We start from the raw sequence: 276345 nt of genomic DNA on the forward strand, positions 1-276345 counted from the left end.
GAACGGAGGAGAATCATTCATCCTCTTGTGACCCTGGCTGGTTGTCCTTTTCTGAAGGGCGTTGGTGCTGACCCCTGCTGCCACCACCTCCCAAGCTGGATTGGCCATGATGCTGCCCATATGGCGGCCAGAACGGGGATACAGGACACCCCAGTGAGCCTCTACGGCATCCAGCAGTTGCTTGAGGGACTAGTCGTTGAAGTGGAGGGCTGTGGTCTTTTTTCCTTTACTGGCTATGTCTTCCATGCAGCAGTGGTGAGCTGAAAGCAATGAGCTCTGTGCTTTCACTTGTATTTTAAACATGGCGCCCGGCGTGATGCGGCGGCGGGATGATGGCCAGCAAGCAAATGAGAGCCCGCCCACTATGGAAATGCCGTGTTTCCCGTAAATAATAAGGTGGGTTTGGGACGATACGGAGTGAAAACCTGCCACCATGGCCATCCTACCGCACTTAGTGCAAATTTGGGAAAATTCTGCCCATAATCACTGAGAGGCTAACTTACTATCTTTATAAAACTACAAGCTGTTATTTCAGCAACTCATCTGTATCCAATTCCTCATATAGGGAATAGAATCCAGCGCAGACAGGTTAGTTGAACAGTTTGATTTCATGTTGTAATTTCTACTTAATGCTATGCAATTCCTCTTGTTTTTGGTCCTAAAGTGACCTTGGGGCTCAATGGACTTTAGAAGCTATGAAATTCTCAGTATGGCCACAAGTTCTCTGAAAACATTTAATAAGAAATAAGTAGCATTGGTGGCATATGAGACAAGAGGATGATATGAATATAGGTCGAAATTATTAACTTTTGAAAGTAAATGCCACAAAAGTCACAAATAAAATATATTATAATAGCCAAGTTGATACCAGATTCAATCAATATTACAATCAAATGAATGTGTTTTTGTCATTTAGCTGAGCTATATTTAATTGATATCTCTTTGTTTTGCTGAATGCTTACCAGCTCCAGTTCTTATTTTGGCAGTCAGCTTCTTGTTTGTAATGGCACCAAAAGTACAGATTCCCTAGCGGAAGTACATCTACATGCTGACTTTTATGATAAAGGGGCTCCTCTTATACTTTCATTTTCTATATTTCAAATTACATTGACGGCATAACCTGCTTTTTCCAGCTGCTTTTGGAAGTATCTCCCATGAATCTGTTTGAAGACTTCAAAACCCAATAGCAGTATGTTATTATTAATCAAAACAGAGAGATATTTATTAACTTTTGATTTCATCCCAGTCACACTGTAGAGTATCACTATGTCTATTTTTTAACGTTCAAACCTTTTGTCATTTGTTTGTCACTTTCTTTAAATTAAGTTTTTTTTTTAAATAAAATTGTAATAGGCTTAAAATCTTGTTGAGCCTGCTGGCCAATACAACTGATCTTGCTCAAAGTAAAAACTCAACACTAGGTCAAATGAGTAAAATCTATGCTCATATGGTGGCATCATTTTCATCATACTGTTAAGCAGTCAGCTTTACTCAGCATTAAAGGGGAATTCCAGACACCCCAAATAAGAACATATGATGGCAGCATATGATCGGGAGAAGAAAGGAAACAACTGGCAACAAACAAAGGAAATACTAAATACTAAAGAGATAATCCAGGAGAACACCTCAATAATTACCTAAATTTTAAAACTCCTTTGTTTTCTCCAGTAACTCAGGAGAAGGACTGGGCTATAGGGCACCAATGGTGACTGGTAAATGAATCACAAAAATTAGAGAGTTAGTGAAGAGAAATAAAACAGAGGTTAGGAATTCTGAAGGGATTTTTTCCAATCATCTTCCATAATTCTGGGCCAGTAAGCCCCTGCCAATTATTGGTGTATTTTTACATTATTGAAATGGTTTATAAGGATTTTCAAAAGGTATTGAAAAGGCACAACAGAAGAAAGTCATGCCCAAGATACTGGCAGATGAAATTAAGGGGAATGTGGCCATATGATTCAGAGATGATTCAGGATTGGAGGGCAGAAACCAAAAGCTAGAGATAAAGGATGTTTCTCAAACTGGATAGACGTGATGAATTGTGCTCCACAGAGATCTGTTTTGGGACTACTCTTACAAGCTATTTGCCAACATTCTAAATATGTATTCAGGGAACAATTTTGTATTTTGCTATGTTATCAAATTATGGCAAAGATTGTGATAAACTGCAGCAGGAGATGAACAAGCTAGATGACTGACAGATAGAAGGTGCAGAAATGTAGAAAAATATAAAGCAGTACTAAGAAGTACTATGTGAGATTGTGTTCAGATTTCATCTTGTATTGAGGATTCCATTTTATATGTGCAGAAATTTATATCAAAACTAAAGAAGCACTGGTATAAAGTAGTTTTGTGATGATCTGGAATCCACTGCCAGAAAGGGTGGTGGGAGCACCAAGAACTCCAAAGAATAAAGTCAAGATGGCTCTTCCTCGAATGGTGGAGCAAAGTGATTGCAGGATTCAGGGGAGGCTAAAACTGGACAATCAAAGAGCATTGGCTGGCAAGTCTGGAGGAGGTCTAGAAAGTAAGGTGGGAAAGGAAAATAGAGATTTATAAATGTTTAGACTTTGAAATTCGATGTTTTGGGAGACAGGGAGTCAATGAAGATCAGAGGGGAAAGGGCTGATAAATGGAATTTTGTGTGAGTGGGTTATAAGTAGTGGAGCTTTGGAGGAGAAAGTTTTTGCATGGTGGGGGTCAGGAAGTAGGGAAGAGGAGATTGAAGAAGCTGAGTATAGAAGAAATTGAGATGTCTGCAAGAGTTTCAGTGGCCCTGGAGAGAGTGAGATAGGGGATGCAGGTGATATTAAGGGGATGAGCCCAAGTACTTAGGGTGGTGGTCACTGTGTAGGGTGAGACAATAAACATCACCACAAAGGGTTTCTCTAAGAATAAAAATACATTCTAAAAGTATATTAGTCAAAGGACAGGGAAAGTTGCAGAACACTGGCAGGCATAAAACAATAGAAAAATTGCTTGTTATAAATCTGGGATCCTCTTGAAGCATTCACTTTTTAAATAAAAATTACAAATGCAACCTTCAAAGCTAAGAGAGAATAGAGCAGGTTTGAGGAAACTTTCACCTTTTATCAATGACATGGATTGTTTTTCAATATGTGATATTCAAATGCGCACTTTTTGTTATTCATACATGGGATATGGGTGTCACTGGCTAGTTCAGCATTTATTGCCCATCCCATCCCTAATTGCCCTTGTTCATAGGGCATTTTAAAGAATCAACCACATTACTGTGGGTCTGGAGTCACATGTAGGCCATATTTCTTTCCCTAAAGAACATCAGTGAACCAGGTGGGTTTTTACAACAATCAGCAATGGTTTTGTGGTCATCATCAGACTTTTAATTCCAGATTTTTATTGAATTCAAATTTCACCAACTGCCCTGGTGGGATTCAAACCTGGGTCTCTGGTGCTAGTGACAATATCACTATGCCACTGACTCCCCAGCAGTGCATTAGTCCAAAATTTGTAATGGGTATCAAAATGTAATCTTTCTCTTTGTCTTTTGGCATATCAAAGGGAAAAAGATTCCAGCTTTTTATCTTCCCTATTGTGCATGACTTTCATTCCGTAGCCAAAATTATACCATATTGTCATTGCTACATCAACTCAATTCTGCCTTCAAATCTATTCTCAACAATGGATAGCTTTCAGTCTTCTTTCATAATAGCTGCTGACTTCATCTCCAATGCTGATTTTTAAATACAAATGTCATTGTGCTAAAACTTGTAGTAAATCTTAATTTCTAGGCATCAGCGTAACGTCACGAGCATGAATGATGCACAGAACTTTCCGTCACCCTAAATGGTAAAGATTTTGGAATATCAAAGCTTTTGCTAAGAATAGAAACTTGAACTTAACTAAGGAACTTTAGACAAGTGACAGGAGAAATGTTTTCAAGCCTTTACAGTACTCTCAGAGACTGTAGCAGTTTCTGCTGGCATTGCCTTCAGCATTCCCAGTTGAGGAATGATTATGCTGTAATGGAACTTTAATATTGAAGCTAATTTAGTTAAGTGCTCAAAAGTATTATTAGCAATTTTATTGAACTTTTACAAACCATATATGGCTATTTCAAAGTAAAAATATGTTACATAAAGGCCACGCACTTCACTGAAATGGGAAAGAACATGAACCAAGTAGCAGAAAGAGAACAGACATGAATATTTAAATTATATCTTGCTACAATTTTTAAGTAAACTGTCATGCTCCCTACTCTGGGAAAAAATGGATCTTGTAGATAGATCATAGACATGCCCAGGATTTCTGAAAAATGAAGAACTGCTTGTACTCATAGTTTATACATTATAAGCATTAGAATTTTGTTGGTATTGAGGAAAGATCAAAATATCCTCTGCCCCTCCTCAGTGAGGTTCTTAAGGATGATGTCCAGGCCACTTATGGCATCCATGAGGAACCGCAGTCACTATGAACTAATATTTGGAACAGATATCATTTGTATCTTACAATGCATAGATTTTTGATCCTCTCTTGAACCACACAAACCTATGATATTGTTCATAGATGCCCATGCTTACATAAAGAGACCAATGCTATGTTTGCCATGGGAAACACTTTTATCACTTTCTCCGTGGAAAGCAGAATACCAGTTGAAGGAGAATTGAATACAATAGTAGGGAGGTTATGCTTCAGTTATACAGAGCACTAGTGAGACCACATTTGGAGTACTGTGTACAGTACTGGTCACCTTATTTAAGAAAGGATGTAAATGCATTGGAAGCAGTTCAGAGAAGGCTTACCAGATTAGTACCTGGAATGGGAGGGTTGGCTTACATTGGACAGGCTAGGCTTGTATCTGCTGGAACTTAGAAGAGTAAGGGGCGACTTGATTGAAACATATAAGATCCTGAGGGTCTTGACAGGGTGGATGTGGAGAGGATGTTTCCTCTGTGGAAAAATCTAGAACTGGGGATCACTGCTTAAAAATAAGGGGTCACCCAGTTAAAACAGAGATGAGGCAAAATGTTTTCATTTAGAGGGTCTTCAGTCTTTGGAACTCTCTTCCTGAAAAGGTGGTGGAAGAAGAGTCTTTGAATATTTTTAAGGCATAGGTAGATGGATTCTTGGTAAGCAAGGGGGTGATAGGTTATCAGGGGTAGGTGGGATGCAGATTTCAGATTACTATCAGATCAGCCATCATCTTCTTATTAAATGGTGGAGCAGGCTCAAGGAGTTGAATGACCTACGCCTGCTCCTTGTTCGTAAGTTCGTAACTTTTAGCAGCTGACAGCCTTCCCAAAAATCAGAGCATTGTAGGTAGAGTCAAAGTGGCCATCAGGACTCCATCCGTTAACCTGAATGCATACATGAATAAGAAGATACCATTCCATAAATGTGCAAATAATTTATGGCCACATAAGTGCAACTGGAATCCTGGAAATTCCACAAGGGTTCTCTCAATCTCCTGCTACATGTTTTATTGAAACCCTAGGGAAATGACATAAACATTTTAGTCATGGGGGTGTAGAGGGTTAGTTTGGAGGATGAGTTCATAGTATGTATTCAAGAAAGTTTCCTAGAATACATTCAGGAATCAACCAAGGTACAGGTATATTAAGGACATATCTTGCATAATGAGGCAGGGTTAATTAGCAATCTCATAGTAAAGAGGCAGAGATGGATCATGAATCAGCACTTCTGGCTGAAATTAGTTGCACATGCTTCTGCCTTGTCTTTTGCACTCACATGCTGTGCGTCACGGCATTGAGGTTGAGGATATTTGTGGCGCTTCTTCCTGTTAGTTAGTTAACTGCCCACCGGCCTTCATGACTGGATGTGGCTGGTCTGCAGAGCTTTAATCTGTTTTGTTGTTGTGGAATTGCTTAGCTCTGTGTACAGCATGCTCCTTCTGCTGTTTAGCATGCATGTAGCTTCATCAGTTTGGCATTTCACTTTTAGCTATGCTGGTGCTGATCCTAGCATACTTTCCTACACCCCTCATCGAATCAGAGTTGGCCCCCTGGCCTGATGGTAATGGCAGAGTGGGGGATACGACAGGCTATGAGATTATAGATTATGGTTGAATACGATTCTGTCCCTGCTGATGCCCCATAGCACCTCATGGATGCCCAGTTTTAAACAACTTTTCGTGTGGCACCTTATTGAATGCCTTTTGGAAATCCAAGTATACTACATCTACTGATTCTTGTTTATCTGCCTTGCTAGTTACACTGTCAAAAAAAATCAAAGATTTGTGAAGTATGATCGCCCTTTCATAAAACTATGTTTACTCTGTCCAAACATGGACAAAAGAGCTGAATTTTGGAGGTGAGGTGAGAGTGTATTGGAATAGAGGCCTTAATATAGCCTTAGTAGAAAGCAGTGACGAAGGTGCAAATCACAGTAAAGGCTAGAAGTAAGCTGAGAAATAGATTTCAGTTCAGAAGACCAATTTCTGTCTAGGACCCGACATGGTAAGTTTAAAGTGGAGAAGCTGAATGTGCAGTCTGGTACAGTACTGAAGTTCAACTTAGTGTGCAACAGAAGTGGGAAATGGCACTGTACACCGTTAACACTGTACACATGTTAACTTAAACTTAAAGCAATAGAGTAGCATAGATTGGGCAACTAAGGCATAACTATATTCCAGTACATCAGCTTATTTCAGATGGCAGATGGCAGAGAAGTCCAGAAAACCAAATGTGGGCAGAGTTCCAACACTGAGAAGAGCACAATCAAACTACTGAAGCGGAGTTGGTTGTTGAGTACTGCAATCTGTGCAGATAAGCTCGAAACTTGATGACTGAGCTAAACTGTACTCACTATTAGGGGTAGGAGATTTTAAGCACTGGAAGAAAGCAGATGAGAGAAAAAGGCCAAAACGATGGCTTGAACATCGAGGAAGGAGGTTGGGAAGTTTGACTGTAGATCACAAATTGTGGACACTCATGAGACCTTATGTGGGATCTGGGGTAAACCTAACACAGAGGCAATAAGTTTTTACCTTTGATGCATGCTAGCCAGGCCTGAAGAAAACACCCACCGCTAAAACACTCAACAGAAACTGAATAGTCCATGAAGCAAACAAGAAAGGAGGGACTGAGGAATCTGATGTGTCCTACTCTGCCAATGATTACCTGTTCAGAACAGTAATCATTGGCCGAGTAGTCTGTCAATCGGGATGGTCTACATGCCAGATTGGCTGCTTTGGACACCACCAGAATACATTTGCTGCTGTTCTGGCAGTAAGTCTGGGCTCTCCTCGAACAAGGGGTTTGGGAGAGGGAGGTGCAAGGGCCCTGCACTTTGTGCAGCCACTTCTCCCAGGCCCTGGAGGCAGGTTCAATCAAGGCATTCAAGAGAGAATGGGATTAATATCTGAAAAGGAAGAATGTGCTGGGAGAAGGCAGGGGAATTACACTAGGTGAATTGCTCATTTGGAAAGCTGGCACAGACATGATAGCCTGAATGGCCTCCTTACGCACTGTAATAATTCTGTGATAAGTCTAAGGAGCAGATCAATATCCTTGAGTCTGGTATAAATACCCAGCAAATTGTGAGAAGGATAAATTCCCTCCTATCTGATTAGTTTTGATCGCCGGAGTTTAGGATTATATGAGGTGCTGATTCCGCGACTGCACAATGTGAATTCAGCCAATACGTCCCAACAGTCCCAACAACATCCTCCAATGGGGAAGGCAAATTTATACTTCAGACGTAACCAAAATTTGAACCGCCGGTTTTTCCAAGGTGACGAAACTGGCGAGTGTCGAGTCCCCGGCGCTAATTTCTTGGCTCTTTCTTCTCCCACGGGGATTTGAACGAAATCCTCCTGGCGGAACAGCCGAAGAGAGTAGGAACTCCAGAGCTGGGAGCTCTGACCGGCCGGAGCTCGGAGCAGTGGGGCCGGAAGTGGTTTGAGGCGCCGGGTTTGAGCGGGAAAGTTAACGATGAGGCGGGGGGGGGGGGGGGGGGGGGCGCTATGGGGTCACGTGTGAGTGCAGTTCCCTGTCGATTGGCCCGCGGCTGTTGCGATGGGGATGGAGCCGGAAGGAAGCGGACAAGGCTCGGCCCACAGGATGGAACGGGTCGGAGCAGCTGAGCTCTCCTGGTGCGGGAGTGAGTCTGAGGTCCGAGCTCAGACTGGGGGGGCCTGAGTCAACGGTAAGACCGCAGTTATACTATCGGCTGTTACCAGGATTAAACTGCAGTGTCCAGGAATTAACGATTCATCCCCTGGAGACTGTAAACAGGGAGAAAATCATAGCGTTTAACATTGTTTTTCTGACCCTCACCACGGCTTGCTTCACTTAGCATGTCCATCATTGAGCACAGATTTTGTTCTCCTGGTGCCTGCTCCCATCCATTGCCTCCACTGATTGGCTGCTTCGGACACTGCCAGAACGACAGCAATCATTGGCCGACTAGGACGTGCCACATTCCCCAGTCCCTCCTTTCTTGCTTGTCTTGTTTGAGTAAAGTTTTTGTTTGTAAGGCGCTAGTGGTGGGTTTTGTTGGTGTAGAGGCAGAGGACTTGGCGGGCGCAAGGTGAACAAGATAAAGCGAGGCTGGGTGAAGCACCTGCCTCTGCATTAAGTTACTGGCCAGAGACATTGACCGCTTTAAATAATGTCTAGTTCAGACAATCATGAACATGGCTGCGGAGGTAAAAAAAAAACTTCAATTGTGCTGAGGCACCATACGGCCGCAGCATGAAAATGAACCAGTGGAGCTAGGCTGGGGGCATCACAATTCAGTGGGACGCTGCCTTCACAGGTTCACATCTACTTTCCAGCAGTGGTAAACATGTGAGCCATCACGTTCAGCTAATTCTGCCCACTGTCCCAAGACTGAGTACAAAGGACTAACTTATCAGCCTTAGCATGGCAACCTCTGGGATCAGCCTCTGTACAAATGAGTGGTTAAAAATGAGGTAAAAACAAACAACTGCGGATGCTGGAAATCCAAAACAAAAACAGAAAAACCTGGAAAAACTCAGCAGGTCTGGCAGCATCGGCAGAGAAGAGCAAAGTTGACGTTTTGAGTCCTCATGACCCTTCAACAGAACTAAGTAGAAATAGGAAAGGGGTGAAATATAAGCTGGTTGGGGGGTGGGGGGGGGTTGTTGTTGGGACAAGCAAGCAGTGATAGGAGGAGATAGCCAAAAGATGTCACATAAAAGAACAAGGAGGTGTTGAAGGTGGTGATATTATCTAAAAGAATGTGTAATTAAGAGTGGAGAGCAGGACAAGCAAGGTAGCTCTAGTGGGGGTGGGGTGAAATAAGCGATGGGTGGAATACATTTAAAAAAACACCTCAACAAGAAATTTTTCTCTTTCTCTCAAGTGCTAAGAAACGCAAGCTCCAAAAACTCATCGACACCAACACCCATCCAGGACCCTCCACCCCTGCCTGTCCCTCCATCCCCAGCCTCAGCCATGTATTCACTGTACCCCCTGATCTTCCCCTCTCTGACGCTGAACATTCAGTACTCAGCAAAGGACTTAGTTTCATACCCTTACGCCCTCATCTCAATGAATTTCGGGCTCGGCACGATGCTGAACTCTTCTTCTGCCGCCTTCATCTCCATGCTCACTTCTTTGGGCAGGAGTCCTCTCCCCATTCAATGGATCCTTTTACCCACATCCAATATTCTCCCTCCACCTGGACCCCTCCCTCTGGATTCTTACCTTCTCTTGATCTTTTCATTGAGAACTGTCGGTATGACATTAGTCGTCTCAATTTCTCTGCTCCTCTCACCCATTCTAACCTCTGTCTCTCTCTCAACTTACTGCTCTCCGTTCTCTCAGGTCAACCCTAACATTGTCATCAAACCCGCTGACAAGGGTGGTGCTGTTGTTGTCTGGCGCACTGACCTCTACCTTGCAGAGGTTGAGCGTCAACTTGCAGACACTTCCTCCTACCTCTCCCTGGACCATGACCCCACCACTGAACATCAACCCATTGTTTCCAGGACTGTCACTGACCTCATCTCCTCTGGAGATCTTCCTTCCACAGCTTCCAACCTGATAGTCGCCCAACCTCGGACAGCCGGCTTCTACCTCCTACCCAAAATCCACAAACAGAACTGTCCCGGCAGACTGATTGTGTCAGCCTGTTCCTGCCCCACGGAACTCATTTCTCGCTATCTTGACTCCCTTCTCTCTCCCCTTGTCCAGTCCCTTCCCACCTACATCCGTGATTCCTCTGACACCTTACGTCACATCAACAATTTCCAGTTCCCTGGCCCCAACCGCCTCCTCTTCACCATGGTCGTCCAATCCCTCTACACCTCCATCCCCAACCAGGATGGTCTGAGGGCTCTCTGCTTCTTCCTCGAACAGAGGCCCGAACAATCCCCAGCCACCACTACTCTCCTCTGTCTGGCTGAACTTGTTCTCACGCTGAACAATTTCTCCTTTAACTCCTCTCACTTCCTCCAAATAAAAGGTGTGGCTATGGGTACCCGCATGGGCCCCAGCTATGCCTGTCTCTTTATGGGGTATGTGGAACATTCCTTGTTCCGGTCCTACTCCGGCCCCATCCCACAACTCTTTCTCTGGTACATCGATGATTACTTCGGTGCTGCTTCATGCTCTCGTTGGGACCTGGAAAAATTTATTAATTTTGCTTCCAATCTCCACCCCTCCATCATTTCACATGGTCCATCTCTGACACTTCCCTTCCCTTCCTTGACCTCTCTGTCTCAATTTCTGGTGATAGACTGTCCACCAATATCCATTACAAGCCTACTGACTCCCACAGCTATCTCGACTACAGCTCCTCACACCCCGCTTCCTGTAAGGACTCCATCCCATTTTCTCAGTTCCTTCGCCTCCGTCGCATCTGTTCTGATGATGCTACCTTCAAAAATAGTTCCTCTGACATGTCCTGCTTCCTTAGCCGAGGTTTTCCACCCACGGTTGTTGACAGGGCCCTCAACCGTGTCCGGCCCATCTCCCGCACATCTGCCTTCTCCTCCCTCCCAGAAACATGATAGGGTCCCCCTTGTCCACACTTATCACCCCACCAGCCTCGGCATTCAAAGGATCATCCTCCGCCATTTCCGCCAACTCCAGCATGATGCCACCACCAAACACATCGTCCCTTCACACACACACACACCACCCCCCCCGCCCCCCTGCCGGCGGCATTCCATAGGGATCGTTCCCTCCGTGACACCCTGGTCCACTCCATCACCCCCTACTCCTCAACCCCCTCTATGGCACCTCCCCATGCAAACGCAGAATATGCAACACCTGCCCCTTCACTTCCTCTCTCCTCACCGTCCAAGGGCCCAAACACTCCTTTCAAGTGAAGCAGCATTTCACTTGCATTTCCCCAAACTTAGTCTACTGCATTTGTTGCTCTCAATGCGGTTTCCTCTATATTGGAGAGACCAAATGCAGACTGGGTGACCGCTTTGCAGAACACCTTCGGTCTGTCCGCAAGCATTACCCAGACCTCCCTGTCGCTTGCCATTTGAACACTCCACCCTGCTCTCTTGCCCACATGTCTGTCCTTGGCTTGCTGCATTGTTCCAGTGAAGCTCAACGCAAACTGGAGGAACAGCACCTCATCTTCCGACTAGGCACTTTACAGCCTTCCGGACAGAATATTGAATTCAACAGCTTTAGATCTTGAACTCCTTCCCCACCCCCTTTCCATTTCTTCCTCCTCCTTTTTGTTTTTTCCAATAATTTATATAGATTTTTCTTTTCCCACCTATTTCCATTATTTTTAAATGTATTCCACCCATCGTTTATTTCACCCCACCCCCACTAGAGCTACTTTGCTTGTCCTGCTCTCCACTCTTAATTAGCACATTCTTTTAGATAATATCACCCCCTTCAACACCTCTTTGTTCTTCTGTCTGTGACACCTTTTGGTTATCTCCTCCTATCACTGCTTGCTTATCCCAACCCCCCCCAGCCCCCGCCAACCTTAAACCAGCTTATATTTCACCCCTTTCCTATTTCTATTTAGTTCTGTTGAAGGGTTATGAGGACTCGAAACGTCAACTTTGTTCTTTTCTGCTGATACTGCCAGACCTGCTGAGTTTTTCCAGGTATTTCTGCTTTTGGTTAAAAGTTAGGATTCTTTTAGGATGGCTCATTATGTGTTGTACTTATCAGCTAAGTTATCTGGCGGGGTTCAGTTGTGCTTTGCTACAGTCCCCAAGTGTTAAATAATTGTTTCTCCCCTCCCCCAACCTCCTTTTGGACATATGAGCATAAAACCTTCCTTGCTGTTGATTCTATTCGGAGGCTCCAGGAACTGGGGAGTTTGGTTGTTGAGCTGTTAGCCTTAGTTTGCATGGTTACCTGTTCTATATTCTACTTTTTTTAATGCTGAAACAAGATTGTGCAATGACACTGTTTTCATTAATTGTTGAAGTCTGGGTATATGAGGAGAAGTCGATTAAACTGTCGATCAACCCCCATTGTGCGTGGCCTGCCCTCACCCTTTTTGCCCCATACTAAACTCACATGAGTGGATTTTAATAAAGGGTTTCAGCCTACGCTGAACACAAAACAGCCAGACTGGAAAAGAATCCCAGCAATGACAGCATTTCATGGCCCTGAACCATATGCTGACTTGAGTGTCTGTTAATGTTGGCTGTCAAGTGAAGGAGGCACCACCTACTCTCAGCACTCAGGTATGGCTAATACTTCGGTTGGGTTCATATTCTGCTGTAATGAGGTAACACCCCAATCAGAGGATGTTAGATTTGGAGTCCAAAAATGAGCCCAGCTGCATTCATCTCATGGTAATTTTACAATTCCTCCTGTGCCAGATGATGTTCAAAGGCTTGACGATTCAAAGATTCCAGTTTACGTTAGTTAATAGGTAAACAAATCCAGTAATTAAATCACTAGCATCTGTTGAAGTTGCCAGCATTTAAACCAGACTACTCACTAGGCATTTTGTGGAATGTCAGATATAAACATTTCCCATGATTTTGATTATTTCTTTTTCACCTGAAGTTATTCATAATATACTTTGTCCAAGGCACTATAATGTGTACCTGCGTTGAAATGTTGAGGTCACTTGACAGTAAAAGAAGATTTGAAACATTTGAAGTGGCCTAGAAGCTTTTGTATTTACTACAGATCATAAAAAGTGCAATAATTACATGATTCCTAGTCACAAAAAATTTTCAGACATTTTTCTCTTCAGCCACTAATTTTCAGACTTATGTCTTCTGCTACTCTCATCCCTGATGTTCTCCCGAGAGTACAACTCGGGGTAATGTTCCACCCATCTCTCCAAGTGTTTATTGCAGTCAGTGATGACCTCCCCTCCCTTTGTTTTTAGTGGAGCTTTTTTCTTTGCTGTCATGTTGCCTTTTTGATCTCATCATTCATGCCTGGAGCATTCCTGTGTTGAAGGACATCTGTATATTCTGGTAAAGTTGTAACCAGCAGTCATTGGCACAGTGACTAGCGAGCCTGTTGGACTTTGCTTCGAACAGCTGTTTGTGCATTCAGAGTCTTCTCGCTGTTTCTCTCTTGTAGTTAATGATAATAGACCATTTGGCTTCAATGACAGGTTCCATCACGACCATGTTAGCCTCAAACCAGTCAGCGCTTTTCCGCTCTTGCTTCCTCTATGCTGAGAGTGTGGCATTGTCAGTGGTATCTTGAAGTATGTTCTATTTTGCTTCTGCCCTCTGTGTGGGAATACTGGAGAGCACCTCAATTGCATTGAGGAACTGTTGGTTTTTATCTGGGCAGGCAGACTGGCTAATGTTGATATGAGGATGGCCTTTCTGCTTTGAATGATAAAGCTTCAAGGATTGCATCCTAATCCTGGTGCACACCAGGGAATGACCTGTATCACAGTCAGCACTGTGGTAGCTGCATCTGTAGAGAATGCTGTTGAGGGAGTCACTTCTGGTGATGATCAGGTCAAGCTTGATGCCAAAGTTCTGAGCTTCAATGACTCCAGGCCACTTTGTGGTATGGTTTCTGAAAGAAAGTGTTAGTTAGGCAAAACTTGTGGTAGCAGCAAAGCTCAAGTCATCTCTGTCTATTTTCAGTTATCTTCCCCAAGCCATGATGTACAAGGCAGGAGGGTTATGTCCACAGCTGCATTGAAATTCCCCAGTAGGTAAAGATGTTCTGCCTTGGGGATTCTGCTAAAAGCAGTGTTAAGCTCCTCATGGATCTTGTCTTTTACCACAGTAGTGGGGATCAGTGTTGGAACATAGACGTTCATGACGTTAACTGGTCCTGTTTGAGTTGAGGGGCAGATGGAGAGAACGTGTTCTGAACCATTTGTGAGGGATTCGATCATCGAGAACAGTGAATTCCTTACAATGAAACCTACACCTTACTCATGCATTTCCTCTGACCACTTCACCTACCAGAGGTGTGTGTAATATTTTTCTTTGTGGTCCACTCTTGGCAAGCCTGTACTCTTGTGTTGAAGCCACGTTAATGTTCAGCCTGTGTCAAGCTCCATCTTGACCACAGCTGTCTTACATGTGGTATCGATCAGTTACAAGTTGCCCGTCAGTCCCATGCACATGGTCCTGATGTTCCAGCTTGCCAATGGAAGAATTGGCATCTTCTTTCTTTTCATCTGTTTTATTTGCCTGGTGTGATGGATTCCGACCACTTATTGAGCAGAGACTCGAAGCTCCAAGTACCCATTAAAGCAAGTGGCCTGTGGTGGGTCAGCACCTCATTCATTTAGGGCTGCCCTATCTGTGCTGTTTCGTTTCTCTGATTTGAGGTGGACAGTGGCTGACCAGTGGGACGTAATGGTTCCTCCCACTGTTGGAGACAGCCTGTAGCACCTGTTTTCAATGACAATCGTTGAGTTTGTCACTTGTAACTGCTGTCTCCCGTGTTATGTTAATGCTCTGCAGTGAAACTGGAGTGTCCTCTCAAGGGTGCAAGCCTGGGCAAAATTTATGGAGATCCTGGGCTGCCTACTCATTAGGGTCTCTCTCTTGACCTCCCCGGCAGAGTCCAAAGGAATGCAAAGCACTGCATTTGACACGCTTGGTTGCAGGAGTTGCTGGGAAAGTGACATTTTTAGACATCAGTCCATCTCCAGATTTTTTGCCAGGGTTTATTCCTTTAGCTTCAACTCTCCCGAGGTATCCACAAGACATTGGAGCTATTCGCCCATAGCTGGGAGTTTGGCTCATGAGTGCCAGGGCGTGTCCACATGCCGGAGGGGCTGCATACAATGTCTGGGGCCCAAACTTCCTCCACACTCCTTTGAAGCTTTAGCTTGGAGCCTCAAGGAGCCCAGTTTTTGTGTATTGCAACGAGGCACAGCAGAGGACTTGCCGTTGGAGAGGCTGTGTACTGTCAGAGAGGGACTTGTGCATTTGGCTCACTTTTTCTGCTGGTCAGCAGTGTAGGCTGAAAATGAAGAGCAAACTAGCACACAAAAATTGAAAGCCTGTTAAGTCAATTCACTCGCACATTCGATACATCACATTGACCTGTTGGACGTACATTGGATAATGAAATAGTCTGTTTAAAAAAAGACTAACATTTATATAATGCCTTGCACGAATTCAGGACGTCCCAAAGCACATTACAGCCAATGAAGTACTTTTTAAGTGTAGTTACTGTTGTGGGAAAAGCTGTGGCCAATATAAGCACAGTTAATTCTCACAAACAACAATGTGATAATGACTAGACAATTTTTTTTGTGATGTTGATTGAAGGATACATATTGGTCTGGCCACCAGGCTAACTCCCCTGGTCGTCTTTGAATAGTATCATGGGATCTTTTACGTCCGACTGAGAGAGCACTGTTCAACATGTCATTCAAAAGATGGCACCTCTGACAATGCTGCACTCCCTCAGTACTGCTTTGGGGTATCGGCTTAGATTTCAGTGTTCAAGTATTTGGAGTGGGATTTAAACTCTCAACCTTCTGACTCGAAGGTAAAAATGCTAACAACTGAGTCATGGCTGTTCACTTTTTGTTAGGCTTGGAAAGGGTGGCAACACAAGAATGGACACGTGGAATATGTGGGGATGCATCAGTTGGAGGTTTGGGCTCATATGACAATCTCAGAATATGTCCAATTGGTATTGGCTATGAAGGATATTCTGTTCACCTAGCTCCTGGCAAATACCTAAGCGAATCTGTGACTGCAGTTCTGCATTAGAAGCAGTTCAGAGAAGGTTCACTCAACAGATACCTGGGGTTGGGGGTGGGGGGAAGGTTAGACAGGCTGGGCCTGTATCTATTGGAGTTTTGAAGATTGAGAGGTGGTCTTATTGAAACTTATAAAATCCTGAGGGAATTTGACAGAGTGGATGCTGAAAAGATGTTTCCTCTTGTGAGATAGACTAGAACTAGGGGACACAGTTTAAAAATAAGGGGTTTCCCATTTAAGACAGATGAGAAGAAATATTTTCTCTGAGGGTAGTAAATCTTTGGAACTCTCTTCCCCAGAGAGCAGTGGAGGCAGGGTCAGTGAATATTTTTAAGGCAGAGGCTGATAGATTCTTGACTAACAAGGGAGTCAAAGGTGGGTAGGCGGAATGTGGAGTTGAGACCACAATCGGATCAGCCATGATCTTATTGAATGGCGGAGCAGGCTTTAGGGGCTGAAAGGCCTCTTCCTCCTAATTCATATGCATGTTAATGTGTAACTCACCACTAATGACCCTCTAATTGTACTGTGCTTGGGGCAATTTCTGTTAGTGCTGAATCTACCTGGGATAACTGTGTATGTGTAGTTAAATTATTTGAAGAACTATAAAGCAACACTGGGTGAAAATTCATAAGTTTGCCACTCAGGCTTAGATGTTCCCTGTTGTTGGGTGGCTATTAGCTGCAGTGGGCTGAGAGATCAGTCTGCCTGCAGCCAAACTCAAGATACAACTTGCACTTCCACTGTGAATTGCCATTTAACTTTGCTGGTGCAGCACTTTTTATCAAAGGTATCCAGCTAATACCCCCACCCCACCCCTTCATTTGCCCAGCCAAATGAGCCCAGAAAATTGGGATGAAAGTCTCCTTGTCCTTTGAGGAATCTCTCGTTTCTAATGAGCAGAGGTTTACAGCATAAATCTGTTCATTATTCAGTACTATTTAGCTCTTTCACTGAGGTCACAGGATGGCTGGATTGGGCAATGGAAACATGTCACACTGGTGTGTTTGTTTGCTGTTCTAAGTTTGGGCTGCTGGGTTGTTGCTACAATTGGGTTGCCTCTGATGATGAATTTGACAAAAGCAGCAAGCCTACGGTGTAAGGAGGGCATGAGAGATGAGTGTGAATGACATGAGAATCTCCCATTTAAGCTTTGCCTACAACAACTTGTGTTTTTATAGCACCTTCAATTTAGTAAAATGTCCCACAATGCTTCCCAGAAGCGACTTATCAAACACAATTTCACACCAAGCATATGAGATATTAGGACAGGTGAGCAGAAACTTGGCCAAACGGAGAGGTTATAAGGAGCATCTTAAATGAGGAGAGAGAAGTAGAGAGGCAGAAATGGTTGGGAGTGAATTCCAGAGCTTGGGGCCTATGCCGCTGAAAGCATGGCTGCTAGTGGTGGAGTGATTAAAATCAGGAATACACAAGAGGCCAGAATTGGAGGAATGCTGAGGTCTTGCAATGTTGTTGGGGTGGTGGAGGTTACCAGGATATGGACAGGGCCATGGAGGGATTTGAAAACAAGGATGAGAATTTGACTGTAGGTCAGTGAGCACAGTGCTAATGGGTGAATGGAACTTGGTACAAGTTAGGACATGGGAAGCAGTTTTGAATGAGTTCAATGAGTTTTTGGAGGGTGCAAGGACCAGGGGAACATTGAAATAGTCAATTCTAACAAAGAAATAGATGAAGTTTTCAGCAGCAGGTGGGCTGAGATGGCAATATTACACAAGAGCAAGTAAGTGCTCTTGAAGCAGATATAGATTTGGAAAACTCAGCTCAGGCTCAAAGACGATTCCAAGGTTGCAAACCATCTGGTTGAGCCTCAGACAGTGACCAGGAAGAGGAGCAGAGTCAGTGTCTTAAGTGTTTTTTCTTATGGGGAGGTACTTCATCTTGTTTCTTCAAGACTGACATATTGGGAAATCCTCGTTAAGGTTCTATTCCTTTTTCTATTGTAGTTCTAGTTGTCTCTTTCATCCTATTCACCCTCGTTGTTATCCCTTTCCTCTTTGTATTTAAGAGCTACTTTTATAACAATCATTATTTTAACCTCAACTTCTATCTCCAGCTCTTGTTGCACTGATTCCAGTTGAAGTTTCATCCTTCCTGTTTTGGATGATGACTACTGATAACCTTGTGATATTGGCCATGCCTTACTTGTCAGTCTGTATCAGTAGCAGCACTCTTGCCTATGAGTCAGAAGATATGGGTTCATACCAAATCTGGGACTTGAGCACATAATCTGGGCTGATAGTTTAATGCTGAGAGAATGATGCAGTTTTAGAGGTGCCATCTATTGGATGAGACATTAAACTAAGGCCTTATCTGCTTGGTCTGATGAATAGAAAAGTCCCTCTGACAACATTTGAAGAGTAAGGAACTTGGTGTCCTGGCTAACATTTATCTCTTAGCCAACACCACCAAATCATAACTGGCTATTTATCTTCTTGCTATTTTCTTTTTTACTTTACTATGCTGTGTATTTCTGTAAAAACGGTACTTCATGATTTGGCTCTGAAATGTTTTGGGGTGTGTTAAGGGTGGGAAAGCTACTAAACAAATGCAACCTTTCCCCTCTAACTGCTGCTCTTAGTATTACGTGCAAATTTACCCCCTCTACTTGGGCCATAGCCTGTACTCTCAACTTCTCCTTTCAACAGCATTGGCTCAATCTATATCCTAGCTGCCCTGGTTCTCAGGTCTACATCATCCTTCATGTCATTTAATGCTTTAACTGAAAAATATTTTTTTATTACTTACAGATATCAAGAGTTGGAAGATCATTTAACCCCTGGATGCTGTCCCACCCCAAATCTCTTCATTTCTACTGGCCCTGTCTTCCCTGACCTTATTCCTTGCTGGGCTTTCATCATCAATATTGATCTCAAACAGCCTGCTGCTGTGACATTGCTGTCTCAGTTTCTCTATTCCCCTTTCCCACTATGATCTATCTCCCTACGAACATGTTATTCTATGCCCTCATGGCTTCAACAAACCTGTTGATGGCAAAGGTTAACTGTCTGAGGCTGAATGCCAACTTTCTGATGATCCCTCCAATCTGTCTCTGGTCCATGAGCTCACTGCTGAACACCAGGCCATTGTTTTGCTGATGGTTACTTAATTACTGATCAACTTTCTTATCCATTCATGGGTCCCACTTCCTCCCATCTCATTGTACTCCAACCTCGCACAGCTTTCCGAGGTACATAGATGGAATATTTCTGCAGACCAATTGCTTCGATCAGCTCCGTTACCACTGAATTTAGATTCTATCCTCGTTTCCTGCCCGCCTACTTCTGTGACTTCCCTGCTATCTCCTGCCTCAACCTGTACTTGGTGCTTTCCAGGCAAGGTGGTTCAATTAAGTCCTAACAGTTTGATGAAGGCCAGGCATAAATCTGTAACCTCCACCTCTCTGATTCTTCACAGTTTTCTCAACAGCATTATGGACTGCACTATTAACTTTGTTTTACACTATCATTTTAGGGAGTAGCATAATAAACAAGTGCGAGAAGCTGCGGTATATTTGGAGTCAATGCAGAGAAATCTTTTGTATGTAATTCAAAAGTTTTGAAATGTATTAACCTTCACTTCTTGAGTTACCAAAAGATCAGTCCTTGCTTTGCCTTCTCTGCCTCACTTAAATGCTGGGCTTTTGCGGCAGCATCATATACAGACACCGTTCAGCTTCCACGTTACGCTGATAATCTACAGTTCTACCTCTCTTCATCTGTTGACTGTATCTGTATTGTCAGACTGCGTGTCTGGCATCAAGTCTTGGATGAATCTCAACTTCTTTCAATTCAACATTAGGAAGGCTGAAGCCATGGTCTTCAGCCCCCACTGCAAACTCTGCTCCTTTATCACAAATTTAATTCCCCTTTCCTCCCTGCCCCTAGTCACAATATTAAGCTGAATTAGATAGTTTGCAACCAGGGCATCCTATTCAATGCAAAACAAAACTTCAGATGCCTTATCTCCTCCATCATTAAGCATACTTTCACCTGTGCAATATTTGCCTGCCTCAGTCCCTCTGCCACTGACACACTAACCTAACTTCATCACTTCCATGGTTAATTGCTTCAAAGCTCTCTTTGCCAGTCTCATCCTCCATAACCTTCACCTTGTCTAAAGCTTTGTTGCTAAGCATTCGCAACGGTCTTCAGCCTTCGAGGTCCCCAGCATCACAGTTGCCAGTCTTCAACCAATTTGATACGCTCCATGTGATGTCAAGAAATTGCTGAAGTTTCTGCTGGATACTACAAAGGCTATGGGCCCTGACATTATTCCAGCAATAATACTGAAGACTTGAGCTCCAAAACTTGCTGTGCCCCTAGCCAAGCTGCTCCAATACAGCTACAACACTGGCATCAATGTGGAAAATTGCCCAGGTACATCCTGTACATGAAAAGCAAGACAAGTCCAACCTAGCCAGTTACCATCCCGTCAGTCTACTCTCCATCATCAGTAAAGTAATGGAATGGGTCATCAACAGCTCCATCAAGCGGAACTTGCTTAGCAATAACCTGCTCACTAATGCTCAGCTTGGGTTTCGCCAGGGTCACTCAGTTCCTGACATTATAGCCTTGGTTCAAAAATGGACAAAAGAGCTGAACTCCAGAGGTGAGGTGAGAGTAACTGCCCTTGACATGAAGGCAGCATTTGACTGAGTGTGGCATCAAGGAGCTCCAGCAAAACTGGAGTCAATGGAAATTGGGTAAAACTCTCTGCTGGTTGGAGTCATAAGCACAAAAGAAGATGGTTTTGGTTGTTGGAGGACAATCATCTCAGTTCCAGGGCATCACTGCAGGAGTTCCTCAGGGTAATGTACTAGGCCCAACCATCTTCAGCTGCTTCATTAATGATCTTCCCACCATCATAAGGTCAGAAATGGGGATGTTTGATGATGATTGCACAATGTTCACCATTCATGACACCTCAGATACTGAAGCAGTCCATGTCCAAATGCAGCAAGACTTGGACAATATCCAGGTTTGGGCTGACAAGTGGCAAGTAACATTCACACCATACAAGTGCCAGGCAATGACCATATCCAACAAGAGAGAATCTAACCATTGCTCCATGACGTTCCAAGATGTTATCATCACTACATTTCCCCCACTATCAATATCCTAGGGTTTATCATTGACCCACATAACTACTGTGGCTACAAGAGCAGGTCAGAGGCCAGGAATGCTGCAGTAAGTAACTTAACTCCTGACTCTCCAAAGCCTGTCCACCATCTACAAGGCACAAGTCAGGAGTGTGATGGAATATTCTCCACTTGCCTGGATAAGTGCAGCTCCCACAACACTCAAGAAGCTTCCAGCATCCAGGACAAAGCCTGCTTGATTGGCACCCCATCCACAAAAATTCCCTTCCTCCACCACCAACGCACAGTGGCAGCAGTGTGCATCATCTACAAGATACAGTGGAGGAACTTACCAAGAATCCTTGGACAAGCACTTTCCAAATCCATGACCTGTACCATCTAGAAGGACAAGGGAAGCAGACACATGGAAACACCGCCACCTGGAAGTTCCTTTCCCAGCCACACACCATCCTGACTTAGAAATATATCACTGTTCCTTCACTGTCACTGGGTCAAAATCCTGGAACGCCCTCCCTAACAGCATTGTGTGTGTTCCTACCCCACAGGGACTGCAGCGATTCAAGAAGGTAGCTCACTACCACCTTCTCAAGGGCTGGCCTTGGCAGCGGTGCCCACATCCCATCAAGGAATAAAAAAAAAAAATCATATCCTGTGTTAATTCCCACTTGTGTACCAACACAAACCTTTCTGATCCATTTTGATTTTCTGGCCCTCAACACCTCAGATTTAAAATTCTTGTCATTTTCTGTAAATACCTCCACAGCTTTGCCCCACTTTACCTCTGCAGCCTCCTCCAGCCCTGAATTTCCCTTGAATATCACCATGTTTTCTGTTCCATCATTAAGCCAACTATCTCTGTTCTTTTTAAAAACCTATAAACCCATCTCTGACCAAGCTTTTGATCACCCCATCTCTCTCCTTTGTTTCATGTTCATAAATAGACATCTTGAAAATGAACTTCATCGGGATATTAAAGGTGTTTTTTCAAACGGAACACTTAGAGATTTGTTTACTTGTGTTACCAGCTAATGATTTTCATTTAAATATTGTTTTTAAAAATAGTTCAATAATACATATTTCTGATTTGAGACATTTTGGAAAGTAATTTGTAATTATAAAGTAAAATTGCAATTCTATGACGCAATTTTTGTAATTAAAAATAATCACGATGAGCCCATGGAAGTACAGCAGGTTGTAATTGAGCCAAGCAGTTTTATTGTAGGACAAGAGCATTTACTTAAAAACAAATCCAAGGGAAAAGTAGCTTCATGTAAAGGGTTGGGAGAATTGGACCTCATGCATCAGAATGCCAGCTGAGGTAGTTAGAAGGGAGAATCTGACTTTACTCAGCTCCACGAGCTTATCACATTTGTCCTTGCCAACCACCGCTAACTCCCTGATTTCCCAATGCACCCAACTCTCTGTCTTAACTTACAGATCCTTCTGTGCCTTGCTTCACAGAAGCTCTTTAACATCTTCTGATCCTACAGACTAGATGCTGCTCATTGATCTGATTGTGGACTCCCGTGTATATCCTTTACTTCGGCCCCCCCATAAAGTTGCCTCGGCTGCATTCTCTGTACCTGCTCCCTAAACCTCTGCTTTGCTACTTTTCTCCCTGACTTTAAAAGCCTCCTCAAAAATTGTCTTTTCAACTATATTTTTGATCATCTTTCCTAATCTGTCAACTCTTGCACAGGGTCTGATTGCTCTTAGTGCATTGGGATGTTTTATTATGTTATGAGGTGGTAAATAAATGCATGTTTATGAGTAAACTTAATGCTACTGAAACTTTATTTGTGTAATTTGAGCCGTATGATTACATCTAAGAGCAGTAGTTCACAAAATGGAAATGTAAGTTAAAGTATCTGCTTATCATTCGAAGGCTGTGTTGTCTTGTCAGGTGCAATAGAAGAATCGTACAGTGAGTAATGTAATCAAATGTTTTGAGTAACTTGAAGTTTGTTTTTCTTTTTCTGATTAGCATTCAAATAACTGACGGTTGTAGTACATAATGAAGTGGAATGGCACACGTTGATCAATCATCCCAGGAGCTGTGTCTGATAGATAAGACTATCGCCAGGTACATGGTTACTCACTTTACTGTATTAAATAGCCTAATGTTCAAAGAATTCCCGTTCATAAATTTATTAGAATTGATTATATTTTATACTAGCTTTGTGACTATTCAGCAGGAGACAAATATTCTAAAATCATGTATAATCTAATTCATGCTTTGCTACCAAAATTCATTATTTTCTTCTTTCACCGGATGTAAGCGTTGCTGGCTAGGCCAGCATTTGTTGCCCGTTCCTAATTGCCCTTGAGAAGGTGATAATGAGCCTTCTGAACCACTGCAGTCCATGTGGTGTAGGTACAGCCACAGTGCAGTTAAGGAGGAAATTCCAGAATTTTGACCCAGTGATAATGAAGGAACAGCGATATAGCTCCAAGTTGTGTGGCTTGGAGAGGAACTTGCAGATGGTAGTGGGCCCATGCATCTGTTGCCCTTGTCCTTCTAGGTGATAAGAGGTCATGGGATTGGAAGGTGCTGTCAAAAGACCCTTGGTGAGTTGCTGCAGTGCATCTTCTATTTGGTACACACTGTTGCCACTGTGCATCAGTAGTGGAGGGCATGAATGTTTAAGGCGGCTGATCCAACACCTTTGTCCTGGATGGTGTTGAGCTTCTTGAGTGTTATTGGAGCTGCACTCATCTAAGCAAATGGAGAATATTCCATCACACTCCTGATTTGTGCCTGGTAGATGGTGGACAGGCTTTGGGGAGTCAGGAGGTGGGTTACTCGCTGCAGCATTCCTAGCCTCTGACCTCCTCTTGTCGCTACAGTATTTATATGGCCAGTTCAGTTCAGTTTCTGGCCAATGGTAACCACCAGGATGTTGATAGTGGGAGATGCAGCGATGGTAATGCCATTGAATGTAATGGGACGATGGTTAGATTCTCTCTTGTTGGAGATGGTCATTGCCTGGCACTTGTGTAGGACAAATGTTACTTCGAATTTGAATCAATTGAAGTTAAGAGGATAAACTATTAACTTTCACTGGAATGTAACATGGTTCTAGTTTAACGAGGAAACCACTGCAATTACCCAAGATTCTCAAATAAAACAAGCGATTGTGAAATCTCTCTCATTACCTCTTACCGCTCGTCCATATGTTCCTTTTTGTTAAACGTGTTCTACAACTCTGTTTCTGGTTTTGTATTTATCAAGTATGGAACCAAGTTTATAATTATAGATTATTTTGTAATTTTACCATGGCATCCTGAGCCGGTTAACATTCACAGCCAGTGAACATGTCTTCTTTCAGGCTTCTTTCAAAGCCTCCCCTTTAGGTGGTTGCTTGGAAGTTTATAATTTGTTTGTCCATTTGCTCACTCTATAAGACCGTAAGATGTAGGAGCAGAAGTAGGCCATTCAGCCCATCGAGTCTGCTCGCCATTCAATGAGATCATGGCTGATCTGATAACCTCAACTCCACTTTCCTACCTTTTCCCCATAAACCTTGATTCCCTTACTGATGACAAATCTATTTCAGTCTTGAATATACTTAACGACCCAGCCTCTACAGCCCTCTGTGGTAAAGAATTCCACAGATTCACCACCCTCAGTGAAGAAATTCCTCCTCATCTCTGTTTTAAGTGGGCATCCCCTTACTCTGAGATTATGCTGTCTGGTCCTATTACCTCCCATAAAGGGAAACAACCTCTCGGCATACCCCGTTAAGCCCCACAAGAATCTTATATGTTTTAATAAGGTCGCCTCTCATTCCTCTAAACTCCAGTGAGTACAGGCCCAACCGACTCAACCTCTCCTCATAAAATCCCTTCATCGCCTGGATCAACCTAGTGAATCCTCTCTGGACTGCCTCCAATGCCAGTATATCTTTCCTTAGATAAGGGGACCAAAACTGTTCACTGTATTCTAGGTGTGGCCTAGCTAGTGCATTGTATAATTTTAGCAAGACTTCCCTATTTTTATACTCTATTTGAAATAAAGGCCAACATTCCATTTGCCTTACCTATTACTTGTTGAACTTATATGCTAGCTTCTGTGGGATTCATGCATGAGGGCCCCCAAATCCCTCTGTGCTGCAGCTTTCTTCAGTCTTTCTCCATTTAGATAATCAGCTCCTCTATTCTTCCTGCTAAAGTGCATAACCTCAACTTTCCCACATTATATTCCATCTGCCATGTTTTTGCCCACTCACTTAATCTGCCTGTATCCCTCTGTAGACTGTCATCCTCACCACTTGCCTTCCCACCTATTTTTGTGTCACCCGCAAACTGGGCGATAGCACATTCATTTCCCTCATCCAAGTCATTAATATATATTGTAAATAATTGTGGCCCAGCACTGATCACTGTGGTACTCCACTAGTTACAGGATGCCATTCCGAAAATGCCCCCTGTATCCCAACTCTGTCTTCTGTTAGTTATTAAGCGAATTGCTTCATCTTGTCTTACGCAAAGCCTGGCTGAGACTGAAATCTCTCTGAATGTTGATACACAAATATACTCAATCACACAATGTTAGTTTATGGTGTCTCCTCTTGGTGAATTTCTAATCTCAGCCATTCCATATATTGAAGGCTGAGTGGAGGTGAAATACTACTTTTTTGTGGGCAGGGAAGATTTAACCAGTTCACTCGGAGAACTTCTGGCGACAAGCTCAAAAATGACAGAAACAGTCTGTTTAACTTGTAAATGGTACCTGAAAGGAAAGGGACTATAGTGAAACCTATACTGGGCATAGACTATTTTCTAAATGGGGAGAGAATTCAGAAATCTGGAGTGCAAGGGGACTTGGGAGTCCTAGTCCAGGATTCTCTTAAGGTTAACTTGCAGGTTGAGTCGGTAGTTAGGAAGGCAAATGCAATGTTGGCATTTATTTCGAGAGGACTAGAATATAAAAGCAGGGATGTGCTGCTTTATAAAGCAGCACATTATAAAGCCTCACTTTATAAGGCTCTGGTCAGACCACATTTAGAATATTGTGAGCAATTTTGTGCCCCGTATCTCAGGAAGGATGTGCTGGTCCTGGAGAGAGTCCAGAGGAGGTTCACGAGAATGATCCCAGGAATGAAAGGCTTAACATACGAGGAACGTTTGAGGACTCTGGGTCTATACTCGATGGAGTTTAGAAGGATGAGGAGGGAACTGCTTGAAATTTAGAAGGATGAGGAGGGAACTGCTTGAAATTTAGAGGGATGAGGAGGGAACTGCTTGAAATTTAGAAGGATGAGGAGGGAGCTGCTTGAAATTTAGAATACGGAAAGGCCTGGATAGAGTGGATGTGGGGAAGATGTTTCCATTAGCAGGAGAGACTAGGACCCGAGGGCACAGCCTCAGAGTAAAGGGAAGACCTTTTAGAACAAAGATGAGGAGAAACTTCTTTAGCCAGAGAGTGGTGAATCTATGGAAATCATTGCCACAGAAGGCTGTGGAGGCCAGGTCATTGAGTGTATTTAAGACCGAGATAGATAGGTTCTTGATTAATAAGGGGATCAAAGGTTACGGGGAGAATGCGGGAGAATGGGGTTGAGAAACTTATCAGCCATGATTGAATGGCAGAGCAGACTCAGTGGTTCGAATGGCCTATTTTCTGCTCCTATGACTTATCGTCTTATGGTCTATGGTCTATACTAGTCAATATATTAGGTTCTATTTCATGGGTAAGGTAATGAGCCATTTGCTCAGTGGTACCAATCTAGCCTCTGAGTCAGAAGCTGCACAGTTTGAAATCAATTCTTGACAATGCAATGAGTGGTGTTATCCAGCAGACTACTTGCAAACACTGGGTCTGGGTGCTTCCCTTCTCTCCATTGTTATGAGTTGTGGGAAAACCCTTCCTGCCATGTAGGACTAATTAATAGTATTGTCCACAGCACAGCCTGTCACTGTTAATCAGCCTGTACATCTTTCTGTTACTTTGTACTATTCACCAAGTGTGAAGGTATGTAAATAGCAACTTTATGGTTGAGCTTTAATTTTTATCAGTTGAACAGTCTAAATCTAACTAAGAGCTTGTATTTTTCATATCTTCAGGGCATCCATCATGCTTCGCAGCCAGAAATTGCTAGCTGAACTGTTATTTTGTAGGCAAGTGAGACAGTGCCTGTCTGCTCACATGAAATAAATAACTTGATAACCTGTCTGAAGCCTTTCACTTGAGGTGTAGATCTTGGCCAGGATTTGAAGAGAACTTCCCTGGTCCACTCTGAATAATGCCACAAGACCTTTGTGATTATTGGCCTAAGTAATAGACTTGGTCTAACATCACATTCATAAGAAAGCATGTTTGATAAAGTACTGTACTGAAGTGTCAGCCTAGGCCCTTAAGTTCAAGCCAATGGATATGGTTTGAATCCATTACCCCCTGTCTTGGAGGCAGTGCCTCTTACTGATCCAAGCTTACATTTAACAAATGTTCTATAGTAGAATTGCATAAAAAATAACTTTTCAGCTTTTTCTAATAGAAAGTTTCTTTTGAAGTGATTTGTGTGTCTGTAATTCATCCTGCATCAATTCCTCTTATAAAAATTAAAATATCTTTGCTCCCCAGTTTGAGACATTTCCTGAAAATATTGGGTATGCTAAGCTCTCCTGATTGTTGTTTGATCAAACCCAGACTTGGAAGAGGACTTCGATTTTTACTTTTTGAGTTATTTGCCCTCAGTCCAGCTGATGCCTTTTTATTTCCATTTGGACTATTTTAATTTTAAATTAACTTTAGACAATACAGGATCTTAAATTTGGCTGCAAGCAAGGTACATATAAAATATGATGGACTGTCCGGTTTGACCCTGAACCCATGTGTTGTTTTTTTTTATGGAGCACCGAGACAAACGATCACCAGCAGCTCCAAGAAACAAAAATTGTGCTTCCAAAATCTCTTGATATCGATTCTGCACAGATAAAGCGCAAGCACCTTGTCCATGTGCCATTCATAGCATGAACTTAATTATGTTGCAATGGGTAGGGTTTGGCATCAGATTTGTTAATTTTCCCTGCTGTTAGTGGCGATTTCAAGTTTGGCGAACAATTGGACTACTCATTAAAAAAAAAACAAAAAAACTGCGGATGCTGGAAATCCAAAACAAAAACAGAATTACCTGGAAAAACTCAGCAGGTCTGGCAGCATCGGCGGAGAAGAAAAGAGTTGACGTTTCGAGTCCTCCTTTCGAAGGGTCATGAGGACTCGAAACGTCAACTCTTTTCTTCTCCGCCGATGCTGCCAGACCTGCTGAGTTTTTCCAGGTAATTCTGTTTTTGTTTTGGACTACTCATTATATGTCTAATGCATTAATTAGCGTGCCATTCTTAATAAGAATAATAAATTGATGACAATCAGGTAATTATTGATAGAATTGCTTCATTTCTACAATTAATCCCTGCAGCTAACACTATTGCTTTTAAAATGTTCTGCCATTTATTGAAATCTTTTACCTTAATTAAGGATTTCAAGCTGGTGCTCACTCACAGTGATGTCAATTAATCTTTCCAGGATGTTGAACACCTAATTAACTAGATGTATTAGCGGTGAAAGCCAGCTTTGTTCAAGATGAATTTTTTAAACAATGCTGTACATTGGTCAGTTACCAAGTAAATAAATTTAAAGATTAGTTGACGCAATGAAATCAAATGTTTTCTGAGAATGTTCTTACATGAAAAGTACTAGTTCTTATTTGTGCACTGGCTCGATGAGCAAATGATTACTGGGATTGAGTCCATTGTTTACATTTGTCTTTTTGAATTGAGTGGCACTGTTGCATTCCCTGTTGTTCCACATTTAGAAAGTTGAGGTTCAGAATGCAAATAGAAGTGATTTATTTGGATGTATATTTTTTAAAATGGGGTTAAGCCCACCAACTCAGAAAATGAATTAAATTGTATAGCATTGTAAAAATAAACCACTTATTTTTTTATTCGTTCATGGGGTGTGGGTGTCGCTGGCTAGGCCAACATTTTTATTGCCTAACTCTAATTGCCCTTGGGAAGGTGGTGATGAGCTGCGTTCTTGAATCACTGCAGTCCATGTGGTGTCAGTACACCCGCGGCGCTGTTAGGGAGGGAGTTGCAGGATTTTGACCCAGCAACAGTGAAGAAACGGCAATGTACTTTCCAGTCACGATGGTGAGTGGTTGGAGGAGATGTAAATGTAATTAAATCTCTGAACTTCCTCTGATTTCCGCAACCTCCCCTCAAGTCTTGGGATACCAATTCACTCTGTATCCAAAAGGCTTTCTCCCTCTACAACTTCATCTAGGATGATACATTGGCCTGTTTGAACTGACCAAAATTAGGTCATCAATTGTGACTCTTAAACCCTTCATTAAGGTTGCCTTACCTGGCTATAAGTTCTAACACTTTTCCCACCCAAGCCTACATTAACACTTCTAGTTAATTATGTTAATCATCTTGACATTAAAGTATGTGAATTCCATTTACATAATTCCTCTTAACCTTTACCTTTACTTATCTGCACATTTTTCTCTTTTGTATACCTAACACAAATCTTCCCTAACCTTCAAAATCCACCTTCTCTATTCCCCAACCAGATTTCAAAGTGCTCCAATGCCTTCCTTGCAGAAATATCTGCCTGAGAAGACACTTGTCCTTGGTAACATTAGCCTGGTTTACCTGTCTTCACTCTACTCACTTGGTTTACCTGTCTTCCATTTATTTCACAGCCTCATCCACACCCATTCCATTGACTTTGCTATCACATAAAACTACTTTCCAAGGCCATAGTTACTGACTGGACCTTTTTCCAATCAGCTTCACATATTTTACTGTAAAAAAAAAAAAAATCCTGATATCCACTTCTAACATTTTCACTCTAACTTCTTCCAATTCTGAATTTACTCCTCTCTAAACTTGGACTTTTCAATCTGTGTTGTTATTATCTTGAATACAACCTGAGTGCTCTCTGCCCCAGATTGCTTCTTAACCCTATTTACTCCCAATACAAAAACTGTCTTTGTGGTCTCACCTGTAAGCTAAAGACCAGAATACATGAACACTTTTATAAGTTTCCTTCTGTCCACTGCCAAATCTGTCATGACCAATTGTCATGCAATATGCATCTTCCTCATAAAAAGTTCTTATCCCTTTGGAGGGTTGGGCAGCCCCAAATCTTTCTCTTCAGCATAACCTGCCTCTTCATCTCGTTCCAAGGAGCTGGTACATTTATTTGTTTCTAAAATTGAGGACACCTTCTGTATTTCATCTGCTTTATTCCTCCTTCTCTGCCCCTTTCCATTTCTCTTAAACCCACCCATCTTCTAAATTGTTTCTTAGCCCAGAATCTCTACATTGTGGTATCTCTTCTCCCAGTCCTTTCATGAAGCTCACTGCCTGCCCTCTTGATCTTCCCCTTTAATTCGACTCTTGACTACTCAACTTGTTATCTCAATTCCAGTAGCATTGTCATCCTTCCCTTTTTCTAAGATTATTTCCACATCTTTTAAAACTGATATTGTTACCTCCTTTCCTTAAACGACTGTCCTTTTGCCCTCACTATCCTTCAAATTAAAATCCTGTCTCCAAACTGACTTTTTCTATTCACAGTTTGAATGTTTGTTACTGCACAAGTGCCACCCTTGCCTCTTTCACTACTTCATGATGTGGTCCCTCTAATTGGATTTCTGGCTAGTTCAAACCACCCTAGTTAAAGTAATTAATTGTATTCTATATGGCATCACTGATACCCTGAATGTCATTATTCTCTTGTAGTTCCACTCCTACCTGTTACTATGTATCCTCAAATAATTTCTACTGCCATGCCTGCAAAGGCATTTATGAGCAAGCTGTCTTGTTCTCTTCCGATTCCTCACCTACATTCTTACCTTTGGCAAAATCATTCACAAGTGTTAATTTTCTTCTATGTGAACACTTTTTATACCCATCTCATATATCTTTATGTAAAAACGAAATACTGTGGATGCTGGAAATCTGAAATAAAGTCATAAGGTGCTGTAAAAACTCAGCAGGTCTGGTAGAATCTGTGGAAAGAGAAACAGAGTTAACGTTTCAAGTCCAGTATAACTCTTCTTCGGAACTATCTTTGTCACCACTGTTGACTCCAGGTTGGAACTGTTCTATCTGATTGCTAGCCCATTATCTAATTTAGACAAACACGCTTGGGCCATTTTCCTTGTTACCCACTTACTGTGCCTTCAGTTGCCTCTCTTAAATTCTTTCTTCTCACTACCCCACACCCCCCAACCAATTCCATCCCACCTTGCTCAATGTCCACTTTTTTTTCTCCTTGCCACCCTTGTCACATACTCTCTGGTGTCTCGTAAATGAGATCTGCTATATAAACAGAACTTGTGGGGTGTAGGAGTAAATATATTGCTTTTGGATTTAAAATAACAATTGGGCAAGAGGCTAAAGATCACTTGCTGGTTGAAATTAAAAATGTCAATGAAGAATCACCCCAAAATTAGTTTTAAAAATTTGTTCAAATTTTTCACATGAAACAAATGTTTTTGAACTTCAATGTTAATTTTGCAATTCCATGGTGCTCCTCTACTTGACTTAGAAGACTTGATGTGGAAATACAGTTGGCTACTGTGCAAAGATGCAACAGCATCTCTAAGGGGAGGCTGTAGCATAGCGGTATTGCCATTAGACTGGTAATCCAAAGACCTAGGGCAAAGCTCTGGGGACCTGGGTTCGAATCCCACCATGACAGATGGTGGAATTTGAATTCAATAAAAATCGTAATGTCCTTTAGGGAAGGAAATCAGCTGTCCTCGCCTGGTCTGATGTGACTTCAGTAATGTGGTTCACTCTTCAATGCCCTCTGAAATAGCCATCAAGCCACTCAGTTGTATCAAACAGCTAAAAAGTCAATAAAAAAGTGAAACCAACCAGAAATGATAACAGCAAACCCAGCCCTGTCAACTCTGCAAGGTCCTCGCAACAAGCTTCAGCTAGAAGTGCCAAGTAGATGATCCATCTTGGCCTTCTCCGGAGGTCCCCAGCATCACAGATGCCAGCATTCAGTCAATTCAGTTCACTCCATGTGATATCAGGAAATGGTTGAAGGCACTGGATACTACAAAGGCTATGTAGCTGTAGGACTGAAGAGTTTTGCTCCAGAACTTGCTGTGCCCCTGGCAAAGCTGTTCCAATACAGCTACAACACTCCATACAGGATATATCTGGGCAATTTTCCACATTATCCAAAGCAGGACATCAGTCTACTCTCCATCAGTAAAGTGATGGAATGAGTCATCAATAGTGCTATCAATCAACACTTGCTCAGCAATAACCTGCTCACTGAAGCTCAGTTTGAGTTCCACCAGGGTCACTCAGCTTCTGACCGCGTTACAGCCTTGGTTCAAAAATGGACAAAAGAGCTGAACTCCAGACGTGAGATGAAAGTGACTGCCCTTGACATCAAGGCAACATTTGTCCGAGTATGGCACCAAGGCGCACTAGTGAAACTGTATTAGTGGAAATTGGGGAAAACTCTACGTTATACCTAGAGGAAAAAAAGATGGTTGTGGTTGTTGGCGGTCAGTCATATCGGTTCCAGGACATCACTGCAGGAGTTCCTCAGGCTAGTGTCTTAGGCCCAACCATTTTCAGCTGCTTCATCAATGACCTTCCTTTCATCATAAGGCCAGAAGTGGGGATGTTCGCTGATGATTGCACAATGTTCAGCACCATTCACGACTCCTAAGATACGGAAGTAGTCAATGTCCAAACGCAGCATGACTTGGACAATATCCAGGCTTGGGCTGACATGTGGCAAATAACATTCTTGCCACACAAATGCCAGGCAACAATCATCTCCAACAAGAGAGAATCTAACCATTGCTGAATCCCCCACTATCAACATCCTGGGGGTTACCATTGACCAGAAACTGAACTATGAGACCATGAGACATAGGAGCAGAAGTAGGCCATTCGGCCCATTAAGTCTGCTCCACCATTCAATGAGATCATGGCTGATCTGATAATCCTCAACTCCACTTGACTTTCCTCCATAACTTTTGATTCCCTTACTGATTAAATACCTGCCTATCTCACTCAGCCTTGAATATACTTAATCACCCAGCTTTTACAGCCCTCTGTGGTAAAGAGTTCCACAGATTCACTACCCTCAGAGAAGAAATTTCTCCTCCTCTCAGTCATAAATGGATGACCCCTTACTCTTGAGATTATGCTCTCTGGCCCTAGACTCTCCCACAAGGGAAAACATCCTCTCAAAATCTACCCTGTCAAGCCCCCTAAGAATCTTCTGTGTTTCAATAAGGTCACGCCTCATGCTTCTATACTCCAGTGAGTACAGGCCCAATGTACTTAACCTCTCCTCATAAGAAAATCCCTCCATACCCAGGATCAACCTAGTGATCCTTCTCTGGACTGCCTCCAATGCCAGTATACCCTTCCTTAGATAAGGGGCCCAAAACTGTTCACAGTTGTATAGATTTAGCAAGACTTCCCTATTTTTATATTCCATTCCCTTTGAAATAAAGGCCAACATTCCATTTGCCTTCCCTTGTACCTACTGAATTTATATTCTAGCTTTTTGTGATTCACGCATGAAGGCCCCCAAATCTCTCTGTTGCAGCTTTCTGCAGTCTTTCTCCATCTAAATAATATTCAGCTCTCCTATTCTTCCTGCCAAAGTGCATAACCTCACATATTCCCACCTTATATTCCATCTGCCAAGTTATTGCCCACTCACTTAACCTGTCTGTATCCCTCTGTAGACTCCTTGTGTCATCCTCACCACTTGCCTTCCCACCTATTTTTGTGTCATCTGCAAACTTGGCAATAGTACATTCATTTCCCTCATCCAGGTCATTAATATATATTGTAAATAATTGTGGCCCCAGCACTGATCCCTGTGGCACTCCACTAGTTACAGGTTGCCAAGCTGAAAATGCCCCCCTTATCCCTACCCTGTCTTCTCTTAGTTTGCCAATCCTCTATCTATGCTGATCAACTATCCTCAATACCATGGGCTCTTATCTTATTAAGTAGCATTATGTGCAGTAACTTATCAAACGCCTTTTGGAAATCCAAATATATTTCATCTACTGGTTCCCCTTTACCTATCCTGCTTGTTACCTCCTCAAAGAATTCTAATAAACTTGTCAGGCAAGATATCCCCTTCATGAAGCCATGCTGACTCTGCTTGATTACATTATGCATTTCTAAATGCTCTGCTGTTGTACCCTTTATAATGGACTAACATTTTCCCAATGACAGATGTTAAGCTAACGGGCCTATAGTTACCTGTGTTTTGTCTCCATTTTTGAATAAGGGTGTTATATTAATATTTTTGCAATCCTCTGGGATTTTTCCAGAATCTAAGGATTATTGGAAGATTACTACCAGTGCATCCACTATCTCTGCAGCTACTTCCTTGAATATCCTAGGATGCAACCCATCAGGCCCAGAGGACTTATCGGCCTTTAGCCCCATTAGTTTCCCTAGTACTTATTCTCTAGTGATAGTTACTTTATTTATTTCCTCCCCCGCTTTTGTCCCTTGATTTTTTTTTAGTATGTTATCATTGTCTTCTACCATGAAGACTGATGCAAAGTGTTTATTCAACTCCTCTGCCATTTCCTGGCTCCCCATTATTATTCCGCCACCCTCATTCTCTAAAGGGCCTATGTTCACTTTGGTGCCACTCTTCCTTTTTATATATTTAAATAAGCTCTTATATTACTTGCTAGTTTACTCTCAAAGTTTATTTTCTCCCTCTACTATTTTTTTGGTCATCTTTTGTTGGTTTTTAAAACTTTCCCAATCCTTTGGCTTACCATTAATCTTTGTCACATTGTATATTTTTCTTTCAATTTGATACTATCCTTAATTTACTTGGGTAACCATAGTTGGTTTATCCCCTCCCTAGAATCCTTCTTTCTCACTGGGATATATCTTTGTTTTGAGTGATAAGTTATTTTCATAAACGTCTGCCATAGTTCATCAGCCATATTTTCTGCTAAACACCTTTCCCAGTCCACACCAGCCAACTCTGCCCTTATTCCTTGTAATTACCCTTAAGTTTAAGTTGTTTCCGACCCAAGTTTCTCACACTCAAACTGAAAGCTAAATTCTACCATGTTATGGTCATGGTTTCCCAGGGGATCTTTTACCCTGAGATCATTATTAAACCCGCCTCATTACACGTTACCAGATCCAAAATAGCCTGATCCCTGGTTGGATCCACAACATGTTGTCCTAGGAAACTGTCCTGAATACACTCTGCTCGTGGCTACCTCTGCCAGTTTGATTTTCCCAATCTACATGAAGAATAAAGTCACCCATGATTAATGTGCTGTCTTTTTTACATGCCCTCATTATCTTCTGATTTATTCTCTGTCCTACAACATAGCCACTGTTCGGGGGCCAATAGACTACTTCCACCAGTGTCTTCTTCCCTTTGTTATTTCTTACCTCCACCCATATGGATTCTACATATTCCGATCCAAGATCATTTCCTGCTATTGTACTTATTCCATCTCGTACTAACAAGGCTACCCCACTACCTTTTCCTTCCTGCCTGTCCTTTTCAAAAAGTCAAATACCCCTGAATATTTAGTTCCCAGCTTTGATCTCCTTGTAATCATGTCTTCTTAATGGCTATAAGATCATACCCGTTAACCTCTATTTGTGCCGTTAATTCATTTACTTTGCTCTGAATACTATGTACATTTAAGTAAAGGGCCACTAGTTTTGCCTTTTTATAATTTTTCCCCTCTTTGCCCCTATTTGCTGCTTTTTTTAATGTTTGAACACTTTGTGCCTTCTTGTCACACTCTGGGTGTCACTGCCTAAATAGCTACCCTGCAATGTTGCCAAATGCTTTTGCTTTGTAAGCCTACATATCCCATCTCCAGAACCCTCCCCCCTCTTCTATTTAGTTTAAAGCCCTCTCTACGGCCCTAGTTATTCGATTCATCAGGAAACTGGCCCTAGTAGGGTTCAAGTGAAGTCTGTCCCACTGAAAAAGCTCCCTTCTACCCCTGTACTGGTGCCAGTGCCCCATGAACTGAAACGCATTCGTCTCACACCAATCTTTGAGCCATGCATTTAACTCCTTGACTTTATTTACCCAACGTCAGTTTGCCTGTGGCTCAGCTAGTAATCCTGAGATTATTACCTTGGAGGTTCTGCTTCTTAATTTAGCTCCTAACATTTCAAATTCTTTCAGTAGAACCTCCTTTCTAGTCGTATCGATGTTGTTGGTACCAATGTGGATGACAACAACTGGATCCTTCCCCTCCTACTCCAAGTTCCTCTCTAGCCCTGAGGAGATGTCCTTAAAAACAAAAAAACTGCGGATGCTGGAAATCCAAAACAAAAACAAAAACAGGAAAAACTCAGCAGGTCTGGCAGCATCGGCGGAGAAAAGAGTTGACATTTCGAGTCCTCATGACCCTTCGACAGAACTTGAGTTCGAGTCCAAGAAAGAGTTGAAATATAAGCTGGTTTAAGGTGTGTGTGTGGGGGGCGGAGAGAGAGAGGTGGAGGGGGGAGGTGTGGTTGTAGGGACAAACAAGTTCCTCTGACATGTCCTTCTTCCTTAACCGAGGTTTTCCACCCACAGTCATTGACAGGGCCCTCAACCGTGTCCGGCCCATCTCCCGCGCATCCGCCCTCACGCCTTCTCCTCCCTCCCAGAAACATGATAAGGTCCCCCTTGTCCTCACTTATCACCCCACCAGCCTCCGCATTCAAAGGATCATCCTCCGCCATTTCCGCCAACTCCAGCATGATGCCACCACCAAACACATCTTCCCTTCACCCCCCCCTATCGGCATTCCGTAGGGACACCCTGGTCCACTCCTCCATCACCCCCTACTCCTCAACCCCCTCCTATGGCACCACCCCATGCCCACGCAAAAGATGCAATACCTGCCCCATCACTTCCTCTCTCCTCACCGTCCAAGGACCCAAACACTCCTTTCAAGTGAAGCAGCATTTCCCTTGCATTTCCCCCAACTTAGTTTACTGCATTCGTTGCTCCCAATGTGGTCTCCTCTACATTGGAGAGACCAAACGTAAACTGGGCGACCGCTTTGCAGAACACCTGCGGTCTGTCCGCAAGAATGACCCAAACCTCCCTGTCGCTTGCCATTTTAACACTCCACCCTGCTCTCTTGCCCACATGTCTGTCCTTGGCTTGCTGCATTGTTCCAGTGAAGCCCAACGCAAACTGGAGGAACAACACCTCATCTTCCGACTAGGCACTTTACAGCCATCTGGACTGAATATTGAATTCAACAACTTTAGGTCGTGAGCTCCCTCCCCCATCCCCACGTCCTTTCTGTTTCCCCCTTGCTTTTCTTTTTTTTCCAATAAATTATATAGATTTTCCTTTTCCCACCTATTTCCATTATAAAAGAGAAAAAGAAAAAAAAAATTATTTACTTATTTTTATTTTTTTTACATCTTTTATGCTATCCCCACCCCCACTAGAATTATACCTTGAGTGCCCTACCATCCATTATTTAGCACATTCGTTTAGATAATATCACCAACTTTAACTTTAACACCTATGTGTTCTTTTGTACTATTGTTGTTGACATCTTTTGATGATCTGCTTCTATCACTGCTTGTTTGTCCCTACAACCACACCCCCCCCCCACTCCACCTCTCTCTCTCTCTTTCCGCCCCCCCCCCCCCCCCCTCTCTCTCTCTCTCTCTCTGCCCCCCACACACACACCTTAAACCAGCTTATATTTCAACTCTTTCTTGGACTCGAACTCAAGTTCTGTCGAAGGGTCATGAGGACTCGAAACGTCAACTCTTTTCTTCTCCGCCGATGCTGCCAGACCTGTTGAGTTTTTCCAGGTAATTCTGTTTTTGTTTTTGTTTGAGATGTCCTTAACCCTGGCAGCGGGCAGGACTCACCTCTTCGGGACTGTCGCTCACAGCTGCAGAGAACAGTATCCATTCCCCTTACTGTCCCTTACCACTACTGGGTTTCTATTTCCTGCCCCCACTTGAATGGCTCCCTGTACTGAGGTGCCGTGGTCAGTTCACTCACCTTTCCTGCAGTCCCTGTTCTTGTCCACATAGCTTGGAAGACCCTCGTAACTATTGGGCAATTGGAGGGGCTGAGGCTCTTTGAACACTACCACTGGGATCCATACCTGCCCCACCTGCAGTCACACACTCCTGTCCCTGAGAACAGACCAAATTTGAATTACCTAATCTGAGGGGTGTGACCGTCTCCTGGAGCAGTGTCCAGGTGACTCTTCCCCTCCCTGATGTGGCACAACGTCTGCAGCTTGGACCACAGCTCCTCAACTCAGATCCAAAGTTCCTCGAGCTGCAAACACTTATTACAGATGTGCTTGCTCTGGATCACCTTGGTGTCCAACAGATTCGCACATGCTGCAGCAGCAAGACACCACCCGTCCTGCCATCACTGACTTATTTAAATTGTTGATTAATTCCTCTAGTATCCCTGCTTTTTACACTTTATTGTAACTATTTTTAATACCAGTATTGATCTTATACTTAACAAGTTATTTTTAAGAAAGAGAAAATAAAGATTAGAGACCTAAACATAAACTATAGATCTTAATTTTACTTTAAAGACTAAAAATACTCACCAATCAGCAGGCTCGCCCTGCTGTTTTTAAATGAAATCTACCCGCTCTTTATTTAAAATGAATTCTCCACACTCTCCCTGCTCGGATTTTTAAGGATTACCCAAATAAATGCTGTGGCTACAAGAGCGGATTAGAGGCTAGGAAGCGTGTGGCGAGTAACTCATCTCCTGACTCCCAAAGCCTGTCCTCCATCTACAAGGCACAAGTCAGGAGTTTGATGGATTCTCCACCTGCCTGGATGAGTGCCAATGACCTTGAAGAAGCTTGACACTATCCAGGACAAAGCAGCCCGCTTGATTGGCACCCCATCCACCACCAAACAGTGACAGCAGTGTGTACCATCTAAAGGATACTCTGCAGAAACTCACCAAGGCTCCTTCGGCAGTATCTTCCAAACCTGTGACCACAACCATCTAGAAGGACAAGGGCAGCAGGTACATTGGAAAATCACCACCTGGAAGTCCCTGTCCAAGCCACTCACCATTCTGACTTGGAAATATATCGCTGTTCCTTCACTGTCACTGGGTCAAACTCCTTGAACTCCCTCCCTAATAGCACAGCACTGTGGGTGTACTACACCACCATGGACTGCAGCAGTTCAAGAAGGCAGCTCACCACTGGCCTAGCCAGCAAAGCCCACGTTCTGTAAATGAGTATATTTTTTAAAAAGCATGTGGTCCATAGAGGAATCTTTTTCAGTCCTGAGTTTGAGGTTTGGCTAAGCTTAAAAAAAAAATCATGCTTTGATGCAAAATGCTCAAACACATGAAGGGACACTTGGGCATTTGGCCTTTTGATAAAACTATAGTGTGCACTATTGAGGAAATTTAAATTGGGAAATAATTATTTTTAATTTCCATAATTTAATCTTTCTTTTCCTTCATGTAATCCGTTTTATAGACAGACCCAATAGAGAAAAGACTGTTTGCTCAATTAATTTGAATTTTATGAAAAATTCATATATTCAAAACAAACAAATATCAAAGAATATCTTCACTTTACAAATTCAATGCATCTAAAATTCAGGTTTATTGTGATCCATTGAATTTGTAACAATAATTTAGTAAGATTTTTAAATAAATTCTGATTACTGATCTGCTCCCAATATGTTAACTTCTTTTCTCTACGTTCATATGTTGACAGACCTGCTGTGTATTTCCAACATTTGCTGTTTAATAAAAAGTCCAGAATATATGTAAATTAATTTTCTCTTTCTTTTTACTAGTTTGTTGACAGTACCTTTAAGCCCAAAGATTCGAGCACTCAATCTCCACTGTAATCAAATAAGCAGAATTGAAGGCCTTAGCCGAGTGTGGCAGTTGCGACATCTTGATCTCTCCTCCAATCAGATTACTCGTATTGAAGGATTGGAGACATTGGTGGCCTTGCGTACGCTAAATTTGTCCTGTAACTTAATAACCAAAGTAGAAGGTTTGTAAATTACATTGCACTGAAATCATATTTGAAACATTTGAAGTTATTATAATGTTGGGATGTGCTAATTCTGCATTTACTTAAAACCTTGTTTTAGTTTACAGTTAAGTATTGAATACAGTTTTGGGCACCCCATTGTAGAATGACCATTTTAAAAAAGGGTAAAAAAGGGTATTAACCACGATATTGCCAGAAATTAAGTGTTACAGTTAGGAATGGACACTTGAGAAACTGGATTTTCTTGCTGGAGTTGAGAAAGTCAAGAGTTAACTTTACAAGAGGCCTCCAGATTGAAAAGGCTTGTCATGTGTTAAAGCCACTGGATAGCTTTTTCAGAGAGCCAGTGCTGTTAGGATATGCTAAGTGGCCTCCTGTACTGCAAAACTCAAAAATTCTATTAAAAATATATATATAATCTTCCTTCACTCCAATAATTTGAAGTTATTGTTTATACATGTTACGGATACCACCTATTGTGTAGATATTGAAGTGGATTGGTTGCTTGGTTTCAGAGCAACAAAATCAAGTAGCAGTTTTGTAACTGGGATTTCCAGTTTATAATTTGCCATTATATGAGAGCATTAAAATACAGGCTTTATTTTTGTTTTTGTGGATATCTTTATCAAGATGGTTTTTGTTGTGGACAGTACATAAAACCTGTTGACAATAACATTTGAAAAATATTGTTCTCTTTTTAGGACTTAATGGACTCATCAATTTAACTAGATTGAATTTATCGTATAATCATATTACTGACCTAACTGGTAAGTAAATGTTCTCTTGCAACTTCTGATATAAGTTTACTAAACAAATATGTTGCTACATTGGGAGAGATGTCATTTTAAGTTTAACGAATTGTCGTTGTTTGCATTTGCCTACCTGTTTCCTCAATGAACTTTGAAGTCTTTAATCTTGCTATCCTGTGTATTATTCTGCTTATCCTGGAAGATGCTCTATTAGAAAGTCCTATGTGACGGTGACAAAGGTAAGCTCCTCCTCCTGTTCCTTGATCTGTCTGCAAACTTTGATACAGCTAACCAGACCATCTTCCTCTAATGCCACTGTTAACCAGCTGGATGGCACTGTACTCACCTGGTTCTATTCTTATCAGTCTAATCATAGTGTCATGACAACAGGAAACTGTGACTGAGTAAGATCTACAGACAACTTCAGCTAACAATAGACATATTGAACTGTTTAAAGAAGACTTTTTCTACCTCCATAACATGGCTGGACTTCACCCTGGTGGCAGCACATCTGCTGCTGGCCCCTCGTTCATGCCATTATTACTTCTAGACTTTACTATTCCAACACACTTTTGGCTGGTTTCCCAAATTCAACACTCCCATAGACTAGAGGCCATTTAAAACTCTACTCCCTCTGTCTGTATTTGCCCAAATACTGTTCACCTATCATCACTGTGATCACTGATCTACATTGGCTCCTGGTCAAGCAATGCTTGCTTTTATTGTAAAATTCTCATCACTCAATTCCCTCTATGACCTCACTCCTCTTTCTCGATAATCTCCTCTGGTCCAACAACCTTTGGAGATATTTGTGCTCATCTAATTCTGGCTTCTTGATTATTCTTAATTTTAATTCCTCCACCACTTGTGTCCTTCAGCTGCTTGTGCCCTAAGCTCCAGAATTCCCTGACTAAACTTCTTCAATTTTTCCTTTAAGATGCTCCTTGAATTCCAGCATGTTAGTGGGGTGGTGAAGAAGGCATATGGGACACTTGCCTTTATCAATCGAGGCATAGATTACAAAAGTAGGGAGGTCATGCTGGAGTTGTATACAACCTTGATGAGGCCACAGCTGGAGTACTGTGCGCAGTTCTGGTCGCCACATTATAGGAAGGATGTGATTGCACTGGAGGGGGTGCAGAGGAGATTCACCAGGATGTTGCCTAGGATGAAACATTTAGGTTATGAAGAGAGGTTGGATAGACTTGGGTTATTTTCATTGGAGCAGAGAAGACTGAGGGGCAACCTGATCAAGGTGTACAAGATTATGAGGGGCATGGACAGGGTGGACAGGGAGCAGCTGTTCCCCTTAGTTGAAGGGTCATTCACAAGGGGGCATAAGTTCAAGGTGAGGGGCAGGAGGTTTAGGGGTGATGTGAGGAAAAACCTTTTTACCCAGAGGGTGGTGACAGTCTGGAATGCACTGCCTGGGAGGGTGGTGGAGGCGGATTGCCTCACATCCTTTAAAAATTAACTGGATGAGCACTTGGCATGTCATAACATTCAAGGCTATGGGCCAAGTGCTGGTAAATGGATTTAGGTAGGTAGGTCAGGTGTTTCTCACGTGTCGGTGCAGACACAATGGGCCGAAGGGCCTCTACTGCACTGTGATTCTGATTGTGTGATTCTTTGACCAAGCTTTTGGTCATCTGATCTCATATAACCTTTCGTGGCCTAGTGTCTCATTGTGCTTCATAATGCTTTTGTAATGTTCATTGGGACTGAAGAAGTTTTAAGTGCTGGTGCTCTTTGGTACCTCTAGGTCAAGCTAACAATTGTTAGCTGGAGAGTTTTGACAGCCTGTCAGCAGCCTGTTCAATCTTGGGGCATCGGATCTGAGCCCGTCCCCTACTAACATCCATCGATTTACAGTTTTATTATGTATTGTTGATTGCATACTGGAGCAGGAACCCTGACTGCTTTTTCCCATCCATTTTCAACCAGGGGTACAGAGCCCATTTGCAGCATCTCTGTAGCTGCCACAGCTGAGGACAGGCTTTGGAACATAGGGTATCAGTTATTGTGTCTATATTAACTTTCCTTTAAATAGAAATAAAATGATGTAATTGTGAATAAAGATTGCAGGAAGCAGGTACAGTTTGATGCATTATGATTTCAAAAGCCGTACAGCATAGAACACCTTATACTGAAATCACGTGCTGTTGCAGAGCTTTTAGTCGATATATGACAGATGTTGAAATAATTTGGTGTAGTCCTGTTATTAATGTATATATTTCATATTTGTGTTGTGTTTCTTGAAGTGCTAAGTAAATGTTAAGTTAAATTCTGAATTTTTCTTCCTTCTTTCCCACCCCCTCCCATTAACTTTCCTCTTTTGTTCAATGCTGAAAATATTTAGTCTTATAAGGCTTCATCCCTGCATCCATACTATGGGCAGGGTTTTGATCTTAGAGACAGGTAGAGTCAGTTGCAAAATCACCCGCCTCAGGAGAAGGCACCTTGAATGGCGCAATTTTCAGTCTGGTGCGGGGGGTGGAAGTTGTGTATAGAGGTGGGGCCCACCAGCCCTGGATGCAGATCAAAAGTGGCCACGGGCTGCCAAGTGCACAGGCTGCGTAAAAGGCTCACCTCAGTTCGCTGGGACACTTTGTCCCATTTGTATTAAATATTAGGCCCTTTAGCCCTCACCCCTCACACCTCCTCACCCTCTCACCCATTCCCCATGCCAACTCTTGTCCCCCACCTGCCCCCATACCATCCATGTCATTCACCCCATATGGCTTCTCATACCCTCTATGCCTCTTGCCCCCCAATGGCCCCTCATACCCTCCATGCCAACCCATATCACCACCCATCCCCAATGGCCCCATATACCCTAAATGCTAACTCCACCACTTAGACCATCCCTATTTACCCCAGACATCTGTCCATATAGGGCAAATGGTGCTGAATATTTATCACATATCTTTGATGTTGGTTTCACAGGCACGCTTTAAACCAGATTCAGTGGGCCAGATACTTCAAAGCGTTCACGGTCACCTTCCGTCTGACCCCGTCTACTGCTGTTCATCCTGCAACTTTTTTTTCAATATGCATTGTACAAAAGGAATTAGTTGAGTATCTTCTTCAGAGATCTCCACTTTCAGACAAACTGTACTAAGGAGACTTGCTTCCTCCTTTGAATCGTCCCCTTAGTAAATGTTAACTTCCTTACATTTACAATAATATCTTATTAAAAGTGGTGGCCCTGACATTATTTCAGGTGTTCATATGCAAAATTCTTTTAAAATATTATACAGACCCAGAGTGTGTCTGTGCACTTTTTAAAAACAATATAACCAAGCTTCTGACGGGTAAAATACAGGACAAAGGAGCAATGCAGAGTATGGCTTTGACATTAAACTCAGTTAATCACTGGAAGTGTTTAGTCATTTATAGTATTTCATAGCTTTCAAATGTTATACCAGCCACTGCATATGGTGGGATAATTGCATTCAGATGCATGTAACCACTATGTGGTGGAGCCTATAATGTCATTGTCTGCTAGGTTTTCAAAACTGTTTCATTCCTTCTTGCAGCCTTAAGATTTTTGTAACCTTACCTTTATTAGCCTTTTATATTCTTTACTTTTTGGTTTAATTTGTTCTGTCCTTTGCACTCTTCTACCTTTGGTGGTATCCTTCATTATGCACCTTGACCCATTAGCTTGACTTCTGATGTTTTAAGAAATGTGCTATTAGCCTGTTGAGTTATTGTGCCATAGTAAGCGTACTGGAAGTGAGTACTGTTTTTAAAAACCTTGTCTGAAATTTTCAACATAGACAATATAAATAACATGTAGAGAAGAATATAAATACAGGCATGGACATGTTGGGCCGAATGGCCTGACCCATATTGTATATTCTATGTAAGTGGTACTCAGTAGATTTAAGGAAAATGAATTACCAATGAGTTGGAACAGTTGAGCTTGCTGCCATTTTGGCTGGTAAGTTTAAAATATGTTGGCCTGAATCAGGTGGTTTGGCTTTTGCAAGCATCATTGTGCATGTAAATGACCTTCATAAATAGTTTATTAATTGTGAAATGTTTTGAGACATGTTGAGTACATGATATTGAACTAGATAAATGTTAGTGTATTTTCTCACTCACCCCTCTCTCTCCTCTTTCCCTTTCTCCCAACATCACCCCCTTTTTGGAAAATCAACCTTCCATTTCTCCCAAGCACTTTGGAAGTTATCTTTCACAGTAGGCTGCCATTGACAAAGAAATCCAGCATCACCTGAAGTCTGTTGGTGCAGCCTTTGGCCACCTGAGGAAGCAAGTGTTTGAAGATCGCACATCAAAACTGAAACCAAGCTCATGGTTTACCATGAGGTTGTGCTCCTTCCTTACTGTACGGGGCTGAAACATTGACAACATATAGGAGGCACCTGAAAGCACTGGAGTCATTCCATCAATGCTGTCTGCCGAAGATCTTAACATTTTAAGTGGGAGGGTAGATGCACCAGCATCAGCGTTCGTGCACAAGCAGGTTGTGGTCGCCCTTCATAGCTTCATTGTGTTGATTATATAGCTCTGATGTCATATACCACACTCCCAAAGCAGGTCGTATTCTCCCAGCTTAGTCAGGGCAGATACACCAGAGGAGGATAGAAGAAGCAGTTCAAGGATGTGCTGAAAGCCAACATGAAGAAATGCAACATTGATGTCAACTTCTGGGAGACCATCGCCTTGGACTGAACCAGATGTCAGCAGCATCCGTGAGAAAAATCCCAACGTTTTGAGACCCAACAGTGACAAAATGAAAAGAAAAAGTGAAAGCAGCAAAAAGAACACATCACAACCCAAACTGATGATACACAACCAGACATCCCACATGATGATAAATGCCCTATGTGACATAAAATTAATGGGAATCGGGGAAAACTCTCCACTGGTTTGAATCATACCTATAGCAAAGGGAGATGGTTGTGATTGTTCGTGGTCAGTCATCTCAGTCCCATGACACCACTGCAAGAGTCCCTCAGGGTTGGGACCCAGGCCCAACCATCTCCAGCTGCTTCATCAATGACCTTCCTTCCTTCATAAAATCAGAGGTGGGGATGTTCACTGATGATTGCACAATGCTCAGCACCATTCACGACACCTCAGATACTGAAGCAGTCCATGTCCAAATGCAGCAAGACCTGGACAATATCCAGGCTTGGGCTAACAAATGGCAAGTAACATTTGCGCCACACAAATACCAGGCAATGACCATCTCCAGCAAGAGAGAATCTAACCATCACCCCTTGACATTCAATGGCATCACCATCACTGAATCCCACACTATCAACATCCTTGGGGTTACCATTGACCAGAAACTGAACTGGACTATCCATATAAATACTGTGGCTACAAGGGCAGAAGTCAGGAGTGTAATGGAATACTCTGCACTTGCTTGCAGTTTCCTGCTTTCTGTCTCCCTCCCTTTTTGAATAAAGGAGTTAATTTTGTTCTTCTCCAATCTAATGGAATCTTCCCTGAATCAAGGGAGTTTTGGGAAATTAAAACCATCGCATCAACTATTTCACAAGCCACTTCTTTTAAGAACCTGGGCTGAAGTCCATCAGGACCCAGGGATTTGTCTGCCTGCAACTCCAACAATTTGCCCAACAACACTTTGACAGCACTTTCCAAACCCACAACTCCTGCCACCCACAAGGGCATCAGATGCATGGGAACACCACCACCAAGTTCCCCTCCAAATCACACACCATTCTGACTTCGATCTATATCGCCATTATTTCATTGTCACTGGATCAAATCCTGGCCTTAGGTTCTGCCTACAAATTTCCAAGTTTGTCTTTAAACCTCATAATTAATCTTTCATTGCACAGATTATTGGCTATCCCTCCCTGGCAAGGACGATTGTCTTCCATGAGTTGAAAGATGGCTGATGAGGCCAATTCCGGATTTTTTAATTCATTCATGGGATCTGGGAGTCACTGGCTAAGCCAGCATTTATTGCTCATCATTAATTGCCCTTGAGAAGGTAGTGGTGAGCTGCCACCTTGAATTACTGCAGTCCATGTGGTGTAGCTACACCCACAGTGCTGTTAGGAGGGAGCGCCAGGATTTTGACGCAGCGACAGTGAAGGAATGCCAAATATTCATGAGTCAGGATGCTGTGTGGCTTGGAGGGGAACTTCCAGGCAGTGTTGTTCCCATGCATCAGCTACCCTGCAGTTCTTTGAAGGAGTCACATGTGCTGTGGATAAAAGAAACCAGTAGATGTACTGTACTTAGATTTCCAGAAGGCATTTGATAAGGTGCCACGTCAAAGGTTATTGCAGAAAATAAAACTCATGGTGTAGGCTGTAATATATTTGCATGGAAAGAAGATTTCCATGCAACTCAGTCCCAGTTCTATTGGGTGCAACTTCTCCAGCCTGTACAGATCCCATCTCGCCCAGACCCAGTCCCAATGTCCCAAGAATCTAAAGCCCTTCCTCATGCACCATCTCTCCAGCCATGCATTCATCTGCTTTACCCTCCTATTTTATACCCACTTGTGTGTGATATTGGGAGTAATCTGGAGATTACTACTTTTGAGATCCTGTTTGCTAATTTCCTAGCTAACAGGAAACAGAGGTAGTCATAAATGGGTTCTTTTCTGGTTGGCGGTAAAGCTAGATGTGAAGTATTCATTTAATACCTCAACTATGCGTAAATCCCCTTTTTTTTGTCAGTTCTACTCCTTTTACCACCCTTTTACCATTTATATGCCTGTAGAAGACTTTGGGATTCCCTTTTATGTTAACTTCAGTCTCGTTTCATACTTCCTCTTTGCTTCTCTTGTTAACTTTTTCACTTCCCCTCTGAACTTTGTATATTCAACTTGGTTCTCACTTCTATTGTCAACCTGACGTCTGTCATATTCACACTTCTTCATCTTAATCTCTAGCTCTTGTTATCCACAGAATTCTGGATTTTTTACCCTATCTTTCCCTTTCAAGGGAATTTACCTTGACAATGTCCAAATTATCTCCTCTTTGAAGGTAACCCCAATGTTCAGCTACCATTTGTCCTGCCAACCTTTGAATCCAATTTATTTGGCCCAGATCCATTGCTAACTCATTGAATTTGGCTTTCGCCCAGTTCATTATTCTTTCTGTAGATTGTTTTTTTGTCATTTGCCATTGCCAGCCTAAACCTTATGATACAATAATCACTGTCCTCTAAATGTTCTCCTATTGATAATTGATTCATTGGCCCACCTCATTTCCAAGAACCAGGTCCAGTATTGCCTCCACTCTGGTTGGACAAGAAACGTACTGCTGTAGAAAATTTTTGTGGGCACACTCTAGGAGCTCTTGCTCCTTTCTGCCCTTTACACTACTACTATCCCAGTGTATATTCAGAGAACTAAAGACCCCCGTTAGAACTGTACTATAATTCTTGCACCTGTTTGTAATTTCCTTGCAAATTCCTTACATTCTTTGCACTAGTTTGTGGCCTAAAACTACACAGAGCAATGTAATTGCACCTTTTTTGTTCTTTAGCTGCCCTTTACCCCTCTGGGACATCCTCTTTCTCTAGCACTGCAATACTCTCAATCAATATCACCACTCCTACCCCTTTTCTTCCTTTCCAAACTTTGCTGAACACTTGTATCTAGGAATATTTAACACCCAGTCCTGCCCTTCTTTGACCCGGGTCTCTTATAGCCACAATTTCATATTCCCACATGTCAATCTGTACCTGTAACTCACCAATCTCATGAACCACACTCCATGCATTCACATCCATGCCATTAACCTTGATCTAGACTTTCTTAATTTCTCCCTTACTCTGACCACACCTAATAGGTTACTATTCCCTACTCTAGTGCTATCTATCTCTCCCAGTATTCTGTGCACCTCTCTGATATTACCTCCTGATTCCCACACCCCTGCCAAGTTAGTTTAAACCTTTCCCAATAGCACCAGCAAACCGCCCTGCAAGGAACTCAGTCCCAGTTCTATTGGGTGCAACTTCTCCAGCCTGTACAGATCCCATCTCGCCCAGACCCAGTCCCAATGTCCCAAGAATCTAAAGCCCTTCCTCATGCACCATCTCTCCAGCCATGCATTCATCTGCTTTACCCTCCTATTTTATACCCACTTGTGTGTGATATTGGGAGTAATCTGGAGATTACTACTTTTGAGATCCTGTTTGCTAATTTCCTACCTAGCTCCCTAAATTCTGACTGCAGGACCACATCCCTCTTTCTGCCTATATCATTTGTACCTACATGTACTAAGACTGCAGGCTCCCTGTCCACCCTCCCTCCTCTGGGTGCTCTACAGCTGTACAATGACATCCTTGACCCTGGCACCAGAGAGTCAACACATCATCCTGGATTCACATCTGCAACCCCAGGAACACAAATCCTCCTAACTATCGAATCACCTATCACTATTGATCTTCCAATCTTCCTTAACCCCCTGTACATCTGAGCCACCTGTGTTGCCATTGGACTTGGCTCTGGCTGCACACCCCAGATGAACATTCGCTCTCATCAGAATTCAGAACTGAATACTGTTCGGAGAATGAGCTGCACTCCAGGACTCCTGCACTACCTGTCTGTCCTTTTTTGACTGCCTGATGGTCATGTATTCCTTCCCTCCCTGCATAGTTTGCTAACTGTACCAACAATGATAAGCCTTACTACTGTTAATAAACCTTACCAATACTAATAAAACTTTACTAATACCGATAAACTCTAATAATACTTAATACACCTTGCTAATAGTTGTCAACCTTACTTGTAAGAAAAAAGATAAGCAGTTTGGTCCCTCATTTAGACAAGATAAATAGGAAATGCTCAGCAGCCCACCACCTACCTGCTTCTCTGTGATGTCACACCTCGATTTTTTTCTTTCTGACTGCAGGTTCTGAACCCACAGACTGGCACCTGGTGGGGGCGGATAGTCCCGCTCTGCTCTCGCTGTTTCCCACCATTCACCAAGCCTAACTTTGGAGAAAGGAAAAGCAGCAGCAATGCTCACTAGTCAATCAACTCACAGCTTTCCAGTGATGTCACAGTTTGATTTTATTTTTCCCTCTCACTTTAGTGGTACTGACTTGCTTCATGCTCCTCCTAGTCTCTTCACAGTGATGCTAACCTGCTTCACACTCCTCTCAGCCAAGGAAAATTCACCCAATTGGAAAGCATGTTGACAGGCTAGGTTTTTAGCATTGCACTTTTCTCATTGTCAGAGTATCCAAATGTACCAATATGGTGTAATAAATATGTTTAAGTAGATAGCAGTTTGTAATGTTCAATTACCGTGTGTACTTAATGGCGGTGAGAGAAATGCTGACAAAATTGTGACATAAATGGAGACTGAATGCTCCAGAGGGAGCTTTCTCTCAGCTAGCTACACTGCATACAATCTTGTTTAAATTATTCAATAGTGATTCGCTACAATCCTGTTCAATAGTAACAGTGCTACCCCATTTAACCATCCGACATGTATTGGCCAATCACGTTACCAAAGAGTCTTTAATATACAATGGGGAACTGCATTTAGAACTTATAACTTTGTTTTCTGGCTTTTCAAATGAATGAAATATCAATTTTGAACACCTGCCAGAACCTTTGGTGCATCACCTGTTTATTTTCCTCATAAACCTGAAGCCTTGTTGCTTCTGGCTCTGGCATGTGACATTCTTTTTGGCTCACTCCCAAAATTTTATCTCAGATGTCTCTTTAATCTCCTCTCCTGTCACACCTAATATTGTGACATTGGCTACCTTTAATGGATTAAGTCTCACTGTTTTCCACCTTTTCTTTATTAATTGTTGCCATTTTGTATTTCTCTTCTGTTTGTCTTCTTTCTCGAAACCTGCTGTTGTTATAAGTCAGTATTTATCATTGTCCTAGAAATTGAAGCAACAAACTATTTGTCTCTGCTCATGAATTCAGTGTGACTCTTCAAAACATTTTCCCTGTGCATCTTAATTTTTAGTTCCACTTCGTTAATCCCTTGTATGAGATAATTATTAGTGTAGGACCTTATAGAACTCATGGAAACTGTCAGTGTCTTGATGTGTGTGAAAGGCTAATATGTGCTAGTGATCTGCTCCCTCTGCATAGAGATTTGACTATGTGCTTTTACTCTGGCTCAGATTTAGATGTTCTAACTTCTTGGCATCAGGAGGCAAAAAGGGCAGTAATACACTTTCAGCCTAGAAAGTTTGCTCTCTGAAGAATCTTGCATCAGTTAAGCAAATAGAGTGATTTGTAATACTAAGAATAGAAGGTGCTTTTAAAGCACAGGCTTGAAGGATTGCCTGGGCAGCGATGTAGGGAGAAACAAGGGTAGAGGATTTCAGATCTGATTAATGGGAAGGCAGTTGAAATATATTAAACAGCAAGGGCAAGCTCACAATGCAACCATTTTCATTGTGCAGGCTAATAGAACTGACTGCCTCATTTAATTTCCAGGAAGAGAAATAGACATCATTATCCATTTTACAGGATGGAGCAAACATGATAAGCTGTGATTTGTAATTGAAGCCCTGCAAGTGGGCTGCCTTGTACATTCTGTCTCTTGAATTTTACAGAGTTAATCAGTCTCTCACTGTTTAATTGGAGAACATTGTGGCTCATCCGGGACTTGGTGTTCAATAAGCACTCTGACGACATGGTGGAGAAGTTGAGGGAGGTGATGGTGTGATAGAGCTGGGTGCCATCAGCGTGCACGTAGAACCTGACATTGTGTTTTCGGATAATAAATTTTTATAATGTTGGTCGATCTGTAAATGTTTACATTGGAAAATACATGGGAGTAGGCAAGCAGTATTAAATATTAGGATCCAATTATGCATTCAGTTGGCCTGAATAAGAATGGCAGCTTAAAGAAAATATAAGACGAGAAGGACCACAGCACAACAGAAAAAGGGATAAAGGAATAAAATCTTTAGTTTATTTTAAAAAATGTAAACTGACTGAGCTTGATCATACCTGCACAATTGGACCTGCAAAGAAATGGAGAACAAAGACCAGAGAATAAATTAAGCTGCAGGCAAGGAGGAAAAGCTAGTTCAGGCTCATCAAGAGAATGCTGGGCATTGGGGAGGAACAATAGCATAGAGATGTGGAATGCAGCAGACGAAAAATTGAGTCTTTTGGGGTATGAGGATTTTACAATGTGTTAATAACTTTGCCATCGTGGAGATATTTATATATTCAGCTAGGTCAGAAATAAGAACTTAGTCCACTTTGGGGAAAAATTAAATGTATCAGCAGGGTTGGTTGAAATTGCAACTTTAAAGATCTCTTTGTCTCACTAAAAAAACTTTTTTTAAAAAAAAAAGTTAAATCTTATTGAATGAAATGTAACTGTTTAACGGCGTACAAACTTCATGGGCTGAATTTTCTGTTTGGCGGGGGGAGGGGGTGCGGAACGGGCGCGGACAGTCACGGACCTGATCGCCACCTGCGACCGGGTCTGCACTGCCATTTTACGCGGGTGGGCCATTAAAGCCCGCCCAGCATAATTCCAGACTCCCGAAGATAGCGGGATTGTCCGCCGGGCCTAATGGTGACCCGGCAGCCTGTTTACATGAAGCGCTGGTAGCCTTTGCAAGGCTGCTCAATGTCAAGTGGAAGGGCTCACCAGAGGGCATCTGGTGAGCAGGCCAGTCTAGAGGGTAGACCAGCGGAGCTGGCGAGGCTGCAGGGTAGGGCAGTGGGACAGGCCAGGCCAGAGAGTAGTGTGGGGGGGGCCAACGTGCCCCTCGCTTCTTGGATGACTTCCTTGCTGCCCTCCTTGAGGAGGTGGCAGCATGATGGGAGGTGCTGGTTTACCAGGATGGGAGGAGGAGGCCCCCCTACATGATGAAGCATGTCAGGGAGGAGGTGGTGGAGGTGGTGATCTCCCACGACGTGGTGTGGCGCACCTGGATCCAGTGTCGCAAGCACTTCAATGACTTGTTGCGCTCTGGCAGGGTGAGTACCATGTCAGCATTGGTCATGTAACCCAGCAGGTTGACTTAGCCCCTTGCTGCCTCCCTCCCGCCCACACCCCCAAAGTCTGAGTGAAGGGACTGCATTGAATCATTGACGGCATTTGTCCTTTGCTGGCTGGGCAAGCAGATATCACCCATGCTAACGTCAGCCTGAGAGCAGGATGAAGACATGTTTATTGCCCCCGCAGCATTTCTTACACTGAGTCCCACATGGCTGGTTTGGGGGAACCTGGAGAAGCTGCACCTAGGCCCTGTGTTTGAACTGCAGGATAAGTCCAGGTCAGAGTGGTGACATGCTGGGAGGGGAGCTTCAAGGTGGCGTGGCAATGAACCATCTGCTGCACTCTGCACCCGCACCTCCTTGCTATGGAAGGATATACCAGGTGGTGCCTAATGTGATATAGGTAGCATGTGTCCAAGGTGGCGGTGGGGGTTGGGGTGACGGGGTTGAGGGGGGGGGGGTGGTGAAGCAGGCCTAGTATCTTTCTGTGAGGGCAATTCACAGTCGCTGGAGGAGCTGGCAGAGACAGAGAAGTGCCCATGGCGCCAGCAGTTGGACGTCTGCAGCGGACCAGACACGCTCGTTTGGCGCCTGATGATGTGCCACTGGAGCCGTCCACAACACAGCAGGTGCAGGAGCTGCGGCCGGGTGTGCGAGAGCATCTGGGGGAGATAGATGAGGCTATGCTTGGCTTGGTCTCTGGTGGTGGAGGAGTTGATGCAGAGTAAAGCTGAAGCGATGAGCCTCATGTCCAAGCGCCATGGAGAGAGTGGCGACTCTTGTGGAGAGCCTCTTCTGGGAGACCCGTCAGGACCTCCTGAGGGATGCGCTCTGACCAGCAAGCCCTCACATCGGCATTGACCTCAGTTGGTCAGTGCCAGTGTGGAAGATGGTTTGGGCATCAAGTTTCCCAGCTCGGTGCCCATCCATCCACGGTGAGCAGGGAGGTCCAAAGCGACCTCACGACGGCGCAGCAGCTGCCTGGCATCTCTGTGGGCTCCTCTCAGAATGCTCTGGATGAGGGTGGCAGCTCCTCCACCCCTCTCCCAGTGACCGTAGTATCCAGTTGTCGCAGCCTCTCCGGGGAGATGCCAGCTGTGGAACTGGCAGCTCCCTCCCAGGCAGGGCCAGCACAGGCTCCACAGACCAGAAGACGACTGCCAAGGTCATCGAGGCCAACAGGACAGTGGAGTCAGCAGGCTGTCTCAGATGCCACTCTGAGCAATGGGGCAGCACTAAGACATAGCACCCGGAAACTAAAACATATGGCACCTGAGACACACCATGGGTTTTTGACTGGTGCTTTTGTGTTGGCCCGAGATGAGGACTTTATGATTTGTTTTCTTTGGTAACACTATTCTCTCTTTTTTTTTGGAATAAGTTGGCTTGCTTGATAGAATAAATTCAGAAATGTCGCCATGGCTGAGGTTGCTTCTTTTCTTCTGCATGTGTATGGTTTCCAAAACTGGAATGAGTGCTTGATTGGACATTCAGCTTTATTAACAAGGCTCTTAGTGACTGTTCCTAACCTGGCAGATTTTGCACTTAGGTGTTGAGTATTGAGCCTACAGCCCAGGCCTGCCCTGGTGGTCCATCTGTGTGTGCGAGCTGAAGGTCCATTGGATTAAAGCCTCCCGGGTGTCCCTGCCTCCCTGGAGTATGCCCGGGTCAGCGTCTACCCCCTCCACATTTCCCTGTGCATGCTTATCCTCGGACTCACTGCTGGACTCATTGTGTGCAGCCGCAGCCACTGCGTCGACGTCTTCATCGTCCACTGTGTCCCCCCTTTCCAGCGCAAGATGGTGGAGAGCACAGCATGCAACCACCATCAGGGACACACGATCTGGAGAGTACCGGAGCGCTCCCCCTGAGTGGTCCAGGCATTGAGAAGACCAATGGCTCTCTCCACCACAGCCCTTGTGGAGACTTGGCACCTATTGTACCGCTGCTCAGCCTCTGTTCTTGAATGGAGGAGAGGCGTCATGAGCTACCTTCTGAGGGGATAGCCCTTGTCACGCAGCAGCCATCCATCAAGCCGGGCTGGAGCACTGAAGAGCCCCAACACCTGGGAGTATCTGAGGATGTAGGCGTCATGGGAGTTGCCTGGGTACCTTGCACAGACTTGAAGAATCAGCATCCTGTGATCACACACTGTCTGCACGTTCATGGAGCGGAAGCCCTTCCTGTTGACCAAGGCACCGGGCTCACCTGGTGTCTTGATGGCCACATGTGTGCAGTCTATAGCACCCTGGATGCAGGGGAAGCCAACATTCGCCTTGAAGCCTCTGGCTCGCTGTCTGGCTTGCCTGGTCCCAATTATCGTGGATGAAGGTCAATGCGCGCCTGAACAGAGCATCTGTAACCTGCTTGACACAAGTGTGGACAGCTGATTGGGAGACACCGCAAAGATCACCCACTGACCCCTGGAAAGAGCCAGAGGCATAAAGTTGAGGGCAGCTGTGACCTTTAGAGCCACTGGCATGGGGTGTCCACCCTCACAATAGAGATCTCAGGCTCTATCATCTGACAGATATAATTGACTGCCTCCCTTGAGAGACAGAGCCTCCTTCAGCACTGCACCTCAGACATATTGAAGTAGCTGCTTTGCCGCCTGTATACCCTGGCAGCAGGATAGTGGTGTCTTCTGTGGCCCCTTCCACCTTGGGCTACCTCTTGGCCCTGCACCCCTTGTGCCTACGCCTGTCCTCCCAAAAGTGGCCCCCCTGGAGGCTGAATGTGGACTCCTGGCCTCCTGCTTCTAGCCCTCCCTTCCTCCTCAGAGGAGGTGCCTCCAGTGGACAGTTCAACTCCCATTCCCAGGCTAAGGAAAGGCTTCCTGGAACTTGCAGGCCCAGAAAAGATTACTCACTGCAGAGTGCTGACCTGAAGGTTAAGAGTCCAGAAAAAGCAGCTGGTATGCGTTTTGGAGTACTGCAGATCATACAGGCAAGTTTCAAAAAATTTCAGAAATAAATGCTTGACTGTGCACACTCGAAACCCCTGTGAGCCCTCTTATCCCACCCGTGGATGAGGTTAATTCAAATGTGTCCTTCCTACCTGCCTGCCTGTTGTGCCGAGCCACCGAAAAATCGGCATTGATTGGCACCTCAAAGGCTTTAACTGGCCCGTTAATTAATGCCGGGCGTGCGTCGGACATCATCGCGCACCCGCCCAGTGAAATGTAGCGATGGGACACTCGCCCGACTTCACCATGCGTCATTTTACGCACAGACGTGCAGGGCCTGTCCACGTGCACCAAAGAGAAAATTCAGCCCCATAATTATTGCTAAATGCTCTCAGTCACCTTAAGAAGCTAATTTTATGTTTGTTAAGTCACATTTTAGCATAATAAATTTTATATTTTTTAAAACGTAAAACTTTTTTCATTTTTAAAAGTTTTTCTTAATTGTAGCTGTATCTTAATCCAATAATAATCATTTATTTTGTTTTCTTAAAATATATAAATTAAAATTGAAGGCAATGAAATGCTTTTAACTTTCTGGATTACTGTGTTTGCTTACTTCAATGTGGTTGCCTGCTTACCTAGTTCCTGACGTCACTGCAACTACACGTTAAGACATCATTTTGATGATGTGTCACCAGATTTAAGCTACAATTGTAAAAGGGGAAACCAGGTCTCAGAGCTTGCTAGATCTTTGGAGGCAACTTTCTTCAAGGTCAGTGGTGAGCACTCTTGCTTAATCACCGACAGTAAAATCAGGGCCAGTGCATCATCTTCCAGCTCACAGTGATAAATTTCGTAGTGTTTCAGGAATGTGGTACACTGATATATTATCCTGAGTAGTTCCTCTTATATGCTGTAAGTGTCTGATTTCATATCCATCCATTCCTGCAGGGCTATTTTTGGACTTGCACAAAAGCAAAATACTGCAGATGCCAGAAATCTGAAATAAAAACAAAATTTTGGAAATATTCAGGAAAAAGAAATGTGGGCAAAAGTTATGATCTGTAATTGTTGAACCCTATGTTGAGTCTGTAAAGTGCCTTATAGAAAGATAAGGTAAAAGCCATATCTCTCTGCTCAGCAATTATCTCCAGTTCAATTTTATTCTACATAGATTCCAACTGAAATTTCCACCCTTCATGTTTCAGATCCACCCACAATTGCAGATATCTTTAAGATATTAGCCTTCCTCGAACTATTGCTCTTGCCTCACCCTGAGATCCATGTTCATCAGAATGCGCCACAACATGTGTTTTTCTGATCGTCCTTTACCACAGCATAGTCTCATGCTTTCTCAGAGCTGTCTTGGTCCTCAGTTCCATTTTATCCTTCACCTTATCGGACACTTCAACAAAAATCTTTTTTTCCCTTTCGGTCCAGGACCTTCAACTCAGGATACCAACTCTGCTCTTGCTCCTCCCCCTTCATTTTTTTCTGACCCCATCCCTTAATCTTATTGTTTTTTTCAGTATTTCCTTTGACCTTGAATGATCAGTCCTCAGCAAGGACCTCAGCTACGCTCACTCATGCTCACAACTTGACTAATTTCAAGCTCAGCATGATATTGAGTTCTTCTGCTACCTTCATCTTTCCGTCTGTTGCTTTGATACTGAATCTTTTCTCCCTGCAGTGGGCACTTTCTTCTTCAAAATTCTCATCATTGTTCAGGCCTCTTGCCCCTCTCTAGGTCTTTTTATTAAAAATTGACAGCATGACATTGGCTGTCTCAATTTCTCTGCTATCCTCACTGTAACATATCTCCCTCTGAATGTGGAGCATTCTTTTCTCTCAGGGCAAATACTAACGTTGCCATCAAACCTGAAAGGGTGGTGCTGTTTTAGTTTGGTGAACCAACGTTTGCCTAGCAGTGGCTGAATGCCAATGCTGAATGGAGATCTTCTCTTCACAGCCTTCCACCTCTGTCTCTCAACTCCAAACAAGCTGCTTCTACCTCTTTCCTAAGATCCACAGACCCCTCTTCAATCTGTTCATGCCATGCCCCACAGAGCTGATTTCTTCCTATCTCAACCCTTTTTTTGTTTGCCTTGCCCAGGATCTTCCCACCTATATTGCAGACTCTTCCAATGCCCTCTGCCAGTTTCTGGGACCCAACCATCTCCTTTTCACCAAGGATGACCAATCTTTCTATACCTCCATCCCCCACCAGGACAGTCTGAGAGTACTCCACTTCTTCATTGAAGGGAGGTCCAGCAGTCTTCATCCGCCATCTTCCACTTGGTTAAACTCGTTCTCACATTGAACAACTTTTCCTTTGATGCCACTCATTTTCTCCATATAAAATCTGCTCCTATGGGAGCACACATGGACCCTAGCTATGCCTGCCTTTCCATGGGACAAATGGAACACCCTTTGGTCTGGTGCTACTCTGGTACCCTCCCTCACCTCTTTTTCTGGTACTCACCTCTTTTTCTGGCACATTTGTGACATATATGTGCCATTTTCTGCTCTTGCCCTGAGCTTGAAAGCTTCATCAGCTTTGTTTTCGGTTTCTACTCTTCCCATAACTTCGCATAGTCCATTGGTCTATTTCCAACTCTTCCCTCCCCTTCCTCAATTTCACTGTCTCCATTTCTGGGATAGGCTATGGACCGATATTCACCATTGGTTCACTGATTCATACTGCTACCTTTACCTCCTCACATATCACTTCCTGTAACAGCTCCATTCCATTCTCCAGTTTCACTATCTCTGTAGAATCTGTTCTGGCGATACAACCTTCCATACTTGTGCTTCTAATATGCTGTTTTTCTTCAACTGAGGATCCACCTCACCCTCCCCACCTAGTTGACAGCACCCTGAACTGTATCCGTTCCATATCTTGCACTTCTAATCTCGTCTCCTTGCCCTGCCTGACCATCCAGGCTCCCCAAATTCACTACCACAATATGGTTCCTCTTGCCTGCACCTTCCATCCCACCAAACTTCACTTCCAACAGATTTCTGCCACCTCCAAGGTGATGCTGCCACTAAACATATCATCTCCTTCTTTTTCAATATTCCAGAAGGACCGTTCCATCTGCAACCCCTGGTACATTCCTCAATCTCTGCAACTCCCCCTCTCCTTCCCATGGCACCATTCCCACAAAAGTGCAAGCGATGCAACACTTGCCTTTTTACCCCTTCCTTTCTCACCATCTAAGGCCCCAAATATTCTTTTGAGGTGAAACAGCAATTACTTCCACTTCTTTCAATACTGTATACTTTATTTGCTGCTGACAATGTGGTCTTATTTACAGATTTACAGAGGTGAGACCAAATGCAAATTGGTTGACCACTTTGTGGAGTTTCTCCGTTCAGCCAGCAAGCATGACTCCAGGCTTCCAGTTGCTGTAACTTTAATTCTCTCCTCCACTCCCTCTCTGAGCTCTCCTACTGCACTGTTCCAATGAAGCACAACATAAGCTCAAGGAACGGCACCTCATCTTCCTATTAGTCACTTTACAACCTTCCAGCCTTGAGTGAGTTCAACAATTTCAGGTCATGGCTTCTGACCCCATTTTCTTTTTCTTTTTGTCATATTTTTTGTTTTGGATGACAACTGTTAGCGATATTCTGTTTTTCATATTTACACCTCCCCATGACACATATTTTGTTTCTTTACTTGTCCCACAGGGTTTGGTTAGCTCAGTTTATTGGATGGCTAAACTGAAGTGCAGAATAATGCTAACAGCACACATTCATTTCCTGTACTGGCTGAGGTAGTTATTGAAGCCTGCCTCCTCACCATCCCCCACAATGATGATATGGTATAAGTCATGATTGGCAACTCTTGGACAAATGAAGACACTACATGGAGAGCAGGACTTGACCCAATACCATCCCTTTTGTCATCTAATCTGTGCTTCCCTTCACCCTGTCACAGACAATAGTTCTTCCTTCCCTTCTCACCTTTCCCTCCCTCTGCACTTGTTTAAAACCTGTTACATCTCTAAGTTTTTCCAACTCTGAAGGTTATCAATCTGAATATTAGCTCTGTTTTTCTTCTCACAGATGCTGCCACACCTGCTGCACATTTCCAGCATTTTCTGTTTTTACTCTTGGATTTGTGTTGTCTTTTTTGATTTGGATATGTGCTCACCAGGAGTGAATCAGTACAGTGATTCAGTACTCTTAAAATGCATGCTTGTGTCGAGTTTTTAAAAAAAAAAAATATCTGCTACTGACAACTTTCATTTGCGGCCAAGTGGACTTAATATGTGTTTTTGAATTCAATTTCCCATTCCCCTCCTGAAGGGATTAAATCCTTGCTGGTGTACTGTTTTGCAGCTATCAGGCGTTCTCTATATAGACCTGTATGTCTTGATAATGACTGTCAGCAAGCTATTAGGTTACAATAGCCTGCTGATATTACAATTATCAAAGCAGAACCTAATTATGTTCTTCCTTGTATTTCCAACTTGAGCAGGTAGATAATGAGATGATCAGAAGTGGGAACCCTGGCTAATACTTCCCTCACTAAGTCAGGATTTTAGACTAAGTGTAGTGATCCTACAGGCACCCTGACTGAGATGAGCAAACTCTGGGATGGAACATGGAACTCTTTTTGGATAGATCAGCTACTCTTTGAATAGACTTGGTGGTATTTAGCCACTCAGTGCTTTATGCATTTAATGAATATGAATGTTATAAACTGGCTGTTCATTGGGATTTGTATTTACATAAATTAACATATTTCCAATTAATTCAAATTTCATGTAGTAAATGAATTAAATAAAACCCCTCTCAGGCTTGCCAAATAAGATCACGGAGTATATTTACTACCACTAAATTCTGTAAGACTTGGCCCAACTTGCAGATAATGTAAGATTTAAATGACCTAATTTATTGTGCTATTTCATATTTTGAAAGGGGTACATCCAGTAATGTAGTGGTTCTGGGCTGAATTTTACCGGCTGGGTGGATGGTCCAATGTAAGGTGGAAATGTTTAATAGGGCCTTTAGATAAATTTAAATTGTGGTGGGCAGCCTGCCCAATTCTGGCCCCACTGTCAGTGAAATGCTTTGATGGTGGGGGAGCCAATCCGCCATGTCTCCCTATGATTTTACTGCACCCTCTGCCCCCATTCCCACCACCTGGGGACCAATAGAATTCTGCCCCGTGTTATGGACAAATAAACCAGAAGCCAGGCAAAAATACTTCATTGAGTTAAAATCTCATTCTGTTTGATAAGCATAGTTTAAAAAAATCAGTACATATGACTGATGAAGTTGTAATTGAAGACAGTGGATTGGGAAATTCAGAGACATGGCTGAGCCAATTTTGTCTGTTTTACACAATCCCTAAAGGTGAAAGGCCCCTAAAGAGTGATTAACATACGGAGTAGACTTCTGTGAAAATGAATAGAAGGGAAACTCTGAAATCTCGTTAAGAAATAATTGAATGCTGTAATTGTGGGGATGGACTTCAGGATCTTTCCAATAGAATAAATTAAGATAGGGCAATGGCTTTCCTGGTCTGTAACTATCTTGTAATGTATATCTGTAATATAAAGATCGCAGCTGATCAATGCATGTGAGAGTAACACTTACCAAGCTTTTTCTATTCTATTTCCTTCACCATTATCTGTGACTATTTTTAGTTATTATAATCTGTCACTATTAAATGTAACCATTTCATTTAATATGCCATTGGCCTAGATCTTCTATTCCCTGGGTGGTCATAGCCAGGTGGTATCGCAGAAGTTGCGCTGGGGGAGCTCCCGGAAGTCCCCATGCAAGGACTGCATGAGAATTGCCTGGGAAATTGACGCTTCTAATGGGCAATTACCGCCACCTGGAACCATACAATATTCCGCCACGTCTTTGGACTCAACCGTTGAAGACAATCTGGACAGAATTTTGAAAAATTATGTGAGCCTGCTCATCTGGTGACAGGCTAGTTTCTGCATGCATTGGCTGCTGATAGGCTCACCAGTTGGGGGTTGTGAAGGCAGCCTCCATTTTAATTTATTGGTTGGAGGGAGGGGGCGCGTGCACCCAGACTGGCAGGGAAGCCTCGGGCGAGGAGCAGGGGCCCTGAAGAACAGGGAGCTCTAGGGCCAAGAAGGCGAGGGGTGGGAATCCCAGGGCCACGGAGGTGAGGAGCAGGGGGGCCAGGGCCCAGGGTCCAGAGTGGGACCCACGTGGGCCAGAATGGGGTGTGGGAACTGGAGCAGGGCCCAGGCAAGCCAGAGTGCAGCACGAGGGAGCGGGGCCCACTGGCAGCTGAGTAGGTGAGTGACTGGAGACTGAGGGGTGAGAGAAGGTGCATGAGTGCAGCTAGAGCAAGTGAGTGTGAGGGGAGAGTGTGCATGCGAGGTGGAGGGGGATCACAGAATCACATTTTAATGGCACAGAAGGAGGCCATTCGGCCCATCGTGTCTGCACTGGCTCTCCAAATGAGCATTGTGATGTAGTGCCGTTGCCCTGCCTTTTCCTTGCACCCTTGCACGTTGCTTCTATTCAAATAATCGTCTAATGCCCTCTTGAATGCCTTGATTAAACCTGCCTCTACCACACTTCCAGGCAGTGCATTCTAGACCTGAACCATGCATTGTGTGAAAAAGTTTTTTCTCATGTCACAAAGGCGAGGGGAAGAGAGAGAGAGAGAGTGTGTGCATAACACCCTAACCCCTCACTCTCACTCCCAGATCAGGATTCTCATTCACTCACCCACACACACCATTATGCACTCTCATCCGCACTTGCAGTGGGTGAGGGTGAGCGAGCACCCTGAGGCTGGGAGTGAGCTGGATACATACATACTCACCCTATTGCACTCTAATGCTCATCTTTATTTATTACTCATATTTTTGCTTATCAAGTTGTTTCTTTTCACATCTCGGTTTTTTTTAAATTCATGTGGAACGTTGTGCCGAACTTTATCTTTCTGAAATTTGCTCATCAGCCTCTTGAGTGAGAAAAATTTTGAAATGTGCCCCCCCCCCCGCCTCACACGATAAGTTGGACAAGCCTGAATTCACCACTTTATGGCAGCTAGTGCTGCAAAAAAGGAGATATGGCTTCACCTTTCACGTGTTGTGGACTGGAAGGAGCCCAGAGCTGCTATGTTGCAAATTTCCCACCAGGCCCAGGTCGGAAGATCGGGCGAGAAATATGCAGCTTCTGACTGAGATGAGTAAAAAGGAGCAGAGTGGCAATCCGATGATCATTGCCACTCCTTGGAAATTCTGGGCCATTAACTTAGTTCTTTAAGGCGGGTGGTGCTATTGCATACCTGCCTCTGAAACTGCGCTGCTCTGCCTTTTAAAGTCTTTTTAAGTGAAGCAAATCATTTTAAAAGTTACTAAAGGCATTTCAGAACTTTTTACATTTTGCCATTTATGACTGACAAGACACCTATTACCACACTTTGTCAACCACACCCTGAATCTCTCCTTCCCAATTCTCCTAGAAACTTTTATCTTAATTTTGCTTCCCTGAACCATCTATCTATTATTCTCAAATCCACCCCCTCCAACACTAGTGACCCATAAGGCATTCTCCTACCCATCCCCTCCCCAACCTGCCTCACTCCCTACTATTGCTATATATGTTCTTATAATTTGTATGTTGTGAGACATATATTATGAGCAGGAGTAGGCCACTTGGCTCCCCGAGCTTGCCTAGCCATTCAATAAGATCATGACTGATCTGATTGTAACCTCAAATCCTGCCTATCCCTGATTACCTTTCACCCCCTTGCTTATCAAGAACCTATCTACCTCTGCCTTAAAGATATTCAGAAGACTCTGCTTCCGCCACCTTTTGAGGAAGAGAGTCCCAAAGAATTGTGACCCTCAGAGAAAAAAATTCTCATGTCTTTCTTAAATAAGCGACCCATCTCCAACCATCCTGGAATCCAGTGAGTTCTGTAATATTTCAGCCAATACCGCCACTATCTTTGCAGCCACTTCCTTTAAAAGCCTTGTATGTAAGCCATCAGGTCCAGATGATTTGTCTGCCTTTAGTCCCATTAGTTTGTCAAATACTTTGTCCCTTGTGCTAGAGACTGTTAAAAGACCTTTTCTCCCATTAGCCCCTTGCTCATCTGATATCTTTGGGATATAGTGTCCTCCACCGTGAAGACAGATGCAAAATAGTGGTTGAAATTATCTGCCATTTCCCTGTTCCTCGTTATAAATTCTTCAGTCGCATCCTCCAAGGGTCCTTCGCTCACTTTAGCTACTCTCCTTTTTATATACCCATAGAAGCTCTTGCTGTTTGTTTTTATACTTCTTCCCAATTTACTTTCATAATCAATTTTCTCCCTCTTTATTAGCTTTTTAGTCATCCGCCACAAAGATTCCCAATCCTCTGGCCTACCACTAGTTTTCACTGCTTTGTATGCCGTAGTTTTTGATTGAATACTCCCCTTGACCACCTTTGTTAACCACAGGTGGTTCATCCTTCTCATTGAGTCTTTTTTGACCAGGATACATTTTTGCTGAGCATTATGAAATATCTGCATAAATGTCTGCCACACTGCTCATCCACTGTTCTTCCTCTTAAGTCTATTTTCCCTGCCTGCTTTAGATAACTCTTTCTTCATTCCTCTGTAATTTGCCCATATTTAAGTTGAGGACAGTGGTTTGAGACCCATGTTGCTCACCCTCAAACTGAATTTGAAATTCTACCATGCTGTGATTGTTACCCCCTAGAGGATCCTTAAACATATCATCTCTCATTAATCCCATCTCATTACACATTACGAGATCTAAAATAGCTTGTTCCCGTTCTGCAATCACTGATACACGCTGCAAATTCATCTTCCATGCTACCCCTGCCGATCTGATTTGTCCAGTCAATATGCAGATTAAAATCACCCATGACAATTGTAGCGTCTTTCGTACGCTCTTCCATTATTTCCCAGTTTATACTTTGTCCTACAGTGAGGTAACTCTTCGGGGGCCTATAGGCGGCTCCCACCCCATCTATTGGCACCTTCCCTGTTTTCAGGGAATTTTGGAAAATTAAAACCAATGCATCAACTATCTCACTAGCCAATTCTTTTAAGACCCTGGGATGAAGTCCATCAGGACCTGGGGATTTGTCAGTTTGCAGCACCAGCAATTTGCTCGATACCACTTCCCTGGTGATTATAATTTTCCTGAGTTCCTCTCAGAATCAAACAGAATCACAGTGCAGAAGAGGCCCTTCGGCCCATCGAGTCTGCACCGACACGTGAGAAGCACCTGACCTACCTACCTAATCCTATTTACTAGCACTTGGCCCATAGCCCTGAATGTTATGATGTGCCAAGTGCTCATCCAGGTACTTTTTAAAGGATGTGAGGCAACTCACCTCCACCACCCTCCTAGGCAGCGCATTCCAGACTGTCACCACATTCTGGGTAAAAAAGTTTTCCCTCACATCCCCCCCTAAACCTCCTGCCCCTCACCTTGAACTTAGGCCCCCTTGTGACTGACCCTTCAACTAAGGAGAATAGCTGCTCCCTATCCACCCTGTCCATGCCCCACATAATCTTGTACACCTCGATCAGGTTGCCCCTCAGTCTTTTCTGCTCCAACGAAAACAATCCAAATCTTTCTAACCTCTTTTTATAACTTAAATACTTCACCCCAGGCAACATCCTGGTGAATCTCCTCTGCACCCCCTCCAGTGCAATCACATCCTTCCTATAATGTGGCAACCAGAACTGCACACAGTACTCCAGCTGTAGCCTCACTAAGGTTTTATACGACTCCAACATGACCTCCCTACTTTTGTAATCTATGCCTCGATTGATAAAGGCAAGTGTCCCATATGCCTTCTTCACCACCCCACTAACGTGAATCTCCGCCTTCAGAGATCTATGGACACACGCCGTGGTCCCTTGGTTCCTCAGAATTTCCTTACTCCTTCCAAAGTATATCACCTCACACTTTTCAGGGTTAAATTACATCTGCCATTATCTGCCCATTTGACCATCCTGTCTATATCTTCCTGTAGCCGAAGACACTCAGCCTCACTGTTAACCACCCCGTCGATCTTTGTGTCATCTGCAAACTTACTAATCCTACCCCCCACATAGTCATCTTTGTCGTTTATATAAATGACAAATAATAGGGACCAAGCACAGAACCCTGTGGTACACCACTGGACACAGGCTTTCAGTCACTAAAGCATCCTTCTTTCATCACCCTCTGCCTCCTACAACTAAGCCAATTTTGAATCCACCTTATCATAGTACCCAGTACCCTATGTGTATTTGTCTTCTTTATAAGTCCCCAATGTGGGACCTTGTCAAAGGCTTTGCTGAAATCCATATAAGCTACATCAACTGCACTACCCTCATCTACACACCTGGTCACCTCAAAAAATTCAATCAAATTTGTTAGGCATGACCTCCCTCTGACAAAGCCATGCTGACTATCCCTGATCAAACCTTGCCTCTCCCAGTGGAGATAGATACTCTCCTTCAGAACTTTCTCCAATAGTTTCCCTACCACTGACGTGAGACTCACTGCCTGTCGCTCCCTGTCTTATCTCTACAACCCTTCTGGCAACTCCCCCATGGCCAGAGAGGAATTAAAAATTCGGGTCAGAGCCCCTGCGATCTCTTACCTTGCCTCCCTTGGCAGTCTGGGACACAAATCATCCAGACCTGGAGATTTGCCCACTTTTAAGCCTGCCAACACCTCCAATACCTTGTCAGGGTGCCTAACTTGGAATATCTTCCCTACTGTCTTTTGTTATATCCTGGGATTCAGTAAAAGTTAAATTAGTTCAAATGTTCATTGGTAATCAAAGCCACTAATTTATAATGTCCACACATATATGTTAATTACTGCAGTACTCAGTAATGAAACATCACCAGCAGCCTCCCATCTACAGAAGATGATGGACATGCAGCAAACAAGCCCATTTCAGATGGGGTGTGTTCATTATATTGTACCTTTGTTGATGGCTGAAGAGGACAATCCTTGAGAGGCAAGTTCTGCCACAAGTGCTGCATATGAAGACAAGAAGCTACCAAATGTTATTATAGGTTATTGTTTTTTGGAATCTGCTTCTGTTGCCAAATCACTGTTCATGGCGGTGAACGCCAGCCCACAGGAGGTGTCGCCATTTTCCTGTCATCAGCTCCTAGGTGTGATGATTGATGTCTAGAGCTTCATGTCACACTGGCTCCGGCCACCTCATTGATAAAGTCCTTGAATATGTGACCATCTTCTATCCGGTGGATATACTCAGTACTCTGAGTACTAACAAACTTAGGAGCTCTGTATTTGAGAGGACTGCCTTATTCATGATTTTTGTCCTGACAGGTTATATACATAAAGCACCACAGATAGCGAAGATGGAAATTGTTGAGCTTCTTTTCTTGATAGCTGTAAGTCGTCCAAGTTTCACAGCCATACAGCAAGGTACTGAGAACTCAGGCCTTATAAACTGCGAACTTAGTCCTAAAGGTCACTTTGATGTTATTCCATGCACGTTTCATGAGACGGCCAAAGGTGGTAGTTGCTTTCCCTATACATGTATTAAGTTTTGCATCGAGGGACAGATTGTCAGCATGGACACTTCCAGCGGAGTGTTATTTAGTGTGAGCAGGAGAGGAGACGCAAAACCTTGCCCCATGATCACAGTTTTCTTAACAATTATAGTCAGGGAAAACAAGTTACAGACTTTGGTCTTGATAAAATAAAGGCAACAGCATAGGTTCAATCCCCATACCAACTGAGGTAGTTCTTTGGGGCCTGACTGTACGCCTTGTCGCATGTTGATGTCATGACATGAGCCATGATTAGCAACCATCAGACAACGAGGATGCTACGTACAGAGAGAGATTTATATTTCTGATGATTTCCTCCAAGTTCAGATTCTTTGTCTTTTGTGTCCGTGGGTGTCCCTCTTCCACGTTCCCTATCATTAACTTGTACAGGCCTATCTTTTTACATTAAAGCATTCAAATATATCATTTCTCTTTCTTAAAATTAATGGTTGGAAAATTATTAGGTGACACAATTTCCTGATGTGCACATGCAGAAGTGCAAAATGAAAGAATTTGCTGAGGTATGCAGTTTTTAATAAAGATTTCTATTAACATAAATTACTTATTAAAACATGTGCATGGTTTATTACAATTTCCATATACAATAACAACATGCAATTATATTGCATATATCGTGCAGTAAAACATAGCGAGGCATTTCACATGAGTATTGTTGATTGTATATCAATTATGTTTCATCACATGCAGGTGGTGGACATCAATTGGGGATTCACTTGAGCACTTTTAGGGGACACTTATTGAAACTGTGGTGGTGGTGAGTTAGGAAGTGTATGCTTGTAATGTATACTCTGGGCAGGATTTTCCAGCCCCACCCACTGGCAGGACCTTCTAGTCCGGCTGAAGCCAATGGACTTTTGGCTGGCTCACCCCATCTTCCACAGTGGGATCTGCTGTGCCGGGGCCGGAAAATCCCGGCCTCTGTAAATAAATGTAACAATGAATAAAGATTGGCTCCAGCACTATCCTTCACTAACTAGATTTATTAAATAGAATAGTTATGTTAAATAAATGAAGATATTAGGGTAGGTGACCAAAAACTTGGTCAAAGAGGTAGATATTAAAAATAGTCCTAAAGGAGATTGGGGTCCAGACAGGTGAAGACAATGGTGGATCAATGAAAATCAGGGATGTGCAAGAGGCGTGCAGAGATCTGAGTGTTGTAAGGCTGGAAGAGGTACAGAGATAGGGAGCAATGAGGCCATGGCAGGATTTGAGAGCAAGGTGAGAATTTTAAATTGAGGCATTGCCAGATAGCCATTGTAGGCCAGTGAACACAGTGATGATGGATGAACAGGACTTGGTGCAAGTTAGGATATGGGCAACAGTATTTTGGATGAGCAGCAGCTCATGTAGGATGCAAAGTAGGAGTGTGGCCAGGACAGCATTGAAATAGTTAAGTCTAGAGTTTTCATTTATACAGGGAGAAAAAGTGAGGATGTGGAGGCGTCTCAGCTCAAAATCATGAAGGATTCAAACAGAGTAAGGGGTGAGTTGGGGAGGGGGTGGGGCAACAGGGTCAGAATATAGTTTTGGCCATGGCAGGCAAGCAGAGTGGTGACAATCACTTGGCCCTCGTTCTTTAACTATGGGGTCAGGGGGTATACTCCTGCCAGCTGTACATTCAGGTGTGTGTATTTTGAAAACTTACCTTGTTCGTTGCAGTTTCAGAAGAACCTGTTAAGGTCATATGGAAGCATGGTTCTTCTGAGGGTAGGCTACCTTAGGGCAAACCAATCTTGCAGTTGTGGCCTCAGGGCTGTTAAGCCTCTTACTTGTATATGTATGCAATATTTCAGGTTTCATAAATGGTTAATTGAACATAAGAGTGACGGAGCGATGATAAATGTGTACAAGTCACTGGTTAGGTCACGGTTGGAGTAATGTGAAGTTTTAGGTAGCCCTTCAGAGAAGGGGCAACAAAGCCGTTGGCTACAATGTAAATTGACTGGGCTGATGTCAGGGATGGGGAATCTGTTAGGAGAAACCTGAGATACTGGGATGATTTTGATTGGAGTAGAGCAGTTTTAATAAATATTAATATTCAGAAAAGTTTGATCATGAAGAGAGAAGGACCAATCACTATGCTTGTAGAGTCAGTGATGAGAGGTCATCAATTTAATATTCAGAAAATTAGAAATGTATTGATGCAGAGGACTATAGGAGCATGGAGTGCTTTTCCACAGGGAATGATTGAGGTAGAGATCATTGACTCTTTGAAGCAGAGAAAGATTTGGGAACATCAAGAAGAAGGGAGGGCAATGAGATTTGTTTTGGATTGGTCTGGCAGTGTTTGCACTGTGACAATGAAGGAAGTAAAGGAACTGACAGCCAACAACTACTTGTGAGAAATATAGTTGAATACTCAGGGGAGGGGGATTGTACTGTAATGCTCAAAGCCCATCTGAAATATTAAGGTAGGCTTTTAAAAGGAACGCAGTCGGTCCATCTGAAATTGACGGGATGCTGCTTAAGTATGCAAATTGGGATCCTATATCCATTGTAGAACACAATTACAAAATTCAAGCGCAAATTACCTACTGCCTGTTTGTACTAAACTTGTGAAGTATCATAGAATCGTATATTACAGAAGAAGGCCATTTGGGCCATCATGTCTGCACTCCTTCTTTCAAAGAATAGTGCAGTTAGTCCCACTTCCCTGCTTTTTCCCCATATACCTGAATTTCTTTTACATTTCAAGTGTTTATCCAAAGCTCTTTTGAAGGCTACTGCTATCTACCACCGCCTTTCAGGCAATACTTTCCAACTCATAGCCATATGCTGTGTAAGTTTGTTTTTCCTCATGTTGCCTCTTTTTTTTTGACAATCACATTAAGTCTGTTCCCTCCTGTAGCCCTCTGGTTATCAACCTTTCAGCCACTGGAGACAGGTCATCTTTATTTACTCTGTTTGAATCCTTCATGATTTTGAGCACCCCTCTCAAATCTCCTCTTAGCCTTGTCTGCTCTAAGGAGAACAACCCAAATCCTGTATTCTATCCATGCAACTCCTATTAATCATCTCTGGAACCATTCTAGTAAATCTCTTCTATACTCTCTCCAAAGTCTTCATATCCTCTTAAAGTGTAGCCGAGCCATTTCTCTTTAAAGACTGCTCATCATTGAAGTATATTTCTGCCTGTCAGCCTTGGACCTCCAAATTATCAAATTTATTCCCCTTCCTGAATTCATTCAAAGTCGCCATCTTCCAGCTAAACAGTTTTAGTCTAGATTGCTCCTTGTCCTTTTCCATAATTAATCTAAACCATGTGATACTGTGATAATTGTTCCCAAGATGCTTTCTCATTGTGACATTCCCAACTTAATCCACTTTATTCCCTGGGACTAGATCCAGCAATACTTCCTTCCTTGTGGGGCAAGAAGCATGCTGATTTAAAAAATTCTCCTGAACACACTCGAGAAATTCTGCCACTTCTCTGCCCTTAAAATAATTACTGCTCCGTTCAATATCAGAGTACTTAAAGTCCCTTTTTGTCTTACCCTATAGTTCATGCGTCTTTTAATAATTTCTTTACAAATATGCTCCTTTATCATCTTTCCACTGTTTGGCAGCCTATAAAATACACTGTAAAGATCCTCTGATGTTTGTTAACTCGAATCAAATAGATTCTGCCTTTGACTCTCAAGAATATTCTCTTTCAGGCAGTGTCATATGTTCCTTAATCAAACATGCTACCCTCCCTCCTTTTCTTTGCCTTCTCTAACTTTCCTGAACACCTTGTACCCAGGAACGTTAAGCAACCAATCTTCCTCTTTTTTTTAAACCAGACCTCAGTTATTGCCTCTAGCATCATATTCTGCAGTTCACCAACCTTATTAACCTTATTTTGCTCATTTACATACACACACCCAAAACCTAATTTAGATCTCTTTGTATTTTCTATGAACCTAACTAAGTCTGTATCATTTCTAATTTTATCTCTCCTAGTTTTCTGTGCATCTTGTTTCTACTTTTTAGTACTACGACTTGGCACCCAACTCCATGTCAGATTAGGTTAAACCCACTTCCACAGCTTCAGTGATCTTGCTCACCAGAATATTGGTCCCAACGCTGTTCAAGCGCAACCCTTCCCTCTTGAACCTGTCCTTCCAGCCACAGAACTGATCTCAACTTATTTTAAATAATTGTGGGCATAAGTGTCGTAGGAATGTCCCCCTATAACACCCAGTTCACTGCCAGCCAATATGTTGCTTCTGCCCTGGGATTGTTTTCCCATCCCAGACCTAGCCTGCCAGTCAATTCAGCATAAAAACCAGCTAATATCCTGCCCTCCCAAAGCTAGCAAGCTGGAGCAAAATGCCTGTTTGGGCGTCGTGCCAGCTACAACTAGGCAGGCGAGTTGAATTTTTCAACCAGTTGGCCAGTGGCCCACATCAGTCCCATAAGCTTCTATGATTTGTTCTTTGCTTGAACAAAAAAATCATGGTTTCTCTGATCTCTCCTGTTAGCTAAAGATTATTTTTCCTTTTCTCATCCCAGTGTATCTCTTCTGTACACTTTCTCTTAGTATACTTTCTGTGATGAGTTCTGAAATGTTGTCTAAGTGGAGATTCATTTTAGGAAGAATGGTATGTTAACTTCCGGAAATATGATTTTGAACTTTTAACAGTGTCAGAATATGTTACCAAGTGGGTGAACACATTCATAAGGTATAGAGGGAGAGGAGCATGAGGCTTAAAAAAAGAAAGAATTGTGAATCAACCTGAGGAGGAAAATCTATAATGATCAATGGATTTGGATGAAGTCTTAATGAAGCCTTAATGCATGTTATGACTACGTGAGGAGGGGTAAAAATTGACTCCTCTAATTTACTTGGCTGTAACAGGGTTTTGTTGTGAATTTAATAAGGATGTGCTTTGCCCATACTGCAGGAGTCCCACTATGCATGTTTTCAGATATAAAGATTTAATCGGACACGGTTTCTGAGTTTAATTCAAAGAACAAGATAAGTTTATTGAAGCTACTTCCCGAATTTAAAAAATCTAGATAAATCGCGACCATCATTCATACACACACACAATAGTACAGATGATAGAACAAGAGGGTAGACTTATTTAAGGATATTCTATTGTTTGTGAAGATTAACATTCAAAGGAATATACGGTTAATTGCCTTTTGTTAACTGTTAGCCTAACATCAGTCGTAGGGAAAATGCTAGAGTCTGTAATAAAGGATGTGATAACAGGACACTGAGAAAATGATGGTAGGACTGGGCAGAGACAACATGAATTTATGAAGGGGGAATCAAACTTGTTTAACAAATCTGTTGGAGTGTTTTTTGAGTATGTAACTAGCAGAATTGATAAGGGGAAACCAGTGGGTGGAGTATATTTAGATTTTCAGAAAGCTTTTGATAAGGTCCCATACAAGGGGTTAGTAAACGAAATTATGCCACATGGGATTGAGGGGAATATACTGGCATGGATTGAGAGTTGGTTAAAGGACAGAAAACAGAGAGTATAATACATGGGTCATTTTCAGGTTGGCAGGCTGTGACTAGTGGGGCGCTGCAAGAATTAGTGCTTGGGCTCCAGCTATTCATAAGCTATATTAATGAATTGGATGTGGGGATTAAATGTAATATTTCCAATCTTGCAGATGACACAAACCTGGGTGGAAGTGTGAGTTGTGAAGAGGATGCATAGACATTTCAGGAGAGTTTGGAGAGGCTAAGCAAATTTTCCTTCCCTTTCTTTCCACATCACTCGGCGTGCGCGCACCACCCCCCCCCCCCCCAATGTTTTCTCCAAGCTTCTTTTGCCCATGAGATCCACCTTCTGCTCCCTTGACTCTATTCAAACTACACTACTATCCAACTGAGATCCCTGAAAGGCCTGCATTCCAGCTGATACTGTAAATGCTACCCTATCTCCAGGCACTGTACCCCTCTTTCAAATCTGTCCCTTTACCAAAACTCTACCAGTAACTCCACTGCCTTTCCAAACTACCATCCCTGCTCCAAGGTCCCATTCCTGTGGTTTGTCTCCCATCATGTGAACAAATCTTCCTCAAGTCCCTGTTTAAGTTAAGCCAATCAAATGTTTGCCACAATCATATCATTGAAACTGTCCCAATGTCAGAAGTGACATTATTTGTAATCACAGTGCATTTTCCCTCATCAGCTTCATTGCAGCCTTTTGTGCAATCATTCGTATGATCCTTGTACAATTCTGCTCCTCTGTAGTCCAGTTCAGAAGGACTACTTTCATTTAGTTTCTTCTCACTGATCATTGCCAGAGCATCTCTGCCAATGGCTTCTGAATTGAACTCTGTACTGTCAAGTTTGGAGTCTTCCAAAGATCCACCTAGACTGCCACCCCTGCCGCCACCAGCCTATCCCACACAATTGTGATAGCTTGCGTACTTCCATTTATGCACTCATCCACCCCACTTAAAACTAGGTGATCGTTTGGGAAAGGCAAAACAAACATTTAAAAACCTGTCTAATTTGTGGGAGGGGAATCTCGGAAATTTCTCCCTGACCTCCTACCATCCCATTTAATTAAAACTAGCCCACAAGATCACTCTGCCCTTTGTAATTGTATGCCTTGGCTATCTCTTGTAAGAGGTGATTTCTGCACCTGTCAGAAACAGGTACAAGCCTTACTTGAAGGAATACAGCGAGTTGTGTGAGCTACCAACCTGTTCCAGCTGTCCACTGTTTTCTGTGAAAAGAACCACCTCCTGACGTTTAAGCTAGATTTAGCTTTATACAACTTAAAATTGTGACCCTCTTACACCCTGAACTATTTCCTTGGAACAAACTGTCAACTCAAGCATAATCTGTTCCTTTCATCATCTTACAAGCCTCAATCAGATCATCCCTGGTTTACACTTTTCTACAGTGTAGGGTCCCATTTATTTCAAACTATCTTGAGAAAATGAGATGGGGGAAATTGGAATCTTAACTGAAAAAATGGATGGATTTGGGTTGCAGGAGAGGGAGAACGGGATGGTCAAAGTCATAAAAGTCTGCTTACTGACCCAAATCTGCTTCCATCCCGCCTGTTTTCAGCTTTAATTAAAGAAGGTGGGTTTCAACTTTAAATCTGATGATGAGGCTGTGAACCCAATTTTAAGCAGCTTTTCACATTTAACTGCTGCCTGTCAGGTTTCCTGCCTCAAGGCGAGGATTTGGCAGTTTCAGGCGGTAAGTCGCTTCCCACACCCCCTTTATTCAGGTACCTACCTGAGGAGGGTCCCTTGAATGGTTGAGCATCTGGATGGGAAACTGGCCACTAACATCAGTATCACACCATAGAGCTAAAACTCCAGAGTATGGGGGGGGGGAATCCCAAATGATGGATTTTGCCTCCCCTCCCTCCAACTTTCTGACTCACCTATTTCCTAGGCCAAGTCAGTGAAAATTCTGTGCATGGCATTAGCTTTCACCTGTATGCAGATGACTGATGACACCTAGCACGAATCCTCCACTGATTCTGTGCTGGCATCCATTCTTGGATGAGCTGCAGTTTTCTGCAGCTAAACATTTGGAAGACTGAAGCCATTAATTTTGCTTCCTTGGACAAACTCAGCACCTTTGGCATTGTTTCTATTGCTCTCCCTGTCCTCTATCTCCATCCAAACCAGATGTTTTGGCAATTGCACCATTCTATTCACTCACCTGCTGCCCATCACAGGGATGTGCACTTTGTAACATCTTTCACCTTCATCTCTACTGCAGCCCATCTGCTGCTGAAACTCTCATCCATACATTTATCTCTAGGTTTGACTATTTCAAATACTGCCCTTATTAGCCTTTAATTCTCCCCCTCTGTGAACTTCATCCTATCCAGAACGCTGCTGCCCATACCTTGTTCTGCTCACCTGTTGCCCTTTGCCTTGCTGACCAACATTGGTGTTTGAAATGTAAAATTATCCTTGTGTTTAAATCTTCCCAGCACTTCAACTTCTCCGTTTCTGTAACATCCTCCACCACTGCAACCACTCTGACTTGCTGGACCCTCTCCTGCAGCCCTCAGCCCAAGAATTCTCTATTCCTCTCATTTTAACCTCTTGTAAGTCCTGCCTTCATTTCCCTTGCCTGTGATGGCTGTGCATCTAGCAAGACCTACCTAGGTCTTATGCTCAGCAATTCCCTCCTAAATCCCTCAATCTCCCCACCACCTTAAAATCCCCCCTTAAAAGCCACCTTATATACCAAGCATTTTAGTTACCTCTTCTCTTATCCTCTGAAGCGCCTTGTGATACTTTTCTGTTAAACGTGCTGCATAAAAGTAAGTTGATGTTGTATTGTTAAAGTTGCCTGGTGAAACTGCTCACTATTCTGGAATCATCCTGGAAGGAAAGATAATCCACAGCTTCTTTTCTGCACTGCAAATGGTCTGCTTACACCCTTCTCTCTGACTCCTTCACCCTCTAATAATTAGTGCGAGAAGTTCATGGATTTCTTAGTCACTGAGATCAAGACCATCCAATCAGTTGCCTCTGTCGCCTCATCACCTTCCACAAGCCCACCAGACTAAACTTGCTCTAAAGTTCCCCCGCCGTAGTTCAAACTATCTCCCTTCATGCTCGTTCCCAGCTCATCTTATCCATGAGACCCACTTCCTGCTCCTGCAACCCTGTTCCCACGAAATTGCTGACCACCCAATTTCCCTTCCTGGTCCCCGTGTTAGTTGATATTGGAAATAGCTCTCCCTCTTCAATGCTGACCCTCTTTCCTTTAAATCTGTTATCATCTGCCCTCTCCACAGAAAGCCAACTCTTGACCCCACCTTCCTTGCAAACTGCCATCCCCATCTCCAAACCTCCCTTTTCCTCTTCAAATTTTTTGAACGTTACCCCAAATCCATCCCATTTTAGCTGGAACTCTATGCCTGAACTCCCCCAATCATGTTTCCGCCCATGTCACATCACCGGCAAAACTCTTATCAAAGCCACAAATAACATCCCATGTCACTGTGACAAAGGAAAGCTATCCCTCCTCATCCTTTTTGACCTGGCTGCAAATTTCAAAGTGGTTGACCACACAATTCTCCTCTAACACCCCTTCAATGTCACCAAGCTGGGTGGGACTGCTCTCACCTGATTCCATTCTTTGCTATCTAATCATACCCAGGCAATCACTTGCAAAGGCTTCTCTCCTGCTTCTGCATCATTACATTTGGTGTTCCCCCTGGGATCTATCCTTTGTTCACTCTTATTTTTCATCCAGTTCTACCTCATCACTTCTCTCAACCCCGCCACTGTTGCTAAATTATCAGACTGCTTATTTGACATCCAGTACTAGATGAGCAGAAATTTACTTCAATTAATTATTGGGAAGACTGATGCAATTGTTTTCATTCCAAGCTCCTTTTCCTAACCCCCAACTCCATCCCTCTTCCTGACAGCAGCTTGAAATTAAACCTCTGTGCTGGCGACTTTGGTGTCATTTTTGACCCCGAGATGAGCTTCCAACCACATATCCACTCCACCACTAAGACTGCCTGTTTCCACCACAGTAACTTTGTCCCTGCTCATCTCATTCATGAGACTTCATTCATGCCTTTGTAACCTCCAGTTTGACTATAACAATGCATTCCTGGCTGGCCTCCCACAGGCAACTGTCCATAAACTTGAGGTCATCACAACTCTGCTAGCCATGTTCTTACTTGGACCAAGTATAATGAGCAATTGTAAGATTATTGTTTGCAAAGTAGAAAGCAGCAAGCTGCTGTGGTGACTGAAAACTTTTTGTGGTAGGCCTGGATCCAAGCTGTCAATTCTAGGGCATCCAAAATCTAGTGGGAATCACTCAGTTAGCCCACCCACTGGCTAGTTGAAGCTAGATCATAGCAGGAGGCCTCTGACATAATGCTTCTTTCCCCCTAGACAGGAACATGTGAAATCTCTCTTTGTTCAGACCCTTGTGTTTTGCAAGGACAGAAGGCCAGGCTGCCTAGGTAGCAGCCTGCCAAAGGTCACAACAAGCATTCTGTTACCACAAAATAAGGGCCATTTCGGTCCCAAGATAAGTTTAAAGCTAGTTTCTCTCTTGACACCAGCCCTTAGGTCGCATCAGGAAGTAGCAACGGATTGGGCAATAGGAGGTCATGAACACCCTAACTAAAATTCCAGATAACTCCTGTTGGTTTTTGTTGGAACCAGTAAGAAAAAATTGCAATGATTAATACATGTCAATTGATGATCCATGCAAACATTTTTGTCATGAAGATGCATGTTTTGCCCTGTTTTAAAGTGTTTGTAATAATCTTTTGCTGGTCTTCATTTTCTCTTGCTCTGTCATCAAGTGCACATATAGGTATCCAAATGTCATTTACTGTGACTTATTTTCAATATTAGCTGCTCTCATGGCTGTGGAGGGCTGTATTTGAATGATTATTAAACTACTTGGTAGAGAAAAGCACAATTTTGTTCACTGTTAGTATTGTTGTCCTAGATCATGTATAATAAGACAGAGTAGAATTAAGCTGCTTCTAGTCTGCACTAGCAAAGAGCCTCAGGCCACAATTCCAGCAGCATGTATGTTCCCCCTGGTTCCCACTATAATAAGATAGCAATTTCAGTTTTCCCTGTCACCATTTTATAACCTTCTGCATGAGGCTACCAATTTCAGTGACAGTTTGTGATGAATTATGTTTGTCACAGTATGTTAGTTGGTATCTTACGAACAATGGAATCTATTCAGGTATGTAATAAATAGATGCAAAACAAATGTGTACTCTGAAAGGGTAATGCTTCTGGAATGATGCTACTAAAAGTTATTGGAGAATCAATGTCCATTAATGCTTTTAAAGGGGAATTAGATAAGGGGAATTAGATAGCCACTTGAACAAGAGGGACATTAAAAGTTAGTTTAATTCCAACCTGTCACTCACTTCTAATAAATGGCTTGTGGAAAAAAAATGCTTGCAGAAACATGATGGGCTAGATGGCCTGTTAAGCGTATGTGATAACCTTTTATGGTTCAATATGCTATTTTTTTTTCTTACCTCTTGTGTTGCAGGCTTTTTACACCTTCATGGTATTGGTCACAAGTTAAGTCTTGTAGATCTTCACAGTAATTGCATTAGTAACTTCAATCATTTGCTGCAGTGCATGATGGGCCTGAGCTTCTTAAAGGATCTTATTCTGGTAAAAGATGGAAGAGACAACCCAGTATGTCAGACTCCAGGTATGATGTTAGCAATGTAATTTTTGTAACTCTGCATTACTTACATACCAAGATGATTTTTTGTATTTTGTGTCAAAGACTTGCCATTTATTAAAAGTAACATGTTACATAATCATGGCCAACAACAAGATTACAAAGGATGCTTTGCCACAAAAGATACATACATTGCAGTCAGTGAATTGTCCCCTTCTCAATCTCCCCACATCCCATTACAATTGTATGGCTTTTAAGTTTAGCTAAATAGCCATTACTACATCTCCTCCATGACTTTCACTCAGTTTCCCATGACCGAATATTAACTCAACATACCAAAGTTTAAAAGGCTCAACAGCACAATCTCAGGTTGTAAAATAAACTGCTTTACCTAATTAATTGTACAGAAAAAATAAACTTTTAGATGCATCCATGTGATGATTAGAACAATAAAGACTATTTTATATGATAACAGTTAAAGCCTTACAGATTTCTTAATATTCTACAGCCTGTCAGCTACATTTGCAGGTATTTTAATGGTAAGATTTTAACAATAGAACTAATAAAATGATAATGACGTGATTCTTTCTTAACTATTTCTCAGTCCTAATCTCAAACAAAGAGACAATTGCCTGCAGCTAGTTTTATATAATGCTAATTCAATATTCAGTTCAGATACTTAACTAACATGTGGGTGAAATTTTAATGATGTTCCTAGGATTTTAGTTGGAAATTTAAAATCCATCTTTACTGATTGTTTCCATTAAGTTTTGTTGGAACTTGCCTTAAACGTTCTTTCAGAATCTGACTTATAATTTTATATATAGTGACGTATCTGATTTAAATATAAAATTATAATTTCAAATAGTTCTATGTAACAAGGGTAGAAATCAAAAAAATGTACTTATGGCCTTTTTGTTAAATTCAACAATATTGGTTCAATTAGCAAGAGTGTTTCCAAACTCTGCAGATGTATTTAAAGTACATACACAGATATACGTGGAATTAGTAAATATTTGGCCTTTGGATTAAAGGGAAAGAGCTGGCATTTGAATAAGAATTGCTAAATCATTCTAACACATAAAGAAGTTACTGCTATAAGGTTTATGGTTTTTTTGGTTTTACATTAGAGTTTGTAACATTTTTATGCTTTATTGGTGAGCCATATTTTTTGTATATCTCAGTAACATTTTTCTGATGTTCTATTAGCTGTAACAGGTTTTTTTATTCTTTCATGGGACATGGGCCCAGGCCAACATTTTTATTGCCCATCCCTAATTGTCTTTGCGAAGGTGGTATTGAGCCACTTTCTTGAACCACTGCAGTCCATGTGGTGCAATTACACCAACAGTAATGTTTGGGAGGGAATTCATGAATTTTGGCCCAGCGACAGTAAAGGAACGGTGATACAGCTCCAAGTCAGGATGATCTGTGGCTTTGAGGAGAACATGCAGGCGGCAGCATTCCCACCTATCGCCCTTGTCCTTTTTGGTGGTAGATGTTGCGGGTATGGCAGGTGCTATCAAAGGAGCCTTGGTGAGTTGCTGCAGTACTTCTTGCAGATGGTACACACTCCTGCCACTGTGCATCAGTGGTGGAGGGAATTAGATGTTGGAGGTGGTGGGTGGAGTGCCAGTCAAGTGGTCTGCCTTGTCCTGGATGGTGTTGAGCTTCTTGAATGTTGCTGGAGCTGCAGTCATCCAGACAAGTGGAGAGTATTCCATCACACTCCTGACTTGTACCTTGTAGGTGATGGACAAGCTTTGGGAGTGAGAAGGTGAGTTACTCACTGCAGAATTCCAAGCCTCTGACCTGCTCTTGTAGCCACAGTATTTATATAGCTGGTCCAGTTCAATTTCTAGTTAATGGTAAACCACGCAACCCCCCCCACCCCCCCGCCTAAGGATGTTGATAATGGCGGTTTCAGAGATGGCAGTGCAGTTGAATGTCAAGGGGAGATGGTTGGATTCTTTCTGTTTGGAGATGGTCATTGCCTAGCATTTGTGTGGCGTGAATGTTAATTGCCACTTATCAGTCCAAGCCTGAATATTGTCCAGGCCTTGCTGCATTTGGACATGGACTGCATCAGTATCTGAGGAGATGCTGAACATCGTGCAATTGTCTGTGAGCATCCACACTTCTAGCCGTATGATGGAGGGAAGATCATTGATGAAACAGCTGAAGGTGGGTGGACCTAGGACACTACCCTGAGGAACTTGTGCAGTGAGGTGAGTGACCTCCAAAAACCATAACCATCTTCCTTTATGCTAGGTATGATTCCAAACAGTGGAGAGTTTTTCCACTGATTCCCAATGATTTTTGTTTTGTTAGTGCTCTTTGATGCTGCACTTCATCAAATGCTGCTTTGATATTAAGGGCAGCTACCCTTACCTCACCTCTTGAGCTCAGCTGTTTTCTCCATATTTGAAATAAGGCTGCAATGAGGTCAGGAGCTGAGTGATCCTGGCAGAACCTAAACTGAGCATCAGTGAGCATATTGTTTCTGAGTAAGTGCCACTTGACAGCACTGTCGACGACCCTTCCCATCACTTTGCTGATGATGGAGAGTGGACTGATGGAGCGATTATTGGCCAAGTTGAATTTGTCCTGCTTTTTGTGTATAGGATGTACCTGGGCAATTTTTTACATTGCTGAGAATATGCCAGTGCTGCACCTGTACTGGAGCAGCTTGGCTAAGGGCACAGCTAGTTCTGGAGCAGAAGTCCTCAGTACTCTTGGTGGAATATTGTCAGGGCTCATAGCCTTTGCAGTATCCAGTGCCTTCAGCTGTTTCTTGATATCACGTGGAGTTAATTGAATTGGCTGAAGACTGGCATCTGTGATGATAGGGACTTCTGGAGGCAGTCGAAATGGATCATCCACTCCGCACTTCTGCCTGAAGATCATTGCAAATCCTTCAGCCTTATCTTTTGCACTGATGTGCTGGACTCTTCCATCTTTGAGGATGGGGATATTTGTGGAGCTTCCTCCTCCAGTTGTGTAATTGTCCATCACCATTCATGATTGCACGTGATAGGGTTGTAGAGCTTAGATCTGATCCATTGGTTGTGAGATCACTTAGCTCTGTCTATTACATGCTGCTTTCACTGTTTAGCATGCAGGTAGTCCTGTGTTGTGGCTTCACCAATTTGACACCTCATTTTTAGGTATGCATGGTGCTGCTCCTGGCATGCCCTCCTGCACCCTTTATTGAACCAGGGTTTATCCCCCAGTTCTTTGGTAATGGTAGAGTGGGGGTATGCCGGGCCATGATTGTGGTTGAGTACAATTCTGCTGCTGCTGATGGCCCACAGGGCCTCATGGATGCCCAGTTTTGAGTTGCTAGACCTGTTCAAAATCTATCTCATTTAGTACGATGTTAGTGCCGCACAACATGATGGAGGGTTTCCTCAATGTTAAGGCGGGACTTCATCTCCATATGAACTGTGTGGCAGCCACTCCTACCAATACTATCATGAACAGATGCATCTGCGACAGTTAGATTGGTGAGAATGGTCAAGTATGTTTTTCCCTCTTGGTTTCCTCACCACTTGCTGCAAACCCGTGTGGCAGCTACGTCCTTTAGGACTCGGCCAGCTCCATCAGTAGTGGTGCTACCGAGGCACTCCTGGTGATGGACCTTGAAACCCCCACCCAGAGTACATTCTGTGCCCTAGCCACCCCTCAGTGCTTCCTCCGTGGTGTTCAACATGCTGAGGGAGGGCAGTAGGTGGTAACCCGTTGGAGGTTTCCTTGCCCATGCTTGACCTGATGCCATGAACTTCATGGGCTCCAGAGTCGATGTTGAGAACTCCCTGGGTAACTCCCTCCTGACTGTATACCGCTGTGCTGCCACTTCTGCTGCAGGACCTACCCAGGGAAGGTGATGTTGGTGTTTGAGACATTGTCTGTAAGGTGAGTATGCCTTTATCAGGCTGTTGCTTGACTAGTCTGTGGGACTGCTCCCCCAATTTTGGCAAAAGTCCCCAGATGTTAGTAAGGAGGACTTTGCAGGATTGGGGTTGTCATTGTTGTCTCCAGTGCCTAAATTGATGATGAGTGGTCTGTCTGGTTTCATTCCTTATAGACTTCGTAGCGTTTTGATACAACTGAGTGGCGTGCTAGACCAGAGGGCATTTAAGAGTCAACCACATTGCTGTGGGTCTGGAGTCATGTGTAGACCAGACCAAGTAAGGATGGCAGATTACCTTCTGTAAATGGCAAATGGCAGACGGTCAATCGACAATGGTTTCATAGCCACTATTACCAAGACAAAAACAAAAATACCTGGAAAAACTCAGCAGGCCCGACAGTATCTGCGGAGAGGAACACAGTTAACGTTTCAACTCCGAATGACTCTTCAACAGAACTAAGGAAAAATAGTTTAAAGGCGGTGGGGGGGAGTGGGACAGGTAGAGCTGGATAGAGGACCAGTGATAGGTGGAGATTGCCAAAAGATGTCATACACAAAAGGACAAAGAGGTGTTGACGGTGGTGATATTAGCTAAGAAATGTGCTAATAGGTGACATTAAGGGTAGAAAGCAGTAGGAGCAAGGTACAGATAGCCCTAGTGGGGGTGGGGTGGGGGGAAGGGATCGAAATAGGAACTGGGGGCAAGGGCAGCTTAGAAATAGGGTGCGTCAATGCTGCTGGAGGGAGAGGTCGAGTGTGTTCATATGGCGGCACATGGCACTGAGTGTGGATCTCAGGATGCGACGAGAACAGCAGTCCGAGGAGCGTTGTGTGTCCCGGAGATACCTGTAATCCTGGGTGGGTTCGAAACGTGGGGGATGGAACTTCAGTTGAAATCCACGTGGGGTAAGTCGGAGATGGAGACTGTCACTGAGGAAGGAAATATGGCTGTTAAAGCAAGTTTTAGTAAACACTTTGTCAATCATCAGGAGAGAAATGGAAAGCAAAGAAGTTCCATCCCTCATGTTTCGAACCCCCCCAGGATTACAGGTATCTCCGGGACATACAACGCTCCTCGGACTGCTGTTCTCGTCGCATTCTGAGATCCACACTCAGTGCCATGCAACGCCATATGAACACACTCGACCTCTCCCTCCAGTAGCACCTACGCACCCTATTTCTAAACTGCCCTTGCCCCCAGTTCCTATTTCGATCCCTTCCCCCACCCCACCCCCGCTAGGGCTTTCTGTACCTTGCTCGTCCTGCTTTCTACCCTTAATGTCACCTGTTAGCACATTTCTTAGCTAATATCACCACCATCAACACCTCTTTGTCCTTTTGTGTATGACATCTTTTGGCAATCTCCACCTATCACTGGCCCTCTATCCAGCTCTACCTGTCCCACCACCCCCCGCCCCCCCCACTTAAACCAGCTTATATTTCACCTCTTTTCTATTTTTCCTTAGTTCTGTTGAAGAGTCATTCAGACTCAAAACGTTAACTGTGTTCCTTGCTGTTGGGCCTGCTGAGTTTTTCCAGGTATTTTTGTTTTTGTTTTGGATTTCCAGCATCCACAGTTTTTTGCTATTACCAAGACCAGATTTGTTAACTGAATTTAAATTCCACCAGCTGCCATGGTGGTATTCGAACCTGTGGCTCCAGAGCATTAACCTGGTCCATTAGCATTACTGCTATGCCACTGCCACCTCCTAATGAACTCATAACTTGCTGGGTGAATCAGTTATAGGATTATGACTTATGCCAAAAGGAACTCCAACTGGCCTTTGAACATTTTAAAATTAGCATTTTGACATATGGCTAAGAAAATAAGATTGAAGCTGGAAAAGACCATGCAGGGTATTCATTTAGCACCTATTATATTTAGGCCATTTTTTTGTGAACCATTTTGTAGTAAGCTATTACAATTGTAAGTTCTAAACTTTTTCAGGTTACAGAGAAATAATGCTTCAATCTCTAACTCAGCTGACTGTACTGGATGGGCAAAGGCAGTCTGGTGAATCTATCCATTCAAATGAAGGATGCCCCTTGGATCTACCTGGTTTAGAAGACTACTTGGAATATTTGGTATCATCAGACTCTAGCTTAAATGTGGAAAAGGTTTGTATTTTGTTATTTTTTTCAGTCTCTGTCAGGAGCGTCCAAACTGATTTGTCAGCTGTTTCTGGCTTTCAGGCCCTGGCATTCTGGTTCCTGAAGCTTTAGTAACCCAGTTCTATTTGTGCTTATACTTCTTAATTACTAGTTTGCTTGTTTCATTTGAATTTGTATTCCTGAAGTTTGGGAAGTAGCCGCCCTTAGTGCTACCACCTTGTTGGTGAAATATTCCTAAATCAGAACACCTATATATGTTTATCCACAGCTTGAGGTGAATGAACATTAACAAATAAAATGCATTAAACTTCATATGTGGTCCACAAGCCTCCATGCTATGGGTTTAAATGTCCTGTGAAGACAAAAACTTTAAACGGTCCTCCCTTGTGATCCTTTTCTTTGTGGGTGAACAGCCAGCTACTGAAGAACTATACCTGAGAGGCCTGGAAAATGATATGAATTGTCTATCTCTTCAAACTTTTTTTTTTCTGCACTTTCATTCTCCTTGGTCATTGCAGTTCAAGACAACCTAATTCACAGAAATGTATTTTTAAACAATGAGATAACAACTGGGGATATGGGGAATTGATGTCCAGCATCTGACCCTCCCAAAGCTGATCCACCATCCACAAGGTACAGTTCAGGAATGAGATGGAATATTCTCCACCTGCCTGAATGAGTGCAGCTGCCTTAACACTCAGGAAGCTCGACACCATCCAGGACAAAACAACCTGCTCGATTGGCACTCCATTCACCGATTTAAACATTCGCTCCCTCCGCCATTGACACACAGCAGCAGCAGTGTACTATACACAAGATGACTGCAGGATGTTCCAAACCTGCAACCTCCAGCTAAAAGGACAAGGGCAGCAGACGCATGGGAATACCACCACCCTCAGGTTCCCCTCCAAGCCACACATCATCCTGACTTAGAGCCGTTCCTTTACTATTGCTGGATCAAAACCCTAGAACTCCCTTCCCAGCACACTGTGGGTGTACCAGGGATGAGAAATTTCTGCCAAATGGGGGATTTCTGACATTGGGAATTTGGAAGTCTGCCATTTCGTTTCTGACTTTCAGACAGGCTTTTCAAAAAAAATCAAACTGACAGTTGCCCCAAGCAGTAACTGCTGCTTTTGACCTTTGGGCAGCTTCATTGGTTTCAAAAGCTGGCTAACCGCGAAGCTGTCTGAAAGGAAGCAGTAATTCCCATTCTCAGTAAAAGTGGGAACTGACTGCAGAGTTGTGATTGGAAGAGCAGCAAGTGCAGGGAAGGCAGAGCTGCTCTTCCAATCACAGATTCTCTCTCTCCCGCTCTTGCAGCTCCTCCAGTGACAAAATCTATGATTGAAGGAGCAGCAAGAGCGGGAGAGAGAAATCTCTGATTGGAGGAGCAGGAATAGTTATTAGGGTTAGTCCCACTGCCACCATTCAGAAGACTTTCCACTGCACTGTTAATGTCACTCTTCGACACCTGGGAGGCTGAGGAAAATGAAAGAAGAGGATGGAGCCTCCACTAGTAACAAGGCTGGATCAATCCCTGGGGAACCATCACACAGGTTTATTTTTGGTTTATGATCTGCTCCTGGAATCAGTGAGCAAATTGTTTAGGGCCTCAGTCACTCAGCTTCGCATCAGGCCAGACCTGGCTTGGTCTACCTGGGATCCTGGTGCTACACAATGCCCAGAGTTGGAAGAGGCTGCTCTCCCTGGACCATTTGGAGCTGACCACTGGCTGTGCGGAACACTGCAATGACGCTGGCCGAGAAGGAGCCACAGGCACCCACTGATGGGAGGCAGCAGCGACAATGAGCCAAGCCCTGCCAAGGTGGAGAAATCCAGGGGGGATGGTAGGATGGAGAAGGAGGAGGGGATGAGTGAGCGGGTCTGGATGGGAAGGGAGGGGAGGGTATGAGTGAATGGATCCAGATGGAGAGTGGGGGAAAGGGCTGAGTGAGTGAGGGAGAAGGGTTTTGGGAAAGAGGCAGCTGAGTGAGTGTGGGAGGGGTAGGGAAGAGGGGCTGCTGAGTGTGTGGTGGAATAGGTGGTTTGGGAAGAGGGGTGTGTATTGGTAGTTGGGGGAGATGAACTGATTATAATGTGTGTGGGGGGAGAGGGGATTTACTGGGTCTTCTGTCGATATGGAACATGGAGAGCTTGGCTGAAGCCTACATGGTTATATAAAGCAGCATTTTTACAAACTACTTTGAAAATACGGATTTTCATACTTATGTATTATATTTTGATATATAATATGTGAACTTTAGTAATGTACAAATTTTACTATGCAGTTTTATTGCTGTTTTGTTTTTGCTGGCATCTGGGGTCACATTCATTTTCAAGAGTTTTTTATATATACATTCGTTCATGGGATGGGGGCATTGCTGGCAAGGCCAGCCTTTGTTATCCATCCTTCATTGTCCTTGAGAAGGTGGTGGTGAGTCACATTGGAAAATAGTTTGCAAAGCACTGATTTAGCGCTTTGCTTCACTTTGCATGTACTTAATCCAGCGAGGTGATGTTCTTTTGTTAGTATGGAATATATTACATGCACTAACTGTATTGAATGCTGAAATGCTGATAGAAATGCATTGGTCCACAGCCTGGATGGTAATAGAAGGTAAACAAAGGGAAAAATAATGTTTCCACCCACTTGAAGCCTAATATTTCCACCCATTTGAAATGGCCTAGAAGCAATTAAACTTCACTATAGATTATAAAAAGTGCCATAACTACATGACTTTTTGTCACAAAAAAAATCAGACTTTTTTGTCTTCGGCCACTAATTTTCAAACTTTTGTACTCAGTCACTCTCACTCCGATGTACCTACACCACAAGAACTGCAGTAGTTCAAGAAGCCGGCTCACAGCACCTTCTCAAGGATAATTAGGATGGACAACAAATGCTGGCCTTGCCAGCAATGCCTATATCCCGTGAAAGAATTTTTTAAATTCTTAAAATTTAATGTTTATTTATTAGTCATTTTGGCTCTCTAAAATAAGATGATAATAGTCCAATATACTTAGATAGTCCTGATAGTAAAATAATGATATATGAATTTAAAAATTAACAGTAAGGGGATGATGCTTCTGTTAACATAATGTTGCATGGTATTGTGTGATACACAGGAGCAACTCACCAAGGCTCCTTTGACAGCAGCTCTCAAACCCACGACCTCTACCACCTAGAAGGGCAAGGGCAGCACATACATGGGAATACCATCACCTGCAAGTTCCCTTTCAAGTCACGCACCATCCTGACTTGGAACTATATCGCTGTTCCTTCACTGTCGCTGGGTCAAAATCCTGGAACTCCCCCTCTAACATCACTGTGGGTGTTCGTACAGCTCGTGGACTGCAACAGTTCAAGGAGGCAACACACCACCACTTTCTCAAGGGCAATTAGGGTGGACAATAAATGCTGGCTACACCCCATGAACGAATAAAATAAAAGGAGCTTAAATACTAAATTGTATTTGCTCTGACTTATATGAAATTAAATTACATAACCTTTAGAGCATTACTTTTAACCAAGGATGTCAGTTTGTGGAAAAACCAAAGCTTGCACACTTTAAAATAGATAACTATCACTGTGCTTTTAATTTAGTCTAAATCTATGTTTTGGGCCAAGACCTATGCATATAATGCAAAAAAAACTTAATACTGTTGATCATGTTAGATACACAACGAACAATGGAATTCCTTTTTTATATAAACAAGAGCAGGCATGGACCTACTTATTTCACCATTAAGTCTGTGATTTTTGATTTAATATTGTTTATTTTTCAGTAAATTAAGCCCATCTTGTATCTTTCAACTACCTAGCTAAATTATAAATAAATGCAAAAACTAAGCTATGTGTGTAATGAACAATTGTAAGATTGCTTTTTGCAAAGTGGAAAGCTGCAAGCTAGTGATGTGATTGTGACAAATATTTGCATGCTGGTATAAGCAGCAGGGTATCAGTGTAGTTACACTGATTTTTATTGGGAACAAAAGCTGGAATTTTCCAGCCCATCATGCTGGCGGGATCTTCCGGTCCCACCAATGTGAAAGGAGACTTCGAGGACTCACCGGCACCACCGCGGAGGAATCAGCCCGGAGGGGTGGAAAATTCCAGCCAAACTCATAGCCAAACATGTGAACATCTTAGTGACATACTGTGGTGTCTCAATAGCAAATTTTTGAATAAGAATAATGCTAAGCAACTACAGTGTGGTAGGATGTAGGTTCATGGATGAGGGCAAAATTGGATGGGATATTTTGCTGTTGCCTTTTTAACATCTTTTGACAAGTAACATTAACCATGGTCTGCGTGCTTCACAAGCATGCTGCCTTTGGACGTATGAAGTATCCAAGAAGATATTGCACAAATTCAAGAGAGAAGCTGCTTTTTAAAATTCTGTTGGTTTTAAAAATGCTCCTAATGTATATGATTGTAATAAATGTTGAAATTTGTATGGAATATTTGTGGATGGCCAAATGATATTAATGTAGAATTTTCACTTGGCAGAAGGTCTTGCAAGACTCTTCCAGATTTGTGAACAAGTCAAGTCATTTTGGTGCAATATCATAACCTCATACACAGTTATTTTTCTTAAGTTTGATGCAAAAGCTAATACTTTACATTAAAGTATCACTGTACTAGATTATAGAAATTTCTAATGCTTTGATCTATGTTTGCAACCCTTTTCTATAATAAAAATAGGCTTCTGTGGGATTACCTGTGATCACTCCACGGATTGATCAGGTACTTGCTCATTATCGCCATCGTGCGACCGTAACTGATCCTGCAATACCAATGTCTGCTACTGAGACCAGTTCTTCACCTGAAGTGGAGCAATCCAAGAATCACAACACGCTCAATATGTTCAATGAAGTAAGAATAAAGAAGCTGGAAAGACAGATTTCTCAGCTATTGCAGCAGGTAATTGTTGGAAAGGAATTACCTCTAAAGGAAATCTCTTTGGTTTAGCATTGCAGCATGTGTGCTGAATAATATGGTCTTATTAGGCAGTGTTCTTTCAAAAAATGCTCACTTTTGTACCATCAAATATTACTATAGATCTTTAAATTTTGTTGTACATAGAGTATCATGGATATCGTAGAAGGCGTTGTTTTAGTATGATTTGCAATAAATTTATTCATATATGTGAGATTTTTGAGAATGAAGATGAAAAACAAACCTTAATCTTACAGGCATCATGCATGTACTAGGGAAATGTAAATTTTGAAATTGTAACTGCTATTTAGGTTTGTAGCACTCAGCATTCATTGTATCTCTTTTGGACCAAGTTCTTTGGTCTATCTTTTTGCCCTTCACCTTTCATCCACCTCGTCCAATTTGCATTAATAGCACTTCAGAGAGCTCTGCGTTCAAAGGCTGTATTAATTAATCAAAGATCAGAGAAATAAAATAAAAAATCTTTCAAAAGTATTGTAAAATCCAAACTAGAAAGTATTGCTATGATGTGTATAACTTCCTGTATTTTCTGAAATTGGAGATGTGCTTTAGAACTGAAGGAATTTTTATTTAAATGCCACATTGAGGGAACTTCATTATAGTAGCAGAGAGTAAAGACTAAATATTATGCATAGAATTTCTAAGAATGTTCAGCTTCACAGACATAACCATTAATCTATAAAACCTAACTATGAAACAGACAATGCTTTGCATTTTTGTTAATTGTAGTTTTGGATTACTCTAGCTTTGCATTTAGCTGTAGGAACTATAAACTTTTCAAAGCTCTGCAGCAGTCAAACAGACCGTGAGAAGCCTTTATGATTCATTTTCAGTTTTTATATCACTGGTAAGTTTATCACGACTCTGCTAGCATAAGAACTGTTACTGGTATTTGGCTGTTGTTGAGCTCAATAGTCTGCATACACGTAAGCATAAATGCAGACAAGCCTGCTTTGCCTGACTGCACTTTTTTATATTTATTCATGTGTTTGGTGCTGGCAAGACCAGCATTTATTGCTCATTCCTAATTGCCCTTGAGAAGGTGGTGATGAGCTGCCTTCTTGAACCACTACAGTCCATTAGAGTAGAAACACCTAGAATGCTGTTATGTCTCAATTTGATACCTGTCATATAACTGTTATTATGATGTGGCAGGTGATACGTGCCAGGTGGACCAAATCTACGCTATCACAATGGTTTTGCAATTTGCATTTATTATGAGAAGATTTGTGCACTGAATTCAGAAGTAATGAGTCCACTAACACCTTTAGCAATTTTAAAAACTAAATTAAAACATTTATTAATAAAATAAAACATTTCAAGCACACGCATAGGATTACAGTTACTTAATACTATAACAAATCTTGAAATCCCTAATTAACCTGACTCCCAACTATACACCCTCTTTAAGGCAAACAGCCCAAAATAGATTTTAAATTTAGATAGGCAATCTAGCAAGTTTAACACAGCACCCACTCGACAGTGGAAATCCAAAGGATTTTTGACAAAGGCTCTTTAGTTACTGGACACAGCAGACTTCTGCAAAGGTACAACATACCTAGAGGCTTACTCCAAGCCTGTCACATGTTGTACCTTTCAGGATTTTACACAGCCACCCAACCAGTCTTCCATTTTTCTTCATACATGTTTCTCAATCAGTAAATTCCATTGTTCTATATGTCTTTGGAAATTTACTTTTCCCATGATATAAAAATCTTTCATGTTACCAATATGGTCAGTACCTTTGGGAAAAATAAACATACTGCTTGGCCTTACTTATCTTGTTAGTTGTAAACATCCTATCATCCTTTTGAAACCTAAACAACCCCTTCTCTTATTTAAAAATGCGAATTTCCTTCACATCCTACATGCTGCCCTCATCCATGTTTACATGTTAGCATTTCAAATGCCTTTTACCCCTTACTCCTTTTGGTAATTTCAACTTTGCAGTCTTTCTGATTCCAAGTCAATTAAATCACACAGAACATACACACTCACAGTCATAAACCTACGTTACAACAAGATATAATATTATGAAAAATATAGGTTCATGACATTGTGCACTGTTGATTGTGACAAATAGCTACACAAAATAAAGACCATATTTTCCCTACAGTCAAAATGTGAACTGCTTTCTTTTTGCTATTTTTCAGGCTATTTCTTAAGTTCCATGCATCCTTGAGTGTAGCCATATTTGCTATCCATGTCAATGTGACTGAACAGACAGTTTTGTGAGCCCCAACACACAATGGTTTGTAGTAAAAATAACTATTCAGGCAAACATGAATAAGAAAACACGCATTGTCAGGGTTCAGCCATGCTAACAGTTATTTTGTTATAAGTGTTGCAGTTATAGAGTTTGTAAGATTATGAAGTTTTAGGGATGTATCCTTTGGTTTATAATGTTATTATAGTTTGGGACTATAGCTTTAAATGAAGGGTAAATGAAGGAGATCATGTGACCTATGATGGAGTCTGCCTGACAGTAAGCCTGGGTGGTTTGATTGTTAGAGATAAAGGGACTCAGATTATTTTATTGAGAGGAAGGTGCAAGGTATTTTTGTTTGGAGACAATGACAGAAATCTCCATGTCTACAATGAGTAGACCCTGAGTCTCCCAAAGTCCCAGAAACGTATTGAAAGTATCAAGTTGTAAACTGTTATGCTGTAAACTAGCCACTTCTAAGATGAAAGGGAATTGGGATAAAAGATTACTAATTAGCATTTCTACTTAGATATAAAGCTGATGTGTTTTCTGTTGCTATGGCAAAGAGGGTAGAAGAAGCCATCTTGAGATCAGGTTATAGCCTTCCCTATAAACCCAAGAATATCACAGGCAAACATGGTTTGCAGCTTTGTCTTGTGCAGCCTGCAGCCCACTAAGAGGTAGAGAGCAAGGGAGAGAACCAGCCAGGCCTGCACTTTAAGCATAGACTCTTTCATTCACCATGCAGAATATGGATGGGAGCTTGCATCAGAGTGAAAACTGAGTTCATGAGGAGTTAAAGGGAACTGGAAGATTTGCCTAGCTTGGAGCTAGAGGAAGAAATCTACTGTGTAACCCTCTCAGTGAGAGTGATTTCTGGGATTAGAGGTTACCCGGCTGGGGTAGTAAAAAGGAAGCAACCCATTAGAAGCTGAGAGCACCTATGATCTATTTGTGATAAGAACTTTAATTTTATGAAGAGTGCAATGTGTGATCAGTAATAAAAAACTGTCTATTTCTATAGTTTAAAGTATAACTTTCATACAAAGAAAATAGTGTTTAGTCATTACTGTTATAGTCATTTGATGCAGTAAAAGTTTTAAAGTGTGAAATCTTGATGTATTATTCTTTCAGTTATTAATTGGAAGTTCGAATTTCGCTTTAAAAATTTTCAGTTCTTACAGAGATTGTAACATAAGTTTAAACCTAATACTGAAGTGCTGGTAATTCATATATTTTGGTCTGTGTCATTCATTGTTACCGTGAGATCCTGTGTCCCATTTAAAGTTCAAGTCAAAATCATTGTTTACATTTTAATATTGGCTAAACCCTTAACTATAGTTCTGAATCATTTCAAACAGCATTAAAGCATAGGCTTTTAATTGTACTAACTAAAACATAATCTTGTAGAAATTTGTGTGGGGGACAAGTAGTATTTCAAAATTAACATTCCGGGTAAGTATACCATTGGTTTTACATCACTGATGATAAGTTGTTATGCCCCTATTGATTTTACTGTGACCTGAAATATATTTTACAATAAGGAGTTGCATGGCTATTAAGACTAATTCTACTTAAACTGGCTTTCAGCAATCAATATTTTGTGGAGCTTAACAAGGGAAATGTACTTCATGTTGGATTTCTTAATTTTTAAGGCTCCAGCTCCTTCAACTGCAGTAAAAGCAAAGAGAGATATTGATCATACCTCTGAGAGTGAAAGTGAGAGCTGTAAAGAAAATCGCAAAGAAGAAACTAGACGAACAAAGACTGAAACCTCCAAACAAAAAGGTGCCAGACAGCTGAAAAACAAAAAATCTGAGAGGTATTTTTAAAAATTTATTCATTCACAGGATGTGGGCATTGCTGGCAAGCCCGGCACTTATTCCCCATCCCCTAATTCCCTTTGGGGGTGGTGAGCTGCCTTTTGGAGCCTCTAGAGTTATGTGGTGAAGGTATTTCAAAAGTGCTGTAGGTAGAGAGTTCCAGGATTTTCATCCAGTGACGATGAAGGACTGGCAGTACATTTCCAAGTCAAGTTAGTGTGTGACTTGGAAATGACAGGGTTCCATGCGCCTGCTGCCTTTGACCTTCTAAGTGGTAGAGGCTGTAGGTTTGGGAAGTCCCAGTGAAGAAGCTTTAGCACTTTGCCTTAACGCAGCTTGTAGATGGCATGCACTGCGGCCATGCTGTGGCAGCGATGGAGGGAGTGGATTTTAAGGTGATGAATGGGATGCCAATCAATTGGGTTGCATTGTCCTTCAGTGTTGTTGGAGCTGCATTCATCTAAGCAAGTGGAGAGTCTTCCATCACACTCTGACTTGTGCCTTGTAGATAGGCTTTTGGGAGTCAGGAGGTGAGCCATTCGCTGCAAAATACCCAGCCTCCCCTTGCTCTTGGAGCCGCAGTATTGATATGGCTGATCTAGGTTAAGTTTCTGTTTGGTGGTGATGCACCACCTTCCCCACAACACCAACCACTTTAACACTGATAAGGTCATTGAATGTCAAGAGGAGGTGTTTAGATTCTCTCTTGGTTGGGATGATGATTGCCTGACATTAATGTGCCACTTATCAGCCTAAACCAGAATGTTGTTCAGATCTTGTTGCTTGTGGACATAGACTGCATCATTATCCAAAAAGTAGCTCATGAAACCAAATACCTTGCAATTATGAGTGAACATTGTCATTTCTGTCCTTATGTCGGAGGGAAGGCAATTGATGAAGAAGCTAAAGAAGCTTGGGCCTCAGACATTGCCCTGTAAGAACTGCAGCTATGAACTAGGCTGAGATGATTGACCTACAACAACCACAACTATTTTCCTTTATGCTAAGCATGACCCCAGCCAATGGAAAATCTTCCTCCAATTCCTATTGATTTCAATTTTACAAAGGCTCCTTGATGCCACATTCAAAGGTTGCCTTGATGACAAAAGCACTCACTCTAACCTTATCTCTGCAATTCAGCTTTTTGCTCATGTTTGAACCAAGGTCGTAATGAGGGCTGGAGCCTATTAGTGCTAGTAAAATCCAAATTGAGCTTCTTTGCACATGTTATCATGAATAAATGCCGCTTGATTGCACTGTTGATGACAACTTCCATCGCTTTGGACTTGTCCTGCTCTTTTGTGGACAGTATGTATTTAGACATGTTCCCACGTTGTCAGATAGATGCTAGTGTCGCAGCTGTATTTGAACAGTTTGACTGAAGCCATGACTTTTCTGGAGTACAAAGTGTCAGCACTATTGTCAGGACCCATATCCTTTACAGTATCCAGTGGGCTCAGCCATTTCTTGATATCACATGGACTGAATTGACTTGACTGAAGTGAGTCCAATGATAAATGTGACCTCAGGAGAAGAATTAGATAGATCACCGGGTAGGCTACAGGTGGTTGCAAACCTTTCAGCCTGGTCGTCTTTACTCAGGTGCTGAACTCCACCATCATTGAGGATGGGGATGTCTATGGAACCTCCGCTTCTAGCTTGTTTAAATGTCCACCACCATTCGCTACTGCATGTGGCTGAACTGCATAGCTTTAATTCAATCCATTGGTGTGGAATCACTTAACTGTGTCTATAGCATGTTGCTTCTGCTATTTAGCATAAATGTAGTCCTGTGTTGTAGCTTCATCATGTTGGCACCTCATTTAGCTATATCTGGTGGAGCTCCTGCATGCTCTTCATTGAAGCTGGGTTGGTCAACCTATCCTATTTAGCAGGGTGGTAGCACCATGCAACATGGTGGACATTGCTCCCAGTGTGAAGACAGGATTTTGTTTCCACAAGGGCTTGTGTGGTGGTCATACCAATCACTTTTCCATGGATAATTGCATCATAATAGGTAGATTGGCAAAAACCAGGTCAAATAGATTTTTCCCTTGTGTTGGTTCTCTTACTGCCTGTTGTAGACCCAGTCTGGCAGCTATGTGCTTCAGGACTTGGCCAACTTAGTCAGCAATGGTGTAGAGAGGAGCGTGCAAGAGGAGGACCCTGGGACAGACAGTGAGCAGCACCTAGAGGAGAATATGAGAGGAGGACCCTGGGACAGGCAGTGAGCAGCACCTAGACAGTGTGAGAGGAAGACCCTGGGACAGGCATTCAGGAGCACCTAGAGGAGAGTGCGAGAGGAAGTCCCTGAGGCAAGCGATCAGCAGCACATAGAAGACCTAGCTTATCTAGAGGATCTAGCATCTAGTCTATACTCAAGTAGGAGTAAGGGGAAAGTAAAAGCAAGGGCCCAGATTACAGGTGACTACTGGGGCCCAAGATCGGAGGCCTAACACTTCAGCTTCAACTCAGCAGAGAGAGCGAGTTCCAATTGATTTTAAAAAGTGTACTTTGAACCTCTGTTCTAACTTGCTTTCAGATTAAAGGTAAATAGGAGAAATATTTTACAGATCGATAACCTAAAGACCAGTAGGAGATTTAAAAACAAATTGAAAGACTAATTAAATAAAATAGAGATGCAGGGCCAGGTGATGTGTTGTAGCTGCATGATGTGGGAGCTGGTGGACCCCATTGTGGTTCCTAGTGACCACATCTGTACAAATGTTGGTTGCTCTAGGAACTCTGGCTCAGAGTTGATGAGCCGGAGTCTGAGCTTCGGACACTGCAACACATCAGGGACGGGGAGAGTTACCTGGATGCTGTGTTTCAGGCGACAGTCACACCCCTTAGATTAACTACCTTAAATTCAGCCAGTAGTCAGGGACAGAAGAGTATGACTATGAGTGAGACAGGTAGAGGCATCTAGAAAGTAGCACTGCAGGAGCCTCAACCCTCGCCCTTATCCAACAGGTTTGAGATTCTTGCTCCTTGTGTGGACGAGAACGAGGACTGTAGGGAGGATGAGGAAACTGACCATAGCACCGTGGTACAGGGAGCCATTCAAGTGGGGGGAGAAAAGAGAAATGTCGTTGTAACCAGGGATAGTATAGTTAGGGGAATAGATACTGTTCTCTGTAGCCAGGATCGAGAGTCCTAAAGGCTGTGTTGCCTACCTGGTGCCAGGGTTAAGAATATTTCATCTGCGCTGCAGAGGAACTTGGAGTGGGAGGGGAAAGATCCAGTTGTCTTGGTCTACGTAGGTACCAACGATATACGTAGAAGGAGGAAAGAGGTTCTGCTGAGGGAATACAAGCAGCTAGGGGTCTAATTAAAAAGCAGAACCAAAAAGGTAATAATCTCCAGATTACTACCTGGGCCATGAGCTAATTGGCACAGGGTCAGTAAGATTAAAGAGGTAAATGTGTGGCTCAAAGATTGGTGTGGGAGAAATGGGTTCGAATTCATGGGACATTGGCACCAGTACCGGGGAAAGAGGGAGCTATTCCGTTCGGACAGGCTCCACTTGAATCATGCTGGGACCAGTGTCCTGATGAATCGCATAACTAGGGTTGTAGGTAGGGCTTTAAACTAAATAGTGGGGCGGAGGGTTCAGTTGCATGGAAATATAAAAAAATCAAAGTTTAAGGAGAGTGTAAGAGTGCAGGTTAGTGACGAGGCTGATTGAGACCAAAGAGTGAAAGGAAGGGACAGAGTGTGTGAACGCCATATTGCACCAAAAAATCATACAAGTAATTGCAAATCCTTTTTCTATAACCCCACTAACTGCCTTGAGTTAAACATTAGCTGAATTGCCTAGTAGTCTTTCCTCCTGAAAAATGTTATCAAGCGCAGTGCCTGCTCATTGGGTTTCAATACCTTCCTCCTGCCTTTGAACTGCCTGCTCTTCCCGTTTTTCTTGTTTCAACCTATGTGCCTGTGATCTCATTATCACACAATCAAGAAACAATCCAGCATGCCCTGTCTGTAACCCCTTTGTTGAAACCACTTCTACTGGCTGCTCTACTACACTGGGCATCACCCAAATCTGTGACCCATCTATATCATTACCCAGAATAAATTGAATCCCTGCAATAGGCAATTTTTCCACCGCCCCAACAATAACTTCACCTGCCTTCAATTTACTCTTTAAATTTACCTTCCACGTTGGAATAGCTTGAGCATCCCCATGAACCCCACTTATTATTACCTGCTCCTGCAATACTCCCTCTGACCAACAAATATCACTATCCCACACAATTAAGGATTGATGAGCCCTTGTGTCTCTTAAAATTTTAATAGCTTTAGCTACTCCACCCTTCACACACAAATTCTTTAAACATTTTTTGCAACTTGCTCCTCAGAATTCTCTTGGATAAACTGTGAACACATTCCCACTTCTTTACCTATCACTGATTCTTCCTGTTTTACTTGTACACAAACCACTGGTTTCTCCTGTGCCTGCACCTCAGAACCCACAGTACTTTTACTTCCAGAACCTTTCTGCATCCCAATAATTCCAACAGATTTTCCCAGCAATTTCCAACATACTGATTTCATGTGCCCCACTACACTACAATGAAAACACCTCAATTTTCAAATGTCACTCCTACTCTCAGCACCTTCCTTTTTATTGTAAGAAAAGACTTCCTGGGGATTTCCAGCCACTCCTCCTCTTCCCTGACTACTTATATTCCTTTCACCTCCCCACTTTCTATCCTTTTCCAATTTAAATGGGTGACAAAAAAAAGGTTTAGCTCTATGAGCTAACTCATAATCCTCAGCTACCTCTGCTGCTTGCCTTACAGAATCTGTTCTTCTACATGAATTCTCACTATCAAAGGAATTGAATTTTTAAATCCTTCCAAAAGAATCAGCTCTCTAAGAGCTGCATATGTTATCTCTATTTTTAACGCCCGTATCCACTGGTCAAAATTACTTTGTTTTACTCTCTCAGACACAATATAAGTTTGCTCAGGCTGTTTCCTCATATTTCTAAATTTTTGCCTGTATGCCTCAGGAACCAACTCAAAATAGCCTTTCTCACCACATCATAATTCACCGATACTTCTTCAGACTGCGAAGCATATACCTCAAGCGCTGTACGCACCAACTTAGACTAACAATAACATCCAGTACTCCTGTGGCCATTTCATTTGTTTAGCTATCTTCTCAATTGTAGTAAAGAATGCTTTAACATCTTTTTCCTCAAACTTTGGAAGAGTTTGTACAAATCTAAACATCTCCCCACTGGGTTTTTAGGTTAAAGGTTTTTTCATCATCAAAACTCTCCTCAGAATCTGAGATCTCTTTTTTAACTTCCAATCTTTTAAGCAGGTTTTCTCTTTCTCCTTCTTTCTCTCTTTTCCTTGTCTCTCTTTCTTTATCCTTCTCTCGTGCCTGAATTTCGAGTTCCAGCTTCCTTTCTTTCTCTTGCCTTTCTGCTTGCCCCCTTTGAAATGTCCTTTCTCTTTCCTTTGCTTCTGATTCAAGTTTTTTCAGTTCCATTGCTTATTCAATTTCAAGTGTCTTCGTTTGTAACTGAGGTCTCATTATCTCCAGTTGTGACTCACCAGTGTCAGGTGTCACTTCCAACTGTAGATGCTGTGCTATACCTTTTAATTGTATCTGCTTTCTTCAATACTACTGGTAACCCTAATTTTAACTTATCTGCCAACTCTGTTAACTTACACTTGGATATGTTTTGTAACCCAATCAACGTTATATCTTCTACTCGTAGACACTTCCTCCTACCTCTCCCTGGACCATGACCCCACCATTGAACATCAAGCCATTGTTTCCAGGACTGTCACTGACCTCATCTCCTCTGGAGATCTTCCTCCCACAGCTTCCAACCTGATAGTCGCCCAACCTCGGACGGCCTGCTTCTACCTCCTACCCAAAATCCACAAACAGAGCTGTCCCGATAGACCGATTGTGTCAGCTTGCTCCTGCCCCACGGAACTCATTTCTCATTATCTTGACTCCCTTCTCTCTCCCCTTGTCCAGTCCCTTCCCACCTACATCCGTGATTCCTCTGACACCTTACGTCACATCAACAATTTCCAGTTCCCTGGCCCCATCCGCTTTCTCTTCACCATGGATGTCCAATCCCTCTACACGTCCATCCCCCACCAGGATAGTCTGAGGGCCCTTAGCTTCTTCCTCGAACAGAGGCCCGAACAATCCCCATCCACCACTACTCTCCTCCGCCTGGCTGAACTTGTTCTCACACTGAACAATTTCTCCTTCAACTCCTCTCACTTCCTCCAAATAAAAGGTGTGGCTATGGGTACCTGCATGGGCCCCAGCTATGCCTGTCTCTCTATGGGGTATGTGGAACATTCCTTGTTCCAGTCCTACTCCGTCCCCCTTCCACAACTCTTTCTCCGGTACATCGATGATTACTTCGGTGCTGCTTCATGCTCTCATCGGGACTTGGAAAAATTTATTAATTTTGCTTCCAGTCTCCACCCCTGCATCATTTTCACGTGGTCCATCTCTGACACTTCCCTTCCCTTCCTTGACCTCTCTGTCTCAATCTCTGGTGATAGACTGTCCACCAATATCCATTACAAGCCTACCGAGTCCCACAGCTACCTCGACTACAGCTCCTCACACCCCGCTTCCTGTAAGGACTCCATCCCATTCTCTCAGTTCCTTCGCCTCCGTCGCATCTGTTCTGATGATGCTACCTTCAAAAACAGTTCCTCTGACATGTCCTCTTTCTTCCTTAACTGAGGTTTTCCACCCACGGTCATTGACAGGGCCCTCAACCGTGTCCGGCCCATCTCCCGCGCATCCACCCTCACGCCTTCTCCTCCCTCCCAGAAACATGATAAGATCCCCCTTGTCCTCACTTATCACCCCACCAGCCTCCACATTCAAAGGATCATCCTCCGCCATTTCCGTCAACTCCAGCATGATGCCACCACCAAACACCTCTTCCCTTCACCCCCTCCCGGTGGCATTCCGTAGGGATCGTTCCCTCTGGGACACCCTGGTCCATTCCTCCATCACCTCCTACTCCTCAACCCCCACCTATGGCACCTCCCCATGCCCACGCAAAAGATGCAACACCTGCCCCTTCACTTCCTCTCTTCTCACCGTCCAAGGGCCCAAACACTCCTTTCAAGTGAAGCAGCATTTCACTTGCATTTCCCCCAACTTAGTCTACTGCATTTGTTGCTCCCAATGTGGTCTCCTCTACATTGGAGAGACCAAACGTAAACTGGGCGACTGCTTTGCAGAACACTTGCGGTCTGTCCCCAAGAATGACCCAAACCTCCCTGTCACTTGCCATTTTAACACTCCACTCTGCTCTCTTGCCCACATGTCTGTCCTTGTCTTGCTGCATTGTTCCAGTGAAGCCCAACGCAAACTGGAGGAACAACACCTCATCTTCCGACTAGGCATTTTACAGCCTTCCGTACTGAATATTGAATTCAACAACTTTAGATCTTGAACTCCCTCCTCCTTCCCCACCCCCTTTCTGTTTCTTCCCCCTTCCTCTTGTTTTCTCCAATAGTTTATATACATTTTTCTTTTCCCACCTATTTCCATTATTTTTAAATCTTTTATGCCCCCCCACCCCCACTAGAGCTATACCTTGAGTGCCCTACCATCCATTCTTAATTAGCACATTCGTTTAGATAATATCACCAACTTCAACACCTCTGTGTTCTTTTGTCTGTGACATCTTTTGATTATCTGCTCCTATCACTGCTTGCTTGTCCCTACAACCACACCCCCCCTCCACTTCTCTCCCCTCACCCAACTCTCTCCCCCCGCCCCCCCACCTTAAACCTGCTTATATTTCACCCCTCTACTTGGATTCACCCAGTTCTGCTGAAGGGTCATGAGGACTCGAAACGTCAACTCTTTTCTTCTCCGTCGATGCTGCCAGACCTGCTGAGTTTTTCCAGGTAATTCTGTTTTTGTTTATATCTTCTACTCCCAGACAAGTCTTAGCAATTGCCAAAGCCATCTTGCAGCCCCACCACTTATAAAAATACCTCACCAACTCCTGAATTCAAAGTGCTTTTTGTACTCATAACCTTATGATTCACCAATTCCAGACCAACCAAGGAATTACAGATATGATCCTGCCAAAAGCCCCCAGTTGTTATGACACAGCAGTTGGTAAACGTTGATTTGTTTAAATCCCTGAGAGAAACTTGAACAACTGTCATAACCTATATTTTCAATTGATATGTTTGTGATGCATATGGTTACACATCTACAAATTATTACCGTAATAACTTTTAAACAAATCCCCAAATTAATCACTCCCAAGTAAATCTTCACCAAGGCAACAATAACCCATGGACTTTAAATAGACACTAGGCAAAACACATATGACTGTACGAATTCAAAATGAGGTTCCTTTGCAATTTGGTTCCTTTATTGTCAGTTGTAGACTTACAGGCTGGTTAGATCTTAAATGCCTCCGACTGACACACACAAGCTCCTTTCTGTTTATACCTATCTTCCTCTTGTAAACTTTCCATTGTATTACTAAGTTTTTTTAAATTTTAGCTCTCCTAAAAATAATCTTTTCATTCCACCAATTTAATTAGTAACATAAACACATTGCTTGGCGTCTCCCAGCTAGGTGCAAGATTTTACATTCTTTTGAATGGTTTACTCAACAAATGCAAATTGCACTTTACCTTTTAACTTCCTTAAGTTTATCTAATCCCGCCCATGGATGAGGTTTCATGAAAAATGCAAAGGCTGCTTGGGCTCTTCACCCGCCCGCCAAATTTAAGGTTAGACAGGCAGCCCTGTCAATATCTTTAATTGGTTTATTAATGGCCTTAACAGACCTTTGACAGTTCGGTGGGCGTGCAGCCAATTCTGGTGCGCGCCTGCAGAACGGAAGATTGGAATGATGCATGGTGATGTCAGGATGCATGCTTGATGTTACTGTGCATCAGTTTATGTGTTGGTGTGCTGGGCCTGCCCCCGCATGCCAGAGAGAAAATTCTGTTTAATGACTCCAATCATGGAGAGTTTTTCCCCTGATTCCTTTTGACTTTAGTTTTGCTAGGGCTCCTTGATGCCACATTCGGTCAAATGCTGCCTTGATATCAAAGGAAGTCACTTTCACCTCCCCTCTTGAGCTCACGTCTTTTGTCCATGTTTGGACCAAGACCTTGTCACAGTGCCCACATCCCACAAGCTAGTTAAAATAAAAAGTTGCCACATACCTACTTCTAGTTTAAGTGTGGCGGGTTTGGGGACACCTACTAGCCCATTCATTTCAGGCTGGCTAGTTATTATAATATTTAAATGAGTGTATTCTTTAAGTTTTGAGAGCCATTTGAATTTAACGGTTGTAGCCAGGTTTCCCGGAGCTTGAAACTGAGTAGCTGAAAGAAGGCAAAAGCAGCCGTATCCAGCAGGTATATACTTTTCCAGCATTGCTGTAGGTGAGAAGGAAAAATGGTGCTTCCCCGGCCCCTCAAATAAATTTTCAGCTGCAGTCTCTCACTCCACGATTGGCCAACCTCTCCACTCGCGCCTTCTCTTTCCTTTTCATCCACTGGCCTGCTTTCCCTATCTACCACTATCACTTTTCTTTCCCTGTTGCTGCAGTCTGAGCCCTGCCGTCATGCCCTGAACTTCTCCATTTGCACTTCTACCACTGACAATTCTGGCCAACCTCTTAATCTGGTTGACTGTCGAGCAGAAATGGAATGGAGTAAAAACAGCTAAGTAGGTCATGCCCTTAAATTCAGCAGGAACTCTTCGTCTCACCCCCCCCCCCATTTCTGCATTTCTTTGTTGGAAACACCCCCGCCTCCCCAGAAATATTGTGGCTTTACCTTTCACAGTATGTTGTATATGATTGTGACTGCGGCTAAGATTTTGTCAGTAATCAATTGTAATGGGACTGCACCACCTATAAGAAAATCAAAATGGTTTTCTATTTCCAGAAAGAGATGATTGGATTTCTTGTTTCCAATTATATACATGGACAAATTGATATTGGTGCATGGGAGGGACTTGCCACAAGCCACTATGGGGCAACGTCTCATCTAACAAGTTGCAACACAGTTGGAAACTGACCGCATAAACTCTGGTGCAAGGAAGCAATGAAAGCAGAAGGAAAGAGAGCAGAGTCCTGGCTTGAGAAATCCCCTACTTCCTCAGGGCAATTCTTGTCCTCTCTGCCCAAAGATCTCTGTCTCCAGGATTGGCCTGCTGAGTCACCTGAGGACATTCAGATCATGAAGCTTGGCAGACGTCACCCCCCCCCCAACCTTTCAAAGGGCTGACTATGGTGCTGACAACAGGCATATTGTTGTTATTGCAGATTCTCTCTCTTTCACAGCATTGAATATTGATTCTTTTGCTGACCCGAAGTTCAACCACAGCCAGGGTGATATTGCATCTGGACCTCTTCCCAGGTTCATCTAGTAAATCTGCTATGTCGTTGCTCTAAATAATGTCTACTGCTTAGTTGAGTGCTAGGTTGGCTGATTGGCATTCATTATGAACTTCCAGTAAGCAGTGAAACAAATATATATATATGTCCTTTCTCCTTCTGATTGGTGGATCACCAAATTCCATACACATTTCCTTGCCTTCCAGATCATGTTTTGAAATTTTATCAGATTAGAATAACCAGTAGATTAATAGGTATATAATGGTGGGATGTGTTATGTTATAGACCTGTAACTCACAAGTGAACAGATTGTTTGAATAATAGGTAACTGAAAATCACTAAAGAGTCAATTTTTCCCATATTAGCTTAACCGAACAACTACATTTTCATTGAGGGCAGGGGGAGGGGAGGTGGGGGCGATAGGATGGAGTGAATCTGGGTGTTAGATGAGAATTTTGGATCTTATTACTACTCTTGTGATATATTTTGGTGTTGCATCATCAAGTTTACCTGAGACTTAATGGTTTTATGGAAGATTTGTGAAACATTACTATGGATACCTGCCTGGTTCATGTACTTGCCTCATTTATAAATGAAAATTTAACATTTATTTGCCAGGATGCATTTGCATCTAAGTCTTTGCTACAAATAATATATATATATAATATGTATAAATATAATATATATTTTCAGTAAGTTAATGAATATGATCATTTATTTGGCAAATCTCACTGCTTTTTAACATTGAAGCCCACTGGTATAATAATACCCCCTGATCAAGAGACCTGAGTACTGTGTTCATTTTTTATTACTACAGTTGCTGAAATTCTAGTGGTAAATTAAAACTGAACCAAAGTTATCTTTGCATTCCTTCCAGAAAAACATGAAAATGTTTTGTGTTGTAAATTAAACTGCAACAAAGCTTTTTAAAAAATGGAATTACATATTGATTTATGCTTTACTGAGACTGTAAATCCTATTTAATAATCAGAAGCCAATCCACTGAGACTACAGCTAGTAGATGGCTAATGCAATGATTGCTGTTTTTGAGGAAAGTTTGTAGCAGGGAATTAATATTCATTTCTGTTTCCAAATGTATGTAGTTTCAGCAAATCTATTCACTGTATTGTATGAAACCCGTCAGAAATATTTAGAGGCTAAATCTGAGCTGCTGGACAAACTCTTTCATCTTTAGTCCTTACAGTTAAGATCTGTTCATTATCCCTTATTCCGAATGTTAAATATATAAGTTATTAAAACGCAAAGTGATAAACTTATTAAAAATGCTTATCTTGACTATATATGAACTAGACAGAAAGTAATTTTCTTCTGGTATGGATTTATTGCATTTTGATTCATTTTCATTTTGAAAATGTATTAAAGTTGATAATGCTTACATTTTATATAAGTCAGAAACATTTTTTATTTTTTATTTTATGAAAACAAACATTTGATAGATGCATACCATGACTCAAAAACTCAGACATCTAGACAAAGTAATCACTATTGAACTATGTTAACACCTTATGCCAAGTTAAGCATTCGGGTATCTCATAACTGTGCTATCTGGCCTGTTTTCTGCCTGCAGCTGCACCTGTGTTGGGCAAAGAGCTTTTCCCTTGCAATCTTTTTTGCTTCATTTTCCTCCTGTTACAAAACCATCAGATGGTGTGAGTTGGGTGTGGAAGGAGAATCCATTGAGATGCCCATTGGTACACTAAAAATACTGGGGGAATTTTATATTTTATGCAGTTAGCACAGATACTCATGAGAACCTAAGTTTCAGAAAATCAAAACAGCAAGCAAAGAATGACCAGGAAACTTCATAATTGATGTACTTTCCCTTGGTCTTTTAAATCTATCACCACAGCCTGTTCTCAATAACCTTGCATGTCTGTTTTTGAAGTGGGCATGCCTTTATACTTGATGTCCTGGATGCTCAAAGGCTAGGAAATGGTTTGCAGGAGGAACATACCCTTAAGTACATATGGAAGTATACTGCCTGTCTGTGTGGAATGAGAATTGGTCCCACTCCCTGAAAAGATCACTACAACGCAAAATGGGCTGAAGTCCAGCAGATAGAACTCCTTATTTTCTGCTACCAGTTGCCTGATTTACAGAACAAAATTAAGAGAATGGCAGCAGAAAATTCAGGCTATAACCTGCCAAAGTATGTTCTTAGCTATCGAGTTTTCTCCCACATCACTGTGTTATATTTGATAGGTCACTCTGTTTTGCCCCATTACCTCTGGTGTTACCAAAAGATCAATCTGGTTTGATTTCAATGACCACCTCCATTTATCACCCAAACTGTTTTTGAGGTTCTTTAATTTCCATATTTCTCTCAATACAGTGAATGAAATGTCCTTTAATGGAACAAAGTAAAGCTTTTTTGTTTTGATTCCTCAAAGTGCTTCAGCAACTCCTGTTTACTTTATCCGTAGTTCTTTATCTGTTAACATGATTTATCTCTCTATGGATTGTCAAGCGAAACATCCAAATTTGCTCCTTTGTTATCATTGTGCCAACTATTTATTTTCTCCACAATAGCTCTGTGTAAAGCCACGTCTTTCCAAGACTTGAACACAGTATTGCTGCCAAGTGGGCTGAGGCTGCTCTATTACATATATCAATGTCCAAGACAAGCTTTTAGAAAACGCTTGCTGCCTGTATTTTTTTGACTTTCTATCCATCATAAATTCGATTTTTAATTACTCAGAAAACTGGTTCCCAATTCTCCATAAACTTGAGTGCCAGCACTGCTGGGACGGAGGTAGGATTACGATGTTGGGAAAATCCCTGACTCCCAGTTCTTGCCTCTGCGATGAAAATTCAGCCCCTTCTGTCACTTCAGGAGCTTTGAGCTGTTAAAAAAAAAAACAGCATCATTTCAGACTTTAGTTTTGCAGGAATTTCCATGAGGTGCAAATTTGTTAATTGCAATCAAAAATCTGTTCTTTTTGGAAACTAATTCCTGGAGAGTTGCATGATCTGGAATTTTAACAGTTATGCTATTTTCAGTAATCTTCATTCTGAAATAAACACAGGCCGGAATTTTCTGGCCCTGTTGGTGTCAGGCACCATGGTGGGCAGGAGAGTGGTGGACACTTTGGCAAGAAGGCCAAAAATCGGTTCTGTGCTGTTGTGAAATCAGTTTGCGATCGTCCACGCCACTCATCAGTGGTGGGCTGCGTCATTTTTGAGGGGAACTCGGAATTGAGCGCACACAACCCCGCAAGCATCACGCATAGGACATCAAGCAAGAAGCACGCACATTTGGGGGGCACACAGACAAGTCGCAGTTTCATGGCTGGCTTTCAGTGCGGTGCCGGGGAAAAGGGTCCAGTGCGTATAAGACTGAGAGTGAGGGGGCAAGGCAGCACAGACTGAAGGAAATACTCAAGCATGTGCTGGGGGGGTGGGGGAAGAGGGGGCATTGAGGGAAGCGATCATGCACTTGGAAAAGCTTGTCAAAAGTGAGCTTCTTCCTCCACCGAGACCATTTAGCTGTATCTCCATTGACATGCTTGGAGTCGGGCCTCTGAAGCTTTTCTGCCCACTCAAGCAACGCAAAAGCATGAAAGTGCCACCAAATGTTCAACTCTTGGATGCAGACTGAATATTAATGTGCGTTTTGGGGGGCATCAGTGCAATTGGCCAACTGGGCAAGTTGTACAATCCCTTTGTGAAAGGTGGCCATGGCGCAGTCGCTGGTGGAGGCGCTCACGGCCTCTTGCAATGTCTTTATTAAGGTTTCGACCAGTATCCATTATGGTTCAAGCGAACAGCACAGCATGAGCTGAAATCACAGCATGCAGTCCAGTTGCTGAATTTGCCGCCAATTGGCCAAGTGGAGGGGGACAGAGATGGTTGGGGTTTCGGACAGTCAATGAGCATACTACAAACTGGCCATCCAAGTGGTGGCCAGCACTCTCCTGCATGCATGATGGGGCCTTCAGACTTAACCAAGAGAGATTCTTATTACACCTATATTAACCCACATGTCTTTCTCTTTGATCCTGCAAGTGGAGAACATCAGGATCATGGAGCCTGGTGATTTAGCTGTATGTTGCATGGCATACAGAGACCAGAGAAGAAGAGAGTGGCAGAGGTGATGGTGGGTGGGCAAATCATAGGCTGCCCCACCAGTGAGCCTGCGTGTTTACCAGGAATGCATTATTAATGAGACCAGACACATCAGGAATGGGACGATATGGTGTGAAAACCTGCCATTGTGGCTGGCGGGTAAAATGTCCCTTTTCCAGCCCACTACGGCACTTTGTGCAAATCTGGGACAGTTCCGCCCACGGTCTTTTCCTACAATATCAAACTCAGTTCAGAAGCAAACCAGTCAGCAAAACATGAAAGACAAATATGAAAGGTTTGTGTAACAGTTCATAATGGGCCAATCACTTGTCATAATAGTCGCTTTCATATATTAATAGTAAGTCTCTCCACTCATTCCAATTGTTCAATACATTTGTCAAACAGAATCCTTTACAATTCACAATGCAGGTTGATTTCTTCCCTCTTTAATGCACACTTATGTCATTGATAACTCCAAAAATTGACCAGTAGCTTGGAAACTCATTTGTAATTTTTAGATGTCCTGCTTTTAGCTAAATCATTATTTTACAGTTGACTAATTATCAAACTTTGAAGTTAAAATTCACAATAATTCAAATATATGTATATGTAAGTTTGAAGCTCAACAGAGCAAATAGGAATAAATCACGTTTCTGCCTGGACACTTTGTACACAATTCAGTCTTGGGATTGATATGAAAGTGGTTTGAAGGTTTTTATGGTGAGAGCTGTAACATTGAGGAAGACAAATTTACAGTTGTACCATGTAAAATTTTGCTCTGGAAAGAACAATTGTTACTTTAAAAGATTCCCTTGGAAGAACTGATAGGTCTCAACATTTCAGGCAACATACCCTACCTATCATCTGGAGGAATAACTGGAGCAGATGAGAGGTAGTTATATATAGTAGAGGATGGGAATATGGATGGGATCTTACTGTTGATTAGTCAGGCTATTGCATTTGTAATAGGTCAGTTCATGTTAACATTCTTGCTGCTGGTTGGTTGTGTAGAATGGATGGTTCTCTGTTTCTTGAGTAAGGGTAGCTAGATGTCACTGATGAGAAGGGCGCTGTCTAAGAGTATAGTGTGGTGTTGGTAGATCACCATAGCTTCCCGACGCATCTTGTATGCCAGTGTGTGATGAGTGAGATAAGTGTAGAATTGCATTACTGGATGTGGTGGTTTTTAAGTTGTATGTTTGATAATAGCTGACTTGTCCCATTCAGTCGGTGGGATTTTCCAAACCTGCCCACCTCTGCGATCTTCCAGTCCTGCTGTAAGACAATGGACTTCTGGCTGGGGCACTGCCTCACCCACGGTACCCCCCCCCCCCCCCCCCCCCCCCCCCCCCCCCCCCCCCGGCAAAAGGGCTGGAAAATCCTGACCACTGTTTGAAGTCAGTTTGAAGTAGGCTTCCTGTCATTCAATGTCCAGTCAGAATCTACATCCTCGTTTACATATCACTCCATAACCCAACCAGATGCCATGTGCTTTGATCCTCTGGCTTTGGTCTCTCTTGAACATCCTGTTCCATCTTCAAATGTCTCGGCCTCCCCTTCGCCCTAAATCATTCTTTCCTTGATATTGCTCTTCCTGCTTTCTTACTATCCTCTTGACCAAGCTTTAATCTTTCCTAATGCTTCCCTAATCCTTGCCAACAGTTCTTTTTTTATTCATTCATAAGATCTGTAAGCCAGCACTTGTTGCCGATCCCTAATTGCCCTTGAACTGAGTGGCTTACTAGGCCATTTCAGAGGGCAGTTAAGAGGCAACCACATTGCTGTGTTTCTGGAGTCGCATGTAGGCCGAGTGGGTAAGGACAGCAGATTTCCTTCCCTAAAGGGAATTAGTGAACCAGATAGATTTTTACAACAATCATTGATAGTTATCCTGGTTACCATTCCTGACACTAGCCTTATATTTCAGATATATTAATTGAATTTAACCCTCATGTCCCCCGAGAGTCTGGGCCTCGGGATTACTAGTCTAGTGACATTATCACCACACCACCTCCTCGGTCTGTGTCAAAGACATTATACGAATGCAAGTTGTTGTTTCAGTAATTAAGCTGTATCCTGTATTTAAAGTTCTAGATTCTTTTTCTAACAGTAGTTTTTATTGCAGGCCTCTTTCACCACCAAAGAAGGAAATTTTCCTCGCGCTTAAATGCTGTTGAATGTTTTGATACAAATTTAGGTTTCTTTTCCCCATAGCTGTTAATGGAAAACATTTGATGGATCTCTTAATGGAGACCCCATTACTATAAACAGAGCAATTTGTTTTTGCAGCATTGACTTCAGTGTGGATATTTAACATGATTATTTTCTGTTTGGAGTAGCTCAAATAACATGAACTGTATCTTCTACCTATTAGGAGCGAATTGCTGTTGATACATACTCAATCTTACAACTAATGAGCAGATCACAATTTTTAGACATCAATGAGTTTTTTTTAAGTTAGCATGAATGTTTCGTTGGGTGTTAATTTTCAGACATATTAAGTTGTATTCTGTACCTTCAATTTAATTTTAACAAGTGTTAGATTGATAATTTTAAAAAGTTGATACACAGGGGCTATAAATATAAAATCACCAAAATGAATGAGAGGGAATAGGAAAAATGTTTTTACACAGAGATTGTGAAAAGAAAACTTTGAAAGACTATTGCGGAAAAGCAAGTGAATAAGACTAAATGCACAGTTCTTTTGGAGAGCCATTGCAGGTGTGATGTGCAGTATGTCCTGCTTTGCTGAAAAATGTTATGAAAGTGTAACACAAATGATTGCTTTTGTCTCAGGGACAAACAGCCCTGCATGCGGAAATTAAAATCCTCTAACAACCAGCCCAGCGGTGAAGAATTCTCTAGCAGTTCACCTGTAGAACCTGCTGAGCTTCGAATAGTGGGATGCACACCCAGGAGTATGTCAACAAAACAAAAAACTCAACACAAGTCACAAGACAGCAAGAAAACAAGTATGACTGAGGAGTCCACCTATAGGGTAATAAAATTAATGTTCATTTTTAAGTTGATTCAAGACTAGCTAGCAATGTACATTGTTCAAGAACACATGATTTTGGGCGTAGAAAAAGGTTTTTGTTGATTAGTACTAAAATCTCCCAGCTTAGGCTCTTATAGGCCTCCAGGTTAGGCTGAAGCGCTAATTTAGTTATGTTGCTTTCTAGTGACATGACTGGAGGAGATCGGAGATGTGTTCAAGCCACTTCTTTAACATGCCATAGCAGTGTCTCAAGATGCCAAGCAAAGGTCTCAAATAATGCGACTGAAGGGCATAAAAAACATGCCACTAAAACAAAAGTATGTCTAATTAGATAGAAAATGGTTCTGTTTTTTTCTCCCAAATTACATAGATATGGAAGTACTTTATTACTCTCATAGCTATCTAGACTGGAGCTTATGGTTCTAGGCACAGATTGTTGACACAATCAGGTATACGCATATGTAGCAAGCTTCACATATCTATATCTCATTAATCTGTTGGGTCAATTTCAAAAGTGGTTCAAAGCAGTAGTTAAATTGTATGCTGCTTTGTAAAATAGACAAATAAAAAGTGCTTTTAGAAGGATTGAAACTATCCAAATAAAACTAGGTAATGGAATGCTTTTTGTTCATGCTATACCCATTGGACAAATATAAATGTAATCCAATTACATTACTGTAATTTTTAAATAATATAGTTCAGTTTGGCTCAGTATAGTAAGATTTCCATCTCTGGCTCGGAAAGTTGATGCTGCAAGCCACGTTCCAGGAGCACATAATCTATGTTGTAGCGTAGTATTACTGCATTGTAGTAATAATAAAAAGGAGCAGAGAGCGTTTGTGAGGTTTTTGCCAAAATTCATCTTTCAACTAACCAGCAGAACAAGTTAAATCATCCTTTGCTGCCTGTGGGATCTTGCTCTATGCAAGTTTTTTGCCACTTGTGTCTACCTAAAACTATTTCATTAACTAAGGTGCTTTGGAAGTCATCAGGACATGAAATACACATAGAATGTGCAAGTTTATTCTTTCATTGTAATGGGAAGACTTCCAATTAACATTTTCCAATATAAATCTAGCAGCCGTGATTACTTTCCTTTTAGGTACTTATTCAAGAGTTGGACCAAGAACGAGAGATGAGATGGAAGGCAGAACAAACTGTGAAAGAGTTGATGGACCATACAAAAGAATTACAAAATCAGGCTAACGAGAAAAGGAATTTTCAAGACATGGCTGTACATACCACAGACAGGTACCTGAATAATACTTGCCTTTTTATTCTCAGAAATTTACAGTGCTACTATAATAGAGTTTATGAGTTAAGTGTATCCAAAAACACTTGTAAACACTGAAAAGTGGCAATGTAACTTAAGAGTCATATAAATGATCTAACTGCAGAGTAGACTAAAGCCAAAGTGTGTGAGACCACCTTCAGGACATAGTATCCCACACACACGAACTATAGCATAACTCTAGCCAAGTTTAAAAAGTTCTCAGAATGTCTCTTGGACTTTATGGGCTGTATCTTCCGGTCGGCGAGCAGGGGGCATTGCCAACGCATAAAATGACGCAGGGTGATGTCGGGCAGGCGTCCCAACGTCACCCCGCGTCGTTTACATTTTTAGGTCAGCAGGCCCAGAGCCAACGGCCCATTAAGGCCATTAAAAAAATAATTGAAACCATTAATGGACCTGACTGTGCAAGCTTAAGCTTGGCGGGCAGGCCAGCACCCCTAGCAGGCTTCTGAAAAAACATGAAACCTCATCCACGGGTGGGATGAGGTTTCATGAGGGACTTAAAAATTTCAGAATATTTTGAAATTAAAGTTATGGACATGTCCCAACTCATGTGACAGTGTCACATGAGGGGACATGGCAGCAACATTTCTTTCTATTGTTTATACTGCTTTTCACATTTGAGCCGATTTCCCTGAGGCAGCACTTTGCCTCAGTGAGATCTGTGTGCTCTTTCGCATGCATGCAGGACTTAATTGGCCTGCCCACGTAAAATGGCGGCATGTCCCCAAGTGGGGGTGCTGATCGGGAACCTGCTCCCGCACATTCTCTCTCCACCCCCCCCCCCCCCCCCCCCCCCCCCGCCAAACGGGGGAAAATGTTGCCCTTTGGGAAAAATTATTTTGTTTTTAGTAATACAATGAACTGCTTTTAAAAATTGGTTCAAGATAATAAAAACAATATTGTGCTTTATTTATGAAATATTAGGGCGTAGTTCTATTTATAAATTCTAGGTACTGCATTTCTGTTTAAAATTTAAATAAAATTGTACCTAGACACAAAAGGTAATTATATTGCAGTAATAAATAATTACTGGTAAATAAAACCAACAGTTGACTTGAATCAATGATGCCCTGTTGTGACCTCAAGGCTGCAATGTGGATAACCCCCAGCATGCAAATGCAAATTCTAAGCATAATCTGCAACAACAACTTATATTTATATAGTTCCTTTTATGTGCTAAAACGTCCCAAGGCATTTCACTGGAGCATCATCAAATAAAATCTGATACCAAGCCACACAAGCAGATATTAGTACAGGTCAGCAAAAGGTTAGTCAAATAACTGAGTTTTAAGCAGCATCTTAAAGAAGAGGTAGAGAAGTAGACGGGAAAGAATTCTAGAGCTTAGAGCCTAGGCAACTGAAGGCATGGCCATCAGTGGTGGAACGCAGAAAGTCAGGAATGCGCAATAAATCAGAATTAGAATGCTGATATTTCAGGGGGTTGTAAGGCTGGATTGGGTTACAGAGGTATAAGGGGTGAAAAACGTTGTGAAACCAAATAAATTTTAATGTCAAACTCACTTCAGCATTTGCCAAATGTTAGGTTCATTTTCGTACTGGCGTGTTATGCCCTTAAAGTCCTCCCTCCCTTCATTCTTGTTTGGTTCCCTGCTAATGTGTTATATCTGAGTGTGTATTTATAATTCTCCACATACATGGTAAATAGTAATGCATGCGGCATACCCTTTGAATGTCAGTAAATTTTCTGAGATAGTGATGTTGTCAACAATGACCCCCAATTTTTGGTGGCTGTACACTAACCACTCCACAACACCTTCTCCCAGGATAGAATTTGCCAGGGCCTGGGACAACTTCTCCCATTTCCGCAGTTGGATCATTTGCCAGACAGGTTGGTAATATAGCTGCTGAGTCTACTGTGAGACACCTCCAACTAGTGATGTTCTCAGCTGAAACTTTTCTACTGTTTGGAATTGCTAGTTCAACTTTGTATTTTTATGTTTCAACTGAGTCAATATGTACTAAGGTAAATGTATTCTGCAAGTTGATAACTTAAGAGTATCCAAAAGGTGACCATTAATTTAAATTTATGATCTTGTTATCTTATCATTTTGTTGCCTGAATTTTTACTTGTGTTTTGCAAAAAACAGATGCCCAGATCCACACTATTAGGTGAGCGGGTAGGCAATTGGTTGATGTGGTTTAAAGTTTTTTCTTTCTCTAAACTGAGGTAGTAGTTTAAATTGGTACTAGGGAGAAAAATGTATTAAATTTATAGCTTAACTAGTTAAACTATTTAATATCACTACAAATAATTATAGTGATATTTCTAAACCTAATTAGTTAAATAAAACACAATAAATATGGCAAGACAGGGGATGTGTTGCAGCTGTAGTATGTGGGTGATGGTGTATACCAATGTGATCCACGACAACTACATCTGCAGAAAGTGTCTGCAGTTTGAGGAACTTTGGCTCAGAGTTAATAAGCTGGAGTCCAAGCTTCAGCCACTGCGATGCACCAGGGAGGGAGAAATTTACCTGGACATTTTGTTCTGGGGACAGTCACACCCCTGAGGCTAGATACTTCAGATCCATGGTCAGGGGCAGGAGGGCGTGACTACAAGCGAGGCATGTATGGAGATGCAGAAGGTAGCAATAGAGGAGTCTCATCCCTTGTGATTGTCCAAAAGGTTTGAGATTCTTGCAACTTGTGTGGATGGGAGCAGGGACTACAGAGAGGATAAGCAAACTGACCACAGTACTGTGGTGCAGGGGGCCAAACAAGTGTGGGGAGTAAAAAGGAATGTAGAGGATAGTATAGTTAGGGGGATAGATACTGTTCGTTACAGCCAAAAGCATGAGTCCCGAAGACTGTGTTGCCTACCTGGTGCTAAGGTTAAAGACATTTCCTCGGGGCTGGTGAGGAAGTTGGGGCTGGATTATACGCTGAGTACGGACTCCCCGCACCTCAGCTTAAATGTCGGGGGAAGGTCCACTTCCATTTGCTGACAGAGCATAAAAATATAAGTGCACCAGCAAATAAGGTCAGAGTAAGGAAAAATGGTAGAAAAGATAGAATTAAAGGCTCTTTATCTGAATGTACCCAGCATTCATAAGAAGATGGATGAATTGATAGCACAAATAAAAATAAATGTGCATGGTATGATAGCCATTATAGAAACATAGTTGCTAAGTGATCAAGGCTAACAACTGAATATGCAAGGGTATTTGACATTTTGGAGGATGGGAAGGAAGGATAGGGAGGTGGAGTAACTCTGTTAATAAAGGATGAATCAGTACAGTACTGAGGAATGTTCTTAGCTTGGAAGATGTCGAATCTGTTTGGGTGGTGATAGCGAATAGCAAAGGAAAGAAGTCACTGGTGGGAGTTATTTATAGAGCCCCTAACGGTAGCTACACTAGGACAGGGTATAAATCAAAAAATAAATCAAAGAAGTACAAAGAAATACTTCAATAATAACCAGGTTGTATTTAAATACATTATATTACAACCTATTAATCATGAAATGATGAAGAATATAATACAAAGACTGCTAAATTGCAAATTTGATCGTGCTGAAATTGTTTCATATTCGCAGGATTTATAAAGCTGAACATTTTCACTTCATTTCGCGATGCTTATCGATTGTGCATAATAAAAATTTTTTTTAAATGAATCTGATAGGTTGATATATTAGTATTTAATGGAGCAACTTATTGAATATTTACTGTTCACTTTATAATGCCAAAGGAAAAAGGGTAATGATGTTTATATTATGCTTCTCTAGACTTTTCTGATCAATGATGCAAGTAGTTTTACAAGCAAACATTTTAATTCATGGAGACATAGGGTGGAATTTTACAGCCCTGTTTCGGCAGGGCACGAAGATTCAGGGAGCCATTCAAAAATCCATTGACCTCGGCGGAACCATAAAATTCTGCCCATGAGTTTTGTGCATGATATATAAACTTCCATTAACAGACAAAACAGACTGTAGAAGATAATTTGTTCTATAAAATCTGCAAAGGTCACAAAGCTTCCATGTATTCACATAAATCTACTCCATGTAGTCTTTTAGAAGAACACTGTAAATGAGGTAATGAAATGAATTAGGGAAAGATTGGATGAGATACTGCAGCAGGTCAATTCTAAAATATTCTTCAAAAAAGTAAGATTATATTAGTTGCTGTGATTTACCAAATATAATTTGGAAATGTGGAGTAATTCCACGTTTGATTAAGTTAAACTTATCAAAAACTCTGCTGTCCATGGCCTGACTCTCACCAACTGTTGCAAACCCATCATCCCTATACTCACTGACCTAGATTGGTTCCCGTTTAAATTAAACAATGCATAGATCTAAAAATTCTCATCCTTGTTTTCAAGTCTCTCCACGGCTTTGCTCCTTCTTATCTCTGTGATCTCCTCAGGCCACACAAGCCTCTGAAATATTTGCATTGCTTCAGGCCACTTGAGCATCTCTGATTTTAATTGCCTTACAATTGCTGCTTGTGTTGTCAGCTGCCGAAGCCCTGGACTCTGGAATTCTTTCCCTGCATCTCTTCTGCCTGTCCACCTCACTTTCCTCCCTGAAAATGGTCCTTAGGACCCAGCTCTTTTTGACCAAGCTTTTGGTTATATGACCTGATATCGCTCTGTGTGGCACAGTACCAGATTTTGTTTGATGATGCTGCTGTGAAGCACCTTGGAATGTTTGACTACATTAAGGTCAGTATATAAATGCAAGTTTTTGGTGTTGAAATGGAAGTTAAATATTTAATGGAATATTTTGGCAGAGTATAATTGGTTTACAAAAATAGCAATTGCAGTTAGTCTGTTTTTAAAATATTTTTTAAAAAATGCTCTTATTTATTTCACAATATGGCATATACCAGTATATATGTTACAGCTGGCCCTGATAGCTTTACCTGGACTTTCAAAGGAACATTACAAATTACAAATTAACTTGATATAGGTTATGGGCAGAATCATCCATGCCCACTGGCATCTGGTGTGCTCAACGGCGTGAATAGGCAATATGGCGAGAAGGCCAAAAAACGGTTTCACGACATCGTGAAACCAGTTTGTGATTGTCCACTCAGTCCATCAATGGTGGGCCGCGTTTCCCGCCATCGGACATCGGAAACTTCATTATAATACATGAGCATGTCATTATAAGGCCAGCCTGCCAGAATTGTCGTCATTGTCTGCTCACCACCCCCACCGCGCGCGCCCACATCACTCCGATGTGTTTCACATCAGCATATAAAAGGCGTGCACTTGGCGGGCTGCACTTTGAGGGGAACTCAGAGGTGAGTGTACAGTAATGTTGTGGATTGCTCACAAGGGATGCCTGTTGGACTTCAAGGTTGAGGCACGTTGGGTGGGTGGGAACGCGGTGCAAGAGCTGCCCTGCAGTTGAAGGTAGCACACAAGCACGTGCGGGGTGGGTGAGGGAAGTGGCCACTTATTAGGCACACCTTGTATAAAGTGACATTCCTCTGCAGCTGAGACAGTTCAAGCGCAGCTACGTTGATACGATTGGAGTTGGGCCTCTAATTTATCTGCCCACTCAAGCAACACAGAGGCATCAAAGTGCCACCAAGTGCTCCTGAGCTTCTTGCCCCTCAAGCACAGACTGGTAACTAATGGGCATTTTAGTGGACTGCAGAACAATTGGACGATTGGGCACATTGTATAATCTCCTTGCTAAAGCTGGCCATGGAGCAATCACTGGTGGAGGTGCTCACAATCCCTTGTAAAGTCATCATCCCGGTTTGGACCAGCCTCCCCCATGGTTCAAGCTTACAGTGCAGCCTTGCAGTGCAGGTTAGGAGAATGTCTGTGCCTGAGCTGAGACCACAGCATGCAGTCCAGTGGGCAAAGCTGCTGCCAATTGGTCAGGTGAAGTGGGGCGGAGGTGGGTGGGGTTTTCGGGCAGCCAATGCAACGCACAGATCTCAGGTGGTGGCCAGCACTCTCCGGGATGCATTAATGGGCCTTCAGACTTAAACAAGATAGGTTCTTAGTACACCCATGCTAACCCACAGAACTCTCTCTTTTATATCCTGCAAGAGGAGTACATCAGGAGCATGGAGACTGAAGAACTAGCTATATGTCTTGTGGCATACAGAGAGCGAAGACAGTGGAGACAAGAATGACTGAGGCACCTAGCTGAGCAGAGGGAGGAGCAGCACCCTCTGGAAGAAGGAGCAGCTGGGGCTCCCGTACCTGCCACCGAAGAGCCACAGCGAGCCGTTGCTGGTCGGCACCTAGTTAGACCCAGGGTCTATAGACACCACCTTTCGTTCCTGCAGATGACAGAGAACCAGTGTCGCCGAAGACTGCGCATGTCTAACGAACTGGTTGGTCCAATTACTGCAAGATTTGGCGCCACGTGGACATGGAGAGCATCCACTGCCAGTGGCTGTGAAAATGACGGCGGTGCTCAATTTCTACACCTGTAGAAATTTCTTTCAGGATTCCACAGGTGACCTCTGTGGGATATCACAAGCCTCCACCCACAAATGCATCCATGAGGTCATGGATGCCATCTCCGCGAGGGCACTCAATTTTGTGCAATTTGCCTGGGACCAGGAGAGCCAGGATGCAAGATAGATTGGATTTGCCCAGATCTCAAGTTCCCCACAGGTGCAGGATGCATCGACTGCACTCAAGTGGTGCTGAGATCCCTGTCGCAACACGCAGTCAACTAATGTCAACCGCAAGGGCTTCCATTTGCTGAATGCAGAGCTGGTGTAACCTGCAGGTGTGCACACAGTTTCCAGGGAGTGTGCACGACTCCTACATTCTCAGGTGGTCGAAGATCCCTGTCGTCTTCCAGGGCCCACAGAGGCTGCAGGGATTGGTCCTCGGGGACAAGGGCTATTGGCAGAGGATGTGACTGATGACACCCGTTGGTGGCTTCAGTCTGCAGCAGGGGGAAGGTATAGTGAGGCTCATGCTGCAACTCACAGCTTGGTGGAGCAAACCATCGGCCTGGTTGGGCCTGCAATATAGTCCACAGAGGGCATCACGCATCGTAATCACTGGCTGCGTCCTTTACAGCCTGATGCTGCGACAGGGAGAGGAGCTGGCTGAGGAGGAGCTGGAGGTCTGCAATGAGGAGCATGTCAATGGTGAGGAGGCCCTTGAAGGCAACGATGACGGCGATGAGGCCCTCGCACTGGCCAGACGAGGCAGGCACACTCGGGAGGCCCTCATAGCTGCTAGATTTGTGGTGGATGATGACAACATGCAGTGAGGAGTTACCATAAGATTGTATCTGTGAATGTCTGACTCCAGTCTGATGTATGGCAGTGCACATATCCTTTGTGATAATGCTTCTGTCGTGGCGACGTTGGGAGGCCCTAATAGTCATTCGATTGCGGGAGGATGATGACGTTATGCAGTGAGGACATGCGACAGATCTTCACAGCCTCTGAGAATGTCTGACTCCTGTCTGGCCAAGGGCAGCTCACTTGCGCAGTGTTGTCAGGGTCATACCATAGAGATGCAGCCATGAAACTTTAAAAGCATCTGGCCCTTTGTCCGTCTTCAGCAGCTGACCCCTTCAGGAGCACAGTGTCACTGGTCACAGTTGCTGAAGACATGGGCGTCAGCCCCACCTTAAAGATGCTGAGAGCACACACAGAATTACAGAACTCTATGATGCCTGCCCATGACATTGTGGCAGCAATGACAAGCACTGTTGAGGTGCAGGTATCAGTAATATGTCCAGGGAATGCGAGGCTGGACCATCACTTTGGTCTGAAGGCTGCATAAAGCATAGGGAAGAGGCCCTGGACCGAGACACTTGCCTTTATATTGTGCAGGAACCAGGTTTCACACCTGAGTGACACGGACACTGCTCATCAGAGCAAGGAGCCATAGGCAAGGAGACGCTGTTGACAGTTTATTTACAATAGTGAACATTATGTACAAGTGATTAACATCTGTGTCCAGGCTATGCCCGCGGCTACGTTCGCGGCCGGGTATCCCTGAAGAGGGAGCATGCGGTGTCTGCCGGCACTCTCGAGGCCTTCTGTGCTCGGTGGGCACCGTGGGGACTGGGGTGTTTTATTGACCCCTTTAATCACGTTTTGGTTTAAAATTTGTAAGTTTCCTTTAAACTTTGTCCTTGGCTTTACAGCTGACCTGACTTAGGGGCTGTGCTTGATTTATCCTTTATTTTTGTTAATTTAGTATAATTGGTTTAACTCCAAAAGAGTTACACCTTCTTAACCGCCTGTGGCGCTGGACAGGACTGCTCCAAGTGCTATCTTACTAGGGTTGGGTCCTGGTCATAAACCAGCTGATCACCACCATGTTGTGGTATCGGCTGGTCAATTTGACCCCCTCCCCTGGACTTTGGCACAAAAGTCCAGAGAATGTTAGTCGACTTCTTCTGGGACAAAAGATTGCACTGGGTTGCTGCTGAGGTTCTGAGTCTCTGCTTAGGGAGGGTGGTCAGGCGCTAGTGTGCCTACGCACACAGGTGGCGACTTTCCGCCTTCAGACCCTGCAGTGATACCTTTACGTTGAGCCTCCTCCGAGATGGTGTGCCCTGACGACGTATTTCTTCCGTCAGGTGCACAGCCTAAATTATGACGTGCGGTTTCTGTTTATAGAGCAGAGGGGCCTCGGTGACTCCTTACAGGCGTTGCCCGTCTTTTACCAGGACCCGATCAAAGTACGGAACACGGTCGCCTCGCAATGCAGCTCTCCCCCGTCAGGAGTAGCGGCTATCGTCAGAGAGCCGCTGCTCAGGAATCCGCCCCTCCGTCCTTTTCAATGGTTGGCGGAGAGGAAGGCTGTGGCTGCCGGGGTGACAAGGAGCGGGGACGTGCTGGGTGGTGGAGGATTGGGCTGGATGCTCCCGCAGGAGTTGGCACGTTGCGCATCTGTGAGTGTCCAGGTCGCAGCCGATGCCATCCAAGACCTAAGGACGGTCGTGCTCGGACCCGATGTAATTTTAAGTCTCCAGGTGGCCCAGGTGCGCGGTGGTCTTCCTGCTGAACGTTCCCCTATTCAGACGAAATTCCACATTGGCTCCAAGCCCCGAATCCTCCCTCGGGTGCCGGTGCCCCACAACATGAGCCGCCTCGGGGACATGCCCTCCGTGCCATTTGGCACGGCGCGGAGGAGCTTTCTGTACGGACTGCTGCTACACACCTTCCATTTTCTCGCCCTTGTCCGCGTGCCTTGTTGCCGTCTGGCGGTGGAGGCCCCCGATGGGAGGCCCTCTACGGAGGTGTCCTCCCTCTTTCTATTGGGAACCTGGGTTGGAGGGTGTAGCATGCAGCAGTCCCCTACAATCGTAGAATGCATAGGTTCACGGACTCCCAGGACACCTGCCCTTTTTGTGGTCTTGTGGAGTCCGTGGACCACGCTTATATAGGGTGTGGTAGGCTGCACTCCCTTTTTAGTTATTTAAAAAACCTTTTGTTACTGTTTTGTTTGCACTTCAGTCCCACGCTCCAGATCTACGGACACCCAGTGCGGAAGGGGGTCGGGTAGGAGGAGGACCTCTTCATGAACCTGCTCCTGGGCCTGGCCAAGTTGGCCATTAACAGGTCCAGACAGCGGGCGATCGAGGGGTGAGTCCCACCCAATTATTTGTCCCTCTTCCGTGGCTACGTTCGCGGCCAGGTGTCCCTGGAGAGGGAGCATGCGGTGTCTGCCAGCACTCTCGAGGCCTTCCGTGCTCGGTGGGCACCGCGGGGACTGGGTGTTTTATTGACCCCTTTAATCACATTTTGGTTTAATGTTTGTAAGTTTCCTTTAAACTTTGTCCTTGGTTTTACGGCTGACCTGACTTAGGGGCTGTGCTTGATTTATCCCCTTTTTAAAAATTTAGTTTAATTGTTTTAACTCTAAAAGAGTTACACCTTCTTAACCTTCCTAACCCTGCTGCTACATCTTGGTGCTGGCTGGGCATCCACAGTGGAGGTGGAGGCAGCCTGCTGACTACTATGCTCTGCCTGTTATGAACTTGGTGAGCTCCTCTGGAGGGCTGAGATCTGGAGAGCCCCAGCCTGCTTTCGGGGTTCCGCTATGTGACAGTGGCACCCTCCTCAGCCTGTGGAGCTGGAGCTGCTGTCACAGGAAGAGGAGATTCGGATGGGCTGGGCACTTCCAGAGTCACCTGGTTGGATGGCCCCAGTGGGTACACTTGCTGATCCTTCTCCCTATGGATGCCCAAGGGCCCCTGGCTTACTCCTTTAGGAGAAGGGGTAGCTAGAGTGCAATTGGGCTGTACTGCACCCCTCTCATGTACATACTGTTGAAGGCCAACTATGGCATCAGTGATGGAATTCAGCCAACACTGCAGTTCAGGAGCGACGTCCTGGACTAAGGACCCCGTGGCGACTGCCATCCTAACAGTGTTGGCCTCGGTGCGTTGGTATGCCGGTGCTATCACCTCAGCCTGAAGGCAGATGCTTCCTACGGCCATTGTGTTTTACAACCTGAGGAATGCAGTGGACATCCCTTCCTGATGTTCCCTAGCTTGTCTTTGCAGCTCCAGCAACTGTGACATGACCAAGTCGAGAGGCTCGTCATCTGACTCAGACTCAGTAATGTTCTGGCCTCCAGCCGTCCTCTGAGTGCCAGACAGCTGAGATGTTCCTGCCACTGCCTGCTGTGGATCACAAAATGCGATGTACTCATCAGATTATGATCCCGAGGCTACTGTAAAGTTAGATTCCACCGAGGTGTGTGTCTCTGCACTGGTTGAGGGTGTGGGTGAGCGCGGTGACGGGTATTCATGGAGGGTTTCAGTGGATTCCTCTTCTGAGCTTTTCTCAGGGCTTGGTTGGACGCCCTGGGTCTGGGACTCTGTTGGCTGTTCCCAGAAGTACCTCCGAAAGCAAGGAGAGGTAATTAGTGCATGGCAGTGGCCTGTGAAACAGTACACGTCACTCTCAGCATGGTTGTCTGATGGATGTCGCACTGCTGGATCCTCACTTGATAGAGCACCACTGACCTCACCATCAGCACGGGAATGGTCAAGATCCTTGCCCGCCAACTGGATGGCTCTGTTTTCAAAGTCCATGTGGACGTTGATTTTAGCCATTCCTCCACCAGTCTGCGAATTCCCCATCTTGTTGTGTGCCAACTTGTCCTGCATGAATGGAGATGCAGTGAGTGTAAGCAAGATGCCTGCCAGGCCAAATGATAAGTATACCTGGCATTTGTAGGTGGTGAGTGGTCCCATGGACAGGATGAGGACAATGAAGGTGTGTGTAAGAGAGTGAATGGTGATGTCCCTTGAACTGGCAGTGAGTGAGGGCCCTGTGGATATGTGATGGGTTTGTGAGTGTGTGAGTTGAGAATAATGAGAAGAGTGACTTTTCCTGGCAGAACAAAGAAAATCATTCATCCTCATGTGGCCCTGGGTAACTATCCTCTTTTGCATGGCGTTCACATTGACCACCACTGCCACCGCCTCCCAAGCCGGATTAGTGATGTTTATGCCCTTCCTACGGCCAAGAAGGAGGTAGAGGACATCAAGGCAAGCCTCCACTGTGTTCAAAAGGCGCTCGGGGAATGCGTCACTGAAGCAGAGCTGCAGTCTTTTATCCTTTTGGGGCCATCCTGTCTTCCATGGCAGCCCTGGGCTGGAAGCACTGAGAGATGTGCACATGGCTACACTTTAAATGTGGCGCCAGGCATGATGAAATGGCGAGGTGATAGCATGGCGGGCGAATGAGTGCCTGCCTGCCATGGAAACGGCGTGTTTCCTGGGAATGCATAATTAATGTGGCGGGTTTGGGACGATATGGCGTGTAAAGCCGCCATTGCGGCTGCTGGGTGAGATGTCATTTTGCCCTCCTGCTACCGTACCTAGTGCAAATCTGGGATGATTCTGCCGTATGTGTGTCTAATCTGGTTGATATTCTGAAGTCACTAGCATGGTGGATAAGGGAGATTTTTTTTATTATTTCATGGGGTATGACCAGCATTTGTTGCCCATCCCTAATTGCCCTTAAGAAGGTGGTGGTGAGCATCTACAGATGTCTATACATACCCCAGGGTATTAAAGAAAAGTGCGAAAATTGGAGGTGCTTTGGTCATAAATTTTCTACGGTATTTAGCTCTTAAAAATTGTGCTTGAAATGGAAAAATTGCAAATGTCACTCCATTATTCAGCAAAGGAGGGAGAGAGAAACCAAGGACCGGAGTTTCCCTCCAGGCCCGGGGAACAGAGGTCCGGAATGTTTCCAGCTGCCAAACCTGTCCCCAAGAGGGAAGATAATCAATAATCAGAATTTTAAGGAAGCAGCCCGTTAATTGGCCTGGAAACAGGTTTGCTTCAGTAAGTTATAATTTTAAATTCTGAAATGTCTAACAATTAAAGCAACCGGTCCATATTACTCCAGAATGCTGTACCATGTTCTGCATTTGCACTTTTTCCCTCTCAGTTCTGTATCCTTTCTATGATCTGTCTTTCTCTATCCAGGCTACACAAGATGATAGGAAGAATGATATTTCAGGTTAAAGGTCAGTAGGAGGCATATTAGCAGTACTGAGGGAGAGAAGTTGTTTTAGTGTGTGTAGGATCGTCCAAAGATCTGGAAACAGTGAAGATAGGTGTGGAAGAGTAGAGGGATGTGATATGAAGTGTGGAGTGGGTCATTAGGTCAGGGAGTAGGGCCATTGAGTGATATGTTGGGAGGGAAGAATAGATGGGTTAGGATGCTGGGTTGTGGTAATGTTAGGATAGTGATCTTGAGATTTAGGTGCACTGGGTTAGCAGTGCCAGTGTACATGAACTTTGGCGGGGAGTATGCAGGAGTACTAGGAGTGTTGTAGCAGAGATTGTGGAATAATGGAAGATGAATTGTGAGGTTTTGCAGCACTGAGCTTGGAACTTTACAACTTAAAGTGCTTGGTGTACTGTCATTTCTGACCAAGCAAATCTGTTCATTTCTTCGCCAATTTAAAAAAAAATTCTCAGCCTAAATCCAATAGAAAGCCTGTGGCTATTTGAGATTGTAGAGAAGGACTGCTTTTAAAATTAATTCCAGATTATCATTTTCCTCAAAGCACTGCATTTATACCTCATGAAATAAATATATTGTAGAAATTTTAAGGCAAAATATTAGTGATTAAGATATGTTTAAAAAGCTGTCAGTTTACGAAAAAGCCATAATTTGGCTTTCATGATTTATTTTGTATAATACAAATCGGATAGAATGTATATTTTTCATTATATGAGCAGCTGTCCAGCATCTTTGCTCATATGTCAAAGTATATGTTGTTTTATAACAGTAGAAGTCAAACTGTAACAGGAAACATTCAAGAAGTAAGCCAGACACATACAAGGCAGTGTGTGCTATAACAAAATCTTAATCATAGACTTTGTGATATTTGATATGGCAATAATGGGCTGACCCTGACAATAACATCTTTGAGGCTTAATAAAAATAGTAGTTTTAACCACACCACGCTGGCGCCTGACTCATTTTATGACAAGGCCACAATATAGAATATAAAAGTAGTATCTAAGGAGCATGGAAAAAGGTATGATCCTATTTATATTAGCTACCTAAATGGTGATGAAGATATTTCTGTAGTTCAAGTAAAGCAGGCTTCTTTTACCAGATGATTTGATTTTCTGGGCAGAACTTTCCCCCCCATTGGGGGGGGATGTTTAAGAGCGGGCGTGTGGAGGTGCCCCGATTGGGGGTGCGCTGCCATTTTACGTGTTGGGGGGCAATTAAGGCCGACCCAGTGTGACATCTGCGCGGAAGCGTAATGCGCTCCCTGTGCAGGCGGGGGGGGGGGGATTTCCCTGAGCCGAGATTGCGTGCTTTCACGCATGCGCACGAAAGAATGCAGTCATCTCCCTGAGGCTAAGCGCTGCCTCAGGGAGATCGGCTGTACAATAAAAAGTCTAAGAAATGGGGGGAAAAAAATTCCCTGACATGTCCCCTCATGTGACACTGTCACATGAGTTGGGACATGTCCATAACTTTTAAATACACTTTAATTACATTTTTAAAAACCTACATGAAACCTCAACCCACCTGTGGATGAGGTTTCATGCTTTTTCTAATGCCTGCCAAGGCTCCTGGCCTGCCCGCCAACCTTAAGGTTGGACGAGCAGGTCCATTAATTAGTTTAATGACTCTGTCAATGGCCTCAATTGGCCATTGACAAGTCAGCGGGCGCACAGCTGATTCTGCTGAGCCCCCGCCTTTCTAAAAATTTAAATGGGGCGTGGTGACGTCAGGACTTCCGCCCAACATCACTGCGCATCATTTTACACATCTGATGAGCGGGCCCCGCTCACCAGTGGGAAATCCTGGCCTCTGATTTACAGCAGTTAAAAATATAATGTATAAAATATCAAATAGTTTGCATACAAATAGATTTTATATTTCAAGTAAAGTATTAAGTATGCCTTTACTTTCACTAAGAACAGTAAAAAGTATCTGTTAAAATTGTAAATATTGTGGCAAATAGCCTTCAAATATTTTCAAAGTTTATTGACAAACTTTGTTCCCCAAACTAGATATGTTTTAGCTTTCACATACAATACAGCATCACCTACCCGCATGCACACAATGTTTTTACGGGGACAAGGCATTTGTTCTATTCAAGGATTTGCATTACATCCTGCAGCACAGAAAACACATTGCAGGATAATCTGCAAAAGAATGACAGAGCACCGTCTCCTATTAAACATAATTATCTTCCTCATAGCTGTCTGGTATGTTTTCCTTTTGAGACAAAGGTGTATGTAGATAAAAAAAAAGCAGAAGCCAACCAGCTTAAGTTAATTCATTTGCAGTTATCTCCAAGTGCTGGCATGGGCAAACAGTAATTCTCAAGTGTCCTCGTTAGTTGCTGCTCCTGTGATTTAGTGATTTTTCTTTTAATCCACTTGGGTTTGGATCAGAGGAACCCTGACAGTTCATCAGACATTTTTTTTTCCATTTTATAGTTCTAATTCCAAGCATTAATAAAGAGCTTATCTAGCTTTCTTGTTTTCTTCATTAATATAAGCAGTGTCATATTTGGTTCCAAAGCAAATGCTGTTTGAAGCAAAAATCAGCTTATTTATGGAAGAAGAGAAATTTATAATTGTTGTGTTCTTCAATCAATAAAAATCCAGTAGTATTTATTTTAACAAGAGCTGCTCAGAATTAGTGATTAATTTTTGTAACATACTTTCATTTTGACTGAGTATGGACGGCTTTTAAAATATTTTCTTTTAATACTTAAGCATGGATCCCACCGTGTCTTGTCACCAAAGCCTATTTTCTGGTGCATTTGGAAGACAGGGTAATGATAAATAATTTCTTCTCGCGGTCAAATATTTATTTTAGGTTAACCATTTAATTATGCTTTTTATTTTTCTTTTGGTATTAGTTATGAAGCTGCAAAGTTTGAGTTTGCATGAACGCATTAGGAACAGCTAAGATTTTTAAATACCAATATTGAAATTCGTCACTTATGATGGAATATAGCAGTTAAATTATTTTTATTAACTTACAACAATTTTTTGATTTGTTACTATGATCAGTCGTGTTGCTCTCAAAATAGTTTTGTATTCAGCAGAGACAGAGCTTAAATTTGTTATTTAGCTTTCAACTATTTAACATCCTGCCAGCCCAGCATGACATTATTTACTTATTGATTAACAAAGTCGTTATTGTTTAAAAATACCTCATTACCCTAATTATGTAATAGCGGGTCTGTACAATATTACAAGTGTAAGGTGTGGGTGATATGATGACTCCTTAACATTCCTGTATATGTTTGGCCCTCTTGTTTGGAAAATACCATTGAAGAACTTCTGAAGCAATGTAGTTGACCTCAGTAAGAGGAGATAAATTATGTGTGCATGAGCTGATTGCTTTTTTTTGGAGAATGCTTTCAATATATCACGACTATTACATGTGTAAACATGTAACTCTTTTGAGTCAAACAATTAAACTAAATTAACAAAACCAGGGATAAAGTAATAGCAGCCCCTTAAAGGGAAACTGCAAAAACAAAGACAAAATTCAAAGGAAACTTACCAACATTAAATTAAAATGTGATCAAAAGGGCCTAGTTGTCAAAATAGTGAGCATTATTTAATCAGCTTGTTAGACCTTTCAGTACAATTGCATTATGCTGTTACTTTAGTCAATATACACCAGTTCTATAATATTGGGGCATACAATCTTCACATTTGTTTAATGCCTGCATGATTTTCAGTTCAGATTTCTGTTTTTTTATAATTTCCAGGTTAAAAGAGCTACTTATGAAAGAGAAAGAAGCTAGAAGCCAATTACAAGCGTATGTTGCAGAGTTAAAAAAGAAAATAGGGATTCTTACGGAGGAGTTAAAAAAGTTAAAGAGTACTGAGGGGAATCAACGCAAGGTCCTGCAATCTCTTGAAGACACAATTTTGAAGACAGAGTCACAAAGACTGCAGCAGCAAGCTGTGGAGGTAATTGAATATATAATTGTGATTTGTAAATGCAGTTTATTACTATTACTCTAGAGTACCCGTATTAGAACCATCTGAAGCCTAAATGGTGTAGGCCATCACAAAACTACCCTTCATTTCAGAATCTGATGGATCGTCTATGGGATTAGTCATGTTGAGTTCAAAGATAGGCTGTTTTATTTGGCAATTTTGTCCACTCTTGACAAAAGAAGCATGAAAGAGCAAGATAGGCCCTGCAGCTGAGTTATCCAGAGAACTAACTACTGAGATTACAGATGAGTTACATTTTTGGAACTTTTTCTATTCCGAAGTGTCTGAAAGAACACTGGAATGTTCCTGGAGGTGTTTTGTTGGGTGCCTGGATTTGTCAAAGTGCGTTTCCGCGTCCTCACAGAGATGACAGAGGAGAAGGTGATCTGTGCACATAAAGACTACAACAGGTATGGTTGCCGCATTACCAGTGTCTCTGGGCCTGTGCACAACAGGGAGATGGAGCAGGGGTTATGGAGAGGGCAAGCTCTGTGCAATCCCCTTTGCCAAGTTGGAGCCAGGCTCCTCCAAGACTGCAGCAGGCCTGGTGGCCACAGTGCCATTACCTCTGTATCTGCAGCATGACAGGGAAATGGAATAGAGGCAATGGAGAGGGCATTCTCTGTGCGATGCCCTCTGCCAGGTAAGAGCCAGGCTCCTCCATGCCCCTTGACAGTGAAAGGCAGGTCAGCCAATGTACCCAGCATCTCAGGGTGCATGTCCATTCAGCATTCTCCTGTATGCCATCAAGGTCCTCATCTGAATCCTCTGCAGCAATACTTTTCTGCTAATTGGCTTTTCAGTGAGTTGGCAAAGGAATCATCCTTTCAACCTAGCCTGGTTGCAACCCACTCATACCCATTGAGTTACCACGTGCTGATACTCTGGGGAGAATTTTCTCCCCGTCGTGCGAGCTGGACGGGAATGGGCAAGGGCGAGTGCATTGCCGATCGCTGCTCGCGATCGGCTGCACGCCGCCATTTTACGTGGGTGGGCCAATTAAGGCCCGCCCAGCATGACGAGCACCCAGAAGCGCTCAGCGCTACCTGTGCGGGTGGGGGGAGGAGGGAGAGTTGGGGCCTGCGCTCTTTTGTGCATGTGTGCGAAAGAGTGCAGAAAGCTCCCTGAGGCACAGAGCTGCCTCGGGGAGATTAATTTGATTGTGAAAACTGAAAAAAAAAGATTTTTAAAAATTATTCGGACATGTCCCCTCATGTGACATGAGCTGGGACATGTCTATGAATTTTATTAAAAATTTTTATTAAAGTTATTAGCCCTTCATGAAACCTCATCCTACCTGTGGATGAGGTTTCATGAGAAATGCAAAGGCCGTCTGGGCTCTCCACCTGTCCGCCAACCTTAACGTTGGTCAGGCAGTCCAGACAATCAGCTCAATTAGTTGTTAAATGGCCTTAATAGGCCTTTGACAGTTCGGAGGGGGCACAGCCGACTCCAGTGCGCACCTGCCGAACTGAAGATTAGAATGACGTGCGGTGACGTTGGAACGCACGCCCGTCACCGTGTGTCATTTTACGTGTCGGCGAGTGGAGCCCGCCCCCGCACACCAACCAGAAGATTCAGTCCTCTATACTAGTCTTTAAGGTAAGTTCAATGCCAGTGTCTGAGTTTGTGGTTGCGAGTGTCAGATCAAGTGACAGGGCCCCTTCATTAGTGCCATGATAGTGTTCTCTTTCTATTGTTCTGCAGGCAGCCATTCTTAGGTTTCTGAAATCAGGAAATCAGAAGGAGAAGGTTGATGTGAGGGCAGAGGGTGGGATGCGAAGCAGGAGATCCATGGCATACCATCAGCATCTTGCTCATCATACCAAATAGCAGGATGAGGATGAATTGAGAGTTGAGAAGGGACAAAAGGCAGGAAGGTGCCAACATCCATCATGTTCTCAGTGCCGTTGGATATTACAGGCCCCATTGCAGCCAGCCCATGATGCAGAGGGCCCTCTCCATAGGGCTCAGGAGATGTAGGCATCTTCATCCCCTGCTGCTCTGTTCTGCTCTGCTCTCTTCTATTGTGTGTCATTTTGTCCGACGAGAGAGAGAGAGGGCAGAAAGTCATGTTCCTGCCTTGACTGAATAGCTGAAGATTTGTGGAGGAGATGGGTGTGAAACTGGAAATGTTGGTAGGTGTGTGAGAGTGACTTGGAGTATCTGGATGTTAATTGTGAGTCCTGAGTGTCAGGGAGTGCTGCTGGATGGATGATGAGGGTGTGGTGCATTGAGCAGAATGGGAGATTGGTGTTGTGGTCAGTAGAGGATATCATGTGAAAATGCATCCACTGATGTTGGTCATTAGACTGCTGGCCCTTGAGTCCAGATTCCAGATGTTGCCCTTGCTTGACCATCTGCTCTCACTGGGTGGAAATGGTAACAAAGTGATAATGTCAGTGGACTAATAATCCAGAAGCCCAGGCTAACCCTTTGTGGCACAGGTTCAGATCCTACCATGACTGCTGGTAGAATTTAAATTTATTGAATAAAATTTGGAACTGAAAGCTAGTCGCAGAAATGGTAACCATGAATCTATCGTTAAAAACCCATCTGTTTAATGAATGTCCTTTGAGGAAGGAAATTTGCTGTTCTTTTCTGGTCTGGCTGACATACGGAGCAGGAGCAGGAATAGGCCACTCGGACTCTCGAGCCTGCTCCGCCATTTGATAAGATCATGGCTGATCTGATTATAACCATGACCCCACATTCCTGCCTACCCCCGAATCTACCCTAGAATCTATCTAGCTGTGCCTTAAAAATATTCAAAGACTCTGCTTCCACTGCTTTTGAGGAAGAGAGTTCCAAAGACTCACGACCTTCTGAGAAAAAAAAATTCTCTTCATCTCTTAAATAAACAACCCTTATTTTTAAATGGTGACCCCTAGTTCTAGATTCTCCCACAAGAAGAAACATCCTCTCCACATCCATCCTGTCAAAACTTCTCAGGATCGTAAAGATTTCAATCAAGTCACCTCTTACTCTTCTAAACTCCAGTGGATACAACCCTAACCTGTCCAACCTTTCCTCATTTGACAACCCGCCCATTCCTGGTATTAGTCTAGTAAACTTTCTCTGAACTGTTTCTAATGTATTTACACCTTTCCCATGTGACTCCAGACTCTCAGCAATGTCTTAACTGCATGGCATACAAGGCACATTTTTTTTAAAAGGTTGAAGATATGTTGTTTAAGTTTCTGTTTTATACTAGTATGGGCAGAATTTTGCCCTTGGTGGGCCCCACTGGCTCGGCGGCGGTTGGACAGCCGACCCCCGCCACCGAAACAGGGCGCACTGCCATTTTGAGTGGGCAGGCCAATTAAGGCCCGCCCAGTGGCCTGCCTGACGGGAAGCGCTATGCGCTTCCTGTGTGGGTGGGGGGGGGGTGCGGGGGAGGGAGGTAATTCCCAGCTGTCAAAGTGTGCTCTTTCGTGCATGCGGGAGAGAGCGCACTGCTTCCTGAAACTAAGTGCTATCTCAGGGAGATTACTGACAGTCCAAAAAACTTTAAAAATAGAAACATTAAAAAATTATTAGCATGTCCCCCTCATGTGACAATGTCACACAAGTTGGGACATGTTAATAAATAACACTTAAAATGTATTAAAGTTTTTAAAAACGGACATGAAACCTCATCCTGCCAATGGATGAGGTTTCATGTATTATCAGAAGCCCACTGGGGTTCCTGGCCTGCCTGCCAGCCTTAAGGTTGGACGGGCAGGGTCTTTAATTATTTTAATTACTCTGTCAATGGCCTCAATTGGCCATTGACAGGTTGGCGGGCGGACAGCTGGTTTCGCTGTCCACCCGCCTTCCTAAAAATTTAAAGGGACCGGGATGACGTTGGGGATTCCTTCCAACATCATCCTGTGTCATTTTCCCATCAGCGAGTGGGCCCTGCCCCTAAATCGCCGACGGGAAAATTCAGGCCTTTGGGTGGGGTAATGAAAATACTAGCAAGCTTATGGGAACATTCCACTCATTATGACTTTGATTTATTGCAGCACTTTAATGAGTTTACCAATTTCTGTGTGCAGATGAAACGGATTCAAGAAGCAGAGCTAAAAGCTTCAGCAGCCCAAAGAGAAGGAGAGTTACTGCAGATTTCCCTCAGTCAGCAGAAAGAAAAAGTTCAGCAGCTGCAGGAGCTTCTTGCTTCCAGAGAGCAAGCACACAGGTGTGGGGAGTAATGACTTCAGGATTGATATTAATTTGCATAATTGAATAGAACTTCTGTTCTTCATTTGGTAATTGGCTATGTCTATGCTACTATGTGAAAGTTAGTAATTCTGAAGAGCAGCACTAACTTCAAACCAGGTTAAAAATTTGCACCTTAATTTATTTTTAAAAACCTTACATTCAATCTGTTGGCTTATATTATAAGAACAAAATGAGTTGGAAAAACTCAAAAGTCAGGCAGCATCTGTGAAATAAAACAGAGTTAACATTTCACGTCAATGACTTTTCATCGACCTGAATATTAACTTTGTTTCTCTCCACAGATGCTTCCTGACCTGTTGAATATTTCCAGCATTTTTTGTTCTTGGTTCAGATTCCCAGCATCCACAGTATTTTGCTTTTGCAACAACTTGTGTTACTGTGCAATGTTTCTAACTCTCAGTTAGGAGATTAACATTTTTTAAATTATGTGTTCATGGGATGTGCGTGCTACTGTCAAGGCCAGCATTAAATGTCCTTGAGAAGGTGGTGGTGAGCTGCTTTCTTGAACTGTCAGTATACCCACAGTGCTGTTAGGGAGTTCTAGGATTTTGATTCAGTGACAGTGAAGGATGACAGTATATCTCCAAGTCAGGCGCTGTGTGGCTTGAAGAGACGCTTACAGGTTATGGTGTTCCTATGCATCTGCTGCCCTTGTTCTTCTTGGTCATAGGTCACAGGTTTGGAAGGTGCTGCCAAAGGAGCCTTGGCTAGTTGCTGTAATGTATCTTAACTGGCAAAAACCAAATCATGGCATTTTGATTTGTGTGATTTTATTTTGAATGTATACTTGTCCTACATGCAGGTTTGATTTGCCTAAATACAGTTATAAGCCTTTTCTTAGTTTTTATTTTAGACTGGATTTTGTTTAGTGTTCATTAAAGTGAAGCACTTTATATTTAAGCTAGAAATATTGACAGTTTTGCCATCTTGGGCAGCATACTCAACTATAGGATAAGCTTTCTTCTGTTCATTATTTGTAGCAAATTTTCTAAACTGACTGTCACATCCTCTACCCAGACATGCTTCATCTTGATGAACATATTTCATACAAAAATATGACTCTGATCACTGTAAAGAGTGAACAAGGAAAATCATGAGAGTTAAATTGGATAGCACCCCAAAACAGGCACAGGATCGTTGGATTTAAGATGGGCAGGACGCTATTTTTGCGTTGCCTGCTCATTTACATGATTTCTGCATGCAGTCAGCGCTAAATGCACAATTGATTGACTGCACGCATCATCTAGGGGCCCAGAATCGACACTCACTGGCTTGTACATTTTAAAGAGGAAGCACATTGTGCCTGGAGCAGGTGCAGGGAGTCCTATATTCATAGAGGGGCGCAGAATAATACCTAATGTCACATAACATGCAGATTCCACCACTCATCTGTCCTCTAAGATACGCGCAGTGTCAATACCTAAGTTGGTAGCTGTGCGTGTGACATAGTTGCCAGTGTTATGTCTTCATTATCTGTTCTTGTTATTCCTCCACTACAAGGCACAAGGGTATGGTTATGGTGAGGGGAGAGGTGGGACAATGTGGTAGGAGGAGGTAAGAAGTAAATATTCTGCAGGTTGTAAGACCAAAGAGATCCGTGGGTGAGGAGGAAATAGGGTGTGAAGAGGAGGATCAGGTACAAGGATGCGGTCAACTTCAAAGGTTTCGGCTCCACATTGGCCACAGCCTCAACAATGGTAATTCTGATAAAGGTCAGCACCATCTCCTCCATGGGGGTTAGAGCATGTTGGTACAACTCTGGTTTGCTTCTGCTGTGTTTATTTGCCCTGCAAGAGGGAGGTAGGTGGGTCAATCAGTGTCATGCAATGTGTTTAGATGATGTGGCTGCCGTGACTGAATAGTTGGAGTGTGTGAAAACTGAGATTTGTGTGTGAGACCAGCAACAGTGTTAAGCATGTGAGGGTGAGGTGGACATATGGCATGTTAGGTATGAGTGTTGACTGACAGAGATCGGTGATGTGTGACTGATGGGAGTTGTAGTGATTTGAGCAGTGGCTGAGGCCACTGGTGCTGCTAGTAGAATGTGGCATTTTAAGATGCATTTACTAGCCTTGGCTACTTTTTGTGACATTGAATCCAGGTGTTCCAGCTAGACTACTGGCGTTGACCTCCGCAGCTATCTGTACCCACTTATTTTCACCATGTTTGGAAGACCAGGTGGCAAGGAAAATGCAAGTCCCAGCTTGCTGGAGGGCAAGGTTGCATATAAGTTATGCTGTGGAAGATTCAGATGAGCACTTTGATGGGGCAGCTTTCAGAAGACCACTTGATTGATGTACACAACAAAATCCTTGGTGCAAAAGCAAAATACTGCAGATACTCGAAATCTGAAATAGAAACAGAAAATGTTGGAAGTACTCAGCAGGTCAGCTTATGTGGAAAGAGAAACAGAGTTAAGGCTTCAGGTCATGACCTTTCATCAAAACAATGCTTGGTACATTGGGAAGCCTGCCAGAAAACCTGCGTTCAAAGCTAAGGAACATGGAGGAGGCATTGGCTTTGCACAAAGGTTGGAGCTCATCCTTTCAAGCATGGAAATGGTGGCCAAACTTCATCAGCAAATTTGTGGACACAACTACATTGCAGCTGCTGTTGGCCAATACCTTAACTTCCATGGCAAACCAGACAGTTTCCTCCAAATGTCTGAGTGCTGCAGTGAAAGCTCAGAATGCTATCAGGCAAGGTCAGCATGCTATCATGCATGCTCAGATTGCTGTCATTATGGTTGTGGATAGCCTTGTTCAAATTGGCATCTCAGGTGTCAGACTAGTCCAACAGATTACTAGGATTGCTGAGGTGTAATCCCAGCAGTGGCAGTAGCTCCAAGGACCACAAATCTGCTGTACTCTATCTGGAAGACAGCATTTGTCCTTCCACCACTGCAATTTTAGCAATGTCCTGGATGCTCCTGAGAGCCAGCCAAGGCTGCTACGGCCTATGTCAAGATAATGCAGTCGCAGGTAAGCCTTCTCGTTGCTCAGTGTCGCCATTTGTAGCCTCCTTCACTTAAGATCAGCCTTGAATGTACTGAATGGCAGTTTTGAGAGCCCAAACTGTCCACTTCTAACCCAATTTCTTAAGTCAATCAACGGCCTTTCAGCAGTCATACTACAGCACTTGGGTAGCACTGCGTAGGAGCACTTGGACAGACAGAACACACTGAGGTACAGGAACTAAGGGAATGCATAAGGCTGACTCCTGTGTATAATATATCATTATTTCATTTAGAAATTTTGTTTAAAATTTTATTTTGTGGTGGCTTTTATTTTTGCATGGTAGCCAAGTGGACACTGTGATAGTGACAATGGGTAGGCAAGATGTGGAATTGTTGGTGAGCGAGGAATGAGGTTACAGTTACTGGTATCAAACTTGAGTGAATTCTTCACAGACAGCCTGGGCAGAAAGGAGCTATCTAGGATACCTCCTCTCTTCCTTTTTCTCCTTCTCTTGTTCTTCACCTGCTCTCTGTCTTGCTGGTCGCAAAGGCCATTCCTGCATGATGGCAAGATTGTGCAGTGAATCTTGACAACCTCTCTGCCAAGTACTGTAGGGCTGCTCCACACTGGTTCAGACAGTGGAAGTGTTGCTTCAGCACTGTCACATTTCCCGTGGCAATATAGCTTTTAATAGTTTTGTGGTGTGAAGGTTACAATCCAAGCTAATCCTTGTGTGCACTCCACCTGCTTCTTCCTGGCAAGATGAAATGAAATGAATTTCATTTTCTTTGACTGGAGAGCCCAATGACCTCCTATACACGAGCTGGTGGCCAATTGCAAGATGTTGCTAATATCTCCAGCATGTAAGTATTTAAGCACATGAAAGCTCATCACCATAGCTATAGCCACAGGCAATGCAGTTCTTGCACATTTCTAATATTGCAGCCTTGGCTGCAGCAGTGGGCAGATTTCCATGATGGCGTCCTTAGTGAAGCGCAAATGTTTCACATATTGTTCCTCATTGAGGTTCAGATCGGAGAATTGTCCCTGACCACCCAGAGCAGAAAGACCTTCTGCTGAGGATCACCCCCAGCTTCTGCCTCCCTCTTTTAACAGTTTGCCCTGCTCTGTATCGCCTTCTGTTCATTCTCCCCAACATGTCCTAATCCAAGAAGAAGACCTACTATTGCTTAAATTGGTGCCCTTTGGTTCTCAACCCACCCACCAATGGGAATAGTTTCTCTCTATCTAGTCTGGCCACACCCTTCATGATTTTAAATACAACTATTAATTCTCCTCTCAACCATCTCTCCTCCAAGGAAAACAATCCCAACTTCACCAATCCATCCATGTAACTAAGTTTCTCATCCCCAGGACCATTCTCGTAAATCTTCTCTGTACGGTCTCCAGTGCTTCCACAGCCTTCCTAAAGTGTGGTGCCCAAAATCAGACACAATACTCCAATTGAGGCTGAACCAATGTTTTATAAAAGTTCACTGTAACTTCTGAACAAGGGTCATACAGTCTCAAAACGTTAACTCTGTTTCGCTCTCCGCAGACGCTGCCAGACCTGCTGAGTTTTTCCATCTTTTCTGTTTTTACTTCAGATTTCCAGCATACACAGTATTGTGCTTTTATCACTGTAACTTCGCTTTTTATACTCTAAGCCTCTATTTATAAAGCCCAGGATCCCATATACCTTATTAGCTACTCTTTCACGTGCCCTGATTTATGCACGTACCACCAGATCTCTCTGCTCTTGCACCTCCTTTAGAATTGTACCCTTTATTTTACCTTTTCTCATTTTTTTCTATCAAAATGTGTAACTTCACACCTCCGCATTGAATTTCATCTGCCACGTGTCTGCCCATTCAACCAGCTTATGCCCTCTTGAATTCTATCACTATCTTCTTCACAATTCAGTTTTTCTGTCATAATATAATATGGCGTTGCATCACATGATCCAGTGACCTTGTTATTAAAACAGCTTATGTATTCGATAACAGATTCTAAATGAAAACATTATTTTTATTTACTACCAAAGGGAAAGATGACTGGAGCTATAGAGAATTTAATATCCTGAATCTTCTATATAGTTCCCATGAGAATGATGTGTCTATTTTGTCTAAGTACCTTTAAACTCAGCATTGTTTTCTTAGGATACTTAAATCCTAGCAATTATGTCTAGCTACTGAACAAATAACAGACTGTAACGAGAATTTGGCTTTAAATTAATCAAAATACCTGCTGTTTACAAGTGAGGTTTTAATTTTGTACTCTCCTAGACCTTGCATTTATCTAAGTATATTTGTGCTAATTTTGAGAAGAAAGAAGTATAGGATGATGAATGTGTCTTTTTAATATTAAGAGTTATAATTTAAATACTTGGCATTTATTTTTAGTCAGCCTTGTGGCAATCAAAAACTACAAAATACATCCAAGTGGCTAAGCAATAGTAGAAGTGGCTGTTCAGTCTTCCCAGTATACTTTCATTATAATACTGTTAGAGGCTTAGCTGAGAGAATTGCCAAATCTATCATTGAGTTGATCAGACTTTAATATTTTGGGTTCTTTAATTCAGCTTGCTTCTATCAGAATAATATTGATGCAATTTATGTTGTATCACGTATATTTTGGAATTTCATTCAGCTTCTCTAATCAATTGCAGCAGTTTCTCATTTGGGAAGGCATGACTTAAATGGGACACTGAATATTTATGGACAAGCAGTTGATTAGATTTAGCTGTTTGTTTTAGTTACGAAGTTATGAGAACGAAGACTCTAACAGTAAGTAGCAGTTGCTTCTTAACTAACTTAGTTACTTTTAGTCATCATTTATCAATCTGACCTATAAATAAAAGTTATTATTTAGGACTTTTACGTTAAAATGAAAGTTATTTAAGGACTAGTCACGGAAGTATTTTTTTCCTTTAATGGAGTGTATCAAAGCAAAAAGGAATATTTTTGTATACTCATTACTTTTGTATTTACATTTTGATTCATTTTTGTCAATTACTATATTTCCAATTAATCTACGTAGAGGGAAACCATTTCTTAACCTTCTATTGTGTGAGCTTCAGGGATGTTTTGGCTAATTAAGCTTGCAGTTACTTCCTGACCTACTCCATTATAGAGAGTGTGTCAGAAAAGACAGGATTTTCATTGTAGAGGCAAGAGTACAGGATGCAGTTTTTTCTAATTCGTTCAGGGGACATGGGCATTGCTGGTTAGGCCAGCATTTATTGCCCATCCCTAATTGCCCTTGTTCAGAAGCATTTAAAGGTCAAGCACATTGCTGTGGGTCTGAAGTCATATGTAGGCCAAATCAGGTAAGGACAGCAGATTTCTTTCCCTAAAGGACATTAGTGAACCAGATGGGCTTTTACAACAATCAGCAATGGCTTCATGGTCATCATTAGTCTTTTAATTTCAGATTTTTATTGAACTCAAATGTCACCACCTGCCATGGTAGGATTTGAACCATGGGTCCCCAGAGCATTATTCTAGGTCTTTGGAATACCAGTCCAGTGACAATACCACTATGCCACCCCCTCCCCTTATGCCAGCTAACCCAGGAAAGAGTTTGGAGGCAGCCTGGACTCTCAGCCAAGAATGCATGAGGCTTGGCTGAAACCCCAGAAATCCATTAGATTTCTGAAACAGTTGAGCCCCAGAGCAAACATTGCTTGATTGACAGCTCTGGCTCTCTAATCTTTTCGGTCAATTTCACAATGTTTATTTGCACAAGATAGAGGTTTCAACAATGGATACTTTAAAGGGTCTGAATGGTTGACACTTCTAAGGCCTGTAGTAAAAATAGTTTTTTTTTAAGAAAGTGGAAATTTATCAATGACAGTTTTTAAACTTTTTTTTATACTTCCTACTGTCACAATAGGATTAATTGGTTTTATACAGTATATAGTGGGTAAATGGGCATGGAAGTTGGCTTGGAATGTGGGGTATGAAGGGCCATAGGGGTTAGATGGGGGGGATAACTTGGCATGAGGGCATGAAGGGCTAAAGAGGGTAGGTGGGGGATATACCTAGGCATGAGGAGCCATGGGGGTTCATGCCTTGGCATTGGGGGGCATGAGGGGCCATAGAGGTAGCTGGGAAGGCATATCTTGAATAGGCAGCATGAGAAGGACACTTAACTTTCAAAAGTTTCCCTCATGTAGACTATGGTTCATGACAGTTATGATCTGCCGTGAACCACGACTCTGAAAAGCTGGCCCGACTCCGTGAAAATTCCTGAAGACGAGGGCTTGCCTGTCCCCACAATGGAGCCGGCCAGGTCGGGAGTGCACGGTGCAGACCTGCAACCCGAGCCAGCTCGCACCCTTAAAAGGCACTCCTGATAATTGGAAAACTCGGGAATGGGGTCAGGAATCCCAGAATTGGACCCTGGCCGTCATTTTCACTCTCCACGGAGTCTCCCCAACTCCATGAAAATGCAGCCCTCTGTGTCAAATCTGTTTGACAATCTTCATGTAAAACAGCTTTGGATGTTTTACTGTATTAAGGGGATGCATAAATGAAAATTGTTTTTGTTGAGGCTTCAGGCATTCCCGGAATTCTGCGGAAAGTGTGGGAGAAGGCTAGTTTGAAGGCTAGCCCCAAAGTAAACAAACCAATCAATCTAAATCAGCAGGTATCATTGCTTATTTTGTGACTGTGTGAAGTTTCACTGAACTGACCTACAGCATAATCTCTCTCCTTCAGAAATGAAGTGCCTTTTTACTTCCATCTGGTTCTGCAACTTTGAAATCGTCTCCATAAAATTTAAATTCTCTTGAACTTCTCAAATATTTTGCTCCAATGCTTTCAGAATCTTTCCCTCTTGTTTCCTGAGACCTCTGATTAAACACTGATCTTTCTCAGTTAGTATCTGGTAACTCTTGAGTGACAGGTGATCCGAACAATCCGATTCCCCGGGAGCACCTTAAGGGAAATATGCCTCCATCGTCCTGAATAGCAGGAGCCCTGGTCAGTACACTTTGCATGGAGTGCCTCAATGTGCCAGAAAATAGACAATCAAAGCCACTGGAAGACATGGTTTGGGGAGACTGTTTCAGTTAATAAGAGGCTTGCATTTTGAATTCGATCATTTATTTTGAATCATTACCTGAGTAACTTTAGCCTAAAGATATAAGACATAGGAGCAGAAATCAGGCCATTTGGCCCATCGAGTCTGCTCTACCATTCAATCATGGCTGATAAGTTTCTCAACCCCATTCTCCCACCTTCTCCCTGTAACCTTTGATCCCCTTACCAATCAAGAACCTATCTGTCCCGGTCTTAAATACATTCAATGACCTGGCCTCCACAGCCTACTGTGGCAATGAATTCCACAGATTCACCACTCTCTGGCTAAAGAAGTTTCTCCTCATCTCTGTTCTAAAAGGTCTTCCCTTTACTCTGAGGCTGTGCCCTCGAGTCCTAGTCTTTCCTACTAATGGAAACATCTTCCCCATGTCCACTCTTTCCAGGCCTTTCAGTATTCTGTAAATTTCAATCAGATCCCCCATCATCCTTCTAAACTCCATCGAGTATAGACCCAGAGTCCTCAAACGTTCCTCATATGTTAAGCCTTGGTCCATCAGGTTTTGCCAGATTTGCACTCGGCCCTGGACTCCATGGCCACATGCACTGGTGGACACTATCAGTGTCTAGACAAGAGGGTGGCAAGACCACCTTGATGTCCCTCCAGGTACCCCTTCTCCTCATGGAATCGGGGAGAGGCCCATGGGCACCCACAGGGAGGATGAGTGTCAGCCAGGCACCCCAGGGTCTCCACTCAGTACACTCAAAGGATGTCCTGCTGCTCTGAATCCCGTCTGTCTGTGACCCCATCCATTTCATCTGCTTAGGCCTAGGAGGTTGCATCTGCCCCCTGAACAGGAGACCCTTACCAGGCCAGGGCATTCCAGGCCTTGGCCCACCAGAGGACATTCGCCAGGATCATAGGAACATAAGAACAGGAGTAGGGCGTTCAGTACATGGCTGGTCATCCACTTCAGTGCCTTTTTTCTCCACACCGTCCCCATATTCCTTCATCTCATTGGTATTTAGAAATCTGTCAATTCTACTTTCATCATACTCAATGACTGAGTTTTCATATCCCTCTGGAGTAGAGAATTCCAAAAATTTGCAGCCTTCTGAGTAAAAAAAAATCTCCTTATCTCAGTCCTAAGTGGCTCCCCCTTTATTTTGAAATTGTGTCCCCTGGTTCTAGACTCCCCAAGCAGGGGAACATCTTACCTGCGTCTATCCTGTCTATCCCCTTAAGCATTTTATAGGTTTCAATGAGATCACCTCTCATTCTTCAAAACTCTAAAGAATACAGGCACAGTTTCCCCAATCTCTCTTCACAGGACTGTCCCACCATTCTGCGAACAAGTCTGGTGAATCTGCGTTGCACTCCCTCTGTGGCAATAATATCCTTCCTAAGGTAAAGGGACACAGTACTCCAGGTGTAACCAAGTTCTGCCTTTCCTTTCGAGGTATCGATTATCCTTAAATAATCAGTCTAACCAAGGTTCGAAACAATTCTTCGCTTCTCCTGTACTCAAATCTTCTTGCAGTAAAGGCTAAAATACTATTAGCCTTCCTAATTGCTTGCTGCACCTGCATGTTAGCTTTCAGGGACTTATTAACGAGGACACCTAGTCCCTTTTATACATCTACACTTCCTAATCTCTCACCATTTAAGAAATACTCTGCACATCTGTTCCTCCTACCAAACTAGATAACCCCACTTTTTTCCACAATATATTCCATCTGCCATGTTCTTGCCCACTCACTGGCTAGAATTTTTCCATCGGCGAGTTGGGGGCAAAGCCCGCTCGCCAATGCGGGATGACGCCAGGGGGAACCCCTGACATCATCCCGCCCCATTTAAATATTCAGGAAGGCGGGCGAACAGCAAAATCAGCTGTCCGCCCGCCGACCTGTCAATGGCCAACTGAGGCCATTGAGAGGATAATTAACCCAATTAAAGGCCCTGCCAGTCCAACCTTAAGGCTGGCAGGCAGGCCAGGAGCCCCAGGGGCTTCTGAAAAAACATGAAACTTCATCCACTGGTGGGATGAGGTTTCATGTCCATTTTAAAAATCTTTAATAAACTTTGTCATATTTATTAACATGTCCCATCTTGTGTGACATTGTCACATGAGAGAGACATGTTAATAATTTTTTTATTTTTCCATTTCTGAGTTTTTTTAAACTGTCACTAATCTCCCTGAGACAGCACTTAGTCGCAGGGTGCGAAAAAGCACACTTTGACAGTTGGGGAATCCCCCCCCACCCCCCCCCCACCAAAAGCACAGGAAGTGCATAGCACTTCCCGTCGGGCAGCCCGCTGGGCGGGCCTTAATTGGCCCGCCCACACAAAATGGTGGCAGGACCCGTTTTGGCGGCGGAGTTCAGCTGCCTGCCCGCCACCAAGCCGGTGGGGCCCACCCATCGAGGGCCAAATTCTGCCCACTAAGTCTGTCTAAATCTTTGTGAAGCCACTTTGCATCTTCCTCACAACACACATGCCAACCTAGTTTTGTGTCACCTGCAAACTTGGAAATATTACATTTGGATTCGCTTGTCATATATATGTGTTAATACCAGCAGCAGTAGCTCTTTTGAGTACAAGCCCGTTTCCATCTGTTTCAGATGAAGTTACATTGTTTCATAGTTTGCCATTGTGAGATTTGAACTCTTGATCTTGGGGTTTCAAACCCAGTACCATAACCACTTGGCTATTTAGGCCAAGCCCCAATATTACATTTGGTCTCCACATCCAAATCACTGGTATATATTGTGAACAGCTGAGGCTCAAGTACCGATCCTTGTGGTACCCCACTAGTTACAGTCTGCCAATGCAAGAATGAGCCATTTATCCCTACTCTTGGTTTTCTGCCTGTTAGCTAATCCTTAATCCATGCCAGTATATTACCTCCTATCCCATATGCTTTAATTTTGCTAACCAATCCCCTGTGGAAGACTTTATCAAAAGCCTTCTGAAAATCCCAGTATACTAGGACCCCTTCATCAATTCTATTAGTTACATCCTCAAAAAACTCCCAACAGATTCATCAAAAGCAATTTCCCATTCATAAACTCACATTGACTATGCCCAATCAAATCATTATTACCAAGTGTCCATTTAACACATCCTTTATAATAGATTCTAATATTTTCCCGACTATGATGTAAGGCTAACAGGTCTGTAGTTTCCCGTTTTCTTTCTCTCTCCCTTCTTAAATAGTGGGGTGACATTTGATACCTACCAATCTGCAGGAACCATTCCAGAGTCTATAGAATTTTGGAAGATGATCACCAATGCATCCACTATTTCCAAAGCTACCTCTTTCAACACTGGGATGTAGAAAATCACGTTCCAGTGACTTACCAACCTTCAGTCCCATTAATTTCTTAAACATGACCTTCTTACTAATACTAATTTTCTTCAATTCCTCATTCTCCCCAGTCCCTTTGAACTATAATTCCTGGGGAGTTCTTGTCTTTTCTCTAGTAAAGACAGACTCAAAGTAATCATTTATCTTCTCTGCCATTTTTCTATTCCCCATTATAAATTCTCCTGACACTGCTGTAATGAACCAACATTTGTCTTAGCCAAATGTTTCCTTTTTACATACCTATAGAAGCTTTAACACTCCATTTTTATGTTTTTGCTGGTTTACATTCATATTCTACTCTCCCTTTCTTTATCAGTTTCTTGGTCCTCCTCTGCTGGATTCTAAAATCCTCAGGTTTACTAGTATTTCTGGCAACTTTATAGGCCTTTTCTTATAATCTTATACTGTCCTTAACTTCAATTATTAGTCATGGTTGACTGACTTCTTTCTGGGTTTTTGTCCCTTGAAGGATTGTAGAGTTTCTGTAATCTATATAATTAATCTCTAAAGACTATCCATTGCTTATGTACTGTCATACCTCGTAATGTATTTTCCCAATCCACCTCAACCGTTTTGCCTCTCATACCTTCATAATTTCCTTTGTTTAAATTTAACACCCTAGTTTCAGATTGAACTACCTCACTTTCAAATATAATGGGCAGAATTTTCTGCCTTCCAGGCGGGTGGGCTCGACCCAATCTCCGTCGGGCGGGGAGACGATCCCCGCCGGAGAAGCGGGCCCTACTGCCATTTTACATGGGCGGGCTAATTAAGGCGCGCCCAGCATGACGTCTGGCAGGAAGCGCTGTGAGATTGCTAACAGTTCTAAAAACATTAAAAATAGGGAAAAAAAAATCCTTAACATGTCTCCCTCATGTGACAATCCTGCTGGTAGATGAGGTTTCATGTTTTTTCTATTCCCTGCCGGGGCTCCTGGCCTGCCCGGCAACCTTAAGGTTGGACAGGCAGGTCCTTTAATTGTTTTAATGATCCTGTCAATGGCCTCAATTAGCCATTGACAGGCCGGTGGGCCCACAGCTGATGTTGCTGTGGGCCCGCCTTCCTGAAAATTTAATTGAGGCGGGATAACGTCGGAGCTTCCCACCGACTTCGTCCCGCACCATTTTGCGTGTCGACGAGCGGGCCCCACCCCCTGCTCGCTGACGGCAAAATTCAGCCCAATGTAAAATTCCATCATATTATGGTCACTCATCCCTAAAGGCTCTTTTACAGCCAGATTATTTAGCCCCTTCTCGTTACATAATACTAGATCTAAAATAGCCTGTCCTCTAGTAGGTTCCTCAGCATACTGGTCCAGAAAACCATCCCTAACACACTCCAGAAACTTGTCCTCCACAACATTACTGCTGATTAGGTTTACCCAGCCTATATGCAGATTGAAGTCACCCATGATTATTGTATTACCTATACTACATGCTTCTCTAATCTCCTGATTAATACCATACCCCATACTACCACTACTGTTTGGTGGCCTATAAACAACTCCTATCAATGTTTGCTGCCCCTTGCTGTTTACTAGCTCCACCCAAATAGATTCCACATCTTGTTCTTCCAACCTGAGATCCTCCCTTACTTATGTACTGATCCCATCCCTTATTATCAGCGTGACACCACCTCCTTTTTCTTTTTTGCCTTTCCTTCCTAAATATTGATTATCCTTGAATAATCAGTTCCCAGTCTTGGTCACCCTGCAGCCATGTTGGCAGTTAGATCATACCCATTTACCTCTATTTATGCCTTTAAATTACCTACCTTGTTGCGAATGCTGCATGTATTCAGGTAGAATGCCCTTAGCTTTGTCTTTTTCACATTATTCCACATCCTAAGCTTAGTTAATGCTCACCTTCATTTCAACTGCCTTCTAATTTCAATTGCCACTTTTTTCTACTTCCTTTCAATTTGAGCTACCCCTCAGGTTCCCATCCCCCTGGTAATTTGGTTTAAACCCTCCCCAATGGCACTAGCAAATCTCCCTGTGAGGATATTAATCCTGGTCCTGTTAAGGTGTAACCTGCACATCTTGTGATGTTAAGCCATAGGCTCCTAACATTTCCCTGTAACAGCGCTGAAAAAGGCATTGGTTTCAATGGCTGCCTTCTCAAGGAGGTCTTCCTCCTTTCTGTTAACTTGGACTCCAGTTTACTGTTGTGACTGCCACCGCAACCCCCCCACCCCCCAAACATTATTATGGTTTCCCCAAATACAGGCTGCGTATGGCTCCAATAACCATTACCATACCATCTGTAGCCCAGTACAGACATAGACAAGCTCTTGGACAGCAACTGTGAAAACACCCTGCGCACCAAGCTGTGCATTATTCCAATTGAGCACAAAGCTCTTGCCTCTCCCTGGATTGTGAGTACACCGCGCTCACCATGAATAGCCCTGCTGCATGGCCAGCTGCACCCCATGGCTTTCTGAACTCTCTAACTCTTGACTGTGAGGTCCGCAGACCTCCAGGACTGTTTCTACTCTCTAACTGATGACTGTGAGCCCAAGGAGTGCCTCTACTCTCTGACTCTGACCTGCTAGCCTCGAACCAAGGACTTTAACTTTCAGTGAGTTCCCCATTGCCCTCATGACTGAAGACATCACAGTCTCCCTTCCTAACCACCCCCCACTTGTGAGTCTCCGTGCAACCCATCCCCCTTGTACCACATTAACACCCTCACTTTCCCAATCTAGAGCCTGGGTTCATCCTCTCCCATTCCTCCACGTGGTGTGCAATTCACCGCCTTGTTTGTGAGCATTTCAGTTTCCCTTGTCAGGCACCAGCTTCTTACCCCGCTTTCTCCCCTCTGCCTGCCATCGTTCCCTCTCCTCCAAACCCTTGCAAAGCCTTTCTGCCCCTTCGCCTTCCATCGTTCCCCCTCCCCACTGTGGACAGTGAATAAATCAGAGGGAATGTGTCTTTGCCTATAGAAGATTACTGTCTTTGTTAATGAGGAAAGTGCTGGTTTCCATGCAGCAGATTTTTGGGACAGCGCTTGCACAAGAACCAAAGCTCAACAATTGGAGGGATGGGGTTGTGGTGACACAAGGGCTGGAATTTTGCTGAGATGGCAGAAGCACCACCACTGAGGTCAAAAGTCGGGGTTGGGCAAGGTCTATAAGACCATAAGACATAGGAGCTGAAATTAGGCCATTCGGCCCATCGATTCTGCTCTGCCATTCAATCATGGCTGATAAGTTTCTCAACCCCATTCTCCTGCCTTTTCCCCGTAATCTTTGATCCCCTTACCAATCAAGAACCTATCTATCTCGGTCTTAAATACATTCAATGACCTGGCCTCCACAGCCTTCTGTGGCAATGAATTCCATAGATTCACCACTCTCTGGCTAAAGAAGTTTCTCCTCATCTCTGTTCTAAAAGGTCTTCTCTTTTTCTGAGGTTGTGCCCTCGGGTCCTAGTCTCTCCTACTAATGAAAACATCTTCCCCACGTCCACTCTATCCAGGCCTTTCAGTATTCTATAAGATTCAATCAGATCCCCCCAATCCTTCTAAACTCCATCGAGTATAGTCCTCAAACGTTCCTCATATGTTAAGCCTTTCATTCCTGGGATCGTTCTCGTGAACCTCCTCTGGACCCTCTCCAGGGCCAGCACATCCTTCCTGAGATACGGGGCCCAAAATTGCTCACAATATTCTAAATGTGGTCTGATCAGAGCCTTATAAAGCCTCAGCAGCACTTCCCTGCTTTTATATTCTAGTCCTTTCGAAATAAATGCCAACATTGCATTTGCCTTACTAACTATGGCATCAACCTACAAGTTAACCTTAAGAGAATCCTGGACTAGGACTCCCAAGTCCCTTTGCACTCCAGATTTCTGAATTCTCTATGCCTCTATTCTTCCTACCAAAGTGCATGATCTCACACTTCCCCACGTTATGTTCCATCTGCCACTTCTTTGCCCATTCTCCTAACCTGTCCAAATCCTTCTGCAGCCTCCCTGCCTCCTCAATACTACCTGTTCCTCCACCTATCTTTGTATCATCTGCAAACTTAACCAGAATGCCCTCAGTTCCTTCATCTAGATCATTAATGTATAAAGTGAAAAGTTGTGGTCCCAACACTGACCCCTGCGGAACTCCACTAGTCACCGGCCGCCATCCTGAGAAGGACCCCCTTATCCCCACTCTCTGCCTCCTGCCAGACAGTCAATCTTCTATCCATGCTAATACCTTGCCTCTAACACCATGGGCTCTTATCTTACTGAGTAGCCTCCTGTGCGGCAGGAAGTTGAATCTGCTTTGGCAGGCAGCAGGACCCAAGGCTGCATTTTGCCAACAGCAGCCAAGTGCTGACATATTAAATGTCAGAGGGTAGAAACTCAGCAGCCTCATCACTAGCCATTGTTGGGCTTGCATCTGGAGGATAAGCCACATCGACAGCCAGTGCACTCAGATTTTTATTGGATTCAAATTCCAGCATCTGCCGTGGCGGAATTCAAACCCAGGTCCCTAGACCATTACCCTGGGTCTACGGATTACTAGTCCAGCGACAATACCATTACGCCATTGCCTCTTACATGGGGTTAGGCATGCAGGTACAACTGTTCCTGCTGCACTTCCTGTTAGTGGCAGGAGTTACAGTGCTCTTCTTTAGATAGGTTATAGTACGTCCAGAAGCTTTTTCAAGAACATGGTGGGTACTCTATATTCAAAACATCACCTTTTCTCACGTGTCGGTGCAGACTCGATGGGCCGAAGGGCCTCTTCTGCACTGTGAGATTCTGTGAAACCAAATTGATCTCAATTATTAAAGTCCTGTTTAACTGGATTAATGTATTGTCTTCACGCTGTTCATTTTCAAAAGCTTGGCTTTTTATTTGCGGACATTACTTTGTAGACAACTAGAAGGCAAGGAATAAATTAATGAAAAGACGAAGAATTATAGCTAAAGTAATATTTTGAGGAAGAAAATTTATGAAATGTTAAACTAAGCTTCAATAATTAGAAACCAACTAGTCCAACTGTGACTTTCAGTGGTTAGATTCCAATTGGTTTTTACCCCATTCTTAATTTCCATCTTGGATCATCTGCTACTCTTCCTAAACCTGAACCTTGGAGAAGGTAACTGGTCCCCTTAAGTACAAACTGAATTAATATAAAAATTACAATACTCTTGTGTAATAACTCCCTAGACCATGAAGATAATTTTATTTTAAGTCCAGAACATACCTATCAGAAATGTTGCAGGAAGTAACCTGATAGTCTGTTAAAGAAAGTACACTCTTCCTTGCAGATGTCATGATGCTGGATTATGTGCTCACTCTTACTTCACATGTTGTTGTTATTTTGCTTGGGAACTACTGAATATGGTGCTTTATTTCAGTTTAAAGTAGATTTGAAAAATATCACATTATTAACAATGTAAATGATTAAAGCAACAGCATCTCTCCCACAGGAAAGAAATAGAATCCAGAGTTACTTTGAGTGGACCAGAATTTCATGCTGCCTTGTCCAGAGAGATGGCAAAAGAAGAAGAGAGACACGCTCAGCAATTGAAAGGATATCAAGAAAAAAATGACCTATTAAATCAGCAGTACATTACTTTGGAGGATGAATTTCGCATGGCTCTTACCATTGAAGCAAATCGATTTAAAGAGGTAATTAAAGATCACATATTTTCAGGAAAAGCCATCTACAGCCTTTAAGAATCAGTTAAATTAAGATTTGTTTTTATTGACAACAACCACTGAAACACTTTGTGTTTGACTGTGGTCAAAACATATTGAATTATTTAATTCTATTTCAGACAATTAAGTCTGAAAGATCTTTGGCTATGACTTGTTGGATCAATAAAGTTATACCAATTATTTATATATTAAATTTATAATGTGTATATATAATGTAATGTACATTATTTCAGCTGAAATTTAAAATTAATAAATAACTAGTAACAAACCAAGCAACTACACACACTACTGTTTTAGTATCCTTCAAAACAGCTAAAAGCACAGACAGACTTAGGGATTAAAATAGACAAATCTTTAAAAGGACAGGTTGATCAAAAATACAAGAATCCTAAATTCTATCCGCAGGGGCAAACAGTGTAACTAGGTAACTAGGGAGCAGAAATTTAAGATTGGCATAAAAAGAACAAAGGGGAAAGTTAGTTTTTTTTATGCTGATATCAGAAATAGAGGTAGAAGCAAATCTCAGAGTAACTTTCAAAAAGAAAGTGGATAATTACTTGAGACAGGAAAAGTTAAGAGGTTAAGGGAAAAGGGAAGGGATATGGGACTAAGATAACCCCAGGACCAATTGAAGTTTGAGCTGAGAGAGAAACTGCCTCATGAATTGAAAAACACTCCATATCCATGCTTGTGACTTTGAAATATTGAGTCTGACAGTACAAGCAACAAGTTAAAAAGAGCTGAAAACCATAACTTTGATGAGCAAAAAATGGAAAAAAAAGAGTTATAGTATCTATGACAGCAAATTTTCAGTGACAAAATCACAATAATAACAATGTTGTCACTAATAAAATTAACGAAAGAAAACAGCTCCTTTTATTTCCTGAAGTGCATTTAAACAAAATAAACTCAGAGTCTGTAGCAAAGATGCACAAACAAGCCTTTCAGTCTTGCCCTATGAAGTGTGTATTGTTAATATCACAATATCAATATGGATGAGGAAGGCCTTATGGTTTATTTTAGTTTATGCATCCAATAAATACCCACACTCTCCCTCCATTGCAGCAGTCATTTGTTTCTTAAATTATTCTCAGATTTTTCCCTCAACACTTTTACTGAAGATCCATATCACATATGAATAGATACCTGATATTAATTGTAATTTTTCCTTTACTAATTTGAACCCCATGTCCTATTGTGGCGCTCTGATAGCATGAAGTTTGGATTTATTGCAGATTATGGCTCAGATGGTAGCACTTTCACCACTGAGTCAGAAAACTGTGTTCATATCCCACTCCAAGATTTAAGCACAAGGCTGGCACTATAGTGCAGTGATAATAAAGTGCTGCACTATAGAAGGTGCTGCCTTTAGGATGGGATGTTAAACTAAGCCTTCTCAGATGAACATACAAGATCCCATGGCATTATTTTCAAGAAGAACGGGAGAGTTATCTCTGGTGTCTTGGCCAATACTTGTTCCTCAGTCAACATCACAAAAAACGGTTTATCTGGTTACTGTCACATGGTTGTGGGAGTTTGCTGTTTGCAAATCAGCTCCTGCTTTTCCTACATTACAACAGTGACTATTCTTCAAAATTACTTCATCGCCTGTAAAGCACATTGGAACATCCTGTGATTGTGAAAAGCACTGTATAAAATGCAAATCTTTATTATTCTTTAGAGATTGAAGTAAGTACAATTACCTTTGTTTGATAGTAATCTGTAATCATATATTTCTTGAAAAACACACACAGGTGAAGAGCGGCTTTGATCACGTGACAGCAGAACTAGCAAACTGCAAACAGGCCCTTGCTCAGTCACAGCAGAAGGAGAAACAATCAGGAACTTTGATTCAGGAGTTGACCACCATGGTGAAAGAGCAGAAAGCTAAGATAGCAGAACTGGCAAAATCCAAACAGGAAACAGTTTCAGAACTTAAGGTAAATGAATAATGAATATATTGATATTTAACAGTTGTCATTCTTATAGTATCTCCTGTATTCTCTACTACTGTTGACTGACAACAGTTCTATTTATCTTTGGATAAAGCAAACAGACGTATGGGGAGTATTTTAAGACCCCGCCAGCCAGCGTGCCAGTTCTACACCTGCATCTCCTAGCCCTCACAGAGGATGTGGTGCTGGCCATTTTCGAGATAGCCTTTGCTGAGGCCGTGGCCAGTGGCAGGGCTCAAACCATTGAAAGTATCCTCATACATAATCCTCCTTCTGACATCCCACTTCTCGCCCGTGCGAGAATTACCTCTTCTAATTACAAGTTGCAAAAGATATAAGCATGTACCTCTTGCATTGCCCTTTCCCCTTTTGCCTTTTTTCTTAAGAATTGGTAACCTGGCTAGGCAGTGGAGGAGCACCAAGAATGGAATGATAATGAAGACATAGCACCGTCACTTGTTTCCATACTCCCAACCACCAGCTCAGATATTAACACTGCGGGCAGGATTTTTGTCACATTATGGGGGCAGTTAGTTAGTTAAGCTCCTTTACTGGCCAATTAAGGCCAACTGTCAGAAGCCAGGTAGAATTTTCCCTGTTTTGTCAGGAGCACAGCGGCTGACTGGAGGTTGCCTCCCTCTGGCAGACCAGGCACCAGTGCTCCAGGATGCCTTTGCACACTGTCCGCACCCCTGTTGCCCCAGCTGACATAGACACAGCTGTGACTACATGGTACCCTGTGAGGGTGGTGTTTCTTTCACATTGGTTAAAATTCCTGAGGGAGCACCTCAAAATGGAGGTGCCCTCTCTCTTCCTTAGCTGCAATGGCAGACTACAGCTCCTTCCAAAACAAAAACAGAATTACCTGGAAAAACTCAGCAGGTCTGGCAGCATCGGCGGAGAAGAAAAGAGTTGACGTTTCGAGTCCTCATGACCCTTCGACAGAACTTGCGTTCGAGTCCAAGAAAGAGTTGAAATATAAGCTGGTTTAAGGTGTGTGTGTGGGGGGCGGAGAGATAGAGAGACAAAGAGGTGGAGGGGGGAGGGTTGGGGGGGTGTGGTTGTAGGGACAAACAAGCAGTGATAGAAGCAGATCATCAAAAGATGTCAACGACAATAGTACAATAGAACACATAGGTGTTAAAATTAAAGTTGGTGATATTATCTAAACGAATGTGCTAATTAAGAATGGATGGTAGGGCACTCAAGGTATAGCTCTAGTGGGTTTTTTTTTATATAATGGAAATAGGTGAAATAGGTGGGAAAAGGAAAATCTTTATAATTTATTGGAATAAAATAAAAAAAAGGGGAAGGGGGAAACAGAAAGGGGGTGGGGATGCGGGAGGGAGCTTACGACCTAAAGTTGTTGAATTCAATATTCAGTCCAGAAGGCTGTAAAGTCCCTAGTCGGAAGATGAGGTGTTGTTCCTCCAGTTGCGTTGGGCTTCACTAGAACAATGCAGCAAGCCAAGGACAGACATGTGGGCAAGAGAGCAGGGTGGAGTGTTGAAATGGCAAGCGACAGGGAGGTTTGGGTCATTCTTGCGGACAGACCGCAGGTGTTCTGCAAAGCGGTCGCCCAGTTTACGTTTGGTCTCTCCAATGTAGAGGAGACCACATTGGGAGCAACGGATGCAGTAGACTAAGTTGGGGGAAATGCAAGTGAAATGCTGCTTCACTTGAAAGGAGTGTTTGGGTCCTTGGACGGTGAGGAGAGAGGAAGTGAAGGGGCAGGTATTGCATTTTTTGCGTGGGCATGGGGTGGTGCCATAGGAGGGGGTTGAGGAGTAGGGGGTGATGGAGGAGTGGACCAGGGTGTCCCGGAGGGAGCGATCCCTACGGAATGCCGATAAGGGGGGTGAAGGGAAGATGTGTTTGGTGGTGGCATCATGCTGGAGTTGGCGGAAATGGCGGAGGATGATCCTTTGAATGCGGAGGCTGGTGGGGTGATAAGTGAGGACAAGGGGGACCCTATCATGTTTCTGGGAGGGAGGAGAAGGCGTGAGGGCGGATGCGCGGGAGATGGGCCGGACACGGTTGAGGGCCCTGTCAACGACCGTGGGTGGAAAACCTCGGTTAAGGAAGAAGGAGGACATGTCAGAGGAACTGTTTTTGAATGTAGCATCATCGGAACAGATGCGACGGAGGCGAAGGAACTGAGAGAATGGGATGGAGTCCTTACAGGAAGCAGGGTGTGAGGAGCTGTAGTCGAGATAGCTGTGGGAGTTGGTGGGTTTGTAATGGATATTGGTGGACAGTCTATCACCAGAGATTGAGACAGAGAGGTCAAGGAAGGGAAGGGAAGTGTCAGAGATGGACCACGTGAAAATGATGGAGGGGTGGAGATTGGAAGCAAAATTAATAAATTTTTCCAAGTCCTGACGAGAGCATGAAGCGGCACCGAAGTAATCATCGATGTACCGGAGAAAGAGTTGTGGAAGGGGGCCGGAGTAGGACTGCAACAAGGAATGTTCCACATACCCCATAAAGAGACAGGCATAGCTGGGGCCCATGCGGGTACCCATAGCCACACCTTTTATTTGGAGGAAGTGAGAGGAGTTGAAGGAGAAATTGTTCAGTGTGAGAACAAGTTCAGCCAGATGGAGGAGAGTAGTGGTGGATGGGGATTGTTCAGGCCTCTGTTCGAGGAAGAAGCTAAGGGCCCTCAGACCATCCTGGTGGGGGATGGAGGTGTAGAGGGATTGGACGTCCATGGTGAAGAGGAAGCGGTTGGGGGCCAGGGAACTGGAAATTGTTGATGTGACGTAAGGTGTCAGAGGAATCACGGATGTAGGTGGGAAGGGACTGGACAAGGGGAGAGAGAAGGGAGTCAAGATAACGAGAAATGAGTTCTGTGGGGCAGGAGCAAGCTGAGACAATCGGTCTACCGGGGCAGTTCTGTTTGTGGATTTTGGGTAGGAGATAGAAGCGGGCCGTCCGAGGTTGGGCGACTATCAGGTTGGAAGCTGTGGGAGGGAGATCCCCAGAGGAGATGAGGTCACTGACAGTCCTGGAAACAATGGCTTGATGTTCAGTGGTGGGGTCATGGTCCAGGAAGAGGTAGGAGGAAGTGTCTGCGAGTTGACGCTCAGCCTCCGCGAGGTAGAGGTCAGTGCGCCAGACAACAACAGCACCACCCTTGTCAGCGGGTTTGATGACAATGTCAGGGTTGGACCTGAGAGAATGGAGTGCAGTAAGTTCAGAGAGAGACAGGTTAGAATGGGTGAGAGGAGCAGAGAAATTGAGACGACTAATGTCGCGCCGACAGTTCTCAATGAAAAGATCGAGAGAAGGTAAGAATCCAGAGGGAGGGGTCCAGGTGGAGGGAGAATATTGGAGATGGGTAAAAGGATCCGTTGAACTGGGAGAGGACTCCTGCCCAAAGAATTGAGCCTGGAGACGAAGACGGCGGAAGAAGAGTTCAGTATCATGCCGAGCCCGAAATTCATTGAGGTGAGGGCGTAAGGGTATGAAACTAAGTCCTTTGCTGAGCACTGAACGTTCAGCATCGGAGAGGGGAAGGTCAAGGGGTATAGTGAATACACGGCTGGGGTTGGGATTGGAAGAAAGGGTGGGGACGGAGGAACAGGCAGGGGTGGGGGGTCCTAGATGGGTGTTGGTGTCGATGAGTTGTTGTAGCTTGCGTTCCTTAGCACTTGAGAGAAAGAGAAAAAGTTTCTTGTTGAGGCGTCGGATGAGCCGAAGGATAAAATGAAACTGGGGGCATGCGCAGCTTTGAAAAAGGGTACGGCGGTGCTGCTGGAGGGAGAGGTCGAGTGTGTTCATATGGCGGCGCATGGCACTGAGTGTGGATTTCAGAATGTGACGGGAACAGCAGTCCGAGAAACGTTTTATGTCCCGGAGATACCTGTAATCTTAGGTGGGTTCGAAACATGAGGGGTGGAATTTCAGTTGAAATCCACGTGGGGTAAGTCGGAGACGGAGACAGTCACTGAGAAAGGAGATATGGCTGTGAAAGCGGGTTTTAGTAAACACCTTGTCAAACACTAGGAGGGAAATGGAAAGCAAAGAAGGTGAGCAAGACAACAGAGAGATACGGAAATCTTGTCGCAGAGAGGAACAGAACTTCCTCAAGGAGGTAGGCATTTCTTGAAGAGCAGTGGCAGTCAATTAAACACAGAGATAAAAACAAAAAAACTGCGGATGCTGTAAATCCAAAACAAAAACAGAATTACCTGGAAAAACTCAGCAGGTCTGGCAGCATCGGCGGAGAAGAAAAGAGTTGACGTTTCGAGTCCTCATGACCCTTCGACAGAACTTGCGTTCGAGTCCAAGAAAGAGTTGAAATATAAGCTGGTTTAAGGTGTGTGTGTGGGGGGCGGAGAGATAGAGAGACAAAGAGGTGGAGGGGGGGGGGGTGTTGGGGGGGTGTGGTTGTAGGGACAAACAAGCAGTGATAGAAGCAGATCATCAAAAGATGTCAACGACAATAGTACAATAGAACACATAGGTGTTAAAATTAAAGTTGGTGATATTATCTAAACGAATGTGCTAATTAAGAATGGATGGTAGGGCACTCAAGGTATAGCTCTAGTGGGTTTTTTTTATATATAATGGAAATAGGTGAAATAGGTGGGAAAAGGAAAATCTTTATAATTTATTGGCATAAAATAAAAAAAAGGGGAAGGGGGAAACAGAAAGGGGGTGGGGATGGGGGAGGGAGCTTACGACCTAAAGTTGTTGAATTCAATATTCAGTCCAGAGGCTGTAAAGTCCCTAGTCGGAAGATGAGGTGTTGTTCCTCCAGTTTGCGTTGGGCTTCACTGGAACAATGCAGCAAGCCAAGGACAGACATGTGGGCAAGAGAGCAGGGTGGAGTGTTGAAATGGCAAGCGACAGGGAGGTTTGGGTCATTCTTGCGGACAGACCGCAGGTGTTCTGCAAAGCGGTCGCCCAGTTTACGTTTGGTCTCTCCAATGTAGAGGAGACCACATTGGGAGCAACGGATGCAGTAGACTAAGTTGGGGGAAATGCAAGTGAAATGCTTCAAATAGAACTGCCCCGGTAGACCGATTGTCTCAGCTTGCTCCTGCCCCACAGAACTCATTTCTCGTTATCTTGACTCCCTTCTCTCTCCCCTTGTCCAGTCCCTTCCCACCTACATCCGTGATTCCTCTGACACCTTACGTCACATCAACAATTTCCAGTTCCCTGGCCCCAACCGCTTCCTCTTCACCATGGACGTCCAATCCCTCTACACCTCCATCCCCCACCAGGATGGTCTGAGGGCCCTTAGCTTCTTCCTCGAACAGAGGCCCGAACAATCCCCATCCACCACTACTCTCCTCCGTCTGGCTGAACTTGTTCTCACACTGAACAATTTCTCCTTCAACTCCTCTCACTTCCTCCAAATAAAAGTTGTGGCTATGGGTACCCGCATGGGCCCCAGCTATGCCTGTCTCTTTATGGGGTATGTGGAACATTCCTTGTTGCAGTCCTACTCCGGCCCCCTTCCACAACTCTTTCTCCGGTACATCGATGATTACTTCGGTGCCGCTTCATGCTCTCGTCAGGACTTGGAAAAATTTATTAATTTTGCTTCCAATCTCCACCCCTCCATCATTTTCACGTGGTCCATCTCTGACACTTCCCTTCCCTTCCTTGACCTCTCTGTCTCAATCTCTGGTGATAGACTGTCCACCAATATCCATTACAAACCCACCAACTCCCACAGCTATCTCGACTACAGCTCCTCACACCCTGCTTCCTGTAAGGACTCCATCCCATTCTCTCAGTTCCTTCGCCTCCGTCGCATCTGTTCCGATGATGCTACATTCAAAAACAGTTCCTCTGACATGTCCTCCTTCTTCCTTAACCGAGGTTTTCCACCCACGGTCGTTGACAGGGCCCTCAACCGTGTCCGGCCCATCTCCCGCGCATCCGCCCTCACGCCTTCTCTTCCCTTCCAGAAACATGATAGGGTCCCCCTTGTCCTCACTTATCACCCCACCAGCCTCCGCATTCAAAGGATCATCCTCCGCCATTTCCGCCAACTCCAGCATGATGCCACCACCAAACACATCTTCCCTTCACCCCCCTTATCGGCATTCCGTAGGGATCGCTCCCTCCGGGACACCCTGGTCCACTCCTCCATCACCCCCTACTCCTCAACCCCCTCCTATGGCACCACCCCATGCCCACGCAAAAAATGCAATACCTGCCCCTTCACTTCCTCTCTCCTCACCGTCCAAGGACCCAAACACTCCTTTCAAGTGAAGCAGCATTTCACTTGCATTTCCCCCAACTTAGTCTACTGCATCCGTTGCTCCCAATGTGGTCTCCTCTACATTGGAGAGACCAAACGTAAACTGGGCGACCGCTTTGCAGAACACCTGCGGTCTGTCCGCAAGAATGACCCAAACCTCCCTGTCGCTTGCCATTTCAACACTCCACCCTGCTCTCTTGCCCACATGTCTGTCCTTGGCTTGCTGCATTGTTCCAGTGAAGCCCAACGCAAACTGGAGGAACAACACCTCATCTTCCGACTAGGGACTTTACAGCCTTCTGGACTGAATATTGAATTCAACAACTTTAGGTCGTAAGCTCCCTCCCCCATCCCCACCCCCTTTCTGTTTCCCCCTTCCCCTTTTTTTTTATTTTATTCCAATAAATTATAAAGATTTTCCTTTTCCCACCTATTTCACCTATTTCCATTATATAAAAAAAAACCCACTAGAGCTATACCTTGAGTGCCCTACCATCCATTCTTAATTAGCACATTCGTTTAGATAATATCACCAACTTTAATTTTAACACCTATGTGTTCTATTGTACTATTGTCGTTGACATCTTTTGATGATCTGCTTCTATCACTGCTTGTTTGTCCCTACAACCACACCTCCCCAACCCCCCCCCCTCCACCTCTTTGTCTCTCTATCTCTCCGCCCCCCACACACACACCTTAAACCAGCTTATATTTCAACTCTTTCTTGGACTCGAACGCAAGTTTTGTCGAAGGGTCATGAGGACTCGAAACGTCAACTCTTTTCTTCTCCGCCGATGCTGCCAGACCTGCTGAGTTTTTCCAGGTAATTCTGTTTTTGTTTTGGATTTCCAGCATCTGCAGTTTTTTTGTTTTTATTTACAGCTCCTTCCATGCTGGAAGGCCTCCTATCAGTCCTCCAGCCTTGAGAGTCTGCCCATCATCCTTAATTGGACAGCAAGTGTGCTCTCTGGACCTAAGTTCAAGCAAAATCACCGTTGGGTGCCTGCCCCCACATAATGCAGGGTCATGGCTCCCATTTTGACCCCAGCACTAAATTCCTGACCCAAATCGCAAAACCCTGCCTGTGTGTATCGAGGATAGCATAGAGATGGGATGGTGGTGAGACACTGGGCACAGGTTCACCGCAGAGAACTCATTTGAGGACTACAATGGGCACAGACTAAGAAGGTTGATGGGTATACACAATAAAACTTTGCTGCATTTAGAAATCTGTCAGAAAGCCTGTGTTCAATATCAACGAGCATGGCAGCATCCAGCAGCAATTTGGCACAAAGTTTTGCACAGAACTTGGAGCCCATCTTTTATTTGCAATACAAGCAGCAGCCATTCAACAGCTGATGTTACAGTAAAAGCTCATAATGCTGTCTGCAAAGCCAGCTTGGTAGGGAAAGTCCCATTCCTCTATCACCCCTCTATTTTCAGTCCTACTTTGGCTCCCGGTCAGGCAGTGTCTTGATTTCAAAATTCTCATCCTTGTTCAAATTCCTCCAGGGCCTTGCCTCTCCCTATCTCAATAATCTCTTATGGCCCCAAAACCTCCTGAGATATCAATGCTCCTCTAACTCTAACGTCTTGTGCATTCCCCATTTTAATTGTGCCACCATTGGTGGCTGTGTCTTCAGTTGCCTAGGCCCCAAGCTCAGGAATCCCCCCTACACCTCTCCGCGTCTCAATTTTGCTTTCCTCCTTTAAGACACTTGTTGAAACCTATTCATTGACCAAACTTTTGGCCATCTGACCTAATAATTCCTTATGTGGTACAGTGTAATATTTTGTTTTATAATGGTCCTGAGAAGCGCCTTGGGCTGTCTTTTTACTTTAAAGGTACTATATAAAAATAAGTTGTTGTTGCTGTCATGCAAGCTCAGATTGGTGCCATCATGGCTGTAGATTACAGAGTGCAAAGGGTTTGCAGAGTGTCACAACAGTCAAGCAACCTGACCTCCAGCAAATTATGTGGATTGCATGGGGTGAGTGGCAATAGCTCCATGAAACGTGAATCTGTTGACCTTTCAGGATGACACCATTCTTCCACCTACCTCTGACACACTGCCGGTGTCATTGGAAATGACTGTCAGCCAGCCAACTCAGTCTGTGGCTGCTCATGTCAAGATGGCATAGTCCACACCAGAGACATGAGTGGTATTGTCAGTGGGATGGCCCTTGCCACACAGTAGCCACCCTTTTGTTTGCATGAGGGCTCGTAGTATGCAGACAGCACAGCAACTGCCATAGAATGAAGGCATCAGGACTGCTACCAGGATACTGAGCATAGACCTGCATGGTGCACAGCCTATGGTTACACACCAAATAGACATTGAGAGTGGAGAAACTGTTTCAGTTCCAGTGTATGGCATAGTTAACATGAGGCCCATGCAAAGCGATGTGCTGCAGTAGATGTCATTGGAAAGCCTGAAGTCCTAGTAAAGTTGGTTTCATGTTCTGTCTGCTGACTCTGGCAAAAGAGAATAAAATGCAGTTGGCTTTCTTTGAACAAAGAGCCCCAGTGACCTCCCTAATGCAAGACTGTATGGCAAATATCGCCAGCTTCAGCTTGGAAGGATTAAAGTTCATCACCATAGTCACTTGCATTGAAATAGCCTGTAGGTAAAGATGTGCTGACTTTGGGATTCTGCTGATAGCAATGTCAATCCCCTCAGATAACCAGCCTTTCATATCTGTAGTGGAGCACAGCATTGAAGCTCATGAAGTTAACTGGCCCTGTTTGAGTCGAGAGGCAGATGGAAAGAACATGTTTTGAACAGTTTGTTGGGGGGGATGTGGGGGTTCTATTATCAAGAGTTGTGAGTTCCATATAGCGAAATCTACACCTTGCTCATGTGTTTTCTCTGAACTCTTCCCTTGCCAGATGAACCTGTAATGCTTTTCATTCAGTGATCCACTCGCTGAGCCTGTTCTCCTGTGGGGAAGCTGTGTCAATGTTCAGCCGATCAAGTTCCATGTCGATCACGCTGCCTTGTGCACATTGTCGACCAGCTGCAAGTTGTCAATCCCATGTGCATGGTCCTGATATTCTAGCTTTCTAATCAAAGAGTTGGCATCTTCTTTCTTTTCATTTGTTTGTCTGGTGCGATGGATTCCGTCAACTTGCTAAGTTGAGCTAAGAGACTCTAAGCTCCAAGCACCCATTGAAACAATGAACCTTGGCAGGTCAGCACCTTAATAGTCGGAGCTGCCTGACTTGAGGTGGGTGGTGGCTGACCAGTGGGATATGATGGTCCTTCCCACCATCATTGACAGCCCGTGACACCTGTTCTCTATGCCAATCAATTTGGGCTTGTCACTGTCAACTTGTGTTAATGTTCTGCAGAGGAACCGGACTGCCCTCTCCAGGGCACAAGCCCGGGCAAAATTTATGGAGACCCTGGCTGCCAAATGTCAGAATCCCCCTCTCAGTCTCCCCAGTTGAGTCCCAAGGAATGCAAAGCACTGTTTGGCACCGGCTTGGTTACAGGCGTTAACGGAAAGATGACACATTTAGACATCAGTCTGCTTTTGAGCTCCACTCCAGATTTTTAGTCAGGGTTTACTCCCTTAGTCTTCAACTTTCCCGAAGTATCCACAAGGCAGTGGAGCTTTTCGCCCATGGCTGGGAGTTTCATTCATGAGTGTCCAGTTGTGTCCATATGCCAGTGGGCCTGCATACTTAATGTCTGGGCCAAACCTCCACATTCCTCTGAAGCTTTAACCTGAGGCCACAAGAAACCCAGTGTGTTTGTGTCACAACAAATAGGCACAGCTGAGGTCTTGCTGATGGAGAGACTGTGTACTGGCAGGGGGAGAGCTTTGTCTATTGATGCTTAATTTGAATAATGGGTTTTAAAATTGCTTCTGAATTGCATTTTTTGGACTATTAGCATCTAGATATATTTTTTACAGTCAATGAGATATCTTATAACAGCCAGTGTTTCCATTCATGATATATTTGGAGCTGATTTATTCATGTGTGAATGTTGCAAATACAACATTACATGCATAAAGCAAGAATTTAAGTTTTCATCACACAAATGGTCTATTTCTGGACAATGTAGAGCTGTTATGGTCCCATTCTGAGTTACTGTATCCTGGACATAATGCTAAAATTTATTTTCAATTTACAAAATTAGTTGTATCCTAATTAGTTTCAATTTCATCCCATGGTTAACTTTGACCAGGAAAATCACATTTAAAATGCATTGAGTTCATTATTTTTAGCAGTAATGTGAGTATGGAGTCATATTTACACATTGGTTATATTGCTGTAAAATTCAAGCATTACCCCAAGCACAAATGTGAGCTCTGCTCCCTGACTTCTAACTGCTGGTAAGATTTTAATAGTCGTAAAAGGCTGAGAGGCTAGATTATTCAAATTTAGCAACAAAATAGCATGTGGGATTTTTATTTTTACTTCTAAACCTTGCCTACTTTGGTGTTATATTTAAACTGATTACCATCAGTGCTTCTTAGAGACTGCCGTTCCCAACAGTCTCTCAGCCAGCACAGATTTGAGCACTGCTCCAAATTTATCAGATGTACATTGAAACATGACATTGACTCGCAAGTAGATATGGCATTAGCCCAACAATTACTGCATAAATCAGCATTAACATTCTAGAAATGTTCTTCATTCTGGGCCAGATTATTGTCAACAGAGTAGCGATACTCAGCATTTTCATTTATTCCTGTCAGAAGTGAAACTGCCTAATAATTATGATACCAGAATAGCAACAGTGAGTTTAAAGCCTGCTGTGACATGTTGTGAAATGGAAAGCAATAAGTCTGGAAATTTATGGCTAGTATCAGAAAATGCAGGTGAAATCTATTGTTTCATGGCTAAAATCCCACTTGTTCTCTAATGTCTGAGGGGCAGCAAACCTGCCACCGCTCTGCAATCTGGACTGCATATAATTCCAACCCCCCAGTATGTGGTTGACTCAATGCCCTCGAGGAAACTAAGGGCAGGTAATTGCCCAGACCTGAAGAATAGAAAAATCTACTGCTCTTTCCTACAATTACAGTTTAAATAAGAACAGAGTTATAAAGAGCATGTTGCTTGCAGGAGCTCTTTCTTGATTAAAAATGATTTTTCCTCTGGTCTGTCAACCATGGCTCAGTTAGTAGCACTTTCACCTCTGAGTGAAAAGATTGCATTCAAGTTCCACTCCAGAGCACAAAAATCTTGGTTGACACTGCAATGCAGTACTGAGGGAGTGCTGCATTGTCATAGCCACCATCTTCCGGATGAGCGTTAAACCGAAGCACCATCTGCTCTTTTACGCGGGCATACAATATCCCATGACACCATTTTGATGAAGAGCAGGGAAGTTAACTCCAGTGTCTTGGCCAATATAATCCCTTAAGCACTATCATTAAAAAAACAGATCAGCAGCTCATTATTATATTGCTGTTATGGGTGCTTGCTGTACGCTAATTTCTTTCTCTTCTCCACCTCCTGTTTTGAAGGCAATAGTCTATATATTATTAACCATGGTGTAAGGAGCTCACCTGTTCCTACGCCCCTATCATTGATCAATCTTTGTCATTTCTACTGCCAACTTCAGCAGTAAGCTGCTCCTTTGACGAGACTTGCCTTGTTAGCTGTTCCCTGGAACTTTATAATTCGCAATGCAATTTTTTTCTCCCTTCTGTACAGAATAGTGAGATCAGGAACTCACAATCAAAGAATATAGAGACAAGCCCTTATACGCCACTCTTTGTTCATCAAACTAACACTCCACGTACATTACAAATTATAGCTCATTTAATAATTATATTACATAGGATTCCATAGGACATATGGCACAGAAACAGGCAATTTGACCTGCTCCATTCAAGCTTCCTCCCATCTTTCCTCAGCTAAATCTATCACCGTAATTCTCTATTCCCTTCCCCTCGTGTTTGTCTAGCTTCCCCTTAAATACATCTATACTATTTGTTCCAACCACTCCCTGCAATGGCAAGTGTAGGGGCATGGTAGTGTGGCCATGGGGTCTATGGTGCTGGACTTAGGTTCTAGTCTGTTGGTGGTGTGGGTTCAAATCCCATCATTGGTAAAGTTGCATTTTGTTTACCTTACACTTGAGCAAATACCTTTTAAATCAGTGCAATCGTGAGATTATTGGCTCAGAAAATCTAGATATAGAATCAGTCTGGGCGGAGCTAAGAAGCAACAAGGGGCAGAAAACATTAGTGGGAGTTGTCTATAGGCCTCCAAATAGTAGTGGTAAGGCAAGGGACGGCATTAAACAGGAAATTAGAAATGCATGTAACAAGGGTGCTACAGTAATCATAGGTGACTTTAATCTGCATATAGACTGGGCAAACCAAATTAGTAATAATACTGTGGCGGGTGAATTCCTGGAGTGTGTACGAGATGACCAGTATGCCAAGGGACCAACTAGGGAATAAGCTGTCCTAGATTTGTTAATATGCAATGAGAAGGGGTTAATTAATAATCTTGTGTGGGGTCCTTTAGGGAACAGTGACCATAACGTGATAGAATTCTTCATTAGGATGGAAAGTGAAGTAGTCCAATCCGAAACTAGGATCCTAAATCTAAACAAAGGAAACTATAAAAGTTTGAAGCGTGAGTTGGCTAAGATAGATTGGAGATCTTCATTAAAAGGCAATGGATAGGCAATTGCTAATATTTAAGGAATGAATGTGTGCATTGCAGCAGTTATACTTTCCTTTCTGGCTCAAAAGCACAACAGGAAAAGGGGCCCAACCATGGCTAACAAAAGATATTAAGGACAGTATTAGATCCAAGGAGGAATCGTATAAAGTGGCTAGAAAAAGTAGCAAGCCTGACGATTGGGAGCAGTTTAGAATTCAGCAAAAGAGGACCAAGAGATTGATTAAGAGGGGAAAAATAGAGTATGAGAGTAAACTTGCAAGGAACATAAAAGCAGATTATAATAGCTTCTATTAAGTATGTAAAAATAAAAAGATTAGTGAAGATAAGTGTAGGTCCTTTACAGTCTGAAATGGGAGAACCTATAATAAAAAACAAGGAAATGACGGAGCAATTAAACAACTACTTTAGTTCTTTCTTTGCGGAGGAAGACACAAATAACTTTCCAGAAATGCTAGGGAACCAAGGGTCAAGTGAGAAGGAGGAATTGAAGGAAATTAGTCTTAGTAAAAAAATAGTACTGGAGAAATTAATGGGACTAAAAGCTGATAAATCCCCAGGGCCTGATAATCTACATTCCAGGGCACTAAAGGAGGTGACCATGGAAATGGTGGATGTGTTGGTTGACATCTTACAGAATCTACAGAATTTTGGAACCGTCCTGGTAGATTGGAGGGTGGAAAATATAACCCCACTATTTAAAAAAGGAGGGAGGGAGAAAACAGGGAATTACAGACCGGTTGGCCCAACATCAGTAGTAGGGAAAATGCTAGAGTCTATAATAAAGGATGTGATAACAGACACTTAGAAAATATCAATGGTATTAGACAAAGTCAACATGGATTTATGAAAGGGAAATCATGTTTGACAAATCTACTGGAGTATTTTTAGAGAGTAACTAGCAGAATAGATAAGGAAGGACCAGTGGATGTGGTGTATTTGGATTTTCAGAAAGCTTTTGATAAAGTCCCACATAAGAGGTTAGTGTGTAAAATTAAAGCACAGGGATTGGGGGTAATATATTGGCATGGATTGAGAATTGGTTTGCAGACAGGAAACAGAGAGTAAGAATAAATGGGTCTTTTTTGAAGTAGCAGGCAGTGACTAGTGGGGTACCACAAGGATCACTGCTTTAGCAACAATTATTCATAATATATATCAATGATTTAGATGAGGGAGCCAAATGTGATATTTCAAAGTTTGCTGACGACATGAAACTTGGTGGAAATGTGAGTGGTGAGGAGTATATTAAGAGGCTTCAAGGTGATTTAGACAGGTTGAGTGAGTGGGCAAATACATGGCAGATGCAGTATGTGGATAAATATGAAGTTATCCACTTTGGAAAGAAAAGTAGAATGGCAGAGTATTATATAAATGCTGATAGATTGGGAAATGTTGATGTACAAATGGACCTGGGTGTCCTTGTACAGCAATCACTGAAAGCAAACATGCAAGCAGTTAAGAAGGCAAAGATATCTTAGCTTTCATTGTGAGAGAACTTGAGTACAGAAGCAAGGATGTCATACTGCAGATGTACAGGGCCTTGGTGAGACTACACCTGGAGCTTGTGAACAGTTTTGGTCTCCTTACCTAAGAAAGGATCTACTTGCCATAGAGGGAGTGCAGTGAAGGTTCACCAGACTGATTCCTGGGATGGGAGGATTGTATGAGGAGAGATTGAGTTGACTAGTCTGGTGTTCACTGGAGTTTAGAAGAATGTGAGGGGATTTCATTGAAATGTATAAAATTCTGACAAAGATGGACAGACTGGATGCAGGGATGATGTTTCCTCTGGCTGGGGGAATCTAGAACAAAGGGTCACAGTCTCAAGATTGGTAGGCCAATTAGGACCAAGATGAGGAGAGACTTCTTCATTCAGAGGGTGGTGAACCTGTGGAATTCTCTACCACAGAAGGCTGCGGAGGTCAAGCCAGTGAATATATTTAAGAAGGAAATAGATAGATTTCTAGACTCTAAAGGCATCAAGGGGTATGGGGAGAGAGCGGGAGTAAGGCGTTGAGAGAGTGGATCAGCCATGATCATATTGAATGGCAGAGCAGGCTCGAAGGGCCGAATGACCTACTCCTGCTCCTATTTTCTATGTTAAGTTCCCCATTCTCACCACTCCTTGGGTAAAGAAGTTTTTTCTCAATTCTCTAATTTCTTGATGACTATTTTATTTTGCTGGCTTCTAGGTATGCTCTTCCCCACCAGATGAAACATTCTCCCTCTATCCACTCTGTCAAAACCTTTCATAATTTTAAATATCTGCATTAAGTCATCCTGCAGTCTTCTCCTTTCAAGAGGAAAGTGACCCAGCCTTTCCTGATATGTATACCATGCATTTCTGGTGGCATCCTTGTAAATCTTCTCTTCACCCTCTCCAGTACCTTATATCCATTTTATAATATGGCAACCAGAACTGCGTGCAGCACTCTAATAGTGGTCCAACCAAGGTTCAATACAGGTTTAGCTTAGCTTCCCTACTTTTCAATTCCATCCCTCTAGAAATAAAACCTAGTGCTTGGTTTCCTTGTTAATAGTCTTGCTAACCTGTGGCACAACTTTTAGTGATTGGTATATTTCTATTCTGAGATTCCTTTGTTCCTCTACACCAACTAGATTTGCATCTTTCAAGTAATAAATGACTTCTCTAGTCTTCCTACCAATATGTAGTCCCTCACATTTATCGGTATTGAAACCCATTTGCCAATTATTTCCCATTCCCCAAGTTTATTAATGCCCTCCTGTAATTTGTTGCCATCCTCCTTCGTATTGACTATTCTCCCTTTATCATCTTTAAATTTGATTAGTTCATTCAATACATCTTTTTATTTTAAATGCACTCATCTCATTGCTCATCTCATCATTTAATGTCACGTTTACCTGTTCCATAATTAGAATTACCTGTAATATTATCCTGTCTACCCCTTAATGGTCCAACTCCCATCACAGCCTTCTTTTTATTATTTATGTGCCTGTAAAATATTTTACTATTCTGTTTTATGTTCCTTGATAATTTAATTTCATTGTTCCACTTTGCTTTCCTAATTATTTTTTCACTATTCTGCCCATTCTTCAAATTACTGAGGTTGATGTTTGTTATCCCTCTCTCATCCAAGACTCCTCCCTCCACAATATCTTAACCTCCAAGTCACCATGAAATTTGCTAATACATTTAATAATTATACAAGTACAGCATTTGAAAAAACGGTCATGTAAATTATCTTCCGAAAGAAAGAATGATTATCTTTGTGTGAGGCATGACAGATTGCAAATATGGCAATCTCTAATGCAATTTGTAATGCTATAATATTTTGCATATCTGTAAACAGGATGAAAAGAGAGTTTAATGTATAAAATTGCAGCTGTCATTATTATACGGTCAGAACTAAACTGCTCCCTTGAGATGGCTAATGAAGAATCATGGGTTAAGGTTTGGCTTGGTTCATAATTATTAGTCAATTGATGAGCAGCAAAGCAATTTAGTCATACAGCCTTGCAATACAAACTACAAACAAACGCAAGGTCACATTACTGTCACCATTCATAATTCATCTTGGAACTCCTGTGTGCACACTGAACATCTGTTCGTAGACTTCAATGTGATACAGTCATCAAACAGAAACTAGGGGTGGAATTTTCCGTACCTGCTGGCAGCGGGTGTGATAGGTGGTGGGTGCAGACAATATGACACGACCTGGTTCACGACGGTGGGAAGGCAGATTGTGATTGTCCGCTCAGCCTGCCAATGGCAGGCTGCATTTCCTGCCAATGGTCAGCGGGGAGCTCATTGTAATACATCAGCATTTCATTAAAAGGCCATCTTGTCAGGTTGTGGACTCCCGCCGAATCGTCCGTCCATGTCGGCGGGTAAGCACATCAGCATGCTTCACAACAGCACGCTGGTGACCTGCTCTTGGCAGCCTTCACTTTGGGGGAGCTGAGGTGAGTGAGCATCATCGTTTTCCACAGCTCACCAGGGTTGCCTGTTGCTTTGCAGGCTTCATGGGTGCAGGGGGGCCGGGATGAACTGCCTCCCTGCCTCTGAGGCATCTGTTTTTGGGGGGGGGGAGGGGTGTCCGGGATCAACTGCTGCCCAGCCTTGGAGGCGACTGTTGCTGTTGTCGGAGGGTGTGGGGGGAGACACTGCTGCTCTGGCATTGGATCCCACGCACAAGAAATCGATGTAGGGGCAGGGTAGGCGAGGGAAATGGCCACGCAGTGGGGACACCTGTATAAACTGACCATTCCTTTGCAACTGAGACAGTTCAGACACAACCACAATGATATGATTGGGGCAGGCTCTTAGCCTGCTCACCCATGCAAGCAAATCAGGGGCACCAATGTGCCACCAAGTCCTCCAGACCTTACCCCCACCACCCCGGCACGGACTGTGAACCATTTTACTGGACCGTGGAGCAGCTGGACTGCACACGTTGTACAATCTCCTTGCCAACACTGGCCATGTAGCAGTCACTGCTGGAGACACTCACAGCCCCTAGCAATCTCAGCGTCCCAGTTTGGACCAGTGCCCCCGTGTCACAGGTTAATAGGGCAGCCAGACAGTGCACACATCTGTGGCCATCCAAAAGATGGCAAGCACTTCCCGGGAAGACTTAAGGGGCGGACACACAGGGCCAGGAAAGGGTGCTAAGTACACACAAGCTAACCATGTCTCTCTTTCATGCTGTAGGAGGACCACATCAGGAGCATGGATCCTAGTGACCCAGCTATATGCCTGATGGCCTACAGAGACCGTAGAAGACAGAAGAGAGAGCAACTGAGGCTCCTGGCCACGCAAAGGCAGGAGCAGCAACCACATGAAGAAGGGGCTGCTAGGGATCCTTCGCACACTGCCCAGGAGCAACAGCAAGCATGGCTGGTCAGCGCCTAGCAGCACCCAGGGCCTATAGACGCCTCCTGTCATTCCTGCAGATGACCGAGAACCAGTGTCGCTGATGACCGAGAACCAGTGTGGCTGATGACTGCGCATGTCTAGGGACCTGGTCGCTCACATCTGCAACTTCCTGCAGGACTTGGCACCAAGGGGACATGGAGGGCGTCCACTGCCTGTGAAAGTGATGGCAGTGCTCAATTTCTACGCAAGTGGCTCCTTTCAGCGCTCCACAGGTGACCTCTGGGATCTCACAAGCCCCCACCCACAAATGCATCCATGGAGTCTTGGGTGCCATCTTCTCGAGGGCATTCAACTTTGTGCATTTCGCCCGGGACCAGGACAGCTGGGTTACAGGACCATTGGATTCACCCAGATCCTGGGATTCCCACAGATGCAGGGTGCAATTGACTGCACTCGTGGCGCTCAGGCCTCCATCGCTATACACTATCAACCACAAGGGCTTCCACTCACTGAATGTCCAGCTGGTATGCTACCACCAGAAACACATCCTGCAGGTGTGCGCACAAGTTTGAGGGAGTGTGCACGACACCTCTATCCTCAGTCGCTTGCAGATCCCTGCAGTCTTCCAAGGTCCATAGAGGCCGCAGGGATGGCTCCTCGGGGACAAGGACTACCCACAGAGGCTTTGGCTGTTAACCCCTGCCTTTTATCTTGTGCAGAAAAGTTTCACACCTGAGTGACAAGAACACTGCTCATCAGAACAAGGAGCCACAGGCAGGGAGACATTCATAGGAGTTTATTGACAATAGTGAACAGCATGTACAAGTGACCAGCACCCATGCCCAGGCTGTACAACCACTTTTCCTTAACTGCCCTAACCTTGCTGCTATGTCTTGGTGCTCCCCGGACATCCACTGCTGATGGCAACGCCCTGTCTGTGATAACTTTGATGGGCATCCTCTGAACGGCCGAGACTTGGAGGGCCCCAGCCTACTTTTGGGGTCCTGTTGTGTGGCAGGGGCACCCTCCTCAGCCTATGAAACTGGAGCTGCAGAGGTCACAGGAAGAGGAGATTCGGATGGGCCGAACACTCCCAAAGTCACCTGGGTGGATGACCCTGGGATGTGTGTGTGCTGATCCCCCTTCCCTGTGGGTGCCCGAAGGCCCCTGGCTGACTCCATGAGGGGAAGTGGTAGTTGGAGTGAGATCGAGCTGCCCGACACCTCACTCACGTGCACACAGTTGGAGGCCAACTATGGCATCAGCGATGGAGTTATGCCCGCGCAGCAGTGCAGGAGCGATGTCCTGGACCAAGGTCTCCATGGCAGGCACCATCCTGCCAGTGTTGACCTCGGTGCGTTGCAATGCCGGCGCTATTACCTCAGCCCGAAAACGGACGGACTCCTCTATCGTGTCTTGTAATCTGGGGAGTGCAACAGCCATTCTCTCCTGATGTTCCCTGGCTTGCCTTTGCAGCTCCAGCAACTGTGACATGACCAAATCCAGAGGCTCATCACCCGATTCGGACTCAACAGGTTCCTGGCCTTCAGCAGCCCTCTGAATGCCGGGGACTTGGGAAGTCCCTACCGCCGCCTGCTGTGGATCAGACTGTGCACTGTGCTCACCAGAATGTGATCCCCTTCCTCTTCTAGAGCTAGGTCCCACTGAGGTGTGTATCTCTGCACTGGTGGAGGGTGTGGGTGAGCGCTGTGGTGGAACTTGTAGGGGGGCACATTCCAGTTCCCCTTCGGATATCCCTTCTGAACTGGCTTGGAGGCCCTGGATCTTGGACTCCTTCGGCTCTTGGAGTGACGGGCCTGCGAAAGCAAGGGGAGATAATTAGTGCATTGCAGTGGCCTGTGACACGGAACACATTACTCACAGTATGGTTGTCTGATGCATGTTGCGCTGCTGGATCCTCACTTGGTAGAGCAACACAGACCTCACCGTCAGCACAAGGCCGGCCCCGATCATTGCCAGCCAGCTGGATGGCTCTGTTCTCAAATTCCGTAAGGACCTTGAACTCTGGCATTCCTCCACCAGTCTGCGACCTTTCCCTCCTGTTGTGTGCCAGTTTGTCTTGGATAGAGTTGGGGAGAGTGCATCAGGATCCCAGGCGGGCCAGATGATACAAGGGTCAGGCCTGTGCAGGTGGTGAGTGGTGCCATGGATGAGCTGAGAACAATGACGGTGTTTGTGAGAGAGTGAATGATGATGTCCCTTGAACTGGCAGTGAATGAGGGCCTTGTGGATGTGTGATGGGCTTCAGAGTGTGTGAGTTAAGGGTGATGAAAAGAGTGACTTACCTGGCAGAACAGAGGAGATCATTCATCCTTTTGTACCACTTTTCAGAAGGGCGTTTATGCTGACCACCGCCTCACAAGCTGGATTGGTGACGTTGTTGCCCATCTGCGGCCAGACTTGGGGTACAGACATCTCAGCAAGCCTATACATCATCCAGCAGTCGCTCGAGGGACTCGTCGTTTGGCGGGTTGGGGGGAGTGCTGCTGTCTTTTTTCCTTTGCTGGCTATGTCTCCCAGGCAGTGGTGGTGAGCTGGTAGAGTTGAGCACTATGCTGGCGGCTGCCTTTTAAACATAATGGCCGGTGTGATGCAACGGCGGGAAGGCGACTGAGAGCCACACAGCGTGTTTCCTAGGAATGCGTAAATAATGAGGTGGGTTTGGGACAATATGGCACGAAGACCCCCCATCGCCGTCGGCGGGTATGACACCATTCTGCCCTAGGAAAATTCCGCCCTTGGAGCAGGTTTGCCCTAGGTTTGGTAGCAGGTGGGTAAAATGACATTTTTCCCCACTGGCTGCAATGGCAGGTTTTCACGCTGTATCATCCCAAACCCGCATCATTTATACATTCCTGAGAAATACCACCATACCATCACCTTGCCGCTTCATAAAGTCCAGCCACACGCACGCATCTCAGTGCTTCTAGCCCACAACTACTGCAGGGAAGATGTCCACAAAAGACAAAAAGACTATACCCCCAGTTTTAATGATGCATCACTAGAACACTTTTTGGACGCCGTGGGGGCCTGCCGCGATGTCCTCTACCCCCGCTCTGGCTGCAGGATAGGCAATGGTGTGACCAACCAGGCTTGGGAGGCAGTGGCAGTGTTGATCAGTACCAATGCTGCAGCGAAGAGTTTGGCCATCCAAAGCAGATAGAGAATGAATGATCTCATCTGTGCAGCCAGGGTATGGCTACCATCTCATCACTCTAAACTCACACACTCAAGCCCATCACACATTCACTGCCAGCTCAAGGGACATCACCATCCATTCTCTCTCACGCATACCCTCACATGTCCATCTGGCTTCATCTCCTCTGGAGACTGCCTCCTCAGCCCTCATCATCTTGAGGCCATTTGCACAGATCAACATGTGCCCTCACACATACCCTGGGTTACCCTCCTTCCCAAGTACAGCCCTCGTCCTGCAGCCTTTTCCCTTGCCAGAGGCCACTTCTCCCCCTTTGTCAAGCAAGCCCTAGCCCTACAGCCATTGAAAAGCCACCCACATATGCTGACCTGGTAGGTAGACCTGTCACGAGCAGCCTCCCACCCCCCCACCCCCGCACAAGGGCAACACTTGAAAATTTTCATGATATAGTCATTCATAGGTTGAAATGAGAATACTAAAAAGCGAACATGCAGCTGAATTTTATCAGCTCCTTGTGCACTGGCTGGGAGGTGGGAAGTTTGGCAAAATGGCACAGGAAGGCGTGCCTGACATCTTCTCACTAGCATGCCATTTTGCCAGTGGCTGGAAAGTCGGCAGATGCCCTGCCCACCCGGATCCCAATTGAGCCACTTGAATGATCAATAAAAACTTCTTCTTTCCTCCACTGGAATTTTACCAGCAGATGGGGAGAGGGTCCACCGCTGAATGGGGAGATTGCCAAATATACCCTGATGGCCTGCTTACAGGAGGTGGGAGGGACATCCTTTTTGGACATTTTTTGGCCCATAAAGGGACCCTCTGGTGGCAATGGCTGCCCCTTCTGCAATGGCAATGCCAGCCTCCAGCAGCTTCCCCCTCATTGCCAGGGCTTACTTGACTGGCGCTGGTGCCCCCAGACCCTACTTACATGACTTTGAGGGTGCACAGCTGTCACTGTGCCCTCTTCCTCCAGGTGCTGAGCTGCTGCCTTTAATAGGGACATTAGGGCTGGTGGCCTCCACTTAATTGTTACTGCCAGCAAAATGCAGCCCAAGGTCCCACTCCCTCACCACTTTCTCTTTGGCGGCACCTCTGCCATCTATTTGAAATTCAACCCACAGATCTTACATTTATTGCTTTGGATCAGCTAGCATTGGGCTTTCTCCCAACAGTTTAATTTGGTGGTTAAGGCAAAAAGTCACTTTACTTAAGCAGACTGGATCTCCTCCTCACCAAAACTTGCACCCTTTTATACCTGCCATGTCTGAGATAAACAATTATTTCTTTTTTGTAATTTTTTGTAAGCGAATAAGGATGCCTAGTTCCCAGGAAGGGAGATCAAGAATGCAAATAGCTCTAACCTTTAAATCACATGAAGGAATTTCATCAATCTTCTGTGGTTCATGTCATGGTGTATAATAACCGTTCAGCCCCCTCCCTTCATTAGCCTTAATTCTGTTCCTTGTAATTAGTTTTCATTACACTGTGCAATATATAATTCTAATTCACAGTTGTAGGACAAGTGCATTTGATAATGAATCTAACATTAAGTCAAGTATAAATTTGACACACCATTCATTATATTCTGTTGAAGTTACAAGGAAAACCTATATTCAACCATTTGGGAAAGACAAAAATGGTCAAGATAAGCAGTAATTTGGTAACATTGCACATACGAGGACATTGTCAGGAACAGTTAAGCTTATGTCCTAATATGATCCAGATCCTTCATTGTCGCTGGGTCATAATCCTGGAACTCCCTTCCTAACAGTACTGTGGATGTTCCTACAACATGTGGACTGCAGTGGCTCAAGAAGACAGCTTACCACCAGCTTCTCAAGGGCAATTAGGGATGGCATTAAATGCCTAGCCAGCAACGCCCACATCCCATGAATGAATAAAAAAAATTTCCATTGCTCACTTCATGTGAGCGCTACAGTTTGATTCAGCATTTGAATTCCAGCATACTTCCTTAGACTTATTTTGTACAATGATATTGCAGACTGACAAAATATGATTGCAAATGATCATCTTAATGATTATTTGGAGAACAAATCACCAATACTTTAAGGCATTTTGGTTCTCTGATCAGCATTTTAGGACTTCATTGCCAGTTAGTCCAACAGCTGGTTAGCAACATAAGGACTGAATTTCCATTGACATTCTCCAACTCATAATTTGAGTAGAAGAACTGCAGAACAATGGCATTAATCTCTGCAGAAATTATCCTGCTAAAAATTATTCTAAGCATTTTGATTTTTGAAATTCTCCTCAATTTTAATATAGAGCCGATTCCGGGCACTGGAACACATAGCTGAAGAAGATAAGAAAAAAACTGTTCAGATTGAACTACTTAAGCAGGAGAAATCTAGATTGATTTCACAGCTAACTGCACAGGAGTCTGTGATTGATGGCATTCGAACTGAAAAGAGGATATGGGGACAGGAGTTAGCCCAACAAGGTAAGACTGTTTCATTTAATTGTATTGGCTAAAAAAAAAATATACATTTGAATGCCTACCTTCACATCCTTAATTTCAAATCCAACCAAGTGAGAAGTAATGAAAGCGGTAGCACCAAGTGCTTTTCTAGTAATTCAAATAATAGACTTTACATATCCAAGGCCATGCAAGATGGAGAAAAATAAGTCAAAAACAACTAAGAATTATTTTAAAAGCTATAAAGTAACAAAAATGTTGTGACAATTGGATTTTTTAAATGATCAAAAATTTATAGAAACCTTGACAGTATGAGGTTCAATCTTGTTGCATTAGAGGGCTGAGTGATAATCAGATCAATAGAATATCCATTATTGGGTGCAGAAGGCTTGAGCCTGCTGTTTGGCTGAAGGACAATGTAACCAAATATCACCAGGAGCTGATGGCAAATGCACATAGTACGCACTTGCCTTTATGCAATTTTTTTTGCAGTTGTTTCTCCACCTGAACCACTATATTGTTTTGCCCCCCATTTCCTGTTGGAACCCTAGCTCCTTTTAATGTGTGCTTACTCAGTGTTATTTACAATACCACTCTGAATATGAATATGCCATTATACTTGCTAATTCTGAAGGAGGAATGAGAGGACTTGCACTTGGATCTTAGACAGTTATGCCAAGGTTTTGGGATTTCTGAGTACATAGGCATGCAGTACTGAGGAAGTGCAGCATTATTAGAGAAAGACTTTTCAATCAGATGTTAAACCATGACGTTGTTTGCTTCTTGGATGTGAAACATCCACCATGACACTTCTCTGAAGAACAGTAGGTTGTTTTCATAGTCTCTTGATCACTGTTCCTCCCTCAACTAACAAGACCAAAAAACTAATTAACTAATCATTCATTGCGATGCTTTGTGGACCATGCTGCATGCAATTGGCTGCAACGTTCATCTACAGAACAACCATGATTACTGTTAGTGTCTTGATGACATGAAAAGTCCTATATGAATGCAAGTTTGATGAAGCTCCCACTGCTGGCGTAGCTTGGATAATTACATTCATTAGAATATTGATTTGCAAAGTTATCAGTGGCTGACTGGGAAGAGCCCTAGTCCCTTCAGGTTTCATTAGTGAGCCAAGCTGGCTATCAATTATTAGTGTCCCAGAATGCTACTGTTTCATATTTAGGATTTTAAAACCTGTATTTCTAAATGTCTATTTCCAAATGTGGCATGTTGGAGACAGGCAACTAAACCCCAAAGAGAACTCACATTCCTTCCCATTCTTCCCTAAGAAAGATAGTCACTAACTGGTTATTTAACCAGTCAATGGTATAGAAAATGTTGAGAACATTGGAAGAAACTTGTCAAGTAGGTCAGTGCCCTCTAGATATATGTTTTGGACCTCCCAAATCCATCTTATGTCATATCTTAAGAGCTGCTAGAGTACAGATCCCATCAATCTGTCTAGGATTAAATCCTAGAGTTGAAATAACGATGTTTTAACCAGACCTCCCACTGTCTCCCATAAGCAGATAATGAAACTTTATCTTTCAATTGCAGAACAGAGATACAGAATTAATTAGCCTAAATAATTTGCCCCTAAAGAGTAGTATACTAACTCCCAACATCAGAAACTATTGCTATATTAATCGCTGTGTTGTTTTTTCAAAAAGCTGTGTCTCTGAAATGTGATTGAAAGTACGTATAAAACTAAATAAGATATGAGCAAATTTTGACATAGATAATCAATTATTTTTAACTCATTCGTGGGATGTCGGGGCCACTGGCTAGGCCAGCATTTATTGCCCATCCCTAATTGCCCTTGAGCAGGTGATAGTGAGCTGCCTTCTTGAACCGCTGCAGTCCATGTGGTGTAGGTACACCCACAGTGCAGTTATGGAGAGAGTTCCAGGATTTTGACCCAGTGACAGTAGTGGAACTGCAATATATTTCCAAGACAGGATGATGAGTGCCTTGGAGGGGAACTTCCAGGTGGCAGTGTTCCCATGTGCCTGCTGCCATTGTTCTTCTTGATGGTAGAGGTCATGGACTTGGAAGGTGCTGTCTAAGGGGCCTTGGTGAGTTCTTGCAGTGCATCTTGTAGATAGTGCACACTGCTGCCACTGTACATTAGTGGTGGAGGGAGTGAAAGTTTGTGGATGGGATATCAGTCAAGCTTCTTGAGTGTTGTTGGAGCTGCACTCATCCAGGCAAGTGGGGAGTATTCCATCACACTCCTGACTTGTTCCTTCTAGATGGTGGGCAGGTTTTGGGGAGTCAGGAGGTGTGTTACTCCCTGCAGGATTCCTAGCCTCTGACCTGCTCTTGTAGCCACAGCATTTATGTGGCTAGTCCAATTCAGTATCTGACTAATAATAACCCCCTAGGATGTTGATAGTGGGGGGAATCAGCAATGATAATGCCATTGAATGTCAAGGGGTGATGGTTAGATTCTCTCTTGTTGGATATGGTCATTGTCTGGCACTTGTGTGGCACGAATGTTACTTGCCACTTGTCAGCCCAAGCCTGGATATTGTCTAGGTCTTGCTGCATTTGGATATGGACTGCTTCAGTAACTGAGGAGTTGCGGATGGTGCTGAACATTGTGCAATCAGAGCAAACATTCCCACTTCTGATCTTATCGTGGAAGAAAGGTAATTGATGAAGCAGCTGAAGATGGTTGGGCCTAGGACACTACCCTGAGGAACTCCTGCAGTGATGTCCTGGAACTGAGATGGTTAACCTCCAACTACTACAGCTATCTTCCTTTGTGTTAGGTATGACTCCAACCAGCAGAGTTTTCCCATTGATTCCAGTTTTGCTATGGCACCTAGATGCCACGCTTGGTCGGATGCTGCCTTGATAACAACGGCAATCACTCATCTCACCCTTGGAGTTCAGCTCTTTTGTCCATGTTTGAACCAAGGCTGTAATGAGGTCAGAGGCTGAGTGACACTGGCGGTACCCAAACTGAGCGTCAGTGAGCAAGTAATTGCTGAGCAAGTGCTGCGTCATGGCGCTATTGATAACCCCTTCCACCACTTCACTGATGATCGAAAGTAGACTGATGGGGAGGTAATAGGCCGTGTTGGATTTGTCCTGCTTTTTGTGTACAGGACACACCTGGTAAGATTTCCACATTGCCAAGTAAATGCCAGTGTTGTAGCTGTACTGGAATAGCTTGGCTAGGGGTGTTGCAAGTTCAGGAGCAAAGTCTTCAGTACTATTGCGTAGAACGTTGCCAGGGCCCATAATCTTTGCAGTATTCAGTGATTTCAGCTGTTTCTTGATATCACATGGAGTGAATTGAATTGGCTGAAGACTGGCATCTGTGATGCTGGGGACCTCAGGAGGAGGCTGAGATGGATCATCCACTCAGCATTTCTAGCTGAAGATTGTTGAAAATGCTTCAGCCTTATCTTTTGTACTGATGTGCTGCACTCCCCCACATTGAGGATAGGGATATTTATGGAGCCTCCTCCTCCAGTGAGTTGTTTAATTCTCTACCACCGTTCACAACTGGATGTGGCAGGACTGCAGAGCTTAGACCTGATCCGTTAGTTGTGAAGTCACTTAACTCTCTCTGTCACTTGCTGCTTATATTGTTTGGCGCGCAAGTAGTCCTGTGTTGTACACCTTATTTTTAGATATGCCTGGTGTTGCTCCTGGCATGCCCTCCTGCACTCTTCATTGAACCAGAGCTGATCCCCTGGCTTGGTAGTAATGCTAGAGTGGGGGATGTGCCAAGCTATGAGGTTACAGATTGTGATTAAGTACAGTTCTGCTGCCGATGGCCCACAGCACCTCATAGTTGCCCAGTCTTGAATTCCCTAGATCTGTTTGAAGACAAAGCAGCCCATTTTATCCCAAACTCCCATTTAGCACAGTGGTAGTGCCATACAACATGTTAGAGGGTATCCTCAAGGTGAAGACTGGATTTTGTCTCCACAATGACTATGCAGTGATCACTTCTACCGATGGACAGATAGTATCCAGGGGAGGCGGTGGCATAGTGGTATTGTCACTGGCCTGGTGTTCTAGAGACCCACAGTAATGCTCTGGGGAATTCCACCACGGCAGATGGTGAAATTTGAATTCAATAAAAAATCTGGAATTAAAAGTCTGATGATGACCATGAAACTATTGTCGATGGTAAAAACCCTTCACTTTAGGGAAGGAAATCTACCGTCCTTACCTTGGGTGGGCGGGGGGGGGGGTGGTGCATGCATGCATGGTAATCAAGAAGTTTCCTTGCCCATGTTTGACCTGATGCCATGAGACTTCATGGGTCCAGAGTCGATGTTCAGGACTCCCAGGGCAACTCCCTCCCCACTGTAGACAACTGTGCCGCCACCTCTGCTGGGTCTGTCCTGAGGTGGGAGAGGACATACCCAGATGATTGTGGTGTCTGGGATATTGTCTGTGGGGTATGATTCCATGAGTATGACTATGTCAGGCTGCTGCTTGACTTGTCTGAGAGACTAGTATAGGACATGGTTTGAGGAGCGGTGATGTCAGCAAGTTTGAAAGAGAGGAAGACATTTAATGGGCAATGTATATGGGAATACAACAAAACTTAACAAGAACTGGTGTGTTGGAGACAATGTAGTGATAACAATGAATCGCTTGGAATTAGATATCTCTACTTAGAGCCTACATGGATAGCAAGTGCAATTTTGGGAACTGCTTATTGTCCCAGCAATGGCCACCGCTCCAGGTGGCACTGCTGGGACAAAAGAGCTGCCAGCCATTTGAGGCAGGACTTCCTCGCCAATGGGGGCAGAAATCCCACCCCAAGTCAATTAAAGCTTGGGTGTCTATTAAGTTGCTACAGGGCAACCCAGCCAAGCAAATTCTTTATAGTCAGAGGTGTTCAACTCTCTCAAAGGGTTAAATTGAATAGAGTGCATGACAGACCAAGTTTCATTTGATTTGATGGGAGGAATAAAGCTGAACAGGTTTTTTAAATTCCTTAATTTAAGTTCTTATAGCTAAATAAAAGATGCACTTGCTATCCATGTAGGCTCAAAGTAGAGAAATCTAATTCTAAGGCCTGAATTTTACCTTTGGTGGGCATGCGCGATCAGCGGGCCAAGGAGCAGACAGGAAACAGGCCCCTGACTGTGATTTCACGCTGGCTGGCCAGTTAATGGACAGCTGCCTGAAAATGATCAGCTAAAGGTTTAAAGAGCTGGGAAAAAAATGTCCATGCATCACAGTCAAGCACCTGAAAATATAGCTGATTAAAATGCTGTCCACAGATATTTATTTTTATTTTATTTCATAACGGAAATTTCACTCCGCCCTTGGATGAGGTTTAATGAAAACTGTAAGGGCCGCCTGGCCGATTCGCCCGTCCGCCAGTCATAACGTTGGACGGGCCATGACAAATCTGAGACACTTGCACCATTATTGGGCTTAATTGCCCTCTTAATTGTCGGTGGGCGCGCTTACGACATTTGCACACACCCACCAAGCAAAATATTGTGCAAGTACGTGGTGACGTCTGGACACTCGCCCGACATATACCCGCGTGATTTTACATCCCATTGGGTCGTGTGCACGCCAGCCCATGGGATGTAAAATTCAGCCCCAAGTAATTTATTGTTGTCACTACATTGTCTTTTAAACACCAGTTTTTATTGTTAAGTTTTGTTGTATACCCATCATACATTACCCATTAAATGTTCTCGTCTCTGAATCTGCCGTCATCACCATTCCTCAAAAATATCAACCCTTGACTCCTCCATCCTTGTAAACTACTGCCCCATCTCCAATCTCTCCTTCCTCTCCACAGTACTTGAATACATTGCTATCTCCCAAATTTGTTGCTATCTTTCCTAGAACTCCATGTTTGAATCCCTCCAATCAAGTTTCTGCCCCTGCCAAATACATTGTAGCTGGAACAAGTGCTGAAAGTAGCTGGGGAAGAGAGCCTGATCTGCCAGAAGACTGACTAAAGGCACAACAAGGCAGACTGCATGCTTCAAGGATCTCACGTGCAGCGCTAGATGCATCATCTTCAAAAGGCATATCCTTACACCTGAATCATAAACCTTGCATACTGCTCAGTTCACAACAACCACCCCTTCACCACCCCCCAATCACTCACCTATCAACAATCTCTTTATCAATCACAACTTCGTAGCTTCACCACAACATCACACACTTGGTATTGCTACAAGCTTCACTTTCAGGTTTCATACCTTGCCCACACTGCCAGCTATATAATCCTGTTCAAGACTCTTAACCAGTGGATCTCACCGTCCTCTAAGGTCCTCATCCACTACTTTGGTATCAACGCCATGAAACAAACTATGGAAACAATTTCCATTTTATGTGGAAAGCCTTTATTAACCCACTAAGTAATAGTGTATACTTACGACACCAGTTGCTTAGTAAGACCCATGTGCAGTTGGGTTGGTTTGCTGAAATAATTCCTCCACATAACTTCCAGTGACTGACCAAATCACTCTCCCAATGTCATTGGGAGCTGTGGCATTATACCCCTTTCTGACCCTGGTCCCTCGGCATATAAGGTAATGTCTTAAATCAAGGCATCCAATCAGATTATCAACCCCACCCTCGCCATGCAAAGACAACTTGCACATGGTCGTTCCCTACTCTCAGCAGAGGGGTGTCTCCAGGTACCAGCAATGGATGTGATTTCTGTATCTTGGTAAGACAGGATGAAAGCCATTCACACATACCCAAGAGGTCATTGTCTAGGTCAGTTTCTGTAGTCAGGGTGGCTGGTGGTTAGCCACCACCCCTGTGGCATGTCCTGACACATCTGTGTCTGTGTGTGTGTGTGTGTATATCCTTGTCCAGCCTCTATTTTTTTTTTACAAGTTTCATATAAGCCTCAGATGATGTCATTGGTCAAAAGTCTTCTCCCTTCATCTGACGTCCTCCGCACACCATGTTCCTACCATCCAGTTCTAATCTCAGGACATTGGTCCATCTCACAACTGGTTACATTTTAACGCAAGTATAAAGATAATACGTATTAAAAAGAAACAAAGGGAGGCCTTGCAGCATCACAGAAATACAAAAAATATCAAAATCCCTTACACATGATAGCCACATCACACATAGCACCATACTTGCACTTCTCTCTTTATTGTTGAATAAGGAAGCACATAACTGGAGGCAGCAACATCAAACTGGTGGGAGCCAGGGACCTACGTGGAGGAGATGGTACTCACTTATTGGAGGTGTGGCCAGTGGCACAACTGAAACCATTAAAGATGACAGTATGTTCGTACTTAATCCTTCTCACATCCCACTTCCCGTCATCCCAGTCTTTTCTGATTTACAAGCAACCTCTTGCTTCCCTCGCCTCCGCACTACCCTTGTGCTTTTCTCCTTTCAGATATACTAGGACTACAACCTGGCCAAGCAGGAGTACAGGAGAAAGAGTGGGGGAGGTCCAAGAGACAGATGATGAAGAAACATGTCACTCATACTTTAGAGGGGAGATTAGAGGTGGGATCGGCACGTGGTGAGAAACAGGACACAAATAGCCTGCACCCAGTGCAGGGGGAAAAGGTACCAACTCACTAAAGGGTGAGGTTGCTCATAGGCTCCGCTCCAAAGGACTCACGTGAGAACTTCGATGAAGCAGGGTACAGAAAAAGACGTGTATGCGCACAGAAATGTTTGGCGTGTTCATGAGTTTTCTAGAAAGCCTGCGGTCAAGGAGCATGGAGGAGTTTGGCATCAACCTTGCACACGGCTTTACGTAGAGCTTGGAGCCCATCCTTTCTAGTGTGCAAGTGACGGCCATCTCCATGGGAACACTTACAGACCCAACCATGCTACAGCATCTGACGGCTGATGCCTCAGCTGCCACTGCAGCACAAAAAGAAGGCACACAGCATCCGAGTTCTGAGGTGGAATCTCAGACTGAAATCATACAATCTCAGCTTCATATCGCACATATTTATACTGCTGTCATCATGGCTTTGGATATCAGTGCTCAAATGAACTTGAAGAATTTCACAGGAGTCCAGCAGTTTTTCCTCCAACAAATTACTAGAAATGCTAAGGCGCCGCCCCAAGGAAGTGGCATGGATCCATTGAACAAGAACCTGATGTACGCTCTCAGGATGACAGCATTCATCCTCCCACCACTGCCATTTGACCAGCGCCCTTGTTGCCGTCCATTCCAGCCAGCTGAGGCTTGCCACCCAAGTGAGGTGAAACAGACCGAAGCCAGGCCCTCTAAATGTTGTTTTTGTGGTGGCTTTTATTTCAGCATTGTGGTCAAGAGGACAGAGGGTAGCGAGACCTGGGACTATTGTAGAATGGAGAATTGAGATTCTGTTCACTGGTACTGCAGTCGGATGAGTTGATTATACACAACCCAGCCAGAAAAAGGATATGTTGGCTGCTCTCTTCCCATTTCCTCCTCTCCTTCTTCCTCGCTACTTCTCTTCCTCCTTCCTGTGCTTCTTCATCCTCTTCCTCCTACTCCATTTTTCTCCTCCTCGTCTTCCTGCTCCTCAGCTGCTCACTTTATTCTTGGTGACAAGGACTGTGCCCTCATGAAGGCAAGGTTGTGTAGGATGCAGCAAACTATGATGATTTATGACATATGCTCTGGTAACTACTGCAAGGACCCCTCCAGAGTGGTCCAGGCTGCAGAGCATTGCTTAGTATCCTAGTGGTCTGCTGAATGATGTTGCATGCCACAACATGGCTTTCATTACAAGCATGTGTTTGTGTTGCACATTGAAGTCACGAGCCCAGTGATCAGTGGATTGCACAGTAGCTACCCTCTGATTGGGCATGGTGGATCAAATACTGATGGTAAAACAGACTTGTGCAAAACAAAGGCAATATAACAGCTGCCAGTACCAGGTATTCATCTACATAATGGGTTGAGCATTGTTGTGCACCAATTGCACATTCAGCAAATGGGTTGTAGTACATCTTTACACTTAGCAGCAATGCTCTTAAAGCCAACTTTGTGCATTCTGCTTCTCCCTGGACAAAGAGAATGCATGTATTCCCCACTCGAATAAAGAATTTCAGTGGCCTCCCTTATACAGCCACAAATGGCAAACTACACGATGTTAGAGATGTTGATGGCTCCAGCCTGGAAGGGATCCCAAAGAGAAGTAGTTCATGGCCACAGTCACCTTCATAGGCACTGACAGGGCTGTCCTTGTCCTGCTCTGGAGTCTGCAGGTCTGCCTGCAAGAAGCAGATTTCAGTGAGTGCCTCCTTCATAAAATGGAGGCTTCACACACTGAGGTTAAAAAACTGCTGCCTGAAGACTTTGGGTGGAGAAGGCCTCTTGCTGAGCACCCTTCTCCCCCCTCCTTCCCTTGCTGTCTCTAAGCAACTTGTACTCTCTGTGTAACTTCTGTTCAATTTCCCTATCATGGTGCAGGCCAACGTGGATGGTAAATATAGCATTCCTGACTGGGAGCAAGTGGTCTGAGCAAACCCTTGAAGGGAAAACCAAGGCCTTCACCACATGTAAGTGCTGAAGACTTCAGCAACTTTAAGTAGCAGTAGAAAACTTACAGCTGTTCTATAAACTTAGCAATAGCCAGTAGAAAATAAATCAGTAACTAAAATAGTTGCTGCTATTGATATTGCAGCTCCTACCGCTGAATGCATGTTCACCTGTGTCTGTTTAAGAGGTTTTAGCTCGGTTGTTGAGGTCAGAAATGGCACCCCCTGGGGCCAAATCTTTATCTGGGACTGGAAAAACCTGATCTTTACACTTGACCCATGTTGCGACTTTCCATGCCATTTTTGTCCTTTCATACGGGGTTGGTTTCGGAGTGCATTTTGTGATGGAGTTCGTGAGGAGTGTGGCTGCGGAGGTGGGCCGGTTAGAAGGCCCGCCTTGGTTCTCCAGCACAGTAGCCAAGCTCCCAGCATTAATTAAATACCCCCGAAACCTCACACACTTCTCTCAACACCCCCCCCATGCACTCCCATGCCAGCCCATGCCCCCTCAGTTCGTTCATGTCCCCTTATGCCCCTTCTATACCTCCATATATCCTCCATTCCCCCTCAGATCTCTCCATGCCTGTTTTATGCCATCATATATTCTCCAGGTCTCTTAGATAACCCTTGCTGCCCTATGCCCCTTTGTATCTGCCCCCCAGGTATCCTCTATGCTGACTCAGATCACCCATGCCACTCCACAACACCTCTATGCCCTCCATGTATCCTCCATAGCAACTCACCTCCAATATGCACTATGTACATTCTTCAAGAGTCATGCAATTGCAATGGGAATTATTTTAAAAATCATTGGAAAAACATAGAGCCTCTAACAATCTAAGAAAACTCTGAATGAAAACACACAATCACAGACAAGAAAAATGAGAAAAGAAAACTTGTAATCCTTTAAGTTCGTATTAGTTTTGAAAAAAGTAACCACACATTATAGACTGGTAAAATTTCAATAGTTCTAAGACCACCTGCTGAACTGAAGCTTTTGAAACCCAGTCAAGCCTTCATAACGGAACGACTGTCATAACAAAAGCTTCCAGCTCTATTGACAGAATAGATGTCCATTTCCATTTCAAAGCAGAGTGCCTGTCAATCAGAGGTGAGGGGATCAAGTGCAGGGCATTTTTTTTCTACCTTCAGAAGCAGGTTTCTTTTAAACAGGGGATGTGTTATTTTCCGCCTTCCTTCCTCTTCCTCTTTTTCCTCTTCCTCCAGTTCAATTTGGCAATTCAGTTAAGTCAGAGCATAAAAACATGGCAGCAGAGGACATCTCGTTACATTTTTCACCGCGTTATGATGTTTTCCCCATTGGAAAAGTGCTGTAATGCCTGTGAACAATTACACAATGTTGGCCAATGTAAGGGCCAACTTACCTTTAAAAGACAGATCCCTATGATGATTCACTGCATTAAAAACACATCTATATTACGATACAACACCTAATAATGAAAGTCGATGGTGTTGATATTTTACATTTACCTTTCAGAATGTTCCCAACTCCTCAGCAGGCTTTCCATTTTCTTCACAAACTCTCAAAACTGGCATGCTTTTAATGGCCTTCCAAACCTCGCACCACCAGACAAAAATGATGGGTGGGAGGAAATTTGATTATCATCCCCCCCCCCATGTAAAATAGGGAACCTAACTCTGCCAGGAGGAGTGGGGAGCAGGTGTACATTTTACAAAGTAAGCATTCCTGACCCACAAAAAGGTCAGAGGGAAATGGTAGGAGTTGGGAATGTGGAGAAAAATTGGAATTCCTCCAAAAAAGAACAAAGTTTGGCCATTTGCGCACTGAAATGTGCCTCCGCACCCAGACAGAAATTCAGCACTTGGCACCAAATCAGCATTGACATCATAGTCTGTCTGCCCTGTAAATTCCAGCATGCACGTTAACACATTCACCAAATGGTGCCTTTGCAGCCTGCACCAGAAGTAGCGTTTATGTTGCATGGATGCTATTTTTGCACCCAAAACGATACCAGAACACTGAAAATATGGGCACCCCAGAACCTAGTTTTGTGGTCTTTGCTTTCTGTACATATGCTCATTCTGCGATGGTGTTGTCAGCATAAAGATTTTTGCTGCTCCTCCCAGCTGGTCTCCACTGAGCTGTAGGAGATGAGACTGATTCCCATTATTCATGGAAAGCTCTTGTAACCACAGAGTACATTGTTTTTGCAGCACTAACATTTACCATTAGGCAACATGGGGAATGATCTAGGCATCTGACTCAGACAAGACAAAGGCACATCCACGTAGGCATCAGATTCAGACACCCAGCTCAGTGGAAACTTTCTAACCCTCTTCACAAATATCTGGGATCTGTCACGGGCAAAGTTTATGGGCAGAATCTTGCCCTTGTTGGGCGATCTCAGCAGAGGTGGTTGGAAAGCCGACCGCCACCTGTGATCAGGGCTGGAAGGCTCTTTCATGCTGGTGAGCCAATTAAGGCCCATCAAACGTGAAACGCAAGCGGCAGCACTTGGCACTGTGTGGGGGGAGGAGGGCAAGCAGGCGAGCAGGAACTTTGCGAGTGCGCACTTGAGAATCTCCCTGAGGCACAGAGCTGCCTCAGGAAGATGAAGAATTTAAAAAAAATAAAGATATGAAAAATGTAATAAAACATGTCCCCTCATATGATTCTGTCACATGAGTTGGGACATGTTAGTAATTAAATTTTAAATTTTATTTTCATTTGCTTTAGGAAATGTCATCCTGCTCATGGATGAGGTTTCCTAAAAAGTGCAACGGCTGCTTAGCCTTTTTGCCTGCCTGCCCGCCAACCATAAGGTTGGATGGGCGGTGAAAAATTTTGTTCAACTATCTTTTTAATGGCCTTAATAGACCTTTTAATTGCTGGCGGGCATGCTGCCAACTCTAGCATGCGCCTGTTGAACGAAATATCACAAGACTGAATGTTGGCGTCGCCCAACGTCAACATGCGTCATTTTACGCTCGAGCACATTGGGCTTGTGCCTACCCGCTGAGCTAAAAATTTTGCCCCATGTGTTTCCTTTTGCTGCCTATGATCCATTTGTTTATGTGTAAGAGGCATGTGTTTTCTTAGCCTGAGTGTCCCAATTAACTAATTTCAGCCGCAACCTTTTTGTGAGTTAAAATATAGTAAGTTATTCATTATCACACACCTATCCCGAATTTGACACAACATTTCACTCACTCATCTTGCATTCAGAAAGATTAGATATAGATGAACGTAATATACTGTTACAGATTATAATTATCTCAGTCTCTTTCCTGGCAGGCCTGTAGTTTCTTGGAGGAAGTTGGTAAATTAGTTAAAGTGGAGGTCTGGTAAAGCGAAGCATTCTCAGTAAGCTGTGAGAGTTCTTGCAATCGAATTTCCAGGAGGTTGGTTCTCAGGTGAACTTTAACTGGAACAGATTGGAGAGTCCTTCTCCCTGTGTTAGGATCTTCCACTTTCAAGGTATTACAGTTTATTACCTTGGCAACTTTGGTGACTTATAGCTAGTTCAATGGCTTTTGGTGGAACTCTCTCTCTGCAAGCAGTTTCATGCTGATTTTTAAAATCAGTCAGCAAAATGGTTCCCTAATCCTGTGATTTCCACAAGTTCAAAGTTCTCTTCTCAAACAAAGGGTGGTACGTATGTTGATTCAAATCATCCTGTGTTGTCATTTGACACCTTGAGATTCACCCAGCTTAGTTTAGATGAGGGAAACCATCATAATACAGTGAAGGGTTGATATGATCCATTCGCACCCATCTAACACATACAGAGTTTCGATGTTCCGTTTTGCACAGGGTGAAACAAAGTCAGGTCGTCAAGAATTCTATAGTCCTTTTGTGTTGATCTATCCTCAAACAAAGGGATGTGTGAATTCCCCGGATAACTGTTGATGTCCATATTTAATTGGATATTCACTTGAGACTTAGGACTGTCCAAAACTCAAAATGCCAAAGGTCATATGGTTTTCAGTAGCCCTTTTAATTTTCTGTTTGTGTCCAGTTTAAAAAGTTTTGACTGAAAGTTCATCTTACTGGGACATGACAGGTCTTATGTCAAAATTGGAAAAACTGTCCCACAGACTGGTCAAGCAACAATAAAAACAAAAAAAATGCCGGAAAAACTCAGCAGGTCTGGCAGCATCTGTGGAGAGAGAAACAGAGTTAACGTTTTAAGTCATATGATTCTTCACATCTAAAGGGAAGTAGAAATGTGATGGATTTTATACTGTTTAAGAAGGGGTGGAGCAAGATAAAAGGTCAAGGATAGAGGATAGGTGGGAGCTAAGGAGAGATTGACAAAGATGTCATGGACACAAGACAAAGGGAATGTTAAATGTAGCAGTAAAGGCTAAAGAAGATACTAATAATGGAATTAAGGTAAGAGTAGAATGTGTTGATAGCAGAACAAAGTCTCTATGAAAACACTACATAGAAACCAGTGACAGAGGGCCCTTTTCAGGGGGAATGGGGGGTTATTGGGGAAAAAGGATAAAAATGGATAACTCGGAAGAAGAATCGTACGGACTCTTTCCCTTTCCACAGATGTTGCCAGACCTGCTGAGCTTTTCCAGCATTTTTTGTTTTTATTTCAGATTTCTAGCATCTGCAGTATTTTGCTTTCATCTTACTGGTCAAGCAACAACTTGGTATGGTCACAAAAACCCCTGTATCTCTTTGCTGCTCTTTTTCTTGGAGTATGTTACAATTTAATATCTACTCCACATTCACATTTCTTTCATCTATTATCAACTACTCTCATGAATTTAAAGTTATCTGTGTTAAACTGCATCTGCCATCTCTGCCTACTGACTTAACCTGTCCAGATTTCTTTGAACTTATTTCAAACCATCTAAAATATATTCTGCTATAATCCAAGTTCAATAATCTATTTGAAAAGTCTTTAAAAGGCTATCTTGAAGCTGGAAAATCACCAATACCTGTGATGTTGTTTACCTTAAGTTATCATCTATTGAATTTTACATGATATAAGTAGAAATTACTGTTGGCCTACTTAATGTATTTACATCAAATTCCATTCTACTGATTGAATGGAATCATTAACATATTTGTTATAAATTGGATAGCCTTCTAAATAAAGTGGCAGGGAGGAATTTAATAAGCATTGTGATTTTTAACCTATAATACTTGAAAGCACGGCAACTCATTAAGGGTGAAAGCAAAAAAGAGCAAAACATGACTGTACCAAAATAACAAACAAAAGATTATTTATATTTTACCAATGCAGAACCAGAACTGTTACCATTTCTCAGCATGTAACTAAGATCTATATTATTTAAAATCTTTGGGCAGGATTTTTTGGATGGTGGATTTTCCTGCCCCATGATGCAAAGAGTCAATGGGGAATATATCCGCACTAATCCTGGATTTAAATCCCACCATGGCAGCTGGTGGAATTTATATTCAATAAATTAACTCTGGAATTAAATGCTAATCTCAATGATTCTGACCACAAAACTATCATCAATTATTGTAAAAACCCATCTGGTTCATTAATGTCCGTTAGGGAAGGAAATCTGTCATCCTTACCTAGTCTGGCCGATATGTGACTCCAGATCCTCAGCAATGTGGTTGACTCTTAACTGACCTCTGAAATGGCTGAGCAAGCCACACAGTTCAAGGGCAATAAGTGATGGGCAACAAATGCTGGCCTAGCCCGTGATGCCCACATCCCATGAAAGAATAAAGAAAAAAAAACTCAGGTGTAAGATGGAATACTCTCCACTTGCCTGGATGATTGCAGCTCCAACAACACTCAAGAAGCTTGACACCATTCAGGACAAAGCAGCCCACTTGATTGGCATCCCATTCACAAACATTCACTCCCTCCACCATTGATACCCAGTGGCAGCAGTGTGTACCATCTATAAGATACATTGCAGGAACTCACCAAGGCTCCTTACACAGCACCTTGCAAATCTATGACCACTATCATTTAGAAGGACAAGGGCAGCAGACACATGGGAACAACACCACCTGGAAATTCCCCTCCAAACCACTCACCATCCTGACTTGGAAATATATCACTGTTCCTTCACTGTCGCTGGGTCAAAATCCTGGAATTCCCTCCCTAACAGCACTGTGGGTGTACCTACACTACATGGAATGCAGTGGTTGAAGAAGTCAGCTCACCACCACTTCTCAACTGCAATTAGGGATGGGCAATAAATGCTGGCCTAGCCAGCGACACCCACATCCCATAAATTCATTTTTTAAAATCATGGCAACCCCACAGTCATTTAACACTCCCAGAATGTTAATTGGTTGGAGGCAGGACTTTTTTTATCCATTCACGGGATGTGGGCTTCGCATTTATTGTAGGCCAGCATTTATTGCCTATCCCTAGTTGCCCTTAAGGTGGTGGTGAGCCACTGTCTTGTACCGCTGCAGTCCATATGGTGTAGGTAAACCTACAGTGCTGTTGTGAACGGAGTTCCAGGATTTGGACCCAGTGACAGTGAAGGAATGAAGATAGATTTCCAAGTCAGGATGGTGAGCGACTTATAGGAAACTTCCAGGTGGTGGTGTCCCTATCCATTTGCTGCCTTGGTCCTTCTAGATAGTAGTGGTCCTGGATTTGGAAGGTGCTGTCTAAGGAGCCATGGTGAATTCCTGCAGTGCATCTTGTAGATGGGTACACACTGTTGCCACTGTGCATCGGCGGTGAAGGGAGTGAATGTTTGTGGATGTCGTGCGACTCAAGCGGGCTGTTTTGTCCGAGATGGTGTCAAGCTTCTTGATTATTCTTGGAGCTGCAGTCATCCATGCAAGTGGGGAGTATTCCATCCTATTCCTGACTTGCACCTTGTAGATAGTGACCAGGCTTTGGGGACTCAGGAGGTGAGTTACTCATCGCACGATTCCTAGCCTCTGACCTGCTCTTGTAGCCACAGTATTTATATGGCTAGTCCAGTTCAGTTCCTGGTCAATGGTAACCCCCAGGATGTTGATAGTGGGGGATTCAGTGATGGTAATGCCATTGAACGTCAAGGGCAATGGTTAGATTCTCTCTTGTTGGAGATGGTCATTGCCTGGCAGTTGTGTGGCACGATTGTTAGTTGCCATTTGTCAGCCCAAGCCTGGATATTGTTCGGGTCTTGCTGCATTTGGAAATGGGCTGCTTCAGTATCTGAGGAATCGCGAATGGTGCTGAACATTGTGCCATCATTAGCAAACATCCCCACTTCTGATCTTATGATGGTAAGAAGATCATTGATGAAGCAGCTGAAGATGGTTGGGCTGAAGAACTCCTGCAGCGATGTCCTGGAGCTGAGATGACTGACCCCCAACAGCCACAACCATCTTCCTTTGTGATAGGTATGGTTCCAACCAGTGGAGAGTTTTCCCCCTGATTCCCATTGACTCCAATTTTGCCAGGTCTCCTTGATGCCACACTTGGTCAAATGCCCTATTTGGTGTTGAGGGCAGTCACTCTCATCTCTTCAGTCACTCGCTCGGGTGTTGTTCCTGCCTCAGACAACACCAGACCTGGTTGGTTGGCAGCAGCGTTGTCCCAGCACTGCCAATGGGAGCATTGGTCAGGACTAGAACTACTAGATTCCACAGATTTCAAGCCCCAGAATCCAGAACGAGTTAAGAGCAGAGGTCTCACATTGAGGAGGTGAAGTGAGGCCTGAGAGGGTTAATGGTTTTGATGGGGAGGCCAAGGGGAAGGGAGCACTTACCAGTAATTGGTCACTTAAGGGTCTCAAATAGGGTGAGGGCCTGCGGGCTGCTCTACATTTCACCTGCCCCTGTAAAATTGCAGACCTGAACTTTAAGTGTACTCCACTGCATTTATGGGAAGCTTTAGATTACCCTAAAATTTATAACATATGTAAAACTTTAATGCCACCTTGTAGTTTTATAAACAATGTTATTGTTATTTCTTTCTATGGAATCTTTAGGGAAAGGGAAATACTTTCAATGCAAAACTTCTTCCCTCTTTTTGTCACTTTTTCTTTCTCTGAGGTTTTTGTTTTAACCATAATAGTCTGTGACCCTGTATCCTTAATGCCTGTGCTCTTTCACAGACCAAGCTTACTTCTATTCAGAGCATAATTACTTCTGCCACTTTGTTTCACCTCTCACTTAATGACACTGAATCCCATCTGCATCTTGTTTAGCTTATTCCCCCATTAATTGATATTTCTTTGTAGCCTTCTTTCTTATTTTTAAGTAATTAATTTTACCTCATGTTTGGGTATCACTGATGATTTTGATGCCACTCCCTCTACTGATGTACAGTAAACAGACTGAAATTATCACTGAACTACTCTGTACTACAGAAATTAACCCTGAAGGATACCAGTACGTACTCCCAACCTGCACAACTACTCTTAACTCCTACTCCAAGTTACCAACCATTTTGCTATCCATCCCATCTAATTCTCCATTTCTTAATCTTCTCTACAGTTTCATGTGTGGTGTGTTATTAAAACCTCCCCTAAAATCCATGAACACTACCTGTTTTGCATTTACTCCCATCTATTATGTTTGCCACCTCCTCAAGGAATTCTGAGATTTGTCAAACATGATTGTCAATTTTCTCTTTAAAATGATGGAGGTATTTAGAGGACTAAAGAGGCCATCAGAGGAACTGGATCCTTAAGTGGTTAAGAGCAACATGGGTGGCATTGTAATGGTTGAGGAAAATTTAGTTTAGTTAAGTTGATCCTGATAGGGTGCACACTGGGATCCTGAGGCAGAAAATTGCAGATGCCCCAGAAGTTAAATTTCAGGGCTCCATTTGTGGATATGTGCAAGAAGGCTGGTGGTTAGTGGTTAATGTAACATCTATTTTCAAAAAGACACAGAGCTAATCTGGATAATTGTAGGCCAGTGACTAATGAAGGACAAAATTATCATGATGAAGAGAAGTTTATCTCCCCACAAGTTGAAGGCCTGTTAACAAAATCCCATAAATATAACTTCATGGGGCATGTTTTTAGCAGGGTGGGAAGTAAAATATGATGGGTAGCTAGCCCACTGCCTTCACTCCCACCCCAACCCAGTCCCCATAATATGGTAGGCGGGCAAGGGCTGATTTCAGCAGTCCACAGCCATTTTGAAATATAAATATATTTACCTTTGACCTCCAACCATATTGACTCATTTTATTAATAAATCGAGAGCTCAGGCAATGTGCGGGCAGAGATATTGGCAACATTTGGTACCATCACCAGCTGCTGTTTAAGTTACGAACAAGGAGCAGAGTAGACCGTTCAGCCCCTCGAGCCTGCTTTGCCGTTTAATAAGATCATGGCTGATCTGATAGTAACCTGTAATCTGCATCCCACCTACCCCTGATAACCCATCATGCCCTTGCTTACCAAGCATCTATCCACCTCTGCCTTAAAAATATTCAAAGACTCTGCTTGCAACTCCTTTTCAGGAAGAGAATTTCTCGCCCCTCTGAGTGAAATATTTTCACCTCATCTCTGTTTTAAATGGGCGATGCCATATTTTTAAACAGTGACCCCTAGTTCTAGATTCTTCCACAAGAGGAAACATCCTCTCCACATCCACCCTGTCAGGACCCCTCAGGATCTTATATGCTTCAAGAAAGTCACCTCCTACTCTTCTAAACTCCAGCGGATACAAGCCTACTCTGTCCAACCTTTCCTCATAAGACAATCCACCTATTCTAGGTATTAATCTTGTAAAGCTTCTCCGAACTGTTTCCAAAGCATTTACATCCTTAAATAAGCTGACCAATACTGTACACAATACTCTTAAATGTGGTCTCACTAGTGCCCTGTACAACTGAAGCATAACCTCCCTACCTTTGTATTCAATTCCGCTCTCAATAAATGATAACATTCTATTAGTTTTCCTAATTACTTGCTGTACTTGCATACCAGCCTTCTGTAATTCATGCACTGAAACACTGAGATTCCTCTGCACCTCAGAGCTGTGCATTCTCTCACCATTTAGATAATATGCTTCTCTTTTATTCTTCCTGCCAAAATGTTTGTCAGCAGTTTTGCATCTCTGACAATACATACGACTGCCTGTTTGAGTATGTATCAGTTGGCTATAGGCGCTTTTGCCTGTGCCTTATGTAAGTCACAATGCTGTTGCTTCACTTAGTGTTATAACATAACTATAACATATATTGCAGAGCTGTTGATGGAAGTTGTTCCTTATCTAGGTTTTTTTTTACACTTCATGGGGCATGTTTTTAGCAGGGTGGCAAGTAAAATATGACAGGTAGCTAGCCCACTGCCTTCACTCCCACCCCAACCCAGTCCCCATAATATGGTAGGCGGGCAGGGGCTGATTTCAGCAGTCCACGGCCATTTTGAAAAAATCATTAATGGGCAATTGAGCTGGTTAACAAGCCAATTGACTGGATATTATGCTGCCTGTGCCATAATGCGGTTGGTGTGGACAGACAGGCGAGAGTGGGGAGTCTGCTTTTTGATCACCTGGGGTGAAAAAGCGGGAAGGATGGGGCATGTATCTTTTCAGTTATGCTGTGTGCACATCAGTTTCCACACGCACACACACACACACACACACACACACACACACCCCCCCACCCCACCCCCGCCGCCGCCACTCCAAGATGATACCCTGCCCTTGTGCCTTCCTGCCTGGCCTCTAAAATCTGTCCCATTTCCCCACCCCCAACCCTCTAGGCCCCCTCCCTCGGGTCCCCAATCCCATGAGCCCTAATTTGTGTTACAGGCTCTTGTATGTCACCTTACCAAATCCTCTCTAAAATCCAAATATACTACATCCACTGATTTCCCCTTATCTATCCTGCTGGTTACACTCTCAAAATATTTTTGATGTGCATATCATGGATATCAGTTTATAGATTTTAGTAGGCAGGTATAAAAATCAGCATGACCAGTACAGTGGATTTTCTAGTAACTACTGAGCCTAATTTCTTAGGCCCAAATTTTTGCAAAGATGGTAGGGCTCCATGTTTTAGCTAAAATTGTCTCCGAGCCCCAAATCTGGAAGTCCCGTCCTCAAACCCGGCACACACCATTTTCGCTGGGGGGGCAGGGGTAACTAGGGGTGGGACATATTTCACACATCCGTGGTTCACAGAGTCAGCGGCACATTTAAAAATCAGACGCCTTCAAACAGAAGCAATTTTCATCCAGATTTCTGACTCGTGGGCTTTAGACATTTGAGAAAAAGGCTTAAACCTACCAGGGTTCTTTAGAGAGGTCAGGCACCCTTTTGAGAGATTCAAGGATTGTTAACAGTAGACATGAATGTTCATAAAAAGTGGATAAGGTCCGTGGAACTGTTAAGCTGTCAAGTCATTTAAATCCCCTGCCCTTTAAATTTTGGGGGAAGAAAACAGCCTGCTGTGGCTCAGTTGAAAAAATTGGTGCTTCCAATTTCAATAGATGCATGTTGACATAAACCTGAGAGTTAACACTGTAGAATGAGTACTGCTTGACTGCTTCCACAACCTATCGTCAAAGTGAAGTCTATAATAGATACAGGGTACTTAGAACTTTATTTCATCTCAACATTGCTCCTGAGGTCTGCTATGGTGGATACTGAGCGATTTGGCATGGAGGCTGTATGGGAAAAGGGTGATGGGTGGGGGGACATTGGTTGGCATGAGTTGGCACTAAGTTGACAAAGGGGAGAATTTCTCTCTCTCCCCCCCCCCCCCCAAATTGGGCGCGGACCCAATCGGTGCCGCCATTTTACATGGGTGGGCCAATTAAGGCCCACCCAGCATGATGCGTGCTCGGAAGCGCTGAGCGCTCCCTGTGCAGGGTGGGGGCGGGGGCTGTTCCCTGAGTCGGGGCCTGTGCTTTCACACATGCACGTGAAAGAGTGCAGAAATCTCCGAGGCACATGGTGCCTCGGAGATTAGTTAAAGTTCCCAAAATTTTAATAAAGAAAATTTAAAATTTTAAGACATGTTCCTTCATGCGACAGTGTCACATGAGCTGGGACATGTCAATGAATTTTTATTAAAAACTTTATTCAATTTATAAGCACTTCATGAAACTTCATCCCGCCCGTGGATTAGGTTCCATAAAAAATGTGAAGGCCGCTCACCTGCCCGCCAACCTTAAGGTTGGACAGGCAGCTTAGTTTATTAGTTTAATTGATATTTAAATAGCCTTAATAGGCCTTTGACAGTTCGGCGGGCATGCAGCTGAGTCGGCTGCGCACCCGCCAAACTGAAAGCCTAAATGACGCGCGGTGACGTCAGAATGCCCACCTGCCTGACATCACCAGGCGTCATTTTACGCCTTGGCGAGCAGGCCCCATCCCCGCTCGCTGAGCTGAAGATTCAGGCCATAGTGTCTCAAGGGCTATGGGGATGATTGAGGGTCATGGATTGGCATGAGTTGGTACAAACTAACATGAAGGCAATGAGGGGCCTGGGAGTGGGTACAGGGACATAGGTTAGCATGAAGGCTATGAGCATCATGGAGGTGTGGGTGGGGGCATGAGTTGGCATGAATGGGGCATGGAGGTGTGAGTGGGTATGAGGGGTGAGGGCTAGAGGAACTTACTGTTTTTACTATAACTGTTAACCAGCGTGCCTTGGCACTCTTTTCAGCGGTGGAAGGCCTGACTCCTGTTTACATGCGACCCCCTCCCATGTTCAAATCACATTAGGGGAAGTTTCTCCGAGTCAGGTTTGAGGAGTCAGGAATTTACCTCATTCTGCACAACCGACTTGGGAACGAAAATTCGGCCCTTATGCTTTACTTCACAAATTAATTTATAATTGATATATCTGAAGCTTTTTTTAAAATTATATCCAATGTGGCAGGTGCAGTTTTCCAATCAAATTATGATATGAAGTTGGCTATTTAAAATCAAGACAAAAACAGAATTAAAAGTGAGAAGCAATAGAGAAGTGTGTATGAGAATTCAAAGTACAGATTATATAAATGAAAACTGGTGAGAGGATTAAATGATTCAGTAAATAGTCTGACTTGTTTACATGTTAATAAATAATGCAGTGGTTGTATGTTATATTCATATTTGTTATGGAGATCGTACACATCTTACTCATTAAACAGGCTTCAGTATGAAAATGTAATTAAATATATATAAATCGCTAATAAATGCATTTTGTATTTTTGACTGGTGTCTGTCAGTGTATTGCTTTTTATTTTACAGGCAGTTCTTTGGCTCAAGACAGAGGAAGGCTCCAGGCTAGGATTGAAATGTTAACTTCAGAGATGGAGTCTCTAAAAAAACAAAACGCACAGGACATGAATACTTTGAAAATAAAAACAAAGATTGTAGATGATCAAACAGAAACTATTAGAAAACTGAAAGAAGTAAGTTTCTCATTTTAAAACCCTTGTAAAACAGTCAGTGCAAAATTCAGTTCCATAGTGCCCAATTTTTGGCACTATGGTTGCCATTTTGCCTAAGATGCTGTCCAAAGCACACATACACACTTCTGCTTCAAGCCATGCAGGTGCCATTTTGGCAAGGTTGTTAGCACATGCAGGGAATTGCATGGTTGCACAACCATGCAGTCACCCAAAAGCTCATGCAAAAAAAATTAAAGAACCCATGAGTGTAAACAAATTGGCTGCACACTACAAATAAATATAGAGGGTATGTTGCTCTCAGCAGGAGATCATGTTTGCTGAGGGCGTTCAGGGAGAATTCCCTACTTAAATCTAAGCAGCGAATCTAAGGGCGGAATTTAATGACCATCAGAGAGGTGAGTTCCAAGGCTGAGCAGTCAGGTTCAAGTCCCTCATTCACAGGCACTCGACGCCTGATCGAGATACCTGGCATCGGGAAGGGAAAGCCCGCTGAGAGACACACGCCTGCTCTTTCCTCCACCCCCAACTTCCCCCGTCTCGCTGATGACTCCTCCCCTGCAACACCCCTCCTCCCCTTACTTGTCTTTTTCGAGGGATCCAGAGAAACCCTGATAAAGGTCCAAGTGCATTACTGGCAGCAGCCACTGCTCCTGGAGGTGCTGCTGGCCTCTAATTGTCCAGCAACTTTGAGGCTGGATTTCCACCCGCTGGGAAAAGAGCAGCAATTATATGTCCCCCGTGGAGCCGGGACCCCAGGCAGCAGGCTGCCAATTAGGGACCTAATTCCATCAGATGGGGTCGGCAGGGGTGCAATCAGTTTTAGCAGCGGGCATTGCACAGTCCCTCCCCCCCAGACATACACACACCCTGCCACCCTCATTAAATTCCACCCAATATGTCAGATGTCTCCCTTTCAATAAGAACATCTTCACTGAAATCTGCTACTTTGCTGTACCCACAGCAGTGGCCTCAGAACAGGTCAAGTCGAGTCCAATGGCAACTGGTGGCCTGTTTAAAAGTGCTCCTGCAGCCTTGCAAAGACTGTCAAACAACGGCCAGCAGAGGGGCTCCCCAGAGAGCTGCTGGTGAGCAGGACAGGCAGGAGGGTAGGGCAGGGGAGCACTGTGCCCCTCGTTTCTCAGACAGTTGCCTTGCTGCCCTCCTCAAGAAGGTGGCAGCACAGCGGGATCTCCTCATTCCCAGGGACAGGAGGAGGAGGCCCCCCCCACATGACCAAATGTGCCTGGGAGGAGGTGGCGGAGGTGGTGAGGTCCCGCGACATGGTACGGCTCACCTAGATACAGTACCATAAGTGTTTCAATGACCTCTTGCGCTCGGGAAGGGTGAGTACCATGTTGGCATTGGTCACTTAACCCAGCAGGTAAGCTTCCCCCCTGGCCACCCCTCTGCCCCCATCACTCCCAACTCTGAGTGCAGTTACTGCATTGAATCATTGACAGCAGATATTGGCCATGCTGAGGTCACCCTGAGAGGGTGGCGATGAGATGGGTTCTGCACCCGCAGCATGGTACAGTGACACCCACATTACTGTTTGGGGGGAAACCTGGAGAATCTGCACCTAGGCGCAGTGCTGGAACAGCAAAACATATCAAAGTCAGGGTGCTGACATGCTGGGAGGGGAGCTTCCAGGTGGTGGGGCACCCATCCATCTGCTGCCTTTTGTGCTCCACGCGCTTGCGCCTTCTTGCTTTGTAAGGTTAGACTGTGTGGTGCCACATGTGATGTAGGCTGCATTTGGCCAAGGTGGGGGGGACGGGCCAGGTAACTTTGTGAGAGTGTGTGGCAGATGCGGGGTGAGGAGGCACTGGAGCCTTGCAATGTTGCACTTGGAGTGGGACGGCAGCAAAGAGATTCCAGATACAAGTAGCACTAATCAATGCCCTTTTCTCCTTCTCAGGAGAAGAATGCTCATAATGCCGCCGAGTGGTTGAGGACTGGTGGAGGGCCGGCCCAGTTGGTGATCATTACCAGGTTCGAGCAGGAGGCCCTCGATCTGGAGAGGTGCCATGCGCCCAGGTCCGCCGGTATCAATGAGGCTGGGGTGCCACGGGCAGGTATGTTTGCCCAGCACAGATGTCACCAGTTCTCCCAGTAGCCATGGCACTGCTGAATGTTCAGTGATCGAAGTTTGCAACATGGCTTGCCCGTTGCTTATGGAAGGATGAGCGCTTAGTGATCTGGGGGACAGGGATGCATATTGACATTGTCTCCACGTTAACTGATCCACTTTCCTTGCTCTTCCTTTCAGAATCAGCAGAACAGGGCCAGAAGGAGGAGGCACAGAGCCCCCTCTCATACCTGAGGGCCCTGAAATCTCTGACCCACCAGCATCACACCATCTCTGCCAGGCAGGCACCAGCGCAGAGATGAGCACCTCAGGAATTAGATCATCGGCTAGATCCAGGGGCACGGCAGTGAGGGCACTTCACAATCACTGGAGGAGCTGGTGGAGTCAGAGAATGCCAATGGCACCATCATTCGGAGGACTGCAGGGGACCAGGCACATGGTCAGTCGGTGGCTGATAATGTGCCTCTGGAGTCGTCCGTGAGGCAGCAAACGCTGGAAGTCCAGCAGGGTGTGCGGGAGGATCTGGTGGAGATACATGAGGCTTTGCTTGGCATGGCATCCGTGGTGGAGGAGTCCACATGGACCATCGCCGAAGCAATAAGCCTCATGGCCGAGCGCCATGCTTCCTCCATGGAGAGAGAAGTAACTCTCATGGAGGGGCTCCTCCAGGAGAACTGTCAGGGCTTCCTGGGAATGCGCTCAGGCCAGCAAGCCCTCACACCGGCATTGACCTCAGCTGGTCAATGCCTGTGTGGGATATGATCTGCGCACCAAGTTTCCCAGCTCGGTGCCCATCCATCTACGGTGAGCAGGGAGGTCCGAAGCGACCTCATGTCGGCGCAGCAGCTGCCTGTTGTCTCTGCAGGCTCCTCTCAGGGTGCTCTGGTTGAGGGCAGCAGCTCCTTAGCCCCTCTGCCAGTGACTGTTGTATCCGATGAGGCTGCAACGACTGGGGAGATGCCAGCTGTGGAGTTGGCTGCTCCCTCCCAGGCGGGGCCAGCATAGGCTCCATGGGCCAGCGGACGGCCACCAAGATCATCGAGGCCAATAGGACAGCACACTGAGCAGGCTATCTCAGATGCCAGTGCCAGCGAGGGAACAGCACCAAGACGTAGCACCCGAAAGTGTAAATTTAAGGCGCCTTAAGCACACCACGGGTTTCTCACTGGTGCTTTTGTGTTGACCCGCAATGAGGTCATGATTAGTTGGTGTGCTGTTTAACACCTTTGTCATTTTGTTTCCTTAAGTTCATTTTGTTACATCATTAAATGTAGACATGTGACCATGGCTGAGGGTGACTCCCTTCCGCTGCAGGTGGATGGTTACCCAGATGTTATGAGTGAGTTGTGTCACATTGAGCTTTATTGACAAGGCCCTTAGTTAATGATCCTATCCAAGCAGATTTAGCACTGAGGTATCGAGTATGGAGCCTGCAGCACAGGCTTTTGTTGGAGGTCCATCTGTGGTGTTCTAGCTGAAGGTTTGTTGGATTAAAGCCTCCTAGGTATCCCTGCCTCCATGGAGCCTGGGTAAGCGTCCACACCCTCAGCATTTCCCTGTCCATGCTCATCCTTGGATGCACTGCTGGACTCATCGTGTGCAGCCGCAGCAACTGTGTTTACATTTTCTTCGTCCACAGCATCGTCCTTTTCCAGCGCAAGATTGTGGAGAGCGCAGCATGCAACCACTATCAATGACACACAATCTTGGGGGGTACTGGAGTGCACCCCCTGAGCGGTTCAGGCATCAGAAGTGCACCTTGAGAAGAGCGATGATTTTCTCCACCACAGCCCTTGTGAAGGTGTGGCGCCTATTGTACCGCTGCTCAGCCTCTGTTCTTGGAAGGTGGAGAGGCGTCATGAGCCACCTCCTGAGTGGATAGCCCTTGTAACGCAGCAGCCATCCATCCAGCCGGGCTGGAGCACTGAAGAGCCCCGACATCTGGGAGTGTCTGAGGATGTAGGCATCGTGGGATCTGCCTGGCTGGGAACCTTGCACAAACTTGCAGACTCAGCATCCTGTGATCACACACTATCTGCACGTTCATGGAGTGGAAGCCCTTCCTGTTGACGAAGGCACCGGGCTCACCTGCTGGCGCTTTAATGACCACGTGTGTACAGTCTATTGCACCCTGGATGTGGGGAAAGCCAGCAATCGCTGCAAAGCCACTGGCTCACTGTGTCTGGCTGGCCTGGTCCCAGCGGTAGTGGATGAATGTCAATGCGCGCCTGAACAGAGCATCTCTCACCTGCTTGACACAAGTGTGGACAGCTGACTGGGAGATTCCACAAAGATTACCCATCAAGCCCTGGAAAGAGCCAGAGGCATAGAAGTTGAGGGCAGCTGTGACTTTTAGAGCCACTGGCATGGGGTGTCCATCCCCACAGTTAGCGGAGATCTCAGGGCCTATCATCTGACAGATAGAGTTGACTGTCTCCCTTGAGAGACGGAGCCTCCTTTGGCACAGCACCTCTGACATTTTGAGGTAGCTGCTTTGCCGCCTGTACACCCTGGCAGCAGAGTAGTGGTGTCTTCTGCAGCCCCTTCCACCTTGGACTTCCTGTTGGCCCTGCGCCCTTTGTGCCTGCGAATCCCCTCCCAAAGGTGGCTTCCCTAGAGGCTGAATTGCACTCCTGACCTCCTCCCCCTTTTGGCCCTCCCTCCTCAGAGGAGGTGCCTCCAGTGGAGAGCAGAACTCCCATTCCTAGGCTAAGGGAAGGCTTCTTGCAAGCCCCAAAAAGGGGCTTCACTGGAGTGCTGACCTGAAGGTTGAGAGTCCTGTCCAAGCAGCTGTTGTGAATTTTGAAATATTTCTGCTCACACAGGCAAGTATCAGTAACTTTCCAAATTAAATATCTGACTGAGTACATTCGCGACCCCAGTGAGTGGATGAGGTTTAGACAAATGTGTCCCACCCACCTGCCCCTGTGCGATGACCCGAAGATTGCACGGGCCCCGAATAATCACCGTCAGTTGGTGCCTCAGGACCTTAAGTGGCCCGTAAATTAATGGTGGGCACGCATCCGAGATCATCGCGTGCCCACCCACCGAAATATCGTGATGGTGCACCGTGACGTTGGGACGTTCACCCGATGTCACCCCATGTCATTTTACACGTCGGCGTGCAGGGCCCACTCCCGCACGCCAACAGGAAAATTCTGCCCTCAGGATAGTAGAGCCTATTAATACAGATATAATTGTGGTTTGCCCTATCTCTTGAATAGGCACTGAGACACAAGAAAAATATATTATTTGCCCTTGCAGGGTTTGCAAGAGAGAGATGAACAGATTCGGAAAGTTCATGAGGAAAACCTGCAGGATAAAAAAACCTTCCATGAGCAATTAGAGGATGAAGCTGCTTTATCACAAGATCTCAGAGAAAAAGTAGAGAGACTTGCAGAGCGCAAAAAAGAACTAAAGCAGCAACTTGAAGAAAAAGAAGCCGAGCTGGAGGAAACAAAAATGGCCTTTAGGTAAATGCTAATTATTGGTACCATTCCCAAAAAAGTATATTCTCAGCTGAATAATATTGCAATGCTTTATTTTAGTTTCCAACATTAATTAGTCTCACACTCAATGATATTGGATCGATTACATTAAATTTCAGATCTTCTCAAAGAAAGGATTTTTTATTGTAAAATTTAGCGTGTCGTACCCTACCCTTTCAGATACCTCCCATACTTGCTTTCTTTAATTCAAGTAATACATTTTTGTAATGTACATCTACAGTATCTGCAGGGTGTTGAAGCTGGCAAAAATTCCATTCACGAACCAATCTTTCCCAAGTGCTGCTATCTCTAATAATCAATCATTTTCTCTTTCTCCATTAGTTTCATCTGATCTTTTTGGGCAATTTTTCCTTACCTACTAATTAGTTCCCTGATTGTACCCCCAAAGCTACATTAGTCCATTTCAGGCTTCATATGTTATGATAAAGAGATTGGAGTGTAAGAGTAAAGAATTCTTACTGAACCATTTAAGGTTTTGGTGAGGCCATACTTGCAATACTGTACACAGTTTTGGTCTCCTTAAGAAAGATGTACTTGCCTTAGAAAAAGTGCAAAAAACGTTCACTGGACTGATTCCGAAGATCAGGGGATTGTCCTTTGATAGAGATTGAGTAGACTAGACCTATATTCACTAGGATTTAGAAGAATAAGAGGCAATCTTCAGTGAAACATATAAAATTCTTATTGGGCTTGACAGAGAAGATGCTGGAAGGATGTTTCCCCTGGCTGGGAGTAAACATAGACATTTGACTATACCATGGTGATCTAGACACACTGCCATTTTCTGAACCTGTATTCATTGAACTTATAAGGTAGAATTTTTTGCTGAGCGGGCAAGCAGGCGCTCGAGCATGAAATAGCGCGTGATGACATTGGGCGAGCATCATGACGTCATCACGCACTTTTGTAATTTTCGGTCAGTAGGCTTGCGCATGAGTTGGAGCCACGCCCGCCATCAATTATGAGGTCACTTAAGTCCATTAAAAAGGCAATTAAGGTAGATTTTACATTGCTCATGTGATTTCGCGATCATCGCACCAGCAAAATGGGCAAGCGGACAGCCAACAATTTGCTAAACCTCATTCAATGTCTGGATAAAAAGGGTCAACAGCATTGCCAGTATGAGTAGTAGGCAGTTTTGGAAGTAGTTTGATGCTGGTTGCATATTGGTACTTGGCAGCTTCAACTCTGTTCGGGGCTTCATTCTTAGCATTTCCAGGCTTCATTTCAGGACTTCTTGGTGTCTCCAAAGTCCCCAGAGGATTCAGACCATGTGGATTCTTCATATATCAGACAGCCCTGTTACCCTGGTAATGGGGATTGTGGTCTCCGCTGGTAGCACCTCCTCTGAGCAGGAAGAGAGGGACAGAAGGGAGAGGAGACCAGGTGTCCTAATGCAGCTTCCAAGTGAGGGACCTGTGGGAAGAGGTGGGCAGGTGGAAGGGGCCACAGAAGACGGCACTATTCTGCTGCTAGAATTTACAGGCGGCAATGCAGCTACCTCAACATGTCCGAGGTGCAATGCCGAAGGAGGCTCTGCCTCTGATGATTGGGCCTGAGATCAGCTCCGACTGTATGGATGGACACCCCCATGCCAGTGGCTCTGAAGGTCACAGTGGCCCTCAACTTCTGTGCTTCAACCTCTTTCCAGGGGGTCAGTGAGGGATCTGTGTGGAGTCTCCCAATCAGCTGTCCACAGTTGCATCAAGCTGGTAACAGAAGCTCTGTTCAGGCAGGTACTGACATTTATTCTTTACCATATGGATGAGGCTAGCCAGGCTGAGCGAGCTAGAGGCTTTGCAGTGATTACTGGGTTTCCCCGCGGCTAGGGTGCCATCGACTACACATGTGGCCATCACGGCGCCATTGGGTCAGCCCAGTGCCTTCGTCAGCAGGATGAGATTCCACTCCATGAACGTGCAGATAGTGTGTGACCACAGGATGCAGATTCTGCAAATCTGTGCAAGGTACCCTGGCAGCTCCCATGACGCTTACATCCTGAGACACTCTCAGGCGCCGAGGCTCTTCAGTGCTCCGGCCCGATTAGATGAATGGCTGCTGGGTGACAAGAACTATCCTTGAAAAGGTGGTTTATGAAACCTCTCCGCCAGTCAAGAACAGAGGCAGAGCAGCGTTACAATAGGAATCGTATCTTCACAAGGGAGGTGGTAGAGAGGACCATAGGTCTTCTCAAGAAGCACTTCTGATGCCTGGACCATTCAGGGTGAGCACTACAGTACCCCCCAGAGCAGGTGTCACTGATAGTGGTTGCAAGCTACGCTCTCCATTGGCAAGGGGGGACCCATTGGAGGAAGAGGATCTTGACGCAGCTCCACAGGCCACAGATGATGAATCCAGTAATGAGTCAGAAGAGGAGCACAGTGAGGAGAACGCTGAGGGTGTGGAGGCAGACCTCAGTAACCTCTAGGGAGTCAGGGACGCCTTGATGCAACGCTCCTTCAGCTAAACTGCCAAAGATCTGCTTCCACCTCATGCCAGGGCTGCTGCTTCCATCGCGGATGTCTGAAATGACCCTTTCATTTGCACCCAATGCCTGTGCAGTAAAGTATCGAGCCACTCACATCCAGCATTACACACTGGAGTATCCTGCACCAGAAAGAAAAGTGGTGAAGGATACTCAAGCCATCAGAACCAAAGCAAATTTAATGTTATTGTCACATTGAAAGCATAATGACATTACCGTTACTGGTGTTGATGTCCACACCAGTAGACATATAAACCAAACATAAATGAACAGAAAATCACCAATGAACTGTCTCTCTTGTGCTCATGGTGCCTTTAACTTACGTTTCAGAGTGCTACATCTTGGTGCCGCCCCACACCCCCCCACCCTCACTGACACTGGTATTGGAGACAGCCTGCTGACTCTGGTGTCTTGTTGGCCTTGATGACCTTGGCGGTCATCCTCTGGCCAGTGGAGCCTGTGCAGGCCTCACCTGAGAGCGAGCGGCCAGTGCCTTGGCTGGCATCTCCCCATTCATCACAGCCTCATCAGATGCTAGGTGGTCACTGGCGGAGGAACAGCTGCCATCATCCGGAGCGCCCTGAAAAGAGCCCACAGAGACAACAAACAGCTCATGCCCCAACATGAGGTCACTCTGGACCTCCTGCACACCATTGATAGACGGGTACCTAGCTAGGATACTGGGTGCCTCATCCATCTCCCATACTGGCACTGACCACCTGAGTTCATTGCCTGTGTGAGGGCTTGCAGGTCTGAGCGCGACCCCAGGAACTCCTGATTCTGTCCCTAGAGCTGCCATGAGAGTCGCCACTTTCTCAATGGAGGAGGCATTGCACTAGGCCATGAGGGTCAATGCAGTGCTGATGCTCCGCATGGACTCCTCCATAATGGAGACCATGGCTCGCAGACCCTCATGGATCTCCGCCAGATCCTCCTGCAAATCCCTCTGGACATCCAGCATCTGCTGCCTAATGGACGGCTCCAGAGGCTCATCATCTGCCTTCAATGAGCATCGTCCTGGTCCCACGCTGCCTCCACCTGCACCTCAGGCGAGTGTGAAGTGCCCTCACCAATGTGCACCAAAATTCTGGCTGCCGATCTAATGCCCACCAAGGTGTTGGTATCTGCTGGTGCCTGGTTCAGAGAGTGGATGTGATGCAGGTGCAAATGAAGCCCAGCAGTCCTCTGGCATCAGGGGTGGCCCTTCGGGGCCCAGAGAGCGAGTTTGTGCTGGCGAATCTAAGGGAGAGCAAGGACATGTCATTAGTTAAAGTCATCACACTGTCACTGTGCATGTCAGGCACCCTGGTGAGACAGTGGAGATCTGCATCATGGCCCCATCTTCCAATGATCAATGGGGACTCCAGGTTTGAGGCTCTCATCAATAAAGAGACTACACTAGAATGATTGCACAATCTGAAACTCTCACCTCTGTGCACTGCCCTCTTAACTTCACCTGGCACCCCCGCTTCTCCATGCCCGGTTGCACGTGGAACATGCCAGCTCTCTAGCTCTATGGTGTCCTGCTCGAATCTTGTGAGCAGCAGCAGATTGGATGGGCCTTTGCCTGTCCATGACCTGTATGATTGGTTATGCCTTGTCTTCCCTGAAAGGACAGAGGAGCATTGATTAGTCCACTCTCTACCTGCAGCCACACTGCAGCCTGGCCAACCCCAGCTGAGGAACACCCAGCAGGGCACATCAAAGTTGCGGCCCTCAAGCCACAAGGCACTCAGTCCAAGCAGCCAGGGCTCACCCCCTTGGCCAGCTCCAGCGTCATTGATAGTTGGCACTCAGACTCTAGCACCCCTGAGGTCCATGGGGGGTCGGCAATACCTTACCACTTCTGCATACTGAACCATGCCAATACAGTACTCATCCTTCCTGAGCACAGCCTCTTATGAACCTCTTATGGCATTGCACCCATGTGCACCGCACCACGTCAAGGCTGCTAATCAGTGCTGCAACCTCCTCCCATGCCCTCTTTGTGAGGGGCAGTGACCCCCTCCTCCCATCTCTGGGGACAAAGGTGTCCCTTCTGGCAGCCACCACCTCCAGGAGGACGGTGAAGCACTCATCCGAAAAGCAGGGGGCCGTGTGCCCACCCGAACTGCCCTCCTGCCTGGCGTCTCTAGCCACACTCAACTTCATAACTTGAATATTGAAAATGTAGAAGAGACATTCTTCCATGGCAGCCTTCATTGCTCGCTGTTTATAGCACAAACTCATGAATGGGCCTATCTCACCACTTTAACTACTGAAAAGTGCCCAGTCTACCTCAGATTACTCTGGAATGGTTAGGTGTCTCAAAAATTTGAGCAACAGGTAAAGCTAGCCATTCACGCTGCTACTATGTAGTAACAACACAAGTGGTATCCTGCATTAACAGGATGCTGCCATCAAGCCAAAATGATGTTCAGACTACCACGCAAATGAGTAATGTGGTGTATGAATTTCAGTGCCGTTGTGATGCCAGATATGTAGGCCATAGGTGCCATCGACTGGTGGATCGTATCAAACAGCACAATCTTTCAGTTGTTCACAATAGGAAAAGTACTGCCTATACTCAACCAGCCTGTGCTTGCAAAACTCAGAACAGTGTCCAACATTGGATGTGATTCCATAATTGGACAGCACTTACTAAACAATTGTAGTTGTACTAAGAATTACATTAACGAGTAATTTAAGATTATGAATCGGGCTCACCGTGTGGCTCACATACATATGCTAGAAGCTACATATATTCACACACAGGGCCCTATCCTTTGCAAACAGAAAGAACATGTCCATGTATTCTGCCTTTTTCAACTGAACAAAAGCTTTGGGGACAGCCATTCCCTGGTTCATTCCCCATGGCAATGCCTTAACCAATCAAAGTCAACTTGCTTTATTTGAAGTTAAACAAAGCTTGGCAGTTAACTGTTCCCTGGTGCATTCTCCATGGCAGCACTTCTACTATTCAGAGTCTACTTGCCAACCAGTCGGCACCCTCTTCTCAAGCAGCATTAATTGTTGTTCTCTTTGAGATTTGGTATTCATGTGATTCTGTCCTGATGAGTGCAAGACGAAAAGCTTTCACAGCATGGCTGGGATTTTCCGTGCCGTTGGCATCAGGCATGTTCATCAGATGTCAGGAACCTCATTGTAATACATAAGCATATCATTATAAGGCCAGCCCGCTGGACTTATACCCCCGTGCTGGATTGTCTGCGCAGCCGCCGACATGTTTCACAACGGCATATGTAAGGCATGCACTTGGCGAGCTGCACTTTGCTCAGGACTTCAAGGTTTGTTTGCCTATCTTGCTTCCGTCAGCACTCGCAGTCATGAGTGCCAGGCTTTACAGTCAGAATCACAGAATTTTAATGGTATGGAAGGAGGCCATTCGGCCCATCATGTCTGCACTGGCTCTCCAATGAGCATTATGACCTAGTGCCATTGCGCTGCCTTTTCCCTGTACCCCTGCACCTTGTTTCTACTCAAATAATCACCTAATGCCCTCTTGAATCCCTCGATTGAACCTGTCTCCACCATACTTCCAGGCAGTGCACTTCAGGTAGCACCACATCACTTTTAGGGGGGCTCATGGGCAGGTCCCTATCTACCAGATCAGCCATATGTGGGTGGCTTTTCAATGGCTGCTAGGACTTGCTTGGGGAAGGGGGTGAAGTGACCTCAGCCAGGGGAAGAGGCTGCAGGGTGAGAGCTGTACTGGGAATGGAGGGTTTCCCAGGGTATTTGTGGGGGTACATGTTGATCTGTGCAAATAGCCTCAAGATGGTGAGGGCTGAGGAGGCAGTCTCCAGAAGAGATGAGGCCAGATGGACATGAGGCTATGTGTGTGAGAATGAGTGGTGATATCCCTTGAGCTGGCAGTGAGTGGGATGCCAGTGAATGTGTGATGGGCTTGAGTGTGTGAATTTAGAGCGATGAGATGGTTACCATACCCTGGCTGCATGGATGAGATCATTCATCCTCTATGTGCATTGATGGCCAGCCTCTTCAGTGCAGCATTGGCACTGATCACCACTGCCTTCACCTACCAAGCTGGAGTGATAATGTTGCTGCCCCTCCTGCAGCCAGTGCGGGTATAGAGGATATCATAGCAGGCTTCCACAGCATCCAAAAGGCCCTCAAGGGCTGCAGTCTTCTTGCCTTTCGGGGTCATGTCTTCTTTGCTGCAGTCCTGGGCTGGAAACACTGAGCGCGACTGTACTTTTAAATGTGGTGTCTGGCATGATGAAACGGCGAGGTGACAGCAAAACAGGTGAATTGGAGCCTGACCGCCATCGAAACAGCATGTATTCCGGAAATGCATAATTAATGTGGCAGGTTTGGGACAATAGGGCATGAAAACCGCCATTGCGGCCGATGGCTTACCCACCTGCTACCACACTTAATGCAAATCTGGGACGATTCCATTCTGTGTCCCTTTATTCAGAGTCACTGGTTTATGTACCTCTGGGAAAATCCTTCTAGTTGCTGCTTTTTCAAGGATGAGAAGCCAAAATTGATGTAGAGTTTTCCCATTTCTCAGTCCTCCAAAACTAGGAGCTCTACTGTGCCCCATCATCAGAACTTGAATATCACTCTTGTGTCTCAGAAGGAAATCTGGACAAACAGCTGAAATTGAGATAAAAACAAAAAAACTGCGGATGCTGGAAATCCAAAACAAAAACAGAATTACCTGGAAAAACTCAGCAGGTCTGGCAGCATCGGCGGAGAAGAAAAGAGTTGACGTTTCGAGTCCTCATGACCCTTCGACAGAACTTGAGTTCGAGTCCAGGAAAGAGCTGAAATATAAGCTGGTTTAAGGTGTGTGTGTGGGGGGCGGAGAGATAGAGAGACAGAGAGGTGGAGGGGGTTGGTGTGGTTGTAGCGACAAACAAGCAGTGATAGAAGCAGATCATCAAAAGATGTCAACAACAATAGTACAATAGAACACATAGGTGTTAAAGTTAAAGTTGGTGATATTATCTAAACGAATGTGCTAATTAAGAATGGATGGTAGGGCACTCGAGGTATAGCTCTAGTGGGTTTTTTTTTTTATTTTATATAATGGAAATAGGTGGGAAAAGGAAAATCTTTATAATTTATTGGGAAAAAAAAAGAAGGGGGAAACAGAAAGGGGGTGGGGATGGGGGAGGGGACTCACGACCTAAAGTTGTTGAATTCAATATTCAGTCCGGAAGGCTGTAAAGTCCCTAGTCGGAAGATGAGGTGTTGTTCCTCCAGTTTGCGTTGGGCTTCACTGGAACAATGCAGCAAGCCAAGGACAGACATGTGGGCAAGAGAGCAGGGTGGAGTGTTAAAATGGCAAGCGACAGGGAGGTTTGGGTCATTCTTGCGGACAGACCGCAGGTGTTCTGCAAAGCGGTCGCCCAGTTTACGTTTGGTCTCTCCAATGTAGAGGAGACCACATTGGGAGCAACGAATGCAGTAGACTAAGTTGGGGGAAATGCAAGTGAAATGCTGCTTCACTTGAAAGGAGTGTTTGGGTCCTTGGACGGTGAGGAGAGAGGAAGTGAAGGGGCAGGTGTTGCATCTTTTGCGTGGGCAAGGGGTTGTGCCATAGGAGGGGGTTGAGGAGTAGGGGGTGATGGAGGAGTGGACCAGGGTGTCCCGGAGGGAGCGATCCCTACGGAATGCCGATAAGGGGGGTGAAGGGAAGATGTGTTTGGTAGTGGCATCATGCTGGAGTTGGCGGAAATGGCGGAGGATGATCCTTTGAATGCGGAGGCTGGTGGGGTGATAAGTGAGGACAAGGGGGACCCTATCATGTTTCTGGGAGGGAGGAGAAGGAGTGAGGGCGGATGCGCGGGAGATGGGCCGGACACGGTTGAGGGCCCTGTCAACGACCGTGGGTGGAAAACCTCGGTTAAGGAAGAAGGAGGACATGTCAGAGGAACTGTTTTTGAATGTAGCATCATCAGAACAGATGCGACGGAGGCGAAGGAACTGAGAGAATGGGATGGAGTCCTTACAGGAAGTGGGGTGTGAGGAGCTGTAGTCGAGATAGCTGTGGGTGTCGGTGGGTTTGTAATGGATATTGGTGGACAGTCTATCACCAGAGATTGAGACAGAGAGGTCAAGGAAGGGAAGGGAAGTGTCAGAGATGGACCACGTGAAAATGATGGAGGGGTGGAGATTGGAAGCAAAATTAATAAATTTTTCCAAGTCCTGACGAGAGCATGAAGCAGCACCGAAATAATCATCGATGTACCGGAGAAAGAGTTGTGGAAGGGGGCCAGAGTAGGACTGCAACAAGGAATGTTCCACATACCCCATAAAGAGACAGGCATAGCTGGGGCCCATGCGGGTACCCATAGCCACACCTTTTATTTGGAGGAAGTGAGAGGAGTTGAAGGAGAAATTGTTCAGCGTGAGAACAAGTTCAGCCAGACGGAGGAGAGTAGTGGTGGATGGGGATTGTTCGGGCCTCTGTTCGAGGAAGAAGCTAAGGGCCCTCAGACCATCCTGGTGGGGGATGGAGGTGTAGAGGGATTGGACGTCCATGGTGAAGAGGAAGCGGTAGGGGCCAGGGAACTGGAAATTGTTGATGTGACGTAAGGTGTCAGAGGAATCACGGATGTAGGTGGGAAGGGACTGGACAAGGGGAGAGAGAAGGGAGTCAAGATAACGAGAAATGAGTTCTGTGGGGCAGGAGCAAGCTGAGACAATCGGTCTACCGGGGCAGTTCTGTTTGTGGATTTTGGGTAGGAGATAGAAGCGGGCCGTCCGAGGTTGGGCAACTATCAGGTTGGAAGCTGTGGGAGGGAGATCCCCAGAGGAGATGAGGTCAGTGACAGTCCTGGAAACAATGGCTTGATGTTCAGTGGTGGGGTCATGGTCCAGGGAGAGGTAGGAGGAAGTGTCTGCGAGTTGACGCTCAGCCTCCGCGTGGTAGAGGTCAGTGCGCCAGACAACAACAGCACCACCCTTGTCAGCGGGTTTGATGACAATGTCAGGGTTGGACCTGAGAGAATGGAGTGCAGTAAGTTCAGAGAGAGACAGGTTAGAATGGGTGAGAGGAGCAGAGTTCAACGGATCCTTTTACCCATCTTCAATATTCTCCCTCCACCTGGACCCCTCCCTCTGGATTCTTACCTTCTCTCGATCTTTTCATTGAGAACTGTCGACGCGACATTAGTCGTCTCAATTTCTCTGCTCCTCTCACCCATTCTAACCTGTCTCTCTCTGAACTTACTGCACTCCATTCTCTCAGGTCCAACCCTGACATTGTCATCAAACCCGCTGACAAGGGTGGTGCTGTTGTTGTCTGGCGCACTGACCTCTACCACGCGGAGGCTGAGCGTCAACTCGCAGACACTTCCTCCTACCTCTCCCTGGACCATGACCCCACCACTGAACATCAAGCCATTGTTTCCAGGACTGTCACTGACCTCATCTCCTCTGGGGATCTCCCTCCCACAGCTTCCAACCTGATAGTTGCCCAACCTCGGACGGCCCGCTTCTATCTCCTACCCAAAATCCACAAACAGAACTGCCCCGGTAGACCGATCGTCTCAGCTTGCTCCTGCCCCACAGAACTCATTTCTCGTTATCTTGACTCCCTTCTCTCTCCCCTTGTCCAGTCCCTTCCCACCTACATCCGTGATTCCTCTGACACCTTACGTCACATCAACAATTTCCAGTTCCCTGGCCCCTACCGCTTCCTCTTCACCATGGACGTCCAATCCCTCTACACCTCCATCCCCCACCAGGATGGTCTGAGGGCCCTTAGCTTCTTCCTCGAACAGAGGCCCGAACAATCCCCATCCACCACTACTCTCCTCCGTCTGGCTGAACTTGTTCTCACGCTGAACAATTTCTCCTTCAACTCCTCTCACTTCCTCCAAATAAAAGGTGTGGCTATGGGTACCCGCATGGGCCCCAGCTATGCCTGTCTCTTTATGGGGTATGTGGAACATTCCTTGTTGCAGTCCTACTCCGGCCCCCTTCCACAACTCTTTCTCCGGTACATCGATGATTATTTCGGTGCTGCTTCATGCTCTCGTCAGGACTTGGAAAAATTTATTAATTTTGCTTCCAATCTCCACCCCTCCATCATTTTCACGTGGTCCATCTCTGACACTTCCCTTCCCTTCCTTGACCTCTCTGTCTCAATCTCTGGTGATAGACTGTCCACCAATATCCATTACAAACCCACCGACACCCACAGCTATCTCGACTACAGCTCCTCACACCCCACTTCCTGTAAGGACTCCATCCCATTCTCTCAGTTCCTTCGCCTCCGTCGCATCTGTTCCGATGATGCTACATTCAAAAACAGTTCCTCTGACATGTCCTCCTTCTTCCTTAACCGAGGTTTTCCACCCACGGTCGTTGACAGGGCCCTCAACCGTGTCCGGCCCATCTCCCACGCATCCGCCCTCACTCCTTCTCCTCCCTCCCAGAAACATGATAGGGTCCCCCTTGTCCTCACTTATCACCCCACCAGCCTCCGCATTCAAAGGATCATCCTCCGCCATTTCCGCCAACTCCAGCATGATGCCACTACCAAACACATCTTCCCTTCACCCCCCTTATCGGCATTCCGTAGGGATCGCTCCCTCCGGGACACCCTGGTCCACTCCTCCATCACCCCCTACTCCTCAACCCCCTCCTATGGCACAACCCCTTGCCCACGCAAAAGATGCAACACCTGCCCCTTCACTTCCTCTCTCCTCACCGTCCAAGGACCCAAACACTCCTTTCAAGTGAAGCAGCATTTCACTTGCATTTCCCCCAACTTAGTCTACTGCATTCGTTGCTCCCAATGTGGTCTCCTCTACATTGGAGAGACCAAACGTAAACTGGGCGACCGCTTTGCAGAACACCTGCAGTCTGTCCGCAAGAATGACCCAAACCTCCCTGTCGCTTGCCATTTTAACACTCCACCCTGCTCTCTTGCCCACATGTCTGTCCTTGGCTTGCTGCATTGTTCCAGTGAAGCCCAACGCAAACTGGAGGAACAACACCTCATCTTCCGACTAGGGACTTTACAGCCTTCCGGACTGAATATTGAATTCAACAACTTTAGGTCGTGAGTCCCCTCCCCCATCCCCACCCCCTTTCTGTTTCCCCCTTCTTTTTTTTTCCCAATAAATTATAAAGATTTTCCTTTTCCCACCTATTTCCATTATATAAAATAAAAAAAAACCCACTAGAGCTATACCTTGAGTGCCCTACCATCCATTCTTAATTAGCACATTCGTTTAGATAATATCACCAACTTTAACTTTAACACCTATGTGTTCTATTGTACTATTGTTGTTGACATCTTTTGATGATCTGCTTCTATCACTGCTTGTTTGTCGCTACAACCACACCAACCCCCTCCACCTCTCTGTCTCTCTATCTCTCCGCCCCCCACACACACACCTTAAACCAGCTTATATTTCAGCTCTTTCCTGGACTCGAACTCAAGTTCTGTCGAAGGGTCATGAGGACTCGAAACGTCAACTCTTTTCTTCTCCGCCGATGCTGCCAGACCTGCTGAGTTTTTCCAGGTAATTCTGTTTCAGCTGAAATTGAGGTCTGACCAGACCATTGTTTGGGCTTCCCGTAACATTGTCCATCTTGTACAGCACTAATTGGGTGAATTTGTCAAGATCTCTTATTCTTCTTCTTTTGGCTTCTCCCATTTTACCTGAGGTCGCCACAATGCTGGTTAATCACCCTTCACCATCTCCTCCTGTTAGTCACCCATTCCTCTTCCAATCCTGCTGCGTATAATTCTTTCAACACCACAAGTTTCTATCTGTTCTTCCTGGCAGTCCCATCTCCAACACGCACCTCACCACATCTCTTCTCCCTTTCTGCAACAGATGACCATAACATTTCAATCTATTCTCAGCTACTTTCTTTGCTCTTAAAATCTTCACTGACCCCCTGATGTACTGATTGCTGAATTTGTCCTTTCTCATCACCCCACACATCCACAGCTCATTAGTATCCAGTTGTTGATCCTCTCTTCTTGATGTTGCCCAAGTTTCCGCATTATATAACAAGGCTGATCTCAACTGCCTTGTAGATACTTCCTTTCAGTTTCAGCGATATGTTTCTATTACACAACACTCCACTGCACTTCTTCCAATTACCCCAACCAGAACTAATCTGTTGGTTAATTTCCATGTCTATACTTACACTTCCTGCCACAACCGTTCAGTTACTTCACTGCTTCTCCCTGTCAGGCTACCAATATTTAAACTGGCAATTGTGAGTTTGGTCATCTTTTCACTTTTCTATTGGGCTTTCTTCTTTAGCCATCCTACTGGATGATAACCCTTGTCCATTTTAAACAAAATTTGAGCAGGGACCCTGCCTGTTGCTTGCAGCATAAGCCCTAACATGGGTGCCATTTCCATTCATATCAACCATCATTTGGATTTGGCAAGTGGCTGTACAGCCAGATGTCCTTTCTGCCAATAACCCTCCCCATTTATCTGGGCTTGGGACTGGCAACGACATGCTGACTTGCCTGCACAGCGGCTGGGTTGAATTTGTCACACTGTTTGTGAAATGCATTTCATATATATACACAGTATTGTAGCATTGTCAGTTTGATACCAATTGTTGAATATGGCAAAAATCTCAACTTCAAAAGAACTATAACTTGAGGGAATTTGCTTCAATTCAGCTGTTCTTCTAAGTTCTAGTATGCGCTCGGACAAAATACTCTGTTTCATTCTTTATGAATTGAGTTATGGTGGCATAGTGATATTGTCACTGGTCTGGTAGTCCAGAGACCCAGGGTAATGCTCTGGGGATCTTGGTTTGAATCCCTCCATGGCAGATGGTAGAGTTTGAATTCAATAAAAATTTGGAATTAAAAGCCTAATGGTGACCATGAAACTACTGTTGATTGTCATAAAAACCCATCTGGTTCTCAAATTTTCTTCCCTGAAGGACATTAGCTGTTCTCATCTTGTCTGGCCTACATCTGGTCCAGATCCGCAGTAAAATGGTTGACTCTTAAATGCCCTCTGAAATGGTCTAGCAAGCCACTCAGCTGTAGAAACCACTAAAAGGTCAATAAAAAGGAATGAAACTGGACCACCTGACATCGGCCTAGGCACCAGAATCGACAACGGCAAGCTCAGCCCTGTCCACCCTGCAACGTCCCCCTTTCTAACATCTGGGTGCTTGTACCAAAATTGGGAGAGCTGTCCCACAGCCTAGTTAAGCAACAGCCTGACATAGCCATTCTCACGGAATCTTATTTTACAGACAATGTTCCAGTCACCACCATCACCATCCCTGGGTATGTCCTGCCCCCACAGACAGCACAGATTCAGCAGAGGTGGCGGCACAGTCGGGAACGAGTTGCACTGGGAGTACTCAACATTGACTCTGGCCCCCATGAAGTCTCATGGCATCAGGTCAAACATGGGCAAGAAAACTTCCTCCTGGTTACCATGTGCCGACCGCCCTCAGCTCTCGAATCAGTACTCCATGTTGAACACTTCTTGGAGGAGGAATCACTGAGGGTGCCAAGGGCGCAGAATGTACTCTAGGTGGGGAACATCAATGTCTATCACCTAGAGTGGCTTGGTAGCACCACAGACCAAGCTGGCCGAATCCTAAAGAACATAACTGCTAGATTGGGTCTGTGGCTGGTGGTGAGGGAACCAACAAGAGGGAAAAACATACTTGACCTCATCCTCACCAACCTGCCTGCTGCAGATGCATCTGTCCATGATAGTATCGGTAGGAGCGACCACCGCACAGTGCTTGTGAAGACAAAATCCTGTCTTCACTTCGAGGATACATTCCATCATGTTGTATGGTACTACCACCGTGCTAAATGGGATAGATTTCGAACTGATCTAGCAACTCGAGACTGGGCATCCATGAGGCGCTGTGGGCCATCAACAGCAGCAGAATTGTACTCAACACAATCTGTAACCTCATGGCCTGACACACTCCCCACTCTACCATTACCGCCAAGCCAGGGGATCAACCCTCGTCCATTGAAGAGTGTAGGAGGGAATGCTAGGAGTAGCACCAGGCATACCTAAAAATGAGGTGTCAACCTGGTGAAGCTACAATACAGGGCTACTTGCGTGCCAAACAGCATAAGCAGCGAGTGTATAGACAGAGCTAAACGATTCCACAGCCAACAGATCAGATCTAAGTTCTGCAAGTCTGCCACATCCAATTGTGAAAGGTGGTGGACAATTAAACAATTCACTGGAGGAGGCGGCTCCACAAATATCCCCATCCTCAATGATGGGGGAGCCCAGAACATCAGTGCAAAATATAAGGCTGAATCATTCGCAACAATCTTCAGCCAGAAGTGCTGAGTGGATGATCTATCTTGGCCTCCTTCAGAGGTCCCTAGAATCACAGGTGTCAGTCTTCAGTCAGTTCAATTCACTCCACAGGATATCAAGAAACGGCTGAAGGCACTGAATACTGCAAAGGCTATGGGCCCTGACAGTATTCCGGCAATCGTCCTAAAGATTTGGACCCCAGAACTTGGCGCAACCCTGTTCAGCTGTACCGCTACAGCATTGGCATCTACCCGACAATGTGAAAAATTACCCAGGCATGTCCTGTACACAAAATGCAGGACAAATCCAACAAGGCCTACTACAGCCCCATCAGTCTACTCTCCATCATCAGGCAAAGTGATGGAAGAGATCATCAACAGTTCCATTGCGCAGCACTTGCTTAGCAATAACCTGCTCACTGGCGCTCAGTTTGGGTTCCGCCAGGGTTACTCAGCTTCTGACCTCATTACAGCCTTGGTTCAAATATGGACAAAAGAGCTGAACTCCAGAGGTGAGGCGAGAGTGACTGCCCTTGACATCGTGGCAGCATTTGACCAAGTGTGGCATCAAGGTGCCCCAGCAAAACTGGATTCAATGGGAACCGGGGGGAAAACTCTGTGTTGGTTGGAGTTATACCTGGCACAAAGGAAGATGGTAAAAGCAAAATATTGCGGATGCTGGAAATCTGATACAAAAATAAAAATTGCTGGAAAAACTCAGCAGTTCTGACAGCATCTGTGGAGAGGAAGACAGACTTAACGTTTCAAGTCCATTTGACTCTTCATCAGATCTTATTGAGTCATAGAGTTATACAGCACAAAAACAGGCCCTTCGGCCCACTGTGTCCATGCCAGCCATCAAGCACCTATCTATTCTACTCCCATTTTCCAGCACTTGGCCCATAGCCCTGTATGCTATGACGTTTCAAGTGCTCATCTAAATACTTCTTAAATGTTGTGAGGGTTGCTGTCTCTACCATCCCCTCAGGCAGTGCATTCCAGATTTCAACCACCCTCTGGGTGAAAAAGCTTTTCCTCAAATCCCCTCTAAACCTCCTGCCCTTTATCTTAAATCTATGTCTCCTGGTTATTGACACCTCCGCTAAGGGAAAAAGTTTCTTCCTATCTACCCTATGATAATGATGACACAAAATTTTAAGACGTTTACTGTCACAATATATGAAAAGCACTTCTAACTAAACACTATCTTTGTGGGCAATTTATACTTTAAACCACAGAATGGAATATCACCACCCCACCCCACCCCAACTTCTTATTTTTAGCACCATTGAAAAACACACTTCACAGTTATAGGTTACACTCTGTTCTTTATGTAGACATTCTGTTCTCCTGAAAACAGTCCGAAGTGATTCTTAGCTCCCAAGGGTTTACATCTGTTCCTTTCCTTTCTCAGCCTGGTAACTTCTAACTCCAGAATTGTCCTTCATGGTAAGAGTATTACTGGAGATCTTCATCAATCCTTGATTGCACAAGATGGTTGTGGTTGTTGGCGGTCAATCATTTCAGTTGCAGGACATCATTGCAGGAGTTCCTCAGGGTAGTGTCCGAGGCCTAACCATCTTCAGCTACTTCATCAATGACCTTCCTTCCATGATTAGGTCAGAAGCGGGGAAGTTTGCTGATGATTACACAATTTTCAGCACCATTCGCAACCCCTCAGATGCTGCAGCAGTCCATGTCCACATGCAGCAAGATCTGGACAATATCCAGGCTTGGGCTGATAAGTGGCAGGTAACATTCACGCCACACAAGTGCCAGGCAATGACCAGGTCCAACAAGAGAGAATCTAACCATCCCCTTTGACATTCAGTGGCATTACCATCACTGAATCCCCCACTATCAATATCTTAGGGCTTACCATTGACCAGAAGCTGAACAGAACTAGCCATATCAATTCTGTGGCTACAAGAGCAGGTCAGAGTCTAGGAATCCTTGGGCGAGTAACTTACCTCCTGATTCCCCAAAGCCTGCCCATAGTCTACAAGGCACAAGTCAGGAGTGTGATGGAATACTCTCCACTTGCTTGGATGAGTGCAGCTCCAACAACACTCAAAAAGTTTGACACCATCCAGGACAAAGCAGCCTACTTGTTTAGCACCCCTTCCACAAACATTCACTCTCTCCACGACGAATAGTGGCAGCAGTGTGTACCATCTACAAGATGCACTGCAGAAAACTCACCAAAGCTCCTTGGGCAGCATCTTCCAAACACACAACCACTAACATCTAGAAGGACAAGGGCAGCAGACACATGGGAGCACCACCGCCTGGAAGTTCCCATCCAAGCCACTCACCACCCTGACTTGGAAATATATCACCATAACTTCACTATCGTTAAGATATCCTTAAAAAAGGCAGTTGAATGATTGTGCAGGTTTTTTCATTACATTTCACTTTATGTCAGGTTTTTTCATTACATTTCACTTTATGTCCAATAATATTTCTACTTTCATTTCTGCTTTCATTTCTGTTTTATGGAAAATAAATATTAGCTGCTTTAGCCTGTAAATCCTTGTCTGTGTTTAATAATAGTAATTCCCAATTGACTGAGATATGCAGTGGGAGTCAGCATTTTATTCAGTAAGCACATTGCTGCAAGTAGGATAATTGTTAATTATCAAGTTGCATGCTTCTGCTGAAGGCAGTTTACTGAAAGGCACAGTCTCTGGATCAGAGCTGACATTGTTTATCAGAACTGCTATGAAACCATAAATAACAAAGGTTTGATTAAAAATCCTGCATTACAATCGTTCAACTGCCTTTTTTAAGGATATCTTTAGATTAATAAAGTTTTATGTGAATGGACATTCTGCCTGCTTTCATTATTTTGCATCACATACAATATCATATAGTTCTGCCACTGGGTAATTTTTTTAAATTCTTTCACGGGATGTGGGTGTCATTGGGTATGCCAGCATTTATTGCCCATCTCTAATTGCCCTTGAAAAGGTGATGGTGAGCTGCCTTCTTGAACCGCTGCAGACCCTGTAGTGTAGGTACACCCACAGCACTGTTAGGGAAGGAGTTCCAGGATTTTGACCCAACAATAGTGAAGGAATGGTGATATATTACCTTTAGATATAGGATCATAGAATGATTATAGCACAGCCTGTCGTGTCCATGCTGGCTCTTGGCAAGAACAACTCAGCTAGCCCCACCCCACTCCCACCCTTTCTTTATAGCCCTGCAATATTTTTTCTCTTCAAGTGACTATCCAATTCCCTGCTGAAAGCCCCAATAGTATCTGCCTTCACCATGCTGTCAGGTAGTGCATTCCAAATCTTAACCAATCTCTGAGTAAAAAAGATTCTCCTCATGTTGCTATTGTTTCTTTTGCCAATCACCTTAAATCAATGTCCTTTGGTTCTTGCCCTCTGCTAGTGGGAACAGTTGCTGTCTATCTACTCTCTCTAAATCCCTCATGACTTTGAACACTCTGATCAAATCTCCTCTTAACCACCTTTTCTCTTAAGGAAATTAACTTCAGTAGTTTGTTCAATCCATCCATGTAACTGAAATCACTCATCCCTGGAACAATTCTTGTAAATCTGTACTGGACCCTCACTAAAACCTTGACATCCTCCCTAAAATGCAACGTCCAGAATTGCAAACAATACTCCAGTTGAGGCTGAACCAGTATTGTATAAAGGTTCATCATAACTTCCTTGCTTTTGTACATTATGCTTCTATTTATAAAGCTCAGGATTTCGTATGCCTTATTAACCGCTTGAGTCCTGCACTCAAGTCTAGGTTGTTTATGGGGAGACAGTGGTATAGTGGTCATGTCACTGGGCTAGTAATCCAGATGCCCAGACAAATGCTCTGGGGACATAAGTTCAAATCTTGCCATGGCAGCTGGTGGAATTTCATTCAATTAATTTTAAAAATCTGGAATATAAAAGATAGTGTCAGTAATAGTGACCATGAAACCTTTGTTAATTGTTGTAAAAACCTATCTGGTTCAGCAATGTCCTTTAAGGAAGGAAATCTTCCTTCCTTCAGTAGCAGGAAATCTGCCATCCTTATCTGGTCTAGCCTACATGTGACTCCAGACCCACAGTAATGTTGACTCTTTAACTGCCCTCTGAAATGGCCTAGCAAGCTACTCAGTTCAAGGGCAATTAGGGATGGGCACCAAATGCTATCCTTGCCAGAGACCTCCACATCCCATGAAATACTAAATTAATATATATCAAGAAATGCAATGGTCCTCCTACCGAACCTTCCTTCAGTAGAAAAAAACAACTGTTCACCACTTTCTTTCCTGTCACTCAGCCAAGTTCATATCTATGCTGCCCTTTTCTCTTAAGCCTCATAGGCTTCAACTTTGCTAGCAGGTCTATTATGCGGCATTTTATCAAATGCCTTTTGAAAGTCCATATGCACCTCATCAACCACATCACCCTCATCAACCATCTCTGTTACCTCATCAAAAAACTCAAATCACCCTAGTTAAACAATATTTTCCTTTAACAAACCCATGCTGGCTTTCCCTAATTAATCCCCACTTGGAGAGGGCAAACAAAGCAAGGGAATACTCAATAAATGGGAAGTTACTGAGAGGGCTGAGGAAGTGAGACATCTTGGAGTGCATGTCTACAGGTTCTTGAAGGTAGCAGGACAGGTGGATAAGGTGGTCAAGAAAGCATATGGAATACTTTCCTTTATTGGGCAAGGTATTGAATACAAAAACGGGGATGTAATGATGGAACTGTATAAAATGCTGGTTAGGCCACAGCTGGAACCTTGTGTACAGTTCGAAGGACATAATTTCTCTGGAGAGAGTGCAGAGGAGATATACAAGAATGTTTCCAGAGCTTGAAAATTGCAGCTGTGAGAAGAGATTGGGATAGGCCAGGGTTGTTTTCCGTAGAACAGTGGAGGCTAAAAGGTAACTTAATTGAGGTGTACAAAATTATGAGGAGTCTAGATAGGGTAGATCAGAAAGACTTGTTTCCCCTAGCTGAGGGGTCAATTACCGGGGGCATAGATTTAAGGTGATTGCTAGAAGGATTAGAGCGGACAGACTTTCACTAAAGGGTGGTGGACGTCTGGAATTCACTGCCTAAATTGGTGGTTGAGGCTGAAACGTTCAACTCATTTAAAAGGTACCTAGATCTACATCTAAAGTGCTGTAACCTGCAAGGCTACGGACCGGGTGCTGGAAAGTGGGATTAAAATGAGCAGCTAGTTTCTTTTACAAAAACAGAATTACCTGGAAAAACTCAGCAGGTCTGGCAGCATCGGCGGAGAAGAAAAGAGTTGACGTTTCGAGTCCTCATGACCCTTCAGCAGAACTCATTGAATTCTGTTTTTGTTTTGGATTTCCAGCATCCGCAGTTTTTTGTTTTTATCAGCTAGTTTCTTTTTCCTCTTTGCCAGCGTAGACACGATGGGCTGAATGGCCTCTTTCTGCACTGTAACTTTTCTATGGTTGTCTAGGTGACTGTTAATCTTTATCCAGCTTATCATCGTTAAAAACGTTCCCACTGCCAAGGTGAAACTGACTGTCTCGTAGTTGCTGGGTTTATCTTTCTTACACTCTTCTATGGATTTTATAAGATCAGCCATGATCTTCTTGAGTGGCAGAGCAGGTTCAAGGGCTAAATGGTCTACTTCTCCTATTTCTTAAGTTCTTATGTGGTAACATTTGCAATTCTCCAGTCCTCTGGCACCACGCCTGTATTTAAGGAGAATTGAAAGAATATGACCAGTACCTCTGCATTTTCAAACTCACTTCCCTCTGAATCCTCAGATGCATCCCATCCAGTCCTGGTGACTTACCAACTTTAAGAACAGCAAACCATTTCTGAAAAAATCCATTATTAATTAACGACCAACATCTGTATATCAGAGCTGATTTCGTCTTCTTGAAATTGTTTTATTCTTACAGCGCTGTCAATAAGAAGTGGCAAGATAAAGCAGAAATACTGACAATGCTGGAAAAACAGGTCAAACAGATGAAAGAAACCTTTGATGCCAAGGAAAAAAAACTTGTTGAGGAGCGAGACAAAGCTTTGCAAGCTCAGAAGTAAGTTTTGACAACTATAAAATCTTTCATAAGTCTAGTTATTGTATTTGCTATTCAAGTGATGCCATGTTTTGTACAAAAGAAGTTGTAAACAATTGACCACCAGACTTTTAATCATCATTTTCTTGCATTTGTATTATAGCCCCACTTGTATGGCCCAAAACCTTCTTTTCCATTGCAACTGCTGCCCTATTCTATGACTTGGCAGCAAAGTTTGCTTTACAATTACTCATCGGTCATTTTCCTTGACCCAGTTAAATTAGCAATTTATTTTGTTTTATAATTTTTTTATTTGTAATATATTTTATTTGTAATATATATTATATTAAATAACTGATTCTTCTGCTCAACTATTGAGTTTCTGAAATGCTCCCACATTTTAACTCAACAGGAACCTCATGGATTAGTCCTGATATCTTTGTTCCTAGCATTTGTTAGTGATCTTGATTGAAAGAGCACAAAAACAAAAGTAGTTTTGTAGAACAGTTGTGTAATCAGTTGTCTTTATTCTTTCTTTTGCACTCTCTCATATTTTGTTTTAAATTTGAGCCTTACCTACAATTTGTTCTGTAGCGTTTCTTCAACTAAACTGCTAGAAACTAAAATAATATATGAATACAGCTATCCCTTATATAGCACTCCTAAAAAAAAAATGACGTGTTAAATGAAAATAATTTTCCCATATGAAAACATGTAATAAGGGTGAGTACGTTCCTGTCCTGTAACTTTTACATTAAAGACCTATTGGGTGCTTTGAATTAACTGGCCCAAAAATCCTCTTACTGACTCTTAATTTACAGTATTAACTCTTTCAACTTGCCTGTTGCTTGCTACTTCCCACCTCAGCTCACCACCTCACTGTTTCCCTCCCACTTGCCACCTCCCTCTATTGCTGCTCGCATTCATGGCTTCCTCACTGTGAACGAGGGCTTGGGATAGGTTTAGTGAGTGGGAGGGGGCGAGCAAGTGGGAAGGAGAGAGCACAAGGGTTGGTCAGCGGAGGGTTGGGGAGAGCTTACAAGTGGGAAGATTGGCGAGCGGGAGGGCTGGGGAGGGAAGTGGCGAGCAAGAGGATCAACGAACACAAGGGTCAGAGTGTGGAAGTGGTGGGGAGGGGCAGGTAGCAGCAGTGGGCAGCAGAGTTAGTGAGTGGTGGCGCAGGCAACAACAGCAAACAGGAGGAGCAGGGAAGAAGGCAGCGAGTGGGAGGGTTGGCAACCAGCAGCGAGTGGGAGGTTCGGGGAGTGGCGGTGAGCGGGAGAGGCAGCAAGTGGCAATTTGTTTTTAAGAAGAATGAGCGTGCTCAGTAACCGCGTTAAAATGAAAGTGAAGACAACGCAGTTGGGGATACATGCCTAATTTACCAACCATGCTAAAATGAAAACAAGCTATTAGAATGCACTTTAGAAGAGGGACATCTGTACAACTAGCCAAATGGTACAGATGAATTTTAGGAAATTGAGGTTTGCTGCACAATTCAAATGCAATCCACAGCATTAGTTATGGGCAAGAATATTCAAATCCAGGAAGAACCCGAGACCTTCAAATATAAAAAAAACTTTAATGGCGTTGCTGAAAGGCACAGAAGACACTCCAGTGTATCTTTTTTGAAATTTTGTTTAAACTCATATTTTGAACATTAGTAAAGCTAGTAATCCCAAAAAAAATCAAAATAATTTAAATTAAATTTTTTTCAGCAAGCATTGGCTGTGATGTGGGGAAATGTAACACAATGTCACCAACTGGCCAGGTTGTGCAATTACAGAGTGATGAGTTCAGTAATTTTCCTTTTCAATTTAGAAGAACAGATTTATAATAGAAAAAGTTGACTCAAATTTATGACGATCAGATAGACAGCAGGAAGTAGGATTTTATACACAGGAGGTCTGCACAAGGAAAAGATTTTTAGGAAGACATAGATAGTGATCAGCATTTTAGAGATTAAAGAATATCATCCTCTTTTCCTCATACAAACCATGCTGTAAAATATCAAACATGAAATGTTAACATTTTTTTAACCTATTGCTTACTCCTTGAATAATTAGGGAAATCCTCAACAATTTAACCAAAATGTAAAACCTACCTTGTAAGTGTTCAGAATCCCTTTTCTAGTCCCCAATTTTAATTATAGTATAACTAAAACCTATATAAAGAATAATATCTTGGTTCTTTTTCATTAAGAAAACAATTTGGAACAATTTGGATTGTTTTATATTTTGTTTGTACCTTATTACTATTCATTCTTACAGTATTGTGTTCCTATTGTATATCTCCATGCTGAATTCTCAAAGTAACTTATGTTTCCTTACAATTTCAAGTACTCTGAGAATGTTTGCGATCTAGCTTTGCATGTCTGCATAACTTATTCTTAACACACCATCTTTAGCTGTGTAAAACAGCAAAAAGATTTACACTTTATTTGAGTTTAATATTCGTAGACAAGCATTTTTTTTTACATATTATATACAGAATATTTTGGTTTTTGTTAAAATCCTTAGGGCTGCAGCAGAAAAACTTCATTCCATGGATGATGCATTCAGGCACCAGCTTGAGACCATACAGGTATCTCAACAGGCCCAACTTCTGCAATTGGCCAGTGAAAAGCAAAAGGAAATTGAAGCAGCCAAAGAAAAGGTAACATTTTTTCTGTACACTTTAGAGAACACTTAATTACATCCCTGGAATGTTCCAAAGTGTTTCGCTATCAAAGGATTACTCTTGAGATATAGTTACTGTTTTGATCTAAATAAGTACATCAGCAAGGTCCCACAAACATCAAATGAATCAATAGCCAGAGAATATATTTTAGGTGGTGTTGGTTGAAGCAGAAACATTGGCCAGAACATCCTGTTCTGCTGTGATTTAGCATCTCATCCAAAAGGTGACATCTCTGACAATGCATCCCTCCCCCAGTATTGCACTGAAATGAGATGAAATAAAGGGCAGATTTTTCTGTTATTGTGCTTGGATGTTATTAGGTCCTCTAGGTGTAGAGAATTAGGTGAACAGGATCTCATGCTGGTAATGGAACAGATTTTTCTTTCTATCTATGAAAAAAATTTTCAAAAATGAGGCAGGTTCCAAGATACGTGTTGGGTCCACATTGCTTGGTTATAAATCCTATATGCCCAAGCGCAGTAACAGAAAAATATGCTTATGTGACTTCAAGTTTATGTTGGCATTGAACCCACAGCTTTCTGATAGAAGTAGAAATGTTACAATTGAGCCAAGATAACATTTGTAAAAAGATCTTCATTGAGTTGAACATTGATAAGCAATTGAACTTAGAAATATTTGCCTCTTGTTAAGGCTCAACTAATATATGCCAAGTATAGTTAGTCTCTAAACAGATCAAATCTCATTGACAACACTTTTATGGAGTGGACACGTTGCAAAGTGTGATGCAAAGTCCGCAGCCAGGATTTTCTGGACCCATCATGGCGGGACCTGCCACAGGAGATTCGGTAACCCAGCCAAAAGTCCATTGACTTTCAGAAGGACCTGATGATCCCAGCGGTGGGTGGGGCCAGAAAATCTCACCCCAAGGAAGGAATGTGCTTCCTCCCCATGCTCACCGAGGTCAGGCCACTGGGCGTCCACACATTACAGGACTCAAAGCATCCACCAGAACACGTGTATATGTCACCTCGCCTCTTCCCACATGACCCCAGCTCACGTGGTCAGGTGTAGTTCGGCGTTGGGCAGCAACTGATGTAACCCTAAAGGCGCACAGCCACCTTCAGAAATCTGTCGACATTCACTCCAAGGTGCTTCTGTTCCCCTAAACCTCTCAATACCCTACCATTTATTGTGTAATCTTTTGCCTAGTTAACCTTCCCCAAATATATTACCACACACTTCTCTGGATTGAACTCCATTTGCCACTTTTCTGTCCACCTGACCAGTCTTTTGATATCTTCCTGCAGTCGTCAGCTTTCTTCTTCTTTATCAATCACACAACTAACTTTGTATCGTCTACAAACTTCTTAATCATATTCTCTACATTGAAGTCCAAATCATTCATATATACCACATAAATCAAGGGACCTAGTAATGAGCTCTGTGTAACCCCACTGTAAACAGCATTCTATTCGCACAAACATCCATTGACCATTAGCCTTTGCTTCCTGCCTCTGAGCCAATTTTGGATCCAACTTGCCGCTTTGCCTTGGATCCTATGAGCTTTTACTTTGATGGCCAGCCTGCCATGTGGGTCTTGCTAAAATCATACAGACTATATCAAATTTCCATCAACCCAACTTGTTAGCTGCTCAAAAAAATTCATTCATATTAGTCAAACATGATCTTCTCTTAACAAATCCATGCTAACTGTCTTGGATTAATCTGTGTCTTTCTAAATGAAGATTTATCTTGCCCCTCAAAACCTTTTCCAGTAATTTTCCCACTGCCATGATTAGGCTGACTGAGCTGTAATTACTCGACCTATCCAATTCTCCCTTTTTGAACAATGGTACAATGTCCTGCAGTATTCTGGCATCACACCTGTAGCCCGAGAGGATTGGAAAAAGATGGCCAGAACCTCCACTACTTCTTCTCTTGCTTCCTAGGATGCATTTTGTCTGAGCCTAGGGGTTTACCTACTTTCAAAGATGTTAAATCCCTTTAATAATTTTTCTCTAACTTTTTTTATTCATTCATGGGATGTGGGCATCGCTGGCTAGAGGAGCATTTATTGCCCATCCCTAATTGCCCTTGAGAATTCTTGAACCACTACAGTCCATGTGGTGTAGGTACACCTGCGGTGTTAATTTCATCTGATATTTCACACTTCTCCTCCCTGATTGCAATGTCTGTATCAGCCCTCTCTTTTGTGAAAACAGAAACAAAGGCCTGGATTTTTGCTCCCAGGTTGGGAGTGCGGAATCGGGACATTTCCTGGCTCTGCAAAGCCTACCTGGGAGAAAGTGGCCTGGAAGGTCGGATTTTCATTCCAAGGTTGGTGGTGTTTTGCGGGAGTGGGGCCAGGTGAACCTGGAACAAGTGTAGATGATGCTGGGTACAGAGGCGGGCTGGGTAGAAGGCCTGTCTTGGTGCACCAGCACTATTGAAGTTTTTAAAAAAGACAGAAAAACATAAAACAGCCCTCCAGTCCTCACCTCTCACATCGTCTCACCCCCAACGCACTCCCCATGACCCATCCATGTTAACCCATGCCACCTCATGCCCTCCGCCCACTCCCATGGAAGCATCATATTCCCCCCCATGCCAACTTAGTGCCAACCCATGTACCCCCCACCCACCACCCTTTGTCCTTACACCGACCATACCAACTTACCCAGTATCCACCATGGGTAGACCTCAGGACCCATGCTGAGATTAAATAAAATAAAGCTTCAAGTGTCTAAAAGCTCTCATTCTTAAAAACCCATTCACTCCATTTGCATTCCTTCAACAGCATTATCCCTTGTAACATCAAGCATTTCTTTCAATTGCATAATCCTTTATTAAAAGAAGCATTGGAATTCATAGTTCCATTTCAAAGAGCCATAACCACTTGGATCTGTCAATCAAACAGTGAAATGGCAGACATCCTACTGAGATAATGGACAGTTGTGAAATCAGTCATGCAGCAATATTCAGTATTGGTAGCTCTAAGGCTTATGTCAACAGATAGCAAGCAATCATTTTTAACACTCCAGACAGCTTTTTCAAAGGGCAGGAGTTTTAAATTTTTTGTCAGCTTGACAGTTCATCATGACACTTTTGACAGTTGGTTTTGAAAGTTCCAATGAGTTTCAAATTTTCAATGAGCTTATGCATTTCTTATGCACATTCATGCCTACTGTTAGATCCCAAAAGACACCTTGCCTCTCCCAAAGGGCATTTGAACTCTCCTAAATGGTACTTGACCTCTCCCAAATGGCACCTGATCTCCCCCATAGCTGTCCCGAGACCACACCCAAAGCAGTACCTTACTTCTAAAAAGGGGACCCTGTTTATCTAAATGGATCCACAAAGTTCAGACCTGCTCCTACCAGGTCTAATTTGCGCACATCACATTTCAGACACCCTCTCACACCAAAATTAGACATGAGTGGAGGCAGCTGCCGATTTCTATGGGTAGCTGACTCCTTAAAACAACCCTGTGTGAATCCAATCTCGGTCCATTTCCAGCTCTGCAAAAAAAGTAGGTGCCATGTTCGGGGGGGGGTGGGACTTCAGGATTTTTGCCTCTTCCACTATTTTTGCTGCAACAGAGAGTCTCTCTGTCATGATGCAAATCCAAGTCAAAGTATTCAGTCAGAACTATACCAAAGGCCCCTACCTCCCAGAAATTAGTTACCCTTATGTTCTGTAATAGGCCCTGTCTTTCTTTAGTCATCCTCTGCCTTTATGTATTTTGGAAAAAGGGTTTTACTTGATTTTACTTGCCAAAATTTTAAGCCCTTTCTTTGCTTTCCTAACCTTTCATAATTTTACCCCTACACTTTTATACACTCTAGGTTTTCTGCAGTTTTGAGCCCTTGGTATCTGTCGTCTGGATCCTCTCTTTAAGTCCCTTGACATCCAGGGGCCTCTGGGGCAGGATCTCTAGGTTGGGGAGCAGGGCCCACTCACCGACGTGTAAAATGATGCAGGATGATGTCAGGTGGAACTCCTGACGTCACCCGGCCTCATTTCAATTTTCAGGTCGGTGGGGGTGCAGCCGAATCAGCTGTGCGCCCACCGACCTGTCAATGGCCTACCCCCACAACCTTTGCTGCCGACGACCCCAACTCCTTGCTTTCTGTCCTGGAACTGTCTGGTAAACATTCAGTAACTTGTCCCCTGACTGCATTATATGACCTTATTCATTAGTCTATTATCAAAGGCCTTTTTAAAAATCTAGATAAATCAATCTAGATAAATAACTGTCTGTTATCTCTTCAAAATCTATGCTGACTATTCATTATTGTACTTCTGGTTTTTAGATATTCTATTCTCCCCTAGGGGATTCCATTATTTTCCCTAGCGCTGCTGTGCACCTAATTGGTCTATAATCCCCTTGGACATGTTCAACCTCCATTCTTAAATTTAGGTGTAACATTAGTTTTCTAGTCTTCTGTCACTACACCTTTCTCTAACATACTATTAAAAATGTGGAATTGCTCTATGATCTCATCCCTAGATTTTTTTTTTAATGCATGAGGCAATCTATCCGGACCAGAGGTTTCATCCTTTTTAAGATTGATTAGTTTGTTTAATATTTCACTTGTCAACCCCAACTATGTCCTCTTCCCCCACGCCCCCCCCTTGCCAAAATGCTACCCCCTCACCCACATACCTTCTCTCCCTAGCTTGTCAGTGGCATTTAAACAAAGGGATATTTAAACTTACCAGTGTACGGCAACTAGTACTGTAAAGTCCCAGTGTCCGGAACACTCCAAATCTCCAATTTAAAGTTGGCGACTTTGGATAGTTCCGACTCAGTTTTTTTCTTTATTGTTTAATGGGATATGGGCATCAGGATTTGTTTCCCTTGATCTGAGTTCAGAGGCATGTTTCAGAGGGCAGTTAAGAGTCAACCACATTGCTGTGGGTCTAGGGTCACATGGGCCAGATCAGGTAATGATGGCAGATTTCCTTCCCTAAAGGACATTATTGAACCAGATGGATTTTTACGACAACTGGTGACGGTTTTCTTGATCACCATTACTGAGACTACCTTTATATTCCAGATTTATTAATTTAATTTAAATGCCACCAGCTGCCTTGATGAGATTTGAACACATATCCCCAGATCATTAGCCTAGAGCTCCAGCTTACTATTCCAGTGACATTACCACGAGGCCACCATCATCATGCCAACTTTTGGCAGAATAGTTACTCAGGAAATGTTAGAAAGATTAAAACCAGTTCTAACTCAGAGTAACTATATTAGTGACCCCAACTCCCCACTGGACCCCCTGACTAGCCCCCTAACCATTTGACCACACCCCCAACACCCCCCCCCTCCCCCGACTATCCCCTTACCATCCAACTACCCCCAACTACACCCTCAACCCCCACCCCGACTACCCCCACCGCCCCCAAACCCATGCTACTCCCTCACCCACTTACCTTTTCTCCCTAGCTTGTCAGTGGCATTTAAACAAAGGGATATTTAAATTTACTGGTGTACGGTAGCTAGTGCTATAAAAAGGGGAATGGCTTGACATCCCCCACATCCCCCAATGCTCCTACACTACGAAGGAAGAACTCCAGGAGCAGGTGCGCTCCACATTTTTCAGGTCACCCAGTTGGAAGTCTGAGCGAGAAATATGGAGCTCCAGTGTAAAGCAAATAAAAGGACGTATATTGAGCTGCAGTTCCTGACTCAGTAATAGTTCTAATATCTTGCTCCTGCATGTCAATCTGTGCTCTCAGCTTATCTTCTTTATTTTCCAGATTTCTTGTATTTAACTGTATACCATTTTGCCCTGCCAAACTCCCAGCAAGCAGATGCCTATAATGACTCCTGCTGCCACTCAAATTCTGAAACCAGGAGCTCAGAATGCTCTAACTGGTGAATCTTCCTGCACATGTGATCGTCCAGGCCATAAGAGGCAAGCAGCATTTCCCCCATGGCACAGGATATGCACTCCGCTGGGCTGTTCCTTACCGTGCCTTTATCTTCTAGACTATTATCTAGAAACACTTAACAGCTACTCACCAAGACTCAGTGTCTCCTGTTTCTTCACTCAGATCGCTCTGTTTTTATAAAAGACCAGAACAGCGCTTCTTCCCTCACTGCACCAAATTCCCTCAATCGCCAAATTCCCAGAGTTAAGTACTCTGTCAAAATAGTACTCCGTCAAAATAGTACTCCGTTGAGCTGAGATTGGGCTACTTCCACACCATCAGCCTTCATATATAATAGATCATCCTCCGCCAACTCCAGCGTGATGCAATTACCCAATACATCTTCTCCTCCCTTTTCAGCATTCTGAAGTGACCATTCCCTCTGCAACACCCTGTTCCGCTTCTCAGTCAATTCCAAAACCTCCCACTTTCCCATGGTGCCTTTCCATGCAAGCTCAGGAGATGCAACCCTTGAGTCTTTATATCCTGCCTTTTCACCATCCGAGGTCCCAAACACTCCTTTCAAATGATACAGTAACTTACTTCTGCTTCTTTCAATTTAATATTCTGTATTTGATGCTCACGATGTGGTCTCCTCTACACTGGGGAGATCAAACATAGAATGGGTGACCGCTTTGCTGAATACCTCTATTCAGACTGCAAGTGTGATCCCAAATTTCCTGTCGCCTGTTATTTTAATTCTCCACATTGTTCTCTCTCTGACCTTTCTGTCCGTGCCCTGCGACAGTGATCCAATGAAGTGCAACGCAAGATTGGGCACTTTACAGATCCCTGAACTTAACATTGCACTCAACAATTTTAGATCATAATCTCTGTCCCCTATTTGCTCCATTGCCTGAATTTTAGGCCTGGCGCAGGTACGCGATAGACAAGAGCAGAAGTGAATGTGAAATCGGCTCCTGCCCGCAATCGGCTCTCAACATCGATTTCATGCTGTCCAGCCAATTAATTGTCGGCCAGAATGAAACGTGCACTGAGAGGCTCGACACAGCCAGCAGGGACGGGAAAAGGGCAGGCACCAGGAGGACTAAGGCTACGGGCAGGGGGGTTTAAATGGAGCTCCCTGAAGGCTGACAGTTAGTATTCAGCAGCCTCAAGAGGTTGTTTTGGGTTTCCAGAGGTCTGGCTAATTGTTTTCAGTTATTGCGCTTCTGCAATATGTCATCCACACCAGGCAGGATGGAAATGCCCTGAGCCAGTCTGCCCCTGGCTTTTCTGATAAGTGTCTGTGGCCTCTGCTGGAGGCAGTCAGTGCCCAAAGCAACATCTTGGTGCCAGGAGACAGAAGGAGGAGGCCACCTCGCTTAATAAAGAAGGCCTGGACAGAGGTGGCAGGTCAGGTCAATGGACATGATGTCACGCGAAGGACCTGGATCCAGTGCAGCAAAAGGTTCAATGACCACTGCATTTTGCCAGGGTGAGTACTGAATCCAATTGGAACTGTGGTTAGATGTCTTTGTGGGTGACAGCACTGGTTGGTGTTCACGGATGTGAAATGCAAAGTGTAAATTGGCACATATTCCTATTCCTTGAAAGACTACATGTGATTAGACTGGATGGCTGGCATGTATGTGAGGGTGAGGTGCAGCACCTGAACCTGCAGCTTTGGCGGGGAGGCTGGTATGTTCTGGATGTAAAGGGGGATTAATGAAAGCATTTTTGTCCTTACAGGAGAGGAGGAGTGGCAATGTGCAGGAGCAAGGACAGATGGTTGGTGGTGTCCCAAATCTTATGCTCTTAAGTCAGGTGGAGGAGCAAGTACTGGATATGACGTGCAAACGTGGAGCCAGTTCCACTGGTCAGGGAGAGGTAGGGGTCTAGGAGGAGGGTAAGAGTCTAGTGGACAGGGAAGAGATTGATGGACGGTATGAGAGATGTAGGGCAGTGGTTGTAAGACTGACATGTGAAATCCAATAATCCCTGTTGCTTGTCCATTCAGAAGTCTTTGCTCAGCCAGATGTCCATTCTGAGAAGAAACTAGACTACATGCACTATGATTTTGTAATGTTGTTTGAGACTGACGTTTTTTCTTCCTCCCTCAGACGGAACATCCTCACAATCCAAGAAAGACCCCAAGGGCCTCAGGGGATCCTTGACTTCCAAGGTTGACTAGCAGCCAGATGCACTCATGTCATATCCTTCCTCTGCACCACACACCAGCACGGATACAGGCAGGTCGGTGGGCATATGCGTTTTGGAATAGATGGTAGTGCACACTGGTGAAGGCACATCAATCTCTCCTGAGGAGCTGGCAGAGGCAGAGTGTGCCCAGGACATCGGCAGCCGGATGATGGCTGGAGTCCAGGACGATGCTGAGTCCGAGGCAGATGATGAGCCTCTGGAGTCGTCTATTAGGCGGCAGAGGCTGGATGTCCAGCAGGATGTGCGTGAAGATCTGGCAGAGATCCCCGAGAGTCTGCATGCCATGACCTGAGTTGTAGGAGTCCATGCAGAGTGTGAGCACTAGAGCACCAGAGCTCTGAGTGCATAGCTTCCTCCAATGAGTGGCGACTCTTATGGAGAAGCAGCTCCAGAAACTCAGTCAGAGATTTCTGTGTTGTCTTCAGATCTGCGAGCCCACACACTGGCAATGACCTCAGCAGGTGTGAGTAGCCAGCCATCCAAGTGTGCTGGTGCAATGAGCAACCTTGGCACCTGAGAGTGACACAGGATGTATTCATCATGGTAGCTTCCTGGATACTTGGCACAAACCTGCAGTATTCACCCTTGTGATCACACACAATCTGGACATTTCGAGAGTGGAAGCACTTTCTATTGACAAAGGCACCCAGCTTCCCCGCTGGTGCCTTTACAGACACATGCATGCAGTCAATGGCTGCCTGAATTCAGGAAAATCCTGCAATTGCAGTGAAGCCTCTTGCTCGCTTGGCCTGACTGGCCCCATCAGTCATAAAGTGAATGAAGGTGTTGGCCCTTCAGAAAAGCGCATCTGTGACCAACTTGATGCAGCTGTGGCCAGTGGATTTTGAAATTCCACAAAGATCCCCCACTGATCTCTGATATGGGCCTGAGGCATAAAAGTTCAGAGCCACTGGCATAGGGTGGCCTCCTACACAGTTGGAGGTTATTTCGGGGCCAATCATCTCGCAAATAGAGGTGACTGTCTTTGCAGAGGTGGAGCCTTCTTTGGCACTGAACCTCTGACGTGTCCAGGTAGCATGATCACTGCCTTTACACACTACCTGCTGGGCAGTAACACCTACTCAGGACCTTTCTGTCTCTCAAATCCTGCTGGCCCTCCACTCCTTCTGGCTGCGCCTCTCAGTCCATAGGACAGACTCTGGGATGGTGCCTGTGGGCAACTGGCCTCCTGTCCTTTCTGGCCCTCACCTCTTTTGAGGAGGTCTCTCCAACTGAGTACACAAACCCCATGTTTATCCAGACAGTTGCATGGGTTTCTGCACTGAGGGGTCTTTCTGCAGATCGCCTCTGCAAACGTTTAGCAATCAGAGAATTATCCAAATCACCTCCAAAAAAAAATGCCAGAAACAATCTCTAAACCAACTCGCAGCAAAATCCTAGCTCTTCAACTTACCAACATCTTCTGGATGTAGAATGAATGAAAAAACATGAAGGCGTACTTGCGCACAGGCCATTCAAAATCGCGGTGAATTAGTCTTTTAATGGTCTTAAACTGTCGGTGAGTGCACTTCCAACTTCCATGCGCAACTGTCGACCGAAATATCGTGAGGTGACGCAATGACATCGGATGCCCTCCTGACGTCATTGCATCCCATTTTGCGAACATTCGTGTCTACCGTGCACCCGCTCAGTGAACTTAAAATTCTGGCCCATGTTTCTTTGCTAGTTTGTTTTTTTTTCTCTATTCTCTGTTGTTGCCTTCACTTTGTGTTCAAACGACAGGCTATCCTGCCATTCGCACCTGCTCTAGATACACCTTTTGTTTCTTTGCTTGTCCCATTACCACTTTCCCTGGCCTTGCAAATTAGTAACATTTGTCATTTAATCTCTCCTGCCCTACATTCTATTGCTGACCTTCGCTTTTGATCTTCTTCTCCACCAGCAGCCCCGCCACCTTCACTTGTTTAAAACCTATTACATTTCCAATTTCCCCCAGTTCTGATGAAAGTTCACAGACATGAAATGTTAACTTTGTTTCTGCCTCCACAGATGCTACCTGACTTGCCAAGTATTTCTATCATTGTCCGTTTTTATTATAGCATCATTTAAAGTATTTTGCACACATTGTGAGCAAGAAAACATCTCTTGAACTGTCTGTGCATGTATAGTTAGGCTGGTAATCTGTTAAGTAATCATTAGCAAACAATATGATATGTGTTTAAATCCAATCATTCATACACTTGTTTCTTTGCTGTTTTATTATTTTGGGTACACTTATTATGCAACTTGCTACTATATATTCTTCATGTTCAAAAACAAGTTCAAAAACTTGTATATCAACCGCTGCAAGATAAAATGTAATCATACATTAAATCCTTTAGGTCTATGAAGTGGAAGAAGAAATGCGTCAGCTTCTCCGAGAGACAGCAAATGGCAAAAAAACCATGGAGGAAAAAATACGGAAGCTGACCAGTGCCCTCAATGACATCAAACAAGAATTGTGAGAATACAACAAACAAGCATCTAATAATAATAAAATCCATTCCACTTATCAAGACGCTTAAAATTAAATTAATTTCCTTGAATTTAAGTCAGTTTAATAAATTCCTGCTGACTGGAAAATGACGAACATATCTATTTAAATGCCTGGAGAGTGGGTCTCCTTCTGCCTATGGTGTGGTGTGATGAGTACAGACTAGTGGCAGCCCAAACTCAATCTTTGATTTGTGCTGGTTATTGTCAGCCAATGGAGACATTACAGTTAACTTTGCTGTCTCTTGGTAAGAGGGTGAACACGTTGGGCAAGAGTCCCTACAATGCAAGCCTTCCCACTTGTGCTTTCTGTACACAGTGACTCCTGCTTGGAATGTTCTCATGTATGGGTATCACTGGACTTGGTAGGGATGCCGAGCAACTGAATAGTATGCAGGCATTATAACAGCCATATAGCTGAAGCATCAGAAGATTTCTCTGTGTGGAACTATATAAGAGCGTGAATGATGTCTATAGGGTAAGAAAAGAGTAAAATTAACTAAAATCAATGGGATAGTTTAATTGCTTAATTGCTTTTTTTCTTTGAGTTTTTTTTATTCATTCACGGGATGTGGGCTTCGCTAGCTGGGCCAGCATTTATTGCCCATCCCTAGTTGCCCTTGAGAAGATGGTGAACTGCTGCAGTCCATGTGTAGGTACACCCACTTTACTCCACCAAGATCACAATTTCTTTGTGTTATGGATATACTTATATTCTAAGTTTATTGTATGGTCTTAATGCTGGTTAGAGCTTTGTATACCCTGTAACAGCTTAATTTGGAAACAAAGAACTTTCCATCCAAATTAAATTTTTTGATTCACACAGTTAGATTCTTATTCAGTTTTAGTGTAAACAATTAAACCATCCACTGTATCAGCTCAGTGGAAAACAGTGTTACACACTATGATACTGAAATATATGAAGGTGAAAGATTTCTGATTCTATCCCTGGAGGGGAAAATTGATTTAAGTTTCCGCCTACATGAGAAGGTATAAAAGGAGACGAGAATAAAAAACATAAATAAAATATATGTGCCACACTATGGTGTTGTTACATAACATAAACAGCTTTCGGGATTTATATCAATATATAAATCTGCTTTGTTTTTCCTGAGGGTTAATTTAACATTCATAAATGCATTTGTAATCACATCAAATGTGTTAAACTTTATTTATTTAAAAGGTGTAAAAATAATAGTTTGTACTTACCTTAATAAAATGTTTTTCAATTACTTTTATGTATTGTTGATTTGTTCCTACATTTATACATGTATAATGTAATTTTGAAGTGATTAACATTCTACTTATAGAAGCCTTACAATTGCAGATTGAATTTTTCATTTCATTCTATGTAAAATTAACATTCTGTCATCTAATTGAGGCAAATAATATGTCATGCCAAGCTGGCATGGGAACATTACAATTATTTTTAAAACTTGTATGCATGGAATTGCAAGTTGGCCAAACTACTGGAAGTTTCTAACTGTGTGTTACAATGAACCTGCCAAGACCACATTCTTACGGAATGTCACACTTGCCATTGTCAGGACTTACCCAAAAATAGCAAGGACAATAAGACCTCAAACCTTTTGTCTCCAAGACTACCAGGTAATAAAGGAGAACTAACCAAAACTGATTATGCACATGGGAAGTACTAAAGACCCCTATCTGCCTCTATTGTATGCCGATGGCTATTAACCATGGACAGTGGAATATCCTTCATTTAAATGAATAGACTATCAATTGCTTTCCATCGTGTATCAATGACCGGTCATCACATGACTAAAACTTTGACTTTTGAAAGCTTTTCATTATAAGCCCTGCTTGCTTTTAGGCATTAGAAGGAACATCACTGCTGAATACAGGCTATAAAATCTAGCCTTCTCCCAATGACATTTTTGAAGCCTCCTTGAAAGCCTGTTTCTGAAAGATTCCAAGTTTGCCTGGAAAAGGGAAACTTGTCCTCTAGTTACAAGTATTACACAGCAAGTACTGTAGACAGCCTTGGTATCTCTTATTCCAAAGAAACTCCACAAAATCCTATCTTCAGTCTCTTGACTCTAGACTTGTCTGAACTTCAGCCCTCGAGTGGAAAAGCCCCTCTCACTGGACTCTTATGAACACATGAATTGTTAACTATTCTGTTTCATTTTAATATTCATAGAAGTGAAATTCCTTTCTTTTGCTGTATCTTTCTTGTGTGTACCTGGTGTATGTGAAGTAGTGATAAACCTTTAAAGGAAATGTGTGTGTGAATAAATAATGCGCTTGGTTTAAAAATTCCTGAAAGTCTGCTGCTCGTGACTTTATAAAAACTGACCACAAAAAATCAGGTGATTTGGGAACAGTCAGCCTTATCTAAATTAAACCACAATGGTTACCAACAGAAGGATAGAAGAATTCAGGGTTTCAGTCTGTCCCCCTCCCCAGTCTATAACATGTGCTTTTAAATATTTATTTTATTGCAACTTCACTACTGTGTAGTCTCCCCCACCCCCATGTCATATCTGCATTAGAACATAAGAAATAAGAGCAAGATTAGACCATTCAAACCTTCCAGCCTGCTCCACCATTCAATAAGATCTACCTCAACTCCACCTTCCTGCATTATCTCCATATCCCTAATTCCCTTACTAAAAAATCAATTAATCGCTGTCTTGAATATATTCAATGGCTATGCATCCATGACTCTGGTGTAGAGAATTCCAAAGATTTGCAACCTTTTGAATGAAGAATTTCCTCCTTATCTCAGTTCCAAATGGTCAATCCATCATTCTGAGACTCCAATCCCTAGTTCTAGACTCCCCAACCAGGGGAAAACCTCCTTCCAGTATCTACATTTTTAAGTTTCTCAAGAATTTTATGTTCAGTGAAGATTCAGGGATTTTCCATGCCTTGCTGGCATTGGGCATGTTCGGTGGCGTGAGTGGACAATATGGAGAGAAGGCCAAAGATCAGTTTCACGATGTTGTGAAACCAGTTTGTGATCGCCTCTTGAGCTCATCGATGGCGGGCCGCATTCCCTGTCATCAGACATCAGGAACCTCATTGTAATACATCGATATAACATAAGGCCAGCCCAACAGATTCATCCCCCCCGCCGGATCTTCTGCCCACGTCAGCGGAAAAACATGCCAGTGCAGAACACGTCTTGACAAGTGTGACGTGCAGAATTCAGGACTTACCGCAAGGGCCTTGCTCTCGTCACGGACATCCGAGGAGCAGAAGATGCTGGAGCCCAACAGCATCAGGATCCTGGAGAAACATCCATGGCATCCTGGGTGGATTCCATTGGACATGGCTCTGCTGCGAAGCAGCTCACAAAAATTGGGAAGTCATTGTTGATGCTCACAAAGGATGATGGTCGAAGGGGTGAGAGAGGAAGATCTAGGAACAACTAGGAGAGGAAGAGGTCAGGGGTTGAGGTTGGGGGGAAGGAGGGGGGAGTAGGGAGAAAATGGCAACTGGGGAGGTATGTATTAAGGGGGGTGGAAGGTGTAAGGGAAGAAGTCCAGGGGGAGGAAGAAATGCAGAGAAGGGAGGGAATCTGGAGGCAGGAAGGAGGCGAAGAGGGGAGGGAGTACAGAGGTGGAAAGGAGTGCAGGGAGGAGATGGAGTAAGGGTGGCAGAAGAAGTAAGGGTGTAGGAAGGGGGAAGGAGTAAGGCTGGAATAAGAGTAAGGCTGAAGGAAAGAATCAGGAGGGAGGGAGGATTAAGGGAAGAGGTAAAAGTGTGAGGGAATCGGGGTGGGAGGACGAAGGGTGGGAAGCGGTTATGGGGGTGGGGAGGGGACTGGAGGGGGAGAGGGGGGTTCCAGGGAGGAAGGGGGATGATGGGTCCATGACTGCCTCCTGGGAGGCAAACTGAGGGGGGGGGGGGGGGCGTGGTATGAGGGAATGGTGAGAATGATCAAGGGCAGAGTGAGGCAGTTGGGTGGGAGGATGAGGGTTCTACAGTAGCAGTAGAAGGATCAATGAGGGTGGTTGGTGGAGACTTGGAGGCAGACACGGACTCTGGGGGTGAGAAGGAGGAGGTCATGGAGATGAATGTAGATGGGGGTGGGATTTTTGGGAAGGAAGGAAATGTGTATGTTTAACTGGACATCCCTGAAGGAAAAGGGTTGTGTCTGGTAGATCATGGAGGTGAAAGGTGATGCCGGTGATGGGGGGTGGTCAACTGTGATGGGGGAAAGGAAATGGATGACTAGGGGAGAGGAAAAGAGAAGGGAGCTGTCAAAAAAGCAAATCCATACCATGCTGTCCAAATTGAAAGTGAAAAGACAGTCGTGGTGGGTGAGATCAGGTGTTGCATGGGAGTGTGATCATTGAGTGGGCGGAGATGCAGGTCAGCTCAGATGGACAACTAAAAGCGAACCCCGGCAGGCAGTATTCAGGACATTGAGGTAAGTATGATATGTGAAGGATCCGCATGCATGGGAGAGTGCTTGCGCGAGACTCCGAAAGGCCCTGCCACAAACACACACGTCTCCCTGCAGAATCACTCATTAGCCAATTGCTCCTCCCAATTGACAGAGGACAAGGTTGAGGGAGTCACAGGCAAAGGGGGCTCAAAGGGAGAGGGCAGCCTCTGACATTCCTGAGTGGAAAAGCCAGGGGGGGTCCAGCTGCCACTCCTCTTCCCTTTGGGTGTTTGGGGGTCCTGGCCTGACTCCCCTTCCCTCTCGCGTTGCCACTGAGGAACTCACCTATGGCTACAGCAATGGGGTTCAGATCTGCACACATCCCTGCGTTCTGCTGAACCAGGGTCTCCATGGCTTCCGCCATACTCCATACACGCACTTGTGGGCATCACTTCATCAGAGAACGGGCGATCACACTCCTCCAACTCGCTGAGGGTGTCGGTCGTTTGGCAGAGCTGCCTGTGAACTGAAGTGGAGATAATTAGTGTATGACAGCAGAGTCAAAAGCAGGAGGGAGAGCACTCACATTTACATTGAGAGGGGGATGATGTGGTGCAGAATCTTTACGAGGGTGTTCGCCGTCGACTTCACCATCACCACAGGCCCAGTCCATGTCCTCACCAGTCAGTGCGATGGCATGCTCCTCAAAGTGAGTGAGGGGCCTAATCTGGGCCAATCCACTCCCAGGTCTGAGAGCTCTTCCTGCTGATGTGAACAGTCTTCTCCTGCAGATGGAGAAGTGTCAGCAGGACACATGGGACTGTGTGGAATGTTTGTGTGGCGAGCGGAACCATGGACAGGATGAGGATGTGAGCTCAAGAGAATATGAGCCTGTTGGAGATATGAGGGTGTGTGTGAGAGTTAGAGGTGTTGTCCCTTTAGGTGTGAGATCCCTGTGGGCATGTGATGCATTTGAGAGTGATGAGGAGAGTGAGTTCCCCTGGCAGAACCATTCCTCCTGTAGCAGCACTGGGTGGCTGTCCTCTTTTGTGCAGCATTGGCACTGACCACCGCTGCCACTGCCTCCCATGCTGGATTAGTGATGTTGCTGCCCATCCTGTGGCCAGAGCGGGGGTAGAGGACATCAGAGCGAGCCTCCATTGCATCCAAAAGGTGCTTGAGGGACGTGTCATTGAACCTGGGGGCTGCAGTCTTTTTGCCATTCAGGGACGTGTCTTCTTTGCAGCAGTCATGGGCTGGAAGCACTGAGAGGTGTGCATGTGCCTGGACTTTAAATATGGCGCCCAGCGCGATGATGTTGCGAGGTGATGGCGTGGCGGGCGAATGAAAGCCCACCTGCCATGGAAACAGCATGTTTCCTGGGAATGCATTATTAATGCAGCAGGTTTGGGACGACATGGCGTGAAAAGCCACCATTGCGGCCGGCAGGTAAAGCATCGCCTGCTTACTGCAAATCCTTAGTGCAAATCTCGGATGATCCCGCCGTCCATTATCTCTCATTCTTTTAAACTCAAGGGAATATAGGCTTAGTCCACACAATCTCTCCTCTTAATTCCCTCATCCCAGGAATCAGTCCATTGAAATTTGATTACATTCCTTCCTTAGGTAATGAGGCTAAACCTTGTACACAATAATCCAGGTGTGGTCTCACCAAAGCCCTATATAGGGTGGAATTTAATGCCCCACCCTAGGCCACCCCGAGGCAAGTTTAGAGGCAGGGGAGGGCTGTTTGATCAGGAGGGAGGGTGCAGGGCGGGAACCTCCCTGCCCCAACCCTCCACCCCACCCCCTGGAGCCCTACCAATTAAGTCCAGGGTGCGAAGACTCAAGGATAGCCTTCACATGCAAATGTCAGTTGAGGCCCCTAAGTGGGCAGTTAACACCCATTTAAGGACCTCATATGCAGGGGTGTGCCATGTGGAGAGACCAACAAGCAAACCTTTGATGCAGCCTAAAGGAGGGGGTGGGCAGCAGGGCTCTCATTCAAAGACGCTCTGTGCTCTATCAAGGGACTCGGCATTGGGAAGGTGGGGCGGGGAGAACCATCCCCTTTGCCTTTTCCTCTGACTCCCTGCCCTCCTCCCGCCTTCACCAGCAAACCCTCCCTGTGACCCTCATCTCAGTCTCACTGACCTTTCTGCAATGATCCAATCTTGATCGCAGGTGAAGGCCCAACGGTATTATCAGCAGCAGCCACCAGGTCTGGGGAGCTGTCAGCCTCTTATTGGCTTCAAGGATTTTGGGGCGGGATTTCTGTCCTACTGGGTATTTTCCTGGAATTAAATGACTCTTGTGGAGCCATAATTTCCATCAGCAGGATTCCCATTGCCAATTAGGGACATAATTCTCTTGGGAATCCCGGAGATCGGGTCAGCAGAGGTGCCATCAGTTTTGGCCACAGACATTGGGCAACCTGCCATCCTCATTAAATTCTGCCCATGATTGCATTAAGACTTCTTTATTCTGAGACTCCAACCCCTCTTTAATAAAGACTATAACAGGCAATTTGCATTCCTAATTACTTGCTATGCCTGCATGTTAACTTTCTGAGATTCATGTACAGATCTCTCTCAATATTAACATTTCCCAGTCTCTCTCCATTTAGAAAATATTCTGTTTTTCTGTTACTTTCCTTCCAAGATATATAAGTTCACATCGTTCAACATCATACCACATCTACCATGTTCTATGAACATACAAACAAGAAGCAGGAGTAAGCCATTCGGCGCCCCCCCCCCCCCAAGCCTGCTCTGCCATTTACTAAGATCATGGCTGATCTGATAGTAACCTCAAATTTGCATCCTGCCTACCCCCGATAAATTATCACCCCCTTGCTTACCAAGTATTTATTCACCTCTGCCTTAAAAATATTTAAAGACTCTGCTTCCAGCACCTTTTCACAAAGACTCACGACTCTCAGAGAAAAAATTTCGCCTCATCTCCATTTTAAATGGGTGACCCCTTATTTTTAAATAGTGATCCCTAGTTCTAGATTCTTCCATTTGAGGAAACATCCTCTCCACATCCACCCTGTTAAGAACCCTCAGGATCTTATATGTTTCAATCAAGTTGCCTTTTACTCTTTTAAACTCCAGCAGATACAAGCTTAATCTGTCCAATCTTTCCTCATATGACAACCCGCCCTTTCCAGGTATTAGTCTGGTAAACCTTCTCTGAACTGCTTCCAACACATTTACATCCTTCCTTAAATAAGGTGACCAATACTGTACACAGTACTCCAGATGTGGTCTCACCAATGCCCTGTATAACTGAAACATAACCTCCCTACTTTTGTATTCAATTCCCCTCGCAATAAATTCAATGGGCTTTTCTAATTACTCGCTGTACCTGCATACTAGCCTTTTGCGATTCATGCACTAAGACACACAGATCCCTCTGCATCTCAGAGCTCTATAATCTCTCACAATTTAAATAATATGCTCTTTTATTCTTCCTGCCAAAATGGACAACTTCACATTTTCCCAAATTATACTCCATTTGTCAGATCTTTGCCCACTCACTTAACTTACCTATGGCCAGGATTTTCCATGCCCATCAGCGTCGGGTGTGTTCAGTGGCATGAGCAGACAATATGGGGCAATCAGTTTCACAACTTCATGAACCCAGTTTGCAATCGTCCACTCACACCGCTGATGACGGACGCATTTCCCACCATCAGATGTCAGGAACATCATTGTAATACAACTGTATATCATTATTAGGCCAGCCTACCATAATCATCCCCCCAACTCCGGCTGGAGTGCCCACCCACTTCAGTGGAAAAACATACTGACGTGTTTCACAACAGCACATAAGCGACGTGCACCTGGTGGGCTGCACTTCACCGGAATTCAAGGTTTGTTTACCTACCTTGCTTCGGTCAGCACTCGCAGTCATTAGCGCCAGGCTTCACAGACAGCACCAAATCACTTTTAGGGGGGGCTCATGGCAGGTCTCTACCTACAAGATCTGTGGCTGGCTTTTCAATGGCTGCAGAGTTAGGACTTCCTTGGTGAAGGGGGAAAAGCAGCCTCAAGCAAGGGAAGAGGCTGCAGGACGAGGGCTGTACTAGGGAAGGAGGGTATCCCAGGATGTGTGTGAGGGCACATGTTGATTTGCACAAGTGGCCTCCAGTGGGCTGAGGATGCAGTCTCCAGAGGAGATGAGGCCAGATAGACATATGAGGGTGTGTGTGAGAATGGGTGGTGATGTCCCTTGAGCTGGCAGTGAGTGAGATGCCAGTGAATGTGCGATGGGCTTGAGTATGTGAGTTTAGAGTGATTAGATGGTTGCCATACCCTGGCTGCATGGATGTGATCATTCATCTGCATTACATGGCCAACTAGTTCTGTACAGCATTGGCCTTGATCACCACTGCCACCACCCCTCAAGCCCACCCTGCAGACAAAGCAGGGGTAGAGGACATCGTGGCAGGCCCCCATGGCGTCTGAAAGGCGTTCCAGTGGTGCATCACTAAAACCAGGGGGCTGTAGTCTTTTTGCCTTTCATGGACATCTTCCCTGCAGTAGTCATGGGCTGGAAGCACTGAGATGTGTGCGCGCGACTGGACTTTAAATATGGCGCCCGGCATGATGAAGCAGCGAGGTGATGGAAACAGTGTGTTTCCAGGGAATGGATAACTATTGCAGTGGGTTTGGGATGATGTGGTGTGAAAACCCACCAATGCAGCTGGAAACGTCGTTTTACTCAACTACTACAGCAGTTGGTGCAAATCTGGGATGGTTCCGCTCATGCCTCCTTTTGTCCTCTTCACAACTTACTTTCCTACGTATCTTCTGTCATCAGCAAATTTTGCAACCATTCCATCCACTCCTTCATCCAAGTCATATATATAAATTTTAAACAGTTGAGGTCCCAGCACTAATCCCTGTGGCACACAATTTGTTACATCTTGCCAACCTGAAAAAGACCTATTTATGTCTACTCTCTACTTCCTGTTGTTGACCACTCACTTTGTAAATTCTTTTGCATCCTCCTCAATCTTGATTTCCCACCAAACTTTGTATTGTCAGCAAACTCGGTCCCCTTATCTCAGTCTTTGAAATAGGATGTTAATAGCTGAGGCCCAAGCAATGATTCTTGCGGTGAACCGCTAGTTACAGCCTGCCAACTTGAAAGTGATCACATCTAGATTCCCTTTCCTCTTATCCCTTTGTAACTGTATGAAATTTACTATTTTGACATTTTCTTCTGTGATTCATCATCTTCAATTAGTCACTTAAATTTAGACCTTGCAAATTAATTCTTAAAAATTGCTGTTTGTTTTGCAAGTTTTTTTCACAATTTTGTTGTAAGATTTTCCTATTGGTTCTCTGGCCTTAAAGTACTTTATATATTTATCTTTACTTCTCCTTTTACATCCCCATGTTTCACTTTTTTAAACCACAGATTCCACCAAAAGGTGGATCAATATCCATCTTTTTGTAATGGTGATGCAATTAAGTCAGATTTCATTAACCCAGCTTCTGATTTGTTGAAAACTGGAACATATAAACTTGTCATTGCTTGTACTGCAACATAAAGGTTGTTATGATGTTGATTCATTCCTGATATTCTATCAGGAAAAATATGGCAAGTCTGATGTCTAGGACAAAAGTTTGGTGTCTTTACTCCTCTTCACTCCGATTAAATGTTCAAAGGGGATTAGATACATGAAGGGTTAAAGTGTATGCATGGGCATTATACAAATTGTACAATGCCTTTTCAGGGACAACTTACTTTGATATGCAAATATCTCATGCTACACTGTATGTCCTCTATGCAGTTTGCAGCTCGAGGTATTTTTCTACACTGTCATGCCTAACTAAGAACTGATCAAGTGAAGCAACAAGTTTTTGTTTGTTGGCTCTTCTAATATCTACAGCTTTTTTGATGTATCTTCATAGAAGTCAGTTACATGAAGGTGTCATCTTTCCTGCAAACATTTACACGTTGTGTTTCTTACGTACTTGCTTTAAAGAACTTTCCAAATCAATTTCCTAGTCATCAAAATAATTATGTGCTCTCCTCCACAGACACACAGAAAAAATATCCATTGCTTGAGGGGTGGGCTTTTCATCTTTAAAAATATTGTAGGAAAGTCATGCACTAACTTTAAATCCCAAACACAACTACTATATGAAGAAAAAATGTAATTAAAGATTGACCATCATGGGAAAATGGATTCACAATCATTGTATTTAACACGTTAGCTGGAGGTTCTCAGACAAACTTCCCCACTTAAACAATAAAAAGAAAAATAAATCAAAATTTAATTTTTGTCTAGGATTCAATACGATGCCTAAATTGCTATGTTTGAAATTATCCTACATAAACCAATTTAACATTGACTCGGCTACATTAAACTATGGCATCTTCTTAGCTGACCAAATATATCTGGGACAAACAGGAAGCAAAGATGTGTACTGCAAGTATTTTATCTAACTATATCCACCACACTGCAGTTAAATTTTATAACAATGATTTCAGTAATATCTATACAAAATTCAGCATGTTGAACATATGTTTAATTGAACATTCAATGAAAGTGCCTGCTCCTCCTCCAAGTGATGCAGTGATGGATATTTTCGAAGTTAAGTATAATGTTTCCCTGTCTCAGCCAGTATCACCGTTTTTTTTTATTTTATAATGAGGGTATCTTACCTTGTGATTACACAAACTGTCCACTTGGTTCCCACAAACCTTTGAAAATTCTGTCCAATATTTTTGCGACTGCCATTTTCTCCCTTCAACCAAAATGTAAGAGATTAAATATTTCACAATAATACTTTCAGTAAAGATTTAACTTGCATTCAGAAAATTCAGTAATTTGTGTGTTGGCACCAGATAAAATCATGGGCAGAATGTTGCACTTGTCGGGTGGCCGCGCATCGAACCCGAACGAGCATAAAATGACACGCAATGATGTCGGGCGAGCGTCCCAATGTCATCGCACACTCGCAAGATATTTCCGTCAGATGGCGCACGTGGGAGTCGGCAGCTCGCCCACCGACAATTAACAGGCCTATTAAGGCCATTAAAGTTCTAATTAAATGAACTTTTTCACTGCCCGTCCAACCTTAGGGTTGACCAGAAGGGGAAAAGGCCAAGCGACCTTTGGATTTTTTGCAAAACCTCATCCACGGGCAGGATGAGGTTTTGATCAGAGATTTGAAAAAAAAAATTCAAACTAATTTCTAACATGTCCTTGCTCATGTAACAGAGTCACATGGCATGAGGGGACATGTTATTAACATTCTTTAATTCTTTATTTTTCATTTTCAAAATCCTCCAGCTCCCTGAGGCAGCTCTGAGACTCGGGGAGCTTATAAAGTTTGCATCCCCCCATGCATGCACATACTTCCGCACTCACACTCCTCCTGACCCCACACAGGCAGCGCTGCAGCACGCATTTCACGCTAGCTGGCTGTTAATTGGCCAGGAAGCATGAAATTACGGTCGGAGCCCGATCGCAGGCGGCAGCCGGCTTCCCGATGGCTCCATTGCAGAATTGGGAGCCGAAAGGCAGAAGAAAAATTCCACTGCGCAGCTGAGGATCCACAAGATCCCATGGAGGTCCATTGTGAATTCCCACTGAGTGCAGAGTCCAAGGATTTAGCAGGGTGTGTAAAAAATTCAGTTCTAAGCCAAGACTAGTTTAAAAAAGCTTCAGTGCTCTAAAAACGTCAGAGCCGCCAGTTTCCGAAAGCACCTTGGACAGACTGGGTTCAGAATCGGTGCCATACTACATGGCACCTGAGCTCACTGTAAGGGGAAAAAAAGAAGTGAAAGGTTTAAAAACCTCACCCCAAGCCAGGAATCAATTGTAAAACACCTGAAAATTCTCCGTTGTTACAGGGAAGGCCCCAAATCATTGATTTAACAAATCGCTACAAAAACCTAAAACCCAAAGAGGTCAGGATCGCCATCGCCATGGGAGCCCGTCAAAGTGCAACAAGCACAGGAAGGCTATTTGGAAAAATGGTTACCAAAGTGCCATCTTTAAAACCTGCACAGCATTTAGAGATGTACTCAGGTGAAATGTACTCACCTGAACCTTAAACCAACCATGGACAACAAATCAACATTACCAGACCAATTTGGACTGATCCAAAGGTCAGCCCAAACACAAACTTGTGGACTTTGGTGGAGAAGATTCTTAAGATACGTGACAGCTTCAGGATTAGATAAAAAGACAGAAGCTGGACAAGTGAATGCATTACTTTATTCAGTAGGTCCAATAGCCAGTGGTATTATTGCAAGGCAAGGAATAAATGAATCGTCTGATAAATTTGATGAAGTTTTTAAATCATTCAATACATATTTTAATCTATGAAACAACAAAATTTCAGAGAGAGCAAAATTCAACAAATGAGTCCAACAGCTTGGAGAACCTGTAAACTGTTTTATAAATAATTTATACAGATTGGCTGAAGGTTGTGACTACAGTGACCTTAAGTCAGAGCTCATAAGGGACAAAACTGTTGTCAAAGTGACTGACGATGCCCTTTCAGACATATGACAGGACAAAAAAGATTTTACTCTAGAATAGTCTATAAAATATCAGACAGTCTGAAATCCTCCAACAACACCAATCCATCTTACATGGAGAAAGCAATCCATGGTACAGAGCTAGCCCAACTGTCCAGCTGTTAAGGCAACAAGGGGCAGAGAGACTCCAAGCCAAGGAAGGCAATACCTAAGCTGAAGCAGAAGAAGGTGGGCGACCTTATCAGTGCTGTTGAGCCAAATAACCTCACAGACGAAAGCAATGTCCAGCAATCTTCGTGCAGTGTTTCAACTACAGCTGTTGGACACTTTGAAAAGCTACATAAAGCTAAGACACTCAGGCGGGTGGAGGACCCCAAGACAATCCATGAGATTGAGGTACCACACCAGGAAGAGACCCAACCATGCTTTTTGGGTGAGGTCAAGGATCCAGAATTCTCTTTTAGGAATGTGGACATCTCAGTAAACAGTCACCCCACCAACTTCAAATTGGACACCGGAGCCAGTGTTACAGTTCTCTCAGATAAAGAACCATGGATGAGAGACGTCTGGCTAAGAATGACAGACACACCCTCTGCGGGCTGAGAGGAACTTGACTTCCAGTCATAGGCATGATCTTAGAACAACTAAGGTATGATGACAAGCAGATATTCGCCTCCAAGCCACTCATCATCCTGTCCTGGAACTACATCGCCATTCCTTTACTGTCACTGGGTCAAAATCCTGGAACTTCCTCCCTTTTATAAATTTATTCATGGGATGTGGGCTTCGCTGGCTGGGCCAGCATTTATTGCCCATCCCTAACTGCCCTTGAGAATGTGGCGGTGAGCTGCCTTCTTGAACTGCTGCAATCCATGTGGTGTAGATACACCCACAGTGCTGTTAGGAAGGGGGTTTCAGGATTTTGACCCAGTGACAGTGCAGGAACGGCGATATATTTCCAAGTCAGGATGGTGAGCGACTTGGAGGGGAACTTCTAGGTGGTGCCCATCTATCTGCTGCCCTTGTCCTTATAGATGGTAGTGGTCATTGGTTTGGAAGGTGCTGTTGAAGGAGCCTTGGTGAATTCCTGCAATGCATCTTGTAGATGGTACACACTGCTGCTACTATGCACTGGTGGTGGAGGGAGTGAATGTTTGTGGATGTGGTGTCAATCAAGTGGGCTGCTTTGTCCTGGATGCTGTCAAGTTTCTTCAGTGTTGTTGGAGCTGCACTCATCCAGGCAAGTGGGGAGTATTCCATCACATTCCTGACTTGTACCTTGTAGATGGTGGACAGGCTTTGAGGAGTCAGGAGGTGGGTTACTCATTGCATGATTCCTAGCCTTTGACCCGCTCTTGTAGCCACCGTATTTATATGGCTAGTTCAGTTCAGTTTCTGATCAATGGTTGATAGTGGGGGATTCAGTGATGATAATGCCATTGAACATCAAGGGACAATGGTTGGATTCTCTCTTGTTGGAGATGGTCATTGCCAGACACTTGTGTGGCGCAAATGTTACTTGTCACTTATCAGCCCAAGCCTGGATATTGTCCAAGTTTTGCTGCATTTGGACATGGACTGCTGAGGGGTCACGAATGATGCTGAACATTGTGCAAACATCAGCGAACATCCCTACTTCTGACCTTATGATGGAAGGAATGTCATTGATGAAGCAGCTGAAAATGGTTGGGCCTCGGACCCTACCCTGAGGGAACTCCTGCGGTAATGTCCTGGAACTGAAATGACTGATCTCCAACAACCACAACCATCTTCCTTTGTGCTAAGTATGATTCCAACCAGCGGAGAGTTTTTGCCCTGATTCCCATTGATTCCAGTTTTGCTAGGGCTCATTGATGCCACACTCTGTCAAATGTGGCCTCAATATCGAGGACAGTCACTCTCACCTCACCTTGGGAGTTCAGCTCTTTTGTCAACGTTTGAACAGCGCTGTATGCATATCTGCACCACATGGACAGCGTCAAGAAGACAGCGCACCACTTGCTTCTCAAGGGCAATTAGGGATAGGCAATAAATACTGGCCTAGAGAACAATATCCACGTCCCGTGAACGAATAAAAAAAAAATTCAAAGTCATTTATGTCATCCAAACCAATCTTTTTATCTCTTGAGCAGACATGCCTATGTTGCCCTTATTCTTCTTAAAACACCGGATGTCAAGTCAACCTCTGTTGTCAACCACGGGGAACTGCAAGTTCCCGAGAGACCCACCAATAAAGATACTCTCAATTGGGACTTCAGATCTGAATTGCTTTCGCTCTTCACAGAGCCAGTTTGTCCAATTTCTTTGCAGGCGGCAGAAGCTCCTCTTTGGTCAGACCAGCCAAACCTTCAGATAAATACCACTGTACATTGACTGGAAGATGCAAAGGAAAATGACCTGCAATAGAAGAATGAACCACAACTCCAGACTCCAACAATTGCTGTAAACATCACAGCACAGACATTGCAACCTCCAGCCAATGCGCAAAGCTGTAAGACAATGCTGGAGCAAGGAAATAGAGATCATCAACTCACCAAAGAACAGCTCAGTGAGGCACAGAGACACACGGGAAAACACAGTGTCGTGATAAAACTTCAAGGTGAGTCTACTGATGAGGAACATCCAAAAGACAGGGAAAGATACCTTCAAATCCCACAGCGATGATGGAAAAAAAATGGGATCGTACTATGAATGAACAGGGTGAACAGTCTCTCCGGAAAGAATGGGACAATCAAATGGTCCCCAAGCAGAGCAGATGGGGAGTTGACAAAGAGATGTTCAACGCCAAGAAGTGGAAGAATCATATTGGAAGAGGACATGCAAGTGCCAAAAATACAAATTACATCTCAAATTCCAAATCAACAAAGGTTGCCCATAATCAACAGCACCTACCGCTCCTCTGAATATGATCAGAATGAAATCTGGCAGCATTATCAAATCTCCATCTGAATTCATAAAGTTAGAGACTTGAGGGCAGGAGAAAGGGTAGCATAATTGTAATGTAAGTACATTGGTTAATGACTTGGGGGATGGGAGGGTGGTGTAGTATACGGGTATCTAGCATTGGAAGCGTTAATGTGGGACTGAGAAACAGTACAGCTCAGAGTATGATGTAAAGAGATACATGACCTAAGACTAGAGTCAGTTGTGGTCTGGACAAAGACCTATGTAGAAGCAAGTATGGCGTTAGCTCATAGCTTATATATGTGCATAGTTATGTGATATTGATGTTCAACCAAATAAGACTCAGAACCTCTTTGTGACACCACCTGAACAAACAACATACAATACCAGCTGGCCTCATGCTATGCCTACTAATTCCATAAGAATTCTATAATATTTTAGAGAATATCATTCCTAACAAAAAGTTAAATACAACTCCATATAAAGAGCATTTAATTGAAGTTGACCCTTAATATCTTTAGTTAATAAATTTAAGTTCCTAGTGTAAGTCTTGGGGCTGAATAATACATGGTGAAAGCGGGCCTATATCATGCCCAAGCCGATGTATTATTATGTACAATGACATCGGGTCAGATTCCCGACATCACCACACCCAAATGCAATAATATGGTAGGCGGGTGGACCAAGAAGTCGGGAGCCAGCACATCTCATTCAAATTCAATTTAATTGCTTAGTTAAGCTTGTTAGTGTCCAATTGACTGGGATAACATGTGCTGTGGGCAATAATTTGAATGTGAATCATGCCAAGTGGGGATCTCGTTTTTTTCATTGACAGGTTGTAAAGGTGGGGTAAAAATCAGCAGCTGGGTCCTTAGTTTGATCTCAGCAGTTTAGGTTGCTGTGAGTGCTGCTAGCATTTGATATTGAAAGCTGTGTTTCCAAGGGATACATTTTCCCTGCAGAATGGTAAATTTAGGCCCTCAACTGTACCTCAGCCTGTTTGGTAGTGAAAACATGAGGATAGTGGTCTCCATGGAAGACACAGCCTCCAGTGAGGGGGAGGAGGAAATTGAGAAGGAGAGGAAGAAGGAGAGATGGTAAGATGCAGAATGCACTGGTGGCGCATGAGGGTGGCAGACCTGCACCAAAGCAAGAAGGCATAATCCTGTAGCAACAGAGGCAAAGAAGGACTAATGCTGCCAGTTGAGTATATAGGTAGAGACCAAGCTACCTTCAGATGTCAGAAACACAGTGCCAGAGGAGACCCAGGCTGTTGCGAGCCACAGTGATCTCTCTGTGAGATGCTGGCAGGATAGATAGCTTCCAACTACATTGGCGGTCACCCAATGCAAGTAGCCATCTAAGTCAGTGTTGCACTGAATTTCTTTGCTACTGGATCCTTTCAGACTGCCTGTAGAGACCTCAGTGGCATTACACAACCTGCTGTATGCCACTGCAGCACTTCCGAAGGACAGGTCAGTACATCATATTTTCAATGGACCGCCACAGTCAACTTCAAAGAGACCCAGGTTTCCCCAATGTCCAGGGAGCAATAGACTCACATTGCCATAAAGGCTCCAGCAGGCCAGCCCTGTACATTTATTAACAGGAAGGACTATCACTCTTTAATTGTTATTAGGAAATTGAGATAGTTTAAGTAAGTTATACTGATATTTGTAGGTGTTAGGAATAAGTTTTAGCTTTAGTGTTTAAGTTTGATTTGTATTTCTGTATCTATGTGTGTTAAGAAAAGGTCAAATTGAGTTTTAGTTTCACTTTAAAAGGTGCCTGCATTTCTAATGAGAATTTTATGACTGTTGCAACTAAGTTAAAATAACAAGAGTAGAGAAACAGGGCTGTTGCCTAGCAACAGGTGTCCAGAGAGGCAGGTCCCTCCCACAGACACACAGAAACAGCAGTTCGATTTGGAAGTTGTTTGAGTTCAGTTGGTTTTGAAAGCAGCTACCAGGAGAGACTGGAGCAAAGGGGACAGATAGCCAGTCCCAAGCTAAAGGAAAAACCCCAAAATCCAGGGGAGTAGAACAGGAGAAAGTCCCAAGCAAACCAAGGAAGGACAGGAGCCTAGGAAAGGTCCTATGAAGTGAAGTTAAGAGTGAGGGGCAGAGCGAAAGGCTTCTATTTCAGATTTAAAGAGACAAAAGCTGCAGAAAGCAGGTTTAAATAGAGAACAGCATGCAAAAGGCCAGAAGGTCCAGTGAGACGGCTGAAGGTCTTGTAACTCTTTGCTATGGGCATGTGCAGCAGTGGTGTACTGTTGCCGGCTGAGTTGGTGAGAGAGAATGCATGGAAGACAGCTTGAATGCATATGGTGGCCTGGGGAGAGGAACATCAGAAGGAGAGTTCGAAACCCTGAAGAACCCTTGCGGAAGGCGTCTGAGAGAAAGCATCAGTTTGGGAGAAGATTCCAAAGTGAGTTCTTGGAGAGTGAAGATTGGAAAAGCCTTGTGTGAAAGGCGGAACTCAGTGAGACTGGTTGGCAAGCATCCAGGAGGTGTTGATGAGAGATCCGTAGCATCTGGTTGAGGTGGCACCTGTCACTTGGTTTCAGAGTGCGGTATGTCTGACCACAGGTCACCTTACTTACAGTGTAATTACTGTGAACATTAGAGTATAAGATAGCTTTTGTAGCTTGTGTTATCCTTACAAATCTGTATTTTTTTAATTCATTCGTGGGATGTGGACTTCGCTTGTTGGGCCAGCATTTATTGCCCATCACTATTTGCCCTTGAAAAGGTGGTGGTGAGCTGCCTTCTTGAATCGCTGCAGTCCATGTGGTGTAGGCACACCCACAGTGCTGTTAGGAAGGGAGATTCAGGATTTTGACCAAGCGACAGTGAAGGAACGGTGATAAATTTCCAAGTCAGGATGGTGATTGACTTGGAGGGAAACTTCCAGGTGTTGGTGTTGCCACATATCTGCTGCCCTTGTCCTTATAGATGGTAGTGGTCATGGGTTTGGAAGGTGCTGTCAAAGGAGCCTTGGTGAGTTCCTGCTGTGCATGCAGTAGATGGTACACACTGCTGCAACTGTGTGTCGGTGGTGGAGGAAGTAAATGTTTGTGGATGTGGGGCCAGTTATGTGGGCTGTTTTGTCCTGGACGGTGTCAAGCTTCTTGAGTATTGTGGGAGCTGCACTCATCCAGGCAAGTGGGGAGTATTCCATCACACTCTTGACTTGTGCCTTGTAGATGGTGGAGAGGTTTGGGGAGTCAGAAGTTGAGTTACTCATCGCATGATTGCTAACCTCTGACCTGATCTTAAAGCTACATTTATATTTATATGGCTAGCCCAGTTCAGTTTCTGGTCAATAGTAACCCCCAGGATGTTGATAGTGGGGAATTCAGTGATAGTAATGCCATTGAACATCAAAGGGTGATGGTTGGATTTTCTCTTGTTGGAGATGGTCATTGCCTGACACTTTTGTGGCATGAATGTTACTTGTCACTTGTCAACCCAAGCCTGGATATTGTCCAGGTCTTGCTGCATTTGGACATGGACTGCTTCAGTATCTGAGGAGTCACAAATGGTGCTGAACGTTGTGCAATCATCAGCGAACGTCCCCATCTCTGACCTTATGATGGAAGGAAAGTCATTGATGAAGCAGCTGAAAATGGTTGGGCCAAGGACACTACCCTGAGGAACTCCTGCAGTGATGTCCTGGAGCTGAGATGACTGACCTTCAACAACCACAACCATCTTCTTTTGTGCCAGATATGACTCCAGTTAGCGGAGAATTTTCCCCCTAATTCCCATTGACTCCAGTTTTGCTAGGGCTCCTTGATGTTCCACTTGGTCAAATGTGGCCTTGATGTCAAGGGCAGTCACTCTCACATCACCACGGGAATTCAGGTCTTTTGTCCATGTTTGAACCAAGGCTGTAATGAGGTCAGGAGCTGAGTGGCCCTGGCGGAACCCAAACTGGGCATCAGTGAGCAGGTTATTGCTAAGCAAGTGCAGCTTGATAGCACTATTGATGATCTGTTCCATTACTTTACTGATGATGAGGAGTAGACTGATGGGGCGGTAATTGGCCAGGTTGGATTTGTCCTGCTATTTTTTTGTGTACAGGACATACCTGGGCAATTTTCCACATGGCCGGGTAGATGCCAGTGTTGTAGCTGTACTGGAACAGCTTGACTAGGGGCGCAGCAAGCTCTGGAGCATAACTCTTTAGTAGTATTGCCAGAATATTGTCAGGGCCCATAGCCTTTGCAGTATTCAGTGCCTTCAGCTGTTTCTTGACACCACGCGGAGTGAACCAAATTAGCTGAAGATGGGCAACTGTCATGCTGGAGACCTCCAGAGGATGCCAAGATGGATCATCCACTCGGTGCTTCTGGCTGAAAGTTGTAGCAAGTGCTTCAGCCTTATATATCTGTAAAGGTACATTTCTGGGTGAAGAAGTATTGTAATATAGTTCATCTTTTCTTGTTAAATAAATGTTTTATTCTTCTGTTAAAAGTTCACTCTCTGACTCCGGTGACTCTGTTCAGTCGCCACTCTCCTATGGGTACCTGGGCAGCAGCCACCAACTCCTGCATTCCCTGGAACTCACAGGTGCCAGATATGTTGAATGGATCTGATGCCCTGGATGGTTAGCTTCTGGGTGACAAGGATTACCCTTGAAGAAATGGCTCATGACACCAATGAGGGCTCCTGGAACAGACACGGAGAGCAACTATAATGGCAGCCATGTAATAAACAGGGCGATCGTTGAGCCAACAATTGGGCTGCTAAAGATGAGGTTCTGATGCCTGGATAGATCAGGAGGAGCATTACAATACCTGCCAGAGTTTCAATGATGGTCGTTGTGTGCTGCGCTCCGCATAACCTTGCCAGTCAGAGAGGGGATGCCCTAGAAGAAGAGGAGTTGCAAGATAACGGGCATTCCTCTGATGATGTGGATGAAGAGAAGGTGAGGGAACACCCTGACGGAGCGGTGCACGGGCCTGCTTGGGGCAGCATGGATGGCTGTGACACAAGGGGTGCCTTGATACCTTGAGGGTCCAGTTGATCAGGAATTCTCAGCCTCAGAGATGCATGTACTGCCTGTGTTTCAATATCATTCCTCATAGAATGTGAGCTCACTGAGAACGTCCTGTCAGTACAATTACCATGTCATTTCCTTAGATCTTGTTGCATCTTGACCAATGTTCATTACTGACCATTCAAAAATCTTTTCTCAATAAAATTCCGACAGCACTTACAAATAAAATGAACCTCTGCATGAGGGATAGTGAATTGGAGATTTGTTAGCATCTTGCCTATGGCACAACTGATGGTAACATCTACAAAATGCACCCAAGTGACCCGCTTTGTGACTAGTGTGGTTTTATAATTCTTATCCATGTGTTTTGGCACAGTGCTCCCCCACCCCCTTCAACCCCCCCACCCAGCTTGCTGCTGCACTGGAGAGGCTGCTGATGTGCTTGTCCCCTTGCCCTGGATGACCTCTGTGGAGTGCATCAATCAGACGGCACACAATCCAGTGGGTTATTTGTAAGGGTAGAAGCATGAGAAGGATACATGAAACCCAATTGCTCTCAACCCCATTTTCTCTCTTTGCACAGGAGAAGTTAAGCCATAATGGAAGACAGAGAGAGAAGATGGGAGGGACCAGCCACACTTAAAAGAACTGACTGACTTCGAGAAGCGGCAGCCAAGCTGGCTGGGTGGAGCGGGACAGATCCATTGGAGATAGAGAGATTCGCTTGTAGCCTCCATCCAGTAAGAATCCATGCATGACATAGAACTCTAAGGGTTAAGTATACCTCCAAGCTGGAGGCAGCTTGTCCAGTCACTCGCTTTCTCCTCTCTCATTTACAGGTGCCAGCAGGAAGTGGGCAAGGCCCAAAACAGACAAGCCCAGAGAGGAACGAGGACATCGCTGAGGAAGAAAGTGCATCTAAAGAGGCATCACAGATGATGCCTGCACCCTCCACCAGCCCAGAGACACACACATTGGTGGGTATTAGATCTAGATTAGGAAGGATCTCACATTCTGGTGGTCACTGCATGGACACTTGTCCGTAGCAGGAGGAGGCAGGGTCAGCCAAGCTCACCGGCATTTGGAGGAGTGCTGGGGAAGAGGTATCTGCAAGGTTCAAATCCGATGATGAACCTCTAGAATCGGCCTCCCAAGAGATGCTGGAGAGGCAGCAAGAGATGGGGGGATATCAGGCAGAGATATGGGAGGCCCTCAACAGAGTGGCATGTGAGGCAGAGGACTCTATCCGCCTGCTGGCTGATGAATTGGTGCTGACCTGGGCAGGCATGGAGGTCTTCATGGGGAGGGCAGCAGATGCCATGGAGAACCTGGTCCAGCAGATTCTGCCAGAGATGCACACTGGCCTGCATTCCATTGCTATAGCCATGGGTGAGTTTTTGCAGTGGCTACACAAGATGGGGATGGGGCAGCTCAGCCTCGCTCAGGGTGCCCCTTCCCTTCAAGGAGTCAGGCAAGGGCCTTCTGGCACCCAAAGGGAGGAAGAAAGGTAGTTGGACACCTCAGTATATCCATTCAGGACTCTCTGAGGTTGTCCAGCCATTTATTTACGATAGTCCTTAAGCCTGTGCACACCTAATGCCCCCAACCCCCCCACAACCATCTCCTGAGGGACACCCCATGCTCCCTGGAATCAGACATGTACAGGGAGTCAAAGGTCTTAGCCAGGGCCCTTGCAAACTGTGTGCAAGTAGTCTCTCACTCATGCTGAGCCTTTGTCCTTCACACTGGGGTTCCCCTTCAGTTATCCAGATGAGCTGACCTGCATGCCTGGCCACCCCCAATGACCCAGCTGCCTTGCAGCATCTCAAGATCTCTAACATGAAGCTCTGCATTGTTGCTTGCAGTCAAGGTCTTTGCCACAATCAAGGTTGAGGCTAAAACTTTTTTCTCTCCCCTGGTCACTCACACCATCCCCCGCCCCAGGAATCACTTTTGCCCTCTCCACCGTCACCCTTCAACCCTCCCCCATCACCATCCATCCCGTGCAGTTCAATGTTGAGGTCCCCTACTTTCCTGAGGAGCCCAACCCTGTGTCACTAGATGTGCCCCCCACAACCCATTCTGCCAACCTCCAGCATCTCACTTCTCCTTCCATATCCCTTCCAACAACCTTCAGCACTCCTTCACCCATCACTGCTAAATCCTCACCCTCCCACCCTACCGGCTCCCAATGCCTCCTTTAACCCTTATCATCCCTTCCTATCACTAATTTCCTTAGTATGCCCCCCAGGAATCCTCCACTGACTCCACTGACCCCTCTCACTGAATTCCTTTTCCCTCTCCCCCCCATGTCCGTCCACACCCACATAACACCCACACCACCCACCACCCACACTCCAGCACAGCCTTTCCCACCCTCTCCCTCTATGCCACCTCACCCATTCCATGACCCCTGCAGCATCTCTCTCTTTCCCGTACCACCATTAACCTCCCCTGCCCTCCTCTAGACTTCCACACCCACCCCACCTTTTAATTCCTCTCCTCCCCGTGTAATCCCACTCCCAGCATGGACGACCACCACCCTACAGTACCTCCTGCAGCCGCCCACCTGCAGCTTGAAGATTCACCTCCTGGAGGATGTTGTTGCCTGAAGATTCGAACACTGGAAGAAGTTACTGCGCTGAGAATAACATCCTCCTGGATGCACAAAGGAGATCCCAGTGGTAGATGTTCCATCCACCCACTGCTGCATGTGGTGTTCCAGGGTCCAGTTGCTGGAGGCCTCCATCTTCCCTTTGGATCTCCGCAAGCTGCCCCAGGCCTTCTTCAGGTAAGTGTTGGCATTTACATGCCATGCTAGGCCAGAAGTGTTCTGGAGTAGCATGATTTCCTACAAGCTCGGATGATCAGGCGTGGAGGAGTTCTGGTCGGGCCTTTGTCTGCATCCCATTAGCAGGATGCAAATCAGTTTCAAGCTGGCATAAAATGATGGCGGGATCTTGCGCTGATTTAACCCTTTCCTTGAAAAACTCCTTTAACTTTCCTCCCCATGACAATGTATTACATCTAACGTTCCTTCTAATACTTTCCCTCAACATTTTCTTTAATAACTACCCGTACCCTCTCTTTTGTACTCTGCCTCATCAGCTTCTCTGTGCTCAGCACCCAAACATCACAAAGTCCCTTCTTTCCCTAATGTTTCATAGCACCCCACTGCAAGTATTAATCTCCAAACTATCCCCTCCAACTTCAGACTTGCATTTCAATAAGCAAAGAAATTGACACATAAGATTGAAATTATTTTATTGTATATGATTTATGTACAGTAATCTATGCTCAACACTTGAATCATACAAAATATACTTATATTACATATTTATCATACAATTTTATATTTCATATTTATTAATTTTGATCACCATTTCCCCAAGCATTAAATAAAATCTTTCATATATAATATGCCAGTCTTCAATTGCTCACATTTATTTATATGTATTTCAGTCTAAAGTTAAGAGTTCACATTGTAGCATATACTCCTCCTATACTTGGAGAAAGACATATCCTCCAACTTTCCATGAACTGGTTTGCCAGCTATAATATTAAATTCAGTATATCCTGCTTTCTTCCGTTGAAAATTCCTTTCTAATACCAAACAGGACAAGTTTCTCCCAAGTTTCTACAATTACTGGCTATGGCCACAGGGTGGTGGTGCAGGACTAATTATTCCTATTTTTCAAGCCTTACTTTACCATATTGTTCCCCACTTAGTACTGGAATCTGATCACAGCACAGGAGATTTTCTGACCTGATGAGCCTGTGCTGATGCTCTACAAGAGCAATTTAGCTAGTCCCACTCCACTGCCCTTTCCCTGAATCCCTTGAGGTGTTTATCCAATTCCCTTTTGAAAGCCACAATTCAATCTGCCTCCACCATCCTTTCAGGCGATGCATTCCAGGTAATTACCAAATTGCTGTGCAAAAACGTTTTTCCTCATGTCAGCTTTGAGTTTTTTGCCAATCACATTAAATCTTATCCTCTAGCTCTCGGCTCTTCCTCCAAAGAGAACAGTTTCTACTCTACTACACTACAAAACTCTATAAGAATGTTAATATTATGAAAGACATTCCTATCAGTGATGATGATGAAGGCTGCATGTTGAGGTCCATCTCACATTGAAGTCATTAGGGGCAAGGGTGTGCCCAGATTTGTTAAGCATTGGAAGGCCTCTTCCATCTCTGGTCTATCAGATAAGGTTACAGTGTTCAAATGTTCGGGCTCTGAGAAGCTCCTTGCATTTTTCATTCTCCATCCAAGCTTGACTTTAAGGGAAGCTTAATGATCAGACTCCATGAACAGATGCTGGTCTGCAGGTGTATCTCAAACATATATGCTGGTTGCAAGGCAGTTATCCACACGTAGGTGTTGCACATTGGCCTAGGTGTAAGCAACGCAGGTTGAGATGCATGTAAGGTTCAAGAAATATTTCTCATCTGTTGTCTCAACTACTTTGGATGCATCTGCATTCCAGGTGGCAGCGGGGTGGGTTTTTTTGAGGTTTGCCAAGGTTTATGGAAGCTATGAGTGTTGTATATGGTGCCCACTCCAGAAACTGGACTATTGGCAGAATGGTTGCTGTGCAAGTTCATTCAAGGAGCTGTTGTTGCACAGTTGTGGGCTCAGTCTGAGCAATATGACTTCTCTGCTTGTTTGTTGGCACATAAAATCATATCAGCATGTATTGGGTGTGAAGACTCAAGTAATAATGTTACTCTCGGCATTATGCACAGATGATGGCACTGGTGTTTAAGTGAGGGGACCAGGTTGTGATGGGCTTCTTATGATGTGTGTTTGCAATATGCAGAGCCATTGATTATGGTGGTGAGAGTTGTAGCCTGAGAACGTTATTGATGTTGTTTATCACCCTTGTGGGGGATGGGAATTCTCCTGAGTAATTGTGGGTTCCATGTGAAAGGCTCTTCACTTGGAAGTTGCTCACCAGAGACCGGCTCATGGAAGCGTGTATTGACTTGCACAAGAATGTGTCTGGTGGTGATTCCATCCTGTACAGAGTCAGCCCTTGCTACATGGCCATACCTTGCAGCTGCTCTGCCATTGGCGGCCTCCTCATCCTCCTCAGAATTTTCAGAATGGTCAGGGGCTTCCTCCACTTCATTATCCTTCTCTCAGAGGTGGGAACTCAGGCCATGGCATCCTTGTCTTTGAGTTGCAAGCTCCTCCGCTGTGCGATGTAGTGCAGCATGCAATGCACCACAACTATTCTGGATACCCCTGTTGGGGCACACTGCAGAGCTCCGCTTTAGCGGTCAAGACACCTGAAGTGCTTTTTAAAATGCCAATGGCCAGATACCAAAGCAGTCCATGTCCAAATGCAGCGAGAACTGGACAATATGTGCTGGATGGTACCCTTTGTGATGATATGGCTGCTATGGTAGTTGCGCTCCACCTCAGTTTGAGGACTCCTAAAGGGGGTCAGTAACTAAGTAAGGTTTTAAGGGTAGCCCTTGTCCCCTAGAAGTGAGCCACAGATCTGCAAGAGTGGATGAAATATCTGAGGGAGTTGAGAACTCCTCAGTACAATAGAGTCATGGCAACTACCCGAGAACCTTGCACAGACTTGAAGGAATACCTTGCTCTGGTCACAAACGGACTGGACATTTATGGAATGGAAGGACTTTCAAATGATGAAGGTGTCTGAATGCTGACGAGGAGCCTTTATGGCAACCTGGGTGTAATCAATAACTCCCTGCACTTGAGGGAAGCCTGCTAATTGGGCAAAAGCCGTGGTTCCCTGTGGCAAAGACACCAAATCAATATGGAAATTAAAGTGTTTCCCCATAATAGCAAACAGGGCATCTGTTATTGCCTTTATGCATCTGTGTGGGATCCCAGCTGACTGGGATATAATAGACAGCCCTAAAAACAGTCTGAGGCATAAAAATCGTGCCACAGTTTCTTTACAGCCACTTGCAGCATGGGGATTGATAGACTGTGGTTAGAGATGTTGCTGGACCATTCAACATATGTCCATGACCACTTCATGACTTAACCTCAGACGACTCCAGCACTGGTCCTCTGTCATATTGAGGTCTGACCTCCAAGGTGGTACACCCTTCCTACAGGTAATACCTGTCCATGCTCCCTCTCCTCCTCCTCCTTCATGGTGAGCGTGGCACTGCCTATAGCTCCTGACCTGATGCCCTCCTTCTGGCCTCTGACTGTTCATGTTGACTTGCTTCTTTTGCGCCTATGTACATGGGTATGATGCCCATCTTGACTTTTCCTTTGCTCAAAGCACAATGCACCCATCTCAAGCAATGTTGAGTGCCCTACCATCCATTCTTAATTAGCACATTCGTTTAGATAATATCACCAACTTTAACTTTAACACCTATGTGTTCTTTTGTACAATTGTTGTTGACATCTTTTGATGATCTGCTTCTATCACTGCTTGTTTGTCCCTACAACCACACCCCCCCCCCTCCACCTCTCTCTCTCTCTCTCTCTGCCCCCCACACACACACCTTAAACCAGCTTATATTTCAACTCTTTCTTGGACTCGAACTCAAGTTCTGTCGAAGGGTCATGAGGACTCGAAACGTCAACTCTTTTCTTCTCCGCCGATGCTGCCAGACCTGCTGAGTTTTTCCAGATAATTCTGTTTTTGTTTTGGATTTCCAGCATCCACAGTTTTTGTTTTTATCAAGCAATGTTCTTCCTGACACCAGTAGAGGCAAAAGAAAAATGACCCACCAAGTCCAGCAGACCCACCCTCCCACTTTTTTAGTTTAAAGCCAGACAGATGAGTTTTTGACACTTTCGGGGCAGTTAATACCACTTTTAAGTAAATTCCAAAGGGGTCCCTGCACATCTCCTGGCTATCCAAACAAATCCACAAAGTTCAGACCTGCTCCTAGCAGATCTAACCTGGGAAAGTCGTGTTTCACACATCTGAGTCACCAAGATTAGACATGAGAGCAGGTAGCTGCTGATTTATATGGGCAACTACCTCCACGAACTGCAAACCGTCCCAAGGAAAAAGGTAAATGCCGCGCTCAAGAGTGAGACTTCCGCCATTTTCACAGCAACAGTGAGGCTCTCCATTGTTACAAAAATCCTGGCCAAATCGCCTGAAAATCTTTTGTCACAAGGCATCATGTAATTCTAGTATTTTTTATGATCTGTAATGAATGCAAACACTTCCATGCCACTTCACATACAGTTGGTGAAACTATTAGACTTCAAGTGGGTAGAATCATTAGTTTTCCCTTTGCTTACCTTCTATTACTGTGAAGACTGTGAACCAATGCATCTGTATAAAATCACCAGAGTGACCTCAACATTCAATGTAGATTGTGCATGTAATACAGGATTAAGTCCATTTTAACAACAGAACACGACTTTACTGGATTGTGTAAATGCAATGCAAACCAAAGGACTACAGCAGTGCTTTGCAAACCCCATTTTAACTCACCACCTGCTTCTCAAGGTAAATCATGGGCAACAAGTGCTGGCTTTGCCAGCGATGCCTACATCCCATGAACAAAATGTAAAAAACTACCATGATCCCAAATGTCAGCAAAAAGACACTAAAAGCAGCATAACAACATTCAGTATATTATTATGATCCCCAGCTGAGATTACCACTGGACAAGCCTGATCCTAAGGTGGAACCCAGCTCAATAGGTCCTAACTTGTACTTGTTTGTTTAGATACATGGAGAGTGGCCACTGAACAGAGTCACTGGGGTCAACAAATGAACTTTTAAGAAAAGCATACAATATTTATTAAATAAGGAAAGATGAACTATATTACAATACTCCTTCACCCACAATTATACCTTTACAGATATATAGATTTGTAAGGATAACACAAGTTACAGAAGCCTATACTCTAATGTTCACAGTAAGTACACAGTCCATGTAAACCAATAGGCACCCTGTGGTCAGACACATCACACTCTGAAACCAAGTGACAGATGTTATGGATCTCTCCGAAACTACCTCCCTCCCAAGATGCTTCTCACACTATAAGCCAACTGGTCTCACTGAACTCCTTCTTTCACACACGGGTTTCCAATCTCCACTCTCCAAGAACTTGCTTTGTAATCTCCTCCCAAACCAATGCTTTCTCTCGGATGCCTTCTGCAAGGGACCACCCCCAGGATTTCTAAATCTCCTTCCAATGTTCCTCTCCCCTGGATCACCACATGCATTCAAGCTGTCTTTCACACACTCCCTTTCTCACTGACTCAGCCATGAACAGTACACCACTGCTTCACATGTCCATAGTAAAGAGTTACAGAAATTCAGAAGTCTCTCTGGATCTTCTGGCCTCTTATAGGCTGTTCTCACTTTAAATCTGCTTTCTGCAACTTTTGTCTCTTTAAATCTGAAGATTGGATTCTTTTCTCTCTGCCCCTCACTCTTAACTTCACTTAACAAGGCTTTTTCCAGGTTCAAGTTTTACCTTTTGACTAGAAGATATGCTTTGGACTTTCCCTTCTTCCACTCCCCTGGATTTAGGGATTTTCTTCTTTAGCTTGGGACTGGCTATCTGTCCCTTCTACGTGGCTTCTGTTTGGCAGTTGTCTTCAAAATGAACTCAAAACTGCTGTTTCTTTAGTTTTTCTGTATGTGCTTGTGGGAGGGACCTGCCTCTCTGGACCCTTATAGCTAGGCAACAGCCCAGTTTCTCTACTCTTGTTTGTTTAACTTAGCTGCAACAGTCCTAAAACTCTCATTAGAAATGCAGGCACCTTTTAAAGTGAAACTAAAACACAATTTGACCTTTTAACACACATAGATACAGAAATACAAATCAAACTTAAACTTTAAAGCTAAAACTTATTCCTAACACCTACAAGTACCAATATAGCTTACTTTAACTATCTCTCTTTCCTAACAATATATTTAAAGCTTGTGAATTATAGATCAACATATATGTCAAATAAATATGAAAATTTGTGTTTTCAAAATATTTTGTAAAATTGTTATTTTATATACTCAAAAAGGTTTCAGCCAAGCTCTCCATATTCCCTAAATGACAGACTCAGTGAAGCCCTTCTCCTCTCCACCCCTCCCCACGCACAAAGTGATCAGCCCCTTTCCCTGCACCATACACTCTCACACACACCCCTCTTTCCAACACCCCTTCACCCAACTCATTCAGTCAGCAGCCTAGCCTATCCAAAGTCTTACAGCAACACAAGCTATTCTGGGCCCCACAAACCCCTTCATGGCCAGGCCACCGTTACTGAAATAACCAGCCAAGACTTTGGCTTCGCAGCACCCTCCTGGGTAGCTAGCTGTATGGTGTCAAAGCATGTTAATTAATATGTCAATTTTATCCTATTTTGCAAGAACTCTCATTTGGACTTGATTCAATGAAAAAAGTACCAGTCTGAATTAGCAGCAAGGGAAAGTTGTCAAATAACTTTAGAATACTAATTAACCTAAACAAGATTGTTCTGAGTCTATTTCCTAAAAGTATTTTCATTAATGAATATCACTTTTCACAATAACTGAACGTTTGATTCTCAATGTGCTCATGATGCATTGCTTAAGAAAGAATCTTATATCTTGAGTTTTTCCTTTTTTGCAATAGACAAGTATTGCAATATCTTGCATTTTAAAGCTACTTGCAGTATAGCATCTCACTAAATAAATAAGTAAATGTTTGTGCCGTGAGCTTTTTCATATAGCGAAAAATTCTGTAATTTATTTTCTTTGCTGGAGATTAGGAGTCATACTTTCTCTTCCAGTGCACAAGTTTAAACATCTCCCTCTCTTTTTACTTCACAAATCAATAAATACACATAGCACAGAATCTACCTCACTTTGGGAATTTCCAGTTTTGACACATCTTTATTTACATCCTCTGCAGCCACTGTTTCCAAAACTTCTGGAGAAAAAAAAGACTTCTGCATCAGGCTTGGGCCCCACTGCTTCCCCCACTCCTGACCTCCCTAGCAGACCTTCTAAATCCCGGATCCACTCCTCCACCTCCCCCAATGAACTTACGGTTTTCCTGTGATATCACTCTATTTTTTTTTACTTTGCAACGGTGACTGCAGAGGACACTCTTCCCAGTCTGCTTCACCGCAACGGTGACTGCAGAGGACACTCTTCCCAGACTGCTTCAAGGTGATGGTGACTGCAGAGGACATTCTTCCTCCGTTCCACCCAACTTCCTTTCCTGCTGAACCCAACATCTCCACCATGTGGACAGCAACAGAGCATGCCCTCCCTGTTAGATGGCCAGCTGGCCCAAGCCTGCTCCTGGCCTCCTTTATGGCAGAGATCTTCCAGTCATTCTGATACTCTCAGGTTTTGGCTGTTTTGGAGGCAGTAGTGGCCAAGGGTAGGGAGAGGTCAGAAAGAAATTAAAGGGCATAATTCCATTACTTAAAAGTCAGAATTCTGCTAAGTTGCAGAAATTTCTTATTTCTGCTACACTCAACACCCAATGGTGCACACAAGTCGTGGAAGGTCTATGAAGTTTAGGGACCCAGCTAGTTAATCCTATCAATAAGAGGGAAACTTTAAACTGTCAAAATCTATATTTTCAATTGGTATGTTTTGAGCTGCAGCTCTAAACTCAGGAATATGACCACCAGTTCTCAAGAGGTTTTTATATCAAACTAAATGAGACATTTATTAATTTACTACAAATTAAACACATACACATGGCTCCAAATTACTACTATCATAACTTTTTAACAAATTCCCAAATTAATCTCCACTAAGGCAACAATAACCAATAGATTTAACCAAGCACCAGGCAAAGCATTTTCACCATACAAATTCAAAATGAGGTTCCTTTCAATTTGGTTCCTTTGCAGACAGTTGTAGGCTTACAAGCTTTGATCTTACATTCCTCTGCTCTGCACACACAAAATCCCTTCTGTTATACCCAGCACTCCCCTTTGAATGTAAATTCTCATTGTATCACCAGGCCCTTTTGAACTCCTTTCACGGTACCAATTTTATTAGTAATATAAACATTGCTCGGTGTCTCCTGACTAGGTGCAAGATTTCACTCCCACTCTTGAAAGCTATATTCAGCAAAATGCAAATATACCCTCTACCTCTGTTTACATCTCAAAACTACTATACATCAAAGTCTGGGAAGAATGTCCTCTGCAGTCACCATCACCGTGAAGCAGTCTGGGAAGAGTGTCCTCTGCAGTCACCGTTGCCGTGAAGCAGACTGGGAAGAGTGTCCTCTGCAGTCACCGTTGCAAAGTAAAAAAAAACAGAGTGATATCACAGGAAAACCGTAAGTTCATTGGTTGGTAAATAACTGCTAGTTTGAACTGACTATTCTATTTGATTTCACATTAAAGTTGACTACTGGCGCCTAGGATCGGAGGCCTAACACTTCCCCTTCAACTCAGCAGAGAGAGTGAGTGCAATTGATTTTAAAAAGTGTATTCTGAATCTCTATTCTAACTTGCTTTCAGATTAAAGGTAAATAGGAGAAATATTTTACAGATTGATAAACTAAAGAACAGTAGAAAAAACAAATTGAAAAACTAATTAAATAAAATAGAGATGCAGGGCCAGGCGATGTGTTGTAGCTGCATGATGTGGCAGCTGGTGGACCCCATTGTAGTTCCTAGTGACCATATCTGTAGCAAATGTTGGCTGCTCAAGGAACTCTGGCTCAGATTTGATGATCTGGAGTCTGAGCTTTGGACACTGCGACACATCAGGGAGGGGGAGAGTTACCTGGACGCTGTGTTTCTGGAGACAGTCACACCCCTTAGGTTAACTACCATAAATTCGGCCAGTGGTTAGGGACAGAAGGGTGTGACTATGAGTGAGGCAGGTAGAGAGATCCAGGCAGTAGCACTGCAGGAGCCTCAGCCCTTGACCTTATCCAGCAGGTTCGAGATTCTTGCTCCCTGTGTGGACGAGAGCGAGGATTGTAGGAAAGATGAGCAAACTGACCGTAGCAGCATGATACAGGGAGCCATTTAAGTAGGGGGGGGGGGGGAGAAAAGAGAAATGTAGTTGTAATCGGGGGTAGCATAGTTAGGGGAATGGATATTGTTCTCTGTAGCCAGGATCAAGAGTCCCGAAGGCTGTGTTGCCTACCTGGTGCCAGGGTTAAGGATATCTCATCTGGGCTGCAGAAGAACTTGGAGGGGAAAGATCCAGTTGTCATGGTCCACGTGGATACCAACGATATAGGTAGAAGGAGGAAAGAGGTTCTGCTAGGGGTTAAATTAAAAAGCAGAGTCAAAAAGGTAATAATCTCCAGATTACTACCTGAGCCATGAGCTAATTGGTACAGGGTAATAAGATTAAAGAGGTAAATGCGTGGCTCAAAGATTGGTGTGGGAGAAATAGGTTCAAATTCATGGGACATTGGCACCAATACTAAAAGAGGGAGCTGTTCCATTCAGACGGGTTCCAACTGAAACATGCTGGGACCAGTGTCCTGGTGAATCACACAACTAGGGTTGTTGATAGGGCTTTAAACTAAATAGTGGGGCGGAGGGTTCAGTTGCATGGAAATATAAACAAATTAAAGTTTAAAGAGAGTCTAAGAGTGCAGGTTAGTGATGAGGTTGATTGTTACCAGAAAGTGAAAGGAAGGAACAAAGTGTGTGAACGCCATATTGCACCAAAGAATCGTATAAGAGTAGGGAAAATTGACAATAGGGAAAACTTTGTATCTGAATGCACGTAGCATTCAGAATGAAACTAATGAATTAACAGCGCAAATAAAGGTAAATAGGTATGATCTGGTGGCGATTACTGAGACGTGGTTACAAGGAGAACAGGTTTGGGAGTTGAATATCCAAGGGTACTCAGTGTTTAGGAAAGATAGGCAGGAAGGAAAAGGAGGTGGTGTAGCTTTGTTAGTAAAGGAAGAGATCAGTGCTATAGTGAGGAATGATATAGGCACTGGAGAGCAAGATGTAGAGTCAGTCTGGGTAGAAATAAGAAATAGGAAGGGAAAGAAGTCCCTGGTGCAAGTTATCTATAGGTCCCCAAACAGTAGTTCAGTAGCAGGGCACAGTATAAAACAGAAAATACTGGAGCATGTAAGAAAAGCACGGCAATAATCACAGGTGATTTTAATGTGCCTATAGACTGGACTAATCAAATTGGCAAGGGTAGCCTCAAGGGAGAGTTCATAGAGTGTATTAGAGATTGTTTCTTGGAGAAATATGTTGTGGAACCAACCAGATAGCAGGCTATTCTGAATTTGGTTTTGTATAATGAGAAGGGATTAAGTAATGATCTCATAGTAAAGAATCATCTAGGGAAGAGTGATCATAGCATGCCAGAATTTCAAGTTCAGTTTGAGAGCGAGAAACTTGAGTCCCACACTAGTGTTCTGGAGTTAAACAAAAGTAATTACTTAGGCATGAGGGCAGATTTGGCCCTAGTGGACTGGGCAGGAAGTCTACAAGGTAGGACGGTTGAGGAACAGTGGCAGATATTTAAGGAGATATTCAATTCCTCCTAAGTAAAATATATTCCAAAGAGGAAGAAAGGTGGTAAGAAGGGGGTGGAGGGGGGGTGCGGCAGGGGAGGGTGCGGGGGAAAGCATCCATGGCTAAGCAAGGAAGTTAAAGATAACATAAAGGCAAAAACTAAGGCATATCAAATTGCAAAGGTTAGTGGCAGGCTGGAAGATTGGGAAACTTTTAAAGATCAACAAAGGATTACTAAAAAAAAATAAAAAGAGCAAAGGTAAATTATGAAAGAAAACTAGTGCAAAATGTAAAAACTGATAGCAAAAGCTTCTACAAGTATATAAAAGGAAAGAGAGTAGCTAAAGTTAATGTTGGTCCCTTGAAGGATGAGACTGAGGAGTTAATAGTGGCGAACACAGAAATGGCAGAGATGCTTAATCAATATTTTGCCTCAGTTTTCACAGTGGAGGACACCAATACCACCCCAATAATAACAAGTAGGTCAGAGGGTATAGAGAAGCAGGAACTTAGAACAATCACCATCATTAGAGAAAAAGTACTGAGCAAACTATTGGGATTAAAGGGTGACAAGTGCCCAGAACCTGATGGCCTACATCCCAGGGCCTTAAAGGAAGTGGCAGCGGAAATAGTGGATGCATTGGCTATAATATTCCAAAATTCCCTGGATTCTGGATAGGTTCCAGTGGATTGAAAAAGTGCTAATATAATGCCCTTATTTAAAAAGGGTGGGGGGCGGGGGTGGGGGGGGGTGTGACGGGCAGGGGGAGGCAGAAAGTAGGAAACTATAGACCAGTTAGTTTAACGTCTGTTGTTGGGAAATTGTTGGAATCTATTATTAAGGAAGTAGTAATGGGGCATTTGGAAAGTCAAATTGCAATCCATCAGAGTCAGCATGGTTTTATGAAGAGTAAATCGTGTCTGACTAATTTGCTAGAGCTCTTTGAAGATGTGACAAGCGAAGTGGATAATGGGGATCCTGTAGATGTAGTATATCTGGACTTCCAGAAAACCTTTGGTAAGGTGCCGCACAAAAGATTAATACACAAGATCACACGGGGTTAGGGGTAATATATTAGCTTGGATAGAGGATTGGCTAACCAACAGAAAGCAGAGTTGGGATAAATGTGTCTTTTTCTGGATGGCAAGCTGTAACTAGTGGGGTGCCACAGGGTTCGATCCTTGAGCCCCAACTATTTACAATCTATATTAATGACTTGGATTCAGGGATCGAAGGTACTATAGCTAAATTTGCAGATGACACCAAAATAGATGGGAAAGTAAGTTGCAATGAAGAACTAAGAAATTTACAAATGGATATGGACAGGTTAGGTGAATGGGCCAAAATTTGGCAGATGGAGTTTAACGTGGATAAGTGTGAGGTTATCCATTTTGATCAGAAGAATAAAAAAAGTGACTTATTATTTAAATGGAGAGAAACTTCAGAATGCTTCAGTGCAGAGAGATCTGGGTGTCCTCGTCCATGAATTGCTGAAAGCTAGTATGCAGGCACAGCAGGTAATAAGGAAGGCAAATGGAATTTTGGCATTTATTGCTAAAGGAATAGAATATAAAAATAGGGAAGTGTTGCAACTGTACAAGGCATTGATGAGTCCACACCTGGACTACTATGCACAGTTTTGGTCCCCTTACTTGAGGAAGGATGTAGTTGCATTGGAGGAAATTCAGAGGAGGTTCACTAGATTAATTCCAGAGATGCGGGGCTTGTCTTATGAGGAGAGCTTGAGCAGTTTAGGCCTATGCTCACTAGAGTTTAGAAGGATGAGAGGAGATCTAATTGAGGTATATAAGATGCTAAATGGGATAGACAAAGTAGACGTGGAGCAGCTGTTTCCCCTTGTGGGACATTCTAGAACAAGAGGCCATAGTTTTAGGTTAAGGGGTGGTAGATTTAAATCAGAGATGAGGAGGAATTACTTTTCTCAAAGGGTCATGAATCTGTGGAATTCCCTACCTCAGAGTGCGGGGGATGCCAGGATGCTGAATAAATTTAAGGAGGAGATAGACAGATTTTTAAGAAGTAACGGGTTGAAAGGTTATGGGGAGCGGGCAGGAAATTGGAGTTGAGGCCAAAATGAGATTAGCCATGATCATATTGAATGGTGGGGCAGGCTTGAGGGGCTGAATTGCCTACTCCTGCTCCTAGTTCTTATGGTCTTATGTAAAGCACCCAGGCTTTAATCCAGGTGTATTCTTCATACCAAATGGCATGACTTTATACTGATATAGTACACTAGGAGTTACAAAAGCTGATATCTTCTTTGCTCTCTCTGACAACAGTACCTGCCAATATCCTTTTATCAAGTCAATCTTAGTGATAAATTTTGATTCTCCCACTTTCTCAATGCAATCTCCCAACCGTAGTATAGGATATGAATCCGCTTTTGTCACTGCATAAACCTTTCGATCGTCCACACACAGTCTGTGTGTTCCATCTGGTTTCGGTATAATAGGCGAACTCCAGTGACTTCAACTAGATTCAACGATATCATTTTGAAGCATGAAATCAATTTCTTTTTGTACTTGTGATAACTTTGCCAGATTTAATGTATAAGGATGTAGCCTTATTGAAGATCAAACTTATACCGAGACATCATGTAGAGCTAAATTTGTCTTTCCCATCTTATTTCCACAAATAGGTTTGTGTGACTGCAATAGCTTTTTAAAATCACTTTGACATTTGCTTGGAAGGTAACTCAATATTTCATTTAAATTTTCAAGCGCCCCTTAATTATCCAATTTGATTAGGGGGAAATAAATTTTGGAGTTCTGCACTTTCACCTCTTTCTCATCATCCACCATCACCTTTATCTCTTTTTGTTCCTCTTCCCTGTCAACGTAGTTTTTAAGCATTTTTACATGATACGCCCGCTGCTTCTTTCTTCTATCTGGAGAATTTATTAAATAATTTACTTCACTCAATTTCTTTTCAATCCTGTAAGGCCCACTAAATCTTGCATTTAATGAATCACCAAGTACTGGTAGCAAAACTAGTACTTTCTCTCCAGAGAAAAAAACTGAGTTTTAGCTTTCTTATCTGCCTTCACTTTCATCGCTTGCTGTGATGTCTTTAAATGTTCCCTCGCCAATTCACATGCTCTGTTCAATCTTTCCCTGAAATTTGATACATAATCCTGGAGAGTAGTTTCTGAATTTTGGCTCACCAATTTCTCATGAATCAATTTCAGTGGTCTTACCTCATGACCATAAACTAGTTCAAAAGGACTAAAACCAGTTGATGCATTAGGAATGTCTCTAATAGCAAATAACAAAAATGGAATTCCCGATTCCCAATCCTATGGATAGTCCTGACAGTACGCTCTCATCATTGTTTTTAAAGTTTGATGCCATCTTTCCAAAGCCCCTTGTGATTCCAGATGATAAGCTGTTGACTTAAACTATTTTAATCCCCGAACTATTCATTACTTCCTTAAACAGTTGTGATATGAAATTTGACACCTGATCTGATTATATTTCCTTAGGTAAACCATATCATGTAAAAAATTTAATTAACTCCTCCACAATCCTCTTAGTTGTAATATTTCTTAAAGGAATCACTTTAGGAAACCTGGTAGATACAAACATTATTGGCAGTAAATACTGATTTCCACTTTTAGTCTTAGGGAGGGGTCCTACATAATCAATAATGACTTTCGTAAAAGGTTCTTCAAATGCTGGTATTGGGATTAAAGGCGCTGGCTTAATCACTGCTTGTGGTTTTCCTGTTATTGGCATGTATGACAGGTTCTACAGAATTTGACTACATCCCTATGCAATCCTGGCCAAAAAAATACCTCTGTGTCTTTCCCTGTGTTTTCATAATTCTTAAATGTACCCCCATTGGAATTTCATGAGCAATCCTCAGAATCTTATTTCCATACCTTAATGGAATAATCTGATGCACGTACTTCTAGCTTTCATTTGCTGAGATATGATCTGACCTCCATTTTCTCATTAAATTATCTCCCAGAAGGTAATAACATACTGAAATACATTTTGCTTCTGTTCCTGAGTAAGCTTTGTGATATAACTGCTTTAATTGCAAATCATTTTTCTGCAACTCTACTAACCTCCTTGTGTTCAGCTGACTTGTACTGTCGTCTTTCCTCCTGAACAATTTTATCAAACACAATGCCAGCTAATTGGATGTCAACACCTTCTTCTTGCCTTTGAACTTGTTTAGCTTGTTCTTCCCTATGAGCTTTTGATCTCACTACAGCACAATCAGGAAACAATCCAGGATGTTCCTTCTGCAATACCTCTGTTGAAAACACTTCTACAGGCTGCTCAATT

The 276345-nt window shown here is 43.9% G+C and overlaps 1 protein-coding gene and 1 non-coding gene across 8 annotated transcripts; one reads left to right on the forward strand and one right to left on the reverse strand.

Annotated features, from left to right (window-relative positions):
- The first annotated feature begins 8019 nt into the window (after positions 1 to 8019).
- lrrcc1 (leucine rich repeat and coiled-coil centrosomal protein 1) lies at positions 8020 to 239048 on the forward strand. 7 transcript variants are annotated; one of them, XM_041189511.1, is made up of 20 exons: positions 8020 to 8145; positions 23224 to 23322; positions 40083 to 40288; positions 40990 to 41055; positions 78473 to 78640; positions 84475 to 84644; positions 89347 to 89565; positions 93463 to 93629; positions 110906 to 111107; positions 112210 to 112358; positions 128611 to 128815; positions 132886 to 133025; positions 149867 to 150068; positions 151853 to 152038; positions 175260 to 175434; positions 198023 to 198186; positions 203540 to 203748; positions 224461 to 224598; positions 227097 to 227232; positions 237666 to 239048. In XM_041189511.1, exons 2-20 carry the CDS (start codon positions 23264 to 23266, stop codon positions 237786 to 237788), a joined length of 3084 nt encoding a protein of 1027 aa, XP_041045445.1. In that variant the 5' UTR covers positions 8020 to 8145; positions 23224 to 23263; the 3' UTR covers positions 237789 to 239048. The 7 variants fall into 7 exon arrangements, 6 of the variants coding, with proteins under 6 accessions (XP_041045445.1, XP_041045446.1, XP_041045447.1 ...); XM_041189513.1 differs by lacking the exons at positions 8020 to 8145; positions 23224 to 23322 and adding exons at positions 49914 to 50055; positions 56547 to 56676 and having other exon boundaries at positions 40217 to 40288; XM_041189512.1 differs by lacking the exons at positions 8020 to 8145; positions 23224 to 23322 and adding an exon at positions 49914 to 50055.
- On the reverse strand, positions 28090 to 28224 carry LOC121279451. The gene has a single exon (XR_005943398.1). It is a non-coding gene; the product is annotated as a U11 spliceosomal RNA (small nuclear RNA).
- Positions 239049 to 276345: the final 37297 nt, after the last annotated feature.

Source organism: Carcharodon carcharias, chromosome 6 (assembly GCF_017639515.1).
Source record: "Carcharodon carcharias isolate sCarCar2 chromosome 6, sCarCar2.pri, whole genome shotgun sequence".
NCBI lineage: Eukaryota > Metazoa > Chordata > Chondrichthyes > Lamniformes > Lamnidae > Carcharodon > Carcharodon carcharias.

Coding starts and splice junctions, on each gene's coding strand:
- lrrcc1 (XM_041189511.1), top strand. CDS start 23,264: ATGGCACACGTTGATCAATCATCCCAGGAGCTGTGTCTGATAGATAAG. Junction 112,359..128,610: donor GCTGTACATACCACAGACAG/GTACCTGAATAA, acceptor TATAATTTCCAG/GTTAAAAGAGCTACTTATGA. Junction 227,233..237,665: donor TTGAAGCAGCCAAAGAAAAG/GTAACATTTTTT, acceptor TAAATCCTTTAG/GTCTATGAAGTGGAAGAAGA.